General features: G+C 57.2%; 2 protein-coding genes, 1 long non-coding RNA gene and 1 pseudogene across 15 annotated transcripts; 2 read left to right on the top strand and 2 right to left on the bottom strand.

The window, feature by feature from the left end:
• LOC131814099 (large ribosomal subunit protein uL6-like) overlaps positions 1-1,987 on the top strand; it is a 4,527-nt pseudogene extending 2,540 nt beyond the window's left edge.
• A 41,701-nt stretch (positions 1,988-43,688) lies between these two features.
• Positions 43,689-109,390, bottom strand: TUBGCP3 (tubulin gamma complex component 3). Of its 2 annotated transcripts, none has more exons than XM_059143779.1 (22): positions 109,181-109,390; positions 98,953-99,060; positions 95,446-95,513; positions 90,946-91,023; positions 89,251-89,468; positions 87,037-87,209; positions 84,974-85,092; positions 84,230-84,355; positions 83,260-83,328; positions 82,586-82,718; positions 81,792-81,958; positions 68,139-68,249; positions 67,737-67,845; positions 64,634-64,823; positions 63,882-64,017; positions 63,104-63,172; positions 59,301-59,436; positions 54,105-54,193; positions 53,852-53,983; positions 50,340-50,480; positions 47,432-47,548; positions 43,689-44,777 (listed from the first exon to the last, which is right to left on the bottom strand). In XM_059143779.1, exons 1-22 carry the CDS (start codon positions 109,254-109,256, stop codon positions 44,619-44,621), a joined length of 2,724 nt encoding a protein of 907 aa, XP_058999762.1. In that variant the 5' UTR covers positions 109,257-109,390; the 3' UTR covers positions 43,689-44,618. The 2 variants fall into 2 exon arrangements, with proteins under 2 accessions (XP_058999762.1, XP_058999763.1); XM_059143780.1 differs by having other exon boundaries at positions 64,634-64,805.
• Positions 109,391-137,388: 27,998 nt separating this feature from the next.
• On the bottom strand, positions 137,389-149,599 carry LOC131813906 (uncharacterized). The gene is made up of 3 exons (XR_009347031.1): positions 149,411-149,599; positions 146,045-146,145; positions 137,389-137,907 (listed from the first exon to the last, which is right to left on the bottom strand). It is a non-coding gene; the product is annotated as an uncharacterized LOC131813906 (long non-coding RNA).
• Positions 149,600-173,105: 23,506 nt separating this feature from the next.
• Positions 173,106-278,107, top strand: ATP11A (ATPase phospholipid transporting 11A). Of its 12 annotated transcripts, none has more exons than XM_059144415.1 (31): positions 197,193-197,483; positions 219,147-219,269; positions 223,942-224,031; positions 224,817-224,897; positions 227,927-228,034; positions 229,783-229,911; positions 231,744-231,847; positions 232,298-232,348; positions 234,763-234,827; positions 235,401-235,482; positions 236,527-236,677; positions 237,004-237,201; positions 239,761-239,934; positions 240,969-241,132; positions 242,324-242,395; positions 243,498-243,571; positions 246,656-246,759; positions 254,225-254,406; positions 256,466-256,717; positions 257,714-257,888; positions 259,025-259,127; positions 259,313-259,458; positions 259,904-259,963; positions 260,683-260,810; positions 262,351-262,486; positions 262,901-262,924; positions 267,353-267,418; positions 268,057-268,160; positions 269,291-269,456; positions 271,072-271,158; positions 273,168-273,261. In XM_059144415.1, exons 1-30 carry the CDS (start codon positions 197,250-197,252, stop codon positions 271,147-271,149), a joined length of 3,624 nt encoding a protein of 1,207 aa, XP_059000398.1. In that variant the 5' UTR covers positions 197,193-197,249; the 3' UTR covers positions 271,150-271,158; positions 273,168-273,261. The 12 variants fall into 12 exon arrangements, with proteins under 12 accessions (XP_059000401.1, XP_059000393.1, XP_059000402.1 ...); XM_059144412.1 differs by lacking the exon at positions 271,072-271,158 and adding an exon at positions 274,182-274,321 and having other exon boundaries at positions 197,194-197,483; XM_059144414.1 differs by having other exon boundaries at positions 197,194-197,483; positions 273,165-273,261.
• Positions 278,108-281,339: the final 3,232 nt, after the last annotated feature.

The raw sequence follows: 281,339 nt of genomic DNA, 5'->3' as shown, positions 1-281,339 counted from the left end.
TGGTCCATCGGTTCTCTCTCTTCTGTTCCTGTGGTGAATTACATGTCTTGACTCTCGAGTGCTGAACTAGACCTGTATTTTCAAGATAAACCCATGAGACATTTTCCTTTTTATGTATTTTGGATGCAATTTGCAAAAATTTAATTAAGAATTTTGGAGTCTCTGTTCATGAGTGATGTTGGGGTGCGATTTTTTCTTCTCTAATGCTTTGGTTTCAAGAGTTTTGGTTTCAAGATAATAACGGCCTCACAGAAGGAGTTGGGAAGTGTTCCCTTTCCTTCAATTCTCTGGATATGTCTATATGAAATGGACATTACCTCTACATAAGATGTTGTTAGAATTTACCAATGAAGACATGAGGGCCTGTATTTTCTCTGTGGAAAGATTTTTTTAAGTACACATTTTATTTCTCCTACAGATAAAGGGCTGTTAGTGAGCTCTGGTAGTTGGCATCTTTAGAGGACTTTGCTCATTTCATCTGAATAACAGCACGACAGTCTCTTATTACCCTTTTTAATGTTTGCAGGAACTATAAGGATGTCAGTTCTCTTTCTTTATGTTAGTAATTTGTGCTCTTCTTTGTCCCTCGTAGTCTAATTAGTAGCTTATCAGTTTTATTGATCTGCTCAGAGAACCAGGCTTTTGGTTTCATTTTTCTGTATTGTTTTTCTATTTTATATGATTGTCATGTCCTCTCTTAAGTTTATTATTTTTCTCTCTATTCATTTTGAATTTTTTTCTCTCTTTTTTTAAATGACTGGTTAATGTAAATACTTAGGTCATAGATTTGAGGCTTTTCTTCGTTTTTTATTATGAACATTTGGTTTCTCTTAGCTCTACTTTAATCTCATCTTACAAATTTCAATATGCTATGCTTTTATTTTCAGTCCATTCAAAATGCTTTATAACTCTCTTTTGAAATTTGTTCTTTGACCCACAGACCATTGAGAAATGTGCTGTTTCATTTTCAAATATTTGGAGTCTTTTCCAATACCTCTCTATTATTGATTTATGATTCAATCCCATTTTGGTCAGAAAACACATGCCTTGGATATTTTTAATGCATTTTTTAAAACTTTCAGTATGGCCCAGAATATATTGTACTTTAGCAAGTACTCCCTGTGCACTTGAAAAGAATGTGTATACGTTGTTGACTTGTGGAGTGTTTTGTAAATGTCAATTAGATCAAGTTGGTGAACCACCATGTTCAAGCATTCTACATCTTTATTGAACTTCTGTCTCCTTGTTTACTCAACTATTAAGAAAGCAGAATTGAGCTCTCTTTGCCACATCTACTGTAAGGATAAAAACCATTCTCATCAATCAGACTGTCAACATTCCAGAAAATGTCGACATCACCCTGAAGGGACATACGTTATAGTGAAGGGCTGCAGAGGAACCCTGCGAAGGGACTTCAATCACATCAACTTAGAACTCAGTCTTCTTGGAAAAAAAGAAGAGGCTCCAAGTGGACAAATGGTGGGGAATAGAAAAGAACTGGCTACGGTTCGCACCATCTGTAGTCACGTACAAAACATGATCAAGGGCGTCACACTGGGCTTCCAACACAAGGTGAGGTCTGTGTATGCTCACTTCCCCATCAGCGTTGTTACTCAGGAGAATGGTTCTCTTGCTGAAATTCGAAATTTCTTGGGTGAAAAATACATCCGCAGGGTTCAGATGAGGCTAGGTGTTGCTTGTTCTGTATCTCAAGCCCAAAAAGATGAGTTAATTCTTGAAGGAAATGACATTGAACTTGTATAGAACTCAGCTGCTTTGATTCAGCAAGCCACAACTGTTAAAAACAAGGATATCAGAAAATTTTTGGAAGGTATCTATGTTTCTGAAAAAGGAACAGTTCAGCAGGCTGATGAATAAGATCTGAGTTGTCCATCTGCAGAAACAGTGAGAAGCCGGATGATTTTTGAGACTTATTTGTGATATTTTAAAGAGGCAGTAAAAGCTATACTGATAAAAGAAAGAAAGAAAGAAAGAAAGAAAGAAAGAAAGAAAGAAAGAAAGAAAGAAAGAAAGAAAGGAAAGAAAGAAGGAAGAAAGAAAAGAAAAGAAAAAGAAAAGGAAAAAAAGAAAGCAGAATTGAAAACTCAGAATTTAAATTGTAATTGTGGATTTGTTCACCCTATCTTTTGGTTTTACCAATGTTCATTTCATGTACTTTGAATCTCTTTCATTGCATTTCATCTGCGTGCATAAAAATATGGAATTGTTCTATCTTCTTGGTGAATTACTGCTTTAACGTTAAGAAATGATTTTTGTCTAAAATTTAAGTAGCCCCTCTTGCTTTCTTTTGATTAGTATTCACCTGGGTGATCTTTTCCATCATTTTATTTTTAACCTACTTGTGCTTTATATTTAAAGGGGAATTTTGTAGGCCATGTATAGTTAGCTGTTGCTTTTTTATGTAATCTGAAAATGTATGGTTCTTGACCATATGGGGTATGGTGTTAGGAGGAACTTTAATATCCTTGCCTTCTAAATCTACCTTGTATGTCATCTCTACGTCAGTTTTGATTGAGTGATTCTTCTCGTTATAGGCCATTTTCTTATAGACCACACTTTATTGCTTGTTTTCATGCCTGCTCGTTGTTGTTTGGATGCTATAAATTTCATATGCTATACTATAAATTTCATTTTGTTGAGTGTTGCATATTATATTTTTAAAATACTGGCAAGCTTTGCTCTTGAACCCAGTTAAATGACTTTGAAAGGGTTGATCCTTTTGAGGTTCGCATTTAAGCTTTGTTAGGTAAGACCAGGCAGCACTCACTCCCAGGCTAACATTCCCTGATACTGAAGCCATAAAACTCAAGAGTTCCCTCCCCTGTGCCTTGTGTATAACAAGGCTTTTTATGTGTTCCAGTAGGGAAGCCGTCTGCTTCTGGCCTGTGTGAGCTCTGGAAATTATTCTTTCGCCCTTTTGGGGGGTTCTTTTCTCATGCCCAGCCTCCCATCACTTCTCACTGACCCATACTCAGCTGGAGACTCAGGGCAACCTTCTGCAGTCTCCCAGTTCTCTGACCTCACTTGCTCTTTTGGCCTCTCCCAGTTTCATCTCCTGGCGAGGCAACAGGGCTCTGCCCATGTCCTCACTCATCATGCCAACAAAACTCTCCAGGCAGGAGCAGGAGCGATCGGGAGGAGCCCCGTGTCGATTTCCCTTCTCAGGGGTCACTGTCCCTTGCTGCCTGTTGTCTGATCTATGGGCAATCACTGTTTCATGTATTTTCTGGTTTTCAAATTAAACTGGGAGGATGAATCTGGTCCTTGCTACTCCGTCTTTTCCGGGCACGAAAGTTCAAGTAGTGGACTTTCACCCATGGCTTCCACGGGGAACGCTGTAGCTGTGAAAGCCCGGGATTTCAACTCTCTCAGAAGCTTCAGGACAGCCTGGAAGGATTCTTTCCCAGCAGGGCCTCACACCATCTCAGTGACCTTACACAAAGCTCCTATGCCTCACTGGGGTTTCAACTGCAACTGGGAAGTGAACATTTCCCACAAGCCTCAGCGGATGCATGGATGTTCAAACGGAATCACACCCCCATAGGGACGGTATAGATGTTACCATTGCATGTGAAATCCTAAAGGCTATAGATTATACTCCACAAATAAGCACAATTAAGATGCAAAATTTTTTTGTTTATTGATGAATTACATGTTTCCATAAGTCAGTCAGCCCAAATTGTATGCCAAATTTTCCTAAGCAATTTCCTCTAAAAAAAAAAGGTAAACGTGGCCTGAAACATTCAGGGAGAGTATGATGTTGGCAACAATCTTCGTGGTATGGATTTCCACTGGGATACACAGAAACAGGGCAACTGTGACCTCCAGGAGAAAGCTGGAAGTGCTGGGTCCACTGCTGGAAATGGCCTTCCTTTCTGCAGACGTGCTTCTTCACATTTTAAAATTCTACCATGAGCTTATAATACTTATTACAAATATGAATTTGTTGCCTTAAAATACTTGAGAGTGCTATCTTAAAAGCCTAAAGCAGCTTGAAGCCTCTGCAGAGTTTCCCTCTGTTGTTGCTGGAATAACCAACCACCTGTGTGATTTCCAGAGGGTCTGAAAAGACTTCATGACCCAAAGCACCACTCCTGACATCTAGAGCGTGCCTGAACTTTGGGTTACCAGCTAAGTGTCCCATGTCATTCGGTGCCGTAATCATTAATTTCCTATTGGCATTAGCCTTGACAAAAGACTCACTCACTCACTCGGTGAATGCCTTCTGAGCCCCTGCTGGGTGCTTCCCGGTAAGTGAGGGGTGGCTCTTCTCTGAACACCCGCAGAGCAATGGGAGATGCGGAACAGCCAGAAACAACTCAGGACTCACGTGTGGGACCAATATAAACATGCTAAAGTTAAGGTTTTTCTTAAGCATCCTGGCTGTGTTAAATGGAGTTTTGGGAGAAGTCCAGGGGGGCAGATCTCCTGATACACCTTGAAAGTAGGGAAGGTCGGGAAGGAGAAGGGTGAGAGCACCCTGCGGGCCACAGCTGTGGTTACATCCCAAGAAAAGGAACCTTACACTCTGGGTGCTGCTTTGCATGCGCCCTCTCCCACCCTGCTCCATGAGGCCAGCGTCCACCCCGGACCCGTCCCATGGACCTCAAATCTGCCCCTCTCCCCAGCACTGAGACCCCACACAATGTTGTGAGACCCCACACAATATTCATGGGTAAAAAGGCCTGGACAGGGCAAGGGTAGGGGTTCATCCTTTTGAGGAGTGAAAGGTCTTCGAAAATATGTACCCAGATGCAAGGACATCATCCAAGGGACCAGAGGGAACCATGCAAGCTCATCCTCAGTGGAGAGGAGGAAACAGAGAAAGTTGACAACACATGTCTCCACCAGTGCCCATGAGCCACACACACTAGCTTCTGGGCTCCCTGAAAACCTCTGAAGTTGAAAAGGAAAGTTTGGAATCATGCCTTCATGACTAACCAAATTTTGATCATTGTACTTCTTTTCTCCCCCAGGAAAGAAGAATTTACAAAACGAGCAATATAAAAAACTGTCAATTCTGGACAAAATCCTTCAAAACTTTGGGAAAACTTCAGGTAAACTGGAATAATAGATAAGTGGCTCCTTGCACTGGGACATCCCCTGCTGTGAAGAGAAGTAAACCGTCTGCTCCAGGGAACTCTCTGGAGGGGCAGGTGACTTGGTCCCTGGGCAGACCGGCAGGGAGCTCCCGATGGGTTTTCTGTGTTGTCACTGCAGGGCTCCTGGCCCCCCGAGTCCAAATCCGAGGAGTCAAGGGCCACATCCTGGGCGTGCGGGGCTGCCGACCTATTCCCCACGGCCAGGCCTGGGAAGGTCCTCAAATCTCACTGCAGGCGGCGTCCGTCTGGGTATCCCCGACCCCTTCCCTTTCAGACAACTTTCTAGCTGCTGGGGTTGGTCCACAAATTTCCCCTGGTGGCTTCTGCCCAGGCCCCATGCTTCTCCCTGGAACTTTCCAGAACACCTCTGCGCCTCTTCTCCAGGCCAGTCCCCTCCTCTCTTCCCAGCCTCTCGCAGGTAGACTCTGTAGTCACGCAGATGGTTCGAATCAACTCCTCCAGCCTTCTAACCACCGCACACCCATGATGTACCCCAAGACTGGCTGGTAGGGACGTACCACACCCTAATTTCGAGCTAGTGTGGTTCGTAAATGTGGCTGCTAAGCCACACGCATCGGCTCCTCGTAGATCCAAGCACAGGACCAAACGTTTAAGCCTGGCCAGCTTCGTGCACCTTCCCCTAGTGTTTGCTGAGCACCCGCCCCGGGCCGGGCACTGCTGGGGGGCTCCGGACTGCACAACGCAGACACGCGCAGCCCCGCCCTCGCGGAGCCCACATCAGGGACGGTTAGATGGCCTCTCCGCTCCAGCCCGGGACACTGCTGGGTCTCCCCCCTTCGTCGGCTCCTCCTCCAAGCCCTCGATCATGGTCGCTGTGGCCAGCCTGCCCTCTCGCCCTCCGTGTAGATGCCGGCCAGGACGGGGTCCCAGACGCATCCCTAGAGACCTCCTGGTTGTGTGAGTGGTCACTAAGCACCGCAGGAGCCACCCTGACGCTGCGGGGCCAGAGCCAGCCCTGGGGCCTCGAGACCCCAGGCCCCCAGTCTGCACCTCCCCGCAGCAGGCCCCCCAGTGCAATCAGAGGCAGAAAGGGAGGTTAGCGGTTGCTCCACTCACGGCAGAGTCACCCACTGGGCCTGACGCCCAGCCAGTTTCTGCCGCTGGGACAGATTTCGTGAGAGACTTTGCCGAACTCGCAGTTCCTGGGGACTGGAGAGTTCTGCCGCGAGAACACGAAGTCTCCGAGGCCTCAGATGGCTCAGGCAGGGCCCTTCCACATGACGAAGCCCCTGCAGGCCGAACCCCATGCCTGGACGTCCGGGGGATGGGCAGCGGACGCTCCTCGAGGGCCGGGGCTCCTCCTAGCAGTGCGTGGACAGGAGGGACCAAGGTCCTTGGCCTCTGGGACCTGATGTCACAGGCGTGGGTCCACAGCGGGCTGCCCCCGAGGGGAGGAGGGCCCGGCCCCGCCCTGCCCAGCAGCAGAGCTCAGAGGAGCCCCCGCTGGCTTTGGGGGCAGAAGGCAGTGGCAGTGAGGCATTAAAGGGGGCAGTCTGGCCCCCCACCTTGTCCTCTCTCTGCGCTGCTCCCCCGTCGGGGTCACGGCCTCATGCTCCCCAAGATCCTGCCGATTCTCTCCCCCACCTGGCTCACTGCCAGCCTCACCCGAACCCACACCTTCCTGCTCCCTCTGGCCGCATCAGCCCTGACCTCTCCAGCTCCGTCTTGTCCCCTACCATCTTCTGTGTGTCTGTAGGGTGCTGGCCGTCCCGCAAGCTCATCCTCCCCACCCGGAACCCCCTCTACTCGCGGCTCCATCCAGCCCCCACAGCACCTACGACTGCGGTCCACAGGCCAGGGGCGCTGGAGGCCAGCTTCATGCTTCTCCAGTCCCTGCAGAGGCGGGAATCCCCAGGAGGGTCCGAAAGGCAGGCCCGTGGGGATGAGCAGGGCTCCTAGAGTTTCAAAAGGAAACCTCTTCTCTCCGAACAGGGAACTCTCTGCAGTGAGCGGACGAGGAGGGCGAGGCTCTGAAGGGCTGCAGAGGGCGGTCAGCGCGGCCGTCTGCCCCGAGGGGCCCCTCCGCAGCGTATCCAGACTCCGTGAGACCCCACAGCCCCCAGGAATAAAGAGCATATATGTGCACATGTTGTTAACCACGTCGTGCATGGAACCGTGTTTTATTCACGCAACTCCAAGTAGGGCTCCGCTATTTGTTAAGTTAGAGGGGACGTGGGTTGTTTCTTTTCCTTCTTTTTTTTTTTAAGGAAACAAAAATTCTTGAGCCTGAGAAAGAAGAGCTTCTGGAGGTTCCTCTTTTTGAACAGGACTGGGTTTCAGGACACTTCTGAGAATTCTGTCCACCATGAGCCCGAGTCAGCCCCCACACCTCCCTCCCGTGGCAGCACCTTGCAGACCGCACACGCATGTGCACGAGAGACACACACAAGGCCCATGCGCCACAACGCATACCAGACACGGAAACACGGGCCGGGTCTCTGGGGTGTGGAAGGTGACCCACAGCAGTTCTGGGGGGACCAGAGCTGCTCTTGCAGCAAGCGCCCTTATGCAAGCCCCTCTGACTGCGGGCGGTTATACCTCTGCTGGACTCCTGAGGTGAGGCTGGGAAGAGCCATTCGGGGCAAATGTGGCCGTCTCCTTTCCCCAGAAAGGCAGGTCCGTGGAGGCCACCAGGCATGTCGAGATCAGGCCCGGGGGGAGCTGCTCTCCCGAACTACAGCTTTAGCGATGGGTTGGTATTTGCTCTAGAACACAGATGGAAAGTGACTTAAATGGAGCCGTCTCGTGTGGGACTGCTGCACGCGCTTCTCGAGAGAAACCAAAGTCCTCCCTCCTCTTTGATGTCCTCAAGTCAGCGGCAGCCTGGAGGCCCGGGAGAGGCTGGCCACAGGGTTGAGGCTTTCATAATCCTGGGATCCACTGAGGAAACGGAGGCAGAGAGCGGACACTCAGCTGCCTCGCAGCCCGGCCAGCGGCAGAGCAGGGCGGCAGAGCAGGGCACACGCACCCGGATTCTGGAGTGTCTCCCTCTGCACCAACCACTTTTCTGCCCCCAAAAGTAAACAGATATCTCAGTGGGGTTTTTTGGTTCGTTTTGTTCATATAGTTTTAATTTTTCTGTTTTGTGCTTGAATCTCATGAAATATTCTTAGATTTCTTTGTGATTTATACGCCATTTCCACGCTGAAATGCCAGCGCACAGCCTCAGCACAGTGCGTGGGAGGGAAGCATCCCCTCCACGTGTCTCCACTCAGGTGTTGGGGGCTTCCATCGCACATGGTCACATGGACCCTGGTGGAGCCTGTCCCCAGAGGGATCTCCCTGCCCGGTGTGCTGAAGGCATCCTTGGTCCCAAGCAGGACTTCACAGTGTTTGTCCCCAGGGGAGCTTTGACAAAACAAAACGTAAAAACATCATTGACCAGCCACACCCCCCACTCCTCTCCCTCATTCTCATGGGATCCCTGATTACAGTGATTTTCAAAAGCTGAAATTTTAGTGATTTAACAGTTAGAGCCCATCAGGACAGAACGTTTCCTCTCAATGACAGCATCAAAGCCCCCCCAAGTCAGACACTGGCTTCCAATGTCCCTGAGAGCCATATAGTGTCCAAGCCTTGTATCTGAATGCCACAGGGGAGGACAGTGAACTTTCAGGAGCTTAAAATACAGCTGAGAACTAAATATGTGAACAAAACATAAATACCAGTATTACCAGCAAAAATCAAACGAGGAGTTGGTGAAAGGAATGTCCCTGAGCTGGAGGCGAGCCTCCCTCAGAGTCCAGAGTCAAATCGGGCAAGTGCTTCACGGACAAGATGGCGCCTCTGGAGGTAAGAAGCCCGGGGGGGTGGGCACGGCCACTCTGGGCACGGTGACCCCCTGGTACATGTTATGGGTTGGAAAAGCTTTTAAAATACTGCTTTATCCTGTGCTTTCAATTTTGGAAACTTATTGAGGCGTGCTTTATGGCCAAGCATGGCCATTTTTGGTGACTCTTCCATTTCAGCCTTGGGAGAAGTGTGTGTCCTGCAGATGTCTGGTGCAGTTTCCTACGAAGTCATTGTATGGTTTGAATTTTCTCCTTACTGATTAATCTGCATTGATCGGGTCTGTCAGTGTCGGGGGGGGGGGGTGTGCATTGAAGTCCCCTACTCTGACTGTTAAGGACTTAGTCTTTTGTAGCTCTGTCAGTTTTGCTTTATAGATTTCAAAGACTAAATTACTATATCTTTCTGTTGAAATGAAGCCCCCATTGGGTGACATGTCTCTATCTGTGCATTTCTTCTTGCCTATAAATCTCCTCTGTTTGATATTAATGACATGACTACACTAACTTTCTTCTGGTTAATGCTTGCATGGCATGATGTCTTCCAACCTGTAACCTCCAAATTTTCTGTGCATTGTATTTCATGAATAGCACTTTAGGCACTATATAGAGGGTGCATTTTTTAAAATTCCATCTATCTTTTTGCTTTTTAGTTTTTTAATCCATGTACATTAAATGTGACTAATGATACAGCTGGGTTTATATCTACTACCTTCCTATTTGTGTTCTATTTGACTCACATGCGGGAATTTTCTTCATTACCTTATTTGAGTTAATGAAGTTTTCTTTCTCATTCTATTGTTTCCTTTATTGGATTGTTAACTATACTTTTTAAAATATTCCTTCAACAGCTTTGTTAGAAATTATAATATGCATCCTAGATGTACTATAATTGAAAATAAATTAGAACTTTTACAACTTCCTAGGAAACATGAGGACAGGAGAACTTTTAATCCCACTTACTAACCATCTTTTGTATTCGTTTCATTATGAGTCCGTTATGAATTTCATTATGAAATACCACAGACATTGTAGTTACAGTTTTATACAGATTTATACTTACCCTTCTTCATACTCTCTATTCTGTGGTGGATTTTTAATGCCTCCAACTAACAGGATATTCCTATGACAAGAGAATTCCTTTTAGAATTTTAGTGTGAGTCTTCTGGGTATATTACCAGGCCTTTATTTTTCTGAAAATAGCTTTATCTTCATTTTTGAGGAATATTTTTTACTGAATATAGAATTCTGGGTTCACAGCTATTGTCTTTCAGGGTTTCCATTATCTTGTGCCTTCCATAGTTTCTACTGAGAAGTCTGCTATCTCCATCCACATTCTTGATGCTCCTTTTCTCTTCTGGCATTTTCTTTTTTTTTTTTTTTTTTTTTTTTTTTTTTTTTTTTTTTTTTTTTAAAGATTTTATTTATTTATTTGACAGAGAGAAATCACAAGTAGATGGAGAGGCAGGCAGAGAGAGAGGAAGGGAAGCAGGCTCCCTGCTGAGCAGAGAGCCCGATGCGGGACTCGATCCCAGGACCCTGAGATCATGACCTGAGCCGAAGGCAGCGGCCTAACCCACTGAGCCACCCAGGCGCCCTCTTCTGGCATTTTCAATAATTTCTGTCTACTGATTTCAGATTTACAATGACTTTGTCAGGGTGAATTCCATTGCATTTGTTATGTCTGGGGTTTAGAGTGATATCTGAATCTATGGCTTGGTTTCTTTTGTAAGTTTTGCAAAATTCTAGTCTATTTTTTTTCCAATAATGATTCTAAGTGATTTCTTTCTCTTCCAATTCTACATGTTAAATCTTTTTACTGTGTTTCATATGTTTCCTATAATTCTTTTTATTTTCCATTCTTTGTTTTCTTTTATTCAGATATGTTCTACTGACCTACTTTCAGATAACTTACTCTCTTCAGCTGTGGCTAATCATCTACTTTTTACTAAATTTCAACCACTGTGTTTTTAATCCTAGAATTCCCATTTGATTCTGTTTTGTGGGTTCCACTTCTCTGTGAAGTTTGCCATCTTGTCTATTTTACTGAATTATATTAGTCATAGTTATTTTTTGTCTGTATTCAGTAACTCCAATATTGAAGTTGTTATCCAGAGTCTAATTCTGTTGCCTGGATTTTTGGTATGATTGGTGCTTTCTGACTGAAGGCTGGACATTGTGTTGTGAGATGCCACAAGGACTCAGGAGGGCCTTCAGATCTGGCATCTAGTTAGAATAAGACATGATCATCTTGAGTTGTTTTAACACTAGGTTTCAGTCTTCATAAGATATGGTCTAGTTCCAGTTTCTCTTATTTATTTCTACAAGGGTTCTGATTTAAATCAGAATTTGCAGGGCCTTGAATTTTATTTTTATTTTATTTTTATACTACAAAACTGCTTTTAAATACTCTCCTTAGCAACTTAACCTCTTGGCTACCACTCTCCACTCTCCTCATCTCTGCATGCGCAGCTGAGGACTTACAGAATGCTTTAGAGGGGCAAACAGATCAGATGTGTAGACTCACTACACTTCACATGCCTTCTCTCTGACCCACGTCCTGGATGCTTCAGAAGCCTTGAGCTCACATTTTGTATTCCTAGCCCTGGGGAATTTCCGAAAGCCATGTAGAGCCTGATTTCTGCTCTGCTTCTCAGCCTCTCTGTGACTGTGTAAGAATTAGCAAATGCCTCATGGGGAAGATGGGCTTATAACTTTTTTTAAAAAGATTTTATTTATTTATTATTTAAGAAAGAGAGAGTACAAATGGGGTGAGGGGGCAGAGGGAGAAGCAGGCTCTCCATTGAGCAGAAAGCCCGATGAGGGGCTCGATCCCAGGACCTTGAGATCATGACCTGAGCTGAAGGCAGAGGCTTAACTGACTGAGCCACTCAGGTGCCCTGGGGAAGATGGGTTTAGAATACAAAACTCACATCAGTAAATTGTTGTCCTCTCTGGAATCTTGACTCTTCAAGTTCTTAGTATGTTTCCAGTGTAAACACTTGTATTTTAAACAGGCTTTCCCATTGTTTTCGGTGGAATACCAGGTCCACCGTCAGCAGCTCACCTCCTCCAGAGGTGGACCTCTGAGAAACACTGACTGTCCTGGACAGTAAAGAGAGAAAATGAAAGAAAAGGTATTATAAGTAAAGATTTATAAGACTTATTTATTTTTATATTTAGAAAAACAGTACTCCCTCTTGTAACTTGTGGTCTTTCTGATGTGAAAATAGTGCTGCTGGCTATCATGAGGAAGCACTTTGCGTACCTTCCCAGAGGTGGGGGGTGGACATTCCCTTGAATCATTCACTGTCCCCCATTCATCACAGACCAGTCTACCCAGATTTGACATCATGCCTCCAGGGCCTTCAAGTTGTATAATTTTCAGACTCCCAGACAAATGTGTTTTAGTGCCTACTCAGTATGTGTCTCAAAGAAAGAAGGAAAGGCAGACTCCTGCTTTGCTACTATGTGCCAACCTAAAGATGTGGAGAAAAAGGAGAGGAACAAAAAAATGAAAAAGAGAGTAAAGAATCTATTTAATTTGCCATGCAGGAAATTTGTTGTTTACCAGTGACAGCCACTTAGAAGTGTGGAAAGAACCCTGAGGAGGCAGGTGAGGACTTTTATCTCCTCTGGTACAAATATAAGTGGTTCCCCAGGTACATCAGACCAAAATGCAATCTCAAGGAATTTTACCCTCATTTAGGTATCTATTTTGCATAGCATGGGAACGGATTCTAAATAAGGACGAAACAATTTGATTGAGAAACCCAAACTACAGAATGAACAATGTTAGTTTACCAATAGGTAACCCAACCTGTCAGCCTGGAAGAGAAATTCAAGATCATGGACAGGTGCGACTATCTGTGATTGTGGTGCTGAGTTGCAATCCCTCCTCCCTGGTTGAGCTCCCAGCCAGCAACCCTTCCAGGCACATGGTCAGGCTCCATGAGTTCACCAAGCAGCTTCCTTCTGCACAGAACCTTGCGTCTCACCCTGGTCCTGAGTCTGCTCCTTCGGTTCTTCCATCCCGTCTTGGGGTTCTGCTCCTGGAGCACGTGCCCTCACTATGGCCCATATTGGTGCAATGTCCAGAGAACCCTCAGTTTGTCTGTCAGCAGTGAATGAACACTTTAAACTACATAGAGTTTGGGGTACGGCTGATGGCCACTCTCGCTGTATTGGTTTGTGGTGGGTAGTGTCCAGATCCACGCAGTGCGGGGCTGTGGCCAGCCAGACACTGAGGTGTGACACCCTGCAGACGGACTGGAATGGCTGCAGAAGACTTGGAGCCCCTGTGCTCATCCTGATGCTCCTGGGACACTCTCTGCAAAGGTAGTTCCCTTTGGGGTTGCTCTGCTGTGCTCCTCTCCAGCCGCAAGTGCAGCAAAGCCCTACCCTCCCTGCAGGTGCCAGGAGGCAGCTGCTTAACTCTGTGTCTTGGACTGGTTCCTCCAACGAGGCTCCTGCATGAGCAGCACCCACTCTCCTGGGTTCCTGTCAGAAGCAGAAGCATGGGAGCTTCAGTCTGAATTATCCCGGTGATCCCGGCCGCTGCCTCGGGCACTTACACTTCCAACACATAAACCAAGACTAAATGCTGCATGTGGTCCGGGCACGAACTTGTGTCCGAGATCCCCACTCCTCTCTCTTATTCAGGGAGGGTGTCAGCTGCCCAGGTCAAGGCTGGGCTTCGATGGACACATTCCAAACCTGCATCTTCCGAGAACCACATATCAGAGGCCAGGAGTCCACGGTGTCCTCTGGGCCTGCAACGGCGTTGGTGAGAGACCTAAGACTTTGGATGAGCAGAGGGGACACTTAGGAAGGAAGTAGCTGTGGTGGTCACTGGTCACTTGCAGAGCCCAGACGCTGCCCAGGTGCGTGGTCTCCCAGCCTCTTGAGTCAACACCCCGGGGCACACCTCACTGGTTCACACAGCACCTGCTCGGCAGATGGACCCATTCTTCCGGAAGGTGCTGTTGCTGTGCCCAGGTGTCCCCTAGGGGCGCCACACCCTGGCTTTTGTACAGGAGAGTGATGGGGTGCAGGGTCCACCAGGTCTCCTCCGCCCGGCAGCTCTGTGACTGACCCCACAGACAGGGCCCCGCCCACAAGAGACCGAGCTAACGCTTCCCAGCCTGTGGTGACCATGAGCCCCGCAGATGTCGCTTGGGTCTGCGTCCCAGGACTTCACTGGCAGCACTGGCAGCAGCATTGCTTTGATCCCAAACAGGAGCCTCCCCGCCTCTGGAGCGTTTTCTAGAAGCAGCCCTGCAGGGACGGGTCTGCTCTCGGCGGCGAATAAAGCAAGGAGGCCAACCAGTCCCACTGTGTGGCCTCCGTGGGAAACAACCGAGGCCCTTCCCCAGGGAAAAGGCCGTTTCTGCCCCTGGTGGTCCTCGCTCTCAGTCCACTTTGGAGAAAGAAGCAGCCCTGGGCAGCCCCGCCGCTGCCCAGCCGCACAGGGAGCACACGCACACACAAGGGATGCCTGATGCACACGCGTGTGCATGTGGGAGGCGGCCTCTCCCCAGGGCCCATCCCGGTGCACTTTGGGACGTGAGCCTCAGTGACTCGCACGGAAATCCACTGGGTCCCCGCAATGGCCTGTCTCAGACCTGCCCGCTCAGTTGTCCCCCCCATGAGGCCAGCACTCGAGCACTGTGTGGCCGGCACGCAGTGCGACACTCACCGACATGCCCGGCTCACGCGGACACCGAGTGCTAGAGCGAGTTCAGCAACCACTTTCTGTAAAAGGCTTTGCAGTTTCCACGGCTTCTCCTGCAGTCAACGCCGCGGCCATCACGGCCAGAGACAGTTCACAAACGGGAGACCGTGTTCGGCAGCGCCGTCTTTCAGAATAAAGTCGGGCTCGGCCCCCAGGCGCAGCTGTCCGACAGAAGATCAGGACGAAGGATACCTCCTCTGTGGACATGCCCCGGGGCAGGGACCACCAGCCCGCCAGCCCGGCGCCCGTGAGTCACCTGCGTGACTGAACAATAATTTTACGTTTCACTTAAGTCACATTAGTTTAACAGTGAATGACCAACATGGCCGGCGGCTCCCAGACGGCGCAGCCACCCCAGGGAGACTCCTAGGACTCACTCACCGTGTCCCTGGGTGCCGGGGCCACTGTCCCCGCGCCCCTGTGTCCGTCATGTCTCCCTAAGGCCAGAGACGGTGCGCCACTCGAGACAGCCGCAGCAGCTGCACGGTTCATGGGAGGAGCCCAGAATGCCGCGTGGGTGTGCAAGAGGCTGGAGTGGGGTGCGGGGAACCCTCTTAACTCCCTGGGCCGCCCAGGTGCCCCGGAAACCCTGTCTAAAGACGTTACTTTCAAGTGGCCAAATAGAGTTGAAAACATTTGCCAGAAAATGTTCTCCAGTGAAGCAGGCGCGTGGTGTCTCCAGCTCAGAATGACGGCACGCGTGAGCCCCGCGTCTCACAGAGGCAGCTCCGAGCGCCCCGGGAGGCGGCCCCACAGGGACACGCACCCCCACGCGCACGACGGCGGAGGACAGGCCCCGGGTCCTTGGCCATGCTCCGTCGCGGTGTTTCCCACGCAGAATAGGAGACGAGGGCTCGCCACTCGCAGGTTCCGAGGACCAGCCGAGACCACAGTGAGAAACGGGAACACCCGGCTTGAGGGAACAGCCGTAACCAACTGAAACTGACGCCCCGTCCCACCGTCAAGGCCAACTACGTGCCCGACACTGCCCAGGGGTTTCCGTGTAGCTGAGCACAGCCCACAAAACAGACCTGTAGGGACATGCTACCCCTCCCACTGTCGTGCCCCACCCCACTGTCCCCCGACCTCACACACCCACAGTCACACACACACCCGCTGTCCCCCCACCCCGCACCCCGCCGTCACCATCGTCCTGCGAGGGACACGCACGACCGCACTTCGTTACCTGTAGGAGCCGGAGACCCCAGCAGAACAGAGCCCGCAGCGCGTGTGCCTTAGAGATGATTTCAGGAGACGGTCTCGCCCGCTCCAGTGGCCGGTGCCTCTGACATGTGCGGGGCGGCAGGCGGGAGGCCCGGAAGGGAACGGAGCATCCCATCCCGGAGGCCACCTGCTGGCAGGACCCCTCTTATTTAGGACCCTCGGTGTTCCTCTGAAGGGTTTGGTGGGACGGCGCAGCCCGCCCACACCATGCGGCCCCACCACCTACCCAGACCCTTCCGATTTACCTGTTCTTCTCCCGTAAGAAACTGTCTTCTCAGCCACCTTCCTACTGGTGTTGGGCCCAAAGTCTGCGTCCACGGCCCGGCCGTTGACCCATAGAATCAGCCAGCGCCTGCCCTACTGCGGTCACCCAGAGCAAGCGGGGCCTGGAGGCGTGGGGAGGCGCTGGGGGGCAGGCTGAGCCTGAGGGACCAGGGGCAGCCCCCGGAGCTCGGCTCCGTCCAGGACCTCACTCTCTGTCCTGCGCTGCCTCTCCGTGGTTCGTCTAAGAATGACAGCCGCCCTGCCCTTCCGCAGTTCAGGAGTCAGCCCAGCTGAGGACGGCCACATGACAGAACCTGGTGGCTGGCGACTCATCCTGGACAGGCATCCTCCACTGCAAGGGACACATGTCCTCACCCCACGCCGCCCACCTCCAGTGATGGGCTCAGACCACAGAGACATCTGCCCCGGGAGCGGGCCCGGAGGAGCCGGCTTATAGGTGGACACAGCCTGGACGGCACAGCCCCCGGTGCCAAGGCTCGCCCCAGAGGCTGAGCGGCAGGGACCCCGGGCAGAGCTAATGGGAGAGGGACCCTGCCTGCCCTCAGGGTCCTTGTGACTACACATAGGCCGGTTACCCTGTCTAGGCCTTGAGCTCGTCATCTGCAAACAGGGCCGACGGCCGTGAGCCTGTCACAGGAACACAGGGACAGCCCGAATCAGGACCATTCATGATTCTGGACCACACACAGTTGCGACGCACAGTGTCAAACCTCTGGTGACGTTCTGCACCCTCCTCCCTGTCTCCAAAAAGGCTGTCAGCTGGGCAGGGCCTCGGACAGTCCTGCGCACGGCCGGCCCACCCCTGGACGGCCCAGGGTGCAGTGTGGGGACGGCCACTCTGGCCAGCTGCACAGCATGCTCCCCGCCCGGGTCTCCCTGCACTGCGCCCCACAGGACAGCACAGAGCCGGACACTGACCACAAAACCCATGGGGGCCTGGGGGACAGACCTCTCCCGTGACCGCTACCTGCCCGTTTCCCTGTTTCCCTGGGAAGCTGCTTTCTCCGCATCCCGCCCCGACCCCAGCCCGACGGCTCCTCCCCCGAGCGGCTGCTCTGTCCCTGCTCACTCCCCTTCTCTCGGTCTCTCCACCGCACGTGGGGACAGGCGAGGGGAGGGCTGCGCACACCAGCCCCTGACAGACGAGCTGCTCTCTCTGGAATCGGGGACCCATCCTGGAGGCAGCTCACAGGTCATCTCGCCGAGCGGCCGGGTTGACTTGGGGGCTGACCCACGGTGTGGCCCTCTGTCGCTGGCAGCCAGCCACCCACCATCCTGTGGGACTTTCTGCTGGGACCAAACTGAACTGCCCTCCCATCCTCCCAGAGGTGTGGTACGCAAGGGGGCTGGCCGCTGGAGAGGTGATACGTCCCCTCAGGCTCTGCTGGTCGGCGCACCTGCACGAGGGGCGTGGCTCCGGGTCTCAGTTGGTCACACGTGGCGCCCCTGCTTGTCCGGATTCCAGCCGCCGCGCCAGCTCCAGCTGAAATACCCTCCAGAGCTCTACTTCCATACCTACCCACGCCGGCCAGGACTAGCGAAAAGCCAGGGGTTCATTAACTCAGGCTGACATGTTCTTAGTCCTGTGTTGACATCCAGGTGCTACAGAAACATCTGTAGGGGATGTTGGGGAAAGCAGGCGTCTCGTCAACACAGTAGCAACCCAGGGTGATGGCTGCGTTCTGCACGACATTCAGTAGAGATGCACGGGGTCCTGCAAGGGGGGCTGGGGGCCCGGGGCAGCTCACGGGGGGCTGGGAGCACGGGGTGTCCCACGGTGGGGGGTGCTACAGAGCACAGAGTATCCCACGGTGGGGGGTGCTGGAGAGCATGGGGGCTCCCACAGGGGGTTGGGAGCATCGGCCATCCCACCCCTGGGAAGTGTCCTCAGGACAAGGTTGCAGCCCTGAGCAGTCTGTCAGCAGGGGGCTCAGTGGTCAGCAGGGGTGGGCCGCCATCCACCTCATCCAGCCTCGGGTTCTGACCTGAAGATCAGAGTCCTGTCTGCACCCAGTGACCACCGCCTCCCGGTGCACCTGCCGGAGCACATCTGGTCCAGAGTGACTGCCCAGAGCTGAGAGGACCCGGGAACACTTTAGGATGTGTGGGAAAAAGAGGACACAAGGAATCAAGGTCATGGCCATGCAGAAGCAGGGGAAGGGCTCGTGCTGTTTGGTCTGGACTGAGACCACACGGGACACAGCGCTGGGTTCAAGTGTCTTCACAGCTGACAGTGGGGTCGAGCTTGACTCGCTGGCCCAAGGGGTCCCACAGACACGTGCACAGACACCCCAGGCTGCTGGAGACAAGGTCTTCCCTAGGACAGCCTCTGAGCCCCACTGGACTCGGGGGGAGGGGAGACCCGTGCGTCCTCTACTCCTTCTGGCTCCTCCCTGGGGCATATGGAAAGTGGAGTCACCCCTGCACCGCTCAGTCACCAGCGGAGGACTCTGGCCCCTGAGCCATGCCAGAGAGCTCGGGGTGGGCCCTTCCTGCAGGCAGGACGGCAGCCCCTCCTCCTGAGGGGGAAGGGTCCTGGGGACGGCTGGGCCAGGCTCCACCGCCACCCTCCCACCTCCTCCCCGCCCGTGGGGCCTGGCCCAGCCGTCCCCAGGACCCTCTTCCACTTGGTGTCACAGGCTGTGCCCACAGGCTCCTGGTTGCACCTGTTGGCCACACGCCGGCCTCGCCCGCCTGCAGAGGGACAGGGGTCCCTCCCGGGGCCTGGGTCTCAGCCATCCTTGCTCCCCCTCAAGCCCAGTCCAGGAGCTGGGATTTGCGTTTGGTATTTTTCTGACCTTTGGATCAGTTTTTCAGTGTCCGCAAACCTCTGTTTAACTTTTTTCGTCCGTAAACTAAGAATCCATTATGATCAGAACAGGCATTTGTTGCTTTGCTGCTTTCAGGTGCCCGGGGTGTGGATCTGCGCCAGTCACTGGGGACAGACACCCACTGAGCGCTCCTTCGGGCACACTCGGCGTCCCCCAGGCTCAGCAAAAGCGGATCACGGTGCCTGAGGCAGTGATGAGAGGTTTTCCACTGCTCCTTGGGCCTCCTGGACAGGGGCGTCACCCCAGATGCTCGGGCTCTGACGGGGGCCACGCCGCAGAGACCAGCACGTCCCCGTCCCTTGAGGGACAGAAGGACCGATAGCAGCAGAGCCCGGCCTCTGAACCAAGGGGCCTGTTTCCTGTCTTGTCTCCTTCCCGCGTTGGTGTCCCCAGACGCACGGGTGTCTTGCCCGGGGACCTGGGTGCGCTTCCATGAGCCCCGAGCTGTAAACACTGGGAAACGCTTTAAATGGACAAATTGAGTTTTACCAACAACATGTCTTTCTGGTCCCGTGACGGCTGACTAGTGCACTGACTAAGCTCCGCAATCCTTGGTCTATTTTTAGACTCTGATTGATGCCTTCCCGTTGGATCTGATTCAACCCAACATGTGCCGCCACGTGCAGCTGAGAGTAAACATTTGCCCGGGCCCAGCTCCGTGTCTGCAGGGGCCTGACTACAGGAGGAACAGGGCAGAGTCCACGGTCTTCACGGAGCCGGCGAGAGGACAACGGAAGCCTCTAAGGAAGGAGGCGCAGAAACCAGACCTGAAGACACCAGACACGATGGCTTGTTCACTGGCCAAATCGCATCTGCACCCCAGCTGTGGCGGGAACCTTGTGAACCAGGGTCGGAACTGGGTGGTAGAGACCAGAGCAGCCAGCAGACCACGCCACGTGACACCTGACCACGGCGGGACGTGGGCATTGGCTGCCCATGGCCCATGACAGGAAAGTCCAGAAGGTCTGGGCCGGGCTGACAGGGAGACCCCGTAATGCCCAATTATTCCAACGGAGCCCCTGGGCTCCCATGGCTTCCAGCTCCCAGAAAAGGTACAGACACCTTGGAGAGGAGGCGGGAGAAGCCTCAGCCGCAGGCTGGTCAGGACATGCCTCCCAAAGGGAGCATTTCACCAAGACCAGCCATGGGAAGACGCCACAGGCCCTGGCAGTGCAGCAGGCTGGTGGGCGTCCCGACGCGGGGACCAGGACGGAGAGGCACTACTCAGAGGGCACAGAGCAATGGCCCTGAGCCGCCCTCAAGCACCCACTGACCCCAAACTGCCCCACGAAGGCCAGAAACATCATCATTGAGACGTGAAGAATGAATTGTTTGGGGACACGTGGATCCTGGCACAAAAGGCCACCCACGGGGCACAAGACGTGACACAAGGGCCCGCGTGACAGCGCCCCGGCCCCAGGAGGCCGGCAGCGACATCCTCTCGGACACAAGGCGAGCTTTCTCTTCCCTCTTCAGAGGAAATTAATAAAAATAGTTGCAGATTACGAAAAAATATATATTCGCTCCTGGAGTGAGAACTTAAAATCAGTTATTTGTGGGATGACGCGGCACATGAAGAGGGAGTGGCCCCACGTTGATGGGCTGTAGGCGAGGACAGTGGGGCTGGGGGTCCCCCGGGGCCGTCAGCAGATGCCCCACGCAGGGAAGCCAAGCGGCCAGCTTCCGCCGCTTCACCCAGGCAGACTGCATCTGCGTGAGGCCGAGACCACACCTTTTAATTCCATAAAGACTAAAACACACAAACACTGCCCTCCGGGAGACAGAATGTCAGTCTACAGTCACCCACACGGTGGGGACCCACACTCTGTGAACGACAACCGGCAGGTCTGGGCTCCCCTCTGAGAACCCCCAAGAGCCAGCCAGTGCCACGCCGCTGTGCCCTCTGCTCATACCATGGACGCGAACACGGGCCACAGGCCACGGGCCACGGGCCGCAGACCACCCGGGCCTCGGGCCGCACCAGCCGACGGCCCTTCTTCCAGGTTGAGCCCCAGGAACGTACAAGATACACAAGTCGGTCCAGGCTCAGAGCAGAACCCGTACGCTGAGGGTAAGAAATGAAGACGGCTTCTCGCCCGGCCCCCCAGCCTGCAAGAGGTCTGCCGCCAGCAGCCCGGGAGCCCGCGGGAGCGCGAGGGGTGCGGCACATGCACGGAGGCACAGAGACCTCACTCGGACACCCTCCTCCTCCGGCGTGCTGCTCTGTCCGCAGCGCTCCTGGCTGCAAACTCGGGCCAGCAGGCCCAGCCACCAGATTCCACAGCCCTCCAGGGACGCGGGCGGGAGGTCTGAGCTCCGCAGCCCCGGGCGGTGGGATCTGTTTTCCCCGAAGCCGCGGGAGGAGGCCGCCCTCCCCGCCTTCCTCCCCGCGAGCAGCCCCCAGCGTACAAGCCGCCGCAGCGCCGCCACGGGGTAACTCCGCGTCTGTTCCGTTCACGTTCCAAAACGAGTCACGCGCTAGCTTAACAAATTATCTGCAACATCCCCCCGATCCGAACTCCCCTATTCTCCCAACAGTGCAATGAAGGGCTGACCTAAAATAGTGATCTCTGAACTTCTTACAATGACAGCTGGAATGTTCAAATTCAGGCATGAATCCCAACAAGCACGTGCATTTAGTTACAAAGTATAAGTAAGTGTTACAATATTATGCATGTTACAGAACAAAGAGGACATTCTAGAAGGACAGCTTAAGGATGAGGCAAATTATTTGAAAACAATTTTAAATGTATCAACTCTTGTTTGACTAAAATATGGTAAAGTCGGGTTTATGAGCGAGTGCCCTGCTTGCCGTTAGGTTTGAGCAAACACTGGGTTTGAGGCTTTTTGGCAGAAGCACTCTGATGTGTGTTGGTTTTTCTATCACGACCGAGAGAAGACTCCTCGCAGGACCCACAGGTCAAGCTCAGGGGCGCACCACAGTATTTCTAAACCGTATGCACATGATCACGCCACCGACCCGCGCGGCCAGTGAATTTCTACCCTCGGTCAGTCAGGCGCTGCGCCCAGGTCGTTAGAAGGTGCTGAACTTCAACGATTCTTATGAGTAAGCCCAATCAACAAACACCCTTTGTTTGAGATATTTTAAAACAAGTTTAAAAACTATATTTCCAAGTTTTTTTAAGTATTAAGTTAAACTTAAAAAAAAAAAAAAAAGTGACGGATGTTCTTCCCAGCAAACGCCCCCGACGACAACCTCACATCCTCTCCCGGCCCAGTGCGCTCGCCTCTCCTCTGAGAAGCAGCTGCTTCCAGAACGGGCCAAACATCCTTAGCGAGGTTCTGCCCTGCAGGGCCTGGGGTTTAAAACTGCAGAGAATGCGAGCTCCGGAGTGCAGGACCGCGGGCCTGTCCCCTCGGACACGACCCACCGCCAGCATCAACGACCCACTGCTTGCCCGAGACACCCGCCAGCTGCGGGCCACGAAACATTCAGGATCACTGGCCGCCTCCAGATGGGATACACCGAGGCTCCCAGACGGCCTCCACGCAGGACATGGGGCGCAGCAGGGGGCCGGCACACGCGACTGTCCCCCCAGCGATGGCAGCAGCCTCTGCAGAGATGGGGGAGCGGGGGCCAAGGCCGCCAGGCACACCCGGCAGGGACACACCCAGGTGGAATGGGCTCCGGGACCGCCCCCTCCCAGGGACCCTTGGTTGGGCGCGGTGGGAACAGGGGCATGGCACGGGCTGAGAGGCCCCCGCAGGCCCCGGGGAAGCACGGCCACCAAGACGGAGGGAGCAGAGGAGCCCACGGGACCAGCTCTGGGCGGCCGGCTGCAGTCAGGCAGAAGAGCAGAGAAAGGCCAAAGCCCTGTGTGAAGAGGAGATGCTCCCCTTGGGGCAGGGCCGGGGTCTCCCCAGGGGCAGGTGCGGCATGACCCCTGAGGACAAAGCAGTGGGACGGAGATGAACCTATGGCCACTTGATGAGAGAGAGAGAGAGAGTGTGAGCCCTGACTGCCCTGAGCTTCTGAAGTCCCTGGGGGCGAGTCGACCTCCAGTGACCATGAAGCCCCCAGCCCTGGCACCGCTACAGAGACTTGATGCCCTGCTCCCTGGACTCCAAAGACGCCTGCGTGCAGCGTGAGTCACTTGCTTCCATGTCTGCTGCGCTTTCCCAGCTTTCCAGCAGGGCGACTACAGCCGGAAGGTATGCGAGAGCCGGGGTGCTGGTCTGCTGCCTGTGGACATGGGGAGAAGACCCCCATCTAGCTCACGGGCACGCCCACAGCTCTGCACAGCCACCTGGCTTAGTCTCTGCTGTTCTCTTACACAAGTGGACTTCCGGTGTCGATTAAAAAATAATACAGGGGCAGGCGCCTGAGTGGCTCAGTGGGTTAAGCCGCTGCCTACGGCTCAGGTCATGATCTCAGGGTCCTGGGATCGAGCCCTGCATTGGGTTCTCTGCTCAGCGGGGAGCCTGCTTCCCCCTCTCTCTCTCTGCCTGCCTCTCTGCCTGCTTGTCACCTCTGTGTGTCAATAAATAAATAAAATCTTAAAAAAAAATACAAGGCACATCAAAGAAACACCCAGGAAATGTGCCCCAACAAGAAGTCGTCGGTAGGGGCCCCGCTGGCTCAGTCACTGGAGGCCTCTTGGTCACAGGGTCCTGAGTTCGAGCCCCACGTTAGGTGAGGAGATCATGTAAAAAAATAAATATTAAAAAGAAGTCATTGATAGAAGCAAACCTGGAAATGACTCAGACACTGGAGTTTCTAGAGAGAAACTACGACAAACGTGTTCGAGGACCTGGACCACAAGGAGGCCCACGTCCGCGAGGACAGCAGGTGGGACTCGAGGAACGTGACCCACGCCGTCAAGGAGGTCACATATGCCGCGCGTCGGCACAGCAAGCAGCCCCGGGACGGCCCAGATGGAAGCAGAGGAAGCTGGGGCAGGACCAGGGCGCGGGGCCCGCCCTCGCGGGCGACCGCAAGCCCAGGGAGTCTGAGACTCGACAACATCCAGGGAAGTCACAGACACGGAGGCTAAAGGGCACCAGAGAACCGGGAAGCCACGAAGGAGAAAGACAGAGGACACGGCCAGAGGCAGGGTGCGGAGTCCCCCACGCAGAGTCAGACCCGCAAACAGCCACAACAGAGAAGGGGACCCCGTGAGCGAGGGGACGGGGGTTCAGATCCCTCCCCGCCCCAGTGCCGGCCCACGTTCCCCAGGATCCTCCAGCGCCCCCGGGGGGACTGCACACGGCCGCCCAGGTCCTTCTGTGGCTGAAGTATTCACACTGTAAAGCGTTTGCATCTTGTCTTCTTCGTAGCATGCCCTCCCCGGATCATCTCCGGGACACCCCAGGCAGCCACATGGCTCTGGGGACCACCTGGCTGGGGGAGGTGGGGGCCCTCAGCTCTCTTCCCGGCCCCTTCCAGATGTGGCCTGTGGCAGCCTCGGTCACCAGGGTCCCTGTGGCTGGAGCACAGCACACGCCCCTTCTGGAACAACCCTGTCGTCTAGTGCGTAGCACATCTGGATTGGAGAGGCTGCGGCTCAGGGCTCCGGGGCCAGGGTTCTGATGCGTGTGGCTCCCCCACCAGCCTGCAGCCCTGGCCCCGGAGGCCGGGCGCCTTCTCCCAGCCGCACCCTTCCCAGCCTGTGCAACTGAGAAAAGGAACCAGACCCTCCGCAGCAAGGAGGGACAGGAAGCCAGCTTTCCAGCCAGCAGGACACCCGCAGTGGGAGTGGAGGCTGAAGCAAGCGACCCCTCCCTCCCCGTCCCCAGGGATGTCCCCGTGGGCAGGGAACCCAGACCCTGCCAGTGACACAGCTCCAGGCTTGGGACCAGGAGGACGAGCAGCAAGGGTGGCCCACACTCCCTGGGGTGGACGTGGGAGGGGGGGGCGCTGCCGTGTTCTCCGGTGGCCCTTGAGGGTGGTGGGTGAGCCCGCGAGAGACAAGACGGTTTGAGGCTCTTGTCAGCGTCATGAATCTCAGCTCTAGATAAGCTGCTATGCAGAATTCCCTCGCTGCATTTTTATTAAAACCTTAAACCCAGAATAAAGGCAGAGAAACACAAATTTATCTCTCTTCTTGAAGAGACACCTGGCAACACGTCCACAGAACAATACCCATAATCACTTCGCCGAATTTCCATACCATTTGACTCAATTTTCTGGAAAGCGGAGGATATTTTCGGAGCCCAGAGATCTGTGTGTCATCTTCCCCCCTCTGCCTCCCACCCGGAGCCCCGCGGAGCCCTGGCGGCCCCCTCCCGGCAGGCGGCCCCCTCCCGGCAGGCGGCCAGGGCGCGTCCAGAGCGGCAGGGGTTGGGGGGGCTGTGCTGGACGTGCTCCCCCCGACCCTGCGTCCCCGCCAGGCCCCGTGCGGCTCACAGCACCGCTGGACGGCCCCACATGCCGGAGGAAGGGCGTCGGCTCCAGCACCTGGCAGCCGGATTTTGAGGCAGGAAAAGCCCCTCAGGGCACCGCACAGGGCACGTCTGTGACTACACATGCAGGACACCTTCCTCCTGCCGGGAGGCCATGCAGCCAAATGAGCGCAGGGTGAGAAGCCCCGTGTGCACTGGGGCCGCGGGCGGGACATCTCGGGTGAGGCGGGACATCTCACTAGGTGCCCACGACACACAGTCATCCCGCCGCTGACCCAATGGGTTCTTCGACCCCCAGGCCGCGCGAGAGCCCCTGCTGCTCGGAGAGGGCGAGAAGGCTCAGGGAGGAGCCCCCAGCCTCACTCGCAACCGGCCGCGGACGGCTCCCAGACAGGCTCTCCGGCCGTCACCCCGGGCTTCCCAGGCACTGAGCCGGCCGCGGGCGCAGGACACAAGCTTGGACGAGCCTGAGGGGTCTGCAGAGTGGGCGGGACAACAGGCTGGAAACACGCCCAGGAAAACATCGTACTTGTGCCTCGGTGCAGCTTGCGAGGACTCACCTGAACCACAAGCACATGCCAGCACGTGGGCAGTCGAGGCCCCGCGAGTCAAAGCAGCCGCCAAGGGTCTTCTCCAGCCGTGCCCTTGGGAGGCAGTGACTCTGTCCTGCAAGGCTCGAGTTGCAGACACTCAGACCCCTCACCCGGAAGGAGCTTTGGGCCGTAGGGAAGACACCGACATCAGCAGGGTGACGCCTGGGCCTGCAAAATGGAAGGCCCGTCGTTGGCTGGCACACGGTGACAGGGTGAGCTCAGCCCATTCACCACCTCCCTTTGAGCCGCCCCCTGAGAGGTCTGAGCAGACGTATGTGTGGGCCGTGAGCATCTTAGATCTTCACATCTGGGAAGGCCATTGATCTGAAACCCCCAATGCCACACTCTGAAACCCATCACGGCCCTCACAGACCAGCAGGGTCACACGGCTCAGCCCCGGACACAGGAACCCTCCGGCCAGTAACCGTGGCTCAGGAACTCCCCAGTGCTTTGTCAAACTTCACCAGAACCGCGCCGCACTCTGGTGCTTCTGCCCGACCTTCCCTCCTCCCCTCAGGCCTCTTCCATGAGGATCTGACCTGAATCCTGCCCAGCTGGCCTGACCAGGCTCCAACACATCCCTGCCACCATGGTCACTTTCTGGCATTTCTCCTAATAAAGCTCTCACATGACTAGCCCTGCTGTCTACTTCTGGGGGAACCAGCACAGGTACAGAGAAAATCCAGTGAAGTGACAGATAAGCTATTACACTTAGTGGACAACTGCCACCGTGGCTTAGCAAGACCTCTGGATACAAAATCAAATGAAACTTAAATGCATTTCTGTGTGTCAGTAGCAGGTAAAAACCCTATCTTAAATTTTAAAAAAAGAAAAGAAAAAGAAAATACAATACTATTGCATTTTTACAATGAGGCCCCTAGGACTAAATCTAACAAAAGTTGAGGTAACACATCACAGAGAAGTTTATAGGATGTCGAAAAGCATTAAGAAAGACAAAAGTAAGCATGGAGAGCTATACAATGTTCATGGACTGAAATAATCAATATTATAACTATGTGAACCTTTCTCCAACTGATTTATAGACAGGACAAACCTAATTGAAAACTTATTCTTTTGGAGGGACTGGACCCTTAAATGTATATGAAAGGAAAAAGGTCAGAAAATGCGATTCTTAAAGAATAAAAGTTTGAAGCATTTTCCTCGAGATATCAAGGTCTATTACAAAACTATAGAAATTAAGACTGTCTTGTGTTGACTCAAGGAGGGACAATTGGACCAATGATTTTTGGCTTATGAAAGAATAACATTTTACACCACACTTCCCAACTGTTGGTGTCCTGAAACTGAATACATTTATGGAAAATAAATGAATTGGACTCCTACCATCTGTAAAAGCTCATTCTGGCTAAATTAAAAACAAAATGTGAAAGACACAACTATTACGTGTTTACCTTCCCCGATTCCAGGGTTAGGAAATGTTCTTAAACAAAATGCAGCATTTGCTAGTATAACATTTTTATAAAAGAAAGACTGATAAATGGGTCTACAGTGAAATTTAAAATAAGAAAAGACAACACTGAGAGAGCACACAAGAAGCTGAGAAAAGATTTGTACAGTATCTCGGACTGACAAAAGACTCGTTTTTAAAACATATGAGACCCCCATAAATCAGTAACAAAATGGTGAGAAACTCTCCGAAAATTACAAAAGACAGAAACAAGCAATTCACGCATGAGAAATCTCAGCAGCGAGTCTACACAGGAAAACACTCCCACCTCACCAACGGCAGAAACAAAGTGAAAGCAGGAGACGCCAGCACACAGAGGACAGATGGGCACTGAAGTCCTGCCATGTCTGTTAACAGCTAAACACTGCAGACAACCCACTGACAAGCAATAAACTGTGGTGTGTCCAAAAATCAGAATAATACAAAGCAATACGTGATCTTCAGTTACAACTGGAGGTGTCCATTGTCAGTATGAGACTTACATCTTGGGTATCGATACGACCTCACATACAAAATGCTGAATTACATGGGGCGCCTGGGGGGGGCTCAGTCAGTCAAACATCTGCCTTCGGCTCAGGTCATGGTCTCAGGGTCCTGGGATCGAGCCCCGCATCGGGCTCTCTGCTCAGCGGGGAGTCTGTTCACCCCCTGCCTGCCTCTGCCTACTCATGATCTCTGTCTGTCAAATGAAAGGATAAAATCTTAAAAAAAAAAAAAAAGTGTAAAATGCTGAATTACAGATTCCACTACCAATTCTTCACTGTTGGCAATGCAAACACAGGTGGCAAAATTAAAAATGAAAAGCAGCGCGTGACTGACCCGAGTCAGGATGATTTATCGACACAGAGAAAGCAGGAAACGGGAAGAGGCAAAGGAAGCTCCACAGTATTAGAAAAGCCCATATTTCAAAGTGGGAGGGAGGAACCTGGCTCCTGGATTCATAATTAATCTTTACACTTGATATGTACAGGGGTGCCTGCCTGGCTCAGTCGGTTGAATGTCTGCCTTGGCTCGGGTCATGGTCTCAGGGTCCTGGGATCGAGTCCCGCATCGGGCTCTCTGCTCAGCAGGGGGCTTGCTTCTCCTTCTCCCACTGCCCGCTGCTCCTCCTGCTTGTGCTCTTTCTCAAATAAACAAACAAAATATTTTGAGAAATAAAAAAATAAAAATAAACGATATGTAGAACCTAATTGTATAGGAAAAAACCTGTGTGACGAAAAGCTGCTTCTCTCAAAACAAAAACCAAAACCCAATAGGAGCACTCCAATGGAACAGCTCTCGTCAAAGCATTGCCAAATGCAATGATCAATCCTCCATCAGAATCAAGTCTGCCTCCCAGCAGCGTTCAAAAGAGCTGACTGCCAATTTCCCGCAACACCGCTCCCCTGGCCTCTGCTCCCACGCTCCTGCTCCGCAGCTAAGTGTTGGCGTACTTCAGGCTGAGTCGTGGATCTTCTCTGTACCTTCTTCCTGGTAACCTCCATAAATCCCATGCCCTCAAATGCCCCTTATATGTTGATGACCCCAAATGTTCACCATTACCTCAGGGTTAGCCCTGACCTCTCCTGATTCCCAGACTTGTTAAGTCCGGAGCTAACCTGACACCCTATCTTGAAAACGTTAGCTGCTCTGGCTTCCCAGGATGACTAACTGCATGCTAGTTAGAGAAACTTCCATGCTCTTCCCAGGTTCGCTCCCCTGCCCGGGAAACTGCAGACTTCCTGTAGGGCTCACCTCGGCTGTTTGCTGAATCTCCGAGACACCCCAGTTCTCCAGTGGAGCTATACATTGTCTCCTCCAGGACATGGTGTCTAGCTTCTTTGGTTGCGTTCAGTTTGGTTTGATTGCCATCAGGCAGAATACGTTTGGTCTCTATGATTCCATCTTGGCCAGAAATGGAAGCCCTCTCCAATAACGCGGAGAGTACAAATTAATAATGCTACATCATAAATGCTTAGTAATTATTTGGTGAACGAAGTCCCTAACTGTAAACTACCGAGTACAGGAGAGGAGAGGCAAGATGGCGGAGGAGTAGGAGACCAAGATGACATCAGCTCGCAGCCGATCAGCTGGACAGTTATCAGACCATTCTGAACACCGACACACTCAACAGGAGATTGAAGAGAAGAGCTGCGATTCTAGGAACAGAAAATCGACCACCTTCTGTAAGGTAGGATGTGCGGAGACGTGAATCCAACGTGATGGGAAGATAGACTGTGGGGGAGGGGCCAGCTCCCGGCAAGCGTCGGAGCAGCGGAGCACAAAATCTGAACTTCTAGAAGTCGGCTCCATGGAGGGACATCACTCCAGAGGCTAAGAGGGGGGTGGAGCCCTCACGGGGACAGCATGGTCTCAGGTCCCACAGGGTCACCAGAGGATCGGGGGTGCCTGAGTGAGGCAGAGCTCGCAGGTATCAGAGTAGGAAAGCCGGCTGCAGAGAGGGAGCCAAACAGTCGGTTCTCAGGTCAGGGTCACCTTAAACCGTGACCCGAGGCACAGTCGGGCCACTGCCCTTCGAGCAGGGACCCCACAGGTGGCAGATCTCCCAGGGGGAGTGGCTCAGGAGCCTGCGGCAGGAATGTGCTGGGTTTGGAGACTCCAAACGGGACTGCGCGCCAGAGACAGAGACGCTCGGTCACAAACCAGGGGAGTTCAGAGCGCCGCCAGAGACCAGGGAGACAGGAGGGACCGACGGCTTCTCTCGGCAGGGGCACAGAGGAGGGGGCCCCGGGCTCTCACCTCCTCCTGGCTGGAGATAGGGAGTCCACCATTTCCATTCCCGGAATGAAATTCTACGGAAATTGTTCAGGGAACAAAAGCTCCGAGAGCGAACCCGAGCAGATGGCTTAGCCCGACCCCTGGCAAGGGCGGTGCAATTCCGCCTCAGGCAAAGACACTTGAGAATCAGAGCAACGGCCCCTCCCCCAGATCAGCAAGAACATCCAGCCACGGCCAAGCTCACCGATCAAGGAGAACTGCAAACTCCAGAGCTGGGGAAAGCAATGCAGAGAATTCATGGCTTTTCCCATGATCCATTAGTATTGCACAGTTAATTTTTTTTTAATTTTATTGTTTTCCTTATTCTATTTTTTTTACTTTTCTCTTTCCTCTTTTAACATTTTTAACTAGTTTATCTTAACAATACCTTTCTTTAAAAAAATCTTTTTAAACCTTCATTGTTATAGTCGTATTTTATCCTTTCATTGTATTTAACCTTATTTTTTGAATACATACAGGTTTTTTCTTTTCTAAAAACTTTTGGGGGGCGCCTGGGTGGCTCAGTGGATTGAGCCGCTGCCTTCGGCTCAGGTCATGATCTCAGAGTCCTGGGATCGAGCCCCGCATCGGGCTCTCTGCTCAGCAGGGAGCCTGCTTCCCCCTCTGTCTCTGCCTGCCTCTCTGCCTGCTTGTGATCTCTCTCTGTCAAATAAAATAAATAAAATCTTTAAAAAAAAAAAAAAAAAAAAAAAAAAAAACTTTTGGAATACAATTTCTTCTAACACATCAAAATATACCCTAATCTTGCACAGGGCTTTGTTCTAGTCCCCAGCCTGAGCACATTCCTTTTTTTTTTTTTTTTTTTCTATTTCCAACCAAATTATCTTATCAATTACTTTTCTAGAATTTTTAAATTTTCATCTGTATAGTCATATTTCATAACTTAATCGTTTTTATCCTTATTTTTCTTTATATATATGTTTTAATTTATTTAAAACTCAGGAGGTAGTTTCTCCTAAGAGACCAAAATTCACCCAAAATCAAGTAGGTGGCTCTGTTCTATTCAACAGTCTAACATGTATATATATACATTTTTTTAAATTTCTTTTTTCCCCCTTTCTTCTCCCCCCAATTTGGGGTCTCTTCTGATTTGGTTAGTGTACATTTTTCTGGGGTCTTTGCTATGCTTTTAGTACTTTATTCTCTCATTCATATATTCTTATCTGGATAAAATGACAAGGCGGAAAAACTCACCACAAAAAAAATAAATAAAATAACAAGAGGCAGTACCGACAGCTAGGGACCTAATCAATATGGACATTAGTAAGATGTTAAACCTAGAGTTCAGAATGATGATTCTCAAGTGCTAGCTGGGCTTGAAAAAGTCATGGAAGATATTAGCCAAACCCTGTCTGGAGAAATAAAAGGACTAAAATCTAACCAAGCTGAATTCAAAAAAGCTATTAATGAGATGCAATAAAAAATGGAGGCTCTTACCACTAGGATAAATGAGGCAGAAGAGCGAATTAATGATATAGGAGACCAAATGACAGAGAATACAGAAGCTGAGCAAAAGAGAGACAAACTACTGGACCACGAGGGGAGAATTCGAGAGATAAGTGATACTGTAAGATGAAACAATATTAGAATAATTGGGATTCCAAGGAAGAAAGAGAGAGGGGAGCAGAAGGTATATTGGAGCAAACTATAGTAGAGAATTTCCCTAATATGGCAAAGGGAACAAGCATCAAAATCCATGAGACACAGAGAATTCCCCCTTAAAAATCAATAAAAATAGGTCCACACCCCATCATCTAATAGTAAAACTTACAAGTCCTAGTGACAAAGACAAAATCGTAAAAGTAGCTCAGTACAAGAAGTCTGTAATATACAATGGTAGAAAAATTAGATTGGCAGCAGACTTATCCACAGGGATCTAGCAGGCCAGAAAGAACTGGCATGGTATATTCAGAGCACTAAATGAGAAAAACTTGCAACCAAGAATACTATATCCAGCTAGGCTATCACTGAAAATAGAAGGAGAGATAAAAAGCTTCCAGGACAAAAAAAAAAAAAAAAAAAAAAACTAAAAGAATTTGTAAACACCAAACAAGTCCTACAGAAAATATTGAAAAGTATCCTCTAAGCAAAGAAAGAGCCTAGAAGTAATAGACTAGAAAGAAACAGAGACAATAAGCAGTAATAGTCACCTTACAAGCAATACAATGGCACTACATTCTCCGCAGGGGCACAGAGGAGGGGACCCTGAGCTCTCACCTCCTCCTGGCTGGAGATAGCGAGTCCACCATTTTCATTACCGGAATGAAATTCTACGGAAATTGTTCAGGGAACAAAAGTTCCAAGAGTGAACCCAAACTATATCTTCAAAAGCTACCCTGAATGTAAATGGGCTAATGCCCCAATCAAAAGACGAAGAGTATCAGAATGGATAAGAAAATAAATTCCATCAATATGCTGACTACAAGAAACTCATTTTAGACGCAAAGACACTTCCAGATTTAAAGTGAGGGGGTGGGGGCACCTGGGTGGTTCAGTGGGTTCAGCCTTTGCCTTCGGCTCAGGTCATGATCCCTGCATTGGGCTCTCTGCCCAATGGGGAGAGGAGCCTGCTTCCTCCTCTCTCTCTGCCTGCCTCTCTGCCATCTCTGTCAAATAAATAAATAAACTGAGGGGGTGGAAAACAATTTACCATGCTAATGGACATCAAAAGAAAGCTGGGGTGGCAATCCTTATATCAGATACATTAGAGTTTAAGCCAAAGACTATAACAAAAGGTGAGGAAGGACATTATATCATACTCAAAAGGTCTGTCTAACAAGAAGATCTAACAATTTTAAATATCTATGCCCCTAACATGGGAGCAGCCAACTATGTAAGTCAATTAATAACAAAATCAAAGAAACACATCAACAATAGTACAGTAACAGTAGGGGACATTTACACTCCCCCCATTGAATTGGACAGATCATCCAAGCAAAAGATCAATAAGGAATAAAGGCTTTAAATGACACACTGGACCAGATGGACATCACAGATATATTCAGAACATTCCCAAAAGAACATCCCAAAGCAAAAGAAAACACATTCTTCTCCAGTGCGCATGGAACATTCTCCAGAATAGATCACATCCTGGGTCACAAATCAGGTCTCAGCTGGTACCAAAAGATTGGGATCATTTCTTGCATATTTTCAGACCACAACACTCTGAGGCTAGAACTCAATTACAAGAGGAAAGTTGGAAAGAACCCAAATACATGGAAGCTAAAGAGCATCCTTCTAAAGAATGAATGGGTCAACCAGGAAATTAAAGAATTGAGGGGAGCCTGGGTGGCTCAGTGGGTTAAGCCTCTGCCTTCGGCTCAGGTTATGGTCTCAGGGTCCTGAGATCAAGCCCCATGTTGGGCTCTGTGCTCAGCAGGAAACTGCTTCCTCCTCCCTCTACCTGCCTCTCTGCCTACTTGTGATCTCTGTCAAATAAATAAAAATTGAAAAAATTTGAAAAAAATTTTGAAAAAATTCATGGAAACCAATGATAATGAAAACACAACTGTTCAAAATCTGTGGGACACAGCAAAGGCAGTCCTGAGAGAAAAGTATATAGTGATACAAGCCTTTCTCAAGAAACAAGAAAGGTCTCAAGTACAGAGCCTAACCCTACACCTAAAGGAGCTGGAGAAAGAACATCAAAGAAAGCCTAAACCCAGCAGGAGAAGAGAAATCATAAAGATCAGAGCAGAAATCAACAAAATCAAAAGCAAAAGAGCAGTAGAACAAATCAACAAAACTAGGAACTGGTTCTCTGAAAGAATTAATAAGATTGATAAACCCCTGGCCAGACTTACCAAAAAGAAAAAGAATGGACCCAAATAAATAAAATCATGAATGAAAGAGGAGAGATCACAACCAATACAGAAGAAATACAAACATTTATAAGAACGTGTTATGAGCAACTATACGCCAGCAAATTTGACAATCTGGAAGAAATGGATTCATTCCTAGAGACCTATAAACTACCACAACCGAACCAGGAAGAAATTAAAAATGTAAATAGACCCATAACCAGTAAGGAGATTGAAGCATCATCAAAAATCTCCCAACAAACAAGAGCCCAGGGTCAGATGGCTTCCCAGGGGAATTCTACCAAACATTTAAAGAAGAATTAACAACTATTCTCCCGAAACTGTTCCAAAAAATAGAAATGGAAGGAAAACTACCAAACTCATTTTATAAAGCCAGCATCACCTTGATCCCAAAACCAGACCAAGATCCCTTCAAAAAAGAGAATTACAGACCAATATCCATGAACACATTTGCAAAAATTCTCACCAAAATACTGGCCAATAGGATCCACGAGTACATTAAAGGGATTATTCACCACATCCAAGTGGGATTTATTTCTGGGTTGCAAGGTTGGTTCAACATCTGCAAATCAGTCAATGTGATACAACACATCAATAAAAGGAAGAACAAGAACCACATGACACTCTCGATAGATGCTGAAAAAGCATCTGACAAAGTACAGCATCCCTTCCTGATCAAAACTCTTCATAGTGTAGGCATAGAAGGTACATACCTCAGTATCATCAAAGCCATCTATGAAAAACCCACAGCGAATATCATTCTCAATGGAGAAAAACTGAGAGCTTTTCCGCTAAGGTCAGGAACACGGCAGGGATGTCCATTATCACCACTGCTGTTCAACATAGTACTAGAAGTCCTAGCCTCAGCAATCAGACAACAAAAAGAAATCAAAGGCATCCAAATCAGCAAAGAAGTCAAACTCTCACTCTTTGCAGATGATATGATACTTTATGTGGAAAACCCAAAACACCCCACTCCAAATCTGCTAGAACTTGTACAGGAATTCAGTCAAGTGTCAGGATAGAAAATCAAGGCACAGAAATCAGTTGCATTTCTTTACACTGACAACAAGACAGAAGAAAGAGAAACTATGGAGTCGATCCCACTTAAAATTGCACCCAAAACCATAAGATACCTAGGAATAAACCTAACCAAAGAGGCAAAGAATCTGTACTCGGAAAACTATAAAGTACCCCTGAAAGAAATTGAGGAAGACACAAAGAAATGCAAAAACGTTCCATGCTTATGGACTGGAAGAACAAACACTGTTAAAATGTCTACGCTATCTAAAGCAATCTACACATTTCATGCAATCCCTATCAATATACCATCAATTTTTTTCAACGAAATGGACCAAATAACCCTAAAATTTATATGGAACCAGAAAAGACCCCAAAGCCGGAGGAATGTTGAAAAAGCCAAAGTTGGTGGCATCACAATTCCGGACTTCAAGCTCTATTACAAAGCTGTCATCATCAAGACAGCATGGTACTGGCACAAAAGCAGACACGTAGATCAATGGAACAGAATAGAGAACCAGAAATGGACCCTCAACTCTAGAATCAACTAATCTTCGACAAAACAGTAAAGAATGTCCAATGGAAAAAAGACAGTCACTTCAACAAATGGTGTTGGGAAAATTGAACAGCCACATACAGAAGAATGAAACTGGACCATTTCCTTACACCACACATGAAAACAGACTCAAAATGGGTGAAGGACCTCAACGTGCGACAGGAATCCATCCAAATCCTTGAGAAAAACACAGGCAGCACAGCAACCTCTTCGGCCTCGGCCACAGCCACTTCTTCCTAGAAATATTGCCAAAGGCAAGGGAAGCAAGAGCAAAAATGAACTATTGGGACTTCATCAAGATCAAAAGCTTCTGCACAGCAAAGGAAACAGTCAACAAAACCAAGACAACCGACAGAATGGGAGAAGATATTCGCAAATAATACATCAGATAAAGGGCTAGTGTCCAAAATCTATAAAGAACTTATCAAACTCAACACCCAAAGAACAAATAATCCAATCAAGAAACAGGCAGAAGACATGAACAGACATTTCTGCAAAGAAGACATCCAGATGGCCAACAGACACATGAAAAAGTGCTCCACATCACTTGGCCATCAGGGAAATACAACTCCAAAGCACAGTGAGAACCTACCTCACACCAGTCAGAATGGCTAAAATTAACCAGTCAGGAAATGACAGATGCTGGCGAGGATGCGGGGTAAAGGGAACCCTCCTGCACTGTTGGTGGGAATGCAAGCTGGTGCAGCCACTCTGGAAAACAGCATGGAGGTTCCTCAAAAAGTGAAAAATAGAGCTACCCTATGACCCAGCAATCACACTACTGGGTATTTACCCTAAAGATACAAACGTAGTGATCCAAAGGGGCACGTGCACCCGAATGTTTATAGCAGCAATGTCCACAACAGCCAAACTATGGAAAGAGCCTAGATGTCCATCAACAGATGAATGGATAAAGAAGATGTGGTACACACACACACACACACACACAATGGAATACTATGCAGCCATTAAAAGAAACGAAATCTTGCCATCTGTGATGATGTGGATGGAACTAGAGGGTATTATGCTGAGCAAAATAAGTCCATCAGAGAAAGACAATTATCATATGATGCCTCTGATTAAGAGACAGAATGGGTGGCTGTGGGGGGTAGGGAAGCAAAAAATTAAACAAGATGGGATCAGGAGGGAGAAAAATCATAAAAGACTCTTCATCTCACAAAACAGACTGACTGTTGCCAGTGGGAGGGGGGTAGGGAGAGGGTGGCTGGGTGATAGACATTGGGGAGAGTATGTGCTATGGTGAGTTCTGTGAAATGTGTAAGCCTGACGATTCATAGACCGGTACCCCTTGGGCTAAAAATACATTATATGTTAATAAAAATAAGAAAAAAAACCCTACTTAGTACAAAGCAAGGTCTTGTCTCAGCAGTGAGGAAAAACAAAAAGCAAAATGGTAGACTTAAAGCCAACCACATAAGTAACCACATTAAAGGTAAATAGTCTAGAAATTCCTACTAAAAAACAGAGACTGTTCAAGTGTATTAAAAACAAAAAATACTGTTACCAACTGTGTGCTGTCCACAAGACGTCCACTTTAAATAGAGTCACAGGGGCACCTGGGTGGCTCGGTGGGTTAAGCCTCTGCCTTCAGCTCAGGTCATGATCTCAGGGTCCTGGGATCCTGGGATCCAGCCCCATCAGGCTCTCTGTTCAGTGAGGAGCCTACGTTCCCCTCCCCCTCTGCCTGCCTCTCTGCCTGCTTGTCATTTCTCTCTCTGTGTCAAATAAATAAATAAAATCTTTAAAAATAAATAAATAGGCACAAACATGTTACATATAAAAGAAAGAAAAGGTATACCATGTTAACACAAATGAAAGAAAGCTGAGGGCGTCTGGGTGGCTCAGTCAGTTAAGCACTTGCCTTCGGTTCAGGTCATGATCCTGGGACCCTGGCCAGCAAGGAGCCTGCTTCTCTCTCCTTCTGCTTCCCCCTCATCACCACACCCTGCTTGTGCTCAGTCATTTTCTCTCAAATAAATACAAGATAAAAGAAAGGAAAAGGAAAGGAATGAAAAGGAAAGAAAAGAAAAGAAGGCTAGAGGGACAGTAATATTGACAAAATAGATTTCGAGGCAATGAATATTACTAGAGATTGTGAGGGTCACTTTACAATTATAAAGGAGGTCCATTCATTTAGGAAATATAATAATCCTAAATACTTATGAGCCTAACAACAGAGCTTCGAAATATTTAAGGCAAAAATGGAGAGAAATTAAATAAAGAGAAAATTTCATAATTATACAAAAAGATTATAACCCTCTCTCAACAATCAATAGGAAAAGTAGAAAAAAATTAGTGAGACTGCAAAAGACTTAAATCTTATCTTAATGGACTCCACAGAACATCATGTAACAGTAGAATAAACACTTTTCTTTTTTTTTTAAGATTTTATTTATTTATTTGACACACAGAGAGAAAGATCACAAGTAGACAGACAGGCAGGCAGAGACAGATGGGGAAGCAGGGTCTCCACTGAGCAGAAAGCCTGACCCGGGGCTCCATCCCAGGATGCTGAGATCATGACCTGAACCGAAGGCAGAGGCTTAACCCACTGAGCCACCCAGGCACCCCCAGAATAAATACTCTTTTAATGTGTACCCAGAACATTTACCACCGTACACCCTACCTAGGGTCATAAAACAAATCTCAATAAATTTAAATATATTCACCTCATATGAAGTATGTTCTCTGACCACAGTGGGATTACAGTGTAAATCAGTAACAGAAAATTATCTGCAGAATCCATAATAATTTGGAAATCAGATGACAAGCTTCTAAACAACCCCTAGGTCAAAGTATTAACCAAAAAGAAAACTGGAAAGTATTCTGAAAAGAAAAAAATGAAAGAACATATTAAAATTGGTAAAATGTGGGGCGCCTGGGTGGCTCAGTAGGTTAAGCCTCTGCCTTCAGCTCAGGTCATGGTCTCAGGGTCCTGAGATCGAGTCCCGCATTGGGCTCTCTGCTCAGCGGGGAGCCTGCTTCCTCCTCTCTCTCTCCCTCTGCCTGCTTGTGATCTCTGTCGAATACATAAATTTAAATAAATAAATAAATAAATAAATACATAAAATTGGTAAAATGCAACAGAAAGATCTTTAATCAATCAACTTTGTCTCGAGAGAGAGAGAGAGAGAACTTCAGAGTGAGCAGAAAAAATGAAATAATAAAGATCAGAGTAAAAATCAATAAAAAATAAAGCAGAAAACAATAGAGAAAATCAATGTCAACAACAGCTTCTCGTTGGAGAAGGTAAGACTGACTAACGTCTGGCCAGAATTAGGAGACAAACCTCCCATGCAGAAGAATTTCCCATGACTGATGTAGCTACCCCCCCTCAAGGAGATGGGGGCGGCCCCTCTCCCCTAAATACGGGCTGCACAAGGGGGCCACTTCCTCCGAGCACAGGATGAGAACCCACCCCGCCAGGTGACCTGCGTCGGCGCCCACCGCGAGCGGCCGCGCCGGCAGTGCGCTCCCCGGGCTCCACGTGATGAGAAAGTCACTTTACGTCCGTGGTCTTCCTCCCCAAAGCTCCAAATCCCAATCTAATCACGAGAAAAACAGACAAAACCCAAATGAGGGGCATTCTATGGAACATCCGACTAGTACTCCTCCAAACTGTCCAGATCATAGAAAAAAGCCTGAGAAACTGTCACGGCCAGAAGGAGCCTGAGGAGACAGGAACAAGCAAATGCCCCGTGGTGTCCTGAGTGGAGTCCTGGAACGGAAACAGAAATACACAGGAGACATACAGGTAATCTGTAATTTTCCAGAAGAAATACTAAAAAGTCAAAACAACACTCGCAAAATTAAATTTTAATATATTTTATTTACGCAAACACACAAAGTATCACTTCAACATGTAACAGTATGAAAAAATATTTAGTTATTTTACGTTTCTTTTTTCGTCCTAAGAATCTGGAATTTGCGTTGTGTTGCCCTTTACAGCACATCTCAATTCAGCGGAGGCACAAGTGTCTCAAGTGTCCCAGCCACGTGTGACCCACAGGCAGCTCCAAACAAACAGCTGTGGCTCCCAGGCGACCAATGAAAACTACCACAATCGCGGCGACAATCGCAGCGAAGACGCTTGTTCACTGCAGGCGAGTCCGGAGACAACCGCTTCCTCGGACGCGTTTCAGTTTGTGGTGAAATGACAAGAAAGGAGCCGCAGCTTCGCTCTGACTCTCTGCGGGTACTCGTGTGCCTGGAGCCCTGTCCCCGCGAGCTGCACCTCCAGGACACTCTGTCCATGCCACGGCCTGAAATAAAATCCCCACACTCTCGAGCAGAGCCTGATGGAGGCTCGAGGTGTTTAAAAAGACTTAAACTGGGAGAAAACATTTGCAAATCACCTCTCTGATTAAAGACTTCTACCCGGATATATAAGGAATTCTCAAAACTGTAAGAAAACAACCCAAAAACCATAGGCAAATATTTTAACAGACACAGTGTCACAGCAGATAAGCCGAGGAAAACTTGCTCGATGTCAGAGATGACGCCACCGCGGCCCCGCCGGCTCCCCCTGCCCCAGGACGAGCTCCGGAGTGAGCGGGCCCTCGGGGACTCACGGGCAGGGGGACATGCGCTGAGCACCGCAGCCCGCTCCGGAGACGTCCGTCGTGAGCCTACCGTGGACGCTGCAGCTGTCTCCTCTCCTGGCCCCAGGGGACATGAAGGCATTTCCCGCCGACTCCCCGCACCCGCTCCCGCGCTCCTTCTGCACACACACTAGAGACGGCGCGCACGGCCGCCCACAAGGAAACGTGCTTCCTCGTGTGGTAGGAGCCAAAGCTCTCAACTTTCTTTCCGAACGGTTTGCCCAAAGCAGCCGCCGAGTCATCAGCTAACGTACCTCTGAGGACCCACAGCCGCGGCGCTGGGCACTTGGTTCTGAGGCTTCCTGCGCTCTCGTGTCCTGCTCTCCGCGTGTGCTGCTGCTCTGTTTTTCGATACCTGGTTTGACACATTTCTGTGTGTTTTCCTATTACTCCTCTTTTTCAGAAAAAAAAAAATTGAGAGTAAAAAGAAAGCCAACTTCCTAGACACTTTGCGCTGTGACCGCATCCAAAGTCAGGAGACCGTAAGAGCCACGGAGGACTAGGAATTACCGACGCAAGGACGCGGCCCGCCAACCTGCGGTGTAACCCCAGCTAAAGCAGAGAGTGGGTCCGTCCGAAACACAGCGAGAAAGAGAAGCTCCGTAAGCAAGCAGTTTGGGAGCAGTAAACCGAGGGAAGCGGAAGGCATTGAGCACAGAACAGGGGTTTGCGGAGGAAGAACGGCGACGGCGCACGGTGAAATGAGGCCGTGGACAGTGACGCCGGACAGGACGCCGGACAGGACGCCGGACAGTGACGCCGGACAGGACGCCGGACAGGGCCAGAACTCAGACACGCGCGTTTCAGTAACTGCAGGGCATCGGTATAAAAATGCCAACAAATTTAAAGCACTAAAAGAAAACACGATTTTCTAGAAACAAACTGAGCTCGGGACTCCGAAATCGGCGTCTCCCATCCGCAGCGCAGGGAAGGACAGTTTATGACCTGCCCGGCTGCCAGCGTCCGGAGAGCAGACGTGGTTGAAACGGAGCAGGGTCACGGAAGGACCATCGCTCCTTCCAGACGGTGTCACAGCCGCACAGACCCGAGGGACTCCGCCTGAGTCACCAACACAGAACTGAGCAGCTCTGCCTCTCCCGTGCGAGCTGCGCGCACCGGATCGTTCCACACACCTGCGAATCCGCGGATCCTGATGCCCAGGGCCGCCGTGCGAACACACACGAGCAGGGTGCGCGAGCTCTTGCCCCCGGAGGCCCCGCCGGCTACGCTGAGCTCTACTCAAGTCTCCGGGATGACGGCGGCAGGAGGCCTGTCCTCCCTGCAGGTGGCCACAGCATTCGCACCAGCGTTGCCAGCCACGAGCCACACTCGCCCTGGGCCACCAGCTCGCTCACCAGCTGTGGTCCAAACCTCCACTGCTAACACTCAACACTTCACACAGACTTTGTGCCTCGGACCCACCTTGAGCACAACCGTGGCGGTTTGATCAAAGTGCTTTCCTCCTGGGAAGTGGGAGGCTCGCACTGGCCGTACGTCCTGTCCTACCAAGCCAGGACACGTTCCCCATAGGGCTGGGAGGATCACGCCACCGCGAGTTCTGCTGGTGACACACACGTACGCAGGAGCGAGAGGCGCCCTCCCCTCCCCGCTTCAGTCCAGCCTGCCACCCCAGCAGGACGTGAGGGAGATCGGTCCTGACCGGGGGTGATCTGTGGCTGCAGCCACAGTCCCAGACCTTCCTGGGCAGCGAGAGGCGTCTTGATGGCAGGAACACGGAGCTGGACAGGCGGGCCGTGCCCCGTCCACCAGAAACTCAACAGCTCCGCTTAGAAAGAGCTGCTCAGGGGCGCCTGGGTGGCTCAGTGGGTTAAAGCCTCTGCCTTCGGCTCAGGTCATGATCCCAGGGTACTGGGATCGAGCCCCACATCGGGCTCTCCGCTCAGCGGGGAGCCTGCTTCCTCCTCTCTCTGCCTGCCTCTCTGCCTGCTTGTGATCTCTCTCTTTCTGTCAAATAAATAAATAAAATATTTAAAAAAAAAGAAAAAAAGAAAGAGCTGCTCAGAGCCGGACCCGGTGCGTACTGGTCTCTAACCTTCAGGACGACCGGAAAAGCTAGCACAACCCTTTCCCCAAAGCCACAACAGAGCGTTGCCTCCAGAGAGGACTCACCCCTGCAACAGGCTCTCCCACCTCAACCACCAAGTGGGGAGCCCCGACTCCTCACCGCAGAGACCCCGCTCCCGTGACAGCCCTGCCCGTTCACGGGGCATCTCCGGTGGGGTCTCAAACGAGCTCTGCCAAGGCCTCGTCCACAAACACACCACCCTCTGGTTGCCGGGGCCCTTCTGTGGCCCTGTCTCCGTCGGCCAGACCTGCAACTCTGTCCCGAGACCCGCCAGGGCTGTCCTGGCCCCACTGGGAGGCCCCTCAGAGAGCACCTCCAAAACCCACACAAATCATTCCCACTTATGTGACGGCTCCTCAGTTCAAATGGCGTTTTAGTCCCAAATTAGCATTTTCCAGAGTGGTTTCTACGGAGGACTAAAGGGGAAGTGCTTTAAAGAAAATAAAAACAGGCTCCGAGGTCAAAAACCCTTGGGCGCCTGGGTGGCTCAGTGGGTTAAGCCGCTGCCTTCGGCTCAGGTCATGATCTCGGGGTCCTGGGATCGAGTCCCGCATCGGGCTCTCTGCTCAGCAGGAGCCTGCTTCCTCCTCTCTCTCTGCCTGCCTCTCTGCCTACTTGTGATTTCTCTCTGTCAAATAAATAAATAAAATCTTTAAAAAAAAAAAAAAAAAAAAAAAACCCTTGGGAGACAGAAGCGACCCCTGCTCTTCCGAAGTCCATATCATGCCGCTGTGCCGTCACGGAAGAGCCCCTCAGCCCCTGCCCCGAGGGGGCCCGCGCTGCTGAAGACTCAGTGCTGGTTCTGTGCCCGGCCACCACGCCCGCCGGCCCCTGTCCTGTCTGGCAGATGTGCCCTAAGAAAAGCCCAAGACGGGTCACTTCGGGGTCGGGGAGTGTGCAAACCGCCCCCCACCCCTCAAAAGAAGTTAATGGTGGTCGCTGCTTTGCTCTCTTGGCTTTGGACTGGCTGGAGTCCACACAGGTGCACCGGCTTGGGGCAGGCAGGGGAAACCCGTGTGCAACACCCCGTCCCTTCTGGGAAACGGTCCCATAGAGATACACGCATCCAATTTCCAATCTTACAGATTTTTAAACTAAGACTAAGCTGGTGTCCCGCGAAGTTCTAGCCTTTACCACAGGTTCGTCTCTGCAGAGCCAGACTCCTAACCGCCCCTTCGGTCGGAAAGGGACCCGGGCGGGAATCGCCAACAGCTGATGGCAGGTGCCCCCCACCCTCTGCTCCGCCCCAAGGCTGCACGCGGGGCATTTCCCAGGTCTTATCCCCGGCACAGTTCACGCCTGGACGCGCCTCCCCACCCGCAAACCTGACAGGCGACCTCGGTGTCTGCAGAGCATTCATTCCAGGAAGAACGGATACGTCGGAAAGATAACTGCTTTTAATTCTTTAAGTTTCACTTATGCAACATCATAAAGGCAGATTTATGTGACTTGATATGACGTTTTTACAAAAAACAGTTTCCCCCACATCTGGTCAGTAGTATATAAATATTTACAATGAAAAAATAGGCAAGGAGAAAGGAAATCTTCATTATTCAAGTCCGTTTCTTCCCAATGCTTATCAGAATCTGAAAATAAAATAGTTGGTTAACTTTCTAGTCATCCGTATTCACATCCCACCTCGGCGACAGACGGGGAAATGGAGGCTCGCGGCGTCCGGTTCACGCCCCCCACTAAACCAGGTCTACACTAGTTTAGAAGTTATCTGAAGGAGTAAATTAAATATAAAAATGTAAACTTTGAAAGAAGATAGACTTGGAAAGAAGGATAAGCGTTCTTACAGAGGTTAATATTTTACACACTACAAACCAAAATAAAATGCTCTATATATTTTCTTAGTAGGGACATTCTGTTTCAATTTAATTAGATTATGTAACAAAAACTCCCTCTAAAGAGGAGGTTAAAAAAATAGCAATGACATCACCGTCTTAACTGATGAACATCCATTTGCTCTAATTTTCTCTAAAAGCAACTGTGAGTTTTTAGAAAGTGACAAATATAAATTATATCGCGAAGAGCTTCAGAAGCCTCAACCAAGTGCGGTGTCTCTCTACTATGACGACTTCAAAAAATAAACCTGAATAGTGCAAACCAGCATCGTAACTGGTGAGGTTACAAGTATATTCGCCTCGGCGAATTTGGATTTGACTCTACAGACGCCATCGAAAATACTGAAGGACACGTGGGCAGGAAAGGCGGACATGCCAGTGGCCTTGAGGATCTGAATGTGTCGGTCTCGGAATGCAGTGCCCAGCGCGTGCGGCTCCCTGTGAGGACAGGGAAGGGTTCACGTGTGGGAGCCGCGCCGCCCTCGGGAACCCAGAGACACCCGGAGTCTCGGCTCTCGGGCTTCATAGTGCTCGTTGAAGTCCAGCCTGAAGCTAAGAAACCGAAGGCTTTCATCGGAGCTGGTCGTCAGCAACACCAGAAACTGCTGCACAATGCCCTGAGGAGAAAGAGAAGAGCCGTTTCAGGAGGGCCTCCACAGCACATGCCGCCGCAGCCTCGTCTGGGCTGGTTTCTCCCTCCAGACCGACGGACTTGCATAAACACGCCCCGCGGCAGGTGTCCCAAAGGGAAGACGGCTGCCCCAGGAACCCAGGTTCATCCAGCCAACGGCAGCCGCGTCCACAGACGCGAATGCACAATCAGTACGTTTTACCTAAAAGAACGTCCTTTTTGCCCTAAGTTCTATAAAAACAAGCAAAACAGCAAAGCTGCTGATGTTAAAAAAAAAAAGAAAAAGAAAAAAAAAGGCCTGTTCTTTTTTTCAACATAAAACCAGGGCTACGCTTTTCATCCTTCCTTTGAGCTGAAGAGCACCGGGTCCCAGGGCCCTGCCGGAAGCAAAAGCGAGAACAAGAGAAGCGATACCCCTCTAACTCGTAACCACAGGGTCCCCGTTCCTTGCGGATGTGGGCTGAGTCACTGTCCTGAAGACCAGGCAGAGTGTGGCTAAGCCACCTCCTCCTCAGGGGGCTTGTAGAGACGCGGGGACATGACAGCAGTTCCCTCCAGCTCGCACACGACAAACACCGGCTGCTTCTCTGCAGGGCCGAGGCACTTCTGGGCACAAACCCCATCGCTGCCGGGCTCCTGAGTCACAGCCAGGGGGTGTGTGGCTGTCCAAAGTAGGGGGAAGCTTGTCTCCCTGCCTGCACATCTGGAAAAGGTCCCGTCTGCAGAGACGCTGCCACTGAAACACCACAACCCACGAGTCCTTCCAAACCCTAACGGCACCTCAGTCCCTCTCCAAGCTCCGGGGACACGGGTACGTGGCACTAGAGAACTCGCACCTGAGCGAGCACAGAGTGGGGTGCCATGGACACCCCCTTTGTCCTTCCGGGAAACTGACGGCTTCGGGACAGGCCCTAAGGAATGTGAGTGCTGAGCGTACAGGCAGTGGCTTCCTGTCAGGTGAAGATGCGTGATGCTCGCTACGAGAAACTGGGGGGGACGCGTCTGTGCTCAGGCCACGGCCTCTGCGTGGGACTGCCCGGGAGCCATGCATGGCGGCAGCTGCTGATCCCAGGCTGTTCCAGCCATGGAGAAGTCAGAGAACAGAGAAGGACTTCATTTCTATTAAGGAAAAGATAGCTCAATGGCCATGACTGAGAAAGATAAAGACCGTAATTTGAGTAAAACTGGGATTATACAGATTAAGATTACTTTTCAAAAATGTATTAAGTTGCAGGGTGCATGGGGGGCTCAGTCGTTAAGCCTCTGCCTTCGGCTCGGGTTCTGATCTCAGGGTCCTGGGATCGAGCCCCGCATCGGGCTCCCTGCTCAGCGGGGAGTCTGCTGCCCCGTCTCCCTCTGCCCCTCCCCAGCACTCGTGTGCTCTCTGTCTCTCTCTCTCAAATAAATAAATTGAATCTTTAAAACAAATGTGTTGGGGCGCCTCAGTGGCTGAGTGGGTTAAGCCTCTGCCTTCAGCTCGGGTCATGATCTCAGGGTCCTGGGATCGAGCCCTGCATCGGGCTCTCTGCTTGGGCTTTCGGCAGGGAGCTGCTTCCCCCTCTCTCTCTGCCTGCCTCTTCTGCCTACTTCTGATCTCTGTCTGTCAAATACATAAATAAAATCTTCTAAAAAAAAAAAAAAGCTTATAAAACAAAAGTGTCAAGTCTCACAGGAGAATGTGTAACCACCCCCACCTCTGTCCGAAGTGAGCACAGGGACACACATTCTGGGCTGCAGATCACCCCTGCGGACGCACTACCACCTTCGCCAAGAGCGTGGAACTCACCGTCGCGCTCCCGCTCTAAGAAACGGGGACTCAGGTGGTGTCTACGACACGGGGTCTGGCAGCTCTTCCGTTACTGAAACACCCGTCTGGTGCTTCTGCCCTGAACAAAATCCCGTCGTTGCCACCACTCAGGAAGCATTCTGACAAAGGTGCTGTGGTAGCTAACGCCAGAGGAAGGGCACCCGCGACAGGGAGCGCGCCCGCCCACGCGCCGTGACGCTGCAGACGGCCGCGGCAAGCGTGAGCACCCAGGAAGCAAACCGTATGCCGTGGAACAGGGACGCAGCTTCGTTCTAAATCACGACCCACGTGGAGACATCAGTGCCCAGAAACGTCATTTCTAAAGGTTTCAAAGTCGATGCTTGTCTAATTAGTTACCAACAACCGAACATAAAAATTCTTCGTAAGACCTTCTCACCTGTATGTCCATCACCAAATCACGCCGGAAACAGAATCAGACCAAACCCACAACACAGAAACCCACAGCAGCGTGCGCTCTACCTGCTGCTCCCCCAGCCTCCGGGGTCATGGGCCATGTTAAACCCCCGCCGCCTCGCACGCTTGGCGACCCCGCAGCCGCTCCCGCACACCTGCGCGCCCTCCGGCCTCACCCCGGGCTCCCACGGGGCCCTGCGGCCGCACGGCTCTGCCCGGCCCTGCAGGGCTGCCCCCCACCGCGGACACCACCAGACCCGGCCCGGGACAGCCCAGGATCCCTGGGAAGGTCACAGCCGAGCCCGAGCCCCGCTGTGGGTGGGGGCTGCGCGGACAGGACTCCTTTCTTCGTCCTGAGAGCGAGGCTGAGCGGGAGAAAAACGGCGTGAGGCGGGCTCCGTGCTGTCGCCGACACGCACCTGGTAGAAGTGGGTCAAAATCCGCAGCTGCGAGCACATCTTCGGGATCGATTCTCGGAATTCCTGAACCCTCTTGTTCTCCTCCTCCTCCTCCGCTGCGGTCACTCCCCACCGGCCCTGAAAGATCGGAAGGACCAGATGACATTACAATCTGGGCACAAGAAGCTGCCGGGGTAGGACTGGGCTGGAGGGAGGGAGCGCGCGGGGAGGCGGCCGCCGTCCACGCCCTCCGGGCCGCTCCGCCCTCTCCCGAGAGTCTGCCGGCACCGAACTGTGCTCTCGCGCACTCTTTCCGGTTAGTAAGACCCCAGAGATCCTCCGTATCGACACGCAGGAAGACAGAGAACCCCGGCCTGGAGTACCACACTGCACAACACGGAACACTTTCCATCCTTCGTCGCAAGCTAACCAGGCTTTCGTTAGTGAAAGCGACGCCTGTGTCTCCCCCTCATCGCCAACGGTTTCCAACACACCTGCCGCGTGAAAGCAGAACCAGACGGTTCCACGAACCGGAACCCCTTCACCCTTGACTTCGGTGGGAAAGCTCTTGCCACTTCTCCAGGCACGGCTGATCTTCCTGTACTGGAGAGACGTCTACTTTGATTTTTAGGATGGTTCTTAACGAATGCGGAGTCTAAATGCCTTCTCGGCCTATACAGGAATCAGCACGGGATTCTTGTCTTTTTATCAGCAGAGTTATCTCGTCGTTGACACAAGGATAAAACTTTTACTTCTTTTACAGCTATTCCTTCTGGCACCCTCTGGAAGCTGAAGCCTTTTATCCTTCATGTGCAGATTCACAGCCCACCTCACGGTGCTCGCGCGTGTGCAAGGCAGGGTCGAGATGGCCGCCTAACACCACTTGCCACTGCTCCATTCCCCGCTGTTCTCAGCCGAGAACGAATGATCCAGAATGTGTAGGGCTCTTTCTGGATGTTACTCTGCTCCGGACTGTCCTTGCTTGAGCTCACTGTTCTCACTGCTCTAATTTTGGAAATCTTGAGGGTGTATGTACACTCCACCACAAATGCATACCATCTCGTCTATGCTTGTCCAAAATCCGCCCCCTTCGAGCCGCGCCCTGGTATCTGCACATAGATTTCAGAATCACCATTTTCTACCCCTCCCCCCAAAACTTACACCCTCAAAAAAACCCGAAACTGTTGGGGATTAGAATTGGGACTGCACTGAATCTGAGTTCCTGTGAACACAGTCTACGCTTCTGCCTCCCGAGGGGCCCTCTGCCACCCCTGCGATGCGGCGTGAGGGGCCAGGGAGCACGCGTTTCGGGCTCCGTGTGCCACGTGATCTACGCCGCTACTCAGCGCTCCCTCACAGCACACGCGCCGCCACAGACCGCGTGGAAATCACGAGCACGGCTACTCCCGTCACACCCCACCTCCGGGGAGACACGGGAGGCCAGGCCCGGCCCGAGGACCGTCGGCCGCCAAGTCTGTTTCACAGTTTCCTTAACTGCGGCCTTACCCATACTTCGGTAGACGTTAATGCTCTTTTAAAGGCATATTTTAAAATTTTATTTTGTTTGTGGCTGATAAAAATAAAAGTGATTTCTGCATAATGACCTTCTTTTAAGCCACCTTGATAAAGTCACTTATTCTATTAATTCACCTAAAGATTATTTTAGATTTTCTATGTCCACAACCATGACTTTTGCCCCCACATCCCCAAAAAGAAAAAGAACGAAACTGCTCGCTCGTGTGTGTGCACCTGCATTTCCTTGTCTCAGCTGCTAGCACGGGCGGGCCTCCACGGCCACGGCCACGGCCACCGCTGTGCTGAACGGGGAGACACGGGCCTGGGTCTCGTCCCAGGACAGCACCATTAGCATGAGGTTTTGACTCGGGCCTTTTAAAGAAACCTTCCAGCAGACTCTCCTCAGTGTCCAACGAGCTCATCCATCGAGAGACTGCATGATTTTCTCCGGTGGTTTGTAAACGTGGAGACTTACAACATTTTCATCAGAACGATACCTGAACTCTGCAATTATGGAACGAGCCAAAGCGTATCTGTAATGTCCCATCCTTTGATACACCCCAACTCGGTGACATGGTCTTTGGGCTGCAAGACACAGACGGTGCAGAGCAGGAAGCAGCAAAGATCTGTGTCATAGATTTGACTGCAGAACCAGGTAAGTACTTCACAAGATTAAATTCAATTTTGTTTTATGAGTTAAAAGCAAAACTAAAACCATTTGCCTACTGAGCAGGGGCGTACCGTCCAGGGAGTCATAACCACGTCAAGTGCGCTAGACCCCGGATTCCGAGGTGCAAAACTGTGCGCCCCACTGCCAGCCTGCTGGGGTCTGCCCGTGGGGACAGCTGTGCGCACGTCCGTGTGCCCTGGGGGAGGGGTTGTCAGACAGCAAGTGGTCACCTGCTAACATTCAAAACCAGGATTTCCAGTGTAGAAGATAAGGAAAATGAAGTCCGTTTAAGCCTAAACTTGAATTGGAAACATCATTATGAACCTAAGAGGAAAGAGAAAAGGAAGCAGAGAACCATGAGGACACCTTCAACAGCCCAAGGTCTCGGATTCCACAAGGTCACTGACAGCAGCCACAATGCGAAGCTTTGGCTGCCATGTGTCCGTGTGTGTCCGCCGGCCAGGTGGTGCAGTGCCAGGGCTGGTCTGCAGAGCCACCAGCGCCCGTGGACGGCAGCAGCCACAGGCTTACTCACGGGATGCCGGGGCACGCTGCCGTCAGGTCACACAGGGTGACAGCGAGGGTGACCGCCACGCCTGAACAGTCACAGCCTCTCAGGACTCCAAACGCAGGCAGGCACACCATCTCCAGGACCATTTCAGCAGGGAAACTACCTGTGCTCGTGAGGACGCTGGCGACAAGCTTGTTATTGAAACGGAGAAGCCCCTGGTGGAAAAGCCGTACCTCGACCTCCCGCTGCTTCCTCTTCTCTTCGAACTGCAGTCGTCTCTGCAGCTCCCCCAGCGCTGCTCTGTATATGGTGTCCTGCGCGTTCTGAAGCTCGATGATCTGGTCAAACACAGCTCTGAGCTGGTTTAAAAGTGCCTGAGGACAGGAGACGGAGAGAGACTATAAACAAGCTGTCAGATCGCGTTCTCCCAGTGCTCTCTGCGGCCCAGTGCTGCGCACTGAACACCCTGCCAGCGGCCCCCCAAACCGCAGCGCGGCCCCAGACCGCGGAGCCGTCAGCGTCAGAAAGGACGTCCACTGGATTCACTGGCGCCACACACACCAAGACCAGCCACGGAGGATATGAAAAAGGGGATCCGTAATATGATAAAGGACACATTCAGCACCAAGTTTAAAATCCAGCGTCCAGCAGGTACGTGAGGACGGTGTGACACTGAAATGCATCACTGACACCGGCCACCCGCGCTGCGCAGCGCCCCTCCCGGGCAGCTACCGTATATCAGTCTTGCTTCCCCCGGTGCGGCACGGAAGAGGGCGAGAGAAAGGGCCCTGGAGCAGAGCTCACTGCGGTGAGTCAGCGCACATCCAGGCACAACACCAGACGCGCACCAGCTGGAATGGCAAACTCCAAGACAGTTGTGAGCCGGTGGGGCTGGGGTCCCACGATGCGCAGCAAACGCGCAGAGACGTCCGGGGACGGACGAGGGCGCCCCACAGCCAACTGCAGGCTCGGCTCCACCCTCTGCCGGCTGCGACTTAAAAACCCACTAACAATTTGAGGAGAAAAGATAATTTCGAAATCACAGGAGAAAAAGTCACGTGTTAAAGCGTAGCAGCCACTCACGACTGACACAAACATCCAGGCGCGCCCGGACGACAAGGCCCCTCCTTGATCTACGTCCTACGAGATCTCCCGGCAAACGCCAGAGCAAGCGGTAAAAGGGTGAACGTCCCTTTAATGTCGGGCATGAGCCAGGGGCCCTACCGTGCTGCCGGGGGACCCCCCTAGCACCCCGAGGCAAGGAAAGGCAGGAAACAGACCCCCTGGAAAGAAACAAAACAGGCTTTCCTTGTAAAAACAGGATCTAGAAACAGATCTAGAAACCCCTGGGATGAAAAATATTGGATAAAAAAAATCAAAGTCATGAAATGAGTAACATTCCCCCAAACCAGCCACATGCCACAACTACGGTGCTAAGAACCTAAAAAAGACCTGCAAGAGGTTATGGCAGAACGAGGACACGACCTTACCGAGGCGTAGAGCGCCGGGGAAACGGGAGGGCCCCGTGCTCACGGACGGGGGCAGCGCGGAAGCCGGGGCGGCGAGAACAGGCAGCACGGCTCGCAGCGGGGGGACGGCACTACGGCCAGTGAGGACACGTGCAACACCCCCCGCAGCCCCGTCCGGGGGACGCGCTCCACCGGGCCCAAACATGTCCCCTTGAAGGGTCGGCCACACACGGCCACAAACGTCAGTAACTTGCAGCCGCTGAGGCTGGGGTGGGGCGGCCCAGGACTCAGGAGAACACCGGGCTCGCCGCAAGGCTGCTGCTTCTTTTGAAGGGTCTGACCCGACGAGCAAAAGGCAAAACCAAAGACGGGGGTGCTCGAATATTTTGGTTTTTAATGAAGCCTTATTTCTTCCAATGTGCTTGTTTATCGTAATCCAGGAGGAACGAGCATTTCTGGAGGAGTCGGCTCATCCACAAGCTGACTGCCTGGGCTCTGTCCGCCGTGGCTCGGGCAGGAGGACTGGAACGCGCGTTCGGGGCAGGAGCGGCGGACGGCGGGACGCGGCCTCCATGGCAAGGCACAGGCGGGACTCCCACCCGTGCGCGCCGCACCTGCCCGCTGCGGCCGCCGCACGCCTGTCACGCAGTCTTGTGCTCCCAGGAAGGGAGACCCCAAACATACTTCGCTTCTGTCCAGAACAGCGGTCTGAGGGGCAGCTTCCGGAGTGATGATCCAGCCCTCAGTGCCGTGACACCCTCCGCGCTCACGGGGACTCGGGGCGCCCCAGGACGCCCCGCACGTAAGCATCCGCGACCACCAGAAAACAGTGCCACAGGTGAATATGCTTCTCCCTGGATTCTGTTCCCAGCACTGGAAATCTTCCAGAGGCAAGAGGTGCGGCTGTTCCGTCCAGAACGGTCACACGCGCACGTGGCGGAACGCCAGTGTGGCCAGCCGCTGACACCCCTCACGGCCCACACGCAGGCCCACGTCGGTGCGGCCATGATCCTCGCACATGGCCTGGTCCCCCGAAAAGCTTAGACTCTAACGACACTCATCTCTGTAAAACGCGACCCGTGGCTCCGAAGCTTCTAGGAACAGAGGTAGCGACTGCTTCCACATCCCTCACTACAATGACAGGCTTCTGTGAATCACAGCATTTACCTCTCACAGCTGTCACCCCTCTTCCCACGTGACAGCGCTGTGCCGTCCCTCTGTTCTCTGTGAGCGCCTCCAGCGCGGGCGCCACCCGCCGGACGGCTCACCGAGACTGCGGCTCAGCGGACACAGACGAGGCTCGCTCCCTGCGGCCAAGCTCAAAGGCCGTGGGGACGCATTTCTTGAATTATCAGTTACATCCAAAGTGTTTCAAATTACTTGTGTGCCACTGTTTCCATACATTTCTGAAAGCTTTCTACATTGAAGCACCTTTGAGCAACTGTTTTGCACAGATGAGCGACAGGTGTGGCAGTAAAATCGAGCAACGGAGACAGCGCTTCCCAGCCGCGGCTGCAGAGACAGCGTGTTTCCCTCGAGGAGGGCGCAGGGAGAAGCAGAGGCAGCCCTCCGCGAGCTGGAAATCTCTGTGAAGTCACACATTTCATCTCTAAAATGCACACAAAATTTTGGCTCTTACATCACAGTATCTTCGTTTCAACAGAAAACAATGTGCTCGCTGCTTTCCCAGACATGGGAATGAAGTCAGAACTCACGAGGCTCGGCCGCACGAAGCAGCAACATCCGGAACAGGGGTCTACGGGGTAGCGACGCTAGAGCCCAAGCTGGGACCGAGGACCCTACAGTTTTCTAGACAAACAGCCGATCCTGTGACCCGTGCAGCCAGACACACCCTTAACGGAGGCGAACACAGAGAAGACCCTGGTCCCTGGAGAAGACAGCAAAGGGACAGTCCGGAGCGCTCTGTGCGTGCTCACGCCGTCTGCCTCCTGAACTCACAGACGGGCGCTGTGTGCTGTGGCCTCGCACCGGCCGCCCAGCTCGCTCCATGCACGACACGACAGATAACACCACTGTCACACTGAGCGAACGGACAGATGCGGTTACCTGCTCCGCCCTCCTAGACCCACTTCAGAGCATGTTCTGGCTCTAATTCCGCTCGGAAACAGCCCACCCAGAATGTCAAGCGATTACTAAAACAGCGCTAGTTACTACTAACGTGGGCTTTGGGCGATTTCTAAGATGTCCCGGGGGACAGGAGCCCAAGAGGAGAAGACTCTCACTGCTCCCGCTTCCCAGCAGTCCCCAGGGCTTACTCTGGAGTCGGCGTCCAGCAGACAGCGGGAGATGATGGTGTCCAGGAAGCCCTCGTGCGCCGCAATGATGTGGTCCAAGTCTTGGGCCTGCTGCACTTTTTTCCAGAGCTCATCCCAGGAACATTCCAGCACCTAGGAGACACAACCGCGACACTCAGGGATAAGGTGTGTCTTCCCCGTCCTGCACCCCCGACAACGTACGCCACACAAAGACACGACGTGTTTCAACTGGCCGGAGGGGCGCGCCGGGTACCTCGAACGTGATGTAGTACTGCATCTGGTGGATGAAATGGACCATCTCGGACGCCAGAATGTGGCAGTGGTGCAGCACCCCGGAGAACTCTGCAAGCAGGCCGAAGAGCCGTGTCAGACGCCGCAGGCACACGTCAGCCGCCACAGGCTGCCCCCCAGCCCTGCACGGCTGTGCGCGCCCTCTCGAAACCACCGCCTCCAGCCTCCCCGGTCAGCGCCTCCGCACAGGGAGCGGTCCTTCCATGGCCGGTCTCGGGCCCTCTGAGCTACGCAAGGGCTTAGCTGTCTCGTCAGATGTGCTACTTCACATAACGGAAGGACCCGATAAGGGACGGCATAAAATACAGTAACTGCATCTGAAAATTAGGCCCATTTCACTGTGCAAGCCTATTTGCTCAGCTCTGCAGCTCTTCCACTACACGCCTGCCGCTGTGCAAGACCTCACGACTCCCAGCGATCTGGAGACAAAAGTGACCTTTCCTTGAGGGCCCGAAAGGGCCCTCGTCCCCTGAGAGAGACATGACCCAGGAGGGAGATGGGCCTGAGCCCTGACTCTGTTCCTATTCTTTGAAAGATTACAAAACCACTGAAAGGCTCAGAGGTCACCACAGATAGCCATTCTCTGTTCATACTTTTAATTTTTTGATCAAAGACTCTGCCAGAGTGCAAGGGGACGACACCATGCTGAGGAGGGCTCAGGCAGATGGGCCCACCAAAGGGATGGTCACAGGCACATTTCAGTGTGGGTCAGACTGGGCATATGTTTGTTTCCAGCCCAAATGCCTTTAACTAGCTCCGCGGGCAAATGACTGCCGCATGCATTTCTCCGAGAGCCGCCCTCGGCCCCCTAAGTGTGACGAGGAAGTGAAACAAGCACGGGACAGAGAGAGCTGTGGGACAGAGACTTGAAAAACGTCTGCAGTGCCCCGTGGGGCCCCTGCTGGCTGGGCCGGCGTCGGGCCGTCGCAGCTGCAGCAGGCTACCTCAGGGGACGAGCGTGCGCTCCAAACCCCCCGACGTCCCCACTGTCGGGAACCCCGGTGTCCCTGGGCGGTGTCAATACTCCCAGGAAGGACAGTCATCTGCGCGCCCAGAACGAAGGGTGCGTGTGCTCTTCCTGTGGGCACTGCCCGAGCGGCCGACGGGGCTCCCTGACACCCAAGCCCACTCACCCAAACTGTTTTCGGCATAAAAGAGCGTCACAAAATGCTATTTTACGTGGGAGTCGCCTGCGTCATGGCATCAGGAAGCTTCTAAAAGCAAACGAGTGCCACGTACAACACCACTTGGGGCTTCACCCCAGAGCCGGAGCGGCAGGGACAGCGCCACCTCTCCCCGGAAGGCCGGGCAATGGCACCTGGAGAGGCCGCGTGTACTTACCAGCACACGCAGTGGCCTGTACAAGCCACACCCATGAGGACCCCGGGTCCTACAGAAACCCAACGCCCCGCCGCTGGGCTGGCTTCAGGGCAGACTGCCGCACACAAACCAGAACAGTCAGGGCGGGCGTGAGGTCCATCTGCAACTCCGTGCTGCCCTCTACGGGCTGCTGGGAGAACATCGCGGCCGACGGAGACCCCGCAGGCTCCGGGGAGACCGGACGGCGCTGCACCTCACGGGGAGGCACCCGCGCGTCTGGAGATGCACCTTCAACAGCGCCGGCTTTGTTAAAAGTTGTAAAAAGCTTGCGTTTTTTTTGTTTTTTGTTTTTGTTTTAAGTACCCTAAAGCAGTTTCTTCACAATTCAAGCTGTATGTGTAACTGAGGCTACAATACTTAAAACAGACTCGACCGAGTCACCCATCTGATTTACTTCTCAAGGTGAAGGGCTGGAAGAAGTTGCCAAGAAGCAGGATTTCTCGGACCCCCGTATGCGGAACCGCTCATCACCACGAGGGCCCCACAAACGCCACCCGCTGTCCTCTGCACAACCAGGCAGCCAGCAGGGACGCCAGCGAGGCGCCTCCCACCCCTACCCCAGGCCACACTGGTCAGAGCCCTACACAGACCCAGGATCCAAGACCCCAGGAAGTGAGCGCTGCGGCCATGACCCTGCCCCCAGATGAGGGAACCGGGGCAGAAGACAAGGAAATGGGCTCCTGGCCACAGCATGGTGCTGGCGGACGGCGGGCCTGCCTAGGCAGTGCCACTCAGCGTCTGCGCTGACCACGAACCAGACGGTTCACAGTCCGGCACAGGGAACTCCTTATAAAGGTCTAATCACCGAGGAGCCTCCTCCATGTATGCAAACTTGATACACACAGGGAGATACTTTAAAGAGAAAAATGTCTACTCATTTTTTAAGTTATCATTTCTGCAATCCAGAACACTGTCCATCGTACGATGAACATTATTATTATACTAATCAAGAAAGAAAAACAGCTGCCAATTACACAGGCAGAACGCGGCAGCACCCCCGTGGCCGTGAGTCCCCTACAAGGGCCTGACCACCCCTCCCACCGCCACCATGCTCACTTTTATTCCGAATAGGACCGGAAAAGAGATCATTGTCATAGCACTTCTCTGGAGGGGCCTCCATTCACTCCCCTGCCCGCCGCCCCGCACACAGAGGAGGAGAAAGAACACAAGCTCAGTGAACCGTGTTTGTCTACTTCATTCTGTTAGCCGTCGGGTGAAATACAAATTTAGCTGCCACTAACTGCGATACTTTTCAGATTAACTGAATCCAACAACAAAAACAACAAAACTCCATACCACTGGAACCCAAATCTTTAAATGATTTTTCTAACAACCTTTTCTGTCTAGCTGAAAGACAGATGTACAGAAACGGGCATCAGCATCGCGGTAGACAGCGATCAGAAACTCCTGTACCAAACACATCATTTTCCAGTGAAACTACTTATTCCAAAAAAGTTATTTTGACAAACATTACTGCAATGATACCTGGGTACTAATGACACCGTGCGTGGGCACGCCAGCTATCCACCCCGTACAGGAGGGAAGAACTCTGGAAGTGGTTTCCAGAAGCACTTTATATGATCGCTCTGTGTTTTTGCTTCAGACTTACGCTTGGCAGATGTTTCTCAATTTTCTGTATTAACAAGACCTAACGAAGTAGCTGATTGATTTCAGCTCATTAAGTAGCCTGGACACTAACAACTTTGAAATACTCCTTATAAGTGGAAGAATGAACATCACACCCCAACAGAAACAGGAGCAAGAAACCAGTTTCCTGAAAAATAAGACACAAATGACAAAAGAAAGCATTTACACTCAACATTTAAAATGCATTAAAAACATTAAAACATAGGGACAATCTGCTTGAAGGCAGCACCCAGCTTTCAGCTTCCGCTGATCAATAGCAACACAGCCACCTGCCAGGCAGAGGGCTGGGCCCGGGGGCCGCGCCCTGAACCAGCACCTCGTCCCTGAAGTCATCTGTCCCCGAAGTCATCTGTCCCCGAAGTCATCTGACGACGCACACTCGGAGCTGAAATCCCAGCACCAGCTTCACAAACATAAAGTAAAATGAGAATCCCTACCCGCCGGCCCAGCTGTCCCATCCCTAACCATCTAAGGAACCATTCAGATGCAAACAGATGGATCCTTACAAAAAACGCTTATCCGGTTAGCTACATTCACGGGAAAAAAGAAAACCCACGCAACCGAAGAGACAGGACAGGACGGTACAAACACCCAGGCAGGAGCCAACACTCTGCTGCTGCAGATTCCAGGGGAGGTCTCAGCGACAAGAAAAGGGTCCGTGACAGAAGCTACCACAGAGCTCTCCCTGGTGGCACGACGTTCCACTGGCGTGATTAACGCCACGCGGGGCCAAGTCCACTTCTCCCACACGCAGAAAACCGATCAGACGTCTGTGACCCTCGCGTCGAAAGCAGAGCTTGCCGAGTCCTCAGTGCAAGAGTGAGGTCCCGCAGACCCGGGTGAGGGGACGGTGAGATCAGACGCGGGTCACTGCCAGCTAACAGCAGGACCTGCTACGGAGCCCGGGCTGCCCAGACGCCTCCTGCGAAGGCACAGCAGCACGGGGACAGAGTGGATGCACTGCTTGAGCCCGTCTGCATTTAGGCAGGAAGGGGACACGGGCACCACTCACGCCGCAGCACCGACGCCCTCCAGGGAGACTGCAAGGCCAGCCACAATGGCCACCCAGCAGACACAGCAAGTGACCCTGAGCATAACGTGGCAAAGGGGGACAGTCGCAGGGCCAGGAGACCGCAAGGCCCTCTGAGCGACAGATGCCCCTCCTAACCTTCCCACACAGAGCAGCCCCTCCGCCAGGAAGCCCACATGCACTAGAGACACTCGAAGGCAGTAGCTCCTCGCCACGAGCATTATGGTAGTTAAAAAAAACGTTCCCTCTCACTTTCTTTACAGCCGTGTCAGAGGGTCCTTATTACCAGTTTTCTAAGAAGTGAGTCCAGAGGAAGCCAGGCCGGGAGCATAAGGGCATCCTGATCCCCAGGAAAAGACCAGCTGTGAACACAGAAGGCGTGGGACGGCCAACACAAACTGCCGGTCGGGTCAACACACCGGCCCCCCTGGCTTCTGGGGTGTCATTATTCTGGAACTCTGGGAGCTGCTCAAGGATCAGCCTTGACCTAGTACACGTGGAGGGATCGCACCTGCCTGTCGTCCAACAATGGCTCCTTTCTCAGTAATCACTTTCCCCAAAGGATTAAGAATCTATCACTGCTGTTTCTCTTGAAAGACACACTGCTGAAACACCTTCTCAAAGGTTTTAGACAGATAATTGAACGTATTCAGTACTTACACCGTAAAATAAGCCTGGCTACCTGACATGAGAATGTTCCTAACAGCTTGTAATTATAAAACAGTATGACCAAATGCTTCCGTGTCCTGGTTTACGAACCAAAACAAACATTCAGGCAATTTCCAAACAGACTAATCAACACACTAAGTGAATTTTAAATGAACCATTCATTCATTAAACAGCTTTCTCTCCTTAAAAATCAATTAATAAATCCCTATGTGAACACTAGAGTGCAAACGCACAGAGCTCTTAGAGAGACCTCGTGGTCTGGAACAACCTAACGTGACGCAGTTTTCTTCCCGATCTGCACGGAAACCCAGGTCCGCAGTGTTACAGCCTTCCCACAGACAGCACGCCCGCAAGCACGCAGGCGCCACTTCTCAGCCAGGGGACGGCACTGGCTGTCCCTGCGGGTGCGGCGGCCGCCCGGGGCGGGCTTACCGGGCATGTTTCTCAGGAGCTTGGCGTTGCACATGTGGCCCTTCCGAATGTCGGTCAGGATGTACTCCATCCGCTTGGCCCTCCACAGGAAGTTAAACACCCGCAGGTAGTGGCTCATACACTCGCGCGTAAACACCTGGAAAGAAGAGCACGACACAGGCGGGTAGTCCTCTGCGATGGGAGAGCCTCCCAGGACAGCGCTCGAGCTTTCTTCATCTTTTTTTTAACGCAAAAAAAGCCAAGGAACACACAATCAAGTCTCACAAATGCTAAGTAGCACGTGAGCAACTAACACGTCCTAGGAAGTCCCGTGACACTGAACCGCAGCGATCGGGGACACGCTGAGCAGCGCGTCACTCTCACATCGATGCCACAAACTGAGCAACAGAGGCTTGGGCTTACGCGGCTGGTGACCGGTATGTTGAGACCTTTACACCCAGCCTAACCCTTAGTCGAACACGCAGACTCTTACTCCGGCTCCGGCTCTAGCTCCGCAGCAGCTTCCCGGGCCCAACCTCCCGAGGGAGATGTGAGGGGGATGAATCTGGGGGAGGCAGGGCCGGGAAGGACCCCCAGGCCGGGAAGGGGCTGCGGGTGGTCTTCCAGGAGGTCCAGCTTGCTCTTGAAGCCACTTCACCGCAACTGGCCCGCTGGGTCCCACCCTGGGAAGATGCGCCCTGGGGGCAGGGGTGGGGGGAGGCCTTCCTTCCACACTCACCTCCCCCCATGGGGGCCGGTTAAATACGCATGTCAGGTGACCCACAAAGAATCTTCTACAGTCGGTCTGTCCATGCAAACGCGTCTCCGACACTACTGTGTATGTGTGCACACAGATGGGGCGTGTGTTCACCCTTTCCTGGATGCCTCTTGTGTGTCCCCAGCGCTCCCCCCGGCAGCACAAACCGGAAACAGGCCATCTAAGCGGGACCTCTGCCACCAGCAGTGCTGGGTTGGGGGCGTTCCCCCACATCACCCTCTTGCAGCCCCTATGCCCCAGCAAACCCACACTCTCCTCCAGCCCAGACCCCGCCTGCCCCTCAAGGACGAAGGCCACACGCCCTTCCTGGCCCCTTCTCGAGACAGGACACTTCTCACTGACCCTTGCAATCGGAGCACTTCGCCCTACACTGCTGGACTGGCTTCCCACCGGGAGTGTTCTCGGCACTGCCCACATGTAGTCCTTATAAGGACTGCCTGCCTGTCTCCTGCAGCGCCTTGCATTCGGCAGGTGCGCGTCTAAAGGGGAGTGGTTAGGGACTGCTTTGCAGGACTCTGAAATCAGCTCTAAAGGGAGGGGCACCATCTATTCTGCGGTGCTGCCTGCACCACCGCTCACGCCATCACAGAGGTGACAGTGATGGCATCAAACAACTTTACTACTGCATTAAAGAAATGTGGGGGCGCCTGGGGGGCTCAGTGCATTAAAGCCTCTGCCTTCGGCTCAGGTCATGGTCTCCGGGTCCTGGGATCGAGCCCCGCATCGGGCTCTCTGCTCAGCAGGGAGCCTGTTTCCCTTCCTCTCTCTCTGCCTGCCTCTCTGCCTACTTGTGATCTTTCTCTGTGAAATAAATAAATAAAATCTTAAAAAAAAAAAAAAAAGATTTTAAAAAATAAAAACCGAAATGTGCCATAGGGACGCCATCTGGAGGCTCCTGTAAGCGCCGGCTCCAGAGCACACACCACGGGACCCGCTTCACAAACACCCAGTCTCATCACGATCCTTTAAACTCAGCAGCTGTTCCAGGGAGAACAGTCGGTCTCCACTGCATGGACACGGGGGAACACCCTTCACCTTTAGTTTGACTGCACACCTGGGCTTTCAGTTCACTGTCTGTGTAGAATAAAGTTCAGAAAAATATTAAATAAGCTTCTGACACCTTACCTCAATGCCCCGGAGATCCATGACCAACCCATGGATTTTATCCTACTCAGCACCCGAGCGAGATCAGAGATAACCCCTCCCCGTCCTTCTTCACAGAGTTAGCAAGAAGCTACAATCACACTGAGCTATAGCAGGTAAAATTAGGTGACTAATGTAGGAGACGTTCTCATCGTAATTAAATGCTCTACAAAAATGATAATCTCAGTTAATGAGAACATAAAAGGAATAGAGATAATACAATAAATTTAACATGGAAAAAGCAGACAATCCATTTTCTTCCAAAATTTGACTTTAAAAAGTGTACCTTTCAGTAAAATATTCCAAGTAGTGGAAAATATAATAAGCCAAGACACAGTTAACCCAGGACGGGAACAGCGAAGGCAGGAGGTGCAAGACGTCCCGCCCCGCAATGTCCCCGGCACACCCTGCTGATGCGTCCCAAGGCCCTGCTCCCCCTCTCCGAGGAGCCTCCCAGGCGTGCCCTCCCCACGCTGGCACTGGCATGGAAGTCAACACCTGTTAGCCACAGCTAGAGAGCCATTCCAAATGTGTTCTTTAAACAAATCTGAGATACAAACTTCTTGACTGTTTTGACTAGAGCTTTCAAAAATCTAGACTTTAAAAAACAGACCACATAAGCGAGTGTTCGCACAAGCTGTGCCGCACCTAACTATGCACCCTCAGTGAAGCCTGCGGTTACGCCCGGAACCCAGCAGCTGTGTCTGTGGGCCGCGCTCAATTCACCACGACTCGAGGCACTCGTCCTTCGAAATAAGATACGGTGTCTTTACTGCGGCGTCTTTCACACAAGAAACGGTACAGAAACGTACTCACAAACTAGGCAATATGAAAGTTTCTGACTTCAATGATAACGCACAGAACAGATTTTTTTAAGTAGGCCCCATGCCTAGCGGGGAGCCTAATGGAGAGCTGGGCCTCGGGACCCGAAGAGCACAACCCGAGTGGGACACTAACAGACTGAGCCAGCCAGGAGCCCTAGAACAGAGCATTTTAAGGAATAAGAATTTAAAACCATTTAGGATGGAAGTCAAAGGAATTTGACTAAGACAAAAAAATTAAACCTGACAGCAGTTACACGTTTACGATACAGAGGCTTCAACCTAGTAACGTTTCAACACCGGGGAGGCGCGTGAGCAACCGGTGCTCCTGGCCCGCGGCAGCCGCGCCAGCACCCCGCAGGGCGCACCTCGAGCGCCGGGACAGGACAGCCCTGGGGGAGCCCGGCGGGGCTGGCACTCACTCCTGGAGAAATTTTAAAGCCAAATTATACTACTTCTTAGTGGAGTATTTTCCCCGGTAAGTAAAAGAAACGCTGGTCCTCCTCCGACACTTCCGCTGTGGAAGGACTGGAGTGGGTGCAGAGAAGCGTCCCGGGGAAGGAGGCTTCGCTTGGGTCCGAATAGAAGCGCGAGCGCTGAGGGGCCCGGCTCGCCGCGGACACACGCTGACGGTCGGTCTCCCCACGCCCCGCGACGGCGCTTCTGTTAAGTGCGGCAAACGCACTCCATACAACGGTACCGCGATTTCCTGTTGGTTTAAGCGACGTTTTATCCCAGAGTACAACCGGGACTCCCCTGAAACACCTGCTGGCCTCTGAATGACTCGCTACCGTCCACGAGCAGCGGAGCATCACCGGCGATGCACTAAGTCCTCGCTAAAACCTAAGATGCTAAAAATGGTATTTTTAAGAATTCTTAAAATTACAGATCATTTCAGCGCTCACTAATGACCAGCTAAAAGACACACACGAGTCTCGCTTGTTTTCACTCAGTGAGTCTATCCCAGAGGTCAGTGCCGACTTCCTCTAGAAGCTCCCGGAGAGGACAGCTGGTCGCAAACAAGCGATGGCCAGCAGTGGGAGGGGCTGTGGCCGCTGTCCCGTCACTCAGCACGGTCTTACCGTTGCGATGGGCCCATCGACATGGTAGTCCAGGCTGAACACGTCCCATCCGGTGTCACCTGGCGAGACCTGAGGACAAACACAAACGTTGCAGGCTTTCCCGCCAGCACTCCACCTACTGCCAGGGGACAGGTCCGGGCATCAGAGAAACGACAGTAAAATCAAGCCCAATTTTTGCAAAAGGCCCCGCAGTCGAGTGTCAGCAACATGAGAACTGCACCCTTCTGTGCACTCCTGAGCCTTCAGTAGTGGAACCCCAGCCACCCAGGAGACACTCCGCAGACACCGCGCAACGAAGGGCGTGGTTCTGCAGAAGCACCATAAGATCCGTTTAGAATTACTCACCACACTCTGGTGACAGAATCTCACTGCCTTCTATGTCCCAAATCCTTTAAAAGTCCACATTTTAAAAACCCAGTAGTCCCTGCTAGTGGTCCTTCATCAGAGCCAACAGAGTATGATGCTTCTCAGACTCATTCCCTAAAGACAAGGCATCCTCGGGCAAACTGAAATTCAACACACCGAGGTCCGCTGTGTTACTACTTTGCTCCTAAGCGTCATCATCACGTCTCATTCCTGTGGCTCCTGCCACGTTACCAGAAACAGGAGTTACTCCACCACGAGGGGACAGGCGTCCTGGGAGCACTGCAGGCTCTGGGCCCGTCCCGCTCGCCCGTCTGAGCACAGGCCAAGCAGGCAGCACCCCCCGCCCACAGGCTAGACCACCAGCCCTAGAGCAGGGCACACTCCCTGCCACGCAGGCCTGAAGCCACGGTACCTCGAGCAGCCTCACGTCCAGCCTCTTGAGGATCTCGGGGCTGTCAAACTGGGCGTTGGTGGCTCTGACGGCTGTTTCAAGAATTCCAGTCAAGTTGTGTTGATACAAAGTTGTAGCTGGACGGACAAGTTCCGGTCTAACAGATTTTTTAAAAATAAAAGAAAATGTTACTTGAATCCTTAATGAGCTTCATAAAAACTCAAAATCAATAAAAGAGTTCAAAATTATAAAAACTAAAAAGACAAAAGAAACCACTACAACATGGGAACAAAAGTTTCACAGAATTAGGGACACCTGGAGTCAGTCGGCTAAGCTCCTGCCTTCAGCTCGGGTCATGATCTCAGGGTCCTGGGATCGAGTCCCGCATCGGGCTCTCTACTCAGCGGGAAGCCTGCTTCCCCCTCTCTCTCTGCTGCCTCTCTGCCTACTTGTGACCTCTGTCAAATAAAGAAACAAAATCTTTAAAAAAAAAAAAAAAGAAACAGTATGTTTTTTGGACTCATTTCAAACAAGAGCCAACTGTGACCCCGCTGCATGCCCTGTGGACACTGGACAGTTGGCGCCACAGCATGCCCCAGGCCCACGGGCTCCTCCGTGAACGAGGCACAGAATGAGCACAAAGAAAGGGACTTTAGCGTGACAGTCTCTTCGATGGCACCTCACCAGTACGCTCTACAAGAATTCAGCAAGTCTCCCTGTGACGCCCTCTGCTCTTCCCGACCGCGCCCCTGCTGGCGGGCCGAGACGCTTACTTGAGAAGGTCCATCAGGTGTCGTATGAAGTCGCCCTGTCCAAGCAGCAGGTACCGCCTCACGGCCTGCATGTGGTCCAGCAGGCTGTACCTCTTGTTCAGGACATCCAACAGGTACTTGCTGGTCTCAAAGTAGGCCGCGTCGATTTTCCCCCGAAACGCATTCTCCAAATCTGTGAACAAATCTGTAGCTATAAAGAACGAGAGGAGAAGTACACAGACGTACGTGATTTGTATTTCAATAAACATAAAACGAAAGGCCCCCACCTACAGAAGCCATTGCCAAAACCCCCAAATGGCCTTGAGGGCAGACCCGGCGGGATGCGTGCCCAGGAAGGCGAGCGAGCCCGCAGCCCCAGGCCGTGACCTGGGAAGGGGCCCTCATAGCAGGCTGGCGCGTGCGGACCTCCGGGGCAAGTCAGGGTAACAAACCCGAAACTGCCCCCACCTCAGCAGTGAGCCATGCGGTGCAGGGCAGGCACGACCCAAGGGTCCACACGCGCCCACGGGATGCCCTGGGAAGTGGTCACGGGACGGCCCGTGTGAGGACGGGCCATGCGAACGGCGAGCCTGGCTATCGGGTCAGGGTCGCCACGGCAGCCGCGTCGGCAGATTTCTGGGGGGACGCAGAGTAAGAGCAGACTGTCACCAGCAAGGAGACCTAACTCTCAGCAGTAGCATAACAAACAAACGTTTCCAGTTTTACTCTGAGCAGAAACGGCACAGGGAGAAGACACATGTGCGGAGCGGCTTGCTCGGGGTCAGACAAGACGAAAGGCCTCAGCAGCGCACGGTCTTCCGCTCGAGCCGCTCCCAAGCCTCAGGAGCCTTCGGGACTGTTTTCTGTTTGCTGCTCAGAGTAACAGTCCAGTAAGAAAGACCTGCTTTGATCACTGCTGTTCAGACCACACGTCACTGTGTGGTGGCGTCCAATGACACAGTAACGTGTAGACACGACTCGTGAGCGGAATCGCGGCCACGGTTTAAGGGGTGGTGGGGTGTGGGCTGTGTACTTCTGCTCGTCTGTATCGTTTAAAAATGTCAATGTTACCCCAGAAATGCTTTCAGGGTTAGGGTTAGGGCTGGAGGGGACAGCGGCACAGCAGCATCCCTGCGGCCCAGTGGCACCCAATCCCCTGCGGCCTCCGCACGTGAGCACAGCCCCACGCCCCGTGCCCGAGCCAGCCGTCTTCTCTAGGCACTAGAGCACTCGACACCTGTCCGTACCATTCTCCTGGCTCTTCCTCCCTGTTCTACCTCTCAAACACGGTATCTCCGGAATGTCTGTACTCGGACCACAGCTCTCTCTGTTCTAAGAACTAAACCAGGGTCCACGAGTCGCTAAACCGTGTGCTAAATGCACTGAGGGCGGGAGAAGACGCGTCTGACCCCAACAGCCGGAGTACCCGCGACACCACGGAGCCCTGTCCCAAGCAGCATGGTGACACGGGCACCTCCCAGAGCCCAGCAGCTGTGGCCTCCGTCTGGATTCCCGGCACAGCGCTTCCAGCACACTCCGGAGACCTCCTCCTGCGAGTCCTCTCAGACACGGAAACCAAACTGGGCCGAGAGGCACGTAAAGAGATGCTTGCCACCACTCACCCTCAGGGAAACACAAATCAGACCAGAGAGGCACCACCTCACCCCTGCCAGAATGGCCAGAAGCCGAAACACACCCATAGGCACTGGCGAGGCTGCGGACGAAGGGGAGCCCACGGGCACAGCTGGCAGAAGCGCAAGCCAGAGCAGCCGCTGTGGAAAGTGCACGGAGGGTCAAGACATGGCAAGGACAGCGGCCATAAGCTCCTGGACATCCGCAACCAGGCATCCACCCAAAAAGGTAGAAACGCTACTCTGCAAAGACACACACACCCCACTTCAGGGCAGCGTCCCCTCAACACGAGATCCGGAAGCAGCCCAAGTGTCCCTGACAGACGTGCGGTCACAGCAAACGCGGGGTCTGCACACAACGGAACGGGACGCAGCCTTACAAGGAGGCAATCCCGCTGTGGCCACACGGACGGACCCCGAGAACGCGGCGCCAAGAGAAGTGAGGCGGCTCAGAAACACTGTATGCAGCCTGCAGCCGTCCGACCCAGGAGCCGCGAGCCGAGTGGCGGCTGCAGGGCTGCGGGCAGGCGGGACGGTCACAGGGCACAGTCCTGGTGATGCCAGGCGAGAAAGGTCTGGGGTCTAGCCCACACCCAGGGCCTACAGCCAGCCCTGCAGGGTCGTACACTTGCAGCACTTCCCGCCTGTTACTGCTGGTGATCGTGATTTCCCCTGCACGTTTCTCTCACAGCCATCACCACGAACAAGAACTCGTACCGTCTTGCCTACACCTGCCACGCTGTCCCATGCACAGTCGGAGGGAGCCCGTGAGCAGGAAACGCAGCCTCGGCCAGAGAGCGGTACGCGCCCGCCACCGTGGACTCACAGGGCCGAGGGGCAGCGATGGGGAAAGCGGAGGACAGCTGCGAAGGGAGCCAGACGCCGCTCAGAGCAGGTGGCCATGCCACGCAGCACCCGCGGCACTCGGAACGCGAGACACGTGTAAGCCCTGCCGAGCCCTGACTAAGCCTCCAGGTCGGCTGCGGCCACCATCAGCAGCAGCTGCCCTTCCTCATCCCGGCAAAGCATTGCTACAGCAGCTAAAGAAAACGGGAATATAAATTACTACGGGGGGTTAGTTAAACACCCAGACCTCATCTAAAACTTATTGTTTAACCCCACATAAAAAAATGGAATTGAGGGGCACCTGGGGGGTTCAGTGGGTTAAGCCGCTGCCTTCGGCTCGGGTCATGACTCAGGGTCCTGGGATCGAGCCCCACATCAGGCTCCCTGCTCAGCGGGGAGCCTGCTTCCCCCGCACCCGTGCCTGCCTCTCTGCCTGCTTGAGATGTCTCTCTGTCAAATAAATAAATAGAATCTTTAAAAAGGGGGGGGGGGGGATTGGAAATTTGCATAGTGGTATTTCATACACATCACACTACGTACGAAGGTATTTTGGACAACAATTCAGAGCATCCGTCCGTCCCCCTGGAAGAAGGCGGCTCTGGGCAGTACATACACACACAGCCCCTCCACCGCCCACGCCCGCGTACCATCCTGGGGGGAGTCTGCAGACTTGGTCACTGCTATCATCTTGGCGGTGGGCGTCTGGTCATGACAGACCTGGTGCAGGAAATTTATTGACTTTCCTATCAAAAGGACCTAAAACGGAAAATAGCCTGGAGTTACCTTTACATACAAATGATTAATCGTGCAACTACTACAGAGATTTGTAAGAACAACCTACGAACTGGAAACTAAAGAACGAGACGCCAGGGGCAGCATCGAGTGAATTCCAGACACTGGAAAGATCTCACTCGCTGACACGCGTTAATAGATAACGGATTCAATTCCTACGCGCTTCTAACAGTAAAATGCAGTAAAACCGCGTTAAGAAGATTCCTCCTGTCACATGGTGGGCAGATACGAAGCCCGAGCGTGTCTCCCGGCCTTACCTTTCTGGACTGGTCCATCGTGATGAAGGAGGGAATCATGGATTTCCGCAAGGTGTACTTGTCCTGCCACAGGCGGTCTGTCTTCACCGCTGGGTCGGAGGCTACAAAAAACTGAGAGCAGAGACAGCCGCGTCAGACAGTGACCCTCACGGCGAACGACCCGCTAACAGCAACGCCAAAGGAGCCCTGAGAGCCCGGCCCTCTAGACACAGGAGACTCGCCCGTTACAAACAAATCTCGTCTTAGAAAGCACTTTGGACACCTCACTCTCTACGCGGAAATCGCGTTATGTCCCAGACTCCCTAAACGCAGTGTAACGGAGCAGGCTCTGTCCCAAAGGCGCCCAATGTCCGCGGCCAGCGTCGGCGGCGGACCCCCGCGGGCAAACTCGCGGTCTGGTGGGAGGACGGCGCTCTCCCTCCGTCCAAACGTGCGGCCCCTCCCGCCGTGCGCAGCCCCCGCAGGCTCTCCCTCGCAGAGCCCCCCGAGCCCGGAACGCAGGGGCTGAAGCAGACATGCTCCACGGGGACCGAGGGCTCTGGGCAGACCTGGACACGCGGGCGGGCGGCACCCCTCGGCCCAGCAGCGCTGTCAGACGCGACCTTCCGAGAACCAGCCTCGCTCAGAAGCTTCTTCCCGGTCCGCTGGGCTCTTCCCCTGGCGACCCCCGCGCAGTCTGCCGTCTGACCACACAAAGGGCAAGGGTGGTCGGAGCTAACTGGGTCCGACTCCCCCCTCGGCCACCGCCACAAGGCCGCTCTCGTCCCGGCGCTCGTCACGTTCCAAGGGAGCAGCGGAGCCGCGCCCAGCCTTACCTGCGGGGGACCAGCCGACTGCAGAGAGCCGCGCCCACGGCACTCCCAGGAGCAGGACGCCCACCTCCCCGCAGGTCTGGCCGGTCGGCGGGCGGAAGCCGGGCTGCCTGCACCGCTGCTGTCCTGACAACGGACCCTGGGCCCGCTCTCCTGTGCGAATGGCCATCTGCTCTTCTTCGCCCGTGACCTGTCTTTCCATCCCCTCAACCCACCTTCCTCTGGGACTCTGTTCTCTTCTCATCAACATACGAAACTGTTGTATTTGGGATAATGACCATTTGTGGGTCCGGACTGTAAATGTTCGCACGCGAATCCTTTACCACTATTTACAATACACTCCGGTTTTGCTTTGTTCCTGTTCCGTCGTGCAGGTAGATGACTTCCTAACAGCTTCTGCGTTTCCTGTCTTCCTAAGAGCTTCCCGTTCCCTGGTCACACAAGTATCCCGCCCGGTTTTCTCCCGGCAGTCCTGCCGTGCTGTTTCTAGGACTCCGGTCCTTCATCCCTCTGGAAAGTCTCCTGGATGGAATGCAGGGGTCTGGCTTTCCTTCCGCACAGCATCCGCCGCCTAGTGGCCGAGTCACCCAGCGCCTTCTCAATGTGCCATTTCTTCCTCTGGACTAGGACACCTCATCAGCAACCCTCGCTGTCCTTAACTGTATCAACAGGTCAGAACGGCGGAAAGTTGACGAGACCGAGAGAGGCTGAGGCGGCACCGGACAGCATCCTCCTCTCCCGGCCTCCAAGGGGGACCCGTGGGCTTCGGGTTTCATCCTCACGGACCGGACGTAAGCACACCTGGGTTCCAAGCCGTACACGGACTACCCTTCCCGGAACTCGGGGTTCCCATTCTGGGAGGACAGGAGCCTCTTCAAGCCAGCTGTGAAGTCCTTCAGACTTGAGCCGCACTGTCTCCCTTGCTTCTGGTCTGGAAGAAGCTCGAGGCTCATCTTCCTCTCTCCCCCAGACCTAGACTCAGCCCCGCCTCGGAGCCCTGGTTCCTCTCAAAGGACACTTGCGCCACAACGTCGGTACCTGGTAGTGTCTCCTGTTAGAAACGGGGCACTGGCCATGTCACGCGTGGCACCCTGGCTCCCTAGCAGGACTGTCAAATCCACTTAAGTCACAACATACCTGAAGGGCCTCTTCCCGTGATTCTGACACAAGTTCCAAATCAACCAGACACAGCCCTCCCCAAGGAAAGTCTATCCACAGAGACAAAATGTATTTAAAGAATTTTAAAAATATTTTTAGTCATCATACAGCAATACAAAAGTAATGGTTTCTTAGCAGAACATAAAGAACCCAAATTAACCCCAGTCGAGAGAAGCTGAACGGTCACTAAGGCACACAGTCCACTTAACTTAAAAAAAAGACATTTTTATGTTGAAGGATTCTAGATCACAGAAAAATATACAGAATGCTTCAGCTTATTTTATGGGTCCCGTATAACACTAGCAAAGCCTGATAAAAATAATACCTAAAATGGGTACCTGGGTGGCTCAGTCGATTAAGTGGCCGACTTGGTTTCAGCTCAGGTCATGACCTCGGGGTCCTGAGAGCGAGCCCCGCGTGGGGCTCCCTGCTCAGCACAGAGTCTGCTGAGGATTCTCTCCCTCTGCCTCTGCCTTTTCTCTCTCTCCCATAAATAAATCTGAAAAAATTATAATACCCCAAATGGAAGGACAGGTCAGTTTCACTGTGAATACATATGGAAAAATCAGGAATAAAGTAGTGCCCCTGCGTGACTAGAGTAGGACCGTTTCTCTCAGGGTACGTCACGCTTCCATACATTACAGGGTACGTTAAGTTACTGTCTAAAGACAAGGAAAGAGACAACGAATTATAAAACAGTATCATGTCGTCATTAAAACTACAGGTTTTTCTGAACTATCCTAAACCCTTCCAAGAACCGAGTGGAAAAACGCGCAGCTCTTCTTGCCGGGGAGAAAACAGCGCACATATCCACAAAACCACTTCCATGTGCCTCTCAGGACCTGCAGGGATCACGCTCTACCCAGCCTTGGTACAGGATAATAAAATTCAATGGCATGAAATTTTCATTATTTTTTAAAAAAAAAATGCTATTTGGTAAAGCAGGAATGCAAAATAGTAGGTTTCAGAAATATATTCAATGAAAGCTGAAAAGTTTTTTTCTTATTCACTTCAAATTAAAATGAAGTAAAAAGGGTTACAAAATACCATGCATGCGCCGTATCTGACACACAGAGAAATATACAATAAATATTAACAGGTTATCTGTTCAAGATGGATCACTAATAAACTTTCTCTGTTAATATGCTCAAAATTTTTAGTTAATAAACATTTTTAAATCAGAAAAAATAGTGTCCAAAAGAATGGAGTAAGTACTTCAAGCCAGTGAGTGAGCATAGGTGCCAGTAAACACTCAGTAACATCGCTTTTCCAAGGCACTCAAAGAAAAGGGTATTTTTTTTTCGGTTCAAGGAAATCTACTCCCAAGGATGAATATTTACGGAAACACAATTTTTAGGGGCATTAAGTCAGGCCTAGGTGGTATCCATTACACGCAGCCAATCTCCTTCGTAAGCAGGTATCTGAATAAATGCCAATATTTTTATGACCAAGACGATAAGATCACTATATTTATTTTCAACTCAAATTTCTTATCTTTAGGTACAAATTGAAATTACCAAGGTATTTATTGATCTTTACATTTTAGGTTTTTCTGATTTATATTCCTTTTCTAATCTTAAACACGCACTAGTGAAGGCTGGCGGCACAATCAGTACTGCGATGGCTAACCTACCGTCCCTTTAAGATACACGCCAACTACCCCTCACAGAAATATTTTTAAAATGTCATCAGCCCACCATGAGTAATCCAAAAGGTCACCGATCACCGCGCTCGCTGTGGCCCACCGCTCAGCAGACTAGACGGGCTGCGCGTAAACGGTCTTGATCAGTCACTCACTTAACAAAAAAAGCTCATTTCTCCAAACACCACACGAACTCGCCTGATAGCTGGAGTGTATCCGGGTTTTTATCAGTAAGAGCAATAAGACAATTTATTTTAGGAGATAAAAAACTCAGACAATTCAGTTATCTTTAGAAATGATGAAAGCATCACTACAGCTGGGGGCAGAGAGGCGTGCAGCCCGTCTGCCCGCAAACACGCAGAGGACTAGGTACATCCCCGCATTTAATTAATCCTCTGAAAAACACCCCGTTACAGAGGGAAAAAACCAAGGCCAGAACATAATTGCTTTTATTTCATTGATGCATTTTCCACTCAAGGTTCTTTAATTTTCACAGTGTCAAATGCAGAAAGAACTGAGAAAAAAATATGACATAATTGTACCATGATTTCTCATTAACTGTTGGACAGATGCCAAGGCCTCCCACACTAAAAACAGAAACGAAGAGGGTAATTTTCTTAGCAAGCAGCATAGCTTCTAAGAAACAGATCTGTTATTACACACAGACCCCCACCCTGACTGTCCACAGACAGGCAACTCCCACGAGCCCCACCCCGAGAGCCACCGGAGAGCAGTGACAGAAGCTCTGGGCCCAAGCGGTCCTGGCAGGACCTGGACCTGGGCACGGTAATGGGCGAGGTAAACGGGGCGTCCCAGCGGGCCGGCGGCGGGGCACAGCAGCGCCAGGACGGCAAGACCGCGTACGTGGTAGACGTCTACGTTCCGTCATCCCGAGCAAGAGTGTGAACGAAACGAGGGTGCTCGGTGCCTCCGCGGACACCCCGAAAGCAGCTGCCGCGCTCCCTCTGGCTCCGTCACTGACCTTCCGGCACAGGGTGTGGATCTGCAGCTTCACAGCGCGTAAGCAAACATCTGAAGCTCGTTTGAAAATGCTCGAATTCTGAAAGCCTTGGCCCTTCTTTTCTGGCTCCACGTTGAAGCCCTCACCCTTCGACAAGGGTTATCCAGAAGGCAAAAAATAAGAATAAATGAACATGGAACCATCTTGGGGCGCCTGGGTGGCTCAAGGGAAGCGTCGGCCTTCAGCTCCGGTCACGATCTCTGGGTCCTGGGATCGAGCCCGGTGTCCGGCTCCCTGCTTGGCGGGGTCTGCTTCTCCCTCTGCCCACCTGCCTCTCGTGCTCACTCTTCTGGCTCGCTCGCTCTAATAAATTCTTAAAAGAAAAGAAAAAACAAAAAAGGAAAGGAAAGGAAAGAAAAGAAAAAAAACTGGAACTATCTTGTTCTTGCCTTAAACAGGCGAAACTTGCTCACCGCACACGCCGGGAGAAGACCCGTGTGAGCTACAGGAGGCCCAACAGACCAGCTTCTCCAGGCAGCACCAGCAGCAAAGCGAAAACCAAATGCTTTCATTTGCACACCTCGTAACACCAAAAACAATCAGAAACTTCTTCCAAATGTTGAACGTACTTGCTAGTCGCTCACCGTACCCATCACCTCAGAGAGCTCTCCCTGGTCCGCCTCTGCACTTCCTGACAGAAGATGAACAAAACGAAAGCTGGATAGCGGTTCCTGCTGGCTGGGCTACAGGCGCCTATTTTTCGGTAACAACTCACAGTAAAGCCCCAACTGGCGGAGCCAGAGGCAGTCTGACAATTCCCTATCAGAAACAGCAAAGCTCGGAGGCCACCTGGAATTTCGGGGAAAAGGAAAAGAAACTCACTTCCAGGTTGCAAAATAGCCAGCGCCAGAGCCGCGAAGGCAGGACGCCGAGCCCTGAGCGGCAGGAGAGAAACCTTTCCAGGGAGCGCGGTTCAGTCCCGGCAGGTGACGGAGCCCCCGCAAGGACAGAACTAGACAGGACACAACGCGAGCACTCTAGAGCCGGACAGATGTCCTGCTCCAGCAGGAGCCTCGGGCGATGAAGTGCCCGAGCAGTGGACGGCCGGGTCAGAGACGGAAGGTCCAAAAGCTCCATAGGGACAGGCAAGGGCAGAGAAGGTTCTGGGTCCCCCACGTGACCTGCACCACAGCCCACCCCCGCCCCAAGGCAGGAGAACGGCGCGAGCCGTACGAGCTCCGGCCGGGGCTAACCTGCAGGAAGCCAGCTCCCACCCGCGACTTTTCTTGAGCCGAGGTCCGTGGGCACCGGCTGCAGAAAGGCGTGGGCACATGTGCGAGGGCCGGGGACGGCACTTGGGCACGAACTTCTGAAATTCGGCTCTCCCTTCCACCGTAAATGTGAAGGACGAATCCGGCCCCCGTGCCTCTGTTCCGGAAATCAGACGTGCTCACATCACCTGTGAAAAGCTCGGGCACAGATGTCCAAGTCACTAGTCGCTTCTCACTGAACATGTGGATAAAAACAGACGCTCCGGGACGCCTGGGTGGCTCAGTGGGTTGGACGACTGCCTTCAGCTCAGGTCATGATCCCGGAGTCCCGGGATCGAGTCCCGCATCGGGCTCCCAGCTGCATGGGGAGTCTGCTTCTCCCTCTGACCTTCTCCTCGCTCATGCTCTGTTTCTCTCTCTCAAATAAATAAATAAATTCTTTAAAAAAAAAAAAAAAAAAAAAAGCAGATGCTCCTGTATAGCCCATTTAGTATTAAATCTGGAAACACACGTAGGTTAAACAGAGCCCGTACCTCGTAATCTCACTCGTATGCAGTGGTTCCCATTCTTCCTGCACGGTTACGCTCCCCCCAGTGCCCCAGGACAAACTCCCAGACACTGTCCTCCAAGCGGGAGTGGGCGTGTGCTGCGGAGGCCCTCGGGACTCGCCCCTCCTCACCCCACCCTTGACCGCACGCTCGGCACACGTCCCGCTCGAGTCCGGCCAGGGCTGCACAGGCTCGGGCTCCATCGTGCTCCAAAACCTTCCCGTGCCCACGTCACCGTCCACGTCAAACCTCCCTACGAGGTGCCCAAGGCCCGCCAAAGGGACCCGAGACACAACGGCCGGGCTCTCCCCCGATACGGAGGACACCCCCAAACCAGCAGAGGCAGGAGAGTTAAATCTTAGGAGCCGGCCTCACGTAATACAGTCAGCACTTTAAAGTGGGATTCAGTGATTTTCTAGTATTTTCCATAACAAGGTGTGGAACCAGCACCGCTACTGAATTCTAGAACATCTTTTCCACCTGCAGACAGACTGTATACCCGTCAGGCAATGACCTCCCCGGCCCCTCTCTCCCCTGCCCAACAACACGAATCTTCTAAGAACTCGCCTATCCTGCATGTTCCAGGTAAGCGAAAGCATCCAATGTGTGTGTGACCTTCTGTGTCTGGCTTGTTTCACTCAGCCTCATGTTTTCAAGGTTCGCCCATGTCACGGCATCATCCCAGTCTCACTCCTTCTACGGCTGACAACCCGTTCCAGGACACGGACAGACGGCGTTCCGCCGGCCCACGCATGAGCTCCCGGACGCTGGCCCTACTTCCGCTCTGGACTCCACGGTAACGAGTAGCACTTCTGTGATATCCCCGTACGGGTTTTCATTGACTGTGTGTGCCGGCTTCTCTTGAGCACTGGGGACAGCCGGGTCCGCGTGGGACCTCCGCGGCACCGGGAGCTCCGTGCCCAGCGGCCGCAGCACTCCGTTCCCACCAGCACTGCGTTAGGCTCCAACTTCTCCGAGTCCTCACCGACACTTGTCACACTCTGGCTTTTCTTTCTTCTAACACCATCCCAGTGAGCGCGCGCGCCGGTACCCAACCGTGGGTCCCCGTTCACACTCCGTGACGAGCACGCTTCCGTCTTCTCCTGTGCTTCCTTAAGGCCGCCTGCAGATCTTCGGGAAGATCTCCGGCCTTGGCCCATTTCTCTACTGGGCTGTTCATCTTTGTGCTCGAGTCGGGACAGTTCTTTACACACGGGTGCTAGACCTTTACCACGCAGATGACCTGGAACATCTTCTCCCAGTCTGTGGGTTATTTTTTCACTTTCTCAATGTCTTTTGAAGTATGTAAGTTTTTAATTCTGAGGAAATCAATTTATCTCTTTTCTTTTGTTGCTTAAGCTTTTGGTGACGCATCTAAGACACCATTGCCTAATCCAGAGTCACGATTTATACCTGTGTTAACCTCTAAGAGCTCACAGCTGTCCGTGGGAGATGGACTTTGAGTTACTTCTTATGTATGGTACACATCTGAGGTCCAACTCGCTCTCTCGCGTGTGGATGTCTGGCCATCTCTGCACCACTGCCAAAAAGACTCGTCTTTCTTCATGAGTGGTCTTGGGGCTCTTGTTAAAAACCAACTGAACAAAAATAAATGTGTTCATTTCTGGAATCTCAATCCTACCCTCTCCACCTACCCGTCTATGCTCAGGCCAGGACCACAACTCTGCCTGCCGTGCCTTGTCTTATGTTATGCAATCAGGACGTGTGAATCTCCCAACTTTGGTGGTGGTGTTTTCCAGAGTGTGTGGCTCTCCAGGTGCCACGGACTTCGTTCCACAGGAAGGACCAGCCTTCCTATTTCTGCAAAAAGGCCACTGAAACTCTGATAGAAATGACGCTCGATCTGCAATCATTAGGGGAAGCACTGCCGGCTTCACCGTAAGCCCGCTCCCGACCCGGGAACACGCGCTGCCCGCGCTCACGGTCTGCGTTCACGTCTCCCCGCAGCTCTGCGGCTTCCGGTGTGCCCTGCTTCCAGCTCCTCGCTCGAGTTTCTCCCCACGCGCTGCTCAGTCCAGACACGATCACACAGGGATTACTTTCTTCATTTTATTTTCGGTGTTTATTTCAAACATATAACAAAGTGACCGATTTTCGTGTGGATACTGCACCCCGCTCACACGGAAAACGTGTTTATCAGATACATGTCATGAACACTTCAGTTTTCTACACATAAAATTTTGTCATCTACGACAGATATTATTTTATTTCATTTCCAATCTGAGAGTCTTTGTTTTTTAACGGTTATTCCCCTAACTGCCCTGCCTAGAGCCTCCGGTGCAATGTTAAGTAGAAGTGGGGAAACTGGAGCCCCTGTCCTGATCTTGGGGCTGGAGTGCACACCCTTTCACCGCTATGGTTACCGTCAGTGTTTTACAGATGCCCTTGATGAGGTGAGAAGCTCCTTTCTATTCCTACTCTGTGATGAACTTCATCAAATGCATCTTCTGCATCGACTGGGCTGTGTGTTTTTCCTTCACTTTTATCAGGATGACGTGTCAGATTACGTTGATTTTAATTATGCTGAACTACCCCTGCATTTCTGGGAGAAGTCTCACGTGCGTAGGGTGAACCATCCCCCGCTCCAGCCCATTTTAGTGCTCTGTGAGGACTCCTGCAACTATACCCACGAAGGACACTGGTCTGCAGTCTTCCTGGGTTGTATTTCTCGGGCGTTGGGCTCACACTAATAGTAGCTTCACAAAATGAGTTAAGAAGTGTTCTTTCCTCGATTTTCTGGAAGACTTCGAGAAAAATTAATGCTAACTTTTTACTTATCTGGTAGAATTCGCCAGTGAAGTCATCCAGCCCTGGCTTTCCTTTACTGGAAAGTGCCCGAGACTTTGCACTCAATCTCCTTACTTGTCGTAAATCTGTTCAGATTCTGTTTCTGCAGGACTTGGTGCCGATGGTTTGTGTTTCTAGGAACTCTCAGGTTTTATTAACTGCAAATGACTCCGTTTCTCCACTTTTGGAGGTGGCATTTACAGGATACAGAATTCCTGAATGGCAGTTTTTCCTTTCGGCGTTTTGAACGTGTCCCCTCCCACCCGCTGGCTCGCATGCTTTCCGGGGAGAGATCAGCTACTGACCTACTCAAGGACCTTCTCCGTGAGGACACGTGTGACGCTTCTAAGGTTCTCTGTCTTTCCACGGCTTGATTACAGAGTGGACTCTTGTGGGCCCTGGTGAGTCTTCCTACTTCAAGTTCCTCAGACCAGATTACCCGTTAGCCTACCAGCAGGCACCTTTCTTCTTCTTCTTACTCAAATCTGTTGTTGAGCCACTAGCGATGTTTTTTTCATTTCAGTTACTGTACTTTTCAACACCAGAATTTCTTCTCTGGGTCCTTTTTACAATTTCTGTTTACCTACATTTTGTGCTTTCTTTGATTACAGAACGGAGCATTTCCATATACAGGTACTTAATACACTACTTCCGGAAGAGCGGTCGTAAGACTCCCTTAGAGCTACTTACATTAACCGTACACTTGAAGAAATCGGATTATAAAATTAAGTTGTAACTCCTTACACAGATGAGGGAAAATGAAACGACCCAGGAACTGAAGAGACAAAAATACTCAAATTTTAATCATCTAAGGATCAAACACACAACGCAACTGTCTAAATAACCAAATTCTGATGGTAAACATATTATTTTAAGCAGAGAAAACCTTCCCAAAATTAATCGAAGACTTGAACGAACATTTACAAACGTGTGGTTCGACAGGAAGCAGAGAAGCCAGAGATGACCACGAGCCACAGAAAGGCCACAGACATCCGAGGGCCAGCGGGTCCTGACTCGACCTGGTGCCCTCGCTCTGTTAATTACAAGCGAACGACGTAAGGACGCGTATGATGCGCCTAACTCGCCCTCCCACATCGGCACAACCCACGGGCCGGCACCACCACCGCATGCGCACGGGAAGGCTCGGAAGCGCAGGCCGAGCCGCCTGCCGGGACAGAGCGCCTTGAGAGGCTGATGCGGAGCCACAGAACTCCAGGACCGATCCCTCAGGCTCTGCCCAACAGTGGTGAAGCAGCTGAGTTGCAACAAGACCCACTGCTAGGCGGTGGGAGCCCACTGGCGTCAGAGTACCAACCACGGCAGGCCCAGAGCCGGGAACGTCACACACTTTACGTCCAGAAGGATTCATTTTAGCTCTGTCAGTCACGATGCACTTTGAGAAATCCCAGCGGCACACCCGTGAAGCAAACAAGCTCCTCTGGGGCGTGACGGACAGGCTGGGCAAAGTCACCAGCGAACGAAACCCTTGCCGATCCTCAAGAGCCCAAGCCCTTCCTTCTCTCAACTCAGACCCCAAATGAGAATACCAGGAAATACAAAACCTTTAAAAAAAAAAAAAAAAAAAAAAAAAGGTAAATCTACTTAGTACAAGGTCAGTACTCAGTCTAAGGAGCATTTTGTACAGTCCTTCCGACGTTTCTAGAAGTGTGAAATTATACAAACGGAAAAGGATGTAAGAAACATTTTACCAATGAGGCCAGAACTGAGCAGTTGAAGTGATCGTTTTGCTAATCCTAATACCGAATTCGACAGGGATGCTTACTCTTTAAATAAATAAAACCCACCGTTTACCTTCTATATATTCTGTGCAACAAGAGTTCTCCAAAATGAGTGACCCCACGTAAGCTACCCCAGTCTTAAAGCATTTGCTTCTGTCTCACCCCAGTGAGTCCTTGTTCAAAGACAGCAGAGAAAACGTCGAGAGGAAAATACGAAGTCTGCCTGACTCCATCTCATTTGCCGTCAGTCCTCCAGTGCCACAATGAGTACCAACAAAATAAACAAGTAAACAAGCCCAAATCACACCAAAGGCAGACAATTGATAAGGAACCGGTGGTACTTCAGAGCCTATTTTAAAAACACAGATGTATACGATGAATCAGTGGTATAATTAAGGACACCTTGAAAACCTCACTGCTACAAAACGCAAACTAAATTATTCTCAAGAAAGACAAAAGTATTACAAATTAGAAATGAGGTACTAAATTTAAAGAAGATAATTAGCCAGTCTGTGGCTCTGACTTTAATGGGTGGCAATACGTATGTGCCAGTAGGATCCAGACGATACCCACCCCAACCTCCGAGAAAATCAAGTTCATTAAGTCATCTGGCAGCTACTAAGAAAATGAGAATCACCCAAATTCATATGGTTTATGTATTAATTACTAAGTGGAGAAGATGTGGAATATAAATTCTTTATTAATAAAAAGGGACAATTTTTCATCTTTTTATAATCTTAATTTTTCTCCCTATATAAATTTATTTCTGTATGTCATTACAAGAAAATCTTGACTCTGTTTTATCAGAGAGTGAGATTAAGTCCAATTTCAGTAAGAATTTGGGAACACCTCTCTTTTCCTGTTAGGTGCTGTGCGCTGGAATGTGCTATATACGGTAGATGTGGCAAAAGGAACATTGGGGGAGGGTCAGCAGTTGAATCTGTGACTCTCACAACTTTTAAGTCTGAATAACAGTCTTAACAAAACCGTTTAAAAAAATAATTTTAAAAATGTAATCACATGGGGTGCCTGGGTGGCTCAGTGGGTTAAAGCCATTGCCTTCGGCTCAGGTCATGATCCCAGGGTCCTGGGACTGAGTCCTGCATCGGGCTCTCTGCTCAGCGGGGAGCCTGCTTCCTCCTCTCTCTCTGCTGCCTCTCTGCCTAGTTGTGATCTCTGTCAAATAAATAAATGAAATCTTAAAAAAACAAAATGCAATCACAGACCTAAGATATCCAAATACATAAAACCATCCTAAGATTCAAGTCTAGAAAAACAGACAAATCTGCTAGGAAAATGGGAAACAGTAAGACACTAGAATAAGAACAACTCATGACCACGAACACTGGCCCATCTCACTAGGAACCAGTAAAACGCATCATAGGAGAGGCCGCGCATCACGCCCTGGAGCAAAAGCCGTTCCAAGACGCGAGTGGGAGAGCTGAGCCGGGCGGTGGGGAGCAGCAGGAACCACAGAGGGCCGGGGCGGGGGGACGGGCAGCACCACCCCAGCTGGAAAGATGAGAACCAAGACTGAAAGGATGTCCTCCCCAACAGTGGGCAACGCCCCCTCCCAGGGCCGACCATAGAGAACCGGCCAACACCCCTCCCAGGGCCGACCGTAGAGAACCGGCCAACACAGAGAGAGGCACAGGAAAGGATGTTCTTTCCAAGGCTGTTTAAAAGGTTGGCAACGGCGAACACCAGCAGCCGCACAGAGGAGCCACTACACACAAGCGGGAAGTCCACGTTCAGTGTGCGCAGCAGTACGGCACGCCGGCAGCGCCGCCATGGAAGGGGCCGCGGGACACGATGAGCCGCCCACGCCGGCACCTGCGGACGCCACCCTTCGTGGGCTCCGCAGCCAGGCCTGTCTGCAAAGGCCCGTCTCCAGCACGACTATCAGGAAACAAGGCGCATGATGAGACGCTCATGACCGCTCCCACCAAGTTCATCCACAAGACGCTAGGTGAGCCCACGAACCCAGGACCAGGGGGCACAAATCGCAGGCACCCCCACACTCCCCAGCATTCCCTCCACCCCACGCACCCGCTGCCAGGACCCCTTCTGCCCGTGATCCTCCCCCACCGCGGTCATGAGCCCCAGCGGCGTGTCTGCAGGGAAACCGCCCGATTCTCTCCGGAACCCAAGGAGGGCTGAACCGCTTCACGCATGTCAACGGTGCCACGATCCTTGCGAGGCTGCTGGCCCGTCGGAAGGGAGCGGCACTGACGAGGGCTGGGAGTGGGCCGTGCCCCTCCTCCTCCAGGTCAGAGGAGGATCTTACCACGCGGTCCCGCGGGGCGCACGGTCCTTGGGACGTGCAGCCTCCCCGCAGAATGGACCGGGCCTACACCACGCAGCAGGAACGCAGATTCTGTCACCAGCACTGCGGGCACCACGGGGCCCCAGAACCCATGATGCTGCCTGCGAGGACAAGGGAAGGGCATGGGAGACCCGGTCCCAGTCCCGTGCAGGGGACGGACCTCCCGAGCTTCCCACCGTTAAAAACCGGGCGCTAGTTCTCCGCAGAGCTCCTGCAGCGCTGCATGGAGGGAACCGGGGTTCCAAGCTCCGTGGACACGATGCGCGGCGCTCAAAGAAGCAGCCTGGCCTCCTGGGGAGGGGAAGGCCACAGCCACAGGGAGCAGCCCAGGAGGGCGCGGGCACCACTGCCTCTGGGAGCCGCCCCGAGGCCAGAAGGGGTTCCTTACTTCGTGGTACGTGTCCTCGAGCTCCCCGTCGTAGATCCAGCGGTACAGGAAACTCAGCACGGGGTGGGACACCAGGCTGAGGATGTGCTGCACCAGCGACCTCACGTACGGGTCTCCTGTCTTCGTGTACGCGTGCACAGCGGAGGCCAGCTCACCCCCTTTCCTTCCTGCGGAACACATGGAGGACACCCAAGTTGCGCTCCCTGCACACCCCACGAGCGCACCCTTGCCGGCACACGCTTCCTCACGTGCCTCACTCAGCCCTCCCGACCCTGGAGACGGGGACTCTCCGTGCCCGCGCATGACAGCCTGAGAGAAAAGACAGAGAGTTCTTGGCCAAGGTAGCACAGTGAGGAAACGTGTTGAGAAGACAAGCAGAGATGCAGACCAAGAGCCCAGGAGAGGCCTCGGCCAGACGTGCACGCTTGAGAGTATGGGACACACAGTGGGAGAGCCCAGACGTGAGCCAGAACCTCAGGGGGAAGAGACCCCGGGAAAGGCTGCCAGGTCGGAGGCAAGCAAGAGAGGCACAAACATGTATAGTTACAGCCCGAGGACCACGAAAGCCTGAAAGACTAGGCCCTCCTCCTTCCTTCACGTCGATGAAATACTAAGCTTCCACAAATGCAAAGACAGGGCCGTGTTCGCAGCTGGTTATCCCCCTGCAAGTTATCTACGAGCCTGGACGTGACCGGCGTACGGAAGGACACACACGAGCAGGCACTAAACAAACGTAGATGACATTCCCCAAAACCCTCTTTGACGTAACAGAGGTCCGGGAGACGCAGAACAACCTTGGCAATGGTCCACCAGGGCCGCCAGAGTCTTCAGTCTTATCTTGGGGTCGTACGTCCACACCAGCAGGCGCCGGAGGGTCAGGCTACTCTCAAGGCCCAAATTCACACCCTGGTCGTCCTCCAACTGCAGCTGAGAAACCGCAAAGACGAAACGTGTAAGTACGAGCCGCCAAATGCGTCCATCGGTTCTCAATCCACGTACAGGGAGCGCGAAGCCAACGTTCCTCTGCGAGAAGACCAGCCCCTTCAGGCTCCTAGAGATGCGTTTACGCGGGAGCCAGAACCCTGACAGCGAGAGCATTGGCCTCCAGAAGACACTGGAACTTCATGGACAGCCACCCCTTACGAATATCAGTTTTATCTTTTAAAAGTAATTATGAAAGGGCGCCTGGGTGGCTCAGCGGGTTAAGCCTCTGCCTTCGGCTCAGGTCATGATCCCAGGGTCCTGGGATCGAGGCCTGCATTGGGCTCTCTGCTCAGCGGGGAGCCAGCTTCCCTCTCTCTCTCTGCCCGCCTCTCTGCGTACTTGGGATCTGTCTGTCAAATAAATAAATAAAATCTTTTTATAAATAAATAAATAATAAAAATAATTATGAAGAAACTTAAAAATTCTATGGAGTTGCAAGTGTGTAACACTGCAAATCACAAAGACATGAAAAAGCACAGCTTACCTGGGAATGGAGAACAGAGAGCAGCCGGTAGTACTCCTTCAGCTCCTGATGCAAGGCAGCACAGAAACTCTGCGGGAAAAAGCAGGTACCATGAAGCACGACCCCGTCCTCACGTGCCACACAGCCTCCCACGCCAGCAGGCGCGGAGTGTGCAGCCGCCGGGGCTTCCACCGTTCAGGTGCGCTGCAGGGTGAAAATGTTGTCGATGGGCCTCCGCAGCTAATGTCAGGGACGTGTCCCGCCTCAGCACAAACTTTGCAGAATAGAGATGTAAAACACAGATGACAGCTAAAAGTATATTCACTTTAGACAATAATCCCTCAGGATTATATTCCTGCCAAATCTTCAGTTAAAATCTGTTTCTCCAATGTTTTTAATTAGCAATATTGGAAAACTGGCAACTCCACGTTCCTCCCAATTTTTCACTGTTGCTGTTTTGACACTCATCTTCCACACCTGCATTATTAAAATCTTCGTTGTACATCTGCTATCTCAAACACTGCAAAGGTGACAAGTCAGAAGCTGTAAGAAAGACCTTCCCTTAGTCCTGAGACAAGAACTTTCTGGAACGAACTCTAGGATATAAACCGAGGCATACTCAGTGGAACGAACCTGCAAAGGGTAAAACCTGTTTCTTTAAACATCAGCCTCCACACCTGTGTGCATTTTTGAAAGTGGCCCGCAAGCCGTCACGTGGGGTTTACTTTAACGCGTTCACGCACTCTCCTGCGTTCACACTCCACCAACAGCGACCGCGAACGACACGCAGCGCTTGCTGATCTCTGTCCACACACACTGTGGTCTCCGTTGTCCAGAGTGGACCGTGACAGCTACAATGCTCTACTATCAAAACTTCTCTATTTGAAAAGAAACGTCTTTCTAAGAATTACTTTCACAACAAGATTTTAAGTACACTAAGTACTCCCCAAAACGAACGGTGTCCTAAATGTTCTGGCAACGATGAACATACCTGACCCACAAGTCCGAATGAGCGGTCCAGACTCCTCTGGTCGGTGTATTTTCTGATTTTATTGTGTAACCATCCCAACTCCGCAAGTCTCACTGCCGTATCCCTCAAAGATCTACTCAGGTTTGCCTAAAAGGTAAATATATCAAGAGTTGAAAGTTAACACTAGAATTTCAATTATTATTGTTCTCAATCATTTGTACTTTCAGTTAATTCTTAGGTTCCAACACACGGAACTTAAAAGTGACTAATACACCATCAATAAAGACAAAAAGAAATTGTGGGACACAAAGGCACCAGGTGCCGGCAGGGAGATAAAACCTCTCTGTGGAAGTGTGAGGCTCGAGGGGCACCTCCCTGAGGGGTGACTGGAGCCCCCAGAGCGGCCTGTGCCCTCAGCCACCTCTTCCAACAGCCGGAAGCTGTAGAAGGCTGTGGGACAGCAGGTTCTGGAAGGTGAATGCAGGTCAGAAGAGGCACCTTATCGGGAACCGTCTGTCTACAGCTGAGATGCCAAGCCGTACCAGCCCTTGGGGGCCTCTCGGACACCAGCACACAGGACGCAGGGGGCAGATGAGGAAGAAGGTCCCAAACACGAGCCCACGAGCCCACGAGCACACAGGGAACCGGACACTGGGCCCTGACCACGCAGCCGACCGGCAAACCGAGCTCCGGCCCAGTCACCCTACCCCACCCCGTCACAGCCTCCACTGCTCGCGCGGGGCTGGCGGGGGCCGCTTCCTGCACCTTGGCCTCCACCGTGTAGCGGTTCTCCGCGCTGCTCATCTTGATGTTCTTGCCGTCTATGCCCTGGAAGACGTACAGGATGTCTCTCACGAGCGCTGCCTCGGTCACTTCCGCAGCACCTGAAAGACGGTTTTCGTAAGAAAGTAATTAGCAAACAACACATTTTAAGTTGGAATAAATTTTAGGACGCGATTAGTTTTACATTATGCATGTGCAACCACACCAAAATTTTAAAACCAAAAAAAAAAAAAAAAAAAAAAATGAGCCTACGATGGAAAAAGTATGAAGTTCTAAGAAACAAGAATTCTCTAAAAAGGATATGGAGAGAAAGTCTTAAAAAAAAAAAAAAAAACACAAAGGCAGTGGGGCACACGGCTGGCTCGGTCGGTGGAGCATCCTCTCTTGATCTCGGGGGCGTGTGTTTGAGCCCCACACTGTATACAGAGATGACGTAAAAATACAGTCTTCAATAAAGAAAGAAATGAACACACAGCAGCATGTGGGGACCTAATACACAATCCAGGAGCGACACGCACAAGAAGGAGCAGCGCAAGTCCATCAGGGAGACGGGTGACGCTTTCCTAAGACGGGCGTGCAGAGCTGGGGGCTACCCAGCGCGCAGACAGACACAGGTCCGTCCTCAACCACATGAAGAGGAGTGGAGAGAGCAGCGAAGTTAGGATTTCCATGAACCCTGAACAAAACTAAGTCAGAGTTCAGATGTCACCCAATGGCAAGGAGGCAATGCCCAGAAATTCAAGTCATCAGTGGGAGGAAAAATGCAGCATGTATACAGTCCAGGTCAGCCCTCCCAGAACCAGGGCAGAGAATCCCAAGGTGAGGACAGGTCCGTATCTCAGTCGTGGAGAAAATACTCCGTGAGCATCGGCGACCTCAAACTGCTGGTAGTACTGTACAAGTGTCACCCACCTGTCATTACGGACCACTCTGTCTACTTCTTTCCATCGATTACCATGAGAGAAGTAGACACACCCAGCTGTAACCGCGGGTGTCTGCGCCCTCTAGGGCGCCTAGTTTTCCTTGGTGTATCAGACCAGGCGCACACACACTCAGCAGCATTATTTCTTCCTGAAGAACGGGCCTTTCGTTGTTACGAACGTCCCTCTGGCCCTGGCGACACTCCTGCCACGGCCTCCTGCCACGTGATGTGCCGACGAGGCCACCCGTCTTCCTGCGGTCAGCGTCTACGAGATGCATTTCTTCCAACGACCTGCGTCCTTACATTTAGAACACATCTCTTCTGAGAGTACGTAACTGTCTCCACAGAGTTTCACGTCCTTTAAAGGAAGCGTCTAGTCCGTCCACACTGCGTGAGGCCCCGGACGCGTCCGGCTGCACCTGCCGCCGCAGCTGCCTGCCCCTCGCACGTCCCTCCTGCTCCTCCGGACTGACCGGCAACACCGTGACACCTTGTCATGTCAGCTTTCACATTACACAGGCCTGAAGAGATCGGAAGCCACGGCCAGTGAGCATCGGAGAAGAGCACTCTTCCCGTCTGGGCGCCAGCCACCCAGCCAAAGCCTCCCAAGCCGTCCCGTGTTACAGGACGGACAGAGGCGGGAAGTGCGGCTGCACAGGCCGGGCTTCACGCTCTGGGCCGTGTTCCCAGGTGCACACAAGACACCCCTGGCCCTCGCCTTCTCCGTAAGCAAAGACAGCAGCCAGAGGGACTTCCGAAGCTGCCGGGGACAAGCGGACAACGCAGCCCGTCCTCTGTTCCCAGACACTCATGTTCTGAACGCTGCTACTCACACGGCTCTCTGGAGAGAAACTCATTTCTTTCGGGATCTAGTGGTGTTTTAAGACCCTCCATATAGCCACTTAACCATCAAATAAATCTTCAAGAGGTTTCTCCAATGTCCCAGGCACTGCCAAACCTCCCAAGGCACGTGAGACGATACTTTGACTCCGAACCTCTCATCATGAGAACCCCCACCACTCGACAATTGTAAGCAAGGACTCCTCATCAGTAGTTTAAGATGAGGGAAGCATAAATTCTAAATATGCAAAGAAAATCTACATTAAAGTCTATCCTTACTCACCACCTGCGTCCCCTTCCCTCCTCGGTCTTGTCATGTTGCGAGAAACCGCGTTCGGGAGACCTTTTGAGGTAGTGGTTTGTGAAGAAGGCTGGTTTGCAGTCAGAGTCCATGCGAGACGTGACCCCAACTGCTGCCGCAGACCGTCCCCTACTCCGGGCGCATGATGAGGCTGTCTGAAAGAAGAAAGAGCATTTCCTATCTCCAAACACCGGGGCTGCTCACTCGAGAGACAAACCACTCCTAGAAATTCTGCTTGTATTACTATATCGGATTCTGTAATGTTAGAAATCTGGGCTGGGCGAGTGATGTCGCCCTACCCAAGTCCATCAGCTGATCAGTCCGGGGGCTCTTTGGGGCCTTTAGGCTGGCATTCAGGCTCTTACTGGCACCTCCCACATACTTCTTAGCGTAAAAATCAAAATCTATTTGGCTTTTCTTTACAAACAGGTAACATACATTACTGAAACCACTTTGAAATTCGCACCTAATTTTGACTTCAAACTTAACCAGCACTGGGCAGACCCCAGGAGTTAAGCGTCGGGAGCGCTGCCCTCTCTCTGCATGAGCACTCATCTCCCAGCATTTGCAGTGTTCAACACAAAACAAAATATCACAATTTGCAATTAATTCCAAAAATGTACAAATGTAAAGTCAAAGACAAAAGCAAAAAGGTCAGGACAGCTTTTGATGATTTGGAGAACAAAGCTGTTCTGTGAGGGGGCGCCTGGGGGGCTCAGCCGATGAAGCATCTGCTCCAGCTCAGGTCATGATCCCGGGGGCCTGGGATCGAGCCCCGCATCGGGTTCCCTACTCAGTGGAGAGTCTGCTTCTCCCTCTGACTCTGCTGCTTCCCCTGATTGTGCTCGCTCCCTCTCATTCTCTCAAGTAAGTAAAATCTAAAAAAAATAAAATAAAAGCTGCACTTTGAAATTCTAAAAACCCAACAGCTGATTTCTGAGGACGTATGTTTTGACACTTGCAACGAAAATACCACTTCTCAGGACTGCAGCACACAAACGAGCCTCCACAAGGCAGACTGATTCACTCGGTGCCACGCGGACAGCCCCATCTGTCCCCACTGACGCTGCAAGCAGTGAACAGCCCTGTCTCTCTTCTAGCTTCAGTGGGAGAAGTCCTCCATAGTACTTGTCCAACTACGACCTTTAATGCAGTTCCAGATTTAAGAAAAAAATTCTGAAGGACCATTTCAGTTCACAGTTCTCTACACAGTTTTTTTAGTATCAGGACAATTATTTCAAATTCTAAAGCAAAAGTGACAAAGTCTGTTGACTCTTTTAGCCAGAATACACGTCAGAGAGTACATCTCCAGAACCTCTTCTGCTATCTTTCTGGAAACCAGACGGCATGTGTAATCCACGTGTGGTGCGCACGTTCGAGGTTCTAGGGCCGTGAACCTAACCATATTTCCATCACACATGAACTTCCCAGAAGGCCACGGTCATGCAGAACACACGCAACCCCGACTCTCTAGACACTGGTCTGGAAAAATACCCACTTTATGACAGTCAGCTTTAATGTGGTTGCCAGGAAGGAACCATGCACAGAAACACGTAAAAAGACAAGAAGAGCAAAGTTTTGAGTTTACTACTCTATGAGCAGCGGTTCCACTCCCAAGCACAAACTGTGTCCCCAGAAAACATGGTGAGATGTGACAGCACGCCGGCCGCGTGCTCCTGGAGCTCCCCCTCAGCCCCGTACAGCACCGGGCGCCGTGACACCCGGTCCGCAGGAGAGCCCAGCACTTGAGGACAAGACAGCTTTATTTTAGCATAACTTGTCTCTTCAGTAATTCAGCAAAGAGAACAGCACGCCTCAGTGAAGGGGCCGATACCCACGGAGAGGTAAGTGCGGGAACACAGCAAGGAAATGTCTGCGAGTCACTGCACAACGACAGGCCCGTCCTGTCACTCTTCTGCCCGGCCTCTGCTAACACGTACTTGCGTTAACAGGGTGAGAGCAGACCAGACATCGTCACGGTCAACCACAACTAGAAGTGCAAAGAATTCCCACTGAAAACAGTTTTTGGAAAGAATAAAATCCTAGGAGGAAGCACATCAGATACAGTGCCTAGAACATTCACGGCACACACGAGGCTCTACAGAGTTTCAGTGAACACACAAAACGCCTGATCAAAGTCTGAGGATTCTTCCGTCTCTACTGGTTAAGCGATGTGCGTGTGCAAGCTGGATTTACCCTGGAAGGAGACACTGTGGCGTTGGGGTCGGGCCATTTAAGGCGTACACACTTATGCTGCTGACGCCACTGCTTCCCAGGCTGCCGGCGCTCTGGGCCGACTGGGTGCTGCGGTCCTGGTAGTTCAGCGGCAGAGTCTGAGGCCTGGCGTAGTAGTAGGGAGTCGAGTGAGCATCTCTTGGTAACGCTTGTGCAAATAACGCGGCATAGGCGGAAACCTGGAAAGGAAAGAAAGACACAGGGGGGCACCTGGGTGGCTCAGTGGGTTAAGCCGCTGCCTTCGGCTCAGGTCATGATCCCAGGGTCCTGGGATCAAGTCCCGCATCGGGCTCTTTGCTCAGCGGGAGCTCTGTGCTTCCTCCTCTCTCTCTGCCTGCCTCTCTGCCTACTTGTGATCTCTGTCTGTCAAATAAATAAATAAAATCTTAAAAAAAAAAAAGAATAGAGACACAGGGCCGCCTGGGTGGATCAGTTAGTTCAGCATCCGACTCTTGGTTTCAGTTCTGGTCGTGACCTCAGGGCTGTGGGATCAAGCCCTACATTGGGCTCCACGCTCGGTGTGAAGTCTGTCTGTCTCTCTCTCCCTCCCCTCGCTTCTGTGCTCTCTCTCTACCCCTAAAATAATTAAATAAAATCTTAAAAAAATACAAAAATTACAGAACACTTCCCAAATCCATAAAGATAACATATATTCAGATGTTGGTTCTGTAATCAAGTTGGTACTCAGTAGCAATAATTTGTTATACTCTGAAACATGGCAGAACCGACTCACCGCAGAATGTTTTCTAAACTCCAAAACTGCCACATGGTCTGACAACTGAACACATTCTACAGAATCCAAGCACACTAAAACCCAAATGATTACTCAAATGTGTCTGCAGGGGTGGCACTACTCTAAAATCAAAACGCGCTCGTTACTCACACGGAGGCTTTTGACACAGAGAGCCCCCCTGGGAGGCACGCGGGTCCTGCAGTAGAGCAGCCCTCGCAGCGGACACCGTGGGCAGCCCGACAGCTCTTCTGGACACCGCACAGGCCACAGACTGAGTCCGCGTGACAACACAGTTCACACGGGCAGGACAGTTATCAATGCTCGTGATGATATGTGAAGACCCAAGAAAACCTGAAAGGCCTCTAACCCACACAAAACTGCGGCATGCTCCTGTCGGTAACCTGTGAAATCCGTTTTCCCGCTCTCGTCCACAGACACGGTCACATCTGAGGAAACGACCCAAGTGCGGAAAAGTGAGTACCCGCTCTAAAGAAAGAGGGGCACCTGGGGACTCAGGGGGTGAAGCCTCTGCTTCAGCTCAGGTCATGATCCCAGGGTCCTGGGATCGAGCCCCACATCGGGCTCCTCTTCGCCCAGTGAGGAGCCTGGCTGTCCCTCTGCCTACCACTCCCTCGGCTTGTCCTCACTGGCTCTCTGACAAATAAATAAAATCTTTTAGGAAAAAAAAGAGAAGAAAATCTCTTGGCCTGCCATGAATGCCAAGAAAACTGGACAAGTTGTTTATTCTCTTATCATTTCCTTAAGCACAGAAGCCAATTCCTGTCAAAACTTGGTATCGCTGTCCCACAAGACCCTGGGATCTCGGCCTGCCTCGGCCCCTCCCACCCCCGCGCAGGCTCCGCTCCGACACTGAGCGGGTCCGAGGAAGACAAGGCACAAGCTGCGGAAACAGAGCCTCTCACCTTGTTCGGCTGCTTGCGCGGATCTTCACTAAGGCTTAGCAAGAGGTAGAGAATTGACCATTTATTTTTCAAAACTCCCTGTTTAAAAAGAAAACATTACAAGAACAAGTTAGCACTACTTTCCAGTTTTACCTACCGCTCTCCTAAATTACATTTCCGAACTAGAAACGCGTTCTTTTAATTCGCATGATCCCGAGTCTAAGGGCGCTCATTTTTCAGGGATCGCCGACAGCACTGCCCACTAAGTAGGGCTGGAAATAGCGCTCTCGAGGGGTCCTCCCCCGCTGAAAACGATTCCGTAGTCCCTAATGAGAACGTTTGTGAACCACCCTATTCCGGATTCCAGATTAACTGCAGTTCCCCCTTAGAATAATTTTTAGAATAACCAACTTCCTAAACATAGCAAGTATTAAAAAAATGCCATCAAAGAACAGGTGACTGCTTCCCACCCCACCCCCACGAAGTGCCACTGGCCATAAAAGAGCATTGCAGGAAGAAAGAAAAAGCACCTGTAACGCACACGCTGTAAGCCTCAGCATCACGCACACCTACACCCAAGGTCCTGAAGGAGGAGCTGCCAGGACAAGCTCAACGCCAGGTTTCTGTGGGAGGCCGCCTTCGGGAGCTCATTCGCTCCCAACAGTCTCTGGCCGCACCCGGACACCCCCGTCAGCAGCAGCCCACCCTCCATGTGTTTCTTCCTGGATTTACAGAGTGTTTCTCCTCTATTCATACGGCCTTCCCTTTGGATGCACAAGCTGGAATACGTAAACACCTTTTCTTTACAGAACTGCAATGGCTATGTTCACTTTACACAAGTTCTTCATTATAGAAAATACGCCTTGGAAGTTTCGTAAAAGAAAAGGCTCATCTCAGGTATTTAACTTATTTTTTTTTTTTTTAAAGATTTTATTTATTTATTTGACAGAGAGAAATCACAAGTAGGCAGAGAGGCAGACAGAGAGAGAGAGAGGAGGAAGCAGGCTCCCTGCTGAGCAGAGAGCCCGATGCGGGACTCGATCCCAGGACCCTGAGATCATGACCTGAGCCGAAGGCAGCGGCTTAACCACTGAGCCACCCAGGCGCCCTCAGGTATTTAACTTATGATCTAACTTAAAAAACTGATTTACTGGGCTGCCTGGGTGGCTCAGTGGGTTAAGTCTCTGCCTTCGGCTCAGGTCGTGATCTCAGGGTCCTGGGATCGAGCCCTGCATCAGGCTCTCTGCTCAGCGGGAAGCCTGCTTCTCCCCACCTCTCTTACTGCCTGCCTCTCTGCCTCCTTGTCATCCGTCTGTCAAATAAATAAAACTCTTTAAAAAAAAAAAACTGATTTACACGTAATTTTCCAGAAATAATAAGCTCACCAGCCCCAACAGTCCTCACTCTGGTGGCAAAGAGACAAACCAGCAGAGGCCCCCTGGCGGGACACAGAACATCTCGGACCTGGGGTGGGGGTCACAAGTGGCCCAACGCTTACAAAAGGACCCCAGAGAGGACAGGGTCTCCTACAGAAACGGGCGACGCATGCAGAGGAGGGAGCAGGACGGCCTTTTCAGGGAAGCGGATACAGATGAACCCGGCTAACGCCAGGCAAGAGCATGGACACTGGGAATGGAATGAAGCCTCAGACAAAGGGGTCTCCTGTGTGGGACCAAAACGTGGGACAGCAGGAAGCCCGCAACGGCCTGACTGCACCTGCCGACAGTCCCTGGAGGCTGGACTGCGGAGACAAGACGAGATGCACAGGAAACTGCAGTCATTCGGGAGGACTATGACAAGGACAAGTCATTCGGCCAAGGGCAAGGCAGGCACACGGTGACCTAGCATCTACCCAGACAACCTTCACAGCCCCGTGCGCAGGCCCCGGGCTCGCGGACCCCACGGACACAGGAACAAGGCCTGAAGCCCGTCTGCCCACGTCCGAGGGGCCGCTCCTCACCGGATCCCATCTCCTTCAAGGGGGCGGGCAGTCAGCTAAGGGCGCTGCCGCTGCAGGAAGCCCACGGGGGACGTCCTCCACTCACGGCCTCCTGCCGTCGGCGCACCCACGTGGGGACACGGGCTTCACTCTTCGCCCCACAAACCACAGAGCCAGAGGTGAAAAGCTAAGCGACCTCCATCCCCGAAAGCTGGGCTGCAAACCGAGGCCTGCCTGACTCCCGGGGGACCGCGGAGAGGCCCGCCTGCGCGGAAGCACAAACGAGCCCTGGGAGGCCGCGGAAGGGGAGAGAAGCGGCGTCAACGTGACACTCAGCTTCTGGCTGCGCCTTAACAAACCAGGTCAAACAAAGGTCCAGAAAAGGAAAATGCAGAGGAAAGAGCAGGGTGAGCCTGGACAGCAGCGAACGGCCCCGGGGCTGTGAAACAAGAAATACAGAAGGGCCCTTCGGTGCGGGGGAGAGGCCCCCCCAGTGGCGGGGGCTTTGGGAAGGCAGCACAGGCTGTCCTGGTGCAGCACGTGTCCCAGGGTGGACCCACCGCCCTGGCCTGGAGAAACCCAGACGACACACAGGGCACAGCAGAGGAAGCTGTAGAAGCGTATGGAGCTGGGCACCAACACCCCAGCAAGTGGCGCCTGTGCAGGAGGCGCCCCTGTCAGCAGAACAGCCTGAGGGGCGAGCGAGGCAGGGCCCTGCAGAGGGGCGCGCACCGCAGGGAACGCGGGACCCCCACCCGCAGGCAGGCCCGAGGGGCTGGAGGACGCCGCTCCCCAGAGCCAGGGAGCAGGGCATGGCGGTGCCGGGGCTGTTGAGCCAGCGCCAAGCTGCCGCCTGGCAGGAGTGGAGAGCAGCGGGGCTCACCGCCCGGAGCCCCATCAGCCCCAGGGGGCCCCACGCAGAGGCCCTCAGGCCCCCAGAGCCCAAAGCAGCGCACAGAAGGGGGGGCGATCAGCGGGCACAGCCTCAGACGTCTTAGATGCTTCTGACCCGCTTCAGGCCCTGCTACCTAGCATCTGACATCGCAGGACCCCGACTCCGGCGTGAACCTCAGATGCACAGCCTGAGCCCAACGGCAAGAGGATGCACGAGGCCCGGGAGACCCGGAGGGACTTCAGAACCAGTGGCTGTGTGAAGCGGCTACTACCCGACGTGCAGCGTCAGGCGGCACTCATCCCTCCCGACCAACGTCACCCCTGCACAGCTGGCCACCGGCCAGCCCTGACCCTCCACCTGCCCTGTGCCACCCCTACCCCGTGCCCCTTTCTCCCGGCAGGGACCACGGCACACTCGCTGCGCCTCTAGCCAGCTCGGCGACATCGAGACTGCCACCGGGGAATTCCGGGTCCCCGTCCCCAACCTCACTCCTGCCACGCCCCGAGTCCTGCCCGCGCCTCACAGGACGCACAGCCGAGAAGGGCCCTCAGTGGGACGACGGAGGAAATATCGACGGCAGACGGGACGGCTGCTTCTCTGCGGTGTCCTCCTGACCAGCCTGGTTACGAGCGGTCCTGCCGCATCCCGGCACCGCCCGTCTCCTTTCAGCCGCGCAATGAGCCCCGCTGCCTGGCTGTCAGCCCCAGGGAGCCGGCTGTCTCAACACTGTCTAAGAATGAGCAGTCAGCGTTCCAAACACAATTTTGGAAAACCACCATTTTAAATTAGAAATAAAGAGAGGGGCGCCTGGGGGGCTCAGTGGGTTAAAGCCTCTGCCTTCGGCTCAGGTCATGATCGCAGGGTCCTGGGATCGAGCCCCCATCGGGCTCTCTGCTCAGCGGGGAGCCTGCTTCCTCCTCTCTCTCTCTGCTGCCTCTCTGCCTACTTGAGAGCTCTGTCAAATTTTTTTTTTTTAAATCTTTAAAAAAAAAATAAAAGAAAACAAATAGAGAAACTTGAAAGACGAGTTCAATCTCTAAGAGGCTTAGGCACAACTCAGTAAAAATCACTGTACTCAAAGAGCCAAGCAGGAAGCTTCTGTGGCCTCTCTTCTCCGTGACGGGGGAGGGGAGAGCTACATGAGCTACACTTCCGTCCCGGCAGAACACAGGACTCTCACCCCCGGTTAATCTCTGCGTGTACAGGAGAGCAGAGGCTTCTGTTTAGGGGAAGAAAAGGTTTAAAAAAAAAACACAAATCACTTGTGGGCAAGTTATCAACATCCAATCACAAAATGTTCAAAATCAAAATTTTTTTCAGTTATTCACTCGAACGGCCCCGATCAGGGCCTGATCCCAGAACAGGAGCACGGATCTAGAGGACCGGCACTCGGTGTGATGTGTGGTGAAGACTCGCACCAGTGTGCTCCCTCCCCACGAGGGAACGGAGCCCTCTGCCCCGGGAGCTCAGCCGTCCCTAATGCCCATGACTCTCCCCACACGGCTTCCATCGACTTCATTAGCAATGTACCATTAAATCCATCTAAACCTTACTTTTAATGTTGGAAAGCTCTTAAGAAGCAAACGCAATCTACTGTTAGAAGCCACCACTCAACGCAGACAAGTGGAACGCGGCGCCCAGCCCCCAGAGCGGCCCGCCGGCCGCGGCCCCGCAGGACATGCTGTACCTGTGAGTGTAACTTCCTGTGCAGCTCCGAGAACAAGGCAGCGTCCGCCTCCCGTCTTTGCCGGATAACTGGAAAGTGAGCACAGAAAAGGAGAAGGTTAACCGCGTACACCGGAATCCGTCTACGGTCGTTTCGCCCACGGAAACAGGTAACTGACGTCTGCAAAGAATCCCGAGCTTAAGAGTCGAAATAACTCGCCAACAGGTAACGTTCCAGCTCTGCAGACTCAGTCCGTGCCTTTAATCTCTCTGACATTTGTAAATCTGGACAACACGAGGCTGCAATCAGAGTTTACGAGAAAGTTGGCCGAAGTAACAGAATGATGGGACCTTTGGGTTCTATCTGCAAACATCAACAAGCGGTCCGGTGAGGCCGAGGACAACCAGTTTGACTCCTCAGCGACTCCCTGGAGCGAGACGTAGGTGAGAACGCCGTGGCAGTGCTGAATCCAGACGGCAATGAGTGAAGCCTTCACAATGGCCTGACTCAGGACCGCACGCTGCCACTGTTTCTGCGGACACGGAGCAGACACCAGTAAATGTCTTCAGACGCCTGCGCTACACTCACTGGCTTCCTGGAAGCCAAAAACAAGCCAGGTGCCCGTGCTCTGATCCGTTCCACAAAGGATGAGGCCACAGGCTGGGCCCGGGCCCCGAGGGAGGAGACCCCACGCACCCACACCTGCCACACCGCACACAGCAGCTGTGCGCGCGCCCGCCCCGGAAGAAGAGGTGCCACCTTCACCACCAAGCGAACAGCAGCAGGACTGCTGTCTGGAGATCTCATCAGCCAAGGTCACGGAGCTCTAAACGCTCCAACCGGTTTGCAGAAAGACAGTAACTGGCTTGCCGGCCGATCCTTTCTCATGCACACCAGCTGGGAATGGTTCTTGGTATCACGTTCCGACCTCACGAACCACAGACCAGAGGTTTTGTCACCCCTGTCCCATCTGCTCTACCAAGTTGTCCTAAGAGCAAAACTGCCTTTAAAGGGTATTGCTACAAAATGCTTTCAACTAAGATAATGCAATTAAAATTCAACTAATTTCCTTTTCAAATATACAAAAATACTCCAAATAAATACAGTCATTAAGTTAAGCAAGAGATGTTCTTTCTATAGAATGAGACCGACACTAATTCACACATGCAAACAATCACAGAACAACAAAACTGTACATAACACAAATAAAAATAAACAGAACATTCACCAGAAAATGTTTTATCTGTCAGACTGCAAAATGAATCTTTACTTACAATGTACCCCACTCACTAATGTGAGAAATTCAGAAATCATTAGGTGTTAAATTTTGTCACACATGATCAGTTTTGCAACAGTATAAAATGTGCTACTGTTTTGTATTTTAAGTCCACCATATAAAATGGAAAATGACTTTTGTATTATTCCAAAGGACAGAACTACCTTAATTCAATCTACTGAAGACTGTACTCAAGTATCAAAAAGCTTCTATGTAAGATTTAATGAAACCGGGAAGTCCGTGGTGACCATGACACGAGAGAAACATAAGTAATACTGCACTGCCGGCAGCTGGGCCGCCTCAGACCCCGAGCGGGTGCTGACAGCGTGGGGTGCCCAACAGAGCAGCGGCCACCTGGTGGGAAGAGGCAGAAAAGGCGTGCTGCGTCGACACACCGGTCTGCGAAACCGCAGAAGGTACACACACCCCAACTATGCAGGACCACAGCTTTCTTCTTAAAGGAGATCCCAAGACTTCTTTGCAACATCCACTCCAGCAATGTCACTGCCTGTCCTGTGACTCTGAGTTCAAACTTTTTCTACTCAATGAGCCAGCAAGTAGGACACTAGTTTCAGACGTAGCACTCAACAACTCGTGGGCTGCGTACCACGCCCAGTGTTCATCACACCATGGGCCCTCCTCACTGCCCGTGATAAACTGGATTATGTGTTCGCACACATGCGCCCCAGGAGGCCTTGAGATGCGAATCTGCAAAGGGAACGGTCTGTTAACACAGTTCCTGGTGGCCAGAGATGTCACTAATCATCCAAAATGGAAAATAATCTAAAGTCCGAAATACTAAAATCATCCGAGATGTGATAGTGTTACAGCTCCAGGAGAGCGGGGCTCTTATGTTCAGCTTTACAGACAAGAAATGTAAATAAAAATAAGATTTTAGGGGCGCCTGGGTGGCTCAGCTGGTTGGGCGCCTGCCTTTGGCTCGGGTCATGATCCCAGAGTCCGGGGCTCAAGTCCCGAATCGGGCTCCCTGCTCAGCACGGACTCTGCTTCTTGCTCTGACCTTCCCCCTCTCATTCCCTCTCTCTCAAATAAAATTTTTTTTAAAAAATAAGATTTTAGAGGTTAACAGCAGGATCAATCCTCCATTTGTGTCCCTCCCCTAAATAATACATTTCGCTCAGTAACACCAACGGAAGGGTCACTTCAGGGCTGTGCCGAGGAGAGGACGGCCAAGCCAAGGTACCCGAGTGGCACCACCTCGCCAGCAGGGCCGCCCCCCCGAGCTGGGCTCCACAGCAGGGCGTGCAGACCACGGGTCAAACGCAGTAAAGGACGCACCAGCTCGGGTGACTAATCGACAAAGAAGGGAAATCCTAGAAGGCATCATTACGGGTTTGCCAACGCTGAAGTCAGTCCGAAGCCCATTTCGTCCAGGCAGTTCAGAGCCAGGCCAGGCCTCAGCAGGGAGAACGCGGTGACCTTCATGGCAAGGCCTGCTTTCTGGCAGCCGAAGCTGGGCTCGGACAGCCCGGAGAACCGCGAGGAGCCGGCCTCCAGAGAAAAGCCACCCTCCAACGGGCACAAGAGAAATCTGCCTATGTGGACCGCTCTGTGCAAAGCGCCGTCCCTCACACAGTGCCGGGGCCCCACCTCGCACAGAGAACAAACACGTCAGCAACCCAGAGCTAATAAAGGAAGAGCTTTCTTCTCGAAGGTAATGATGTCTACGAGAGCCTTCAGTACAGCTCAGAATGAAGATGCTCACAACTTCTACAGTACCAGAAGTCTGGATGCGGACAGCAGCAGAGGCTACTGTGCCGCTCCATGGCCCCTGGTCAGAGGGGGCGGAGGGGGCGCGTAAGCCCCACAAGCAGCAGGATGGTCCGGAGCTCGCAGCCAGCTTCATCGCCCGCACCCGCACTATGTTCTAATAAAAGACACAATTAAGTTGTCCATATTTTTCTTTAAAGATTTTATTTATTTATTGGACACACCGAGATCACAAGCAGGCAGAGAGAGAGGAGGAAGCAGGCTCCCGGTTGAGCAGAGAGCCCGATGCGGGACTCTATCCCAGGACCCTGAGATCATGACCTGAGCCGAAGGCAGAGGCTTAACCCATCGCGCCACCCAGGCACCCCTTGTCGATGTTTTTAATACATGTTTTATATACACACTAACAGCACCTGTAATTACACCATGCCTGGAACCACACGTCTGCACACGTGTGTATGTATACGCACGCACACAAGTTCAAAAATCCTACACACTGTGACACCGAAAAAAATACGTACGTTCTTTCTTGATTTTTTCCGCTACAAGAAATTCGTCTCTCTCGACCGTCGGGGCGAAGTTGCTGCCGATGACGCGCACGGCGTACTGGAACTGCTGGGCCACGTCAGCTGCAAGGGAACAGGAGATCGCAGGTCACTGGCGCTCAGGGAATGCGCTCGCCGCCTGGCGTCAGGTGCGGATCGCGGACCTCCATGGAGCTCCCACCTCGCTCAGGTCTTCCCTGAGCAGACAGAGGAGCTCGTAAGAGACCAAGGCACATGAATGAATAAAATACGGTCCCCGAAACCACGGAAAGGAGACGGCAGCAGGGCCACAGTGTGAAGAATCCTAGGAGACAGACGGTGACCAGCGCCGGTCACCACAAAAAAGGAGCAGGTAGAGTTGCAGACCGAGCGCGGCCCTTGAGAGGCAGGCGTGTCCCGGAGAACCCCAAGACATTCCAAGATTGACTGGATCCACAGACGTGGAGCACCGAAGGGGATCTTGAGAATCAAAGCACACTGGCACCCCGGATCGGGACGGCGGCTTAACCACAGACGTCTGCCTCCACTCCCGCCGAAAACCCCACTGAGCATCAAGAATTCTGTTTGTTTGTACAAAAGCAGAAACCCACGGGGCAAAGGAAACAAGGCGGAAACCACAGCGAAGAGAAGTCAACCAGTGTGAGGAGCGGGAGGCTCCAGGTCCAGTGTCCGCTGGAGGGGGGAAGGGCACACGACACGAGTGCCAACAGGAAACCAGGGAGGCTCCAGAGAGGGGGACCTGCAGCCTCCCCCGCGCGGAAGGTGTGAGTGACCTGGGGCAGACGAGGTCGGGCGGGAAGTCCGGCTGGAGAACAGAGTCCCGGGGCCTCTGCCGCTTCCCGCTCACCCAGACGAGCAGGGAGGACCTCGCCCAGACAAACCACAGAGGATCTGGCTGGACACGAGGACAGCAAAGGACATGAAGTAGAAGCAGCAGACTGAACAACAGACCCCAGCCTCATTCCCAGGCCCCGGAGTCAACATCCTTACAGGGTAACAGCAGCAACAGCCCTACCTTTCCCTGAAGCACAACCACCCCGCAGGGCGCATCCCAACCTACATCCCCCAAACCACGAACACAACGAAACCCCAGACAGTCCAACAGGCACCATGGGCAAAAATGCCTTTCCTCCATCATCAGAAAAATCAGAGGACGAGCAAGGATGCACACCTGAGCAGCCCAGAACCAGGCAGGCCTTGCCAAGCCCAGGTGGCACTTACGGAAGTTTCAAACACACGGGGAACACTCACCAGGACAGACTAAGCTGGGGGTCACAGAACAAACCTTATTAAATACAAAATAACCAAAATTACTCGTAGTGTGTTCTCCACGAGGAACAGAATTAAGAATTACACTTGAGATCAGTAACAGAAAAATCCTCCCCCGTCTGCAAGACAATCAACATGGCCCTACATAGCACGACAGCCAGAGAAAGTCTCAAAGAAAATCAGAAAACATCTTGAACTGAATGAAAATGGAAACACAACACATTAAAATATGTGGGGTTCAGCTGAAACAGTGTTTGGGGGAAAAATGTAGAGTATAAAATGCTTTGATTAAAAAGGAAGATGGGTCTCTTGGGGCGCCTGGGGGCTCCGTGGGGTGGGCCGCTGCCTTCGGCTCAGGTCATGATCTCGGGGTCCTGGGATCGAGCCCCGCATCAGGCTCTCTGCTCAGCGGGGAGCCTGCTTCCTCCTCTCTCTGCCTGCCTCTCTGCCGACTTGCGCAGTCTGTCATATAAATACATAAAATCTTAAAAAAAAAAAAAAAAAGGAAGACAGGTTTCAAGTCAATAATCTCGGCTTACAGAATAAAATCTAGAAAAAGAAAAGCAAACTAAACTCAGACCATTAAGAAATAATAAAGATAAAAGCAAAAATCAATGAAATTTACAGAAAAAATAAGAAAAACAAAATCAGTGAAACCAAAAGCTGGTTCTTAAAAACTGGAATTGAGAAACAAATTTGTGATCAAGAAAAGACAAACATAAATTCAGGGATCAAAGTGGCAATACTGTCGCTGATCCCACAGAAACTTCTGAAAACGAAGGTCAGGTCCCTTCTGCAGCCGCCGGCCTCAAGGGGCAGGTGCACCATGACGCCCAGCAGGTAAGCATGGGCCGCGTGGCGTCTGCCCAGCCAAGAGGGGAGCCTGGGAGTGGGGAAGAGCTCCGGGCAGAGGAGACAACTGACAGACATACCTCAGCCAGGCAATCCAGGTCAAGACCGCAGTGACCACGTGACAGGCGCCCTGACACCATACACCCCAGATATAAGGCGATGAGAAGGGCACTCTGGACTCTGGGGCCTTCTGCCCAACAGACAGAATCACAGTCTAGTTTCGAGCGAAAAAAACACCAGCTAAATTCCAACTGAGATGTTCTGTAAAGTAACTTTCAATCCTCAAAACTGTCAAGGTCATCAAAAAAATAGTGATTTTTAAAGTCTGAGAAACTATCAGAGCCAACAGGAGCCCAAGGAGACAGGACAGCTCAAGGTCACACGGTGCCTTGCAGGAACCCTATAGGAGCAAAGCGACATCAGGCAGTAGTGAGGAAATCTATGGGAAGCATGCAGTGACTGCGTTGAGAGAGTCCCTCACTGCACGACCTACCATCCTAATGTAAGCCGCCAGTAACGGGGGAGGTCGCAGCACAAGGGGACGCTCTATGGCAGTCCCCATGTCTCTGTAAATTGAAACTCATTCTAAAATTGAAGTTTACTCTTAAAAACATACTGATTCTAAAGATTTTTTTTTAAAGATTTTATTTATTTATTTGACAGACACAGATCACAAGTAGGCAGAGAGGGAGGCAGAGAGAGAGGAGGAAGCACGTTCCCTGCTGAGCAGGGAACCCAATGGCTCGATCCTGGGACCCTGAGATCATGACCTGAGCCGAAGGCAGCGGCTTAACCCACTGAGCCAGCCAGGCGCCCTAAAAACATACTGATTCTAAACCCCATCTTTCACCAATCAGGATGTATCGATCTGGAATGGGGCCATGGTATCACCATGTTTTCAGGGGCGCCTGGGTGACTCGACTCTTGACTTCAGCTCAGTCATGAACTCGGGGTCCTGCGACCAAGCCCCGAGCTGGGCTCACGTTCGGCTTCAGATTCTGCCCTCCTCCTCGGTCCCACCACCTCCCCTCGCCCTGCTCACCCTTAACAAGTAAAATCTTTTCTTAAAAAACAGGTTTTTAAAGCTGTTTTAAAAACCTTAAAGAATAAAGCAAATTAAATGAGGGGGTGATGGGTTTCTTTTCCAAACTCAGAAAAGAATGTCGGCACACAGCATACAACATATACAAGAATCAATGCAAGCTGTGTCATAGGAAGCATAAAACATGAGCCCACAACACTCTGAGAGGGAAAAAATCCAACAGAAGACATCTTTGTGACTTAGAGTTAGACAAAGATTCTACATAAAATACCAAAATCCTAAACCATAACAAGATGTGATCACTGGAGTCCATCCACGATTAAACTCTTGCTGTGCAAAGGACAATGTTAAGAGAATGAAAATACTCAGAAAACATTTGCAAAACACAGAAAAGGACTTGAATCCAGATGCACAGAGAGAGAGAACTCTCAAAATGCAGGAAAGGGGGGGGAAGAAAACAGTAAAAAAAAAAGCAAAAGTTCCCAACGGACAATTCACCAAGAAGATGAACAGCAAGGACACACAAGACAAGAGGGTCGAAGACATTGACCGTCAGGTGTCCGAGGCAGGCCCCTGGCCAGGGCGGCCTCCGCCATTAAAAGATGGCGCCTGGCTAGTTGCCAGGTGAGGATGGCCGCGTGAGACTCAGCGGAACGCCCAAAGAGGACGGAAACAGCATTGGTTGCCAGCGAAGTTGTTCGTTTAGGTGCACAGCCTGATTCGCTCGCTCCTGTACCCTGCTCGCTGATTGGTCATGTAAGCGAATATAAGTGTGTCGACTTGCGGAAATAGAGAGAGAAGATGCATCCGAACCAGGGTTCTCGTCGACCTTGCGGGCCGAGGGCGATAGTCAGGGAAACACAATTTATTTTTTTTGTAAAGATTTTATTTATTTATTTATTTATTTGTCAGAGAGAGAGAGAGAGAGAGAGCGCGCACGAGCGGGAGAACACAAGCAGGCAGAGAAGCAGGCTCCCTGCTGAGCAAGGAGCCTGATGCGGGACTCGATCCCAGGACCCTGGGATCATGACCTGAGCTGAAGGCAGAGCCTTAACAAACTGAGCCACCCAGGCGTCCCAGGGAAACACAATTTAAAGCCACAAAGAGCCACCATTATTCGTCTGTTAGAACCGCAGCAATAAAAACCACCCGGCAGGGAGCCCTCCCGGGACTCGGTGAGCACGGAGCTGGCACCGATGCTGATGCTGATGTTGATGCTCCGCAAAACATCCCGGCAGGGTCTCTAAAAGCTACGCATGCGTTCTCCGTGAGCCAAGCAGCCCCACGCGGGGGATTTACTCCACAGCCGCCGTTCACCTGAAGGGGTCCCCTCGGTAGCTCGGTCACCACATCCCACTCTTGCGCCCTGAAATTACCCAATTCAGAGTGATCTTTTTAAAACGTAAGTAGTACCATCGCTCTGCCTGAACCCTCCCAACACACCCAGAACAAAACCCAAACTCACCAGGACGGCCCGTCCAACCCGGCTCTTGCCCCTTCACCGAGGCCCTCCCACCCCCTCCGGCCCGCAGCTCTGCCCGTGCCCGGCCACACTTCCCCACCTTGCCCACGCTGGGGCACAGGACGCCTGCGTCCCACGCAGACCTGGGCCGTCTTCCCCCACACCTTCCTGGGGCTCCTTCCGCACGTCACTTGGTTCTCTACTAAATGCCACCTGACCCTCCCGGGCCTTCCCGTCCCAAGCACACCCCGAACACGCACGCACGCGGGGCAAGCACAGAGCACACACTGTGTTCGGGACTCGGGGAGTACGGGGAGAGGAGGCAAAGGAAACAGACTGTTTCGGCGGAAACCTAACATGAGCAAGTGGTTTTGATTTTCTCCCTCCTACTTTCCCACACTTTTAAAGTTTTCTAAGTAGTAAATGTTAATTTTATATCTATTAAAAGTGGCACTGGGGTGCTTCGGTGGCTCAGCTGGTTATGTGTCCAACTCTTGATCTCAGCTCAGGTCTTGATCTCGGGGTTGAGTTCGAGCCCCCCAGCACTGCTCAGAGAGAAACAAAATGTGGCACTGGAAACTACGTGCTTACAAAGGGGTGCCTGTGCGGCTATTCTACTCAAAGACTACTTCAGATTCCCATGATCCTGAGTTCCACAAAAACACAGTTTACTAACAACCTATTCAAGTACATCAGACTAACATCGCTACTCCAAAAGTCTCATTAAGTTTTGCTTTTTCTAACAAACGCTCAAACCTCCTCCACACCAGAGGCGCGCCCCTGCCAGCGCCCCCCCCCCCCCCCGCCGCCCGTGTCTCTGCACAAGGCACTGGTCCCCTGCAGCATCTCACCCTGCCTCCTTGCCGACCAAGTTTGTTGTCTATCTTTCTTGCTGACATCAAACATTTGCAAACCCATCTTACTGTTTTTGAGTAAAACCTACCTGGCTTCCCAGGGCAGCTGCACGGAACACGGACTATTGGCAATTAGCTGTTTAGCCAGCCTAACCATCGAAGATGAAATTGCGAAGTAGCAGACAACGTTCACCACAGATCTCTAGGCTAACACTCCCCAAATCCTACCACACCAGCAGCGGAACAGAGCAGCGGCTAACGAGGCCGTCTCGGCGAGAATCCGAGAAACGAGGCACGGACCTACACAGCGGATCAGCCTGTGGTCAGGGCTGCTCAGAAAACGGGCAGGATCCCACAACGACAAATGAAAGGGGGACCCCATAAAGTGGGCCACTTGGAGAAGGCCTCTCTGAGGAAGCAGCCCTCTGCCAGGAGGAGCCACTCGGCACTACCGTGAGCCACGGTGCGCGACCATGCACCTGATTTCCCAGAGGATGCTGGCGCCGGTGGGTTCGAAAATCCCAATCAGACAAGCTGAAGTCAGTCCGTCGAGACCCAGGTCAGGAGGCCCGGCTGTAGCTCTCTGATGACTGGCTCTGTCCAAGATTAAAAGAGTATTTAACTTTTTTTATTTTTTTAAGCCACAACACACCTCAGGAATGTCTTCTGTTCCCACCTCCGAACCGCTCTGGGCGCCGGCAGCCTGGAAGGGAGGCCAGGGCTACTCCACCCCGCCTCCGAGAAGAGCTGTTTAAGAAGACCCGGTACCAGTGAACTCCGGGACACGGCGTCCGACAAGTCCCAGAGAGCGGACACTGCGCTGACCCCACACGCCCCCCCTAGAACTAGCAGGTGAGGCCAGAGGCAAGAGGCCGTGCCACAGGCAGGGCCAGCACTATCCTGCCTCCACTCAGCTCACAGACAGGGAAGCTGTCAAGTGCGACACCGAAGAACAGGAGGGAAGGACTTCAAGACATCAGGTGCTGGAACCAGAGACGTGGGTCTCCCCAGCTCCCAGAGGAGGGTACTAAGTACCCCAACCCCAGCGCCACTGGGAGCTGAACACACGAGCTCACGGTGCACACGCTCTTCAGCGCAGACTAAGTACTTGAGAAGCATTAGCTATTTTTATGGCTGTTATTAATCTGAAAATGTCATTTCAAGGTATGTCATGTCTACTACCACCATCATAACCACAACTCAACAAAGCACCCAGATCTAACCTCTCAGCAAGGTAATCTGCTCTTCATCCTGTAGATTACACAGAGGAAACAAATTCTCCTCCCCCATGTGATGAGGCTTCTTCTCCAGAAAGAACCCAGAAGGACTCCACGCACACTCAGATCAAAGAAAACTGCACGCAGAGATGCAGGGAGAGGCGCGCGCCGCTCAGGCAAGCGCCAACACCGCCGTTGGGTGCCCTCGAGGGCTTCCCAAGGTGACCAGGGCAGACTGAGCTGACCGGTAAGGCTGGACTCTGTGCCTCAGTGCTCCTCCTGCCTGCAGACGACGCTGCTGTCCTACAGGACTGGCGGACAAGGCACCAGCTGAACCACAGCTGCTTCAGGGCTCGGGAGTCAGCCGCGCCGCGTCCCTCCAGCTCATGCGCTCCCACAGAATCAGCACCCGGAGCCAGGGCCCAAGATTAATTCCGGATAAGCATCCCATGTGGACAATTCAAAGGGACAAGGCACGAAGACTCAGATGCAGTAAGACACTGTTGACACAAACAACAAACAACACAACAAACAACAAACGCACCGCCGGGCAGCGGGGGCCCGTGACCCAGCGGTCCGGCTGACACAGATCACAGGTGATCCCATGCACAGTTCGCACCGAATGAAGCGCGGTGCTCCCACACGAGAACTAAAACACGAACACATTGTTCTGGATCTTTGGTTCTCAGACTGTTCGGTCTCAGGCCCCCTTTCCACTCCGAGGATTAAGGATCCCCAAAAGGGTCTGGTTATTTAGACAGGTTAAACCGAACAGCACTTTCTGTATTAGAAATCTAAATCAGGATTTCTGCATATTAACTCGTTTTAAAATGGTAAGACTACTAAGCACGACTTTAAAATGAAGCCTAAAACTCTGGAATTTCAGTATGTTAATGGACATTGGTGCACATTTCAACATACATTTATTGTAAGTGTCATTATTTTTATAATTTTTATTTATTTAAGAGACAGTGAGCTGGCCCATGAGTGGGGCAGAGAGAGAAGGAGCAGCAGACTCCCTGCAGAGCAAGAAGCCTCACCACGCGGGACCTGACCCGAGCCGCAGGCAGACACTGCACTGAGAGCCGACCAGGTACTCCTGATGTAGGCTGTAATGTCTAGTTAACAGACACCAATTTCCCCAAGTATATGTAATCAGGGAAGACCATAACTTACCGGGAACTCCATCAAGAGCTGCACACCGTTTCTGGAAAATCATGACACCAACAACAATACCACCTGAGGCACAAGACCCAGGAAGACAAGACTCCTTCCTCGGCCTGCCCCGTGGCTCAGGACGCACGCCCAGTGCCGCTATGCAGCAGGGGGTCCCCTTAAGGCACAGGGTACGGTCATCACACCTGAGCATCTGGGTGGAAATACTCACCAAACAGAAACTCCTGTATTTGTGATCTCTTGTGAAACAGTGAATCACAAAGTATGAAAAGGAAAGTTGTCCCCGACAGAGGTGCGACACCGTAACATCAAGAACACTGTTTCCACAGACAGAACGGACTCTCCAAAGACATAATACGGGAAACGTGCTCTGGGAGAGGACCAGGAATGCAGGGGGAACTTTCCCGTCACTGCTGGCAGTACGCACTTCTAGCAGATTCTCAGGCTGGGAAAGGTGAGAAATAATGGTCATACTAAATTTATAAAAATGTCAAATACTATCACACTTTGGTGCTTTGTTTCTGAGGGTCCCTTGAAGCCCACTAGAAAAAAATTTTTAGTACTCTATGAAAACCTGATTCATATGAAACTCATATTAAAAGTGACGGGGGGGGGGGGTGCGCCTGGGTGGCTCAGTGGGTTAAGCCGCTGCCTTCAGCTCAGGTCATGATCCCAGAGTCCTGGGATAGAGTCCCGCATCGGGCTCTCTGCTCAGCAGGGAGCCTGCTTCTTCCTCTCTCTCTGCCTGCCTCTCTGCCCACTTGTGATCTCTCTTTGTCAAATAAATAAATAAAAAAAAAAAGTGACGGTGGGGTGGGGCACCTCAGTGGCTCAGTGGGTTGAAGCCTCTGCCTTCGGCTCAGGTCATGATCCCAGGGTCCTCGGATCGAGTCCTGCATCGGGCTCTCTGCTCAGCGGGGAGCCTGCTTCCCCCTCCTGCGCCAACTCTCTCTCTGCCTACTTGTCATCTAGGTCTGTCAAATAAATAAATAGATAAAAGTGACAAGGAGCACCTGGAAGCTCAGTTAACTACGCCTCCAACTCTTGATTTCAGCTCAGGGCTCGGGTCATGACCGCAGGCCCCTGGGATGGAGCCCCGCATCGGGCTCCCGGCTGGGCTTGGAGTGGCTCAAGACTGTCGCATCCTCCGTCTGTCTCTCTCGCCCCCTCCCCAGCTCCCCCTAGCTCGGTGGGTCGTGGAGTCCGCAAGCTCATGAGCTCAAGCCCCACATCGGCGTAGGGCTTACTTTAGGGGAAAATCAGTAAGTAAACCCAGCGTCAGTTACCGGTCAGCACGGCCGCCCTGGAAAAGCAGCCGTGCCCAGTGTGTGCGACGGGACAGCAGGACAGCAGGAACCCGAAGCCTCTGCGTGTCGGGGAACCAGCACGAGTGAGAACGTGCTCTCAGGGCACCGGCGGCAACTGCTGAGGCTCAGGCCCTGGGCCGAGCCCCGGGGCTGCCCGCGCTCCCGCGCGCGCCCCGTCTCGGTTGGTGCGCTCCCGCCGCCCGCCGTCGAGGGATCACTGAGTAAATAAGCTCTTCCGAAGCAGAGAAAGACGCCGGCGCCGTCCGCACTGCCAAGTCCGCGGTCCGCACGGCGCCGGCGCTCACGGAGGCAGGCGGGTCAGCCGGAGGCGCCTCGGTGCGCCGCGTCCCGCGCTCGGAGCGGCCACGGGGAGGCCTGCGGGTCCCGGAGACGCCGCGGCCTCGCAGTTCCGACCCGGCTCCGCGCAGAGGGCGGGCGGGCGTCCGCGCCGGGGCTGTCCGACCTCTGCGAGCCTCCACCGGCCGCGGCCCGCAGCCCCCAGTCCTAGAGACGCCGGTGTCTCGCCGACCCGCGGCGACGAGCGGGCAGCGGCCTTCGGCGTCCAGCCGCGAGGCGCAGGCGGGAGCGCGGCCCGGCCCCGAGGAAACCGCGGACCCGCGAGGCACCGAGGCGCGCCGCACCCACCCCGGCCTCCCCGCGGCTCGCTCCGGCCCCGCCACCGCCGCCGCGGACTTCCCGCGCCCCCGCGCTTTCCGCGGTCGCGCCCCCGCCCAGCACGCAGCGGCCCCCCCGGACCCGCGGCCCGCCCGGCGGCGTCGAGCCCACGACCCGCGGCCCAGTCCGTCCCCGCGGCGGGGCCAGCGCGTCCGTCCCCGCCCGCAGCGACTTCGCGGACCGACGCGGCCGGCGTCCGCGACCCCCCAGGACGCCCCCGGTGCCCCCGCGCGTCCCGCAGGACAGGCCGAGCGGCGCCGTGTCCCGAGGCCCCGCGCCCCCCGCGCCCCCGCCCCGCCCCGGCCTCCCGGACGCGCCCCGGCCGCGAGCCGCCCGCCCGGCCGCGCTACCTTCGCTCCTGCCCAGGATCCGGCAGCACAGGCTCTGCAGCAGCACGTTCGGGGACTTCTGGTCCGGGGCCGCCATGCTCGCCCTGCGGAGCCCCCGCCCGCGCCCGCCGCCGCACGCCTCGCGGGCTCCCGACGCGCCCGACCGGCTACGGCCCCGCGGGCAGCGCCGCCGACGAGGCCGCCATCGCAGCGGAAGCCGCCGCCGCCGCGCGCCCTTCCCACAAGGCTCCGCTTCTTCCGGCGCCCCGGACGCGGGTGCGCCGGCCTCAGCGTCCCCCGGTCCGCCCGCGCGCGGTCCCCCGACCACAGCCGCCGGGCCTGGAGGGTTCCGGCCCCGGCCGCCCCGGCCCCCGCGGCCGTCGGAGCGCGGAGCCGCCGCACACGTCGGCGCCAGAGGGTCAGCACCGCCCGCCCCGCCCACGTCCACCCGGGGGGTCCCCACGGCCCCGCCCACGTCCGCCCGGGGGGTCCCCACGGCCCCGCCCACGTCCGCCCGGGGGGTCCCCACGGCCCCGCCCACGTCCGCCCGGGGGGTCCCCACGGCCCCGCCCACGTCCGCCCGGGGGGTCCCCACGGCCCCGCCCACGTCCGCCCGGGGGGGTCCCCACGGCCCCGCCCACGTCCGCCCGGACGGTCCCCACGGCCCCGCCCACGTCCGCCCGGACGGTCCCCACGGCCTCGCCCACGTCCGCCCGGACGGTCCCCACGGCCCCGCCCACGTCCGCCCGGGGGGTCCCCACGGCCCCGCCCACGTCCGCCCGGGGGGTCCCCACGGCCCCGCCCCTGCACACACGACGGCCCCACCCGGCGGTCGGTGGCCCGGGTCTCCGGGAGGGGTCAGGGGGCGGCGCCCGCCGTGATCCGGGCCGCAGGGCCCCGACGGCCGGGCTCGGACGGAAGGACGCGAGAGCTGCTGGCCCCGCAGAGCAGACGCGGGGGCGTCGGACACGGAGCCCCGCGGAGGACGAGGCCGCCGCCGAGCCGACCCTGCCCACCCCAGCGCCGTCGGCCGGTCCCGAAGCCCATTCCCGGCCGCGCAGGGGACCGCGGAGAAGGACGGGGTCCCGGACGCCCTGAGACGATTGCGGGGCATCGGGACCTGCCCTGCCGGCGACTGCGGGAGCTCAGCACCGTCGCGGGTGTCCCCGGAGGACTGGGTCGGACGCCCCCGCGGAGAGGGCGCAGGTGGCCGTCGGCGGCCCGCGGGGAGGCCCTGACAGAGGCGCGGCCGCGTGCGGAGGCGGCCCGAGGACGTCTGACCTCTGTCCTGACCCCGTCCGGACTCCCCGTCACGGAGGCACGGGAAGAGAGAGGACAGACGTCACCGTGTCGCGTCGTCGGGCGCTTAGGGGCTGGGGGGGTCCGGCTGCACAGGGTGGGGAACAGCCAGGAGCTGGAGGACAGAAAGACCCTGGGTGCCTCCAGTGTCAGTAAGGACAGGACCGGGCGGCCTGGAGGGCTGGAGGGTGGCTGTGCACAGGTCGGCCGGCTGCCCGGAGCGCTCTCAGGGCCGCCCACTGCCCTTCCCTGATCTGCCCCACATTCCCGAGAGCGCTGCCACGCAAGCTCCGGGCACTGCTGGCCTCCTGGCAGGCTCAGCCAGACCAGTCCCTGCCGGGGAAGTGGAGGGCAGAGGGAGACCACTGAGGCTCTCAGCCTAGAGCCTCTGCCCTCGCCGGTCCAGGCCAGCAGCCAGAGGTCCTCTGTGGCAGCGCCTGCGACCAGCCCGCCCCTCCCGTCCCGTTCCAGCCCCTCACAGATCTCACTCCCACAGGATGATTCCAGATGCGGGACACAGGGACATCAGCTCTTCTGACGGTCTCTTCAGCCCTAGGCGAAGTAGCCGCTTCCTGCCCCGCTCCTCCGAGTGCCTCCCCGCCTCCTTCGACCCCCGTAACCAAGTCCTGTGCCGGTCCCTGCGCTGAAATTGCCGGAGTGGTTTCCGTTTTGCAGACTGACCCCACTGTATAGTTGATGCTCATGGGAATGGTCCCAGGGAAGAGATCCTCCGTGGGGATCCCAGGAGTAGGTAGCTCCCACGCCTGAGCTCAGACATGTTGGGATTTCTTTTTTTAAGATTTCATTTGTTTGAGAGAAAGACGGTATGCGGGGGACGTGCAGACGGAGAGAGAGACTCTCAAGCACACGCTAGCCTTGAGCACAGACGCGGGGCTCGATCTCACAACCCCAAGATCATGACCTGAGTCGAAATCTGGAGTCAGACGCCCAACTGACGGAGCTCCCCAGGCCCCCCGGTTGGGGATCTTTCTGCATGTGAAATCTGTTCATGTCGAGGCACCAAAGCTGGCTGAGAGCAGGACCTGGGGAGGGGGAGCAGCTGCTGTCGGCCACTGTCTTGGTAGCAGGGGTGACACCAAGACGGCAGAGCGGCGGCCCGGACTGGGGTGCGTCAGAAGCCTGGGTATAGTTTAAGGCGCAGCCATAGGGCCACGGAGCTCCAACAGCGGCCCTAAGAAGCAGCTCTTGGTTTTTTTTATTTATTTAAGATTTCATTTATAGAGAGGGAGAGTGCATGAGTGGGAAGAGGGCTAGAGGGAGACGGAGACGGTCTCAAGAAAACCGCTCTGAGCAGGGAGCCCGAGCAGGGCTCAAGCTCCCAACCCTGAGATCATGACCCAAGCTGAAACCAATAGTTGGATGCCTAATCAACTGAGTCACCCAGGAGCCCTTTTTTTTTTTAAGATTTTTTACTTATTTTTAAGTCATTTCCACACCCGACATAGAACTGAGGACCAGATTCTAGACTCAACTGTTTAGGTTGTAATTATGACGCAAGTTGGACACGCTGTCTTGCCAAGAGTCTTCTATTAAGGGCAGGACATTAATGGAGAAGAAGAGGGACCCTGAGATGTGGGGCAGAGACATTAGAGTCACTGTGAAACCGCTAGTCAGCGGGACCTGCAAAATCCAGTGTGTAAACCTCCCCCGCCTGCCGAGAAAGGCCTTGAAACCCTTGATTGCCTGAAACAATTAGAACAGATTTTTCTCGTTAGCAAGTAATTAAGCTGGAATTCCACAGGATGCGAGTAATCCAGAGGAAGGAAAGCAAGCCTGTGACAGAGACACAAAAATGAAAAGTGACCTTCCAAATAAACCAGGCGGTCCATGTAACTAAATCCTTGTCCTCATGGGGCGCCTGGGGGGCTCAGGGGGTTAAAGCCTCTGCCGTCAGCTCAGGTCATGGTCTCAGGGTCCTGGGATCGAGCCCCGCATCGGGCTCTCTGCTCAGCAGGGAGTCTGCTTCCTCCTCTCTCTCTCTCTGCCTGCCTCTCTGCCTACTTGTGATCTCTCTCTGTCAAATAAATAAAATCTTTAAAAAAAAAAAAAAAAAAAAAAGCCTTCTCCTGGGGCTCCTGGGGGCTCGGTTACAAGTCCGCCTCTGGCTCAGTTTGCGGTCCTGGGTCCTGGGGTCGGGTCCCAAATCCGACTCCCTGCTCCGGCGGGAAGCCTGCTGCTTCTCCCTCTCCCCCTGCCTCCCCTCCACGTGCTCTCCCCACCCCCACCAAATAAACCAATCAATAAATCTTAAATAAGTGTTCTCCTATCTTCAGAATGCCCTGCAGAGGCAAGAGTACTAACTGATACCAGACTTTGATCAATCAGACTTAATAAAATCCCAGTAACCACTGCACAATGTATTGATGATTACTAAACGGCAAAAGAAAGAATATAGAATGAAAAATTTTCCTCCACAAAAAGAGGTGAAAAGGAACACAGAGCAAGAGGAACAAGAGAAAACGTATTACAACGGTATACTGAAGCCAGAACATCTCCCGGATTACGCTGAATGGAAGGGCCCTGTCCGCCGATTCAGGCCCAAGCCTAGGTACAGCCGCGTGGGCGCGTTCCGTGCACCTGACTCCACACCGTTGGTATTGACCTTGATCATGAGCCTGAGGTCATGCTGGTCCAGCTTCTCCCGGGCAAAGTCAGTCTTCTCTTCCTGTCCACATGTGCTGCCCACGCTTTCGGCGTGGGGAGCTAGGCTCTGCGTCCCTAAGTAGGAGGTGTCTGCGGGGACCAAACGAAACTGGTGTCCTCCGGAGATCTGTGTGTTCTCCCCGTTCCCTGCGGTCTGCTTCAGTCCGTCCGTGCCCCTGCGTGGGACTTCACGCTCTGGGCTACATCCCCACCACCCTACCCGCCGCATCGCTCCGGCCTCGGCCCCTCACACCTCTTTCCCTTCGACACCCGCTCATCATCGTGAGTTGTTAGAAATTAAAGGGTTCGCTTCATGTTTTGTACTACCGTTTCAGATTTGTAAAAGTATTGAGTCGAGGGCACAGGGAGTCCCACGTGGGCACCCGTCCCTGGCACGCCGTGTCTCCTGCTAGTAATATCTTGCCTCAGTGTGTGTATTTGTTACAGCTCGTGAGCAGCACGGACACACCGTTGTTAACCGAGGTCCACAGCTTACACGGGTCCAGGGCCCCGGGGGACGGCATACGGGGAGGAGGCTGGACGTTCCATGGTCACGTACCGGGCTCTCGTCTGAGGCAGGGCTGTGCGGGAGGCCGTGGCCCACAACTTCTGCCTGTCACCCTTCGGTCCCGCTGCCCCCTGTGCGCAGGCTGCTCCGCACGAGAGCGCAGGTCTGTCTCCCTTCGCGCCGACAGAGGCCAGCTATGAAGCGCTCCTGTACCTTGCACGTCCCACGCGACACTGCGGGAAAACTGCATTCGGGCTGTCTCCATGGGAAGCCTCGTGGCAGTGGTCACGGGACGCTCCTCTGCCGCTCAGATCTTCTCACGCCTGACTGAGACTCATGAAAGAGCTTTCAAGTTACAATTAATTTATAAATTGATATGCACATTTCATCTTTGAGATCATAATGATTTATTGTTCTGACATCAGATCAACAGAAAGAAACTCCAATTAGGCTTTGAAAACTCATATATTTCAGGAAAATGTCGTTTAACCATCGTCTGTGGATGGATGAATTACTCAGGAGTCAAGTCTTTGAGACGCTGTCCCTTGGTCACCTTGTCTCGTGTGCACATGGTGCTTCTTCTTAACACTTTTTAAAAATTGGAATTGATTTTCAAAGCTTGACATTTGACAGGCTTTGCTATAAGTATCACTGGGTGGAAGACTACGTCTGCTGCTCTCCGCACCCGCCGGAGCCCTCACCCCTCCCTCCGAGAACCGTTCTGGCCTGACGTCTTTTATGCTGCTGCTGGGGTCTCTCCGTGCAGTTTGCGAAGCCCATTACATTTCTCGGGATGGTGTTCAACTGGAATGTTCATCCTTTAATTCTAAAGGTATCCTGAATTAATTTTAAAACACTGTAAGGAAGGGACTATAAATGGTTTTTCATGATGAGGATGAAACATCTGAGCACAGAATTCTCTTCTGCACCTCACAGCTCCCCCGAACGGTGCTCCTTCCACGGACTTTTTTCCTCCCAAACTGGCTGAACGATGCCTTCTCTCAGCTGGGGGTGGGGACTGGAGAAGACTGAGCTGCGTGGGGCATGATAATGGGAAAGGGATGGGGAGAAGCCTGCGTCTCCCAGCTGATGAGGGACCTCTGGGATGTTGGGGTCCCCGGTCAGCACGGATCTGGCTGATCTATTTGGAAAATGAAACCTACCTCGGAGATTAAGGACAGGACAGCACCTTTCAGGCTAGGGTGACAGTGGGTCTGGCCCCTCTCGCTGGCCCCGGGGCGATCAAGGAGGGTGTGTCTTCTCCTTTCCCGGCTTCCAGCCTTTGCTAAAGCTCTTGTAGGGCCAGGCTCGCCCCCAAACCCAGTTTGATCTCCCAGGTGGGGTCCCGGATGCTGAGCTTCGAGGACCCAGACCTGCTCTGTCCAAATCCGTGACCCACCCCACCCACCAGGCTCCACGGGGAATGCAGCGTCCTTGAGTTGTGGGGTCACGGGCTTCCGTTGGGCTGCTCCAGTCACCTCGGGCGGGCGTCCTGGCTCCGTGGCGGGAGCAGTGGCGGTCGGGGGACAGCTCTGTGAGCCCAGGGCTGCAGGGGGCACTCGCCTCCACAACTCGCACGCCCGTCTGGGGCTCAGCTTCCCGGAGGCGGAAGGGAAGCTAAGACTGGAGGTTACAGGTAACTTGCCCAAGTCCACAGCCATGGGGGGACCCGGGGTTCAAGTCCACAGCGAAGCCCCCCGGGACCGGTGCTTTTCAGCGCTCCAAAGGCGCCCCCGCATCAAAGACATTTTTGACGGCTTCATGGACTTTGATAACCACTCGTCTGCGCTTGGGTCCCCAGGAGCTCGGGGAAAGCTGCGCAGGAGAGATCTGATAAGGCATTTGAAGAAAGAAGTTAATTAGTTTTCCGGATGATTAGAGGGCTTATTCCCCTTTTGCTGGAACAAATGCTTCACCGAGTTAATAATGCAGACATGAAGAGCCTCTCTCGGCCACAAAACCCTCAGCTGCGAGCTCCTGAAGGGGCAGCGCGGCTGCCCGAGGCCTCGCAGACACCGGGAATCAGGGAGCTTTGTGCTCCGTGATTGACTGAAGCACGTGAGTCGCTGGCCGGCGCGTTTATTTCTATAAATACCCATTATAAACTCCCCGCAGCAGCGGAACGCGGCTCCTCTCTGCAGAGTGAAGAAAAGCATTTGTTCTCCTATTCGCTGGGCCTCGCAAGACAGCTCAAGCGACCACGGAGCCCCGTGCCCAGCTGCACTGCTCTGTCCCTGGAGCGGAACGTCGCCTGGACGCGTTGGGGAAGGGACCGCTGTGGCTGGCAGAGGGCACAGAAACCACATCGAGGGAACTTCACCTTGTGCCTTACACCAACACTTCGATCGCACCAACCGTCCCACGACGCAACCAGTGTGTGAGGTCACTGTGAGATACGGGAGGCGGCCGGAAGCCCCCCCCAGCCCCCCGCGAGGTCTCAGGGAGCACAGGCTGCCGCCCGCTGCTTCAAAGCCCCGTCATTGTCAGGGGTGTGGCAGGGCAGCGAGGACAGGACGGCGCTCTGGTCTCTGCCCCGGGCAAGGGCAAGGGCGAGTCAGTTCACTTCCCAAACTCCTTCTAACTCAAAAACTCCAACTGCACTTATGGGACTGATTTCTGACCCTTCATGTCCCATGAAACCTGACCTCGCCGTCGTCCTGCAGCATCGCGGACCTGGGACCCCCGAGTACTGGGCGCCGAGCACCCAGCCGCGAGCTCCGGGCACAGCCCCGTTCGCTTCTGTGTCAGCAGTGGGCGGTTTCTCTGTTGCCCCATCTAAAACCGGGTCCTTGTCTTCTCCCTACGACTTCATTTAGTAACAGATTCTCTACATTTGGTGGGTTTGTTTTGCTCCGTTTTTAAATTCAGAAGCTGTTGAGAATTCAACATAACAATCCTAAATGCTAAGAAAACCCACCAACTGATCACAGTTAACTTTATCTTTGGTTGACAGGATGGGGTCAAAGGTCGGGGATTTTCTCTGTCTTGCTGGCTCCGGGATGACATCCGGCGGGGCCGCCGTCCGCCTTCCCTGTCCTGTAGCGGACTGTCCTGCAGAGGGAAAAGCCGGCTGCTTAAGCTCTGGCTCCGGATTCCCGAAAGCATTTCAGTGATGAACAAATAGGAGTCCCCGCCCTCCTGCGTGAAGAAAAGCGGGTCCGAGTCCAGTGCCCTGATGCCGGAGGTTTCCTTAGCCCCCCCAGCCCCCAACACCCAGCTCCCCCTAATCCCTCCCCATACCTCCGCTACCTTCCCAACGTCCCCCATGACCCCACCTCCCCCATCTCTGCCACCTCCCCCACCGCCCACAGCGCCAGGGCTCTGAGGCCTTCGGTTCTCAGCTCACTTTCCAGGGCTTTCCTCCATATATTTACCTACAAATGTTAGGTCCGTTATTAAAAGAAACGAGACTGAGACGGTGAAAGTTATTTAAAGCTTTATTTTATGATGAATATTAGAAGTCAGACTGACCGGCCAGGGCTGCTCCGAGGAGAGCGACCACCCCAGCTTACAGGCTCAAGAATTGACTGACTGACCCATCAGGGCCGCCTCCGAAGAGGGCGACCCCTCCCCATCTTACAGACTACCTGTTATAGAGCAACAGTCTGGCCACACATAGGTGGCCAATGAGATTGTAGTCATGTTAGGTCACACTAGGTGGCCAATTGAATTACAGTTTACCTTATAGTAGCTGTTTGAGCCAACCTATTGCTCTGGTCAGAATTGGTGCTCAAGGTTGGCGCCCAAACAGCGGGGTTTACGTTCTTTGGTGGTTAGGGAAACAGTATGTGTGTTTCTTACTGACTGGATGTCTCCACCTGGCCCGACTTGTCCTTGTATTCTGGGCTCTGTTATCAAGAACTGGCAGACCTGGCCTTGTATTCTGGGCTGTTATTAGGAACTGGATGACCATATTTTACTGGTTTCCCAAACTTGCTTCTAAGTAAGTTTCTCGGGGGGGGGGGGTCAGTTTAAGTTTTACTGCACGAACAGCAAAATGGCTTTTAACCAAGATGGAGTCGCTCTGGCTAAGTAAGTCCTTACACAAAATTACTTTGATTTTATTGGCAATGTTATATATACACAATTCTCTAAAAACTCATTTTAAACCATATTAGTTAATTAGCTAATTAATTAAATTAAAGGCAAAAATAAACTATAGGGACTACACCAAAATACGAAAGTCTTGCACACTGAAGGAAACCATCAATGAAATGAGAAGACCACCTGCCGAATGGGCGAAGATATTTGCGAATGACTTATCCAGTAAAGAGTATCCAAAATGTATAACAAACTGATACAACTCAATACCAAAAAACCCAACAAACCCTAAATAATCTGATGGGAAAATGGGTTAAAGACCTAAACAGGCATTTCTCCAAAGAAAACATCCGGGTGGTCACAGACGTATGAAAAGATGCTCAACATCACCAATTATCAGGGAAATGCAAATTAAAACCCCAGTGAGGGGCGCCTGGGTGGCTCGGTTGGTTGGGCGTCTGCCCTCAGCTCGGGTGGCCATGTCGGGGTCCCGGGATGGAGCCCCGAGCCGGACGCCCTGCTGCGCCGGGAGCCTGCTTCTCCCTCTGCCCCTCCCCCTGCTCGCGTTCCCTCTCTCGCTGTCTCTCCGTTAAGTAAATAAAATCTTAAAAAACAAGCCACAGCGAGATACCACCTCACAACTGTCAGAGCGGCTAGAACGGCTGGAATCAAGAAAAGAAGCAACAGGTGTCGGTGAGGAGGAAAGGAAGGTTCGGCGCCGTGGGGGGGTGGGGGGGCGCGAGCCGGGCGGCCGCTGTGGGAAGCGGTGCGGGGGGGCCTCCAAAAATTAAAAATAAAAGTATCCTGTGACCCAGTAATTCCTCTACTCGCGTGTGTGCACACGTGAGGGATACAGACCGTGTGTGCGTGTGCATAGATCGGTGTGACGGAAGATCGCTCAGCCATAAAAAAAGATGAGATCTTGCATCTGTGACAACATGGCTGGACCCAGAGGGTGTTATACTAAGTGAAATAAGCCAGAGAAAGTAAAATATCATGATTTCACTTATATATGGACTCTAAAAAGAAAACAAATGAACCCACGAAAACCAGAAACAGACTCAGAAGGACAGAGAACAAAGTGGCCATTGCAAGGGGGAGGGGGATGGGCACGCAGGTGAGGGACTCGCGGGTACAAAACAAGAGAGTGGGGGGATGAAAAGCACAGCGTCGGGACTTCGGCAGTCCCGTGTGCTGACATCGGACGGTAACAGACGGTGACTACGCCTGCAGTATAATATGACGGTATAATGGGCAGGATCATCGAGCCCCTGAAACCAGTATTACATTGTATAGCAACTATAGTTAAATAATAAAAAATAATTAATTGTTTTCTGTTTCCAAGATGAGAATGTACACTGAAAAATTGAGAAACCGGGGCGCCTGGGTGGCTCAGTGGGTTAAGCCTCTGCCTTTGGCTCAGGTCATGATCTCAGGGTCCTGGGATCGAGCAGGAAGCCTGCTTCCTCCTCTCTCTCTGCCTGACTCTCTGCCTACTTGTGATCTCTGTCTGTCAAATAAATAAATAAAATCTTTAAAAAAAAAAAAAAAAAGAAAGAAAGAAAGAAAAATTGAGAAACCAGGAGACAGTACGTAGCCCACAATGATGGACACAATTGCTGCCGCAGGTGTCGTCACCACAAATGGTTCAGCATCTACACACCCGGGCTTCTCGCCCTGTGCATGTGTGAACCCACACCTGGACTTGTACCTCACGCACTGTCTGCGGCCTCCCGTCGCACCCAGGGATCTACTTCATGTCTCTGTCGTCACACGGGACTCAGCCCCCTTAACGGCCGCATCGCGTTCTAGGCTGGTGGACACTGGTCATCTGTGCTATCCATTTCCGTCTCGTGGTCTTGGATATCCAGTTCGTTTTCAGATTTTTCTTTATTACGTGTAAGAAACATTAAAGCCATTTAAAAGTAGCTTTGGACCCAAACCATTGGGAAAGCCTATTTGTAAAGCCCCGAATTTGGGTTGAACAATTGCCCCAAGTCTTTACTGAAAGCGTTGACTTGAAGCTGCGTTTCTCACTTAGCCAACCTGTTGGAAAGTTCGTGACGTTTGGGGATGGCCGTGGTCTTTATGCCTCCACAGGCCCCTCTGCAAACGTAACGGGGTAGTACCAGGAGGTGGAAAGGGAACAGGTTTGGGGCTGGAAGAAGAGGCTGTAGGCTCTGCCGTGGGCCATCTGGGCGACTGTGGCAAAGGCACGAAATCGTGGCTTCCTGGTCTGCAGCGTGGGCGGCCACGATAAATACCGGGAAGGGGCTACGTGAGCCAAAGTCTTACAAACCCCGTATGTCTGCCTGGGGCCGCGGTTGTACTCATCACAGACAGTTCTAAGTGAGACCGTTTTCCTCAGCAAACCTCCCTGATGCGGGAACTGGGGTCCCTGTTCTAGAAAGGGGACCAAGGATCGGAGAAGTTGTGCTTTGCCCGAGCTCACGGGGTAGGAAATGGCCAGACAGAGGCTGAAATTCATGTGTCTTCCTGCTACAGCTCACGAGCTCACTGCCTGAGTACAGATTTGTAATACAAGTTCAAGGTACCACTTGGAATTTAAATTTAAGATCCTTATTTGAAAATAAAATAAAATAATAAAATCCTTATTTGAGCAGTAATGGTGTGTAAGACGCATTCGTACATTAACGCCGTCGAAAAATTAAGAGTAAGAACTCAGTATAAAATTGTATATTGAAAGTCTCAATGTAAAATTGTAACATGCAATTGTATAAAATTGTATATATTTTAAAAAGTTACTAACTGACTTTTACGCTGTCACAAAGCTGCTCTTTCCGTCCGTTGTCTGCGGCTCCCGGACAGGGTCTGGGACCCCCGGGGCAGGGCGCGGTCAGGGAGGTTTTCCACGCAGGAGCTCACACTCAGTCACGGGCACGATCGCCGACGGAAAGGTAGAAAACGGGTATTCGGTTCGGATTTTTCCCTCCATCCTGTAAACACGCGGAGGACGGGGCGGCCTCCTGCTGCTGACCCTGCACCACTTTCTGGCGCCCGGACACCGGTGCCCTTCAGGGCCCAGGATGGGCTTCGGGGCCCCGGGAGCAAGGCCGGTGCTGCCCCTCAGGGCCCAGCGCCCTCCTGAGCCGGCCTCGTGCTGCCCTCTGCCGGCCGGATGGCTGAATTGCTACCCAAGTCGGGAACTGCATTTGAGTGGAATCCTCGAGTTGCACAGAATAAATCTAGTAAGCGTTGTATCCTTAACAGAGTTCCCATAGTCCCACAGATAAGTCTCTTCCATACTGGCCACAGGCATCACCTTGGCCATGGCGAAGAGAAAGCAGGAGGTGGCCAAGTGTCCTGCAAAACTCCTCAGAAAGCCTGGCGGCACACCCTTCGCGGGCCATGTGGCTCCCGGAACACTAGCGCTGCCGCCGTCAGCTTTCTAGTCCCTAACGTAGAACGAGCATCTTTCCCTTGTATCATTTGGAAAAGTTTCAGCCAAGTTGATGGTTCAAAATACTGGGTGAACGTTAGAAACTCACGGCCACGAACGAGGCTACGGAAAGTCCATTGGTGGATTCCGGGGTCGGCGTTGTTTCAGGATTCCGCTGGAAGACCAGCAGAGACACTCATTCCATTACACCGAATCTATCTTAAAATGAAGCCTAATTCAACATTACAGGTGTGGGGGAAGCTGTATTATTTCACGTATTAAAATTTAATCAAGGATAAATTGATAAGTAGCAAAGGGTCGAAATCTATAAAATGATTTACGCAGTCATCCCCCCTGAGCAAAGGTGTGGTCTGCGGAGATTCCTGACTTGGCGGCAGATCGAGGTTCGTCTACGAACGCACCTGTCAGCCCCTGGAGCATCACCGTCCACCTGAAATGACCCACTGAGTTTGCACACCTAACCCTTCCATAGCCGTGTGTCGTGTGGAACAGTCCCTAATTCACCAGGATTGTGTTGCCGTGTGTATTCTTTCCTGAGTGGGAATATTCCAGCTTCGTAGGGTGAAGCCCTAACTTCGCATCCAACTCTGACTGCTGAGCACAGAACACTTGGATGCTGGAGAGCACGTCTGAGAGGGGCACATCCTAATCCTGTGGGCACAGACGCCGTGCACAGGAAACTGGTGCTGCCTGGTGTTGGGGCAGACCGACCCGCTCCCCCGGCCCTGCCCGTCCTGGCCAGAGGAAAGACCACTGACTGCTGCGGGGGTCATTACCTTGACTCTGGAGTTCACACGCATCCAGGAGCCCTCCATCCTCACACATGGGATGTGAAATACACATCCTTACTCAGTTTTCTTTTTTCTTTCTTTTTTATTTTAAAGATTTTTATTTATTTATTTGACAGAGAGAGATCACAAACAGGCAGAGAGAGAGAGAGAGAGAGAGGAGGAAGCAGGCTCCCCGCTGAGCAGAGAGCCCGATGCGGGGCTCGATCCCAGGACCCTGGGATCATGACCTGAGCCGAAGGCAGAGGCTTTAACCCGCCGAGCCACCCAGGCACCCTGGGTTTTCTTTTTTCTAATTAAAAAGTAAATTCATGCTTATTAAAATTTTGAACCTTGCTGAAATGTGAAGCAGAGTTTAACTGCACTGAGAGAGGCCCCCCAAAACTAAACTATGTTGAAAGGAATCAAGAATCTTCTAACAAAATATCCAAAGTATACAAGTACAAATCACTTGTCTAACAGGAAGCAGGAAAAGCACATGATTTTAAGAAAGAGAAAGAGGATGAACTTGGAATTGAACTCTCGGAGCGCATCACATTGAGTCCGACCCAAGGACGCGTGGAGAGCAAAGAGCGTTTCATCCCTTGTTACAAGGAAGGAGGCAGGGAGGTCGCTCTCGAAGCCCCGTCTCCCTGGGCTAGTTCAGGAGGCTTTTATCTGGTGTTTTAGGGCACTGGAGCCGGGAGCTTGTCTGCAGGCTGGTGCATACACTGTGCTCAAAAAACGGTGGAAAAGCCCACCCGCAGGAGGAGATCTTGGTATCATAGTGAGCTAAAGGCAGCTTGCAGATGTCTTGGGGGACTCTGTGCAGGTCCTCAGTTCCTGTCCGGCTCAGACTGGCCCGCGGAGGGGGCTATCAGGTAAGACAGCGAGCCGGGCGATTCCTTCGCTGGAGCCGTCTGTTCTACAGAACAAACCACCTTCCTTCCTGCTTCTGTCCCTCCCTCCTTCCTCTGCTGGAGCTTTCGGCCTCTGATTTCAGGAGCTTCCCTGTGTCCCAGCTACTAAACCCACATAAATGCCAAAATAAATCGGTAGTAAAATTGTCTGGCAAGGTTTTTAAAGCAACCACAACAAAAAGCTCTAAGAAACAATTATGAACTGTTTCAACAAAGGAGGAAAATAGAAAATCTCAACAAAGAAATAGAAGTTTATTTTTTTAAAGACCAAGTAGAAATTACAGGATTGAAAAGCACAATCACAGACATGAACACACGCTGAATGAGCTCGAAAGTGGAACAGGTGCCAGTGAACCCCGGGCCGGGCCGACGACATTGACCCCATCTGAGCAGCAGGGGAGACAGACGGAAGGAAATGGACAGAGCTTCAGGGTCTGTGGGACAGTAATGAAGACCTTACATGTCTGTTATCAGAGTCCCTTAAGGGAGGAATAAAGACTGGGGGCTGAAAAAAGCACGAATAGCCCAAAACTACCCAAATTTGACCGAAGACATCAACCTACAGATTCAAGAAGCTGAGTGAACACCAGTCAGGATAAACTTAAAAAAGAAAGAATCCACAGCAAGCCACATAAAAATAAAACCTCTTAAAGACAAAGGAGAAATGACGTACAGCCTATTAAAAAGAACCAGCGTGAGTGACAACCGATGTCTTATCTGAAACCGCGGAGGCCCAGAGAAAGAAAGAGCTGAGTGAGAGCAAACCGTCAACCACAACGTTTGTTAAAGAGAAAACCACAAGCTGAACCTGGCGCCACACAGGCCAAGTCCCCAAACCAGGGCTTGATGCCTCCCGTGACTGCAGCTCCACCCCCTCGCCCCAGAATTTGCTGACGAACCTGCCACCTGGCCTCCCCAACCCCCTCCAAGGAAGATGAGGTGATTTGCACAATGGGGCCCCTTGCCTGTCCCCCTAGGAAAAGACCTTGCCTGGAATAATCCTGTTCCTTTGCTTCTAACCTCCTGGCCCTCCCCGCCGTCTATCGAAACCTTCCATCGGTACAAACCCCCAGAGTCCCCTCTGCTTGCCGGGGCGGGGGTGGCCCTATTCGTGAAACATTTAATAAAGCCAATTAGATCTCCCCGTTTACTGAGTCAAATATTTGTTATTTACCACCTTACCCCTGGCAAAACTATCCTTTAAGAATGAAGGGGCATGGGCGCCTGGGTGGCTCCATGGGTTGAGCCGCTGCCTTCGGCTCAGGTCATGATCTCAGGGTCCTGGGATCGAGCCCCGCATCGGGCTCTCTGCTCAGCAGGGAGCCTGCTTCCTCCTCTCTCTCTGCCTGCCTCTCTGCCTACTTGTGATCTGTCTGTCAAATAAATAAAATAAAATCTTTAAAAAAAAAAAAAAGAATGAAGGAGAAATGAAAACATTCTCAGACAAAGAAATACTAACAGAATTTGTCGGCAGCAGACCCAGCTTAAGGAATGGCTGAAGGAAACTCTGCAAATGCAAAGAAAATGACCAAAGAAGACTGGGAATTTCAGTATGAAAAGCTGGATAGGAATAGTAATGATAAGGGTGACTATAATACTATCCTTCAGTTCATGAATGTCTGAAGTCATATTCGATGGCCAAAACAAAAATCATAACATCATCTGATGTGCTATTCAACACATGTAAAGGAAAGACTTAAAAGAATCACATCTTCTAATGCAGACAAGGAAAGAATCCAAATGGAAGCCGGGTCAGCCCTTGACTTGAACTGGTACAACCAGTGACAGTAGTCTGAAGCGACCTCCACGCCTGTCCACATTCGCACGCACCCTAACCACGTGTGCACGCACCGTATCCACGTGTGCACGCACCGTATCCACGGACGGACACACTGTAACTGCTAGACCAAGCACTAAGAAAACCGTACAAAATGGCACACTAAAAAATGTTGGAAACAAAATCAATGTCCAAAAAATATTCAAGGGACTCAACCTAAGAAAAGAGAAACAAAGGAACAAGGAGCCGAAAGAGCAGACACGAATAATGAAATGGCAGAGCAAAGCCCTAAAAACCAATGATGACCTTAAATGTCAGTGACCTACACACCGAGTATTAAAATTAAATTAAATACAGAGATTATCAGAGTAAATAAAAACACAGTTCGATCACACACTGTCTCTAAGAAGCCCAAAGTCAAATGTCATTACAGAGGTGACGGAAAGAATAGAATGGAAAATGATCTTCAAAGCCCACATTAATTTTAAAAAAGCAGGAGAGGCTCTATTAATATGAGACAAAGTGGACTGCAGGACGAAGAAATCACCAAGGCCAGGAAGGGACTTTACAGAATGATGGAAGGATTCATCCACCAAGAATATATACATATAATCCGAAACAGGCAGATGCCAGACAATAGGGTTTCAAGACAAATGAAGCAAAATCTGACAGAGCTAAAAATAGGTATAGGTAGCCACATCCAAAACTGATGTGGGGACCCCAACGCCCTCCTCAGCGAAGGGACAGAACCTGCCGAGGGAAGCTGAGGAAGGATGTGCAGAGCCGACGAGCCCTGCCCGCCGGCAGCACCGAGCTAATGTTCTTAGACCCCCGCGCTCGGCGGTGGCGGAATATACCCTCCTTCTGGTCACCGCGATGCGCAAACCGCGGTCCAGGTCCCATGCTCGGTGGGTTGAAATCGCAGAGCGCGCCGTCCGAGCACAGTGGGATCAGAGCAGACGTCAGTCACAGAAAGCCAGAGGAAAAATCTCTGACCCGTGAGAGCCAGACAACACCCTTGCAGACGAGCCATGAGCCGAAGAGGCAGGTGCAAGAGAAGTATCGAAACTTCAGAAAGCTGGATGAAAACCCGCAGGCCGCGGCCAGAGGAGGGCCGCCAGGAGTGCGCCAGGGCCCGCCTCAGAACAGAAGCAAAGTTCCAAACCAACCACGCGAACGCCAATCCAAAACCTAGACAAAAGGGGCCAAAACGAATGCAGAGCAAGAAAAATGTGCAAAATAATCATGATAAAGGCAGAAATCAATACAACTGAAAGCAGAAGGAACAGGGAAAATCAATGAAATGCAAAGCCGGTTAACTCTTCAAAAAAATCACCAAAATTGATAAACCTCTGGAAAGACTGAGAAGCATAAAGAGACTACAGAAATCTCCAATATTAGGTATGAAACCAGTGAGAGCTGCAGTTACAGACTCCGCAGTCATCAGGAGTGACCCCGGGACGCTGGAACAACTGACGTTCTTACGTGTGAAAACTGGGAAGATCGCGCCATTCTCTGGAACCCACAAACTACCAAGATTCAGCCAAAATGAAAAAATAGATAACTTGAATAGGCACATAACCTTTAAAAAAAAAAAAAAGATTGCCATTAAAGTTTTCAAAAAAGAAATATCCAGACCCAGATGGTATCACTGAAAAATTTGGCCAACTTTTCAGGATGACAGAATTATGTCTAGAAACGGGAGAGAAGGGAAGGTTTTGTGAGCCCTGTATGACCCATTAATATTCAACATGTACCAAGAATTCGTGCAATTTGAGAGCAAGGAGTCATCATCATCGTGTGATTGAAAAATAGGCAAAGGCCTCAGACATTTTCCTGCAGGAGACACAGGCCGACAGGTGCATGAGAAGGTGCTCAGCCTCCCTCAGCATCAGGGGAATGCGACTCAAAAGCCACGAGGAGATGTCCCTTCGCACCTGGCGAATGACTGTTACAGAAGAGACAAGAGGTGGCAAGTGTGGGCGAGGGCGCCGAGACGGGGAGCCTCGTGCACGGCGAGGGGGACGCCAGCTGGTGCAGCCGCTGCGGAAAACGGTCTGGAGCTTCCTCCAAAAATTAAAAGAAAAACCTACGATGTGATGCAGCAATCCCGGTTCGGGTGTATGTCCCAGGGAAACGAGATCACTCTCGCAAGGGCCTATCTGCTCCCCGTGGTCGTGGCATCATTTCACCGCGGCCAAGACACGGGAACAGCCGACGTCCGCATCAGGGGATGAACGCAGAAAGAGGATGCCACACACACACGGGCACACTCACACTCACACACACACGCACACCCACGAATATTACTCAGCCACGGGAAACAAGGAGATCCTGCCGCTTGCAACAGTGGGAATGAACCTGGAGGTCATCGGGGGTGCGCGTGTCAGGGGACGGGGAGGCGGTCATAGGATACAGACCCTCAGTTTCTCCACGAGCGGGTTCTGGAGCTCCGACGCCGACGCGCTGATCCCAGCTAACAGCACTGGGTCGGGTACTCGGACCTTGCTGAGACGAGGGATCTGACGTCTGTCGGCCGTGCGGCCACAGAAGGCCGTGACGAGGCGAGGGGGCGAGCGTGGGCCCACCGAGGTGGGCACTCCGCAGTGGGCGCCGGGTCAGCACGCGGTGCTCCGGGAACCTACACGGGGTTGCCCCTCCGTTAGCAAACTGCAGAACGTGGAGGGTACGTACAGAAGAACCAGGCAGAATGTGTCCTTCAGATTTATTCTTCTCTCTTGGAACCCTCCCATCCCAGCACAGTGACACGTTCTTTTCTATATATAAAAAGTGCAACGAAGATCTTTCAAGCAAAAGGAAAACGTTGTCCTTCGGGTTAGAGGAGAAACACGTGGTCAGGAAATGCGCATCCTCCGCTCCGCACGGTGCCTGCGGCTGGCGACGACAGGAGATGCTCTCCTGATAGTAAATCAATATCAAAGCGGGGTAGAGAGAGGCTTGGAGATCGGGTTTCCGTAATGCCGGCGTCCACAACGCGCTAATGCTCAGAAACGACGCCGCACTCTCTGCCAACAAGAGGCTCAAAAGTGCAATTTTGGCAAAATAAAGAAAATGATGGTTTAAAAATGCTTTTCTCCTGCAGTGATCTCAGAGGTCGCCACACTGGAATCAAGGACATGTTCCTCGCAGACGGGGTGGGACACGGTGGGAGACGGTGCAGAAGAGAAGCCATCGGCCCAAGTTACACGCTGTCCAAGGGGGCGGGGGCGCCCGGAGGGCTCCGTCGCTGAGCGGCTGCTTCGGCTCAGGTCATGACCCCAGGGTCCGGGGATGGAGCCCCGAGGTGGCTCCTTGCTCAGCGGGGAGCCTGCTTCTCCCTCTGCCTCTGCCTCCACGTCTGCCCCTCCCCCAGTCTGCCCCTCCCCCACGTCTGCCCCTCCCCCAGTCTGCCCCTCCCCCACTCTCTTTCTCTCTCCAATAAGTAAATAAATAAAATCTTCAAAAACATGCAGCAGAGGGAGGTGGAAGCGACGGGCAGGGAGCACAGTTTGTCCTGCGCCTACACCTGTGCGTGACCCTCACCGGGGCCCGAGAACCGCCAGCCTCACCGTAACCCCCGCTCCCCAGCCCTGGCCGGACGAGTTCTCCCAAACACCATCTAGATCTTGAGGTTCGCCCTGGCTGGGTGACTTTACAATCTCCCCAGGTGGCCTTACTCTGCACTCCAGCCTCAGCCCTGGGGAGGCACGAAGGTGCACCCCGCCCCCCCCAACCATCCCAGCCTCGGGCTGGGGTCCAGCTGCGTCCCTCCTTCCCGGGGCTCTGCACTCCCCCGACTGCTGGCAACCGTTCTACTCTCCGACCTCTGACCTCTGACTCAGGTCACTAACGACGCCTCTTGTCTCCATGTACCTGGGGGCCCTCGATGTCACCTCCGGAATCCTGGAGCCTCTCACTCCCGCCAGGGCCCTGGCCCAGGGTGTGCCCCTCAGGGCCCTCGGAGACCCACTCCTCTCCCGCCGATGGCCATGGTGCGAGTCTCAAACACCCTCCCATCGCATCTTTCCACGTTTGGGTAGATCATGGAGATTTAATGGGGCAAATAAATACAAAACGCGACTGAAACGACAGCCGGCAAGCTTCTTGTTTTTCATTTGGTGCTCTTTGTTTATGGTGGACCACCCACACAGAAACTGGGGGTGGAAACAGCTGCCTGGCCACTTCGTCAGGTCGTGGTGCACACGTGGCAGGGCACGTGCAGGATGTCGTGGGCAGGAGGGTGCTTGGTCCTGGAGCTGTAGCACTTACTCTAGGGCACAAGTCACGATGGGCTTCGTAACGGAGGCGTGGGTGTGCGCAAGCCTCCCCAGCTCTCCTCCTGCTCCCAGCCTTCCAGACAGCAGCATGGCGTTGTCCAGGTGAGCTCCGAGCTGTCCCTCTGGAAGCCCGCACTCCCTCCCCGGCCTGCCCGAGCTCTCCCCGCACGGAGCCACAGCCGCCTGGGAAACGCCCTCTGCTTGGCGTCGGGGGCCACAATTCCTGTTCCTGTGAAACGGGCTGATTGCTGTTTTTGTCCCCTTCAGCCTCTCCTTCCTCTGTCAGCCTGTGGACGGGGTCTCCAGGGCGCAGGGCCGGCCAGAGCTGACGCGGGCAGACGCCCAGAGCACCCTCCTCACCGCCCATCCCCCGCTCACGTGATTTATCCTCTGACTGAAAGTCCTGGGGGGCAGAGGCCACGGTTTATTAATACTTACAACCCAATATCGATATATTGCCTTTCAATAAGGGTTCGCTATGAATAAGTAAATGCGTTCTGATTAAATATGATCCAAAAGGCACTTAGGGGAGAGGCCGGTCGCAATTCATAAATATTCAGAGGGAGGTCCAAGGAGGAAGCATACTGGGGCCCTTCACGGGGCTAAGAAAAGGTACTTTGACCCCTAACTCGGGCCTGGGAGACCACCTCAGTGACGCCTGCCCGTCGTTTCTTTGGCGGAACACCCACAACTGGGAAACCGTTCCGGAGCCCAGGGGCCCTGAGCGCACACAGCGGCCTCGCTGGCCGAGGCCGGCTCCGCGGCGGCTCCCAGGTCACGGACACCTGACGGACGGTCACCTGACGGAACCCCCCCTCCCGTCCCAGGGTCCCCTTCCCACAGTGAGGGTTTGAGGGCACCTTTGGGCGGCGGGCTGGGCCTCACTGCTGACATCAGAGGGTTAAACCCCCCTTTCTTCACTGCATTTTGGGTCTTAACCCCCAGTTCTGTGATTCAAGCCTTGTCACCCCCCCCTTGCTGATTGGAGGATAAGGAGTTTCATGAGTTTACTGACTGGACACCCGTGTCTGCTCTGAAAGTAGCAGACGTGCCTCTTCCCAATGAAAAGAAGCCTCCCTCCCTTCAGACCCTGGGTCATCCGTCTGCTCACCCTGTTCCGATCTCCGTGGTTTTACAGAACTCCGTCTTGCCCTCCAAGGTAAGAGCGTGTAGCCTGAGGACGCTGTCTTCCTGGAGGACTTTGTTCGAGCAGCGACAGCCGTGACAATTCCGTCCGCGCGAGCCCTGCCCCTTCATGCCCGGAGCTGGGCTCCGAGCTCGGCGGGGACCTCACCGGACTTGTCGGGAGCGCTAGCTCACCGCGCGTGTCTTCAGTCCCTTCTTGGACGTGGTGAAGCGCTCTGCGGAGCTCAGTGCGCCCCCGAGCCGGGGTTGCGAAGACACCAAACGCCGGCCGTCTTCTGGCACCGGAGTAACCTGCAGCCACGTGTGCAAAAAGGTCGCACCCGAGACCTGGCAGAGCCGCCTGGACTTTTCAGTTTTCCAAAATGCACTCTGAGTCGGCCCTTCCTGAGTGCCCGTGGCGAGAAACCACAGCGTCACGGGCCCGGGAGGGTCATGACAATCACGCTGACCCCGTTTCTTCCCTCGGAAGGACTATGGTCCCGACCCAGACAGGGCGAAGTAAGCCTACCTGCAAGTCCTTTGGAGAAGGTGACCGGGTGTCTTTCTCCGGCCTCCGGTTCTTCCTGGAATCGCTCCTTCACGACTCCTGCTTCTGGCAAGCCTGTCTCAGAGGAAACGTCACCTGATTCCGTGTTTATCCCCTTTATGCTGCGATAAGTCGAGGTGCCATGCCCGAGACCAGCCACACGCCCAGTCCCAGCCCGTCGGCTGCCTCTGTGGGCAGGTGCGCAGAGCTGAGTGCTCTGACCCTTCCTGAGCCGGAGACGCCACACCTGCCCGAGGAGGCTGTGGCCCCCAGACGTCCCTCAGGACCCGCTGCTGCCTTCTCTACACACAGTCATCCCAGAGTCTCACCATCCCACACCGGCTCCAGGAAAGGCCCTCTCTCGGCACAAGTGCAAAAGGACCCACTCAGGGCATGACAATGCTGGATATCGGGGAGTCCCCTAGTAACGTGACTCAGCTAGTTCGTCCCCAACACAAGGCTTGACACACTGTTCCTGCTGCAAACTCTCAGCCCGTTGTGTCCCTGCAAAGACGTGAACCAGGAACTGAGGAGGGGCCCGGGAACCCCTGAGTGGCGCCGGCGGGGAGCACACAGGAGGGCTCCCTCAGAGCTGCGAGCTTTTCCTGGTGCCCCTCCTGGGAGATGCGCCCGGAGCTGCCCCCAAGGCTAGGACTGGCCCCTGCAGCAGGAGACCAGATGGCATGTCCCTGGACAAACCCACGCCCGGTCCCTCTCGGTCTGGGGTCTCCCGAGCTGCATAATAACGAGTGGACAGGGGGCTTGGACCAGGCCTGGGGTCCTTTGAAGTCTGCGCAACTTATCTCTCTGGCATGAGTGTCCTCAGCTCTTGAGGTTGTGACAAATGACAATGGTTTCCTCTGCAGTCCCTTCCAGAGACGCCGCTGGCTGCCGCTTAGCACCCCCCGGATGTGGTTGCTTTAGGCTGGGGATTGTCTTCTGGGCGCGTCTGCATGTCAGCCTCCAATTTTCCCAACCCTTCAGAATTCTTGGCTGTCGGGCCGGTCGTTCCCTAACGCAGGTGAGAGTCACGGAATTCTACAATAACGCTAGCATGCGGACGGTTCTCTGTCGTGGCCGTGTTTTTATGGGGGTCACTTTAAGGAGTACTTTTGCATCCAGGATTCGGTATTCTTTACGGCAATAAAGACAAGAATAAAGACCCTCATTTAGGGAACCCTTGGGCAGTCGTAGCCCCCAGGCATGTCCTATGTGCCAAGCACAGCTACAGGTGCTTTACAGACACTAACTTCCTGAGTTCCCATAAGGATCCTGTAAGGTCAGGATGATTAGTGTCCTCACCTTAAAGATGGGGAAGCAGAGAGCTGAGTGCCAGACAGACAGATGTTCCAACCTGGGGAGGACGGGCTCGGCGTCCGTGGCGGCCATCAGTGCCTTCCTACTCACCAAGTATTGATCTTTCTTGAACTATGGTGCATTCCTAATAAAATCCTCTAAACTTTTATTTTTTTTTTCATATTTTATTTATATATTTGACAGAGAGAAATCACAAGCAGGCAGAGAGGCAGGCAGAGAGAGAGGAAGGGAAGCAGGCTCCCCGCTGAGCAGAGAGCCCAATGCGGGGCTTGATCCCAGGACCCTGAGATCATGACCTGAACCGAAGGCAGCGGCTCAACCCACTGAGCCACCCAGGTGCCCCGAAAAATCCTCTAAACTTTTAGATTTTTTTTTAGATTTTATTTTTAAGTCATCTCTGCACCCCGTGTGGGGCTCAAACCCACAACCCTGAGACCAAGAGTCGCAGGCTCCCTTGGCTGAGTCCGAGTGCTGACTGAGTATAGTACGGTACGGACGTCACACACGTCACAGAAGATACAAAACGAGCGCAGACCATTCCAGGCTACTGTTTCTCAAGCCTGCGAGTGCGCGGAGCTCACCGGAAAGAAGCATCTGTGGCTCTGTAGTTTCCGCAAAGCCCTTGTAAAATACCCTATGACTTGCGTGTGCCCGAGTCTGGAAGGACGCGTGAGCTTCTGCACGTACAGCACATTAAATAGAACGAAGCGTTGAACCAGAAAAACCTGAATTCACAACATTTGTTCACAACAGGGGCGATTTCGGTTTATCTAAAACACTGATAACTTCGCATGTTGTGTGCTCTGCGGGCGCAGCTCAGTCTCCCGACTGAGCGCAAGACACCACCGTGCGACCGTCGTGATGACGGCTCTCTTTTCCCCGACAAGCCCACTGAGCCACTGACACGGTGTTCAGATGAGCTAAACATTTCATAACGTACCATCAAAGCTCAATGCTGAAAAATGACAGTAACTGCTTTTGGGGCGCCCGAGGGGCTCAGTCGCTGAAGTGTCTGCCTTCAGCTCAGGTCATGATCTCGGGGTCCTGGGATCGAGTCCCGCATCGGGCTCTCTGCTTGGCGGGGGGCCTGCTTCCCTCTCCTCCCCCTGTTTGTGCTCTCTCTCTCAAATAAATAAATAAAATATTTTAAAAAATAAAATAAAATAGCTGATTTTATGAATGTCAGTAAAGAAAAAAGAAATCCACACAAGATCTCTACTTGCAAAAGTCGATGTCATAAACCCTACGATGCAGTGTTCTAAACTCTGGCTGTTCTGCCCGTTCGTGACATAACCTGAGCCAATTCTCCATCAGGTTCCTGTGACATGGCGGCTCCCACAGCGCACCCCGGTCTTCGGGCCTGTTGGAGGATGACGTGTTGGTTGTATGTCCGTCCGCTTGCGAGCCCTGGACATTCAGGGAGGTGCTCGTCCTCCGCCAGTGTCTTCGTCATGTCTGATCCAGGTCGGCAGTCGTTACCCTGACATGAGAGGGTCTCATTCTAGGAAAGGGTCTTTTAATCATAAAAACAACTTCCGATTTTCTTTTCTTTTCTTTTTTTTTTTTAAAGAGTTTATTTATTTATTTGACAGAGAGCACAGGTAGGCAGAGAGGCAGGCAGAGAGAGGGGAAGCAGGCTCCCCGCGGAGCAGAAAGCCTGATGTGGGGCTCGATCCCAGGACCCTGAGATCATGACCCGAGCCGAAAGCAGAGGCTTCACCCACTTAGCGACCCAGGCGCCCCGACTTCTGATTTTCTAACTTGATAAAGGTTTCTATGTGAACACGAGGCAAACAGGTCTTCTTGGCTCTGAGTGTAGGATGAGTGGAGTGGGGGTGAGAAGCCACGTTCGGTGGGCGAGCAGGTGCCGCTGCCTCCGCGACGCGCCCTGACCCCCACTGCTGGAGGCACGGTCACGAGGCGGGAGGCAGCGCCGGGGCGGAAGTACTCCCGCCGCTCGGACGGTCCTCAGCGCGCTGAGTGTTTCCAGATTCGCAGGAAGAAGATCACAGCATCACTCAGCAGAACTGGGCCACGGACCGTGGAACGCACTCTCTCCCCGATCTGAGCGGTCTGCCTGTCGACCGTCTGTCTAGAACGTTCATGTTCTACTCTACCTTTGGGGGTTAACAAACCTGCACATTTTTTATTGCTGAATGTATTAAATGACACCTACTTTGCTCGAAGGTTGTGGCGGCCACTAGTTGGGGGACAAGCTCGACAACTTGCTGAGATGCAGGCCGCACGCGGCGGACGCGGGGGCGGTGGTGCCGCTGCCGCAGGGGGCAGGGGAGCACGTCCTCTTGTGACAGGTGTGGGAGGACTCCAGGGCCGTGGTGCCCCTGGGCTCCCGTGTGTGCGAGGATGCGGGTGTTAGGGAATCGCGCTACGGAGTGTAGCCGCCCGCCGCAGCCTCCAGGCGTGCCTGCGCTCTTCCTCTCTGGAATCAGGTAAACAAGAATCTGCTTCCTCTACGAATCCCATTACATCTCCTGAGATCTCTTTTCTTTCATTTTCAAACCGACAACTGACAGTCTTCCTCCGTCACGCTTTTTGTGAAAATCTCTCTGTATTCTTGACAACAGGAGTTGCCTCCTGGGCTCTTCCTAGCCTGATCACTTGTTTCTCAGGTTTGGCAACCACGGGGGTGTATAGATGTCCAGGTACGGACACTGGCAGGAAGACAGCTTCTGTTCCGTCCCAACACCGTCGGTGGCAGGGCACAGCAATATTTTGTTGACATTTTTGTTGACCACAGCAGGGCACTGGGTTTCGATTTCATCCGCCTGGGCCAGAACACTTCGCTGACGCTCTGCTTAACCTCCGCGTCCCCCGGCTGCAAACAAGCCTCATCATCTCGCACCTGCCTTCCTGCCTTTACCTTCGTCCTCGCACTGCTCGGCGAGGACGTCCTGGCCCCGCTGTGACTCCTCCTTGCTCACTTCTTGTCCCCGGGTTTGTCCCTTTCTCCTCCAGAGCCCACCTCCCCCGCCACGTCCACTGCTTTCCTCCGGGTCACCCGTCCGTCCCTCCGAGGTGCGTTTGCACCGGTGCCGTGCCGGTGCCACGAACCCAGACAGAAGCGAACCAGCGTCTGCCCCCAGGGAAGCAGGATGACGTCCAGCCGTGGAGCAGCAGGATAACTGGTCTGCCACGTGTGCAGGGGGGGGGGGGTCCCGAGCCGGGCTGGGAAGGGTCACCAGCTTGGCTTCCCCGAAGATGGCTGCCTCACGGAGGGCTGCGTGCTGAGGGAGCAGGTGGGAGGTGCAGAGCGCGCAGGCACCGGGACTCAGCCCCACTCACCTTGCCCTCCGCCCCGGCACTAACGCTCCGGGCCGACCAGGCTGGCGCGGGACGGGGCGGAGCCAGCCCTCGGGGTTCGGTGTCACTGTCCGTTAGCGGCTCTTATCATCCAGAGCGCACAGTCTTCATAGGAAAAGGAGCTCTAAAACCATGAAACTGTTTCATGGAGATAAAAACAGGGAGGGGGCGCCCAGGGGTCTCTGGCGGTGAGGCATCTCCCTGGATCTCGGCGCAGGTCGTGGCCGCAGGCTCGTGAGTTCAAGCCCCGCGTGGGGTCTGAGGAGCACACCGCCCATGGTCCCTCCTCTTGTTCCCCACCCCCCCCCCCCGTATGCAACGAGAAGCAACACGACACACGTGTCATTTCTCGCAGGCCTGCTGTGTTCCGCCGACTCTGCCGGACGCTTCCCGGTTGTCCCAATGTCCACATCCACGGCTCGGGGGCCCCCCTTGCTGCGGAGGAGTTAGCCATCAGGACGACAGGGGCCCGTGGAGGTTTGACCCCCGGCCTGTCTGCCTCTAGAGCACAGCTCACTCCACCTGCGGGGCAGAACACAGGTCGGCAGGTCATAGCTGCCCCTCCTGCCTCCTCCTGGAAGTGCTCAGGTAGGGGGTACCACGGGCTCCGTCATCCGGACGATTTATGAAACTATGAAATGCAAGTTGGTACGAACAGGTTCTGGCAGTGACCTTTGGGAAGGACAGAACACGGCTCGGTCAGAAATGGGTCAGGCGCCTCGGAGGACTCCAGCAGGGCAGGGCAAGTCTGACCGCCGGGCAGACAGGCGGGTGTGAGGAGGGTGTCTCGGGCAAGAGGGGCCGCGAGGCAGCCGAGCGCTGAGCGCGGGGATGGGCCGCTGCCCTCGGGGCGGAGCTGGGGTCGTGAGCAGCTTTGCAGGAAAATCCGGGTCACAGGCGAGGAAGACTCACGGACGGGCCCGCCATCGCCCACATCCTGCGCCTGGACGCCCCCTCTCCCGCCAGGACCCTCTCTTCCTCCTGCATCCGTGTCCAGGCCTGGGCAGCTCGCGGGCCAACCCGAGTCTCAGGACACCCTGCGGGACTTTCAGGAAAGCGTTTGCTGAGGAATCGGTGCCACCACAGCAGTAGAGCAGGGAGGCGTCGTGACGGTGCACTCACAGACAGAGGTCAATGCCACTGTCGTCTGTGGCAGCAAGAGCACACTCACCCTTCTGTCCCCCCTCCCCCAGCATCGGTGGGACGATGGCAGCACAAGTGGCCGTCCAGTAGGGCTGGCGGGGGGGGGGGGGCTCCCGTGTCTGCAGGCCTGAGACAGGGAGCGGGGGGGGGGGGGGGGGGGGGAGGGGTAGGGAGGGGTGAGGAGGGGTGGGGAGAGCCTGCCTGCATCCTGGCCATTCTGGGCCCCGGGAGGCAGGCAGGCCCCTCCCTGAGCCTGCTCCTGCAGTCAGCGACATGCTGAGGATAGGCAGGGACCCAAGACAGTGGCCTTCCTGGACACGAGGGCGGGGACCCTGGCTGCAGAGGGAGGTATGAGGCCAGAGCAGGTGGCCGCTCACGGAGTGCCCAGCCATGGACGAACCGAGGAAGGACGGGATCCCCGCCAGGGACACGCTGCTGGGGAGGGACGGGGAGCGGGAGCAGGAGTAGGTCACACTCGCGGGAAGTCAGGCCTCCGTCTCCCCTCAAGGAAGCCGTCTTCCCAGGAAGGCTCCTGCCTCCGAAGGGGCACCTCTGTCCGGGAAAGTCAGCGGGGAGCCGTGGCAGCCTGCGCGGACTTGTCTGACTCAGCAGGACAAGGACAGGAGACGACTCAGGCAGGAAGACGCTTCCGGGCTCAGGACTGGCCCCGGAGGCCGGGTGAGCTCCGAGGTCAGGCTGAGGTGGTGCAGATTGGGCTGGTTTCAGGAGTGCCTAGACCTGGCGCACAGCTTTTGAGCGGACTATCCTGCCCGGTATTGCTACTTCAGTAGCCTGCGGGAGGGGAGGGGCACCCTTCGGGCCTATCTGCAAAACAAAAGGCTAAAGAATTAGCCGTGTTTGGTTAGGACTGTGACTAAGGGACTCCCTTCTTCTCCAGGGCAATCCTGGCCTTGACCTACGTCGATTAAGGACAAGTGCACAGGCCCATCCTGGAAGCAGCCAGGGACCATCCAGCCCCGCCCGCACCCAGACAGGGCTCTGGGTACAGCCGCTGCCGCGTCCCAGACACGGCTTCCCCGGAAAGGCGCGTGTGGGTTCTGTGTCACGACTCTGTCCTCGTTCAGCGTTGGGGGAGAGCGTATCCATCGGCATAAACCCCGCGGTGTTTTATTTCTTGAATATTCAAAGTTGAGGGCATTCTACTGAGCCTTAATGACTCACCACGCACCAACAGCTGGGGAGGCCCGTGGCGGGGCGACAGGGTCCTACATCTGACTACAGACCCTCCACCCCGTAGGGACCCCCAAAGGATGGCCCACTCTACCACCCACACAAGGCTTTCCACGAACTCCCGCAAAGCAGCAGCTAGAAGGAGAGTGCAGGACGGGGAGCGGAAAGAACCCGTCCGGCTTCGGCTGAGACGCCTCCGGAGAGCAGCTTTGGGAAAACCGCATTTACAGCTGTTTCCCGCCACCCCCGAAGGACCGATGGCGTTCGCTTCACGGTGGCCTTGCTCGGAACCCGGCTCCTGGCCTGGGAGACGGATGGTTCACCCCATCTCGGTCCTCCTTCGGGAAGGGCAGGTCTGTGCTTCCAAGGGGGTCTGGGCGGGTCCACACCTGACCAGTCCTTTCGCTCCGGAGTCTAAGCGCCATGAGGTCTGTGAAGGATGAATATCTCTGGTTACTACAGGTCAGGGTGGGGGAGCTCGTTCCCAAAAGAAGTTGTGCAGGTGACATATATTCAGAATCCTTAATGCAATGAGAATAGAAGCTTCTTTCTTGATCTTAGTGTGTCACCTTCTATGAGGTCAAAGGAACTTTTCCAACAAATAACGAGAAAAGATCAAAGACAGTAAAAAGAGGCCCGGCATTCGGTCTGCTCTTTGCCGGTGTGTATTCATACACCCGTGCTTTCAGAGGACCCAGCGGAGGCTGGCCCCCTCCTTCCCGCAGCGTCCTGTTCTCCCGCCCCGCGGGCTCCCGTCCCTCCCCGGGCCCCTCCCAGCCGTCCAGCAGCCCTGCACGGGGCCGGCCACCCCCGCCTGGGGTCTCTTCTGGAGGAGCAGTGTTCCGCGGCCAGGCTCGCGTTTGCTTGCGTGAGGCACACGATCTCGCGGAAAGGGGTGTTACAGGGAAACGTCACCATGGCTCCCACTGCGATAAAAGTTGACGGTAAATTTCCCCTTGAGCTAGTTTTTCGTAACCAACATACTCACAAAAAACCGTTTTCATATTATGGATTTCTGGACATAACTAAAAATCCTACCTTGAAGGATTTTTACCGTCAACCTGCCTTTGAAGAAATATTTCCTAGTATCTCACGGAACATTTATCGTGAAGAACGCAGACCGGGTCATCGTCCCCCTCGCCCAGAGCTGTAAAGACACGAGGGGTGCCCTGCCTGGAGACGAGGCTGTCCTTGAGGTGGGCAGGGACGCTGGACGGAAAATGAGGAAGTGATGACTTAACCCCCAGTACCACCTCCTTGTGTGTGTGTTGGGGGGGAGGTAATTGGATAACACTGGAGGGCCGCCTGGGGGGGCTCAGTGGGTTAAGCCTCTGCCTTAGGCTCAGGTCATGGTCTCAGGGTCCTGGGATCGAGCCCTGCAGGCTCTGCTCAGCGGGGAGCTTCTTCCCCTCCTCTCTCTGCTGCCTCTCTGCCTGCTTGTGATCTCTTTCTCTCTCTGTCAAATAAATACAATCTAAAAAAAGACCAAAACAAAAACACGGGAGGCTAAAGGGGAGGAAGCACTGTTTTTAAAAAAAAAAAAAAAAAAGATTTTATTTATTTATTTGACAGAGAGATCACAAGCAGGCAGAGAGAGAGGAGGAAGCAGGCTCCCCGCTGAGCAGAGAGCCCGATGTGGGACTCGATCCCAGCACCCTGAGATCATGACCTGAGCTGAAGGCAGAGGCTTAACACTCTGAGCCACCCAGGCGCCCCAAGGAAGCACTTTTTTGGTTCACAAAGTACTGGGTTTGGCAGGGATGCGGATGTGAAGGGCCAGGCAGAGTAACAGGCCGGAAGCAAGCAGACAGGCCTCGAGGCCGTCCATCCGCCTGGAACCAGGTGCTGGCTGCACTGAGGCCCACCAAGCGACGTCTGTGTGTGACACAGGGATCCACGCTGTCTCCGTTCGGGCTGAGCACTGCTCACAGACGGTGTGGACGGTTCCAGAATACCTCCGGGCTCCGCGGCTAAGGCAGAGATTCCTGCCGGAGCCTGGTCACGGTGGTCGCGGGCCGCCACTGGCGAGAGGGAGCTGGTGGCCCAGCCCGCTGTTCCCGGAGCTGCTGGGCGTCTGGGGTCTGGGGTGGGGAGCACGCTGGGCTCAAGGGTCACCGTGGGGCTGGGCATCCAGCTCCTCCTCCCGCGGATCCTACAGGCAGGGAAGTTCGGCCTCGGGACGCCAGCAGGTGGGCGCCATTCTGGGAACCCAGCCGCTCAGCCCGGCCGGCTCCTGTCCAAGCTCCCAGATCGGCGGAACTCGGCCTCGGGGCACAAACGATCCGCCGGCCGAGCCCGCCTCGGGGTTTGTGTGGCTGAGAGCCGAGAAACGGGGCGATGCACCCCCAGCCCAGGGTGGGAAGGAAGAGAGCCTGCGAGCGCAGGAAACAGCAGTGTCGGGGACACAGGCCGGGGTCAGGCGTCCGCTGCGCCCTGAGACGCCAGCACGCCCAGCCGCGGTGGCGTCCGACCGTTGTCCTTGTACCCGAGAACCTGCCCGCCGACTGCGTCGAATGCGGCATCTGTTCTGACAGACGGGCTTACCTGACTCCTCTGCCGAGTCCCCGTGAGTTATGAAAGACCCCCTCCAAAATGTCGGCGGTCGTGTAAGTCTCTGAGGAATTTTGGAAGCAAAGTTTCCAGGCTTGCTGTTGTTGAGAAAGGTCATTTACGATCGCTTAGTAAACCCTCAGTCAGGAGGCGGCTCCGACGTCTATCAGTGGGCCGTAGGGTTGAAGGCCGATTGCCAACCCATATCTTTGGGGATTTAGATAAGGGACATTCCCAAAGGGATTTTTATGTGTTAAAGTAAACTTGCAGGGTCCAGGGGGATGGGCTGACACTTGTCTTTGGCCCTTGGCAAAGTGTAAACATCGAGGTATTTGGGTCCCCAGGGTAAGGTCACTCTCCCTGTGTCAAGGACTCGCCAGTAAGCTTCTGCCTTTGTTTCTCACATCAAAGACCACCAGAACCTAATCCCCAGGGGCAGAGGAAGCACACAACGTTGGGCCTCAAGCTTGCGTGCTTGCGTGCCCCGTGTCCTGTGTCCGCTGACAAGGGCACACGGACCCAGACCCTTGATCCCGGCCTCCTCTGCACCTGCCCAACCAGACCGCAAGGGATGTGCTTCCAAAACCAGCTTTTAGGTGATATTTCAATAATTCCAAGCTATCTGCACTCTGGGCCAACTCCAGTTATTTCAGAATCTAGAAACTTCAAAGGAAAGATTGAAAATTTGGAAGCATTACAGAGTACAATAATAGAACATGAGTGACTGAAATGTTTAAGACATGCCACGTTTAACCTGAGGACTGACTGAGCCCGTCCTGAGCGCCCATGCACGGCGGGCTCCAGAGGGTCCTCAGCGCTCAGCTTTCTGATGGGAAGTCGTCGTCTCTCAAAACTGGCCCTTGTGCTTTCCCAAATCTAGCATTTACTTTTTATCCGCTCACCAGCGGCTGCACCTCTGCTCCCGGGGCCGTCACTCTGCAGGCCTCTGGCCCAGCCCAGGCTGTTGGTCATTCATTAGGCAGGTCAGCTAATTTGCCAACCCAGAATGAGAAGAGCTGCATTTCTGTTTTGTTGTAAGACTGTGACAGAGCACAAAGAGGCTGCCGCTGCACCGGCCAGAAGCCTTGCCACCTCGCTGAAGTTCAGGCTCAGGTAATATCCCAGGGCAGAGGTCAGCGGCCGGTGCGGGCTGGAGTGGTGCACTTGGGCCCTCCCGTCCCTGCTTCGGGCTCGCAATGGGTGGACAGCGGCCTGCCGGACTGTGCGCTGAGCAAGGGCTTTCCCACTGGAGAATGGGGCTGCGAACAGTGAGCGCTTATGGGCCACTCCCCGTGTCCTAGCGTGTGGGTGCTTGTGAAGACCCTGCGAGGCGCAAACTCTTGCTAACGATTCCAGATGAGGAGACGGGCCGTGCAGCGGGGGCGTGAGTCTCACAGCCCTGAAACCCAGGCTTGCCCCTGTCTGTCCCTCGGGAGGCGGTGGTCAGGCCCCACGGAGTCCTCCGGGCACCGCACTCGGAACCGCGTGAGCTCACGGGGACGGCTAACAAGTGACATCACCTCTGTCAGGCTCTGCTCACCGTCCCCAGCACACTCCCCGGGGGCACCGGTTGGCGGAAGGCTGGTGGTTCAGAGCTGTGGGCGGCAGGGGCCCCAGTGGGACCTCCATCCCCGGGGGCCTCGTCCTCCCTGGGACCCGGAGCTGGCCCTGGTGTCCACAGTGAGGCTGTGCTCGGAGCAGGTTTGCAGCCACGGAGCTGGACCGGGCTCTTTCTCAGACCTCGGCCTGGGGGCACCGCTCTCAAGCCACGCTGTTTCCTCCTGCGGGAGCTTCAGATTTTCGCAGAAGAAGCCTGAAGTGTGGGAAAGAGGCAGGAAGGAGAGCGGCCAAACCGTCTACGCTTGCCTGTCTGCGCGTGCCGCCGCGGGGCCTTGTCACCTGGCAACGGGGCTTGCAGGGAGGCCCGGGGAGACCCAGCCTCACCACCTCGACCTCGGCTCAGAGGGTCCCCAGAGGAGGAGCCTCGGGCCCCAAGCAGGGGTGTCTGGACATAATCGCAGCTTCCTCGGGGCGTGCATGCGACCAGCTCAGGCCCCTGGGCTGCCAGCGCTCCACCGCCACGGGAGCATCGCCCGGGGAACCGCAGGGCCCTGCAGGGCTCGGGTAGGGCAGGGAGAGGCCACGCCTCACGCTCAGGCTATCTCGGGAGACGCGGGAGAGCCGGTAGGGCAGCGGATCCGCTCGGCCGCCCCTGCCCTTGGCTGTGCTCCCGGGATGACCCAGAGGCCCAGGCCCAGAGCTGGCGCAAAGAGGAGTCTGAGTCTCCGTTTCTTCTCCCTGGGGCTCCGGCTCTCACCCCGGGATCTTCCCAAACCAAGCTGGCAGGACTGGCCGCAGGGTCTCGGGGTCGCCCTCCCTCGGCCGCGGGGTCAGTGTGGTGGGCCGGGCTGAAGAGCAGCCCCGTCCGGGAGCATCTGTGCGATTCAAGCAGCCCTGGGGTCAGGGACCCCGACTCCGGGGAGCCCTCGGGCAGTGGTCTTCCACGTTGACAGCTTATCCTCAGTCAGCCCCGGAGACCGGCCGGCCCCGCTGCCACCCTCACCGGATTCCCCCCACGAGGCCAGAGGAGACCCAGGGGGCTCAGACCTTCATGGGAGCGCTGCTGGGGTGTCCAGCCCTTTAGCCGCTCAGCACATCGAGGGCCCTGTTCAGGGGAGGGAGATTTGGGGGGAGGGGCCCTGAAAGAGCAGAGGGTCCGAGCAGCGGCAAACCCCGCCCCCACCCCTGCCCCCCAGGACCTCGCTTGCCTGTTCTGCCTTTCCTGTTGCTGAGTCAGCGCAAAGCCTGAAAACGCCGTCAGATCAATTCACGATACTTGATGCCCGGCCCTGCGGGCAAGCGGTGCCCGTCCCACCTGGGGCAGGGCCGGGGTCGCCTCAGGACAAGACGGCCCCACGGGCAGGAACCGCGCAGCACAGCCCACCTGCCCAGCGGCCTCCACGCCCTCCCCCCGGGGCTCAGACCCGAGGCCTCCGTTCTGCCCCTTGAGTTTAGCTCCTTCACCTCTCAAGGTGGTAAAACCCAGATAAATTAATTTTCTTTAAGAATAAACGAGTTGGCGAGGCCTGCTGTTTGCTTTCCCAGGGAGGTTCGGACCCAGCAGTGAGCAGCTGGTCCAGCCCACACTGTGGGTCCCGAGACCTGCACGTCAAGCCCTTTGTCCCAACTGTCTTCCCCGGAACGCCGGTGTCCCTAACAGCTGTGGACACAGAGATGGGGCCTCCTCCGGAGTCGGGGGAGGCAAGCCCGCTGCCCCGCTCTAGAGTCCCGTTCCCTGAGCTCGGGGATCCGCCGAACGGCAGGTTCAGGGTGGCGGGGCCTGGGACAGGGAGGCACAGGCTGAGGAGGGATCCTCCGATCGGAGCCCCAGCTTCTGTTTGGGCGGGTGGGTTACAGACGCTTCTCACATCATCAAAAGTAGTAACTAGGAAGTCACTCCCGTCCACTGGGTGACCCGGTCCATACATCTGAGTGTGGTTACAGAAATAGTTTGGGAACGGATTAACTAAATTAATGAAGTGGTAGAGGGATGAATTGATGATGAGGGGCTCCGCGTTGACAGAACAAGCGTCTTCCTCGCTGCAGTGACATCTGGAAGACGGAGCGAGGACCTCTCACGGGGGCACGGGTTTACAGGCATCGGGAGCCAAAGCCATGCGGCAGGTCTCCTCCCAGAGTGATGCCTGTGGGAGCGACGAGTCACGCCGCAGAAGTCAGAGACGCCCCAGTCCCTGGAGCGTGCTGTCTGTCCCCACACACTCTTTGCTGTCCCCGGGCACCCTTTGTCTGTCCCCGCGTACCCGGGAAGGGGACGCACAGGTCTCCAGGTGCAGGTAAGCCCCTCGAGCTGACTTCCTGGAGGGGCAGGACAGCTCTGGGCTGAGAAAGGCTTGTGTGATCCCAGAGCAAGGACTCAGGGGTGTCTTAATGTTCCTTATAAAGAAACACAATGTTAACCTTGAAAAGTGTAATTCCAAGACCTCTGCTGCCCAGAAACTTGCTGGGGGACGTGGCAGTAATGAGCTCAGCGACCTGGGGCAAGCCGCTTGTCTCTCCCAGCCCTCCCCAGCAATGCGCGGGGATGCCAGCGGACCCTCCCACGGCCCTTCTGGCTGGGACCGCTGCAGCTCTGGCCCTCACGGCTGGTGGCATGCAGGGCTCATTCCCTCGTGCGAATGCAGGGCTCGTTCCCCGGGCCCTGGAAGAGGCTCAGACGCTGCAGCCCCATCTCCGGTGAGACGACCCCCTCTCTCTCTCCTCTGCATCCACCCAGCCATCACGGACAGGTCTCCAGTGTTCTTCGAGGGGGTGGCCTCTGGTTAACAATACTGTCACCCACCGGTCTAGGAAGATTCATTAGGTAACGTCTGCAAAGGGCCTGAGCTCATCGAAGGAAATGGCTCTATGAATCCAAGGTATTAAAAATAGAAGTGAAACCAGAGGAGGTTTGAACTCAAGGATAAAAATGTCCTGTGCGCTCAATAAGCCGTGCCTCCGGGCAGGGCCGACGCAGTCCGCCGGGCAAGGACAGTGTTCTGAGAAGGGAGGCTGCACGGGGCATTAGAGGCTAGCGGCAGCACGGTGGGTGGAAGCCCACTGTCGGTAAGAGCCAACGCAGGCTGCCGAGGACAGGGTCCCACACCAGGCTGCCCGGCCGCTCGGACAGGCAGGCATGGCAATGTGCCGGGGGGGAGTGCAGCAGACGCCCACGCCGAACCGGGAACGAACGGGTCCTAACCCTTCCCAGATCTCAAGCAAGTCACCCTCTCCCTGAGGCTCGCCTTACCAAGGCCAGGTGGACCAGATGACTCCTCGGTCCCCCCGAGTCCTACGGCCTGTCTGCAGGAACGACCTGCTCAAATCCTTTAAGCGCCTGGGGTCCGACTCCCGCTGCTTAGGAGGTGGGAGCCCGCAATGGCCGGGCGCCTGGGCTCTGGAGCAAGGCTGCCTGCTCGCATGTCCGTTCTGCTCTTTCAAAATATTTCCCTCAACATCTGATTAGGAATTTTACACTGGGAGAATCTGAATGAGTTGATCGGTGAACACCCACCACCTGGAGTCCATGCGACCCACACTCTGGACTCTCTGTCCATCTGTCCAACTGTCCACTTGCCAATCCGTCGCAGTATTTACACTTTTCAGAATAAAGCGCAGACATCACCGGGCTTCTGCTTCTGCTTCTGCTTCTGCTTCTGCTCAGTGCCGCGGCTTTTAGCGGTGAGGTCTTGGCCCAGTGGATCCGTCCTCGCCCGTCCTCCACCTGTCAGACGGGCTGTGCGTGGACCAAGCATGTTAACCTTGTGGGGAAGTTACCGGACGCAAAGCACCAAGGGCCGTGGCGTGTGGAAGCGCCGGCAGGTCAAGACGCTGTGGGACTCACACCCTTGCTCCGAAGCAACGGTCTCTATGCCGGCGCTTTCCCAGGAGGACCAGAGTCCCACAAATGGGACGCACAATTACGGAGACACTCACAAAACGGACCCTCCCAACGTGCCCAAGTACCTCGCGGGTAGGTGCTGGGTTTGCCGCCGCTCTGGCTGCCCCGGGGTCACCCTCGGCCCAGACGGCCCCACGAGGACTGCTCTGGGCCTGCAGGGGAGACATGGACCTTCACCTCCTGCTCAAGTCGTCTGCTGAGACCTTGCTCCCTGTTTTTCCCATCGTGAATAGTCTCAAACATAGAGGGAATTGGAAAAAAAAAAAAAAAAAACGACCGCATCGCTAAACTTAACTATTTGCATAATCTTTTCCCCTGATCTGCTCTTACAGGCCTGGCAGGCCCCGGCCCGGACGACCTCGGCGTGTGTCTGAAGACGGAGGCTGTTTCCCCGCACAGAGCACGGGTCCCCACGCAGAGTTCCTTAGTACAGCGTGATCTGCGTCCCGGCGGCCTGCGGTTCTAGGGGCCTCAAGACCTATGCACTGTCTTTTGTTCTTCTGTCTCTCCTGCCTCTTCCAGTCCAGAACGACCCCAGCCTTCCCACTCCTTCACTTACACAGCTCGGGCTTTTTGGAGACACGGCCCGTCTTCCCGGAAACGCCCCGGTTCTGCGTTTGTCAGACGGTCCCGCAGCGTCGTCTCCGCCTCCTGCATCTCCTGCGAACGGAGAAGAATCTTTGTTTTAATCCCAAGGGATATAACAGTGTGTTTTTATTTTTATTTTCTAATATTTGAAGATGTTTCTCCTTCCTTTTCATGGGGAAGGTCAGGGAAGAGCCGACCATGGCCAGCGGCAGGGGGATGGAGGCCTGGTCTGCGTGGGAACCCGCCTGCTCCAGCCGCTGGCGACCAGGTCACCCCTGCAGTTCTCTCTAGGGCATAATTTCCTCTGGCGGTAGCAAGTGTGGGCTCAGGGATCCTGCTAAAAGTTGGTTTCGCTGCAGCTCTGAAGCCTCTGTGACAACATGGTGTGTGCAGTCCAGGAGCCGGCCCCGGCGGAGAAGCAACCAGAACCTCAGTAAATCCGATGCCCCGTTCCTTCCTTCCTTCTTTTTTTTAAGAAGATTTTCTATCTTTATGTGAGAGAGAGCAGGAACAGGGAGGAGGGGCAGAGAGCAGAGAGCCCGGCCTGGGGCTTGATCCCAGCACCGGGGACCATGACCTGAGCCGCAGACTGACCAGCTGACCCCCAACCCCGCGCCCGGCCCATTTTATCTTCAAGTAGAAAGGAACATCCCTGTAAGCTCGCTCTTCTGTAAACGGTGTGTTTCCCTTTGTTTGTAGCTTGTTTTGTAACGGCAGCTCCGCGTTCTCATCCTCCCCTGCCCAGTGACCCTCAAAACAACCAGAAAAGGAACAATGTGTGGGAACTGAAATGACGAGGCTCTGCCGGGTCGACCTTCTCAGCACGGGCTCCATCACTCCTGCAAGTCACTTCTTCACCTTGACATGTGCTGGGATTTGGTCAGAAGCAGCGACGCCGCCTCGGCGCGTCCGTCTCAGAACACAGACCCTCTTGCATTCGCGAGCGAGACAGCACAGGGTTTGAACGCTGCTTTATCGAAACTTAGAATTGACTTTTCACTAACCCAGTCTTGAACAAAGCTCGAATACAAGCGTGTCCTTTGTTTAGAAACAAGTAAGTGACCCCATTTGGATTAGTCAAGGGTACGGCTCCGCAGGGCTGCCGTCTGCAAGGTGCGGCCGCACGGGGAGACTCTCGGAGCGCCCGTGTGGGCTTGAACCCGCAGCCCGGTGGCGTCCTCGGCTCTGCAGGAGGGCCGCTGCGAGAGGGAGACGGCGGGCTCCGTGACCCGGCCCCGGACAGGGTCGTGCCCCCAGTGCCCTCTGGTTCAGTCTGTGGTGTGGGCAGTGTTCAGAGACGGGGAGTTATAGGACAGCGGCGCAGCCCAAGGCGGAAGTAAATCAAATAATGTTTGTTTGGGGGGTTTCTGCTGCCCTGTCACTGTGCCCCAACCCCCTGAGAACAGGGTGCTCTTCCTCCCTCAGCTGTGTCCGCAGCCCTGACCAGGCCTCCTGCCTCGGGCATCTGCTCTGTGATCTCTGACGTCGGACTGGAAGGACTCTCTGACCGCACGGGCTTGGGCAGTGTCCCCCAAAAGTCGTGTGTGACAGAAGCTGTGAATGGGACTTTATTTGGAAACTTTATTGGGTCTTTGCAGACACAATCAAGTTAAGAGGAGGCCATACCAGGCTGGGTCCTGGCCCGGTGTGACCAGCGTCCTTCGAGGACGAGGGAGATTTGGGCACAGACAGGCCGGGGGTGAAGCCGGGTGAGGACAGAGGCAGAGATGGCAGGGACCCCTTCTGACCTCCTGCCTGAGGGAGCGCGCCCTTCTGTGCTCCGCGGTCTGCAGCCACGGGAACCGTCTCCGGCCTCCTGCAGACCCCGCCCGCCTGGGAGGCAGTGGCCGGGACCCCAAGAGGCTGGTCCTGAAGCCCAACCAGAGCAACCATGGTGCCCTCCTGAGCGACCGGGGCAAAGCGGGAAACTGTGAGTTGGTTTTTCCTGGTCCCGTACCCACCCACAAGCCTCCCGGGCTCCCAGCGGGCGGGGGCTTGGCCGGGGGAGGAGGCAGGTGCAGTCAGTAACTCCGAGAAATAGTTCAACAGCTTCTCAAAGGACGGAAAGCTAAACGTGTGGGACCGGTGTTTTGTTTCTTCGGCCAAGCAGAAAGCGCGCTCCTGAAGCGGCCGAGAAAGCCCCACGCGCTGCAGCTCCTGCTCCCGCGGACCCCGTGCGCGCCCACTCCAGGAGGCTCACGGCCCGGCCCTTCGTTCAGAATTCCTCTTCAACAAAGGCCTGGTCGAACCTTCCTCCTTGGAAAGGTGCTCATTTAAGAAGAATTTGCAAATGAAGTAACCCCACGTCCTCTTTAAATACACAGGCAGAAAAGAAAAGAGTGTGTGGGGGACACTTGGGGGCTCAGTGGGTTAAGCCTTTGCCTTTGGCTCAAGTCATGATCCCAGGATCCAGCTGGGAGCCTGCTACCCACCCCACCCCCCCGCCTGCCTCTCTACCAACCTGTGATCTCTGTCAAATAAATAAACAAAATCTTTTAAAAACAATAAAAAAACAAAAAGAGAGCGTGTGGAAAGTGTCTCAACCTTTCTCTGAAGGAGAGACGTTTACACAGTCAGCTCCCAGACCCGCAGCGCCCGGCCTTCCGCGGTGGGACGCGAGCGGATTCTTGTGGTGACCCGGAATATACTTTTGCTAATGACCTACAGGTTTGGGTTGAATTAAATATTGAAGCGCGCTCCAGAAATATCTACGAGGAAACACACAGCAATATTGTATTGATTGTGGGAGGCTGTTGAATAATTCACCGGCTCCCCTCGGGCTCGAATGTCGTTCGGTCTGTCCCCCAGCGGCACCGGCGCTCGAGAAAGGGCTCAGCGCCCGCGTCTCCGACTAGTGGGACCTGCCGCGTCCCTGCCACCCCGCACCCCCCGGTGAGAGCCCTTCCTGCACGCGCCTTCGTGGGACGGACAGGGCCCGGGGCGTCTATCCCCTCCGCAGGACGACCGTCCCTGGACTGTTCTGGAGCCCGTGGAGCAGCCGCCTCCGGCCTCACCGCACAGCACACGAGCTCGAGGACACGAGAGAGCCCGGGCCCATCTCTGCGGACTTCACGTCCACGGCTCGGGGCTCCGAACGTCCTCGGAGGTGTGAGCTCGGCTCCGAGGCGGTGGGACGGGAGAGAGCGGCCCCCGTGTGCCCACAGGGGCTAAAACCGGAAGCACCGGCCTCATTGCTGCATCTCCACGTCCTCGCCAAGGTCCAGCCAGAGCCTCACGCGCGTCTGAATCCAGACCCGCAGGAGAGCCGCGACCCCGCCCTCGTCAGCCCCGAGCTCCCCACGGGCCGGGGTGGGGGTGTCTCTTGGGGTCTTCTTACCCGATTCCCACGGGTCTGGTCAGATGACCAGTTTCCTGTTCAGTGGTTCAAGCGATCTCATGTAAAGCATTTGCCAACAGGAAGAGCTCCAGCTGCGCCCCGGGTGTTTTGTGTTTGGCCTCGTCTCCATTACCTTGGCCAGGAGACAGGGGACTTCCTCATTCCGCCCCCGGGCGGAGAGGGACCCGTCCCTCCCTGCTTCCTTTGTGGGCCTCTCGGCAAACACAGCAGGCTAGGGCCGGGACCCGCCTTGCGAGGGACAGGGCGGGCACCGGTGGCCGCTCTCACGGGGATTCGCACGCTGGACAAAGGCGTGGGCCTGGGGGCTGAGGGCACCTCCCTCCTGCCTTATTGCGGGAGCTTAGACTAATCCCGCGCTGGGAACCGGAGCGGGCGGCAGGGACCCGCACTCACACCGTGGGGGCGGGGAGGGCGCGCCGGCTCAGTGCGTCCGTCTGTGCTCCTTGCACACACCGTGGCCTCCTCCTGTCTTCGTGGCGGCGGCCCCTACGCTTGCACCTGAGGGATAACGGAAGGACGCGCGGGACACCGTCAGAGGTTCGCCCGGCTAAAAGCAGCGCCGGTTTTGTGTGGCCGCAGAACCTCTGAACTCCTGCGGCGAGGCAGGGAGGGCTCTCGGAGCACCCAGCCTCGGCTTCTGGAAGGTTCTGGGATGCACACTTCCCTCTGGGGGGTCGTCTGCACCACCGTGGCCCCTACCAGCTGCTGTGGGAAAGCCTGGCGGCCGTTACCCCCACCTCACGGGCCTCGGGGGGGAATGAGACGCGTGGGCGGGCTGGAGCCCGCGTCAGGGTGACCTGGGGGTCGTCCGCACCCGGCGTCGAGTCGCACCGGCCCTTCGAACCCTCCCCTCCCCACCAACAGACCAGCCCCCAGGCTCGTCCGCGAGAAGCCCCAGCACAGGCGCGGTGGGATTCACAGTTCTCAGCACGGAACGGGACCGTGTCACAGTTTCCCGTGGGCGTCCGTCCCCTCCCAAGTTCAGCTCTGGGTCTGCTCACCCCTGACAAAGTCCCCCTGGGGGCCTCGCGCCCCCTCCTCGGTGCTGATATTGACTCTGTGCTCGTCTCCGTCTGGTTCAGCCCACGAGGTCCCACGGACTCCTTGTGGCCGTCCACCGTGCTTCGCAGCCCCTCGGTGACCTCAGCCTCCGGCCCCAGCCCATCATGAGATCGCGGGACTATTTCAAGGAGCAAAGAACGAACCAGTGAACGAAACGCCAAGGTAGAACGTGATCGCTCAGAAAAGGTTCCTCCAAACACGGCCAGGTCAAACCTTCTGCACTGCCGAGGCTCCGCGTCCCCATTAGAAGCAGAAGCATGGGACCGATAAGCCCCACTTCTACTCGATCTGGAGCAGCCAGAGTCCAACGCAGGAGAGACAGCACCTCCGAGCTGAGACACGCAAAGGCCACGTGTCCCCAAAACACCATGGGGCCCCTGAGGACTCACATCTGCTGAACAACTCATGCCGTGCGTCCCCCAACTGAAGCCGTCCGGCAGGAGCCCAACCCCTGGGACACGGCAGGTGCCCAGCTGAGCAGGCAGCAGGACACCACCCCAGCCAGGGGATGGCAGAGCCTTGAGTTCAAACTCAGGATCTAACTCTTGGCTTGCTGGAGGGGATCCTCCAGAAGTTCGTGGCCCGCTGTCTGGTCTCTGCTCGGGGAGAATGCTTTTCCCTCTTCCTACCCCAGTCGTGGGCTGGACAGTGGAACTCCTGCCTTTTGTGGTTGTTTTCTTGTTGTTTGGGGTGATGTTTGCAAGGACTGGCTGGTTGAGGGCTTGGCAGAGGGGAAGGCAGGCGGGTGGTGTGGACGGAGCGTCTCCCGGCAACACTGGAGCCTGGCAGGTAAGTCAGAAGACGTTTCTCAAGGAGCCTTGAAATTCCAGGGAGAACCCAAAGGCAAAACTATAGGTCCCGGAGTTGCCTCTGGTCAGCGCGTAAAGCACTTTAGAGTGACCGCTCGGGTCTTACGAGGAAGGAATGAGCCGCCCACGAAGGGGGCGTGGAGTGTTTGCTTTCCCATTTCATGCGGGAGAAGGAGAAACCCAGCGCGATGGGGCTCCGTGCACAAGAGGACCCTGGGACTCTGGGCTCTGGGGTTGGGCTCTGGGGTCAGGATGGATCACGGGGACCCTGTGCTCCCTCCGCCAAGGCCCCGCAGCGTCCGCGGCATGAAACACTCGGGACCCCCAGGGCTCGAAGTAACTGCTACGCACACTTTTGCCAATCCTCACGGCAACACCTGTCAAGCAGCCTGGAGAGCGTTTAGAACGACGATCGGCATCTTGCCGTCGCAACCTCACACAACCTCCGAGGCTGTGACATCGCCTGTGACTCCGTCAGCAGCCCTTCCATGGGGCAGAACGGTCTCGTGCTGAGACCTCAGACCACGTCAGGCGCACGAGGGCCACGGCTGTCACCAGAGGAGAGTCAGGGGGCGGACACGGACACGAAAACCGTGGTCTTTCTCTTGAACATACTTCCTTAGCACTTAGACTGCGAATTCTGTACTATAAGTGGAATTTCTTTTTCTTTTTTTAAATACATTATTTATTTATCTGACAGAGATCACAAGTAGGCAGAGAGGCAGGCAGAGAGAGAGAGAGGAGGAAGCAGGCTCCCTGCTGAGCAGAGAGCCCGATGCGGGGCTCGATCCCAGGACCCTGAGACCATGACCTGAGCCGAAGGCAGCGGCTTAATCCACTGAGCCACCCAGATGCCCCTGTAAGTGGAATTTCTAAAGAAAGTGTCCAACTTAAAATTTCTTACTTCAACCAGCTCTGCATGGATAATGCATCACGTACCGTCCGTGCTGTGTGTCACGTCTGACTTAGAAGAGGAGAGAGAGAATTTAGTCCGATGAAAGGAAAGGGAAGCCTCCGGTAGTGTACAGTGTACATACTATATACACTATATAGATCTCAGTCCAGTACTAGAGATCTCCAGTAACAGCAAAATATTACAAGCACTTAGAAAAAAAAAAAAAAAAAGGTCCAGGAGAAATTCCTCTTCCCAGTCGATCAGTGCGTGTGTGAAAAACACGGGACGTTGGTGTCGCGTTTCCCTCGGGGACGCGGGTTTGCCGTGTACGACCTGTCCTCCATCCCCGCCCCATGCCAGGCGCTCGGGGCCCCTACTCTCTCCAGCCGTCCAGCAGAATTCTCCTGTAAGAAATATCAGGGAACTTTTAAGAATCTGGCAGAGCTGCTTTAGACATTAAAGATCCGGTATTGTCTTAGACTACAAGGGAATTCCGAGCCCGTAAGCAAGACCGTCTCCAGCTGCGAAGAACCAGGCCTTCGGTGGGAAGCTCATCCGCCGCGGGACGGCCCGGGGCCGCTGCACCACTCCTGGCAGGCCACGGGCAGGTCTGGCCACTGTCATGAGACCCTCCGCCCTGGTCATGGGGACGGAGGGGATGAGGGCTAGAACCGAAGGTGGAGGCCCAGGGCAGCGCCAGCCCAGCGTGTCCGCAGGTGGTGCCCTGCTCCCCCCGCAGAGGAAAGCGGAGCCGACCCAGCGCCTTTCCCGGGTGGGTGCAGGGAGCTAGGGCCCAGGATGCGCCCCCTTGGCTGGAGGAAAGCAAGAACAAGAGAAAATCATAAGGAACGACAGAGGAGGAAGAGAGGGGGAGTTTCAAACAAAATATTTAATCATTCGTTTTCATTCTCTTACGTTGAACCTAATTCCAATTGTTTATGTTGAACCATAGTTAATTGCCATTTTTATAGCTACAATGGGTCAGATAAAGGCAATCCCACACCATTCACGGTAACCGATTGTTGGTGCGGTCAGCGCAGGCTCGGGCTCCCGTGCGCCACAGACGCTGGGCCACGGCTCCCCAGATCGGACAGTGAGTACCTCACAGCCGGGGACCGAGGTTCCATGCAGCTGTCCGGAAACCCATGTGTCCACAGAACGCCGTGTGATGCTTTATTAAGTGAGAAAGTAGGTTCCAGCACAGCGTGGAGACAGAGGGAACCACACAGACATGTGCACACTCACACGCGCGCACACGCCTCGGGGAGCGGGGTTGGGGTTGGTGGAGGCAGACGACGCAGGGAGGAGCTGTTGATACTCACTGGATACCCTCCTGCATCACTTTCCTTTGGGGCTGGTACCTGAAGCCTGGGCGCAGGACAGGGCTTGCAGCTTCCTTCACGCGTGGGAGGACTCTGAGTCTGTTCAAGTCCTCCAAAGCGAAGGGCATCAGCACTCATGTCTCCAAGGGTCTCCCGTTCCGGAGAAAGGAGCCCCCACCCTCTGTAGCCTCTAAGGTCCCCACTCTTCGTCCCGTCATTCAGTTCCGAAACCGCCGTCTCGGGCTCCCCCAGATGCACAAGGCACGACCCCCTTCTCCCGGCTCCCTCATGGACGCAGAACTCAGCCACCCAGGAAGGACCGTGGGATTCAGAACAGGAGGGGCCGCGTGCCCTCCCCTCCCCGCCAGGACGCCGGGCGCCCCAGTGGGAGGACAGAAGGGGCCAGCCCTCTCTTGACGACCCTCCTGGCCAGAGCATGCTACAGCCGGCGCGAGGGAAAGCCGAGGGCCACCGGGATCCGGACTCACTACAGCACGCCCCACGTGGACTTTCTGAAGAAGCTCTCACGAGTTTCATTTATTTCCAAGGTTCTCTGCTCGGCCCAAGTCCAGTCCAAGAGACACTTTGAGCCCCGCGAGGGCAGAGTCTGTTTTGTCCTCGGGAGCCACTGACCCCCCCCACCTGCAGATGGCAGACCCTCGGGAGACGTGCGTGGAGGGAGCGCCCTGTCCTGGGGCGGCTGGCGAGGCTGGCGTGGCCACGGGACACCCCTTGCTGGGGCTCCTGGAGTGGGTCTGAAGATGACGCTGCAGCAGAGCCCCTTGGGACCCCGCGCCTGTGTCCCCAAGTCTGCCAGGTCCTCCCACATCTAACGCTGCCCTCAGGGAACAGACTGAGAGACGGGGGTAGGGGGCACACTTGGAGGCTGCCAGAGCTACGGCCAGGCCCGAAGCACCTGGAACACTCCGCCTGGCGAGCTCCGTCTGCCCTAGGCTCTCCGGCTGGGCCCCGAGGAGGGGAGGCTCTGCTCTGCCTCTGCGTGTCCTTTGTTGGGGCGTTTTTCCTTTTCCCCAACAGGACGGGTTGCTCTTGTCGCCTCCTGCCTTCTTCCTCTTGGATGACTTCCGCAGTCCCAGGGAGGAGCCTGTTGTTGTCCGAAGAGGAAGGAAGCAAAGAACCTGAAAAGGCCTCGAGATAAGCTGCACCGCTGAGGCCGAAGGATGGACCTCCAAGGGCTTGTCCGCTTGTCCGCCATGGGACGTGTCTGGGGTTGTGCACCCAACAAGCCGGCTGAGAATGCACACTATAGAAGACTGTTACTTCCAAGTTTTCCGGGTTTAAAAAGGATCTTTTCATTAATATAAAGAAGACTACAGCCAGATGGAACCAGGCCTTTTGTGAATAATGACCAAATGCAACGGAATCATTTTGCATTTTGTGTTTCTGGGAGAAAAACAGAAAGCTCGGATGTTGGTTTGTTCAAATAAGAGGCCCTGGGTAGCGGAGTGGGGATGTCCGAGTCCGTGCTTGCCTCCTTACCTTTTCCGAGCGACATTATTCGTGATCAGTGCAGCTCAGACTTGCCACGAGCTCAGTGTGTTACGGACTAGAATTGTCACAGGGATTTCTTACCTTCCCTGTGCAGGGAGCAGTCCTCTGCTCTCAGACGCCCTTGTGACGCCCTTCATACCTGCCAGATAAATAGTTTCTAATGCACCTCCTCCGACCATCTTCCCAAGAACCCTACGGAAGATACCGATATTCCCCTGTCGATTGAAAAACTCAAGAGAGCAGGCGATTTGACCAAAGTCAAGGTGGCAATCGGAAGAGAACAGGAAACCCTCGGACTCCCTCGGACAGCCACCCTCGAGCCGGCCTGTCCGTGGCCGCGAGCAGGCAGGTTCCCGCAGGCTCTGCCCCAGGGCGGAGGCCAGACTCTGCCAGGCCCTGCCCCCAGCCCTGCGCTCCCAGCCACCCGAGCCTCACTTCTCCCCCGGGGGCCGTGGAGACACGTCCCCAGCCCAGGCTCGCGGGGGCTGTGAGGTCACTCATGGGGGAGCCCGAGGACGCGTAATGCTCTCGAGGTCTCATTTCCACCCCCGGAGGACAGCTGACGGGTTTGTTTCAAACATTTTCCTGAAATCACGCGTGCATTCTACACCAGTTCTACGAAATTGTTCTCCGAAGGTGCAGGAATCCGTGCGTAGGGAACCGTCTCCTTGTTCTGTCCCCGGTGCCCCGCGTGCGCGGCCCTGGGTCTGTGCATCGGCGCCCACACTGACGTGCCCGAGCACAGCAGCTTTCCTTGCTGGGGCTGACATCATGCAGATGCCATTTCCTGCTTCTGTCCGCAGGGCTCTGGGTCCGCTCTCGAGGAAAGACGGTCGCAGGAAGGGTGTGCTGTGACCCCGGGGCCCACACCCACGCAGGGTGGGAGGAAGGTCTCTCCAGGCTCCGTGACGGACTGTGCTCCGGCTCTGCGACCTCTCGCCTCCCGACCTCACTGTTCTGTCCCCTAACACCCCCACAGTTCTCACATCACACTCCAGAATCCTGTCCTGGCGCCAAGACCCCAGGCCCTCACTAGCGCCAAAGACATGACATTGAGCCGCGACACAGCCGGCAGAGGGGAAGCGCAGGGGGACAGGCCTTAGGTTTCGAGGGGACTCAGCTTGCTAGGAACTCAGCAGCACAGGTCAACTGATGTCCCCACTGAGTCTCACACTGAGGGGTCTCCCAGGGGATGGACTTCATGCAAAACCAGTAAAGGCCCAGGGTTCCAAGCCCCGTGATCCCAGGGACCCCAGGTGGCTTGACTCAGCGTCGCCCACCACAGCCCCCTTCCCTGCACCTCCAAGGCGGGGTTGCCGGAACCTTCCAGTCCCTACCTGCCCACAGAGAAGCCTCCCGCTAGCCTGGAGGGGCCAGGGCCGAGCCCCGCTGTACTCGGGTACTAACGGCGGCGAGTGCTTCTCGGAAGGCGCCGGAGCGAGGCTCACACCCCGCCTGGGCTTCGCAGCGGACGTGGCGGGAGTGCCCAGGCCCCTGCGTGAAGGTCCAGCCCCGCTGTCCTTCAGGGCACCGGCAAGGGGCTTCCCAAGCTACATCTGCAAACACCAGTGTGCTTCGTGTTTTAGGTTTTTTTCTCTTAAAGTTTGATTTGAAAGAATAAGGTTAAAAGGGATAAACGTTCATTCGTTTTCTCTCCTGGATTAACGGTTTTCCTTCAGAGCTTGACGGGAATTACTCGGAGGGCGGACACGAAGTGGAGCTTTGATAACTCGCTGCCGTGTGGGAAAGAAAGAAGAGGGGAGGTGTGCGGAGCTTCTGCTGCTTCTGGTGCGCTCTCGGGTCGGACCCCACCTGGGACCCCACGCACCAGCTCGAGACCACGTAATTCCCACGCGGAAGCAAGAGGGGGCTCAGTCGCTTGAGCTCTGGTCCCGCGCCCGCTCAGGTCAGGATCTCAGGACTGTGAGATGGACCCTGCCCTGGACTCCGCGCCCAGCACAGAAGCCGCCCCAGCCTCCCATCCTCTGTCCCACCCCCGACTCTCTCTGTAGTAAGTAAAGAAAACCTTTAAAAAAACGGAATAAAAGTCGGCTCCGAAGGGAACCTGTCCAATAAGTCAAGGGGACAGACAGCAGTGGTTGTCGTCACCAGTGCCCCTGAGTCTTGGTGACGTTACACCCGCCCCTGTGACCGTAATTTGGCTGGAGGTGACTGCCGGGCCTCTAAGGTGGGCATCCAACCCGAGAGGAAGGCATCCCACACGTCACTCAGGTTCCCGAGGCCACTCATACCGGTGAGGTCACCGCGAGCCCGGGCGTCTCATCCTCAGCCCGAGGGACCTTCTGCACGAGATGATGTCTTCTTGCGGGGGCAGCCGTGTGTCGGGGGCGTTCCGGGGTCCCCCACTGCATGTCAGTAGCACCCCTCCCCAGTCACGGGAGCAGAAACGTCTCCAGGTGTGGCCAAATGTCACCTGAGGGGACACTCGGCCCTGTTGGGAACCACTTACTTACGTTGTCTGAGACCCTCTTTTGGATTCTGTTTAACGCGCCCCGTGAATGTTTTTAGAGAGACTGCTGCGCAGGAGCTTGACTTCCTCGGAGCACAGGCCCGGATACTGCGGCGTCGAGAACACAAGCCTTTTCTCATTGTTTGAGGAAATCTGACCTGGGAAAATGCTTCCTTCTCTTCCTTTATTCCATTAGGGTCGGCCTCCATTTGGTGCATGAGCTCAGCCGACGTGAGTTCGGCTCTTTTTTATGCCCCCCCCGGGGGGGAGCCCTTGGGCACCGTCATGAGACCCCACACGTGCCTTTTTGAAGCGTCGGGTTATAGGACACTCAAAATCAGGGTCGATCGATCCATCATAATGAAGACTAAAATGTGATTTTTGGTTCCTTCAGAAACTAGAACGTCTCTCAGCTGGTCAGGTAGTCCCTGCGAACAAATGGGCTGGAGAAAACCGTCGCTTGCTCGTTCAAGACTAATTTAGTTGCCTTACTTCTATTATTGAAACCCTGATGGATAATTTGTCGGAGTTAAATATTTATACCAGCAGTGCAAAATTCGATCTCTGCTTTGTGTGCCCAGTGGAGGAGCGCAGTGCGGTCTTGTTTCGTACCAGAAACCGCACGCCAGCCAGCGGCCGCGGACATGTACCGGGAGGGTCTGGTCTTTTTCTGATTTTATTACTGCTTTAAAATGTTAAACCAACTTGTACCAAACGTCTTTACTCAAAAGCACTTTAGCACAAAACTTAACTTGTGCATTAAGGAGAGAATGTGATGCTGTAATGTTGACGCCGTAGCGTCTCCACGTTAAAGGGGAAGCTCGGGGGAAACGTCACCCCCAGATGCAGACACTTCCACGGCCTTATCATGGGGCCCCGTTCCCCCATCTGACTAGAAGGAAGCTGCGGCTCAGAGAAGTTAAGCAACTTGCCACCCACTGCCGTGCCCCGAACGCACGGACGTCGACCACAAAACCAGGGCATGAGGTCCCTCCCCACCCCAGAGATGTGAGCAGGAGAGGCACCGCAGCAAGCAGAAAACCCACCTGGCATCATTGTGTGACAGCAACAGAGGGGAGCACGCGGGCCCCTGATGGCCTTGAAAACAGGCCTAAAGCAGCCGCGGTCCGAATGGAAGGGCCACGAGTCAGACGGCAGAAGCCCAAAGCGGGACGGGGTCTGCGTGCTGCGTTCTCCAAATCCGGAGGCCAGGCCTGAGCCCCCGAGCCCAGAGCACCCCCCATCCCCGGCAAAGCTCTGTGCGGAGACAGCAGGGACCTGAACGGGACAGAGACGGAGGCAGGAGAAGGGAGAGAAGCCACGATGCCCCGTCAGGAGACACGGAGCCTGCGCCTCTCTCGCGTTGCGACACCCGCAGAATCGGTCAAAGACGGGCCTTCCTGCCAGCAGACCGGATCACTTAGACGAACGGATTCCTAGAAAAGCAGAAAGTATCAAAAATGAAGGAATAGAAACTCTGCATAGACTCGTAATCGTTAGAGATTTAATTAGTCATTCAGACCTTTTCTGCAAAGAAAGACCAGGCTCACGTGGCTGCACCATGAGTTCAACCAAACATGTAAAGAAGAATCAACACTTGACCTTCATAGATGCTTTCTGCGAGAGCGAGCGTGCGAGAGCCACTTCCCGACTCCTTCCCGGAAGCCGCTATTACTCTGGGACCGGCCAGCTGAGACCGTGACCCCAGGAGAACCGCAAAGCAGAAGCACATAGATCCTCCACGAACGTAAATGCCAGAATCATCAAGAAAACACTCGCAAACCCCGTCCAGCAGCATGGAGTGGGGGTCGAGGCCACGGGCAAGCGGGTGCGCCCCAGGGATGCGGGGCTGGCTCAGCGCGCAAATCACTCACTCCTCGCTTGAATAGGGTAACACGCAAATCCACGGGGTCATCTCAATCGACACGAACAGGCATTTGACAAAATCCAACACCTTTTCATGATTAAAAAAAAAGAGAGAGAGAGAAAGGGGCCCTGAGGGGCTCGGGTGGTTCAGCATCCAACTCCTGATTGCGGCTCGGGTCTCCGACTCAGAGCCCGTGTTGGGCTCCACACCGGCCTACAAAAAACGGGAAGAGAGGGAAGGAAGAAAAGAAAAAACAAACAAACACTTAAGCCAGGAGTAGTAGGAACTGCCTCAGCTTAAGGAGGGCATCTCTGAAGAGCGGCATCTCGCATCATTTCTGCTGGGGAAAGTCTGACCCTGTTGGAGACCAGAACCAGACAGAGACGCCCACTCTCGCCGCTTCTAGTCAACATCGCGGCACATGCTCTGGCTATGGCCACTGGCTCACAAAAGAGAAAAAAAAAAAAGAAAGAAAGACAGAAGGAAAAGGTATCCATACTAGAAAGGAAGAAGCAAAATGATCTCTCTTTGGCGTGTCTGAGGAATGTCTGATTCGATGATGGGGTCGACGCCGGCAGGAACGCAGGACTGACATGTTGATAATTACTGAAGGTGGCGAGTGGGTATGTTTTTTCCCCTAATTCTATGTATGCTTAAAAATTTATATAATAAAGATTTTAAAAAATCTTAACTGTCACTAACACTGGGAGATATTTTAAAGCAATGAAATATTCCTAGAAATTTCAGAGGGTAAAGGACACCTTTCCCATTCTTCTTGGGGTAGCCCAGTGAGGGTCTCGTCACGAGCGACTCAGGCTACTACTGGGTAACTTGGCACAAGTCGAAATCCACTACTTCGCGCGCACTCCAAGTCCGTCGCCAGGAACCTCGTGGATACACGTACTGGCTCTGATTTGTTGAGAGAAAGCTCAGTGGCTCTGACGACAGACGACTTTGCAAAGATCTGTGTTACCTCCACGGTGCCCCAAGTCACTCTCTCTTAGGAGCGACTCACAGATCTTTCCCTCGCCTTCTTGTCAAACCGACCTGTAACATGACAGAGGTGACGCACCAGGACGCGGCTCACACGTCACTGATCGCATGGACGACTTCCTGGGTCCTTCCAGGCCCGGGGGACACACGGGACACGGCCCGTTGCCCTGAAGACTTTAACATAGAATTTCACCGAGTGTTTGCCTCTAGGGTTAGGGCAAGTTGTGTCCCACAGGACCACACGTTTGAGGAGCTCCAGGCCTGCCTCTGTCTTTCCCTGGTGCCAGCGCTCGGGCGTGAGACCCTGCACACACGTCGTCGAACGAGTAAGTGTGCGAGTAGGTGAGTGGATCGCTGAGCTCGTCGGGGCGGCCGGCTACCGGCGCCGGCCAATAGGCACTTCGTATAATAACTGCATACATAAATAGATAATAAATACATAGTTTATAGAATAACTAGAAAATATATACTAATGCTATAATCTATAAACTTGGAATCTTACATTTTTGCAATAGCATCTCAGGATTTTTATGAAGTTCATCAAATCCAGACATTTAAACTGTTTCTTCCCATTGTGATTCACCGGCTTCTGATCTTCATTTGGATTACTCCGTAGGCGTGATCTTTCTGACCTTTTCATGTCTTTATCAAAGCAGAATTCCATGCAGCTGCAACTATTATTAGCTCCTCTTCTGTATCATTGTATAATTTTTGTATTTATTTATTTGTTGAATTGGTCCCTTATAAAAAAGCAGCTTAGTGGGGCATTTAACGGAGTCTTAAAACAAAAACAGCCTCATTTGTTGTATCTGGTTCATTAAATTGATTTGAATTTAAAAGTTCTGTCTCAGAAATCTTCACTCATTTAGGATAGATCAGTAAATTTACCAGAAAAATAAAAAACCGGTCCTGTCATTATGTGAGTACCAAGAGATTAAAGATACCTCATGATTAATGCATGCGGCTCTTAACATTCTAGCCGTCTGTGCTTTATGTGGTCTGCCGGCTCGTTAATAATGCATTACTGTTTGTTTCCCAAGTAAGTTGTATGACAGCGAAAGACACCAACATTTCAACCCCCTTCTGCCGTCCGCATTTCACGTCAAGTGTGGACAGCCTCCGCTTCTCCTCCTCGCCCCAAACCCCACTCCACCCACCCCGTCCCATCTGGACCCTGTCCCCACACCATTTTGGGAGACACCAGTCAATCTTGTTTTCCAGTGCATTTATTTCACCATTTTATTCACGTGTTACCTTACAGACCTTGAGTTTCCTTGTTCTGCTCTGGCCACGCGTCCTGCACTCAGAGCAGTGCTGGGAGCGGCTGCGGCCCCCTGACGCCACCGTGCCGGCTGCTGTCCAGGGTGATACCTTCGGGCTGTTGAGTATTTTGAGATTCTGTCCAGCTATATCAGTGGGTAAATGTTGCCCCTAAATGTATTCTTAATAGATTAGCATTCCTACTTGTTAATAAGATTGAAAAGGAGAGCTGTAAGCCCGAGTCCAGGAAGGAAGAGCAGAAACTATTTCCCAGAGGCTGGAGAGGCAGGCGGAAGGTGGGGGGTATCCGGCTTCCGTCACTCCCTCTGGAACGCGGCAACGCGAGGGTTGGATCCTCGGAATCCGGAGCCTGTCTCTGAGATGAAGCATGGCACGCAGAGCACCTACCACGTTGGCAGCACGGTCTGGGGACACGCCTGCCCCGCGGGACCTTGCAGTCCAGGGACAGCAGCAGCTGTGGTCATGGGGCCCCTGACGCCGGGCTGTACCGTGAGCTCCTTCCACACTTGGTGCTTTGGGGGGATGGGAGTCGGAAGAGCTTCTTACCTGAGGGAGCCTACAGTCCAGTTTGGGAAATACATCGAGTAATACTGTCCCCAGAATAGCAGGAAATCAGGGCAAACATGTGGCGGCATTGCTTCAAGAGCCCCACAGGTGTGACCATGAAGTAAGGACTGTCATCAGTCTCCGTTTTGCAGACAAGGCCCAGGGAGCTTCGGCAACCGTCCTTGGCCTCGGAGTTGGCACACAGCCGGGCAGGATTTGAGCTGAGCACACTGGAACGCCATCGCCATGTCACAGAAAGGCACTCTGTGCCGGCCGGCAGGACTGGGGAGGGCACGGCCCGGCGCTCTTGGTAGGAATCCTTCCCTCTCGCGGGGTAAAGGGCTCACAGACCGGGGGTGGGGGGCTGCGAGGCCAGGCACAGACAAGGAGCTCAGGAAAAGGGCCGCAGATGCCAGAAGTGGGGGCACAAGCAGGCCCCGGAGAAGGGCAAGGCCATCTGCAGACACTCCCTTTGCCTTCGGGCTGCTGTTCAAAGAGAAGAGTCACAAAGATGCCCAGCCCCCCACGGGCTGCCCTGGGGAGCGAGACAGGAAAGGCTGTCACCTGATCTCCAGTGGCCAGAGATCGCATTGTGCTCAGGGCATGCAATTTGTTCCCCCAAACCAGACACGGCGGGGTATGAGGTAGGAGCAACCTTGTGCCGGACGGGTGCAGGGGACTGTCCTCGGTCCAAGGTCACACACGATGGGATGCCCCAAGCAGAGACAGGGCTGGGAGGAAGCCGGTGGCCACGTGCCCTACAGCGGGCTCTGTGTGGAGGCCTCTGGGCTGCGTCTCAGCAGGCGGGGGGAACGCATGGGACGGGGGCAGGGGACCTGGAAGATGCCAGAAGACCAGTCTGTTCTCACAGCCCGGTCTCTGGCCCACGCGCGCAGCTAACTACTGTCCGGGGGCTGTCCACCGTGATACGGCCCACGGAAGCGACTCACAAAGGAGAGAGGGCTCACGCCCGCGTCACCATGATGCCGCAGCCAGGAAGCTGTCGGGGACATGCACCTGCGTCAGGCCCGTCCCGGGCAGCGAGACACATTGCCTTGAACTCAGACGCCAGAACCGCAAGCACCCCACACTGTCTGTGGTCAGGGGTCCGAGTCCAGCTAGACAGTCCTCCGCTCGGGTCTCAGGAGCTGGCAGTCAAGGCGCCGCTGGGGCCCGGCTCTCCGCTGAGGCTCAGGGCTGCCGTCCATGCTGGCGGGGTGCTGCTGCCCTCCATTCCTTGTGGCTGAAGGGCTGAGCTCCCTGTTTGGTGCGCCTGCCCTCTGGGGACTGCTGTCAGGTGTGGGGGCCACCTGCTGTCCCCTCCATGTGGCCTCCGCACAGCATGGCCGTCTGCCCCTTCAAGCCATCCCGGGGCTTCAGATCTGTTCAGTCCCACCCACGAAAGTCTCCCTTTAATTAACGTCAACTCAACGGCTCAGGGACCCTTATTACGGCTGCAAACTTCCCGGCCCACGGCCACACGACAGACTCAGGGAGAGATGCCACATGCCTGCGCACACGGGGTGGGAGTCTGGGAGGCGTCCTGGGACGCTGGCACAGGCCGTCCCAGAGAAAGGAGCAGGTGCCTAAGGACGGCCCGTTTCTGCCCCGCCTGCAGGGGAGGGGCCTGCACGCCCCCAGGAGGACCGGGAGGGCCCCAGGCGGCGAACGGAGGTCCGCAACGGCGGCTCTGTGGCTCTGTCCGGGCGCCAGCCACGTCCTGAGAGCCGGGGCGCGTCAGGGCCAGAAGTGAGCTTCAGTCGCTCGGAAGCCATGAGACCGAATGACTGCTTCATTGTTAGTAGAGCGACCGCAGCTGGGTGATCAGATCAAACTTTTTATAGAAAAATTCACAAAAGTAAAATGACTCCATGATTATACTATAACAGATAATGAGGTTTAAAAATAGACCTGAGGCAGCCACTTAAGACTCAGTTGGACCAGAAGCCGCCGCGCTATTAGCATTCTCTTTCTCTGCCATTAGGAAGCCTTGGGGGTATCGATCCTTCTGAAGCAGACGGCAGAGGGACAGAGGGAGTGAACTCCCCTCTCGGCCCAGACACTGTCCTCCCCAGCTGACTGGGGCGCTGGGCGGGGGCCCTGCAGCGGTGAGGAGGGCTGGAAAGAGAGGGGGGGCGAGGGTGGGGGGAAAGAGGCCGGGGGAGGCAGGGCAGGGGGAGAAACCCCCCGGGAATGCAGCCCGTCTGCTTCTGAGCCGTCTTCGTCCGCACCAGCGGTCCCACGGCCGCACCCGGCTCCCGTCTGTCCTCACAGTTTCCAGATCCTCAAGATGGAAGCAGTAAAAAGTCACATTTCTTTTCTTTTCCACCTTACTTCGCACGGAATTCTGAACAATGGAGAATCAGAGCCCAAGCCGGGGGACGGCAGCGTGCTCCGCGTCCCCGCACACCCAGAGCAGGTCCCAGGTCTGAGAGAATGAGAGACGGTGTGGGTGACGCGCCCGCGGACACGCACCGGGGTGCCAGGTGAAGTCTGGTTTCCACCACAGCCATGGACGACACTTCCCACGGTGTGACCTCCCGCACCTAGCGAGCGTCCCCTCCAGCAGCTGGAAAGTCGTTTTACAAACCTTCGAAGGTGGAGGTTAGTGCCGGTGAGAGGTGACCACTGACCAGATTTCGAACGGCTTGTGGAGTTGGTGACTGCACTCGACGACATCTTAATTAAGTTTCCAGTCTTACCAGTCAGGGGCTGGAGCACGGCCCCGCTGTGTCACGCACCGTGTTGCGACGACGCCTCTTCTCTTACACAACTCATCCCCCTCCAGGGCGGCCACGGATCCCCGTCCTGCATCATCTTGGTCTTCTACAGACTCACCGCGCATCACAGCCCGCTCCGACAAAGGGTAGAACTCTCCGTGTGAGAGAACGTGTCGGCCCTCGGCTAGGCCGCCCTCCTGCCACCGCGGTGTCCGGTGCCGGCCGGGCCGGGCTGGTGGCCACGGGCCCGCTGCGAGCGCGTCCTCAGCCCCTCAGCCCCCCGGGGCATGCCGGCCACCACACTCGGGATCCCTTTTTGTCTGGATGCGCTACCTCCTTCCTTGGTGTGTTTCTCTATTTTGCTGGATGATCTTCTCCAGTAAGTTCCAGGGAACGGTGCGTGGAGAGTGGATATTGATAACCATTTTCTTCTCTGCCATGATAGCTGCTGGATGATTTGGCCGAGTGTTTCGTCACAGGCAGGAGCGGCCGAGGACCCCTCCCCTGGCTCCGGTGCAGGTCGTGATCTCATGGGTGTTGAGAAGGAGCCCCATGTCCGGCTGGGCCGGGGGGGCAGGCACGATGCTCCTCACGCAGAGGAAGGTGATGGCGTCGACACAGAGAGTATGGGTCCCACGGGGACGTCATCACACTGGGGTTGCCCCTGGGGAGGGGATGCCCGTGGCAGTAGAAAAGAGGTAAATACTTGGCCTTCCCTGGGGAGAGGTCCGTGGACGCTGCCCAGAGTTAGAAATGATACATCATAAGCACATTATTTAGAAGTATGGACGCAACGAAGAGGAAAAAGCCAAGGGTTGTGGGTGATTCCCTCTGCGGGACAGGAAAGCTGAGGCGGCCGGCTTCGCCGTGGGGCCGGGGGCACTACCTGACTTTGAAGCCACACAAATGCACGTCGTCAATTAAAATTAAGATGTGTTGTCTCACATAAGTGGAGTTCTGCTGTAACACAGGAAACAAACTCTTGGCGCGCTCGGTCAGGTCACACGGAAGAAAACCCACCACTCTGCCTTCCTCGTCTCCTCATGAGTGTTGTCCGCGACCCGCCGCAGTGCCTCCCCCACAGGGGACTGCGCTCTCGGGCAGAGTCTGTGACAGCTGCTGGGGGGGTGAGGGCTCTGCCCCGAGAGCCCCGGACACCGGAGCGTCCTTGGACCGGGTCAGGGTCAGGGTTGGCTCCAGCGGTGGCTCTTCCTGGGGCATCAGCCCCTCCGGGAGGCACGTGCCTGGGCTTCTCCCACACAGGGACATAGCAAGGACCTCCAGGGTGGATGCCGAGGAGGCCCCACCAGGTCAGGGGACAGTGGAGAGGTCACAGATGGGGTGGCCTGGGGCGCTTGTGGTGGGGAAGGGACAGGCCACGGGACTGGGAGGCAGGCGGGGCACCCAGTCGGGCGGCTGCAGGGAAGCTCATGGCCCCCTGAGGGAACAGCATGTGCGCCCTCCAGCCTCCCCCACAGGGTGGGCTACGCTTCCCCGGACGGGACTGAGCGAGGAGGAAGGAAGGTGAACACTTGCCGGGAGACCCTCGTGCTGGGCCAACTACACAAATTATGACCTTCAGCAACGTCCGCTCTGCTCCTTGATGCCGATCTGAGCCCTTGACAGAGCCCCGAGGCCGGAGAACCCCCCTGGGTCACACGCGCTCATCTTTTACTTTCCAAAGCGCCAGCCCCGTCCTGTTGCCACCGTTGGGTGCGTGAGGAACCGGAGGTGGGGGGAGTCTCCTCTTTCTGCCTCTCCCAGCAGGACCCCCAGGCCCCTCGGGTCCCTGGAATCAGACCCCACGTGTCCTTCCGCGGCCGGCGTGTTCCACTGAGCGTCCTGTCGTCAATAGTCGTCAAGACTATTAACCTTTATATGAACATTCTGATTAAAATGAGATCGTCCGCAGTTAAAACTGATAAAGTATTCTTGCAGACTGTGATAGGTCTTTGATACTTCAATGTTCCCGTTTACACAACGGGGGAGAGAAAGCACTTTCCTCGCTGTCTAAAACGAGCCCACGGACAGAACACGGAGGCAAGCGGCGTCGCGCGACGCCAGCGGGCTTTGCTGGAGGAAGGTGCAGCTTCGAGCGACGCTCCGTCCTCATTAACGTCCAACTTCTGTTTCCAACACGCTCGTTTTATGGAGGCTGTTGGAAAGGAGTATTTTAAAGCTTCTGTTCAAGTAACTGAGAACAACGCATTGCTTTCATGACTTTATCGGTAATTTTAAGCATCACAGAACTCAGGTTTTATTTTGTTTTGTTTTGTTTTGTTTTGTTTTTTCTGAAATCAAACTGGATTTAAAATAATTGATCTCTTTACGAAAAAAAAAAACAGGGGAGGGAATGTAGAAAATAAACCAGGAAGAGAAAATGATCCACAGCGTATCTTCTTTTTACATATTTTCTCACTGAAAAATAACTAGGAGAAAACGGAGATCTGAGAAGCAAACGCGTGGTGAGCAGGTGCACGGCGGGCCCAGCAAGGCCCTCGTGCGGCACCTCACGGCACTGGTGGAGGGGTCTCCGTGCCTTTGCCCTGAGCAGTGCCTCGCTGGGGAGGGAAGGACCTGGACACACAGGCCAGAGCACTCCGGGACTTCCTCCTGACCTGCGTCTGAACACCTGAAGGAAGAAACTCTAGGAGGAGAGGGGCTCAGAGTGACAGAGGGGACGGCATCTCAAGGACCAGGACTCGGGAACCGTGGTCTGTCAGGACAGGCACACGTGGGACCCCCGCCAGCCACACCTGCCCAGGAAGGAGTCCCAGGGCTTGGCAGCGGTTTTCATGGCAGAGCTCCCGCCAGCACTGTCCGGAAGCTTAAATCCTGATGATTCTTGGCGATCGCGGCCCTCACACCACTCACACGGCGTGGCTCAAGGAAGATCCTGAGCTGTAACTGATGCCTTTCTTGGATGCCTGCGCACCGACCTGGAGAGACAACTCTCGACTCTCGGAAGTCAGGCGGTGGCCCTGCCCCAGCCGCTCCTCCCAGGCGTGGGCGGCAACGTGTCAGGACCACATTCCAGGGGGGTGGACGGGCCGAGCTGACCTCAGTCACATTCGAACCCAGGACCTTGCTCCCCACAGCGTCCCGTCGGGCACGGACGGTTCTGCCTGTGCGGGTTTCCTTCCCTCCGGGCCCTCCCTTCCCCTGCCACAAAGCGGGGCAGCTACGCTTCGTTCCCGCACCGCTCATCGAGCACCTGCTGTGAACGAGGGCCCGTACTGTGCCCGGGGAGCACAAAGGCCTCGGTGGTAGAAGTCATTCTCCGAAGTTCCAAGGAAGCAGGCAGACAGACACTTTTTATTTTTTACTTTAAAAAGATTTGTTTCTTTTAGAGAGAGAGAGTGTGTGTGTGCAAGCAGGGCAGGGGCAGCGCACTCCCCACAGAGCCCCAGTGTGGGGCTCGATCTCACGACCCCGAGATGGTGCCCTGAGCCGGAATCAAGAGTCGAGTGCTTGACCGACGGAGCGTCCCAGGCAGACGGGCATTTGGACTAGCGGGCCTCACCTGGGCCGTGTCTCAGAGCTTTTAAGAGATGCTGATGCTGAGACCCCACTCGCAGCATCTGGCCCGGGGGCGGTGGGGGGAGGTTCTAGGGAATCTCTGTAGATCTCCCCGCGTGATTTTAATCAGCAACCAGTGCTTTTGGAGAAACAACTAAGTTATGCTGAGTTGGTGCCCGTGAGAGCACTGAGGGGGGTGGTAACGGGGGTCCGGGAGGCAGGGAGAGGGGGGAGGAATGGAACGGCCGAGCCGCGCCGGTGTGTGGGACTAACGCAGGCGCCGCAGCAGATTCCAGACCAGAGGGATGACGGAGGCCAGCAGGAGACTGTGGCTGTCTGCCGCGAGGATTCCAGAACCAGTCCCCGGGTGGACAGCAGGCACACGACCCCAGACCGCGGGGAGCGTGGCCTGAGAGAGGGCTCGGAACGTTCCAGCAGCTCATGGAGGGGCCCAGCCCCCCAGGACCAGGTGCCTGCCCTTCCTCCCACACAGAAACACGACGCGCATCGCCTCCTTCCCTGTTCTGTGTTTTCAGTAGACAGTTTTGGCTTCAGGTCCGTCATCTGAGTTCTCAGGAACAAGAATTTCTTTGAACCATCTTACAGGAAGGTACTTTTTGTCCCCCGCAATTCTCAAAGGTCTTTTTTCTTTTCTTTTATTTAAATTCAGTTTAACATACGGTGTATTACCAATTTCAGAGGTCGAGGTCGGGGATTCATTCGTCTTAAATTACACCCAGTGCTCGGTGCATCCGGTGCCCTCCTCACTGCCCATCCCCCGGTAGCCCTCCCCACCCCTCCCCTGCAGCGGCCCTCAGTGTGTTTCCTATGATATTCTCTTATGGTTTGTCTGCCTCTCGGATTTCATCTTGTTTTATTTTTTCCTTTCTTCCCCGTGATCTTGTTTTATTTCTTAAATTCCGCATGAGTGATACTATATAGTCATAGGATCATTGTCTTTCTCTGATTCACTTACTCCGCTCAGCACAATACCCTCCAGTTCCATCCACGTCACTGCACACGGCAAGATTCCGTTTCCTCTGACGGCTGCGTAGTATTCCCTTGTGTGTATGGATCACATATTCTTTATCCAGTCATCCTTTGATGGACATCTAGGCTCTTTCCATAGTTTGGCTATTTTAAATTTTCTTTAAAAAAAATTTTTTTTTTTTAAAGTAGGCTTCATGCCAGGACGCCTGGGTGGCTCAGTGGGTTAATGTGCCTTCGGCTTGGGTCATGATCCCAGCGTCCTGGGATCAAGTTCCACACCGGGCTCCTTGCTCAGCGGGAAGCCTGCTTCTCCTTCTCTCTCTGCCTGCCGCTCCCCTACTTGTGAGCTCTCTATCTCTCTCTGACAAATAAATTAAAAAAAAAAAAAAAAAAAACTTTAGAAAAAAAAAAGTAGGCTTCATGCCTAGCACAGAGTCCAATGTGGGACTTGACTCACGACCCTGAAATCAGGACCCGAGCTGAGTTCAATAGTTGGACAGTCAACCAACCAGCAGAGCCACCCAGGCACCCCTCCAGAAGCCTTTTTACTTAGAAGTCAGTGAGTCCAAGATGTGTGGCCGCCACCCGCGTCCCTCCCAGGTGGGGCGGAGGAAGAGAGAGCAGGTGTTTATGGGTCTGGGCACAGGTGTGGGTGTGCATGTAGCCCAGGCATCCGGAGGCAAACCCATACGTGGATTTCGGTTCTCAGTTCCGGATCCTACCTGCTGCGCTGCCCCCCACCGTGCTGGAGCAGCCAGACCGCTGGAGGTGGCGGAGCGTGAGGAAGGGGTTCCTGAAGACCTGAAGCTGGTGAAGATCATCCCATTCCCACTGGACACTTACCAGTCAGGGATGTGCTCTGAAGCCAGGCCTCTGCCGATCATCGAATGGCACTCTGTGGTCCCGACGACTGCTTGGCCAGGACCATGCATGGGACTGAGCTGACCCTGTGAGACGGAAAGATTCTCGGCCCCTGGTGTGAATGAAGAAACAGGCCCAGGCAGGCCCTGGAGCTTCCCGCAGCCATCTCCTTGGACTTGGCGTGACGCCGGCACAACTTCCTCTTACTGCTGATGTCTGTCTGTGCAGACGATTTCCAGGATGACGGCTCACAAGGTCTCCCCTCTCTTGGTGCCAGGCCCTCCTCCCACCAAGACGTTAAATCTCTTTTCCTCTCCTTGCATCTGGCTTGGCTTTGGAACCTACTTTTCCCGAGAGAATGGGGCAGCAGGAGTGTCCCGTTTCAGCGCCATACGGTGCCCACTTTGACCCTCTTGGAATCCAGCGGCCATGTAAGAAGCCGAGGCTAGACTCCTCTGTGATGAGAAGCCGAGTGGAGAGAGAGAGGCCAGTCTGCTCCCACTTCCTATCCCCCAAGCTGAGACACCGGACATGTGGCCAAAGTCTTGGAACCTTTTAGGTCCTGCGGAGTCCCCCACGAACAACCCCAGTCAACACCAGAAGGAGCAGAGGAGCCATTCCGCCAAACCACAGAGTCCTGAGGAAGAAGCACGTGCTGTTGAAGCTTTCGAGTTAGCAGCGGCTCCACGGAAATAAGTCACGGAGTCCCAGGGTGAGCTGGGTTTTAGTTAAGTCCTAACTGATTTGGTTCCACAGGTTTTAAGTTATGGCGCTCACAGCGGTGGCGGGATCAGTGCGTGGCCAACGGTGTGAGCAAGGCTCCAGGCTTCCTCTCATCTTCCTGAGCTGCCGTCCCCACTGGGAGGGTGGTCCTCGCGCTGCCTCCGGGCGCGGACTCGAGAAGGCGGCCGATATACAGCCGGCAGGAAGCGGGTAGTACTTCCCTTCATGTGCCTTTTTAAGAGTGAGGCAACGTTTTTCCCCACAGCGGGACTCATTGGCTTAGACTTGTTTTAAACAAGTCGTGGGAAAAGACGGCTTACAGGAGCGCGGGTTTGGCGGGTTCCTGGACCATGACGGGTTTCCGTCAAGGACAGAGGGAGCACCTACAACAACATGGAATTAACATTTGCCCTTGACTGAAGTAGCTCCTGGGAGACTGAAGCTCCTGGGGGACAGCCAGCCTTCGCCCAGCCAGCCTGCCCTCTGCGCCTGCACGCACACCCTTGCAACGGAGCAGTTGGTAAGGTAGAAGCCTAGTCCAAATCTTGCCCTAGCCATGAGGGGCCTGGCGGGAAGCAGGGGTCTTCTTGAGAGATTTGGGAGACAGTGTGACAGAGGGACCCATCCACGGGTGCTGCTGCCCAGGGACGGCAGGAGCAGGAAGCCATGGAGGCTGGAGGAGAAGACTATAGTTCTTGGAACCTGACTCAAGTTGACACAGTGGAAAAGGGAGGTCTCCAGGCGCTGTCCTCACTGCGGACCCCAAGGGAGGCCAGGCCGGAGGGGAAGGATGTGCCCAGACCCTCCAGGTCTTCAGCTTGCTGCAGGTGGCCTGGTCGGCGAGGGGCCAGTGAGGATGACCATTAGCCTCCTGGGCTCAGAGCAGGACAGAGAAGGGCAGAGTGACTAGGATGAATGTGTGAGCAGACCCCAAACGAGTGTTTTACGGAAGGAAGGTGATGCAGACCCCAGGTCGTTGGTGGTCACTCTTCCTTCTAAGCGGACTCCTTTCTAGGCCAGAAAGCAGGTAACAGGGCTTCTCTTCCACCGCACCCCTCCCATGGCCGGGGCACTGTCCCTCTGGCCTCTGCCACTCAGATATCAAAGGCGACATGGAGGCAGCAGGCGGAGAAGCTGCAGCAAAGCGCCTCACTTAGCACAGGCTGACTGCGAGCGAGGAGTCAGTTCTCCGCTGGGAAACCAGAAACAGCCCGGGGCGGGAGTGAAATCGTGGGGTCCCGGCTCTCAGGACCAGCTCTGCCGGGTTCAGGGCCCGCAGCACGGAGCGCGGTGCCCCAGGGACCTGGAGCCCGGGGCCGGGCTTGGCCTCCCAGACTGGGCCTCGGGGTGGCCGCTCTGGACGGGGCAGCAAGGCACGGGACCGGCGGGACTGGGGGAGTGCGGCCCAGCCCGGCTGCCCGCTGGTGCAACAGGTTCGAGCGCGGCTCCGCACCTCGCCGCGGCCAGAGCACGACTCTGGACAGCAAAGGCCAGGAGGCCGGGGCGCGGGAGGGCGCGGGTTTCGGAGAGGAAGGGTCGCAGGCGGCGGAGCCGGGGCTCGCCTGCACCCCCGCGCGGGAAAGCGGAGCGCACCGGGCATTGCCCGAGGCACGACCCCGCCCCCACCTGCGAGGCAGGAGCCGCCGCGCCAGGTCCCGGCTGGGCCCCGGCGCGCCGCCCAGACCCGGGCAGCGGGTCTCCCGCCCGATCCCACGGCGCCCTCCGCGCCTCCGCGACCCGGCGCCCGCCCCCCGGCCTTCCGGAGCGAGACCGAAGTTTCGGGCGGGCGTCAGGCCGGGGCGGACCAGGCCGAGGCTCCTTCCCGCGGGGCGCACCGGGCCGCGGGCCAGGCCCCGGGAGGCGGAAGCAACAGGGAGTCGTCCCCGCCCCCACGCCCAGCGCCCTCGGGCCGTCCGCGCGCCGGGGCCGGCCGGGCTCAGGGACGCGGAGGGCGGGCCCCGCGCGCGCGCGGTGAGCGAGGGCGGGCGTGGCGGGCAGGGGCGGGGGCGGCGGGCGCGGGGCGCATGCTCACTGGCGCCCGTGACGTGCGCGCGGGGCCCGGGCGGCCCGAGGCAGGGCCGAGGGGGGCGGCGGGCGGAGGGCAGGGGCGGGAGGGGCGGAGCCGGGGAGCGGAGCCGGGGAGAGGAGGAGCCGCGCGCAGAGGCGAGCAGAGGAGCGGCGAGCGGAGCAGCCGAGCGGACCGCCCGCGCCTCCGCGCTCCCCGCCCGCAGCCCCCGCCGGCAGTCCGGGCCCCGAGCAGCCACCGCGGCCGAGCGGCCACCCCCGCGGCCACCCCCGCAGGCCGGGCCGGGCATGAGCGCGGAAGGGCCGCGGCCGCCCCCCGCAGCGCCCGGCGCGCCCAGGCCGTGACCGGGTCGGGGGCGCGCGGCCGCACTGGGGCCCGGGCCCATGGGCGCGCCGAGCCGGGCGCTGGGGCGCTGAGCGCGGGCGGGCGCGGCCGGAGGAGCCATGGACTGCGGCCGGGTGCGGACGCTCGTGCACCGATACGTGAGTCCGGCCCGCGGCTGGGGGGGTGGGGGGGCGGGGATGGGCCCCGGGGTCGGACTCGCCGCGCGCGCCCCCCCTGTGCGGCCGGGGTCCGGGGTCCCGGGGGCTCGCGCAGCTCGGGGCGCGGGCGGGGCGCCGGGGAGGCTCGCGGAGGGCGCACCTCGGGCGTGCGGCGGAGGGGCCCGGGCGCCCGTCCACCTGCTCCGGCCCGCGCGCCCCCCGCGAGCCGTGGGGCGGGGGCTGCCCGGCGCGGGCTGCGGAGGGCCGGGCGGGCGGGACGGCAGAGCGCGCCCGCGCCGAGAAGCTCCCCTTCGCCGGTCCGTGTGACAGCGCCGGGGACCCGCCAGTGAAGTTTGGCACCGCTTCCCGAGAAGTGACCAATCGGAGCGGAGGCCGGGCTGTGCGCGCCGTCTGGAGTCCGCGCTCGCGGGCCGCGGGGCGGGGCTCAGTTCGCGCTCGGAGGGCAAAGCGGGTGTTCCCGACCCCGGAGCGAGGGGACTGCGCGCGGCCGTGGCCCTGGCAGCGGTGCCGGAGGGCGTGTGCGCCCGGGAGAAGGCGCTGTCCGGAGGGTGGTGTTTCCTGCCACCGGCTCCACAAAGGCGCCTTGTTCGCGGCCGGCGTCGGTCCGCGGTCGCGCACGGCTTGTTGGAGCCGCGGGCCGGCGCGTGCGGGCGTCCCTGTGGAACCGGGGGCTGTTTCCGCGTAGGGTTGTGCCGGACACACGTTCCTGTTTGTGAGCTCGCGGAGGAGCCGGGACCTTCGTGGGGTCTTCGTGGATGGCACTGCCACGTCCTGTCCCCCGCGCTGACCCCCTCAGCAGAAGACGCGGCTCAGGGTGACTGTGCTCACCTTCCCCAGGTCCCGGCGCCCTGGGGCAGGGCAGGCGCCTGACCTTGCAGCGGAGAGAAGGGGTGGGGCGGGGTGGGGCGGGCCGGCCCGTGAAAGCTCCGTGATTGCCCGGAGCCCACCCTGTGGAGTGAACGGCAGTGTCCGAGGACACGTTCTTTCTGCAGGGTGGGAAGTTCTAGAAAGCCCCGTCCCAGTGGCCGTGGGTAGGAGAAACGCTTTGTCGGGTGGGCGGGGACGCTGTCTTCCCAGCTGCGGTTGGGCGGGTTGTGCCCCTGCCTCTGTTCCCCAAAGGGAAACTGGAGAAACGGTGCAGCTAGTGTCATTTAACCTGTGCCCAGGGTGAATTTCCGTTCCCTTCCAAGTCTTGATAAAAGGGAGGGTTGCATGGCCAGGGGGACGTGCAGTCTGCCTCCAGGAGAGATGGAGAGCGGGTGGACGGTCCCCTCTGACCCACCGTGTCCTCCGACCGGGCGGCCGCTCACTGCCCAGTGGGTCTGACCGCCCCCCCAGTTCTGGACCCTGCGTCCCGGGAGTGGGGCAGACACATGCCCTTCCTGCAGGCCCTCAGCTGCTCCGTGTCGTTTTGGTTTATGTGAGTGTCTCGCGGTTGGGACGCTAAAGTTCCCTTCGCTGTATCATGAGGCTTACGAGGTGACGTCTTCTGTCAGACCGAAGTGGCAGCTGTTGCTTAAGGAACTTTCCAGGCGCGGATGCTGTCTGCTGCCATTCCTGCAGCGCGGGCGGTAGGTCACTCACTAGCCTTCTTCTTCTCCATTCCACGTCTTTGTTTTTTCAGTCCGGGCACTCGGCGGTGTCAGCGCAGTCGCATACAGACCGTCCATTTCCCTGATACTAAGCTGTTTGTGCTGTTGAGCTCGTCTGAGTTTTTCCAGGAAGCGTCAGGTTCTGTCGGGGCTCGTTATCGTGTAGGACCAAATTATATTACGTTTTTCTCGAAGGAGAGGCAGAGCCTGTAGCTGAGTACGTCCGTCGGTCGTTGTGGTTTCCCTCTGACTTTACGAGAACAAACAAGAGCTTGCTCCCGTTCTCTGCCCGAGCTCCCCGGTTGCCGGGGCAGAGAAAACGTCTCCGCTCCTCCTGAGGTGTGAGCGTTGCCAGAAGGCAAAGGAGTCCTTGAGAGCATGGCCGCAGATGTTCCAGTCTGGCAAACTCCAGAGAGAGAGAGCGCGAGCTCAGGTGCACGGATGGGAGGAGTCTGTCGTGGTCCTGCTGTCTGGGCCGCAGAGCACATATTCCTGGTGCTGTGGACGGACGGAGGCCGTGCAGGGGTGAGCTGTGCACACACACGGCCGGTGCTTGTGTACCGTCAGGTGATTTATGGATCACAAGGTAGTTGGGCCTGTTTACAGATGCTTCTGACTTAACGAAGCGGATGGAGAGGTAGTTCTCTTTCCTCCTTATAGACGGGAGGGGGGACGCCTGGGTTCCGGGGGGTTCCGTTCTGGGAGAAGCCTGTGCAGCCTCGCGGGTCCCTGCGAGCTCTGTGGGCGCCTGGCCAGCCCGCGGGGGAAGCCGTGGGACCGTGGGCAGGCCTGCCTCCGTGGTCCCATCCGAGACCGGCTGTGGAGAGGTTCCCTGAGGGGTGCGGTGACCTCGGAGCGCGGCCCAGCTCTCGGGAGCTGCTCTGGTCACCGCGAGCCGTTAGCACAAGTCAGTCCCTGGCGGGGTGGCCCGGGCGCCCCACTCCTGAGCGCAGGCCAGGCCACAGGCAGCGTCTGTCCATGTATGTGCTCACGCATGCACATCCCCGGCCAGGATAACCACGCCGGCAGGACACTGGCCTCCTCCTTCTCTTCCGGGCGGCCTGGTCGGGAGACCCACCCGCAGGTCTGTGGGTTTGAGCTCCGTCTTGTTCCGTGTCTGCGGTTTGCGTCCGGTCGCTCAGCCCAGGCGTCCGTCGCTCACGCTGCCGTGCTGCCCCTACGTCTCCACTTGTCTCTCACACCTTTTGCTTTCTAGGATTCTTATATTTGACACAGTAAACTTCTGGAAAACGTGTAGGCGTTCCTTGCTAGGTGGGTTCTGTTTCTGGAACAAGCTGTGACATTAGGGCTTTCTCTGTTGGGTAAAGTAAATATTTGGGGTCCCTGGAGAGCTTTAAGCACGACTGTCTTTGAGTGCTGTAACCCTTCTAGAAAGCACAGCTGTCTCTGTGTCTGGGCCAGTCTGCGCTCCCGGGGAGGCGGCCTGTCCACGGGGCAGACGTTCCTTCCCCTCAGTCCTTCCAGTCCCTGTAGGAGAACTTCCAATGCGGCGGGACTAGGAGCCCCTGCCTAACCCCGCAGGGGAGGCATCTCTCTCTGGGCTTGCAGGAGCAGGAGCAGGAGGCCGCGTGCCTCGCCTCGTGTGAGGCCTGGCCTGGCCGCGTGTGGGCGGGAGCCAGTGCTCCCCGCGCAGGTCCTTGGCCCCCGGGGCTCGCCGCACACTTGCAGGCAACCTGCCTGGTCTCTGTCTCCCTCTGCGCTCCGGCCTGCAGCGAACTCCCTGCTCTGCTCCCACACGCCCTGGAGCAGCTCCGTGTGCCGGCAGCAAGCTCCCGTGGGATGCTGTTCTCCGAGCCGCAGGGCCGGCTTAACCACCGTGCGGACAGGCGGTTTCTGTGCCGGGTTTTGCTACAGCCAGTTGGGTGTCAGGGGGTGAGCGCGCCGTCTCCTTTGTGGTGGTGAGAACCGCGCTGGCTCCGGCCACAAATGCCGCAGGAGGCCCCGGCTATCCCCTCAACGCAGATGGTCCAGCGCTCTGCCGCGTGCTCCAGCGGGAACAGGCTTGATAAAGGACGGCTGGGGCCCTATGTCCCAGCCTCTGACCAGGTCAAGTGTGGGCAGAAATGCTCTTGTCTGCGGGAGACTCAGGGAGGCCGGTTCTGGCAGCGTTAGAGGTCCGGCCGCATGAGCGAGGGTTGCTGCTGCTTTTGCTCGCCTGCCGGCACCGCAGGGACACACCACAGTGGCTGGTGGAGGTCAGAAGTCCCAGCTGCCTCCGCCTCTGTGAACCCCCGGCGCGTGGGCTGACACCCCCGGCTTCTCATGGGGACCGGGGCCACGAGGGCTCCTCCCTGTGCAGGCTCGCATGTCCCACTGGGAATGCCCCGGCCCCCACTGTGCGCAGCCCTGCGCCGCTCAGGGCTTCAGACCCCCGTGGGCTGTCGAGACCTCGCCCTGGGCTTCCTGGAGGGAACGTAGTCACCAGACAGGATGCCTCCTCCTCCAGGCAGCCCACCGGCCCTGCCTGATCTGCCCTCATCCTCCTGTGGTTTGGGACCCCGCGTCTCCTCCTTCCTCCTGGATCATCTGTGTCCGAACTGAGACCCCGTGCCGGTGGCCGGGCCTGCACATAGCCTGTTCTCAAGCTGCACGCTCTTCCCAACCCCGTTTCTCCGCCTCCTTCGCAGCTGAACTTGGCCCTGCTGCCAACGTGTCCCTTCTCACACTTGCTGGGGCGGTGGGGTGTGGGGGCTCATCACCATCTCCATCACCCTGGGGCGGTGGGGTGTGGGGGCTCATCACCATCTCCATCTGGAGGCCCTTGGAGCCCTTCTGATTCTCCCGGCACACACCAGCCAGTGCCTTGTGCGCACACCAGTTCCTCTCCACGCCCGGCACAGCCAGGCCTGGTCCCGGGGCGTTCCTTTAGGTGGTGGCGGGGGCGGCAGCAGGCAGGAAGCCAAACACAGGAATCCACGTGGGGCCGGGGCTGGGGGACCCGGCCGTGTCCAGGCAGAGAGGCCGCACGGCAGCCCCCTGGCCTTCCCGCCTGCCGCTGGCCCTTCTTGGTCCCCGTGGGGCTCCGCGCTGGCGCCCTCTCTCCTCCAGGCACAGCCCTTGCCCGGAGGAGCCCCAGGCACCCCGTCCACGTCCACGCAGCCCCTCAGCTGCCCGCCATGCGCCTGGACCAGTTCCTGGCACAGGGTGGTCCCTCTGGAAGCATCTGCCTGGGGGATTCCTCCTTGTGTGGGGACTGCGGAGAAGGAGAAGGGCGTGGCAGAGGTCGCCCGGGATGCTTCAAAGGGAGCTTCCGGGGATCACAAGTGATTGATGACAGTCTCTTAAGGCTCACGTGACTACAGACTTCTGGATTCTCCTTCCTTGGTACATTAACCAGCATCGTTGCCGTGTGGGAGCGGCAGGCATCCGGCCCAACCCCTTGCACAGTCAGCACCACAGTGGGGAATGTTGGGTCCTCAGGGCTGTGGCCCCTGGTGGGTCCGTGGGACGGGCTTGGTGGCTTCTGTGTGAAGGTTTCTCTACGTCCCGGAACAGCGCTCCCCTGTGGGTCGCAGCAGGTCCTGGGGTGCGTGGGTCCCTGGCTTGGGATCCCCTTGCCTGTGGGCCGCGGGGCCCTGGGAGGAGGTACCCGCCACGGGGCCGCTGCCGGAGCTGGATGGGGACCGCACTTCCCTGCTCACTGGTGGGACCCAGCTGCCTTCAAACAGCATACATGGTTTTTTTTTCTGGGCAAAATAATTGGGTTTCCCAATTTTGGTTAGGTTTTTGAAGGAGTGCCGGCCTTAGTTAAGATTCAGACCCCTTGTCCAAGGACACAGGCAGGCACTCGGTGGCTTCAGAAGTGTGTGTGAACGCGCACGACGTCCACACCTCCCCTCTTCTTCAGCGCGATCTGGCCCGCCCTCCAGGGTTGCGACCCCACCCTCCCACCACAGCTGCCCACTGAGTGACCCCTGGCCGGGGGCTGCACACTGTCCCGCGGCCCTCTGTCCCCCGCCAGGAGCGTGCCGGCTCTCCCGCGGCCCCTCTGTTTCTCGGGTTCCCTGACGCCCCTCACTGTCCCCCGGCTGTGCCTGCCTTGCTCACAGCCCCCCACCTGGTCCCCGGGAGCGCAGCACACCCTGGTTTACTCCCTGGAGGGAGGCCTTGGCCCCCGCCTGAGGGCAACGGGCACCCCCCTGCTGGAGTGCGGGGCCGGGAGGGGGCCCAGCACGGAGGCCAAGGGTCAGCTGGGACTTTTGGTTTCCTCCCACGGCTCCTCCCGTTGTCACCTGTGTTGAGCCTCTGGCCTTTGTGTCTTCAACGCTCGATCTCACAGTCAACACCCAGGTTCACCGACGCGGTCAGCGCCTTAGAGCCAACAACGCGGGAACCTTCCTGAGAACGATTCCTCCTGGACCGCACTCCCAGCGTGCGGCCCTGGGGCAGCCCCGTGCTCACACCCTCTCCCAGAGCTCCGTCCAGGCCGCGGGAAGCAGCTCATTTCCCGCCAGTAACAGCTCCACGCTTCTGGGGGCGCGGGGCTCGGAACGTTTTCCCGGCTCAGAAAGGTAATGAAAAGGATCTTTTCCCCTGGTTTGGAAGATGAGACAGGACCTCCCAGAGAAGGTTTGTTCCTTGTGAAAAAGACTCTTTAGCCAAAGACCAGTAACGTATGTGTCCCAGGGATGGGCAGCAGGCGTAGCCTGACGGACCGGGCATCTGGGCCCCTGGTCTGCTTGTCTCTACCCTCCGTCCCTGTCCCCGGCTGGGAGGAGCCAGCACAGCTGCCAAGAGAGACGGAGGGAGACAGAGACAGAGGCAGGGAGAGACGGAGGGAGACAGAGACACTGAGGCACAGATGGAAGGAGGGACGGACGGATGGACGGACGGAGAGCGGAAGGTAGAGAGAGGGAAGGAGAGGGACAGACGGGGACAGAGACGGACAGACAGAGGGGAGAGACGCGGAGAGGGAGAGAGACGGACAGAGAGACCGAGAGAGACAGACACAGAGACGGGCCGGTGGGCCAGCTCCTCCCAGACGCCGGTGGGACGTCGGCTGCCCTCGCCAGGAGGGAACAGTCCCCACCACTCGGAGAAGGGGCGCTCCGTCCACTGCACAAGAAGTGACCCCGTCCACCGTGTCTGCGTCTGGTGAGCCGTTGGCCCGGTTCCCAGAACAGCAGCGAGGACCGGCCCTCTCTGCTCACTTCACCAGGGGGATCGCTTCGCGGAAATACCTTGACCTTTTATTTTGTTGGTAAATTTACCTGCGTGGACCTGCTTTTTCCTGCCCAAGATGGCGATTTGCGAAGACTGTGGGGCGAGCTGTGCCCTTTGCGAGAGGTCAGGGGGACACAAGTCTATGAACTTGTGAGCTCGAGGCTAGGAGTGTTCTAGGTGCCCTGACCTGCAGTCCAGTGAAGCTGGTTTGTGGCCATGACCTGCTTCGACTCCTCCCTGGTCCCCTTCTTACCGTTACCCTTGGCCCTGTGCTTTGCTGTTCAGGACATGCACAGACTCTACATTTCGTGGGCGACGTGTGTGAACGGAGCTGTGTAGGAAAGCCCTGCTTGCTTGATCTAGGGATGGGTTGTTCTGGAACGCGGGCGGGCGTACCCACTGTGCCTGGCGCTGGGGGCAGCGAGAATTAGGGAGGCGGGGAAGGAAGGGCCGGATAGCATCTGGTGTAAAGCCAGGTGGTCCGTGGTTTCTGTGGATCCCGGAGCTGCATTTTGCATGCTTTCCCACCCCTGGGAGACGGAGCAGAGCTGGAAGGTCTCATTCCCAACGTGCCCTGTGCAGCCCCTGCGTCTTGCTCCGGTTGAAGGCGCCTTTTCCTTCCAGCAGCACCTGCTTTTGGAATCTGTCATGTTTCAGGACCCCTCCTGAGCTGTCCCTGGAGGATGGGGGTCGGTGGGCGGCTCTTGACGTGGCTCATGGTTATCAAGCCGGTCCCAGGAGCACCGTGTGCCCGGGAAGGTGCAGGGACACACCTGCCTCCCTTTGCCCTGAATGCTCCCAATTCTTCACGGAAGCCTGCTGCGGCCGAGGGCCATGCGGGAGCCGGTGCCCGTCCAGGCTGTTGCTCGATGGCACGGTCACCGGGGGCCCGTCACGCTTCCCCGCCAGCACGTGTGTGCAGGGAGCGAGCGCAGGGCTGTAGGAGCCGGCGGCACAGCTTCCACGAGACCCCGCGCTCTCTGTTGGGTTCGTCTTTGCGCTGGTCTCTCAGTGGGCTTCCTCCTCTCTTGGCGCCTTTCTTCCTGTATCTCATTAGCTGAGGGCAGCGGCCAGCGGGTTTCTGGAACGGTGATCCTAACATACGGGCTTGAGAATCAAGGAAATCGATGCTGAGAGTGTGGTCTGGGAGGAATGGTTTCCCAGAAGGGTTCACACGTTGTTTAAGGTGCTGGTCACAGAGTCCGTGAACGTGGGTGTTGATTTTAAATGCTAGCGTTTAAGACACAAAGGGAGACATGTGCGGCCTGAGTGCATCTCCGTCAGCTCAGGCCACAGTAACAAACAGGCCAGGCCGGCGACGTAGCAGACAGTCCAAGGTCAAGGAGCCGGCACATCCAGCTTCCGGTGAGACCATCTTCCTGGCCTGCGGACGGCCGCCGTCCTGCCATGGCCTCACAGGGCCTTTGTTCATGTACTGGAGGTTCCAGCGGGGAGAGTGCAGATGGCCCCCGTCTGCAGGTACCATCCTGCTGGTGGTTAGGGCTTGCGTGTACGAGTTTGGGAGAGGCACCGTGCAGTCCGGGGCCATGCGCTGGGAGCTGACCCCGTTCAGGTCGTAAACTCCCAACCAGATGGGAGCACCGAGAGGAAAGGCACATGAAGTCTGCTTACGGTTCTGTCGAAAACACAGGAGTGAATGTTCACGAAACCTGGAGAGGCGAAACTAGATGTTTAGTGGGAATGGGTTACTTCTCTAAGATTGTGGCACCTGGGCCCTTGGTGGCTATAATAGAGCCCGGCTCCCGTCGCCAACCGGCCCGAGGCCGCAGCATGTCTGTGTGTCTCTGGGCCGCTGCTGCAGGAGGCCGGCAGGAGCGCGGGGCCGATGCTGAGACAGGCTACAAGCACTGTCCTGGGTTTGTACTATAATCCTGTGCGCAGCGTCTGGCCTGGGAACGGGACAGATGTCTCTGTGTTCGGCACGTAACTGGATTGGACGTGTCTGCCCCGGTTGGAGCGCCGTGACCGGGTGCCTCCGGTCGGTGGAGTGGCACTGGCAGACTTCTGACCTCCGGACAGCGTGGCACCGTGCCTTTGGCGGGTCTGGAAAGTGACTGTTGGACACGGAGCCTGACTTCCTAGCTCGCAGAGTAGGACCCGTGCTCCCGCCTGTGGCCGGCTGTGCACACATGACCCCGACGCGCTCGGGGGCGCACACGCTGGTGGCCCAGCTCCCGACCCTGCTGCTGTCTCTCTCCGCGGTGGGCGCTTCTCCAGCCCTGCCCTGTCTTCCTTCATTCGGGATTTGCGCACGGAGCGGACGTGCCCCGAAGCACAGTTGTCCTCGGGTCAGGAGTGAGGCCGGCCTCTGACGACCGTCAGGAGAGCTCGTGTCACTGGCTTCGCGGACAGTGCAGGCCACGTGGTCCCGTTGGTAAGAGGAGTCCCAGGTCTGTGACAGTGTTTGAATCCAGCCCAGAGTTCTCCTCCAGCCTCTCTGGGCCCGGACAATCTGGAGGCTCCTGTCCCTCCCGCATGCCGGAGTGGCCTGGACGGGCAGGCTGAGGAGGGGGTGGCCACCCGACACGGCAGTATGTAATCTCCCTCCTCCTGAGGAAAGAGGATTTCCTCCAGCCTGTTTTCAGCCGAGGATTAGGGACACAGGTTCTGCCATTAGGGTATCATCTAGATTCCTGTGTGAGTTTTCAAGATCTCAGAAATTCGCCACTAAAACCCAAGTTTTAAAATCATGGAATTAATTTAAAATTGTTACATGGAATAAAGTTACAGATGCTCACTGGTCCAGAGGACGTGTGATGTGAGGCTGAGTCTGAGCTCGACAGAGACGGACAGACGGACAGATAACCGCAGGCAGTGCCTGTTTCTCTGTAAAAACGTGTGGGCGTCACGTGGAGTCTGACGAGCATAGACGAGCCCTGAGGAGCTGGGAGAGCCGTGTGGCACCCACGCCTTGTCTCCCAGTAACGCCAGCGTCGGGGCGCCCGAGAGCGGCGAGCAGGTGGGGAAGGCCGCAGGGGGTCTGGGGCCGCGGCTCTCGCCCCCACTCCTGCTGTCCTGCATTTTGTCTGACGTCGACAGAGTCAACTAGGCGAGCTCGCGGCCCTGGAGGAGTCGTGGGGGGCGGCCCAGGACGGTTCTCGTAAAGAAAGGTCTAGGGTAAGCGGAGCGCATACTGGGCGCCTGCTGTATGCACTGAGGCTTCAGCAGGGAGCCGGCCCGGAGGCTGCGTGTGCGCGGCGGGTGATGGGCACGGGGCGAGCGCGAGGCCAGGAGTGGCCGCCGAGGACCGTGAACTGCACGCAGGAGGGTCGGGGCCGGGCGCTGCTGGAGGAGGTCGGGGCGGCCTCCACGTGCGGTGAGGCCGAGGCCGGGCCGCGGGGGTGGACGGAGGCTGCCTGCGCACCTGCCGCTGCTGATGTCATAGCCTGAAACGTGGACGACGTGACGTGTGCTGCTTCTGATGAAGTGCTCAGTTTTCCACAGATTACGTGGCGAAACGAGGAACGTGTTACATAATTGGTTAAGTTAGGGTGATTTTTTTTTTTAATATTTTATTTATTTATTTGACAGTGAGAGATCACAAGTAGGCAGAGAGGCAGAGAGAGAGAGGAGGAAGCAGGCTTCCTGCTGAGCAGAGAGCCTGACACCGGGCTGGATCCCAGGACCCTGGGATCATGACCTGAACCGAAGGCAGCGGCTTAACTCACTGAGCCACCCAGGCGCCCCAAGTTAGGGTGATTTTAACATTACAACAGACTCGGTTTATTGGACAAACGGGCAATAGGTTTATAGGCAGTTTTTTCATCGTGGTAAGACATACGGAACGTGAAATTCAGCACCTTCTGCCCTTTCCGGTGCATGATCGCTGGCCACGTCCGAGCCCTTTTGTCGGAAACGGAGCCTGAGTCACACGCAGCTGGAAGCTTTGTCGTCCCTGCGGTGATGTCTGGGTGCTTGGGGACATTGTCCGTTAGCGGGATAGACCGCCGCGGGGTCAGCAGAGCCTCCCTGAAACTCAGGCTCGAGTTAAATCTTAGCGGGACCGACCCACGGAGCAGGTGGTGTTCTGTACTTACGTAGCGCGTGATGGGAGCCTCTCCTCGTCGGCTCTCAGACCAGCGCCATGTGACGGCTGTGCTGCTCCCACTGCTTGCCTGAGCATGTCGCCGGCACGGGGTCAGGAAGGGACCCTTCGGGGGGACGGGCTGTCCTGAAAGTCGGCGTCCACGGCGCTGCCCTTGCTGCACACCGCTCCTCTGCACGGGCACGCTGAGCCGCGTGGAGTCACGTGCCATTTCCTGCGTTTGGGACAAGCAGGGGTTAAAGGGCTGGATGGAGGTTTTCTTCCAGAAGCTCCGTTCTGCTGACCGGCCGGGTGGAGCACGTCGTCCGTCGGCGGCTCGTCTGTACCATCGCGTCTCCCACCGTCCACAGACCGACGTGTTAACGTAAAGTGCGTCACGAGCAGCTCTCCGATGCTCGCTCTGGGAGAACCGTGTCCTGTTCCTTCGGCCACACCTGCTAGATTTTTCTTCCGTTCTTAAATCGGGGTTATTTTTTGATTTCATGAATTTGTTCTGTTTCTTTTTAGAGAACAGCTGCAGGTCCCTCTTCTTAGTACCCAGTTTATTAACAAGAGACTTAGCCATAAAACTGAGTAATTACACCGTGGCGCGTCTCATTAAAAAAACCACACCGCGTGCTGCGCTGGCCGGAGCCCCATTCGGCAGGTGAAGAAGTGAACGTCAAGAGAGAATCGATTCCTTTTCCTTTGCACCCTCGTGCTGCATTAAAAAAAACAATGGGTTGACGGGTTTTTTTCAGTTTCTTGCCCTCCTGTCCCTAGTCTGACAGAGGGCGTCTTGTGCTCCTCCCCACGGCGTGGCCTTTGCCCCGAGTGCTGCGGGCAGCGCTGAGCTGTCCTGTCCCCACCTGCCACGGCCAGTCCCTGCGGCTCAGGGGACACCTCCTCTCTGGCCCGGATGGTGAATATCCAGTTCTGCTTTGCTTCACTCTTCCGGTGGGCCTGGCCGAGGGCCGGGCTCCGGAACCCATCCTAAGAGGGTGTCCAGGGTGCTCACCGTCAGTCAGGGTTCGGATACGTGATGGGGTGGGGGAGGGTCCTGGGCCACCCCCAGGAGGGCTCTGCGCAGGTGCACCTGTCACCGAGGCTCCCGGACCGCTCCCTGGCTCCCTGCCCTCCCGGCCCCGGGAATGTGCGCTGAAGTGAGGCTGCGATGTGCTCGGGCCCGCCCGTGTCTTCCTGCCGCACACTGCGTGTCGGCCGAGTGGCAGGCCTGGGGTGAAATCTGCCGTCCGTGATCCTTTGATCAGGCTTTTGGGGCCGTTTCTCTGTTGTGATGCAGGATATGACATGGAAGTCGGGTCTCTGGTCTCCGGACTCTTCTGGAAAGGTGGCTTCTCAGATAGATTTTGATCCGCATCCTAGAGGCCGGAGGTGGCCTCTGACCTTGTAAACTCTAGAGGTCAGGGAGCTCAAGCAGGTGCGTCGGCGGCAACAGTCTCCCTATGTCGCCTGTATGGCTCCGACCTGTTTCCGGATTTGGGCCATCCTGCAGTTCGGGGCCCCTGCCAGCCCCTGGCAGTCCTCCTGGGCTCGCTGATGATGGAAGCGAGTGACCACCGCCGTGCTGTGGCCCCAACAGTGACAACGGGGGCAGGCCCCCCGCTGTGGCAGCAAGGCCCCGCATCCGGGGGGGGATGTGTGACCTCCCTGGGCCTGTGGCTCCGACCCCTCGCTTTGCATGGGGTGTTGGTCCTCCGTGGTGGGAGCCCCACATGGTAGACGTTCGGCAGCAGGACAGTGAGGCTGGGCTGCTCACAGGCGACTTGACAGTGGGGAGCAAGGCCGGTTCCATCGTCCGGCACATACTGACGCAGCTGCGGCGGGACGAGTCACGCTGCTGCTGCTCCGCTCTGCCCCGAGGCTCCGTGGAGGGGACCAGAGTCCCTCCTGCCGCTCGGCTCCCGTCTCTCTGTGAACCTGGTCGCGATTCCGCATAGTGGTTGGATGCAGGGGCTGTGGCCAGACCGGGGGCAGCCGGGAGGCCATGCTGGGGCCTGAAGACAGAGGCACTGGGGTCAGATGTCGCTTGTGTAGTGACATTGGACAGGGCTTGGCATGTTTTGTATCTGAGGGAAGGAGACGTGACGTGACGGGTGACCCGTCCCTGCCAGTCGCTGCGACCTGCGAGCACGGTGGCATGACGGTGCTTCCCGCTGGGTGCGCCTTTCCCTCCCAGTGCCTGAGCCCTGCTCCTGCCTCTGGCCGCAACAGTTGGCCGCCCCAGCCCTCGAGCCTGCTGCAGGTGCGGCTTGCCCCGGGCTCCCTGTGGCCTCGCCCCGCCTTCTCCGCGGTCTTCCTAAAGCAGAGAGGCTCCCGTTCTCTGTGACTTAGTATTTGCCGTCAAGCTGTGTGACCCGAAGTAGGGAGAGGGTCCCGAGTTACGAGTTCAGAGCGAAAGTGCAGAGGGCAGGACTGTGGTTTGGGCCGAATTCCAGCCCTGCCATGAGACAGAAGCAAAGACAGATCCCCCCGAACTCGCGGGACACTGCAGCCTAGCCCCACAGTCACGGGTTTTCCCTTGCGCTGGACGTCCAGCTTTCCTGAGTTCCGGCTTGTGTCTCCAGGAAGTGGGCAGGCACCCAAGGTGTGAAGTGGAATTTAACTTCTGGGGGGACGGGAGCAGACAGGCAGGCGCCTGCGTCCGTCCTTCCGACTGGCCCACCCCCAGAAGCAGCCGTCACGAAGGTGGAGGGGGCGCCGCCCAGCCCAGGACGGCCCGGTGAGTGGGCAGCGCATACCAGAGTCCGGAGAGCTGGCGTCCCATGTGTCCCACGAGACCTCTTTCTGGGAGTCAAGAGCCCAGGTGAGAGCAGTCAGGCACCTCTTGAGCTCACTTGCAAGTGCTCTCTCTGTTTCCTTCCCACACTTAGAGCTAGGCTCTCCCCGACATCCTGCACCGGGTTCTGCTTCCCAGAAAACCTGGCCAGTCGCTCCCCAGGAGTACACAGTGTCCCCACAGGTCAAGGGCAGCCTCATTGAGTCTCCCGCCGCTCGCTGCAGAGACGGATGAGCTCCTCTGCTCAGGGTTGGGCTTACCTGGGGATGGCGTGAGGGCTGGCTCCCTGCAGCCCTCCTGGGTCTAGGTGGTGTCCTTTCAACCCCCCATGGCGGGGGGAGGCAGGATGTGCAGCCTCCAGTCCCAGATGGGTCAGAGAGGCTGGCCTGTCTCCAGGGCAGGGTCTTTCCCCTCTTGCATCACCACCGAGGAAACCTTAGGAGGCTCAGGGAGGCCCCCCCAGTTGGGCTAATCTCAAGTGCGGAGGGGAGTGAGCAGTACGCAGGGCCAGGCCCAGAGCCGCGGCCCTTTCCTTGCCAGGCGACAGGCTCTGCCATTAGCTGCCGGTCACACACCTCACCTTCTCCCCAGAGCCTCTTCTCCCTGGAGCCCCTCATCACGGCCCCGCCTGGGGTCCGGCTGGGGCCAGGACCCGTTTCTGATGTGCGGCCTCTGGCTGGAGAGAAATCAGCCGGCATTCCGCCCTCCCTCTGTCGGCAGCAGGTGGTTCCCGAGGCCGGTGTGGGGGCTCAGCGTCACGTGCACACCCCCCGGCGGCGTCTTCGCTGCCTCAGCAGTGGGTCTTCTTCCTGCAGGTGCCCCTGAACTCTGCGCGGGAGCCGACCTCAGACCGGGCTTGTTCGGGCGCGTGGTTGGCGCGCAGAGGGGTGAGGGCCGAGAGCGGTGTCCCCTGACTTTCAGGGGACGTGCCAGTGGTTCGAGGCCTGGCCACATCGGCGCTGTGCTTAAAGCCAGTTTTTGTGAAATGGGGTCTTTTAAAAACGTCGCGGTTCTTGTGGGGGCAAGATCCGTGTTATTGAACGTATTTAAATAAAAGGAAACCGTTGGGCCCACGCGGGACGATCCGCGGGATTCCTGAGGTGCCGTCATGTCTGTCGTCTGCAGACGGAGCTCGGTTTACTGCTCCTTTGGCTTCTCAGGTTCCAGCCGTCTCGGGCAGGACGGAAAGTTCCTTCCCGGCTTACCGTGTGGGACGATCACTTTCTGGCCATTTGATCTTCCCCCGACAGCTCACTGTTGATAAGGATGAAATGAAGCCAGACACCAGTCTGGGAGTCCCTCCATCTGGGGGAGCCAGGAATGCAGGCACAACCGTCTCTGCCCGGGCGGGCGCAGACGGAGGGAGGCGGCCTTGTGGGGTCGCCCCTCCCTGCACCCGTCCTCCGGGCTCCCTTCTTCCCCTTCCCCCGAGGCCTGCCGTGGCCCACAGGAGCCCTGACCCCCGACGGAGACCGTTCTCATCTCAACCAGAGAACTAACATCAGTGGACGTGGTGGAGGCAGCCCTGCGGGGACCCCCAGCCCCCGCCCCCCAACGCCCCAGCTGTAAGCTGCCGCGGGGCATGGGACACAGAGTCAGAGGAGCAGAGGTGGGGGCCCGGCCTGGCCACTCTGGGAGCGTGTCGTGTGCTGCTCCCGTGGGCCTCTGTGTGATGCCGCGTGTCCGTGGAAGGCCACTTGGCAGAGATGCACAACAGGCTCTCGTGGTGGCAGGACGGTGGCTGACAGCACCCTTTGTCCCAGACTTCCCGAGGGATCGGTGAGACGCGCAGCAGTCCTTTTATTCTGGTAAAACATACCTGATGTAAACAGCGCCGTGACCATTTCGTGGATACAGATCCACGGCCCTGAGCACATTCATGTCCCCGTGCGGCCGTCCCCCGTCTGTCTCGGGGACTGTCCATCTTGCAGAGCCCTCTCCTTCCAGACGACGCCCCCGGCCCAGCTGACCTCCGTCCTGTTCTGTGTCTCCGTGATTTTGGTGAGTCTGAGCGGGGCAGACGGCGTTGATCCCTTTGTGGCCGGCTTTACGGGGGCACGCTGTCCTCGAGGTGTTCGCGTGCTGTGGCACTCTCAGGCTTTCCCTCCCTCGTGAAGCTGGGGAGTCATAGGTCACACGTCTCGGCCTGGGCTGCTCCCTGGGCCCTGCTTCAAGCACCACACACTGTTGGGGCCTCAGGTCCGTTGGGCCCAGACATTCCCAAATCCCAAACCTTAGGTCATGTTTCAACCCAGCCCCTCTTGGTGGATTCTGTCCCTCTGGAGCCCCGAGAGTTACCTTGTCTCCGCTGGGCCACAGCTCAGTGAGACTCGGGCCTCTCTGCTGCTGCTGACCCTGGGTCCCGGCACCTCCTCCAGGCCCCTTCCTCCTGGAGCCCTGTAGGCACCGGCTTTGCGTCAGGCGACTTCCCTGGATGAGGGTGTGCGGCTGGGGCCTCTGAGGGGTCGGCAGGGCCTGGGAAGCCGGCGCTGGGTCCGCGCGCAGAGAACAGGCTGCTTCTCACCCAGAGGCAAGTGGGGATGTCCGTGGAACTGAGCGATGGGCTATCCAGGGTGTCAGGCGGCCCGTTTGCTGGTGTTGGTGGGCCTGTCATGGATGGTTGACGCCCTAGACCCTCTGTCTCTCTGTTCCCGGAGAATCTGCGTGAGGAAGGAAGCTTGTGGAGCAGCAGCAGGTCAGAGGGTGGTGGGGCGGGTCAGCTGGGCCCCGTGCGTCCTGGGCTCACGGCGGGGACACGCCGACCTTCGTAGGGGCTCGAGGGCCTGGAGGGCCGAGGCAGGGCGCGGGCATGTTCCGAGAGAGAGGAAATGAGGTCTTTCTGCCGGGAATTCTGTGATCGGGGTGAGAACCATAAGCAGAGCTGATTCTGCCTGGAGAATGGTTTTTTAAGCCTAAGAATAGAATGATCAGGACAAAAAATGCAAAATGAGGTCCCGTTTATCTGTAACAAAAGGCTGGTTAAGGTGCGGGAGCGGTTGGATGCTGACGGCACTTACCTCCTGAATCACGTGCAGCCTGTCCGGGCGCTTTGACCCTAGCGTGTGCGGCTGCAGCCCCCGGAGGCACGGCCCGCCCCACCGCACCTTCTGTAAGTGGGCCCGCGGGAGGCTCTGGAAAACACGGCTGTAGAAGGAAACATTTTAGCGACCAAACATACTTGAGTTGAGAATAAATATCCAGGACATCAGGTGGTAAATGTTTCCGATTTTGGTGCTTCTGGGCACCAAGGGTAGGACCTTGATGTTGCGGTTTTGCAAACGCTACTGTTAAGTTTGTAGGTTTTAGGTTTGTGTGTTAATTCCCTCTCCGCTTCTCTCGCTGCTTGTAACGGCAAACACTACACGTTGATGATGCCGAATTCGGTGAATAGCGGTGGGAGAGGACCAGGCGGTTCTCGCGTGATGGCATTCTTGGAGACTTAGAAAGTGGTACGAACGGGTCTGCGGGGCTGCCGGGGCGCCCCAAGAGAGGTGGACGCGGTTCTTCCTGCCTGATGCGCGGCAGGCGGGTCTCCGCTGGCCTTTTTTTCCTTTTTAAAGATTGATTTATTTGGGAGAGGGGGTGTGGGGCGGGGATAGCGGGGGAGGGAGACCCCGGCACGAAGCCCCCAGGCTCGATCTCAGGAGCCGAGATCGTGACCTGAGCGGACATCCCGAGTGGCTCTGCGGCCGAGCCAGCCAGCGCCCTCTCTAGCATTTGTCCGGAGGAAGCGCTCGCTGCTTTTGCTCCTGGGAAAGCCGTAAAAGCGCTGTGAGAGTTAAAGTCATCCGGCTTTTTTTTTTTTTTTTGAAGCCGTAACAATTCCAGATTCATCTTTGCTAATGACGTTCATTTTGCTTTGTTTGTGCTCATAACATTGGGTTTGTTAGCTGGCCCCAGACCAGCACTAAAATTAGCAGCCTTTGGACGTCAGGCGTGTTCTGCGCACAGCGTACCCAAGGGGACGTCTCCAGGGGCCATTCGGAGCCTCTGTGTGACCGGAGGGGTCCTGCCTCCCCCTTACGTGTGGCGTGTTGGGGAGGGGCAGACGGAGAGCCGTGGGGACCCGACTGCCCTCTTGTTTAGGTGCCTGTAGCCGTCCTCGGAGGGGCCTGTCGGGGGGCCCTGTTCTCTGGGCTTTGAGTTAGGACTTCAGCAGTCAAGAGCACGGAGCCTTAAAGTCTGCTCTTTTGGGATGAAATATTAAGGGACCGGAAGGCTTTACACCCTGGCAAGAGTTTTAACAGAAAACAGACAGTGTGTGGACAGCCTAATAAGCCTGTCCGAGAGTGTGTACGCTGTCCTTGAACCTCACCGACGGCCAAAGAGTCGGGTTGTTTTATGATCGCTGGCCTTAGGATGTAAACAGTTTCAGAGGCAATAAAAAAGCAAATAAATGCAAAAAGATCACCTTTTATTGCTTTATGTTCTTTTCCTGTTTATTCCTTTGTTTTGAAGCACCGGTAAAATGGAAGGTCGGTTAGCCAGGGGCAGTAGTCCCCTTCAGTTCAGACACTGTATGGTGAGGCGTTCGTCTGCATTAAGGAACCTGGAAAGCGCCAGTCCAGGAGCGCACCGGCGGTCGCACTGTCCGTAGGCTCGTGTGCCATCTCCCAGAGGGACTGCAGGTCTCCGTGCCCAGAACAGCCTTGCCAGGGGACCCTGAGGTCCTTGCAGGCCGTGGTGTTGGTGGAGGTTTACTGATGTGAAGTCTGTGCTCTGTCGGGTGAAAAAATTTTCTTTTGTCATAAGACCATTGAAAAATTACCATTGTTGCATGGAAAATATTTTAATACCAATAGCATACAAAGAATATGATCTTGGGATAAAGGCCAATAATTTGAATTGAATAAATTTACCTTAATGAGAAATGAAAAAACAGACCGCCATGGATCGTGTGTGACTCGTTGGGCCTCCGTTTGGGTGCTTGTGCATAGATGTACAGAAAAAAACCTGGAAAAAATGCACAAAAGTGTTCGCCAGTGATTATCTCCAAAAGTCACAATGATGGGTTGTTGGTACTTTCGTCTTTGTGTTTCTGTCTTGTGCTAAAAGTTTTATGCAGGTTGTGTTTTGCCTTTGTAATCAGAAAAGAGAATAAAGCTTTTCCCATTAACATGACTTGCCCAGCTCAGAGCGCTAGAGCCATGGGGACCAGGAACCCACTCTTCGCGGACCCAAGGGGCTGTCCTGTGTCTGGTGGAGTTGAGCGCGGTGCGTCAGACGCCGCTCCCGGGTCCCTCCCCCCCCCCCCCCCGCTAGTGTGGGAGGCCCCCCTACCAGCCATGGTCGGTCACTCGTACGGTCCATCGGGTCCGATGAGGACCCCACCCCCAACACCCCTTTACGAGCAGCACCGGGAGGGGAAACGGTAAGAAGGGAGGCTGTGGGCTGAGGACGGCAGCTGGGTCGTCACCTGGGACCTGGACAGCCTGGGGGGACCTCGCAGGTGACCAGGACTGGGGACAGTACTCACGCTTGTGCTCGGCGCAGACCTGCCCCACGGGGTAGCCCACAGGACCACCCCCCATAGATGCCAGCTCTGAATTTGGGGTTCCTTCATGTCCCAGGACGACCCGCAGAACTCCCTGCAAGCACAGCCCTTACAGTTCTCGCTTGGCTGTGAGGGACACAGCTCAGGGCTGCCGGCGGCTCGTTCGCTAAGCATCTGCCCTCTGCTCAGGTCATGATCCCGGGGTCCTGGGATGGAGCCCCGCATTGCGCTCCCTGCTTCTCCCTGCCCTCCCACCAGCTCTTGTGTGCTCTCTCTTAAATAAATAAAATATCTTTCAAAAAAACAAAACAAACAAAAGCAGAAACAGCACAACTCAGTCCTTGCCCAAAGGAAGCAACCCCAGGGCGGGCGGGGGAGGGCTGGGGGGGCGCCAACTTCCCACCTGCCTCTGCCGGTCAGGCTGCTGCCCTCGAAGCACTCCGTCCACCGGAAACCCAGAACCGCCCCTGGCTTACCACCCCCCTTGCCCCGGAGGCTGGGGTGGGTTTCCAGCCTGTAATCGTGCGTGGTCAGCCCCTCCCTAGAAACTATGCCAAGGCGCCTGAGTCACCAGGGGACTGTGGTCCACGGGGCTCGTTAGGAATAACAAGAGACGCCCGCCTGGAAGGAAGTTCCTAGGGCTTTCTGTAAGCCTGCGCCGGCCGACAAAACACAGATTCTACCAGAGCCGGAATCTGAGTTCGTCTCCGCTTCCAACGGGGTTTGCCTTCCTCTGTTCCTCGCCACCTTCTGCGGCCATCTGTGCCCTGGGCGACTTCCGCCGCCCTGCTCCAGGTCAGCCCCCGAGTCCTGGGGGGATGGGCAGTGCCCCTTCCTACCTGACCGTGGCCGGGCGGGTCCTGCAGGACAGCAAGAACTCCTCCCCTGCTTCAGCCGGGGCCGGGGCCGGCTGCGGAAGACGGGGCGCCTCGCCCCCCAGCAGGCCCAGGTAGTGGGCGGGGCTGGCAGCCGGCTGGTGTGGGGAGTCCCATCGTCCCCATATGTGTGGCCCTTCTGTGGCCGGGGGGGCCCGGAATGAGCGGGGTGGGCGAGTGGAGGCTTCTGGGGAGGAGCACGTCCGTGTGGAAGGTGCTCCTTGCTCCGTCCTTTCCAGCCTCCCGAGCCGCATTCGGCCCCCGGCCCCGCGGCCGCCGACCTCGGTACTTCTCTCTCACCCAGGCCCTTGCAAACCCCTCGTGACCAGCGCCAGGTAGCCAGCCCTGTCTACGAGAGCCTCTGTTGCCCCGGGGGCTTCTGGGGTCATCTGCACACAGGGCACGCTCAGTAGGTGTTTGCTGGCCCTCAGGACAGTGCAGGTGGTTTTCCCCGTGCCCGCAGCCGGGGTAAGGTAGATTAGATGCAAGGGGACTAGATTCTGGACTCCGTTCACTTGGGGAGGGGGTGGGGGGTCATCCACACACCCAAGCCACTCCGCGGACCAGCAGGTGCCTGAGACCTCAGCCCAGCCCCGACCCTGTGCTGGAGGCAGCATTGGGTCACCCGGCTGCGCCTCAGCCCCCCAAGGCCCTCCCCACCTCACTTGTCCCCCATGACTTTGGGTTCCCTTCGTGTGCTACAGTGGCTGACAGAGCTTGGGAAAACAGCTTAGGAACTGGATCACTGGCCTGTTACACGGGCCCACAAGTCAGGCCCGGCTGGATGGAAGGTGTGTGGGAACGGGGAAGGGGCATGGAGCTTTCACGGAAGCTACTGAGCTCGTGTCCGTCCCCAGATGTCCGCTGCTTCGCCAGCCTGGAAGTTCCCCAAACCAGCCCTTCGGGTTTTAGGGAGGCTTTCTTGGGGAGGCATGACTGATGAAGTCACTGGCCTGAGGCGATCGACTCTGCCTGCACCCCCTCCCCTCCGGTCCCCGGAGGCCAGGGATAGGTTGACAGCTCCAGCCCCAGCCCCAGGCCTTTCCAAAATACCCTAAGTCGCATGATTCGAGACACCTTGAGGCTGTGCCAGGAGTAGGTGGACACCCCATATACCGACGGTCGTTTCTCAGTCTAAGTCCGAGCACCCACGAGGCACCCGGCCAGGTACGGTGTGTGGTCACAGCACAGGCTTGTGGGTCCCGCATCCCCCCACGGCCTCCCAGGACTGGGGGCCTCCGTGGTGGAGGCCTGAGGACGGCCTGTGGGTGACGACATCTGCCAGGCTTGGGTGGGGCTGATCTGCCCGGGCTCGTGGGGACAGGTTGGGGGCTCCCCTGCGCAGAGCGATGGAAGGTTCGGACAACGCAGGTTTTCACACCGGCCGCGTTTTGGGTGGATGTGACGGACGGACTTCCTTCCCTCACACGGTTCGTCTGAAGAACATGGGGACTGCCTTGGGAATTGGGAAATCACTTCATCAGGGGTTGCCGGGACGCGGACACCTGTCCCGTCTGACCAGCACGGCCTTCTGGGCCCGCTGCTCCGTCACCGACCCCGTGTCCTGCTTCCCAGCTCCGTGATCGGAGCCCACGCTTTTGGCCGGCTCCCTGGGCTTGCTGGGTGGGCTCGGTCCGCTCACATGGCACAGCTCGAGTCCACAGGCCTCTGAGCTCCAGCGTGGGAAGCCCTGCGCACTTGTGAGTGCGTGCGTCAGGTCACAGAGGGCGGCCCACAGTGGGGGCATGGAGGGGACCTCTGGGGGGGGGTCCACAGAGGACATCACGGGGGGTGTCACGGAGGGAGCTTACAGCCGGTGTGCTTTTATTCAGGGTTGGGCAATTTAAAACGTTTTTAAAAATAAATTCCACTTTCCTGTAGAATAATATGAAAGCTTTGCATAAAAATGTGAGAATAAACACAGGTTAGAGAAACGGGTGTGGCTGTGGGGGAGCCTGAGGCCTCCCTGTGGGCTCCTCTCTCCTCCGGAGAAGTCACCAGCGCCCCAGCGGGCATAGCTGTCCCGCGGGCATAGCCACCTTCAGTTTAGATCCCGATACGGGGCCGGTGCTGATGCCATCGACCTCGTGTGCACCAGTCATTGCTGTGAGGATCTTGGTGCCCGTTTTCTTCCAAACCTACATTTCGTCGTTTTAAACGAGTGTCTGAGCACAGCAGTACGTTCCCGAAAGCGTTGGTTGTGCAGGAGAACACTGTTTCCGAGCGCCGCGTGTCCGTGCGTGTGTCTGCTGGCCACACACCCCGCACGGAAGGGGAGAGTCCTGGGGGCAGGCAGCTGCAGGGCTGGCTAAGGGCTGGAACCTTCTGCCCCGGTTCTCACCGAGACCCAGGCCCAGGCCCCACCGGGGAGCCTTGCACAGAATGCTTTCCTTTTCTTCATCAGTCGGTGCAGACAGACCCGGCGTGTGTGTGCCTGTTTCTAGAGGAATTGTCCGCGCACGCACCACATTCCTCAAGGAATTTGTAATAACCAGAACTTTAGGATGAAAGTAGAACTCTTTTTCTTTAAAAAAAAAAAAATGTTTATTTTGGAGAGTGTGCGTGCACGGGAGAGAGAGGGAGAGGGGAGGCACACAGTGAGAGCCTCGGGCAGCTTTCCCGGGGCAGGGCTCGATCTCACAACGCTGAGGTCATGACCTGAGCTGAAATCAGGAGTCAGACGCCCAACCGACTGTGCCACCCGGGCGCCCCGTCTGCATCTCTGATCTGCAAACTGGAAGAGGGAATCTGAGCCGAGTAGGTTTCAGCTGCCCGTCAGTCGCCTCGTGGTCACCATGGGTCCTGCCTCACGCTGTTGGAATGTCCAAACCCAGACTTACTGGGTGAAAAGTAAACGTCCTAACATAGTAAACATTAGTAAGGAATGTGACCAAATACTTCAGTACCTTTCCTCTGTGTGGCTTCCTGTTGTGACTTCAACATGTGTCGTCTTCAACGGGGCCACACTTGGCTGACGGCCAGCCTCCCCTGGGCCCCGCGCCGTGGCCCGCTGTCCCCGCGGCAGCATCTTAGAGCGTCCCTGCGATAGAACGGGCTCCCCCCAAGCTGCCGGTGGAGCCCGTTTTCGGCGCACCTCGGTTCCGAGTCGGCGGTGGCAGTGGTGGGGGTGCTGCCTGCTTCTGAGCGAGGAGGGCCACGCGCCGTCCGAGGCAACAGCTCTTCACCCGCTCTGTCCCCATCGTCCTTTAAAGGATCTGAAGGAGCTTCCTGGAACCAGAAAGAAGAAATCCGTGCGGAGCTGCGGACAGGAAACATTCTGTCGGAGGCGCACAAAATGCATTCATGAGGCAGCGCGAACTAAATGAAGATTCGGGGAGAGTCTGGCCCGTTACGGCAACGTCCATGATCCGCTGGAGCACACGGGGCTCCGGCAGCATAGTCTGACGAGCGTCTGAAAACACGTGTGGAAGGTCCGTACCCTCGTGGTGCGCGTAGCGGAGGGAGGCCTGCCGGTGAACACACCAGTGACGGATCCAGCTCGGCGGCGATGCCGCGTGTGGGCAAGGCTGTGTGGCCGCGCGAGCCCCTGTGGGACATGCCCGCCACACCCTCAGCCGGAGCCCTGCCAGGCACACTCGGCACAGCCGGTGGAGCCACGTGTGAGTGCCCGGGAATAGCCGGTCTGCACTGGAAAAATACCAAATCGTACTGTGGGATGTTTGTGCACGTGACGTGAAGAATGAGTGACCAGCGTGACTCAGACACGGTATGAAGGCCACGAAGCCAGACAGAAGCTGCACAGGACGCGAAGTTCAGGCCGGGCCTGGAGGCGGCGATGCTGATCCCGGGATGGGCGTTGCGGGACGGCCGGCTCCGGGCGGGAGGGAGGTCCTGCTTCTCGAGCCCGGGCTGGGCGCCCGCGGCCAGGCTGAGTGGCACGCCCGGGACAGTCACTTCTCGTGTGCATGTTACTTCCCGATGAGATGCTCCTGGAGATACAGAGTAAGTCATGGAGGTGTCCGTGTCGCAGAGAAACCCCCAGTGGGTCGGGAATGAGGGGATGATGGGCTTTGGGGTGGGGGGCATTTTCAACAGAGGGGTGAGGCCGGACCTCACCTGGCTGGCGGCACGCAAGGCCTGAGGAGGGGAGGGAAGGTGATCCGGGTGAGGGAAAGTGCGGGCAAAGACCCTAAGGTCGGGGCAGTGGGGAGGGCAGAGGGCTGGAGCTGTGAGTGACCAGCGGCCGTGGGCAGGAGGTCAGCGGGGCCTCGTGCACCTGTTACTCGTGCTCTGAGTGGAAGGGAAACCTGGGACTTGGGGAGAGCGTGGAATGGGGGCCCCATAGGGTCACCCGGCTGGTGTCACAGATAGCGGCAGGGGTCGGGTCGAAGTGCCGAGTGAATCAGCAGGTGTGCGTGAGGCGTCTGCCCTGACCAGAGTGCGTTCTCCACGCTGGGCTCGTGGTGCTGCCGGGAATGCTGCTCCCGGGTCCCCGGCCGAGCCCGGCTGCCTGCAGCCGTTGCATGAGCCCCGGAGGCACTCGTGGTCGTCCGTTTCCACGGCTCCTGGAACCAGGCCGCTGGCGCCACTTTCTGCAGCCCCGTGCGTGGGGTTTGTGACAGAAGCTGTGGGCAGCCTGGAAGGGCGAGTCCTCTGTCCACTGAAGCTTGAACACCCGCCTGTGGCTCTCCGTCTCGTGGACAGGAGGAGAACACAGCAGGGGCACAGAAAGGCGGCCGTGGCCCACGTCCTTCAGAGCTTGGTTAGGAAGTTTCCTGGACAAGGGAGAAGGCCGGCCCCCAGGGAGACCAGGCCGCATCCCAGGGGAGGTTGCAGTGCAGGAGAGGGGACATGACGGGGACTTGGAGCCCTGCCTTGGGGGGAAGACAGGAGAGGCTTTGGCGTCCGTGGCAGGTGCATGGAGCCGGCTTTGCCCTGGGTCAGACCGTGTGCTCCCCCCAGACGCCAACTCTCTCCGCGATCACCTTGGGAAGGAGGCCCACGGGCTTCTCCGCCTGCCACGGGCACTGCTTGCCGGCGTCCACGCTGAGAAGGTGCCCTGGAGGTTGGCTGAGCTGGAGGGAGGCTCTGACACCCGCCCACTGTGGGTGAGCCGGCTTCCCGGGGCTGGTCTCCCCGGACATGTGTCGGGGAAACAGGTGCACAGCTTAAGCGGATACAAGTGCCCCCAGAAGTTCCCTGTGGGGCACATGGCTTATGCTCAACTTTACACTAACTTCGCGTAACTTTAGACCTTTTTGCTAAATACCACTTGACCGTGTGGGAGAATCCAGGGAGGGCTTCTCGGAGCGGGACAGATGTCACCTCTGCTGTGGGCAGCGTGGTGGTCCCGTCTACACACTCAGGTCTACGGTGCAGGACCCAACGGTTGGGGTTGGTGGGTGGACCCGCGCTGGCTCGAGTCCGCAGCCGTGGGGCTGGCATGAACCCGGGGACGGACCCTAGAGCCGCCCGCCTGCCGCGAGGACTGCAGATTTCCACCGGCGTCCAGCGGCTGCGGTGTTTTCGACCCCGTCCCGCCGGTGCTCTTCCGTTTCTCCTGGAGCAGAAGCATTGAGATGCCGCGACGCGGAATTGCCTTTACGCCACGTGATGCGGTCAGCGCCGCGGTTCCCCGTGGGCGTGAAGACACTGTCAGGGGCGTGGCGGCTGGTCGGCCTCCCGACCCAGGCCTGCTGTGCATTCCTTGTCTAACTCCGAGCAGCCTGAAACCACGGAGGGGGCCGTCCTTGTGTCTCTGGCCACGTGGCTGGCAGTCGAGGCTGGGGGCCAGATTTTTGCTCAAATACACTTAAAAATTGTCACAGGCCTCAGTTTACCAGTCAAGAAAAGCGTCATAGTAATACTAAGAGCCCACAAAGTTGTGGTGAGACTCAGTGCCTCCCGAAGGTCGCCAGCCGCGCCAGGGATGCTGCTCTGGTGGCCGTCGCCACGAAGGTGACACTGGGGATTTTACGAGCACTTTCTCTTTCGTATCACGGGAAAGCGGGAGTGTGGTCACACCACATAGGTTTTGAGCTTGAACAAGGTCAGATAAAAGTACCTCCGCTCCCTGGGCCTCGGCGGAAACGTCTGAGGTTGAGATGAAAACGTGTCACGCGTCGTGCGGCCGTGGCTTTCCGTGACCTTTCTGCAGGGTCTCTGAAGATGAACCCTCGCCACGCCTCCCAGGAGACTCGCCCATGGTGACTGCGTGTCGCGTCAGACAGGCACACCTCCCCAGGGCTCGTCCCTCCGCCGGCAGGTCACGGCGTCCACACTGTCTCCCGGTCCCCATGGGTCATGCGGTGTGGCTGCCAGTCACCACCACTCCGGGGCCTGGTGCACGGCTGCTGAGATAGAGCGGCGTTCTCGGGCACTCACCCTGAAGCTCGGGACTCCCCCGTGTCCTGTCGCGGCCCCGTCCAGCGCAGCGCACAGAGCACGACCAAGGGTGAAATCTCATTTGTCAGAGGTGGACGTTGATGCATTTGGAAGTTTGTGTTTCCTGAAGTTTGGGGTGTTGGAGAGCCGAGTGAGGAGGGGAGGACCCGGAGTCGAATGGGGTTTTGTCTCTGGTCAGTGCGTTTCCACAGCTCTCAGAGTTGGGGGCTGGGGGTGGGCGTGGGCGTGGGGGTGGGGGTGGGGGTGGGGGCGGAGAGGGACAGGGAGCCTCGTGCCGGTGCTGCTGCAGGTGTGGCTCTGGGGGCCCAGCCCTGTCGTCCGTCTGCCTGCCTGGCCGGGGGAGGGCAGGAGGCCAGCCCCTCCCCCGATGGAAGCAGGTGGGTGTCCACGTGCCTTCTCGGTGGGTACCGGCGGCTCACAACGGTGCAGCGGTCAGGACCTGAGCGCATTTTAGGCCGGTTCTCTCCAACCAACTGCTGTGCCTTCCGCGCTCAGCCGTAGCAAGTCAGGTGACTGTCACACCCTCGCCCACCAGCTCCCACACGGTGGGTACCCCAGGAGCATCCCACTGGGCGGGAGACCCCCAACCCCCAACCGCAGGGTCCCCGTGTCCTCGGGTGCGCCCCGTTCTTCCTGGCGGCTTCCAGCAGAGGCCGTGGCGTCCCTGCGCTCTGTTGGGGCGTTTTCCCTGTCCGCCCCCGGCGTGCTCAGGGTCCTGCAGATGTGAGGCTGCCGGAGGCCGACTTGCCTTCAACACGTCACCAGGGACCTGTGCCTCTTGTCCCAGCGACTGTTCTGGGTCCCGAGTGGGGGAAAGGCTGCAGAGGACTGTTTCCCTGAAGGGTCACTCCCTGCTGTCCCGGGAGGAGGGGCGGCAGGTGTGTTCCCCGTGCGCAGCCCCACCCCGCCAGCCGCCAGGGTGCTCTTTCCCGATGGGGACGGTGTCGCGGTCGAAGAGCTGGTTCTGCCATGACACAGCCCCTGTGGAGTTTGCCGTCAGCTGCCGACACGTGGGCTTGACCTTGGATCCCCCACGATGGGCACAGCCACCGGGGACCCGACCCCCCAGCTGGGTGTGTGAGCCCAACGCCAGCTGTGGGCAGGGCGGAGTCGGGCTTCTAGCTGGTGCGTTCGGGGGACGACTTCACTAATGCCAGACGCCAGACAAACAAAGCTGAGAACAGGAAAAACTAAGAATGTGCTCGAACGTGTCACCACAATGCTGGTCACGATAATTTACCTGAAGCCGATCGTCCGGGCCCGTCCTGACAGCATCACGACAGCCCCCTCTTACGTGCCAGCAGACTCGCTCTGGTCATTCCAGCAGCTTAGTCCACGTGTGGCCACGGCCATCCTGACTGTGGCCGTGTGGCTGCGTGTCCGGAAGGAAGGAAGCTGCAAAGAACTTTCTGGATTTTGACCCTTGCGGATGTTGTGGCCTCGGGGCTCCAGGACTGTGTTTTTCAGACTCTGCGTGGCGCATCCGGGGTCGGGCCGGAGAGGGGCCTCCTCGAGAGCCCACCGGAAGTTCAGGAAAGGCTGCTTGTCGGGTGAGACCGATTGCGAGCGGCAGCGCCGGGCATCCGAGAAGCGGGCCTCGCGGGGGATTCGGGGAGCAGGACCGCGCGGGGACCTCCGCCTCCTGCCGCTTGCTCATGGGGCAAGGCGCACGCGTGCTGTGGGGCGTCTGCCTCCGGGGAGTGATGGCAGGTTTTCTCCGCGGGGCGGGAGGTCGTGCGGTGCCCTGCTTCGTAGCTCGCGGCGCCCACGGGCCCAGGAAAGCCTGCTTGCGGCGGCCTCCTTCGGCCGAGGACTCTGGGAAGACAAGCTTGGCCTGACTCGTTTGGTGTATGGGGAAAATAAGTGGTGCTTTGTCCACTGTGGTCCCAGCGTCTGTCCCCCGGTACAGCTTCAGGGCCCGGAGGGTTTGGTACCATGTGGGGTTTGCCGAGGACTGCGGCCAGGGCCCCGCGGGAGCTGGGGGGCGCCTGCGCGGCGTCTGTTGGCCGTGGTCCCACGGGGCAGTGATGGGCGGAGCCTGTGTTCCACGTTCAGGATCACCCTGGGCAGCCGTGCACCGCGGTCGTCTGCGTCACCGTCTGCTATGAACCCCACGTCCGCAGGGGTGAAGCGTGTCTGTGGCGTCGTTTGTAGCTGACCAGGAGGTCGGTGGAGGAGCAGGACGCCACCCTGCCCCTCACCGGGTTTGGGGTGACCGGGAAGGTGCCATTGGAGGACTGTCGTCTCCGGGCTGACTCTGCGCTTTCCTCCCAGTGCTGGTGCCGGGGGATTTTCGCTCAGTCTGTCCCCGACATACAGGACATCTCTGCCCCCGTTTGGGAGCCCCACTCGCATGTTCTCCCACATAGAGGTGATGACCGGTTTGCAGACCGACCGCCCGCACCCTGGGAAGGTCACGCACTCCCCTCTGAACGCGGTGTGTTTATCCACACGCTTTCCCAGCGACGTCGCTCCTTCATCCTGCTGGGCAAGGCGCCGTGTGCCATCGGGAGGCGTGCGACCGGTCCGGGACGGAAAGCGTCGGGAACCACCTTAAGCTCAAACCTCACACACTGCGACCGCAGGAACCACAAAGGCTTCGTGTTTCCCACATGAGTGTATACAGCTCCATGTTCCTGCTGCGGACACGTCCGTTCTGGTAAATCCCCTTAAGTGAACTTCACTGCATGGAATCAGGTTTGGCCCGATCTACAGTCTCGATGAAAACTCCTTAAAACGAGCAAAATCGTGTCTGAAAAAGTCACCCTAATTTGCAGTATTTCATACTGAGCGCAGGGAACGTGACTTGAAACCATCACTGTGCTCGTTTGCCGGGTGGCGACGTGCCAGGCTCAGTGGCGACGGTGAGGCCTGCGGTCACGGGCACCATACTGCTTCCTCCCTGCCGCCGGCTGCCCCTCACATGGTGGGTCACTGTGTACGCGGGCTGTGCCGATGATGTGCTTGGCTGGGGAGGCAGTGCTGGGGTCGATGAGGCTGACCGCCAGGCTCGGCAGAGGCCAGACGTCTGTGTCTTGGAGCCACAGGCCGGCTGTCGACCGGCAGGCTGGTGCATGACCTTTGGGCCCGGGATGAGGTCCTGGGACATGGCCGCAGCCAACGGGTGGCATCACTGTCTTTCCTCTGGAACCACACACTCCGTGGCTGCAGCCATGTCTGCCGGTCCCTTGGGACCGTGGACGCCCCGGTGATTGCGGAGCCGCTGCCTTGTGCCCGTAGGTTCACTGCTCTCTCCTCAGCCAAGACGGCGAGCTTCTCCGTGCCACAGGCTGGGGCGAGCTGCGGCCACACACGGTTCTTGAGATGGCCCCAGGCCCCGGGTGAAGGGGGGGGCCCTGGCCCTGCAGAAGAGCTCCCCTCTGCTCGGCCCCGTTTTCCTTGTCCAGGCACCCGCCGACGTACGCTTGGGCTTCCAGGTCTTCTCTTGCTTAGAATGCTGCTAAGCACAGGGCACAGCTCCTTCCTTGAGATCCTGCTTTCGGTCTGTCCGGTGAGTGCCTGGAGTGGGCCTGCCGCGTCGGATGGCAAGTCCGTCCCGTTTCCATGGCGGCCCCATCGGCTGCCTGCTGCACGCGGCTTCTGCGCGTCCTCACTGGCACTGGCTAGTTTTTGGTTTCCGCTCCTGCCGTCCTCCTGGGCGCGAGGCGCTGTGTCGCTATGGTCTTGTCTCGCGTTTCCCGAGGGGTCAGTGACGTTGGGCATCTCTTCGTGGGCATGTCTGTCATGTGTGCGTCGTCTTTGTGGAAATGTCTTCTCAAGCCTTTTGCCTGAGTTTCTGCTGGGTTCGTTATGCTCTGTGGCTGCATCTGTGTCCTGAGTGGGACTGCGGGCTGCGGGGTTAGGTCATGGTGACTTGGCGTGGGTCACTGGGTGCCCAGAACGGTGGGGAGGGGGTGGGAGACAGTGGGGAGCAGGGTCACCGCCGTGCAGCGACTGTGAGATGTTTCAGAAGATGCTCAGCGCGGAGTCGGGGGTCCCGTGTGTACTTGAGGATAACTGGGTCTGTGAGGGAGCAAGGGTGACTTTGCAGCCTGGGTCCCCGGTGAGGGCCGGGCAGGACAGCGGGCACGGAGGGTGATGGTGACGGAGATGCTATCATGCGGGCCGCCCGTAGATCACAGACACCAGGAGACGCCGGGGCCGCCCCCCGGGGCTCCGCACCCCGACTGGCAAGGACTCGCCCCCGTCGGCATGTGGGCTGTTCGTGCCAAGGCTGCAAAGCAAAAGAGTGTTTCTGGCGGGGTTTCAGGGAAACGATTTTCTCCGAGAGTGCATTAGAGAACGTCTTACGGCAACTTCGGAAGCTTTTAAAAAGGACGTAGGATCGTCTGCAGCAAGGAAGGGGAAGCGCATGGCAGGGGTGGGGTGAATTTAACGTGTGTCACGAACCCCAAACGCAGGTGGGTCTCTGTCCCCTTCTCATCTGAGGGTTACGTAGCAGACGTGCTGGTTCGGAGAAGTTCTCGGCCGCGGGTGTGAAGAGTGTCCAAAGGCGAACCAGGCGAAGACGGCGTCCGGCGTCGTGGTGTTCACATCACATCACATCACATCACGCGTGCCCGAGAGCTCGCGGCCACATGGGTGCGCTTGTAACACACGTGCTCGGTACTCACAGCGTCACTGCCCCCCACGGGGCCCCGTCCTGGCTGCATCAGGACCGCGAGTCCCTGGGAAGAAGCTGCTGCCCGGGTCCCCGGCCCCTGGAAGGCTCCGTGGCTCCCCCAGCTCCCGCCTGCGTCCCGGGCCCAGTCGGTGAAGAGACCCGCTGTTTCCTAGCCCAAACCCTAACCCTAACCCCGCCATGGCACTGAGGTGTCGGACGCCACTGGGCACCTGCCACGGGCTGCCGGCGTGCCGGCGTCCTGCCGAAGCCTGGTGCCCGTGCTGCCGGCGTGCCGGCGTCCTGCCGAAGCCTGGTGCCCGTGCTGCGTGGCTTTTTATTTTACCTGCAAGGGGTTAAGGGAGTCCGGGCCGCACCTCTTGCCTGTGTGTGGTCCCAGAGGCTCCCCGAGGTCTGTCACCATGTCCCGAAACGACCGCCGGTTGCGCAGCCCTGTCGGAGCAGTGCGGACGCTCTGCGGACCCTGTAGTCAGAACAGCACTGAGGTCCTGACGATGCTCCATCTCGCTCGTTACAGAAGTCCACAACCGAAACACAAGCTGAGGACAGCTTCTTGTATAAAACATCAAATTGTAGGCAGGGCCCAAGACTTTGGCTTTCTGAACCAACGGGCGTCTGACTGAAGCACGACGGAGCTAGACAAGTGGGTCCTTTGGTGGTGGACGTGGCCCCACATGGGCCCCAGGGCAGTGCTCCGGCCCCAGCTCTGCTGAGGACACCGCAGACGGGGCTCGCGGCAGGTCCCATGCTGTGGCCTGTGTTCCGTCATGACCATGCGCACATGGGGGCTTTGGTGGCCAGTGGAGGATGTGGCCGTCACACTCCCATTGGGAGGGTCGGGAAATTGGCCTCCCCGCGTGGCTGGGCGGCTCTGACCTGTCTTTCCCTGGAGTTGCTAGTGCTGCACACGGTGTTTTGGGGCCACTGTGTCAGGATCCTGCTGAATCTGGGGGTCCTTAGCACATGGCCCTGACCCACGGGCACGGCCTGGTGTGCAGGGCAGCTCATAGGGCACGCTCCACCCAGTGGTGCCGACAGCCCGCTCTGTTCCTCTGAGGATCATGACGCAGCTGATGCCCTCACCTGCGTGCCCGCCGGTGACCTTCCTCGGTGACCCGTCACCCACTGTTACCTTGGCTGAGTCACAAGGAACCCCAGCCTGAAAGCTCCGGTGATTCAGCATTGGGTCTGCAGCCCAAGGGCAGGTGGTCCCCCGGGCCCTGCCGGCACTGCCCCTCGCGGCTCCCTGTCACAGCCATGGCAGCCTGGGGTCCTTGTGGCTCCGGCCACACGGGCCTCCTCCCCCAGCAGCAGCTTCCGCGGAGCAAGGAGGTGCGCAGGGGAGACTGGGCCCCCCTTCCCTGGCCGACCGCTGTTGCCGTCATGGTCCTCCGGCTGTGGGACTGCTGGCTCACGGGGTCACTTTGAGGGTTATGTTTTGTGTTTCACGGTTTACACAGCGACCCAACTGTCCTCTGAAGCGGCTATACCCTTTCACTCTCCCCGAGTACAGTGACACTGGCTCTCTGGCGTCCACTCTGGGGACAGCCGTCCTGCCGGGCGGGTGCCCCACCGTGGGGCGGCCGTTTCTGATGACTGAGCAACGACCTGCAGGGAACTGACAACAGAAAGGTCCTAAAACGGCGAACGTTAGGATTTAATGTATGTGAGTCACACCCGCTCTGAGACCGGTCATCGCTGACCGGCGGAATCACCTGGAAAGTACGGAGTTCTCTACAGCAAGAGGGGTTGCAGCGTGGTCTCTGGGACGCAGCCCCAGGACCCAAGGTGGGCAGGTTTCTCCAGAAGGACCCGTCCTGGTGGGAGTGGGTGCACCCACGTCTCGTCCCAGTGGACAGCATCCGGGGCAGCCGCCCTGCCCTCCCCTGGGAACCCGACCCTGCTGTGTCCTCTCCGCGGTGGTGCTGGGGTTAACGTCGGGTCCGGCTCCGTGTGGCGGTTTCTCAGCTGGAGTGATTCTGTTGTGACCTCCCCCAGGAGCTTGGACCATCTGGAGGCCTTTCTGGCCGTCTCCCCTGGGGGGCTGTTGTTGGCACCGTGGGGGCAGAGGGTGGGGGGCACAGGGCCAGCAGCCCCCATACCACAGAGTCCAGGCCGGCAGACTCGCTCTGCAGGTGTCCCCTGCCCCGGGTGCCCCCCTCCCGTGGGTGTGTGGACACGGCCTGACTCGAAACGCCCAGGCTCAGTGTAAACGCCAGTAACATGTCCCATCTGCGCGGTCAGCTCAGCCAACAGGCCTCCACGGGGCCCCGAGTCAGAGTCCGGACTCTTTCTCCCTTGGTCACTGTGTTACGGAGGCTCTGGGAGCATCTGGAAGGGCTTTGTGTCCTGTCTGGGAAGCTTTTATCTTATTTTGTTTTATTTCTTCTTCTTACGAAGCAGGTTCCTTTAGCTGCTACTTTGCCAGAGCAGCATCACATCTGAAAGGGCATCGTCTCCCTCAAGTCGCGCGTGTTGGTCAGAACAGACCGTGTGTGTTTGCTCTCCGGGCGCGTGGCTGCCCTGGGAGTCGCAGGCCCGGTGTCCCCGTGGGAAGCCCAGTCCGCTGAGGACAGCGTGCTGCCCAGGCTGGGGTCGCGGGCTCATCGCCTGCCTGGCCCTCCCCACATCTGAGTTTCCGACCCGGAGAGAAGACAGAAGCAATGTTGAATGTGACCCCTGGGCCTCTAGAGTGGGATCTTATCAAGACCTTGAAAACCAGCTTCTCCAAGGGCTTCGTTCTGCCCTGTGTATTGTCGCGTCCGTGGCCATCATCTCTGGACTTTGACCTCTGCTCCTGGTCCCTGCTGGCAGAGCCCTGCTGGCTCACCAGGCCCTTCGCTTTGTTCAGCGGGACTGGGGTCCGCGTGGGTACCAGACCCCCCGGGTTTTACCCTGGACCTGCCCCATCTGGTAAAGTCGCTTTGTCTTGCTGGTGTTTCTCTTCCTTCATCTGGCAGATTGGGGTATGGGGCCGCCAGCCCCTGGGAACCATGGGTCGCTCAATACGATGGCTGCACCTGGTGCCGAGTGTTTCCTTTAAAAAGGTCGAGGTATAAGGAGTGTTTTCAAACGGACTGGTAACTTGCTCCCTGTTTGCTGTTAAACTGCTACCCTGGAGCGCCTGGGGGGCTCTGTTGGGGAGGTGACGGCCTTCAGCTCAGGTTATGATCTCGGGGTCCTGGGAGCGAGTCCCCCATCAGGCTCCCTGCTCGGCGGGGGGTCTGCTTCCCCTCTGCCTCCTGCGCGCGCTCTCTCTCTCTGATACATAAATAAATTCTTAAAAAAGTTAAAAAAGGAAGCACAGACATGACATGTGTGGCAGATGCCTTGCTTTTCCTGTGGCTGCTTCTGGCTTTGCAAATCCTGGCTGAAGCAGTGGGGCTTTGCTTGTGCTGCTGTCAAGCTGGAGGCCGGGCTCCAAGGTCAGGGGCAGTGACCTGAAGGCCGTCAGGGACTGGCATGGTGTTCGGGGAGTGACCCACTCTGACTGTCCCAGAGTGCTGTGCCCTGGACTCGGCGGCACTGCCCGAGGGGCCGGGCCTTGGCGGTGGTTTGGAGCAGGTGTGATTAAAAACTCCCTGTTGTTATAAAGCCTGGAGATGGGGTGTCAAGGGGTGTGAAGGCCGCAGACCGTCCCAGACGGTCCCTGAGTGGCTGGTTTCACTCTCTCCTCCCCCCCGCCCCCAGCTGTTGTCCCTGTGACCTTCATACCCGCTTCTGCTCAGAGAGCAGAGTCTGTGGCATGATTTGACTTAGGATCATAAAATTCAAAACATCAGAAACAAAAAGGGTTTACAAATGCTCCCGGTGTCCCAAGATTTGCGTGCTAGGAGGAAGCTGGGGTGTGCGTTCACCCAGGACGGAACGTGACTTCTCACCCAGAGCTGTGTCCCGGAGGCTGAGCTGGCGGGATGCCATGTGTACGTCCATGTGAGGGTTCCCGCTGCACCTGACCAGAGTGGAGGGCGTGGTCGTCACGGGAGAGTGACCGGGGCACGGGGCCCTCGTCCCCGGCAGGAGCCATGTGCAAGTGCAGATGGAGAAATCCCGCCAAGAAAATCGTTGCAGACCTGGGAGCCACGTCTGCAGACCTGGGCGCGAGCCTGGCTTCCCAGCTCACAGCCCGCTTCTGGGCCGCGCAGGGTGTTGGCGCAGACCACTCCCGTCGGCTCCTGTTTCTGCAGAACTGGAGTATAAAACCCTGTCCTTTGTGACGGTCATTTCTGATTCTTCGTGAGGTGCTGTGCCTGTTAACACAAATCTGGGAATATTTGAGAACAGCAGCCGTTACCTGAGCCGTAGGGAGATTTTACTTTACCTTCTTGGGTGCTTCACCAGGACCGGTTACTGTCTTGGCCCATTACCATGACGGTGATGCTGCGCGGGTGTCAGACCCCAGGGAGAGCCTGTCCGAGGGCGGCTGTGCTGGAGCCCGGGGTCGCCATGCGTTGCTGGGTTCCCCCGCCGGGAGGGCAGAAGGGAGCCGGGGCCTGACTCTCCCGCCCCCTGCAGACCCCAGACGGGTCACCTGGAGCAGCCGTCGGCTTGGCCGTTGGCTGATCACGCGCTGCAGGGACGGGCACCGAACGCGTCCCCTGAAGACGGCCCTGGAAGCCTCAGTTCCTGGCCGGTGATTGCGGTCTCTGTGATCGGGGTCCGCCCGTGCTCCCCCCGATGCCTGAGTCCGCCTGGTGGCTGGGCTGGGAAGGGTGCGCGGGCTTGTCGGCAAGGCTGGCGGGTGTGGCTGATGCCTTTTCCCAGGAACATTGCCCTTAGGGCGTCTTCAGCCCCTTCTGCCCCTGGAAGCGCAGCCCGTGTCGCAGCTTCCTGCTTCCTCAGGGCCTTAGACACCGTTCGGGGGGTCGACCATCCCCGCGGCGCCATAGGGCCTCGGGGCTCTACACGGTTCCGTGTTGGACTCCGAAGCGGCCGCCGTGTGGGAGCACAGGGGTCCCTGCCGGGGTCCGCGGGACCTGGCCTCGTGCAGCCGGGGCTGTGACCGGAGACGGACGGGCGGTATGGGCCGCTGCCCGTTGGCTCTGTGCTGTGGTCTGGCCACAGTGATGGTGTCGCAGAGACCAGAGGAGGCACAGCGGCCTGAGCATGCACCCCTGCTTGGTGCGGGGACCAATCACCCCCTTCCCTCCGCACCCCAGCCTTCGACAGCCAGCTCCGCCCTGTCCCTCCGCGGCCCTCTCCCCTGCGGCGTGCAGCACCTTGTCCCCCCTCGGCCGAGAGTCTTACTGTGATGGTGCATGGAGCCCTCACGTCTGTCCTGCCGCTGGGGCCCTGGGGCGGGCTGGACGGCTGTGCTCCTGGGTCATCAGACAGTCAGGCTGCCGCAGCCTGAACCCGGGGAGGAGCGGCTCCTGACCCCGCGGTCACCTGGTGCCCGGGGCCGGCCGGCGATAGTGCTTGCCTCACACAGGGGCCCGGACACGACTCACTGTCCCTCCTTCCCGCCTGTGGCTCCGCTTCTGGAAGCTTCTCTCACAGACCCCCTGCTGCAGGCTGGCTCGGCCTGACGGGGATAGAGCCCTGGGGGCTGCTCTCTGGCCCCTCCTGTTGGCCTGGATCACCCAGCTTGGCCCGGCTCACCCAGCTTGGCCCGTGGCTGGCCTCTAGCCACTGCCCACTGGCATGTGTGACACGTGGATGAGGAGACAGCCCGCAGCAGGAAGGAGGAAGTGCCGCCGTTGCCTGGGGGCAGTTGTGTTGCCCTGCAGAGGACAAGGCTGGTCGCGATGAGTCACCAGCTCCTACTGCGCGGGGAAGGGCCATTGCTGCTGGGCCGCGGGTGGTCAGCCACCAGGGCCCTGAGCCGTGGTCCAGCCGGGCCTGACCTCGAGCCCCTCCGTGGGCTTGTGGAGGACCGCGTGTGGCGGGTGAGCTGCCCCCTTCCGGCGGGGGCCTTGTGGGCGCCCCCAGCAGCCTCCGCCCCGGGGGACGGGGCAGCGGCACAGGTGTCCACTGCGGGGAGGGGTGCTGAGCAGCCCACAGATGTGCCGCATGTGGCACTTGGAAACCGTAGACACGCGCGAAGTGAATTTCAGAAAACGTTCGTTTCACCCAGTTCTGTCGACGGTGACACGATGTCAGGCAAGGGTCGTCGCGGGCCTTGTGGGCTCTTGGGCTCATGCTGAGGTTTCAGACCCGCGCCTGCCTCGGATTCGGGGCCTCTCTCAGGGAGTGGCCGCGTCTTGGGGTCAGGAGCCTCGTGCTGTGAGAGGAAACCGGTGCCGGCCACCGCTGCGTACACCACGGACTGAGCAGGTTTCTTGACCTTCCCGATCTCTGGGCTTGGGTTGCTCCGCTACAGTTTTCTCCCCAAAACGAAATCTCTACTTTGGGTTCCCGAGACTCCCGCAGATCCCGGCGGCCCGTGCACAGACCGTGGATGCTGGCCAGGCCCGGACTCCCGCACCCAGTGCTGCACGTGCCTCGGCAAGGAAACGCGTCCGCCCCGCGGGAGGCGAGTGACTTAGGGTTAAGAGCGTCCGTGGATGCCGGCGTGTTCTCGTTTGTGAATCCGGTAGGCTTGCTGCGTTCTCTGGTAATCCAGCTCTGCAAGGAGAGAGCCCACAGTGGCCTAAGTCCAGAAATCACGTAGTTCCCACGCTGGCCTCCTGGGTGGCGGTTCTTCCCGCGCTCTGAGGAGAACCGGGGGTTTGACACTTACACAGCCCCCGTGGGCTCTTGCCCTCGCCCTGCCCATGTCCTCACCACCGCAAGCCATCGGAGGCCAGCGAGGCGGGGCAGGCCAAACGCCATCTGTGCTTAGAGGTTTTATCTGGATTCTGGACCCAGTACATTTCGGCTTAGGTTGGCTGCCGCTTGCCAGTGTCCAGGCGGCCGTGTTTTCAGACTATGTGGAGCTCCTGGAGCTCTTGGGATCCAGATGATTCACGTTTAGAGACGTGTTCCTAGCAGGGAGGTGCCCCACATTCACCGGGGACGGCAAACCGGGTGTTCCGATGGATTCTGGCTGAGGTGCCGGGCTCGGGTCTGCCGGGAACAGAGGGAGCCACGGGCTGGGGGCTGGAGGGCCGGCGCCAGCCATAAACCGTCTCCGTGGGGGCACCCAGGCGCTCCCTGAGAATGAGCCAGAACAGAGCCTATTTCTAGAAACACCTAAGCTCCGTGTTAGCGTCTTACCCATCAGACGGAACGGAGCCTGTGAAAGCTTTGCTCGGACGTGGGAACCGGGACCTGCCGCGCCCCTGGCCCCCAGTAACGTGAGCAGTGCTTGTCGGCAGGTCCCAAAGGGACCACACTCAGGCTGCAGGCTTCTGTTCTGGCCCCGCTGTGTGTTCTGCTAACCGGTTTGGCTTGTTTTACTGGAAATTTGAAACGCCCATTAGATGATCAACAGGCTACAGTCGATCTGATCTTCTGCATGTTCCCGATGGTCCCCATGTCCCGTGGGCCCTCTGACCGTGGCACTAGGCTGCCTGATGGAGAGCCAGCCATGCTGGGGAGGGTCTGAGCGCCGCCTCGGGTCCAGCTGGTCACATGCTGATGAATTCTGAACTCACAGGCCTCCTGCCATCCCCAGGTGGCTAGGGGGTCTGCACAGATGCACGGGGAGCTCCTCTCCCTTCTGGGCAGGGCAGCCCCCATGGTCAGTGACCCCGTGTGTCCTGGGCTGGGGCGTGGCCTGCGTCCGCGTGTGAGCAGACGGTGCCCGTCTCACGCAGATGCCCTGTGCTGTGGAGTCTCGGCGGTCAGGTGTGCTCCTTTGGAAGCACCTTGGGCTCAGGTTTGTCCTTTAGGAAATGCATCTTGTTGAAAATGTTGGGTATTATAGAGGGCACGGATTGCATGGAGCTCTGGGTGTGGTGAAAAAACAATGATACTGTTATGTCGAAAATAAATTTAAAAAAAAAAATGGAACCTTGAGCACATTATGCAGTTTCCCCAGACCAGAGTGAATCTGGTAGAATCCACGTCTGTGCCGGGAGAGGGAGGCGGCGGCTCCGGCAGGTGTGGGGACGTGGATCCCGCGTAGGGGTGAGCACGCCCGTGACCCTGCAGATTTGGGGGCAGAACTAACTAGCAGCGTTAGTGGGAAATATTTCACGTGGCCTAAAACCTGCTTGTGCCCGCAGCCCTCAAAAGCCACGTTAACGGTGCCTGCGGGAGTCTGGGGAGACAGTGATGCGCTTCCCAGGAGCAGACGGACGGCCCTGCCCTCCCTGTCCCGTGCAAAGAAAGGGGAGCAGCACGCTGGCCCTGGGGGGCTGGTCACGGCGCGGCCTCCGACGCCGGCGGGGTGACGCCAGGCCTTCCCTGCAGTCGCCCCCCCCCGCCCTGTGGTCCGGGGCGGTGGTGGTCTGGGGCAGCGGTGAGGGGGCCACCAGCAGCGTCAGGAAGGTGACGGCGTGCGTCCTTGCTTCTTTCCCCGCGTCTTTGGCACGGCAGCGGGATACGGCCGCTGTCGTAACGCTTCTGTTTTCTTCCTTTCTGGAACATTCTGGTCCTGCTTGTGTCGGCCGCATGGCGAGTGTGAGCCGGGCAGAGCCTGAATGTGCGGGTTGGAACCCCGGGACCCTGCGTGAACCCCACTGTGGAGTACCCGGCCCCCCACAACGCAGGGATAATTTTCAGAACTTTGTAAAACCGTGATTCCCGCCCAGATATACACAAGAGGCTGCACCTTGCTTGTTGCGAGGGAACCAGATCTTATAACCGGCTCAAAGGCGAAGTTAGGAGGGCGCCTGTCTCCAAGGAGGAGAGGCAGCTGGAGGGCAGCACCGCGGCCTCGGAGCGGGTGTTCGCCTGGGAGACACGTCGGGAGCACGGGTGGGGGACGTCCCTGTGCAGAGCAGTTGGGCGTCCGGAGACGCTGCGGGAGCGGCACGGCCTCGGCGCTCCCCACGCCCACAGGGGTGCTGGGTTCCCCGCTTCCACTGCCGGACACAGACCTTCCCCGGGGGGACACCGTGGGAGGAGCCCCAGCCCTGAACCCGCCTGGTCGGCAGAGCCTGGCGGCCTCTGTGTCCCCGGGGTCCTGCCCCTGCAGCCAGGTCCCTACACGAGACTTCTCTGCCTCCCTCGCTGTCCAAAATCTGGAGGAGGAGGAGAAAGTGAGCACTTTCAGATGCTTATTAAAATCTGTATTGGTCATTAATTTCTGGAAAAAATTCACTTGGTGCAAATATGGCAAAAACATTAACCCTTCTCAAATCTGGTGGTTTCTTTCTCTGTTCTGTAGTTCTCTCGGTGTCAGTTCCTCGTGTGGGGGCGCCCCCCACCCCCAAGAGGGACAGCAGAGCAGTGAGGGCACAGGGTCCGCCCTGCCTGGACCCTGTGGCTGGGCTCCACGCCGACAAGGACCAGCCTCAGCCTTGGCCACCGATGCTGGGGCCCCACTTCCAACATAGGCCGTCCCGAGAGCCAGGCGGGCCCCGGAACCCCAGGGGGCCCTGGTCAGCTTCGGGCTAAGGTCCTGCGCTCCCGCCACCGCCACCGTGGGCCCCGCCCGCTCCCGGCCAACGCCCTCCCATTGTCCCACAGGTTCATCCCGAGGCTGTGCGTCTGCGTAAAGGAGGGCTCCCTGGTGCCTCGTCCGTCCGCTCGTCCGTCCCCTCGTCCGTCCATCCGTCCCCTCGTCATCCGCTCATCCGTCCCTCGTCCGTCCGCTCGTCCGTCCCCTCGTCCGTCCCCTTGTCGTCGCTCGTCCGTCCGCTCGTCCGTCCTCATCCGTCCCCTCGTCCGTCCATCCGTCCCCTCGTCATCCGCTCATCCGTCCCTCGTCCGTCCGCTCGTCCGTCCCCTCGTCCGTCCCCTTGTCGTCGCTCGTCCGTCCGCTCGTCCGTCCTCATCCGTCCGCTCGTCCTTCCCACGGCGCAGCCCCTGGAAGGCGGGGACGGAGGCAGGATCGTGCACGGAGCTGCGGGAGAATCCTGGGTGCCCCCGGCTCCGCCTGACTCCGAGCCACAGCTCCGTTCCTGGTCCGCGACTCTTCGTGGTGGGTGAGGCCGCACCGTCGAGGTCTTGTCCCTCATTTCCAAGAAGCCGGTGAACTCTGAACCCTGTTTGCTGCCCGGGTTGGCGTCTTCCTGTTGGGGTCCAGGCCCCCAGTGGCGGAGGCTTTGGTGTGGGGTCGCTCCCCGACGAGTGGCAGGTCCTCCTGGCGTCCGTGAAGAACAGCCCAGACGTCCAGGAGAGCAGGGGCAGCATCTAAGGGACTTGAGCCTGTGCCCCGGATCTCGCGGAACCGCAAGGGACGCTGGCGGCCACAGAGAAGAACGTGGCCCATGGTCAGCCCGTCCCCAAGGCCGTCGGCCGCCAAGCACCAGCGCCATACTCCAGAGGGATGGGCCGCCAAGCCCACGGACACAGGATGATTGGGCTTCTCGGGCAGTGACGAGTGGATCCTTGTCGAAACTACTGTAGCAGAGAAGAACCAAGGCAGAGAGCCCCGCAGGGTGTTCCGAGGGCCGCGTCTGTGTGTCACGCGGCTCCTGGCAGTGACCCTTTCTCAGAGTGGCTGCCGTCTCAGGCTGGGGGTGGCTGCCGCGGCGTCCCTGGGCTGGCGGAGGCTGGGGTTGCCCACACTCTTCTCCTCTTCCCGGCCCTCAGCACTCCCTCTGCGCCTGCCCGTGTCCTCTGGCCTCGTGCGGACCCTTCCAGGAGGCTCGGTCCTGCTTCCGCACAGACCCCCGGGGCCGCTGCCTACACGGCTCTTGGCGGGCCCGCTCCTGCCCTGGCCCTTGGCGCCCTTCCTGGTTGCTCCCCTGCGGTCGTGTGAGAGTCACCGAAGGGAGTCTGATGGGCACGCCTGGCACTGCCTCCCCACCCCCAGAGCTTCTGCCAACGGGTCACCTTGCGGCGGGCCAGTGAGCAGGTGTTGGTGCGGGTCGGGGGCTCACCCGCCGCCGTGACTCACCACCTCACCCTGACCGAGCCTCGTGAGCTCTGGCTGCAGCGACGTCCTGAGGTGAGGTGGTCCAGCGTAGCGTCTGAAGCCTTTGCCCCGGGAGCCGCGGCCGAGGTCCCCCGGCCGAGCCGTTGCCTGGTCCCTGCCTGAGCCTGCTGTTGGCAGAGGTGCGCCGAGGACTCGCGGAGCCCGGCGGCTGCACCTCCTCCTGTCACCGGGACGGCCAGTCGTCTGCCCGCAGACAGTGCGGAGCGACTGTGCACGTCAGCACGGGGTTCTGCCCGGTCATGGCCCCTGCTGGATCCTTCACTTCCCGAAGGGTTACACGAGAACTTTCCATCTCAGTTCCCAGAGTCCCTGCGGAGACTGGGCAGGGACGTGGTTCAGACCCAGGAATGGCCTCTCCCTCCGAGAAAACGAAGAAGGGCGAGCCGGAGCCCAGGACGGATGGCGGGCGTGCTCGGGAGCTGGGTGACCGCCACGCGTCGCTGCAGTGAGAAGAGATGTGGCGCGCGAACTACACAGCGACTCACGGAGCGGGAGTAGCTGTCGCATCGCTGGTGAGGTGGGACTCGCCTACCACAGGGTGTTCGCATGTGTGCGACGCATCCACGCCGGTGGAACAGGTTCGCGGCGCTGTGCGCCCACCGCACCCCCAGTCAGAGCATCTGCCTCCCCCACTCGGATTCGCAAGTCGGTTCGTCGGGTCAGGAGACCGGAGCCCTCAGTGCCCATGGCGTCTGCTCGGTGCTGATCTCGCTCGCCGCCCGGACCGTCTCCTTATTTATGTGTGGTTCCTCCGGACAATGGTGCCGGCCGGCCCGCCGAGCGCTCTGCCCGGCCTCCCCGTCAGCCGCCGTCTTGGTGAAGTGTCTCCTCGTTTCTGCATGTGACAGTTTCGCTCTCGCGATGGTAAGGACTCCTTCCTCCTCTGTGTGAGTCCGCCGGGTTGGGAACGCGCCCGCCATGGTGCCTCCCCTCGTGAGCTGCAGGAGGGCGTGTGGAGCGGCGCCGGCGTGGCCCTGGGTTTGCGGCTTGGAGGCCAGAGGATGCTTGGGCGCGTCCCCGTGGGACAGGTGTCCACTTTGGTCTGGACGTGGTGCCAGCCGTGGGGGTGTGCGGGAGCCGTCCTCCGGGGCCGCTGGGAGCTGGGGAGGAGCCGTCGGGGGCGGCTTCAGCCCTGCGTGGGGATGCACACCCCCGGCCGTCCCCGGCGCTCCAAGGTATGCATCGTGGAGGCCGTGTTGGGTGTCATCGCTGGTCCAGTCCGAGATGAATCCCTAAAGACAGAGGCTGGTGTCGCTGTTTTCCCGGCCTCGGGGGTTTCGTGACGACCCATGTGGTCACGCTCCAGCTCAGAGCAGCGTAATGCTGTTCCGTGGGCGCCACTGCTGGACGCAGACCGTGGGGCTGGTGTTTGGCTCAGGACTGACGAGGTCGTGAAGTCATATATCGGGACTAGTAAGTGTGTTTTCGCTGCTTCTTGGACAGAGAAGCAGAATCCCGCTGACAGGGGGATGCAGGAGTGCTGAGCGACAGGTCCACAGCCACAGAGTCAGTCCGCTGCAGGATGCACGCGTGATGGGCGCTTAGGGGAGCCTTGTGGGTCGGGTCTCCCCACGTCTTGCACATTTGGTTTTAGTCTCCTCTCAGAGCTGGACGTGGATGCAGAGACCACCACGTAAACCGTGGTCTTGATCTGAACCCGGATCTCTGCCGGCTCGTCAGGGGCACACGTGGGATGCCCCGTAAGGTCCTGACCTCGGGACGTGTCCTTCCCTGGGCCCCGTGACGCTGACTGTGTGGTGAGCAGCGTCCGCTGGAGGCCTTCACCGAAGGCCTTCGAGTCCACCGAGTGGTCACTGGTCCCAGGAGCCAGGGGCCTTCTGGAAGCTGGTGGCTTCTTTCTGTCCCTCAGGGAACGGCAGGAAGGCAGCATCCTGAGGTGGGGCTGAGCGCTCACCCGGGACGTCTGGGTCCCTCCCCACTGGGTCTGTCGTTGCAATGACGTAGGGAGGCCGACTGCTGGTTGGTGACTCTGGTCTCGTCCTGCAGGCGGTAGACGGTCACTATTCGCGTGGTCATATTTGAGGTGTCCTGTGCTTCAACAGCGCGCGTCCACGAGACGGTGTGCAGGGTGTGGGCTGGCCTTGATAACGTTCATTCCGACTCTGCCCCCCTAGAGAGGGGGACCCGTCCGGACACAGCGGGCGCCTTGGCTGCCCCGTGGGAGGGCTGATGTGTCCACAGTCAGTGCTGGGGCCGAAGCCAGTGGCTGGAGAAAGGTCTTCAGGATTTTCATTTTTGTAGTAAAAGCTGTTTTTATGTTCTTTTCCTGGTTCCTTTTCTGTGTATTCTCTTCCAGCGTAAGTTCGCAAGCAGCAGGGATAGAAGCCTTTTGACCCAGAGTAAGACACGTGATGCTCTTACGGGGCGTTTCGTGAGCACCCCCAAAATGGGAAGGCAGCAGGAAGGGGCAGGGGGCGGTGGCGGGGGCACGTGCTGGCTCGGGTGCGGCCTGGCCCTCAGGGCCCTGGGTTCCTATTGGGCTGCGGGCTCCTGGCAGGGCCACGTCCCCAGACCCTGCCGGTGACGGGCCAGCGTGTTCTCTGCCGGGGGATCCTGCGTTTCTCGCGTCCCCGCCGGGCGTGTGCAGACATACCGCTGGAGTTACGGAGACCGGCTTGGTCTCTGCCCTTCGTCTGCACCGGCGTCTCGCAAAGCCCGGCCCTGTCGGGAGGCCTAGAGGCGGCATTGGCTAAGGGAATGTGCACGCATGTGCTGGGGGCACGCCCAGAGGCTCCCAACCCTGGGGACGGGCAAACCGATGGCACGTGAGCAGAAACACCAACCCAAGGCGAGGCCAGGCTGTCCTGAGTTCCCATCAGCGGTGAGGGCTCCCTGACCCACAGGGGTGGGCACAGCAAGCCGCGGAGGCGGGAGACCCTAGGCTCCAACATTTCATGTTCGTTGTCGGCAGCTGGGGTGCGGCGCTGCCTTCGGCCTGCGGAGCTGCCTGAGGCCGTGATCAAGGACACTTGGGCCCGAGCTTTGATCTGATCCGCCTTCTCCTGTCCTGTTGACACTGACCGGCTCTCCTCTCCCACGTCCCGGAGCCCAGGGGCCGCCCGGACAGAGGCCAGGACCCTGAGCTGGGCCGCCGGCTGGGGGAGAGGGCCTGGGGACCCTGAGCTGGGCCTGTTCGAGGCTTCATTTTAGCTTTCATCTGTCACTGTGATGTCCTGGCTCTTCTGTGTTGACAGCATAGGGTTGGATGACTGTAAAGATTCTTGGGGTCAGAAGCTCATGGGCCCCACGGGCACGACCCTTGAATAATACGAATCCGGGCCAGACGGCAGCCGCCTCTCTCACTGGGAGAAGCCTCGAGTGGGGAGCGGGAGCGCCCACGGTGCCGTCCTGCGCGACGGTCTTCCCCTGCTCCCGGGGGTCTGACAGCTGCCCTCCTGTGTTGGGAGCCTGGGATCGTGCCGCGCCGTCTCCTTGGAGCCCCGCCGTGTCCTTTCCCCTGACAACCAGCTTGAAGGGGCTTCCCGCCGGCTTTTCTGGGGGAGCAGACCGCCCATTCAGCCCAGTCCTTGGGGAACGTACTCCATGGGGGTTGAGTGGGATCGGGGCGGCCGTGGCCTGGGCAGCCTGTGCGGGTGAGGCGTGCGTCCCAGACGGCACTCCGGGAGGAGCGGTCTCCCTGCTAATGCCACTCTGTCCCCAACAGTGTGCTGGAGAAGAGAACTGGGTGGACAGCCGGACCATCTACGTGGGGCACAGGGAGCCCCCCCCAGGTGCTGAGGCCTACATCCCGCAGAGACACCCCGACAACAGAATCGTCTCCTCCAAGGTGAGCTTCTGTCTGGGACCTTGTCTCCCTGAGCCCTCTGGGGTTGCTGGTTACCCGCTCTGCCAAAAGCAGTGACTCCCGACTCTGTGCCCTGGTTGCAGTGGGACAGCTGCTTCGTGTTCGTGTGTTCCTTTCAAAGACTCCCGCAGGGACTCTGACGTGCCGGGTCATTGTCCCACCTTTTCTGTCCCTGGGGTGGCCCCCACCGCCCCCAGCTGCCCTACCGGCCCTGGGCCCACAGCACTGCCTGAGTTTCTGACGGGTGGGGGAAGGAGCGTTCGAGACAGACGTGCTGCTTCCCGGGGCTTTCACGGCGGGTCCTTCCCACGAAGGCTCCTTCTGAGCGGGAGGAACTGAGTCAACCTCCTCGCAAGGGGCAGGTCGGGCTGAGGCCACACAGACGGTCCGGGCCTGAGTCTCCACTCCTGAACGGGAGGGGCCCTGCGTCCTCTGCTCTGAGATGACCCCAGGGACAGGGTAGTGGCGCAGCGAGCTGTCCGTGGGAGACGATGGTGCGTCGTTTAAGGAGAAATCACGTACAGACAGCACAGCGTCAGCGGCTGATCGGAGCCTGCACGGAAGAGGCTCTCGGAAGGCTGCAGGCTGCGCGCCGAGCTGTCGGGGTGGACGGCAGCCGTGGCGTGTGTCGGCATCTAGAGCGTGGGATTGCTTTCGTCTCGACGGCTCCGAGAGCGCGGAGAGAACGGCCTGACGGGTGCACCCCAGGTCCGCAGCGGGTGCGGAGGACGCGTGCTGTGATGCATCCACCTTTTCCTGGGAAGAGCGAGAGCGAGGACCGCCAGCTGCGACCTGGTGTGCCCGCAGGCTCGAGGGAGCTGCCATGGGGGTAAGAAGCCCACCTGTCCTGGCTCGGCTTCTGACTGTCCCACGGAAAGGCCGACCAGGCGACCGTGACGCAGAGTTCAGTTGGCGTTCTGGTGGAGACGCCCTGGGCAGGATGTCTGGGCTGGAGAAAAGAACCCACACCGCAGGGCGTCCTGTTGCTTGTGCCTGTGACGCCGCATGGACCCCCACGCCCTGCGCCTGCTGGAGCTTGTGAGCGAGCAGACCCCAGATCCAGGGGAAGGACCGGATGCCGCCTGCTCGGTCTGCGAACTGCTTCTCTGGGCGCCGGATCCATGTGGATCCCAGCTCCGGCCTCAGGACTGTTGCCGTCAGGCTCCGGCTGTCCGGTCAGTCCATGCCTCCCAGTATCCCTCACTGCTGGCCACTGGCAGCGCGACCACTATTCCCAGGCAGATGTGGACGGACCGCGTTCGCCAGGACATCTGAGTGTCTCCTGAGCCCAGAACCACCGTGTGAGGCCGCTGCTCCTTACGAAGCCTGTCCTGCTGCCGAAGGAACAGCCTCAGAGTGAAGCCCGTGGGCTGACTTCTAGCTGTGCATCTGCCACTGAGCCCACACTTCCGGGTGGCCCCCGTGGCCCCAGCACTGCCTCTCACTGGCCCGCCATGACGCTCACTCATTTTTCTAACATCAGGGATCTGCGATGGGGTGTAATTTTCTATTTTCTGCTCCCAGTCTCCCAGTCGTGAACGAGGCAGCTCAGCAACGTGTCTGTGACAACCTTGCAGGGCAGGGCAGGGCTGCGGCGCTGGGCCCGGGTTTGGGTCCAGAGGAGCCGAGGCCGCTTCGCGTATGTTGTCAGACCTTCCAGTGGTCAGCGAGAGCGGTGCCCAGCGCTCACCTCGGTCTCCTTCCCCCGCGGTGCTGGGGCTGACCAGGTGGGCCGCGTTCTGCTTTGTGCTGACCCACACTCCGGGCGACTCAGAGCCACGGGGACCGCCACAGAGCTGATCCCGGTGCCCACAGAGGCTCCCGCGTGAGATATTCGCAGGGGAGAGCAGCAAGGAGTAGTGACCATCTCGTGCCGCTCGCGTCGGGGTGAAGGGAGGCGCTCCGGCTGAGCCCGGGACTGCTGGGACAATGTGCTGCCTGCTGCCCGGACAGCCTGGGAGCTGGGCCCGATACAGGGTCTGCGGAGCATGGGACATCGTGGCCCCCGGTCTGCACAGACACTCAGCGCCCTGGACGTCGGGAGGACGACGCGTGTGCGGCCCCTGCATCAGCCACCGGCTCTTGTGTGTCGCCCGGTGACCCGCCCGTGTGGGGCCAAAGTGTCGCCTGGTGACCCACCTGCGTGGGGCCGAGGTGCCACGCTCGTTCCTGTTATGTTGCTGGGTTTCCGCCTTCTTGTCACGCGCCATCCGGAGTTAGCAAGCCTTTCTGACCACGTCAGCCGTCAGCAGGAGCGACTTGCGGCGGGTTATCCTGGGCAATGAGGGGACCACGAGGGGTGGCGGCTGCACCTCAGTAGCGGGAAGCGGTCCCTGAAGTGGCCTCAGTCCCGATCCAAGCTGGCTCCGGGCGCACGAGATCGGGAGGCGGACGGGTCCGGACACGGCGCCTTCACGCAGACGAGCCCCACGCTCCCGTGGCGTCCGAGCCTGGTTCCTCGTTCAGAAGCAGACGATGCTGTCTCCGATTTCATGACCCGTGGGAGACAAGCGCTTTCTAACGTGGGACGTAAGGGTCAGAGAGCAGCGATGGGCCTCTCAAGCCCTTGCCAGCAGCGCCCGCCGCGCCCCCGGGCGCCTCACGGTCTCCCGCCAGGCCTGGGTTTTCATCTGTGCTCGCTTCGGGAGAAAGAAGGCGGGGATTTGAGTACGAGCTCTTCCGTTAACGTGACTTTGGTACCAAGTAACGTGTCCCAGGTACTTGGGGACATTTCTGACTCGCGGGTCATGAGTAGCGTGCGTGGGTGCTGAGCAGTAAAGGTCGGTTTTACGGGGCAAGGCCTTAAAGACGGCCCTGTCTTGGGGTCGGTCCAGGCCGGTCACAGAAACCCAGAAACTAGCGATAAATGCTGTGGCTGCCTCAAACTCACGTTTCTTTTCATATCGCCTTTTAAAAGTTGGTGGAAAGTCGCTTTTTCATTATGGCCTATTTAAGAGAAAAAATATTTATTTTTCTTAAAAATCTAGAAAGATGACTGTGTTTGTGCTGTCCACGGAGCTGGGGGATTTTACGGTCCCCGTGATGTCTAGTACCAGGTTGAGCCAGAGCTGAGGTCACAGCTGCATTCCCGCAGGGCACGCGCCCGTGTACCGACTCAACACGTGAGAAACTACCACCCGTCCCTGAATAATTCACTGAAGTTCACTTGGTTTTGAAGCATTAGGACCGTGTCGCATATGGGGTCTGACTCTAGAACGGCCGCGGGTTTCGCAGCAGAACGAGGAGTAAATGTTTTCTGAGTCCGTCGAGCGGCCGGTTGTCCTGAGGTAGGGGAGCGACGGAAGAATCCAAAGCTTGGCCTTTTTATTTTGGTTTTTGGGGGAGTTTGTGGGGGGAGGGAAAGACATTGCCTGTGTTTTGAGAAAATTGGCAGTTAGGATTGGGTGGGGAAACTGAGGCAAAGGTCTAGGCACGTACTCGGCACCTGCTCCCGGCGTCGGGGCTGCATCTCTGCCTAGGAGACCTGCTATTTGGTTCTCAGTCTGCTCGTGCTCCAGGGAAGAAAGCCTCGTTGCGCACGGCGAAGTCCAGCGCCGTTCCTGGTGAAGAGCTTCGGCTAACTAGGGAAGCAGGAGCGTTTCAGCGTGGTGGAGAGTGTCTGCAACACCACAGCTCGTACCGCCCCGGATGGCGGCAGCGGAGTCGGCGCTTTCACCCAAGGACCGAGAGCGACACGGGCTCCCCTCTGCGCTGTTCGGCCGCCTTCCTGGGCGTTGTGGCTAATACGGCGAGGACAGGAAGGGATGCGGGACAGGCGGACCGGGCAGGAAGAAACAAGGCAGGAGGAGTGAAGGTCGGTGGGAAAATCCCAAAGAAAACTCTCGGCAGAACCTGGTGGTCTAGTGAGTGATCAGAGCCAGGCCGGCAGCAAACAGTCGAATTCGCAACTAAAATTTCCGGCTCTTCAAAAGATGCTGTTAAGAATTAGAGAAGCCATTGACTGAGGAAATCTTGGCCAGACACATGGCCTATGTCTGGCGGGATGCAGAGGGGAAGGGTGCCGGGGGGTAGGACGCCGGGGGTCGGACGCCGGGGGGTCGGGCAAGACGCCAACACAGTGTTGACTGGGAGGTACTGTCCTCAGTGCAGCAGGTAAGGAAACTCTCCTCCGGAGGCCAAGATGAGAAGTCTGGAGAGTAGGTGTCGCCAGACTCCCCTCCCTGTCCGCCCTCCGCTCCCTGCCCGTGCAGGAGGGGTGCGTGGCCATCTCCGTGCTGGGGCATGACCACCTTGTGCTGACTTGGGCTGTCACTTTCTGGGGCCGGCCTGACGCTGTCACAGGACAGAGGGGAAGGAGGCGGGCAGGGAGGAACGCCGGGCACGTGTGTGTTAACAGCCGGAGGTTTACGTTTTGTGAAAGGATCTGGAGGTGGACCGTTGTCGGCCGCTTGGCAGGACGTGGAATTCGCTGGGGTTCGGTGCCTCGTGCTCCCCTGCGCGCGGTCCTGCGTCAGCAGCTCGTTCTCTGGCCGGCAGACGGAGGACATGCCGAGGGCTGACTTGAGAGTTCCGTAGGGAAAGCAAACGCGCAGCGGCGCCGGCACCGTGACCCCGCCGCCGTGACCCCGCCGCGAGCGCTGTGAAGAAGGAAAATGTCATCACAGTGACGAGTCTCTGTTTTCCTCTGACACAGTACACGTTCTGGAACTTCATACCCAAGAACTTGTTTGAACAGTTCAGAAGAATAGCCAACTTTTACTTTCTCATCATATTTCTGGTACAGGTAAGGCCGGCTGTCTTTTTTATCACTCACTCAAGGGTCAGAGCTCAGCTGAGAGCAGGTTAAGTGGGGTTTGCTGTCGAGTGACAGCAGGCCCTGGAGCCCCCCGTCTGTATCCACCGTGGACAGCTGTGTGGGCTCAGAGGGGCGTCGAAGCTGAGACAGACACGCGCCCAGTCTGCCCTGGGGTTGGTTTCGGCTGCCGCCCAGTCCTCGGGGGAAAATCGGGGCCCCCTCCTCTTTAGGGGAAACTCGGCAGCCCGGCTCAGCGTTGTTGGGCGACCCTCCCCCACGTGTGCGTGGGACGAGCCGGAAGAGCCACAGTGAGGTCTGAGCGAGGGAGCGGGGTTCTGACGTGATCTGGGACTGGCCGCCTCACCGTCCTCAGTCATGCCGAACAGAGCAGGAGGACTTTTACCAAGTCCCCACATTAACTTATTCAAGTATTTGAGGTTTGGGCCAAAAGCAGTGAATGAAACTACAACGCACGGCGCGGTCAGGCTTGCATCTTTGCCTCCGATCGCCTGGGTCCGTAAGCAGGTCCCCGTCTGCAGCGGCCACCCTCCGTTCCGTGGGGGTCGGTGCCTTAGGACTAGTGGGAGTTTATAGCAGCAGGTTTACAGTAAGCCAACGCGGGTGTTGTAGTTGGCGTCTCCGGCCCGTCCCCAGTCCCCGGGACGCACTGGGAGCGGGCCCACGGGTCCATCCTGGTCCCTGGTGGCGCTGGGGGTCGGCCGGCCGGTCCGTCCCCGTCCCCGCTGGCGTCTGTAACTCTGCTCTCCTTGCAGCTGATCATCGACACGCCCACGAGCCCCGTGACCAGCGGGCTCCCCCTCTTCTTTGTCATCACGGTCACGGCCATCAAGCAGGTAAGACGTCTGCAGGGGAAAGCGGGACGGCACCTGCCTGTGACGGCTCTGCGTGCAGAGCCGGGCATCTGTGTCGTGTCAGCGAGTCACGGGAGACTTAGCTCCGGACATGGATGTGGATAACGGTCCCGGACCGACGGCTGAGCTGAAATGAGGCCGTTCGGTGACGTAGCAGCTGGGGCAGTGTCCTGGGAGTCTGGGGAGGAAACCAAAGCTTTCAGTTCAGAACCGATCAGAGATGGAATCTGTTTTTAGGAGAGTTTCTTAGCCTGTCCTCACTCTGGGCTGCCTGAACCAGTAGGACCCGCTGTTTGCGGCGTCCGGGCTGCAGCCCCCCAGCGAGCCTGTGGACTGCTGACCTGCCGCACGCCTCGGGCTCGTCTGCCCGGACGGTGAGGAGAACGCACCTCCGCCCTCCCTGCCGGCCCTCTGGCTGTCAGTGCTGTACCTGTCCCCCGTTTCTGGTTCCACCAAACTCCCCTTCCCTCGGAAGGAGGCCCCACACCCACGAGCAGCCCCTGCCGGCCCGCCCGAGCCCCCAGCAGGCACCGGGCCGCGTCCGTCAGGACGGCGTCTCCTGCCGTGGTGCTTGGGGTTCGCATTTCCTGGGGACGGACAATGCTGGCATCTTTCCCGGGCTTACTGGCCGTTGCGTGTTTCTTCAGAGAAGTGTCACCAGATACTCCGTTCATCTTAAAACTGGGTTCTTTGTCTTTTTATTGATGAGTTACAAGAACTCGTCACATGTTCCGGAAACCGGTGCCTTATGTGCAACCGACTTGAGCATCACGATGTTTGTGTTTCCGGGTTGATAAGTCGACCTTTGATTGGGGACCTTGGATCATTCGTAGAACAACAGCTTCTACTGACTTTGTTGATGGTCCGGTTCTTGTTGACAGAGCGCTGCTTTTCCAGTGTTAGTCTTTGAGGAAGAATAAAGGGAACGAAACACATTTTGCGCGACAATGGCCGCTGGATGCTGCCGGTCCGTCGAAGCACAGAGCGATTTTCTCTAGATCGAGGAAGAACGGAGAGCGGCCCCGGCCGCTGTGGTGTGTGTGCAGGGAGCCCCTCCGGCTGCCCCTGCGCCGCGCCCAGCGTCGGCCCCACGGGTGTGTGCGCGCTGCCCTACGGAGCGTTAGGGATGTCTTTGTCCCAGTTTGGGCTTTCTGTCTCCCTCCCCATGGATCTGGAAAGACTGGTTTGGACAAAATGACTTGACTTCCTACCCATTAGCTTGGCTTTTAAATGTAAAAGCCCAAAGGGCAGCCAGGGAGGACCCTGTGGTCGGCCGCTGCACTGCTGCGCACGGGAGCGCAGGGCTCTCGTCTTGGGAAACCGTCTGCGGTGACCATCGGAGTAGAGGCCACGAATGCGGTTGGTGCGTGTTGTGCACATCCCAGAACAGGCCAGTGGCCCGGCGAGGTGTCCTGGGACTCTGCGCAGGCCTCTCTGGGGCAGGTCGTGCTGCAGTGTAGCCACGGGCGGCACGTTTATTGTGGGGGGCGCAGGGGGCGGTGCAGTGACTCGAGGGCGAGCCCCGCTGCGTGGACACGGCACGCCGAGTGACGGCAGATACCCGCTGTGTCGTCCTCACGCGTTTGTAGACCCTTAGAGCAACGCTGTGGTCGCCTGTGACACGCACGTGTCGTAAACGTGTGAAACCGTGAACAGGAAGGAGCCTTTTCAGGGGGACGAGTGAGAAGGGACGGGGAGTGGCGTGGAGGGTCAGGGTGGGTCATCCGTAAAGGTCCCCGAGAGGCAGGCACAGTGGAGTCGTGTTTCCCTTGGTTGTCCGTGTGTTTCGGAAGAACGACCCCCCTCCTCCCCGAGAGGCTGGCGGACAGTGCCACGGGCGGGCCTCAGCGGGAGCGAGTGACAGACGCGGGGGGAGGTGCCCCGAGGGCCTGTGGGGTCTCTGCCCACCCCACTCCTGGGGGTACCTGGCTTCCAGCCCTCCCCTGCTCCGTGCATCTCTCCTCCTCACCCGCCCCGACCTCAGGACAGCTCCGGCCCCTCCGTCCTCTCCGCCTCAGCCCTGGTCCCCTGGTGGCTGCGGCCCACACATCCAGGGCTCCGATGCCCTTCTTTGCGGCTCCGGAAGCCCCCGCGGGGGAGCCTGGCACCTGCTAGTCCCACCTGCATGCTGAACAGCCTCTGACCAGCATCTGACCCTCTCGGTCCACATCTCCTGACTTCAGTGAGGCAGGCAGTGGCCCCGAGCCCTCCCAGGCTGCCCACCTGCCTTTCTTGCCCTGCTTTTTGCAGGCCCTGCACCGTCTTTAACCCTCCAGGCCGGCCTGGCCCCTGGGTCCCCCGTGTCTGACCCTGCCGCCCCCTCATGCTGCTTACCCTGGTATCACCCCCTCCCTTCCACGCAAGCACCGAGCGTCCGTTGGGGGCCAGCTCAGACCCTCCTCTCTGAGCCCCCGCACACCATTGGCCCACGTGCACAGGGGGGCCTGCGACACACCCACTGGGTTAGGGAACAGGTGCGACGCAGGCCTGGGCCTGCAGGAGGGGGAACGGGAGACCCCCACCCCGGTCCTCCTGCCTGAGTGAGCTCCGGCCAGGCCGCTGACGGGGAGCGACTAGAGGCGGTCACATGCCGCGGACTCGGGCTCAGACTGTAGACCTGTGTCCTGTAGGTGAACGTTCAGAAGTCCCACAGCAAATGGGGAAAGGGGGCCTCCCAGGGGCCTCGGGCCTCATGTGTCCCCATTACTGCCGGCCCGAGACACGGTGGCCAACCGTCTAGAGGCTAGAAGGGCGGCATGGTGGCTGGGGCCCTGCAGAAGTGGGGACATTGGGGTCTGTTTAAGGAGGACACGTAGGACTCGTGGGTTGCTGGGTGTTGGGTGTGGGAAAGGCACCTTCTGGCTTTTCTGCAGCTTTGTGCATCCCCTGGCCAAGGCCGGAGGTGTGGCACCATGGTCACGGCCCACCCGGCACGTCCAGGGCGGTGGGCTCAGGGCCAGGGACCCCCATGGCCTTCAGCTCCCCCCAGTGGGCGTCTCCTCTCCCCCCAGGGCTATGAGGACTGGCTTCGCCATAAGGCAGACAACGCCATGAACCAGTGCCCCGTGCATTTCATCCAGCATGGCAAGCTGGTGCGGAAACAGAGCCGGAAGCTGAGGGTAAGCCGTGGGCACGTCCTTGACCCGGCCCGGGAACAGCGGGCACCCAGAGGGCTTTGCTGACACCAGACCTGTGCGGGGAATTGCTTCTCTCCGGCACAGGCCGCCCACGCCCCACACCCTCCTCCGCAAGCCCCGCACCTGCCTGTTTGCGGAACTTCCGTTTTTACTCGGAGCCGCACCCAGCGCTCTTGGAGCAGTCGGTGTCGCAGACCCACAGGGTGCGAACGGCTCCCACCTCCCAACAGAGGAGGCTCCAGGACGCTGTTAGAAACCTTGGTCTAGGGCACGGCGAGTTCCGCGAGCCGGGAACTGAGATGGGGTACCGAAACCCCCTGAAGACTGTGTGTTCCCGGTTTGGGGGAGCCGTGCCGGACGGACGGGCAGAGTCTGCGAGGGCGTTGTCCACGTCACTCACGGGGATGGTTTTCACACCTGCACAAGTGGGCGGGGCACTCCGTGGCACGGGACAGCGTGGGGTCCCTAAGGCTTGTCCCTGAGGAGTTAGTGTGAGCCCCAACGGAGCCGGCTGGGCCCTCCCGCCGCTTCCGTGCGCCCCGCTGCGTCTCATCTCCGAAGCCCCCATCCCCCATCCCATGCCTTCCCTCCCCCTCCCCTCCCCCAGTCCTCCTGCTCCTCCCATCCCCCATCCCATGCCCATCCCCCTTCCTAGCCCATCCCCCTCCCCATGCTCATCCCCCCTCCCCCCACCCTGTGTGCCTCCTCTCCCCACCCCTCCCCCCTTCCACCCAACCCAAGACCCCCCGAAGGCCTGCTCGGGCGTCGCCAGCAGACGGGCCGTCTCAGCGAACCGAGTCTGACATGTGTCATACACGCCACCGTGTACATTTTTTAAGATTTTAAGCAACATTTTTTAAAGTTTTTTCTTTTGTTAAAGTCCTCTCTGCGTCCTGCCTGGGGCGTGAGCTCGGCCCAAGATCAAGGGTCTCGTGCTCCACCCACTGCACCCCTGCATCTTCTTCGTTCTGTAAACATCCATGTTGGGTGTTGGGGCTTCTGCTGAGCCCCCCTCCTCTGCCTGACGGGTGGTGACTTCCCAGTGGAGCCGGGGCCCGGGGCCGGTGCACCAGCACACACGCTCACGGGCCCGTCATGCCCTTCCCCTCAGTGACCGCGTGTCCTTTGCGGAGCCTCCATGCTTCTGATGAGCTGACCCGGAGAGCCTCCACCAGCAGAAAACTGTACTTTTAATGCTCTGCCGTGGGACACGTCTGCTCCGTGGCCAGCTGGTGTGAGACAGGGCCAGGCCCGCGGAGCTGCCCAAGGTCCCTCGAGGAGAGAGTGCCCAGCGGTCCGCCTTGGGTTCTGTTACCTCCAGGCCATCGTGGCTTGGACGGAACCATGTGGGCCACATCTGGGGTTGGGTCCTCATTCAGCCGACTTCTCTGCGTCCCGCCCCTGGTCCGCACACCTGCGCACACCCGCCAGTCGAAGGAAGTCTCGAGACCGACACCTTCCTGCAGGAGTCGTTCCCAGACTCGTGAACACACACCCGAGTGCGTCCGGCTCGGGCGTGAGGGCTAATCGGGCTACGGGACTTTGTGGTTTGATACAAGTGAGGCGTCGTGGACCTAGAGTTGGTCTGTGGACACCCACGCCTGGTCTTCCCGGGTTTGGGCAGGAGCCCCGGCGAACATACATCCCCTTCACACCCACTCATCTCCCTGCAGGTAGAGAGGCCCCTGCCCCCCGGGGCCGCCACCCAAGGCCATCTGTCTGTCCCGCAGGTTGGGGACATCGTCATGGTGAAGGAGGACGAGACCTTCCCCTGTGACTTGATCTTCCTGTCCAGCAGCCGAGGCGACGGGACCTGCCACGTGACCACCGCCAGCTTGGACGGAGAGTCTAGCCACAAGGTAGTTGCCTTTCCCGGGGCCCCGCGGGGCGTCGTGTCAGCTGCGCTGTGTGGCCGGCCCCGTGTCCCCGTGGTGGCCAGCCCAGTGTTCCCAGAGGTCACGGAGAAACCCGGACAGCTGGGCTGGCCGCACAACTCCTCACTCTGCTTCTCCCCATATTCCGCTGTTCCCTGTTCCCCGTCAGCATCCACGACCGTCAGCCACTCGAGTTAACTGAGGGGACTTTATGCTCTTAGCTGTGTCACTGAGCGGAGGCCCAGGATACAAGGAGTAGGTGGTGGGAATTTGGAAAACTTCATTTTAATGCTCAAGATAAGTGTCTTCGCTAGACTGGAGTTAAGTGAAAAGGCGCACAAGAGTGGAGATTTTGAGGACTGTCACTCCAACGTGTCCTTTTGTTCAAGTATCTTAAGGGGTTGGTTGGGGTTGGTTTCTTAGACTCGGGATAGAAGTCTGTACTGCCAGGTGGTAACTACGAAACTGTAATTAACAATCCAAAGAAGAGAACAATCACGATTTTAAGGATTTCGTTATTTTTAGAAAAATGGGAGCTTCCAAGGAGTTTAGGAACATGAGCGCGGCTCTAATGGACCCACCGCGTCTGAGGCATTGGTGGTTCATGGTGGGATTTCTGTGGTGGGAAAGAGACACTTTATGAATACTTCAGGGCATCGTATCAGCCATGTGGGGCTTCGGGAAAACTTTCCCGTGTGTGATCCCGAGAGGGCGACCGTTCAGGCACGACTGATTGTAAACCACGCAGACCTGGGGGGCAGAAGCGCCTGGGAGAGTCGGGTGACTGTGGGGTCACGTGTCTGAGCGTGGCGGTCACGTTCCTGTGTCCCTGACACCCAGCGAGCCACATGGCCCCTGGCTGTGGGCACCCAGCGGCTGCTCACGCCCGTCCTGCGGGAGGGACGTCCCAGCGTGGCTCGTGGGCAGCCGTGGCAGGTCTGGTGAACCACGGCTCTCTGGATGTGGTGGCCGTTGCCTCATCCAGAGCTGGTGGGCGCCTGCTGCCCCTGCTACACGACTGGGCTCAGCGTCCTACTTGTGGCTGATGTCCCGTCTGCTCATCTGACTTGACCCGGGCGCTGGGGTTACTGACCCCTTTCCTTCACAGATCCTGGGGCTCCTGCTCCGGTCACGGTCGTGGCCCGTGTGACCTTGGGCAGGCATTTTTAACCTTCGCAGTTTTCATGTCCTGAGCTGGGACAGACCCTTCTTCCAGGGGCTCTTGGGAGGACATGCCTAGAAGGTCCCCCGACGTCCCCGGGGTGCAGGGGGCCCCCGGATGTTCAAGGTGTCACAGCCGCTGTGATTTACCTCCCGTGTCCATGCACGGTGCCCTTGCCCGCCCAGCACATGATTGCCAGGAGGACGAGAGCACGTTCAGAGCCAGGCTGTGCCCATGCGCCCTCGTGCCCAGGCTCCGAGCCCACCTGCTTGTGTTAGTGGTCCCGTCTGGGCCAGTGTATTCACTGCCCGGGTCACATTAGAACTGCCGTCCTTGGGCCCCCAGACCCACCGCCTCGGACACAGGGAACCAGGCCTTCCGGGCCTTGGGTAAGCGCAGAAGTATTTTCTCCCGGACGATTGCCGGTGGCGCTTTGAGCTTTGTTCAGTTGCTGACACGTGCAGACTCTGGTGTGCACACAGCACACGACTTACCTGTTCATGGCTGTGTTCTCCCTGACATGGCACCGTGACTTCGTTCTCGGGCTTAGTGCCGGGCCCAGCAGGGGACACACGGCATAGCCTGCGTTGGAGATCGGGCGGCCAGGTGCGCGTCCCTCGCTTTGTTGTGAAGGAGATCTGTTGTCGCTCTGCAGACTCACTACGCCGTGCAGGACACAAAGGGCTTTCATACTGAGGAAGACATCGACGGCTTGCACGCCACGATCGAGTGTGAGCAGCCCCAGCCCGACCTGTACAAGTAAGTCCGGTCCGCCCTCCCTGTGGTTACGCTCCCTGCCCCCCGGGCTGGCCCTGCTGTCCACCGCGTCCAGCCCTGCTGTCCGGCGCCGCGCTTGTCGGGAAAGAGCGTGCATGTCGCTGCTGAAAGGTTAAGACCAAGCCAGGAATAGATGGTTTACTGTTTCATAGTCCAGCAGCATTAAAACCTGTAGCTACTTTTGCGAACATTTGGACCGGCCTAATAGAAGCAAGTTGATTGAAGAGTGACTTTCTGTAACCCGAGGAACTAACTTCAGGGAAAATCGCTGGAGCCAGGGTTGAATAGGACGGGAGGAAACCAGCGAGTTTTCGGCCAAGCACGCGGCCCTCAGTGGAGCTTCTGTCTCGGTAGCAGCAGACAGGGGTGGACAGCAGGCGCCCGGCCCCTCCCCCCAGCTCCGCGGCCCTGACCTGACTTCTCTGTCATCAGGTTCGTTGGCCGCATCAACGTCTACAGCGACCGGAGCGACCCCGTGGTGAGGTGAGGGGCTGCGCCGTCAGGTTACTGAGAACTCTGCTCTTCGCCGTCCGACGCTTCACTCTCGACGCTCTGTTGCGTTAGGAAGCAGAATTCTGCCTTTCCAAAGACCCGGGTCCCGCGGTCTTCTCCGTTCTGGTGGGAGTGTCGCTCTCCGTGCCAGCGGCGGACGGCACTCTCGGGGACGTGGTCTCACGGTGTTCGGAGCTCGTCCGACGCGAGACGCTACGCGAGAGGGGCCGTTGCATCTCCACAGACCAGTGTGTCTTCAACCATAAAGCCGGGCCGTTGCTGCCCTGAGGCCACATCTCCTTGAGATCCTTGAGGGACACTGTTTTGGCCCCAGATTCTGTCTGGACTTAAGGGGGCAGGTCTCCTCTGTGGACCGTGTAGGTGGGAGGTGTGTGTGGTCACCTGCTTCATCGGAGCGGTCGGGGATCGGTCATGCCCACAGGTTGTAGACGAGGACCCGCACCCACCAGGTACGCAGCACCCGGGACCTGCCGGCGGCCGGACACGTGTGGCCCACTCTCATCGGCGCTGGCCGTCCTGTGGGGTGTCATCTGTGCATCGTGTCCGGGTCTAGTGGGTCCTGGCTGTCAAGGTAACGGAGGTGGACGGTGTAGGAAGTTGGTTTGGAGTAGGATCTGGAGCCGACCTTTTCTGTAACCCCTGTCTCTCCTGTGTCGGAGAGACATTTTTCTGTCCACTTACACGGCCTCCAGATGGTCGGCATCCTGGTGTGACCTTGTGTGTCGAGAACAGTTGCCCAGAAGCAGAAATCATCACAGCAGGAAATCGACAGTGATCAGTGTGAGATCCTGGGGGACCTCGTGAAACTGTCACAGAAATTGTTTGTGCGCATCCTGAGTCACAGCCATTGTCCATGCGCAGGTTTGCGGTGCCTCCGAGGGGCTGTGATTGTCCCAAGACAGACATTAGTCTATAAGACACGCCTAGTGTCTGTGCAGAAACAACCCGCATTTCTGTGTCCTGTGAGAAGCCCTGTTGGAAGGATCGGGATTTACTGGGATTAGAAAGGATTAGAAAGCTTGGGGTTTATTCACCTTGTCGCCAGGGTGGATCAGGCGTAAACTCCTGGCTCCCGCTGCCTCACGTTCGGACGATGTTTCATGCTGAGCATGGGAAGCCCGTGGCTAACGCAGGTCACGGGCTGGAGCTAATTCTTGTTTTGCTCTTTAAGGACGTACACAGTTCGGCCGACTTTTACCTTTTGAGTGTTATAGGTGCTTGTAAACTCGTGGTGTGAACGGGGGTGACTTGTGTCTCCCAGTTCCTCATGCCCTCGCAGTCCTGTCCAAACTAGAAGCAGGGTACTTCTTAAAGTAAATTGTGTTTCACTTCCCAGACATGCTTTATAAAAAGGCCATTTGTTTCCACAAATGGTCCACAGGCATCGTGAGCATACCGCTCGCAGAGGCTGACGGTCCTCAAGGGGGACCCGGCAGGGCGTGTGCGGCCCCGGGAGCGTCTGTGGCGGCCAGGTCTAGCACGAGGGCCGGGACCGTGGAGCCGCCCTGGGCTGATGCGTCTGGTCACGTGTCCCCCAGGAAACAGTCTCTTGCCCTCGTCCTCAGGGGGAGGTGGCCCCAAGCCGCGTCGCCTAACTTGCCGGCGCACCTGCGTCTGTGGCGTTCATAGGCCCCACGCACTGTGGCACAGGAGAATCGAGAGCACACGTCCCTGCACACTGCAGATGCGGTCCGTGCAATGCTGACGGCACCAGCATCCGCAGAGCTGTTTTTGGCTTCCCACTCTTTTCTGCTCTTAGGAAATGAGCAGCGAGGAAACCGGTGGGAGCCCAGGGAACACAAACCCCCGGAGGCAGAGACGTGGTCTGTTGCTCACGGCCGAGTCCCGTGCGCTTGGGGCCGGCGTGTTCTTCGTGACTGATCTTAACTTCCTTGGTGGTTTCCTGCTGAGGTAGCAGGGGCAGGGGAGCGTCCAGATTTCGGGGCCACTGCACGCAGAGGGTCCTCGTGGTTGGACAGCCATGGGGGGAGCGCACACAGTGCTCCCGAGTTTGAAAGTGAGACCGGATCCCGCCGACTTGTGGAGTCTCCCCTAAGGATGTGGTAGAAACAGTGGAAGCCTCTCGAGTCTTCTTGGAGACGGGGCCGTCTGTCAGCCTATGTGGGCTGACGTGGCCCCTCCAGGGAGCGGGCCCCGCAAAGGGCCGCCCGCCAGGTCCTTCCGCAGAGTGGGTCTTCATTCCCAGGGCGAAGGCCACGCTCTCCCACGGAGTCGGGCCAGCTTCCGTGATCGAGTGTAAGCTACTCCACGCTTACACGATTTCCTCTTGAAACCAAGTCTGTCAGGCCCAGGCCTCGATTCCCACCTGGACCACCTTCTTCTGTCCGACCCCCGGCCCCACTCTGGTCCTCCTGTCTTTGCAGGCCCCTGGGGTCGGAGAACCTGCTTCTCAGAGGAGCCACGCTGAAGAACACCGAGAAGGTCTTCGGTGAGTGTCTCAGTGAGTCGTCACCAGCAGCTTCTAAAGCTCAGGGCAGTTAACCTCGAGCAGGCGCAGCCCGTCTACTGCCATGGCGCGTCCGTCTGCACTGTGCGGCGGGCTCTGTGGCAGTGGACAGCAGCCTGAGGACCCCTGTCCCGGCGCGTCGCCCCCGCCCGCGAAGCCGTGGTGTCTGACTGTCGCTTGTGTGTTGAGCATCTGTGGTTTCTGGGTCGGAAGCATAAGTTCCTGTCGGAAGGAGAACGCACACGCCGCCATTCTGTGGGTTTCTGCGAACAGCTGCGCTTCTCTGGCGGCATCTCCCCGCCCCGAGCGGTGCTCTTGTTTTTTAAGGGAGGCGACTTGAAAATGTGCTCGTGTGCCCAGTTTCAGAAAACCCAACATGGTATCGTCTGACCTCCAGGAGAAAGCAGAGATCGATCTCTGCAGGAACAGAAAGTGCTTCTTTAGTCGGAGGATCCCCGGCGGCTTGTCTGCCTGAGAAGCGCGTGGGGTGGCGTGCGCGGTCAGTTCTGCTGCTGCTGTCACGACTGCTCTGACACGGACTCTCCTGCCTTACAGGTGTTGCCATTTACACGGGCATGGAAACCAAGATGGCCCTGAACTACCAGTCAAAATCCCAGAAACGATCCGCTGTAGAGAAGTGAGTCTCGGGGCGCAGGGCCCCACAGCCCGAAACCATCATGCGCCCCCGAGACACGACAGCTTTTCCCTCTGACCTCATTAGGAATTCCGTCCTGGTCTCTAGGGCGCTGGTGGCGCTAGGTAGACAGTCTTGATCTGCGGGGGCACAAGTGACCCCACACCTTCAGTCCACATCTGCAGGCCCCCCGTGTGGACGCTGAAGTCCTGGCCACTCCTCTCGCCAGTGCACGAAAATGTCAGAATTGGGTCACTTTCAGCTTTTCCCTAGGAAGGTGTGAGCAGAGCAAACAGTCCCTTTTCCTTTAATGGTGAAATCCTGACAATAAGTCAGGTATAAAGTTACAGTCGTGAGACAACACGGCCCAGAATTTTGTCTTCTTTGCCTTTTGTTCACATGAGTCCCTGCCTCGAAGTGGTTATGACTATTTAATACGGAGCTGTGTGGGGCCTGGATCTCTGCGAGACTGTGAGGGGGTCTCTGCCTGCCCCCGGCAAGGTGGTCTCAACGGGACCCTGGGTCTCTCTGTCCATGGGCGGCTGTCCCGATGTGAAAACGGAGATTTGGCTCTCAGTAAGCAAGAACGCTTTGTTTCCGGCGTCTGCCCCGATGAGCAGCTTCCAGGAACGGACGCCGGGAGACGAGCCTTCTTCACTAAGACACTGGGCAGGGCTTCAGGGCATCTCCCTGCCCCCTTCCCCGGTGGTGATCTCTCAGTGTGTCACTCCCTGGTCGACACTTTGTGGCAGAGGACTTGACATCCCGATGTCCTGATCTTAGACCCCCAGACCACGCAGTCCACCGCATGGCCGCGAGCACCGCTCTCCTGTTTTCACAACTTTCCTGTGGCCCCTGGAGTCACACGCCTGTGGCCACAGGAGGGGCTCCGACGACGGGGGCTTCTGTTCTCATGCTGACCGTGCTGGCGGGTGGGGGCTCCTCTCCCTCACGGTGCTCCACGTCTTCGTGGCCCCACCATCCTGACACGTGAGAAAGGCTCCTCAGCCCGCGGTCACCGGGTGTCATGGCTGTCTTGTGTTTCAGATCCATGAACGTGTTCCTCATCGTCTACCTCTGCATTCTGATCAGCAAAGCGCTGATCAACACCGTCCTCAAGTACGTGTGGCAGAGCGAGCCGTTCCGAGACGAGCCGTGGTATAACCAGAAAACCGAGTCGGAAAGACAGAGGAACCTGGTACGGAGCGCGCCCCCTTGGCCGTGATCAGACGCCCCGTGGGCTGCTGTGGCGAGAACGCGGCAGGCGAGCGCCTGGTCTTGACGGACGTCTCCGTCATGGAGACCTAGAAGGCGTACCCGTCGCCTCCCTGCCGCTGGCACAGGGCCCCCGTCTCACTTGGGTGTTTGAGGGTAGGGTCCGGACGGGGTCGGCTGCCACGGCATGAGCCCCCAGCGCAGGATCCCGTCCTCAGAGCGTGGCTGCGTTCATGAACGGCCGGTGCAGCCCAGGCGGGACTCGGGGCCGCCGGCCAGATGGGCGCGGGGCTCACGCGGTGCTCTCAGCTCCTCAGGGCGCTCACCGACTTCCTGGCCTTCATGGTCCTCTTCAACTACATCATCCCCGTGTCCATGTATGTCACGGTGGAGATGCAGAAGTTCCTGGGCTCCTACTTCATCACCTGGGACAAGGAGATGTTTGACGAGGACACGGGGGAAGGGCCTCTGGTCAACACGTCGGATTTAAATGAAGAATTAGGACAGGTCAGTACCCGCGGCACTCCCCCATGCCCCGATTGGTGGGCGATCACGTCCCTCTACGTTCCATTCCCAAGCACCCGGACCCTGTGTGATCTCGGCACAGTCTCAGGTGGTGCTGCGGAAAGGCTTCCCCTGTAAGCCATTCCCAGAGACGCATCCCACGACTCCCAGACCACGGCGTGACGTTGGCCTTTCACACTTTATGTGACAGTTGACGGGGTTTGCTGTGTATGATTTATGCACAGCTAGCTGCGTTCGCCGGTTGCTGGAAGCTCCCCCGTGGCCGGGGTGAGCGGTGCTTCTTCTGGGCGCTAATGCTGGAAGTTTGGGGAGTCCCAACCTGCCGGCGCTGCACTCCGCTCTTACACCTGCTTTCCTTCCCTGAGCTCAGAGTGAGCCATTTTCCTCGATTTTAAGATGAGTCCAGGGAGACCTCATGGCTTGGTGTGTTGCAGGCTTCAGACTCCAACCCACAGCCCTGCTGTTTGCTAATGGTGGTGGCCGAGCTCTTGTCACTGGAATGTCTTGATCTGGGCGGGGGCCGCGGCTCCGTACACCCGTCCTGCCAGAGCACCGTGCAGAATTTGGCATCGGGGCCACGGTGTCTGCCGCGGTATGTGCCGCAGCCACCACGGGGGTGGGAGGGCCGTCCAGGGCTGCCTGGGTGAGGGGCAGAGCCGTGCACGCCTGTCCATGAGACCCGGACCACAGCTCCTTCATCCTCGGGACACAGCTCTGGAAAGGCCCATCCCCTGACTTGACCTTTCTTTCCCTTTATGTTGCAGGAAAAATCATTTGGTAAACGTTAGTTCACTCATTTTTAAAAATGAAAAAACAAAGTAAGAAATTTGGGGGAGTAGTTTTGTAAACAGGCCGTTTTAAAGATTTTATCTGAGAGAATGCGCGCACGGCGCGTAGAGGGACAGGGAGAGAATCTCCCGCAGACGCCTTGCTGAGCACAGAGCCCGACATGGGGCCCGACCTCGACCTTGAGGTCACGATCTGAGGTGATACCGAGAATCAGATGCTTAACCGACGGCACCACCCAGGCACCCTCCAACAGGACGGGGTCAGGCTGTGGCCTCCAAGCTCTGCCCCCACGAGGCCCCTGAGGCCTTCTAGGAATGGACGCAGAGTCTCAGCTGGGGACCCACTGCCTTCACCCACTGCGTCCTGGGTACTTGTTCCCGAGAGGTGACGTCCTTACGGATGAGCCCGGGTTTCCAGGTGACTGTTCTGCCGCGGTCATGGGTGGGTCTGGTCCCAGACAGGTGCTCGGAAGCCCCGACTCGGCCACCTGGCAGCAGAACAGCTTTAGGTCTGCACGTGTCACGTCGTGTCTGTGCACGGTCCCTGCCGTGTGTTCCACGGCGTTCCCGGAGGAAAGCCCCTTCTGTAAGGAGAAGCGTGGGGCGGTGCTCGGCACAGGAATCTATCCGACAGTTACCGTGGGAGAGTTGTGGACAGGGTTTCAGAGGACGGGGCCTCCAGGGGTGCCCGGGGGATTCAGTCGGTGAAGCCTCTGCCTTCGGCTCAGGTCAGGATCTCAGGATCCCGGGATCGCGCCCCACGTCGGGCTCCCTGCTCAGCGGGGAGCCTGCTTCTGGATCTGCTCCTTGCTCGCTCTCCCTCAAAGAAAGAAATAAAATTTTTTTTTTTAAAGTAGAAGACGGCCTCCGAGACACCCATTGTCGTCGCCGCTCTGGGGAAGGGGCCGGTGACGTAGGCCGCACCGCCACCCCACTGGGGCCTGTCACACGCGGGCCGTCTTCCTGCTTCTCGCTGTCCGGAGCACAGGGAGGGCCGGCGGCGTCCGGGCAGCAGGTGTCGGCCGTGCCCTCACAGCTGGCTTGCGGAACCGGCACAAAGGAGGGGGGAGGGGCAAGACGGAAGAGAACGGTTTGCAGAGGCCACGTGAGGAAGCAGACGTGAAGCGCTTGGCCCCGTGTTACTGTGTCTTCTGCATGCTGCCTCCCGCGCGTTCGGGGCAGCAGGCAGGTCTCAGCCGGCGGGGACATCCGTGCCGTCACCCGGAATTCTGTTGTTCCTGATGAGCGCGTCATCGGGATGGGTCTGAGTGGAGGGTCAACGCCGGGTACGGTTTTCCGTCGGAAATCTGTTCTGCCCTTTTGCTGGGGTTCTGGCTTCTGTGTTCTCAGTGGTACGTGGGCTGTGACCTCCCAGACCTTGCCGAGTAAGTGTGCGTCCGTCTTCCCTGCATCCTTGATTTTTTCGCTGGAGAAGCTTTAAGACCCCGTCCCAAGTCTGTCTCTCCAAGGGGGAGCAGGGAGACCCCGTCTTCTGGGGAACGGGAAGGCCTCGCGTGCCCGTCCTGCGCAGCTGGGTCGGGGCTGCTGCGCCCGGTAGAGGCTGGAGGAGGCTGGCGAGCTGGCCACGCACGGTCCCCCTGGCGGTGTGGGCGGCCGTCGGAGAGGCCCCTTCCTGCAAGGAACGTGACGTCAGGAAGCAAGGCCCTGCCGGGGCCCGAGTCTGCGGTGGCCCCTTCTTCCCCGAGAAGGTCGCAGCCCCACCAGCTCACGCAGCGGCGCCTTGTGTCCGCAGGTCGAGTACATCTTCACAGACAAAACCGGCACGCTCACGGAGAACAACATGGAGTTCAAGGAGTGCTGCATCGAGGGCCACGTGTACGTGCCACACGCCGTCTGCAATGGGCAGGTGCTCCCCGGGGCTGCCGGCATCGACATGATCGACTCCTCGCCGGGCCCCGGCGCCAGGGTAGGTGGCCACGCCCCCTGCACCTGTGTTCCTGGGCGTTCCCTGCTGCACCGCCCCGGTTCCCGAGCACAAGGCCGACCGGCGCCGCCCCATGTCCCTGGGTCCCTCGTGGCTTCCATTGGGAGTGTGGGACGTCACCCTGTCCTGCCACGAGTCCACAGTCACAGTCCTGCCACAATCACGGCTGTGCGAGAAGCCACTGTGACAGGGAAGGCAGGGCACGTGGTGGGCCGAGAGCCAAGTGTGCACACCACATGTCTATGCTCACGTGTGTTCACAGAGGCTCGAGCACGTGTACAGGTGGAGGCACACGCGTGCTCACATGTGTGCACACAGACGTGCCCCACTCATAGATTTCATAGTGATGCGTGCACTCTTCCTGCCCATGGGTACACATGCTGCACGCGTGCACACGCACACACGCACACATGCAGGGACACATGCCCGTGCATGGCACACAGCCAAGTGCTGTGGTTCCAGACGTCTGTGTCTCGGGGAGGTTCTGTGACCCCTCCCCATGTCCACGTGGTCAGTGAGGAGACCATCCTGGAATCTTTGTGGCCGCAGAGCCCTGTCAGGGTCCCCTGGAAACAGGACAGCTTGCCTTAGCGGGCGGTGCAGTGGCAGCCCTGGTGACCGAGGGCACCGTACCCCCGGCCTGCCTCAGTTTCCACATGGAAACCGCTCTCCACGGCAGAGTGTCTCAGAGGGAGCCCCATGGTCTGTGGCCCACCTGGGTCTCGGCCACACCGCAGGGCCCCTGGGAAGGCGGTCAAGGGTCCCCAGGGCATCCTGGCTCCCGGATGCTGAGTTCACCTCCCCTGACCTTGACCCGGTGCCCTCACCTCCCTTACTCAGAAGTGCTGGGGGACGGCGAGAAGCCACACTTTCCCTCCTCCCGGAGGCCCCAGAGGTGAGACTCGCTCCTGGCTCCTGACCCCAGCAGTGGCATGTGTCGCCCCGTCTTCGGCGCAGGGTCTGTGCGCGCGAAGCCGACGGGGCGTAGATCTGTGGGTCGTGCTGTGCTTTCACAGGAGCGAGAGGAGCTGTTCTTCCGGGCGCTGTGCCTGTGCCACACCATCCAGGTGAAGGATGACGATGATGTGGACGGACCTCGGAAGTCGCCGGACGGAGGGAAGTCCTGTGTGTACATCTCGTCTTCTCCCGACGAGGTGGCCCTCGTGGAGGGCGTCCAGAGGTACGTCTCTGGGCAGGTCTGGCAGGTGGGGGCTCGTCCCAGAGTGTCTGGAGGCTGCAGTGCCGGGAGGCTTGCTGCAGGGTGGGTGGGCCGGCGGAGCTCCCGTGCCGGTGGACAGCGTCCCTCTGCACGCAGCCCACTGCCCACGTGACCAGCCGCCGTTTCCGCTGCCAGACTCTGTCACTGCTGAGCTACTTCCCCTAATTCCGTCTGGGTGTGCCCTGTTCGATGCTCTGCTGTCCTCCCCGCGGTGACGTCTGGCTGGCTGCGTTTCCGTGACGGCGGTCGGTATTCTGGCCTGACCGGTGTTTCGCAGCCTTGTCGCGGCCCCAGCGTGTCTCTGGTGTCCGCGGAGCTTGTTTCGGGGCCGGCTCGCGTTCCCAGGACGGCCGCTCCGGGTTCTCGTTGGGACGCGTGGCTCACGTGTGTTCGCAATAAACCCCTGGCCGTGGGTTCTCTTCCTCACATCCCAAACGATGGCTCCCCCGACTCCTGACGAAGGTGCGAGCAGCATTCCCCGCGCTCTGCGGCAGGCCTTCCCGGTCCGTCCCAACGAGCGCGCCGAACACTCCCGTGTCAGAAGTCAGACGGACCGTTCTGCCAGCCACGGCGCGCTCCCCCCGGGCGCTGCCGGCTCGTGCCGGGCCGAGCGACGCACTTCCCCGCGGCGGCCCCTGCTGTGTCTGCACCGCGGCGCCTGGCGTGCGGGCGGCACTCGGGTGTGCTGGTGGAGCACGGGCTGTCACGTGGTCCCCGCTCCACGCACGCCTGCTGGCTGACTGCGGGCTCTGGATCGCGGTCCCTCTTTGGGAAAACGAGAGGTCGTCCCGCAGGCCGACAGTCTCTCAGGATCCTTGTAAGTGTGACACAGCCGCGGGGCTGAACAGCCCCACTGCTCAGGCAGCCGGATGCGGCCCCTGTGGACGGGCCAGTCCCCACACCCGCCCGTGTCCTGGAGCACGCGCTGGTGCTTACCAGTCCGAGGGCAGAGTGCGTCGCAGTTGTGGTGGCTCTCGGAGCGCGTCTCGAGCAGTAAATAGATGACTCGTTGCCTCTGTCTGCAGCCCAGTCACGGCCTCTGTCTTACCAGAAGAGCTTCTTTCTGTCGCGGAAGCTTTCCCCGACTTGAATAACGTGTGGGGGAGAAGCGTCCGAGCTGGGAATTAAGCTCTGACCGCCTCCTGCTTGCAGGCTGGGCTTCACGTACCTGCGGCTGAAGGACGGCTACATGGAGATCTTGAACAGGGAGAACGGCGTGGAGAGGTGAGCCCGGCCTGCGGTCTTGGCGGGGCCCACGTTCCCGGTCCTGCCCCACGCTGGCCTCCCCTTCCTCTCACGGCAGCCCTGGACCGTCGCCCACCGGCCGGTCGGTCAGAGTGTGTGCCGGGAGCCGTCCCAGATGAGGCTTCCCGGGAGTCCCCGTGGCACATGGGGTCTGACCCGAGGGGCTGCACGACGCCGGGTTCCCCTGTCGCGGGTCACCCCACACAGGGTCCGAGCCAGGGCGCGTGGGATGCTTGTGGTTCCCGTTCTGTCTCCACTCACCACACGCGTTCAGTGTTCGTGACCGGGTCCGTCGGGGCTGGTCCCACACACGGAGGGCGTATCACGAGCTCAACGCGGAGCTCCGCCTCCTCAACAAATAAACCTGCAATAACGGGTCCAGCAGAAACGGGGCAGAGGACGTAAGGCTTGGCGGTTCTGGCCTCAGAGACCCTTGGATTTTAACGTTTCCTTAAGAAGCATGAACTCCTGCACTGGCAGGAGTGGTGAGCCCCTGACCAGACCAGCTGCCGGTCCTTGGTGGGCACAGTGAGCGGCCGTGGGAGCCGCGCAACCGTCCGCGGAGGGCAGAGGCCCGCCCACCGTGGGGCTCCTGGATCCCGGCTGGGGTCTGTGGGCTGCGGGGAGTTTCTGGCAGCGTCTGTCCAGGGGGGCTGAACTGCTTTCAGTGTTTCAGATGTCAGCAGGAATCACGGTCTGCTGATAATGACTGCACAAGCCGACCGCGCATTGGTTTTGTTTTTTTTAAATGGTTTTTACAAACTCCAAGGACCCCGGTGTAGCTCAGATACGGCCTGTGTGTTTAGAATTCAGGGGCGTGAGCGTGTACTTTGTGTGCTGGACAGACATCCAGGGCACCTTGGGCTGGGGGTGAGCCCGCAGGAGCCTGGCCTCAGCCTCTCCTCCATGCAGCCGCCAGGAGCCCAGCGTCTGCCCCGTGGATCCCGAGGGTGCGGGCGAGCGGGCGGACAGGCCAGAGGACGCCCCAGGTGCTATGCCGCGGGAAGTGCCGAGCTAACCCAGATTCTGGTGCTGCGAGAGCCGGAGAAGGAGTAAAAGCGATTTCTGATCTCTTCTTCAGGTTTGAACTGCTGGAAATTTTGAGTTTTGACTCAGTAAGAAGGAGAATGAGCGTGATTGTGAAATCCATCACAGGTAGGAATGTGTTTTTCCTTCGAGTTTTCGAATTACACGCTGTGGCGGTTTTATTCTCGTGCTTACCTGTGTAGGAGCTCGAGGACCCAACCGTTTGTTCTCTCTCAAAACACCGAGGTGAGCAGGGCACGGGGCCCCTCGGCTTCGCAGGCACAGGTGCGGTCCTGGGGCTCCTGGGCTTTGTACCTGGCACGGGTGCAGCCCCCATGGGCCCCGCGTGGCTGGCAGGACATGCAGGGGCTCCTGTCCCTCCCTGCGGCCGCCACACACAGCAGCCTGACACCGCCCCCCACAGCCTTCCGGGCTCCCGCCACCGCGTCCGTCCTGAAGACCCTGCCAGGCCCTGAGGCACCTGCTGTGCCCGACAGACGCTTCTCCAGAGCTGAGCACCGACCCCCTGAGCTGCCTTCCCTGATCCCTACTCGGGCCAACCCCAGTTGCCTGTTTCCACACGGAGGTCCTCTTGGGACGTTTCCAGGGAGGGGCAGCGCACCAGGCACTTTGTGGGACGCCTTCTTGCTGCCGTGGTCAGGTGAGCTGTCCTGGCCGGGGCCGGGAGCACCCGAGGACAGAAGCCAGCCGTGTCTCGCGGGCTCCCCGCCGCGTGGCTCTGCTCAGTTGAAGGCACCCGCAGTTGCAGAACGGCCTCTTAGCCGACACTGCGGGATCTCGGTCCTTCTTACGTCTTAAAGCCGGGCGCCACCAGGCTGTCCGTGTCTTTGGAAAGTCGCCTGGTAAGCGGCAGACGCAGCCCACTGCCCTGAGTGCGCATGGACTCTGAGCTGGCCGATGGAGCGGGAGGCACGTTGGGGAATTCTGGGTCAGCCGGTGTCGCTCCTTGTGCACAGGAGGCACGGGCAGCTGATACCCTCCAGCAGGGCCCTGGTGACGCGGTCCTGGGGGCATGCGCCATGGCTTGCCTTACTCCTCAGGCTGCAGAGGACGGTGTGAGGTGGCCGGGGTGTGTCGTTGGGCAGAACCCTGTGATCACTTCCTGGGGCGCTGGGCGAGCCTGGGCAAGGCACGTGGCAGCTCTGGGCACGGTCCCTGCGTGGTCCCCATACCCCTGAGCCTGGCGGCGGCGTGGTATCCTGGCGCAGCCCAGCCAGGGAGACTTGTGCCAAGCACCTGAGGATGTAACATGGTGTCCGAGCTGCCTAGAATGCCAGGAGACAGTCCTCCGCTCGGGCCATCCAGTCGTGGGACAGTCCCGTAACGCTGAAGGACACGGTCTGGTGTGCAGGCGCGGTCGAAGCCGTGCGGTGGCCTGGGAGGAGGGAGTTGGGTGGGAACCGGATGTCACTGGTCCTTTGCCCTGTGGGTTCCCTGTGAAGACGGATGCGGATGTGCCGTCTGGCCGCTGAGTCACGTCTGGGAGACGGTTCCCAGTCGCAGGCCCGACTGCGCCGCAGGGAGTGAGGCAGCGTTACTCAGCAAGCCCTGCCCCCTCCGTGGGGGGCTGGGGGCCCTCAGAGTGGGACCCTCAGAGACCCCTGCCACCTTCCTGCAGGAGGGCGCCGCAGAGCTCCAGGAGGAGTCATGTCACGGCAGTGAGGCCGGGCCCGGGCCCCCCTTCCACGGGGAGACGTCCGCCCGTTCCTGGGGGTCCCCGCAGATCCGCAGGCTTCCCAGGACAGACCATGTGGCAACTGAACCAGCCACGGCACCAGTTATTTTCAGGAGCAGTTTGAATAATGGGTTAAGCAAGTTCTTCTTTGCGTAGTAACGGATCCCTGGGGGTGAGGCTCATGGCTCTGGTTTTCCAGCCTGATGGATATGAGAGACCACGAGCCCCTGTGGCCAGTGAGAGCGTGGCTGCCCGAGGGCTGTGAGCGGCCTTAGCCATGGCTTGCTGCACGGCAGGGACACCCGTGTGGGCACGCCTCTGCGTGGTAGCTCCGTGCTGGCTTCCAGAACTCTGGTTCTTTGCAGAATAAAGTGGTTTTCACTCCGGACGTTTTTACATCAGAGGCTGTTGTAACCGAGTCCCGGGGCCAGACGTGCCCCAGCTGGACCACGTGTGCCAGGGAGTGATAGGTTGACACAGTGACCTGAGCCATTACCATAAATCCTCACAGTTGTTTATGAATATAGCATCGGAGAGCGCATGGTGATGCCTGGACTCGCCCTTCTGGCTGGAAACCGTGTCTGAGGAAGTTAGGTCTGGTGTCCGGAACGGGTCCTGCCCAGGCTGGTCGTCGGCCCAGAATCTGGCCACAAGCCCGCACGATTGGCGGGCGTGTCCTGGGGGTGGGGCTGTGCCCCGCGGGACCCCGTCCCGATCTGTGTGCTGGTGGCCCGGACGTCGTGACGCTGTCCTTTCCGGCCGTGGGTTGACCTCAGCCGTGGTCTAGTCTCAGGACATCTGTGGGCATCCCTTTGCTGTCTGGGGCATTTCGCTCTGGGCTCCACGAGCACGTCCCTGCTGGGGTCAGCGGGGCCCCAGGTACCATGGCCACATTCAGGCGCCCTTGTCCAGGTCCCGTGCTCTCCAGGAGCCACGTGCAAACGCGGCTGGCCAGTGGAGGGCCACGTGGACGCTCGTGGCTGGCAGAGAAGGCGCCCCGCCTGCAGGCTTGTCGACCAGAGCCAGCCTCGTCCGTCTTGTTCTCTCCTCTTGGTCTCGCCGGCTTCCCCTGCTGACCTGGACGAGAACATTGGCTTATCTCACAGGGCAGCGTGGGTCTGCGGTGCAGGCTGGTGTGAAGCCGTGGGGACGTCTCCTGGGCTGTGGGGGACGCCTCACAGCACGCGTTCGTGGGTCTTGCTGGGGTGAAGGATGACGAGCCCTCGGTGGCAGTGTCTCGTGGGGCCCCGTCCCATGACCTTGCCCGGGGGCCAGAGGGCAGTGGGGCCCGTTTTCCTCCTGGTCTTCCTGCTGGTCCTCAACGGCCCACGCGATCTGGGGCTGTGGGAAAAACGACTTCACTTTCTCCCGACTGCACGCGGTAACGGGTCTCAGGAACGCCTCTGATGCTCTCAACGCGGACGTTCCTGTTTCTGCTGCTTCGTCAAAGCGTAACGTGCAGAATGATCTAGTTCTCCCTACGTGTAACTCAACGTCTTGTTTCCTTCCTTTCTCAGGAGAAATCTATCTCTTCTGCAAGGGAGCTGATTCGTCCATATTTCCCCGGGTGATAGAAGGCAAAGTCGACCAGATCCGGGCCAGAGTGGAGCGCAACGCGGTGGTGAGATGGGGCTGGGGGCGGCCCACGTGCCTCACGCCGGGAGGGCGGCTGGCAGCAGTGTCCTGCTCTGTCCGCTGAGGGACGTGCTCTGAGGGCCGCCTGTGCCGTACGCGGAGTGGAGCCCACGGGAAGCCCTGGGGTTGGGGGCACTGGCGGGGCGTGTGTGTTAAGCGCGTCCGCGGCCCTTGTGTCAGGTCCTGTGGGGTCTCTGGTGAAGCGCTCCGTCATCGTGAAGCCACGTCCTGGCGTCTCCCCTGCATGGCTCCCGCATGTCTCTGCCCCAGGCAGCCCCATGGGGTTGGCCCACTTGCCCGAGCTCTGACCCCACCGGCAGGTGCGCTGTCAGTGCCTCTGGCCCTGGCCACCCACCCCCCACCAGACCCTATGCCACAGACCGTGGCGGCCCTGCACAGCCTCGTCCCCATGCTGCAAACCACAGAATTTCACGTGCCCATCGTTACAAATCCAGCAGGGTCTGGTCAAGGTATTCAGCTGTGCTCTCGCCGACGGGGCGGACCCGAGTAAGCTCGTGCTCACGGAAGTGTAGGAGAAGCGCCCCCAGACTCAGCTCCGGGAGGCTGGAGTGCCACGGCCCTAGGGCAGCCGCTGTGCGCTCGTTCCTGGCGGTGTGGCCCGCGTGGCGGGTTTGCCAGCAGCTCTGGCTGCGGTCCCCATGCCCCTGACCCCTCCTTGCCCGGGGAGGCTCTGCGCTGAGGCCCTGAGCCCACAGGGACGGGAAGGAGATGCTGCTTGGAGGTGACTGAGCTCTGGCGTGGGGGGTCACAGTCAGTCAGCCTGCTGCCCAGAGGCCAGGGTCCCGTTTGCGCAACAGGACGGAGGGCTTCTGCGAAGCGCCTGGACACACATGTTCACCGCCGTCTCGGGGCCCTGAGTGTCAATACCCGCTTGCCTGGTCGTCCCCAAGGGGGCAGCCCATCTACGAGTCAGTCCAGCACCAGATCTACAACGACGACACGCGGTTGGATGCCGGCCGAGCAGGTCACCACACCTGCCAGGCCTGGGCCCATCTACCCTCCGCGTGGACGCTCGCCACACCCAGTCGCTGCCCGGACCCCAGGACCTCAGCCCAGGACGCTGAGAGGTTGCTCCCGCCGCTCTGGGGTCTCTGTCCACGCCCTTCTCCAGGGGACCGGGGCATCCACACCAGCCTCAGAGATGGCGTTTCCTCACCGCACACAGGCGGCCGGCGGTGTGGTTTCTCCGTCCGCGAGGCCCTTATCCCGTAACCAGCTTTAAACTCTCCCATGCAGGCTCCTTCGTGGCCTCCTTCGGAGAGCTCCGGGGACGGATGGCGTTCTGCGGCGGAGCGAGGGCGCCTGTGCCTGGGCGCATCGGGGCACGTGGGCTCCCCCGGTCTCCCCTCCGGCTCCAGTGCACTCACCACCATCCGTGGCTGCTCGGCGGCCCCTGCTGGGACCCCTCTTGCCCCCCGGGGCGTGTGTGGCGGGCAGCCGTGCAGAAACAGCCGTGTGTGTGCTGGGATGGAGTCACGTCTCATTTCCCTTGAGGCGCCTGCTGTCTTCGTTCTCTGTGTCGCTTTGGCGGCCGCTTTCGGGGTCACACCTGCTCAGGTTGCTCAGGCCTCTTGGGTCTGGGGGTCTGTGGTTTTTTTAATCAAGCTGGGGAGTTTTCAGCCGGTGTGTCTTACGACATACCCACCTTATGACGTCCCCACCGTCCCCACCTTTCCCAGAACCGCAGTGCCCTGTGGGTGGTGTACGTGGTCCTTGCGGGCCCCTGGGTCTTTTCTTGGAAAATGTCCTCGGTTTTGTTTTGGGTACTTTCTGTCACCCTGTCTTCATGCCTGTCCTCTAGCGAGCTGTGTCTCTTCGGCCCCAGGCTGTGGCCGGGTCCGTCTCATCTCAGACGCTCTTTCTCTCACTGCACGGCTGGATTTAAGTTTGGGACCCGTGAAGCACGTGGCGGCCGTTGGACGGTGTCTCCGCCAGCTCTGCCCTCGGTGCTGGGTCTGCGTCCGCCTCAGCTGGGGTCGTGTCCTCGCCGTGGGTGAACTCTCTGCCCCCTTGCATCCTGCTGGCCTTTGCCGGACTGGCCCGAGGATGCCCGCCTGTGGGCTGCCCCGGGTTCGTGTCAGCCACGGCTCGGTTCCCGGCACAGTTCTGTTCAGACAGCGGCTCTCTGACCTGTGGCGTGGGTCCAGGCATCGCTGGGGTGGACCGAGTTCCTCCCTGTCCAGAGACAAAGCCCCTGGGGACTGTGGGGTCTCCCACCTGGCTCCTGGGACGGCACCGTCCCGCTCCTTCCTGGTGGTTTGTCCCCGGCCTGGGGAGCCCCTCACGTGCCCAGTGGTCCTCTGCAGACGCTCACGGAGGCTGCCGCAGTCCCCTTGCTGGCCCTGCCCCCGGCCCCCCGGCCCTCCCCCCCCCGGCCTGTGTGCCGCCTGCGGGCGCCCGGCATTCAGGACAGCGATGGAGATGTGACGGCACAGAGCGGCCAGGCACAGAGCGGCCAGCGGTGGCTTCTCGCAGGCTGGGCCGCGTCCCTGGTGAGGACCCGCCCCCCCCCCTCGTTGGGAGACGTTCGGGCGGTTCCCGGCGTGAAGCCACTGGAAAGAAACCCGCCTGTAACCCGTCTGGGTCGTGCATACATAAATTCTCGTGTCTCCGGGGTGCGCGGCCTGGAGCGTGGTGTCAGCATCTAGTGTTTTAAGAAACTCCCACCTGTTTTCTGGCGTCCGCCCCGTCGGGCACCGCGTCTCCGGTCTGCAGCCGGCGCCGCACACGCAGGTGACCGCCGCACCCACCCAGGCCGCAGCTCCGCGAGCTCGCGTGCCCTCCTCGTCCACGGCAAAACGTCCTGCTGTGTCTGCTTTCTTCTCTCAGGATGGTCCGGCACGATGTTTTTGTGTTGTTTGGGTAGGATTTTAAGGGTTCTTTAAAAGTCGAAGACGTTAACTCCTCCGCGTGTTTCTTCCTCGTCAGCGGCCGCTTCCTCTCTGCGGGGCCTTTTGCCGAGCCTCTGGCTGTAGGTTTCTGACTCGGGGACGTGCATCTGGTGTGTCCCGCCTGAGCTGTGGTCACCGCTAGGTGCCGAGTGCATCTCCTGTTTTCTTCCGCGAGGTTCGCGTTGGTGTGGTTTACGTTTCAGTCTGTGACCCATTTCTCGTCGTGCTCAGTATGTGGAACTAGACTCGGCCGGGCAGCTGCGCTCAGCACGGATTCACCCGTGTCGATGGCAGTGTCACCCCCAACGGAAACCGAGCCCACGGAACAAGGTCTCCCCTCGCACGCCACCAGCCCTGCTGACCTCTGCCCTGCCCTCCGTCCCCGTGCACTTAGCTCTGCTGGGTCTTCCGTGCACGTGGGCTCGTCCAGTGTCTGTGCCCTCGAGGCTGCCTTCCCTCGCTCAGCGTCGCCTTCTCCAGGCCCCTCCAGGCATTGCTGTCCCGAGCCTCGTGCCTTTTATGGTGGAAAACACTCTGCCCCGTGGGTCCACTAGACGGGCCACAGTTTGTCCATCCGTGTGTTGACGCGCGTCCGGCGGCTGGAGAGGTGGTTGTGGGGACGCTGGTCCCGGGGTCTGTTTGGGGCCCGGCCTGCGGGACTCCATTCACGTGCTCAGGGATGGAATTGCTGGGTCACGTGGGGACTCCCGTGAGTTCAAGTCTTGACGAACCGCCAGACTGCTTCCCACAGATGCTGCGCTGTCACCCGTCCCCGCCAGATGCACACGAGGGCTTCAGGTTCTCTGCATCCTCGTGGACACGTGCCAGTGTCTGCTTTTGTTACAGTTCTGTGCTGGGTACACAGTGGTGTCTCACTGTGGTGCTGATGGCATTTCTGTCACAGCCACGGGACCAAGCGTGCATTCTCGTGCTGCTGACCATTGGGAGGGCCTCGCACAAGGGCCCCTTCAGACCCTTGGCCCGTTTTTAAACTGGGATGTTTATTGTTATTGTTGTTGGCTGGTCGGTGTTCTTTATATATTCCGGATCCTAACGCCTTGTGGGACGTGTATGTGATTTGTGACTGTTTTGTTCTTTTGGCTGCGTTCTCACTCTCTTGATAGTGTCCTTCGATGCAGACACTTGTAGGGTTTAGCCCAGTCCAGTGTATCTCCCGTGCTCTGCTGCCTGCGCGTTTACTGTCACATTTACAAAACTGTTGCCAAACGCGAGGTCCTGAAGATGTTCCCATGCTTTTCTTCACGTGGACACCTGTGACCCATTCCGAGTTAGCTTTGTAAGTGCGTGAGGAGGGTCCGGCCTCACTCTCCCGCAGGTGGCCACGTCTCTTCCCAGCTCTGTTGTGGGACAGATGCGTGCCCTGTCTGTTGGTCCTGGCGCCCATGTCAGGAACCCCCGGCCGTGCACGGGAGGCTCAGTTCTGCCCCATCGTTCTCCGGCATGTCGCCAGCGGCACAGTTCTGACGGCTGTCCCTTTTCAGGAAGTTCGGCGATCCGGAAGTGTGCGGCCTTCAACTTTGTTGTTCTTTTATTATGAAACTGTAGGCTGATCTCAGAACTTTGAGACGCCACAATATGTTAGGATATGTGTAGCCCTCAGGCTGTTGCTGGGGGGTCACTGTGACCCTATGGAGGGCTTCGGGTGTTGTGCTTGGGATGAGAATCTCCAGTCCATGCACTTCGGGAACCTTCCCCTTCCCTCAGTCTCCTGAATTTCTCCTGGCAACACATTGTAGTTTCCAGCCAGATTGGTGTGAGATACTTTTTCTGCATCAACTGAGGTGATTGCAGGGGCGCTGGCTTCCTTCTGCTCCCATCACGTGGCTCATGGACCCACGCCCTTGCTGAGTCAGTCAGCCTCGCCTGCCTGGGAGAAACCCATTGGTCATGGCGCATAACCCTTCACGTACGCTCTTGGGTTCCGTTTGCTGGTACTTGGCTGAGGACTTTTCCATCTGTATTTGGAAGACGTTGTTGAACTTTCTCCTGTTGTAGTGTGTCTTTCTGGCTTTGTTTGTATGCCAGCAAGTACTATACACAGTGTGCGGGGTCTGGCTAGTACTTCGCAGAAGGAGTCAGGAAAGGTTTCTGCTCCCCAGCTCCACGAGCGGAAATCCCATGTCTACCTCTAGAAACAAACTTTTTTTATTTCGGAAAGCTCTGCTTACCATTCACACCAACGCTTTGAAGAACTTCAAGGACACCAGGAGGGACCAGGCCACACTATAACTGGGTCCTTTGGCCGCATTTGGAGACCCGAGGACTCGTGAGAAATGGGAAGGATTTTCTGGCACTTACAGGAAATTTGGACGGCTCGTACAGGAGGACTCGGGCTGTTCCCCCGAGACCCGTGGAGTCAGGGCTGGAACAACGGGGGTGACAGAAGGGAAGTCGTGCTTAGAGCGTCTGTCAGACCCTTGTGATGGTTTGCTTCGTCCTGATGGGAAGGAGACTTTTGCTGACGGGATCAAAGTGCTCCGTGGTTTTTTTTTTTTTTTTTTTTTTAAGATTTTGTTTATTTATTTGACAGAAATCACAAGTAGATGGAGAGGCAGGCGAAGAGAGAGAGAGGGAAGCAGGCTCCCTGCTGAGCAGAGAGCCCAATGCGGGACTCGATCCCAGGACCCTGAGACCATGACCTGAGCCGAAGGCAGCGGCTTAACCCACTGAGCCACCCAGGCACCCCAAAGTGCTCCGTGGTTTTAATTTGAATCTCCCTGATGGCTTTTGATGATGAATATTTTTTCATGTGTCTGATAGCCATTTGTATGTCTTGATTGGAGAAGTGTCTGTCCATATCTTCTGCCCATTTTTTGATATGATTGTCTGTTTTGTGTGTGTTGAGTTTGAGGAGCTCATTATAGATCCTGGATATAACCTTTTGTCTGTACTGTCATTTGCAAATATCTTCTCCCATTCCGTGGGTTGCCTCTTTGTTTCCTTGACTGTTTCCTTTGCTGTGCAGAAGCTTTTCATCTTGATGAAGTCCCAAAAGTTCATCTTCGCTTTTGTTTCCTTTGCCTTTGGAGACATATCTAGAAAGAAGTTGCTGTGGCTGATATCGAAGAGATTACTGCCCATGTTCTCCTCTAGGATTCTGATGGATTCCTGTCTCACGTTGAGGACTTTTATCCATTTTGAGTTTATCTTTGTGTACGATGTAAGAGATTGGTCGAGTTTCATTCTTCTACTTATATCTGTCCAGTTTTCCCAGCACCATTTATTGAAGAGATTGTCTTTTTCCCACTGTATATTTTTTCCTGTTTTGTCGAAGATTATTTGACCATGGAGTTGAGGGTCCATATCTGGGCTCTCTACTCTGTTCCACTGGTCTATGTTCTGTTTTTATGCCAGTACCATGCTGACTTGGTGATCACAGCTTTGTAGTAAAGCTTGAAATCAGGTAACGTGATGCCCCCAGTTTTATTTTTGTTTTTCAATACCCCAAAGATACAGAAGGGCCATATGTACCCCAATATTTATAGCAGCAATGGCCATGGTCGCCAAACTGTGGAAAGAACCAAGATGCCCTTCAACGGACGAATGGATAAGGAAGCTGTGGTCCATATACACTATGGAGTATGATGCCTCCATCAGAAGAGATGAATACCCAACTTTTGTAGCAACATGGACGGGACTGGAAGAGATTATGCTGAGTGAAATCAGTCAAGCAGAGAGAGTCAATTATCATATGGTCTCACTTATTTGTGGAGCATAACGAATAGCATGGAGGACATGGGGAGATGGAGAGAAGGGGGTTGGGGTAAATTGGAAGGGGAGGTGAACCATGAGAGACTATGGACTCTGAAAAACAATCTGAGGTGTTTGAAGGGGCGGGGGGTGGAAGGTTGGAGTACCAGGTGGTGGGTATTAGAGAGGGAGCACTGGGTGTGGTGCAAAAACAATGAATACTGTTACGCTGAAAAGAAATTAAAAAAAATAAAAACGCTCTGTGTGTGGCCCTTGGGCCCCAAACGTGTCTCGTGGGCTGGTGGCCCGCGCAGCCACTGGAGTTCTGGTCATAGTAAATCACTGTTCTCGGATTCTTACTTCTCTGCCTTGTGGACCCGGTAGGCTGGACACGTGACCGAGCAGTGTCCCTTCAGTGGTTGCTAAGGGAGAGCCCACTGGATCAGAGACTCCCGCGTAAAGAACGTTGCTTTAGAAATATCCCTTAATGTTGACAATAAGATCTAGAATTACTACTCTAAAAGAAAGAGCTTCATGTTTCATCGGTAAGAATAAGAGAACCAAATGTTGTTTTCCTGGCCCTGACTCGTGTCAGTCTCGTGCTTACCCGTGTGAAATTCTGTCATCTGTGAGGTTGTCGGTCTTTAATGTGGGTGTAAATAACTCAGTTATTTCAGATACAGTGACCACCACCTTTGAGGGCTCGCTGGCTCACAGTTCTGTAGTGAGCCCTTCTGATTAGAGAGGATATTGGGGAAGCCCTGGAGAGGCAACATTCCGGCAGAGGGACACTTGACTTCACGGTGAGCACTGTGCTGTTTCCTGCAGGAGGGACTTCGGACCTTGTGTGTGGCCTACAAAAGGCTCGCTCCGGAAGACTACGAGGGCATTTGCACCCTGTTGCAGGCCGCCAAGGTGGCTCTCCAGGACCGGGAGAAGAAATTAGCAGAGGCCTATGAGCAAATAGAGAAGGACCTCATCCTGCTCGGGGCCACGGCTGTGGAGGACAGGTGAAGTACACGCCACGCCCTGTCCTCAGACAAGCGGTGGCCCTCGGAGGCCGCGGGGCCTGTGGGGTGCCCAGGGGATGGGCCCCTCCTGTCCTCGTAGGGACGTGCTTCTGCAGCAGGACAACAGGGGCCTCGGGGGGCGTCACCAGGAGGTCATGTCTGGACGGTGTCTTACCTTCCGTGAGTGAGGCCCTGACAGTCGCGCTCTGCTGGAGGGACCGGAGTGGTTGGCACATTCATACTGTGCCACCAGTCGTCTGGAGAGACGGGCATCTTGAAATCATTCTGCAGAGTTCCGTCAGCGGTTCTGTCCCTGAGCTCTCCCCCTGCCTTTCCAGGTTCAAGCGTGACATTTTAGATGTGAGCGTCCTCGGTGTATCTGTCATCTCATTGAAGGAATGTAAAACTGTGAATTAGAATATTGCAAAAACCACCACTAATAACCAAGATGTGTCCCTTCAGGCAAGGGCCTTCCCACGCTCCGAAGATGGGGCTGGACGTGAGTCTGGGGCTCATGCACGGAGACGCGGGCGTGTCCCCGTGTGACATGAGAGCGTGCACAGAAATGAAAAGAAAAAAATGCCCCAGTTTAACGGAATGAAGTGGAAACTTGAGGCTGTTAACTGCAAGTTTATTTCCTGTGAAGGTTCAAAGTCTTTAAGGTGTAAATGGGCCTGACATTTCAGTCCCCCCTAGAAGCCTAGTTTTCCGGTGTCTTTAACGAGCACCCCACGGCCTCCCAGTCTCCAGTGGGGGCCACTTGACTTCAACTTGACGGCTTAAGTCCCTCCTGTCGCTCAGCTGGATGGGGTCCAGGCACTGACCCAGGAAGGACATGTGGCTTGTGCCTGGGACAGGTTTTAGAATGTGACAGCACCGGGGGCCTGCTGTGCTGGGGGAGAGGGGCGTGCATGGGGTGCGTTTGCCTGGGGGACACTGGGACCGTCCTCGAGGGACGTGCCGGGAGCGGAGAGTCTGGATGGGCGAGTCACGCCTGCACACCCTCAGGAGGGTTGAGGGAGACGATCTACTCCGTGGGGAGTTGGGACCTCGAAAACAGAGTAGGTTCCCAGGGGCAGGTGAGGGCCAGTGGCCTTGAGGTGATGACATTCAGTTGCAAATCCTTTCCCTAAAACTGACAAACACCTCTGCAGACGGATGCTTCTGGTCCCCAGTGTCCATTTTCCAAAGAAACTGATGAAAGTATGAGATGTTCCCGTGCCTCCGGAATGCAGAGGTCCAGTGAGCTCCAGGCTTTAGGGAGTCTCGTCGGGTCAGCACAGTGGGGTCCGAACCCACTGGTGCTGGGCAGGGACAGGTGCATCACTTCACATGCCTGTCAAAAGCGCAGAAGCTAAAAGCTGGAAAGAACGACAGGTCCCAAATGAGGCAGACGCCCACGCACAGCATGACAGCCTGACCAGTGTGTGAGCCGCTCACCCTCGCATGAGTCGCTCCGTGAGCCCAGAGTTTTCCAGCCCAGCACAGGGTTGCTGATGGGGGCCCACCCGTGGAGGTGGAGGGGGTGCATTGTGGGCAGGGCTTCCCACGGCCTCTGACACGTGGCCAGCGTGTGGTGCGCAGGAGCCCGTCGTGGAACCTGCCGGCTGTCTCGGTGTTTTACCGTATTTGGGGGCCCCTGCTAAGAGGCGGAGTTACACCAGCTCAGGCCAAAGGGAAGAGGCAGCGAGTACTCTGACTACCTCTTCTCCCGGCCCCGTCTTCCCCGGTGATGCCGGTGACGGTCCTTGTCATCGTTGCCCAAAATCCTCCGCGACTGGGGAAGCCCCGTGGACGGGGAGCCGCGTGCTCACCGAGCGTTGGTTGTGTGAGAGGGACGTGTCACTTCTCAGTGTCGCACACCTGCCTCTGCTTGGAACTAGGAGGCGCTTTCCCGTAGAGTTGACACGTGAGCGTGCAGGTAGCTCTGGGGGTCCCGCAGTCACATCGTGAGCTGACGGCATGATACTTTCTAGCTTGTGGGGACGGAGCTAGTGGCCTAGGTTCCCGGAGTCGGAGGGGCCCGCTCAGGCCGTGGTCTCGCTCCTGCTTCGCTCAGGCTCCAGGAGAAGGCTGCTGACACCATCGAAGCCTTGCAGAAAGCTGGGATCAAAGTGTGGGTCCTCACCGGGGACAAGATGGAGACGGCGGCCGCCACCTGCTACGCCTGCAGGCTGTTCCGGAGGGGCACGCAGCTGCTGGAGCTCACCACCAAGCGGCTGGAGGAGCAGAGCCTACACGACGTGCTGTTCGAGCTGAGCAAGACCGTGCTGCGCCACAGCGGGAGCCTCACCAGGGACAACTTCTCGGGGTAGGCGGGGCCCGTGCCCGCTGCAGGGGGTGCAGCTGTGGGGGTCTGTCCCCGGGGGTCGTCCTGGCGAGCAGTGGGACGTGGCCAGGGCTAGTCTTCGTGACCACTGTGAGGTGTTTTTGCAGAAGAGTTACGTGTGTGTGTCTGTAAGCGTGTCTGTGAGTGTCTGAGTGTGTGTGTATGTGCATCTGAGAGTGTGTGTGTCTGTGTGCGTGTGTCTGAGTGTTTCTTTGAGTGTGCACTTGTGTGTCTGAGTGTGTTCACTTTTAAATGCCACACAAGGACGCACACTTGACTGACTTAGGAAGTACTGGGAGGGGGTCGTTCCCATCCGCTTTGAGGCCGGGGCTGTATCGTGGATTCCGCGGGGCAGCTGTCGGGCAGAGAGAGCTGTTTTAATGCAAGACCGAGCAGGACGTGCTCTGGAGTTGTTTCTTCCAACAACGGTCCGCGGTTCACGCACATTTGATCAGCGCGGCCCTTGCTGCTCCCAGGTCTGAGACTAAGAATTCTGGGAACGTGTTAGATTTGCAGGACATGGTGACGGGACAGCAGCCCTGTCATCGAACGCGAGGGTTAAGTTATTCGTCCCTTCTCCTGACCTGCAGGGCTGTTCTGGGGGTCGGGGATGTGCCCGTAGCTTTGAAACGCAGCAGAGAGACATGCGCACTCCAGGCCGGACGCCCGGGGAGGCCGGCGGGGAGGGCGCGGTGAGGCTGCGGGAGGAGAGCCTGAGCTCCGCCGGCCTGGGACGCGCGCTCTGGGCCGACGGCGTGGACGTCGCGGAAGGTGCGCGCGGAACTGCAGCCAGAGCTCGGAGTCTGCCCTGTGCCAGCAGCAGGAGTGTTTCATTTCGGCTATGCTGGACCGCGGGGCCCGGGGTGCTCTAGAGGCTGTGCCGGTAGAACAGTCTGCGGTCGTCGGTTGATGACGGGACAGGCCTCCGAGGCGTGCCCTCGGCTCCCGAGTGACGTGTCTCTTTGTGTGCCCGAACAGGCTCTCGGCCGACCTGCAGGACTTCGGGCTGATCATCGACGGAGCCGCGCTGTCCCTGGTCATGAAGCCCCGCGAGGACGGCAGTGGCGGCAACTACCGGGAGCTCTTCCTGGAGATCTGCCGCAACTGCAGCGCCGTGCTGTGCTGCCGGATGGCGCCCCTGCAGAAGGCCCAGGTCGGCCCCGGAGCCCCCAGCCCCTCGCGGTTGGGATAAGCCCGGCGAGGCACCACCCTCTTTAACTAGAGGCACAAAGGGCAGAAATGTCCAGCCTGGGTCGTCCTCTGCTGTCGGGCGGAGTCGGGTGGGAAGCCGCCCGCTGGAGGCCGGGGAGGTGGAGCCCGGGGACCCTGGCCCCGCACGGCCTCTCGTACAGGGTAGCCCCGTTTCTGAGGCTCCGTGGGAGCGATGGGGTGCAGGTGCGCTCCGACACGCCCGCCGCCAGCACAGCGACAGGTGTGGCACGAACCACTGCGGAGCGGTGCCTGGGGGAGCGCTGTCCCTTAGCGCGCGGGAGCGCAGAGACGCGGAGGGGGTAGCTTCCTCCCAGGGAGTTTGGAAGCTGGCATCCGCCTACGGCCTCCAGACTCCGAGCCCCAGAGCGTGGCTGCGGTGCCGCCCTGCCCCCCGCCCCGCCCCCCGCCCCGTCTCCTCCGTGGGCTCCCTGGAAGCCTGTGTCATCCTGTCCAGAGGGGCAAGCCTAGGATGCTGTGCTGGATTTTCATGTGTTACGTAGTCATTTTTTGAGTTTCTGACGTTCGGAAGTGTTTGCACACGTTCGTGTTTCTGACTCTGCTCCTGCTGAGCTGCGGCCCTTAGATGCATAGAGGGAGAGAAAGCTTGCAGAGAAATGGACCACCCGCTTGAAATTACTCCCTGTGTCCCATTTCCAGATCGGATTTGCACTCGTGACAACTCTGAGCGTTAAAATAACACGAGAAGCAGCTTATTTGGAAAGAGATGCCCATAGCAGATGGCCTGCAGGGCCGTGTCTCCTGGCTGAGCATGCTGTCCACGTGTCCTCGGGGCATGCGTGGACCCCGTCTGCTGAGTCTGCCTCAGCAGCAAGGGACAGCCGTCGCCCAGCAGCCCACCGCGCGCGAGCCACCTTCTCTGCCCGCATGTCGGCAGCGCGGCCGGGCCTGCACACAGACGGCAGGTTCGCGCCGAGCCTGCACACAGACGGCAGGTTCACGCCGAGCCACTCCCTGTCCTGACCTCCTCGGCCGACTTGACGTCTGTGTTCCGCCTAGGTAGCGATCTGGGCCAACAGGAAACAGAAGACATAAATTCTCCGTTTGCTTATTTTCCAGATTGTTAAATTAATCAAACTCTCCAAAGAGCACCCCATTACTTTAGCCATCGGCGACGGCGCCAATGACGTCAGCATGATCCTGGAGGCGCACGTGGGCATCGGTGAGCGGCCCGCGTCTGGGAGCCCGCGGCCAGGGAGGGGAGACCGGCAGCGGGATGAGGCGGGACGAGGGGCGTGGGGTGCGACCGGCCCAGGCGTTCCCCTCGCCTCACCCATGTTTGCTGGTGCCCGTCTCGCCGCCTGCCGCTGCCCCTCGTGCGGTGCTGAGCCCGGACCCCTCCCGCAGGTGTCATCGGGAAGGAGGGTCGCCAGGCCGCCCGGAACAGCGACTACGCGGTCCCGAAATTCAAGCACCTAAAGAAGATGCTGCTGGTTCACGGGCATTTCTACTACATCAGGATATCCGAGCTCGTGCAGTACTTCTTCTACAAGGTGGGGCGTCCGTGCCGCGGCCGCCTGGCACACTGGTGCCACGGGGACGGCTCAGGAAGGGACGGGCCAGCAGGGAGGGGGTGTCGCGTTGCCCTGAGAGGGGGTGACGCACCTCTGCGCACACAGCTTCGGTGCGGAACTGGCAGGAACCTGGCAGTTGGGTGGTTGAGGGAGGCTCTGCCGTGTGTCCCGGCGAGGAGTCCTTGTCCTGGTCCGTCACGCGGACTCTTTCCTGGCTGCGCTCAGGCCTGCCGCGTCCCAGAACGCTGTCCCCTCATGGAGCTGCTGCGGCTCATGCCGTCAAGATGAGAGCAGGCTTCATGCCCTCCTGGGAGCACAGGAGCTGCGGGGTCACTTGCTGCAGACGCCGCGTGTCTCAGGCGTGGCGCGGGGGGCGTGGTCCCCGGCGTGTGTCGGACTAACCCGCGTGTGGCTTCCCTTCCAGAACGTCTGCTTCATCTTCCCTCAGTTTTTGTACCAGTTCTTCTGCGGGTTCTCACAGCAGGTGAGCCCGGCTCTCGGGTCAGATGCTCCCCTGGGCCTTTTTGCCCGGGCCTTGTGGGTGGCGAAGGGGGGAGCGGGCTGCAGGGGTGAGTCGGCCATACGGGGGAGCGGGCTGCAGGGGCAGTCGATCAGGGGTGTCGCGGTCTCCACCTCGCACCCCCGTGCAGCCGTCTGCCAGCAGGGTCCGGAGCAGACGCGGAGGCGCAGCGGCTGCCGTGGGCTTGTCCGCGTGGCCACAGCGAGGTGGCCCGCTCACCCATCCCCAGGGCTGCGGTGGTTCCGCCCTGAAGGAGGGATCGATGGCATCTGAGTCCCCGTCCCGCATGCCTGCACGCTCAGGGGTGCCGAGCTGCCTGGGAGTGCGGTGGCCCCTTCCCGTCACATCCCTGCTTCTGCCCAAGGGGCCGGGGCCAGGGAGTACTGAAGCCGGACGGTCACGCTGGCGGACTTCTCAGCCACTGTTCGTGCTGCCGGCCTGCAGCGGCCGAGTGGGGCGGGTCCCGGGGGCGCCCGTGTCGGCCATGGCTGTACCCACCAGTGGGCAGGGGGACGTACTGGAAGACGCCCCTGTGTCCGTAGCTGCAGGAGGGACGCTGTGCGGGTCGGGGTGCTGGGTCCCGGTCTTTGCGAATCGGAGGAGACGTGTACGTTTCACCGTAGCGTGAGAGCGTGTGGTGACCCGCGGAGCGCGGTTCTCAGGCCGATGCTGTTCTCCCGCAGACTTTGTACGACACCGCCTACCTGACCCTGTACAACATCAGCTTTACGTCCCTCCCGATTCTCCTGTACAGCCTGATGGAGCAGCACGTCAGCATCGACACGCTCCGCAGAGAGCCCTCCCTCTACAGGTACTGGCCGCGCCGGGCAGGCCTCAGGGCTCGCTAGCGCTCCTGGTGCCCCCCGGCCCTGCACGCCGGTCCTGCCAGACCAGAGCCCTCCGTGGCCGTTGGGCTCCCAGCCACCAGAGAGGGTTTTGGGGGAAGCAGCCTACCTCAGACTAGGGAGAGGATTTGTGCTGCCTTTGAAATGTGCCTGTTAAGCCAGAGGGTCTTTTCAGCAGTTCCAGAAAGACCCAGGATCCGTGTTTCTGCCCCCTGGTGACCCCAGTGGATTTGGAGCCTAAATGATCCTTTAAAAACCGAGTACGCTCCATTTGGTGAGATAAAAGGGAAAGTTGAGAGACCTGATCTCAGAGTGCCGTCCTTGGCTAAGAAGTATCTTTGATAATCAGGAAGAGGTGTTCTGCCATTTCGGAATTTCCTCCAAGCTGGCTGGCAGATTCAGGCTGTTACTGGTTTTGTGGCTTCTTAAATTTAACTTCTCACATCAGAACGGTTTGAAGGCCACGCAGGTTCTTTGAGTCTTTCTCCAGCATCCCTGGGTGCCCTGGTTTACTGGTTTCCGTCTCTGTGCACATGCATGCGCACGCACACACGGTGGGTCCCAGGTCTGCACAGCGCAGAGCACCTGCCAGCCCCACGGCCCCCATCGGGGTGTCCTCCGTGACACGGGACCTGGAAGCCCCCGAGCCCCAGTGACGCCCACAGGCGACGAGCCGGCAGGTGTGGAGCTCACTGTGTCCGTTCAGTGGGGGGGTAGGCGTGCGAGGAGGCGGTAGGTGCTGGGCTAGGCCCACCTCCAGAGGGACCCGTGCAGCAGCCTCCCGTGCACTCACGGGTGGAGGAGTTGTGCCGGGAGATGTGCCATGAGCCTACGGCCCGCAGCCCGTATCTCGCGGGAGCGCGTGTGGACCTTGCGTCCTGGGTCCGCGCAAGAGCAGAGGTTGAGTCTGTCATGTGAGCGTCCATCTGGAGGGAAAGAAGTGAGTGCCATTTGCATTTGATCCTACGGGGACGTCGTCCTGGGTGGGGGGTCCCGTGCCACCACTGGGCATGGTCTCTGACGGCTGGGCTCTGACTCTGCTACTGGTGCGGGAGTCTGGTGCTCCAGCTGTCCCCGGGACTCTGTGGAGCCGGGCAAGGTGCTGGGGAAGGACAGGGCGTTCAGCAGGCGGCCAGGGGCAGGCAGAAGGTGACATGGGGACACATTTGGGGGTGTGAGGAGGAACCCAGCGGGATCCGCCCGGAAGGCTCTGTGGGGTCAGAGCACATGCCCAGCCCCAGTGCAGCTGTGGAGGGGTCCGGCAGGGACGGGCTAGGCCAGCCGGGCAGGGTGACCTGCGGTGGACAGACCACCCACCCTGTGGACCGGGCCTGTTTCTCTACGACCCACTTTCGTGGTGTGGCCGCGCCAGCGGGCTCTGCGGCTGGGGGACAGCGCCGTGACTGAGGGGGCCTTCCCGGCCCGATGGCCTTACAGAGTGTGGAGCAGCCGACCAGGCGAGAGTCTGCTGTCGCTGACCCGCAGTCTCCCTGTCCCCTCGCACAGAGATATCGCCAAGAACGCCCTCCTCCGCTGGCGCGTGTTCATCTACTGGACGCTCCTGGGCGTGTTTGACGCTCTGGTGTTCTTCTTCGGTGCTTACTTCATGTTTGAGAACACAACAGTGACCAGCAACGGACAGGTCAGTGTGGAACCGCGCCACGCGGGCCGGGCCGTGGGGGGGTCCCGTACGGGCGCGGGCCGGGATGGTCTGAGGGGCCTGGTGTGGGGCCTCCGTCCAGCAAAGTGCCTCGAGGCCACAGCGCCTCTGCACCTGCTGGACGTGCCCCCGGGAGCCCCAGGCCCGTGGCTCTCTGCCACCACGGTTCTGTTGTTCCGTTCCGTGGCTCAGGTGTGGCTCATTTCCTGCGGGAATTAATTCGTATTTAACATGTAGCTTTTGTTCACACGCATTAAGTACCTGCCGCTCGCGGTGAGTAGGTCTAGAGTCTGCTGGTGGGCAGGCGACTGCCTGCTTGTTCGCGTAACCTCGGGGGATGTTTTATTCCTATCTCGCTTTTGTCTTTTTGCCACGGGCGTCCCTCCCCACTCTCAGATAGTGACCACCAACACACACATGGTAAGAAAACTGTGAGTTTGTCCTCTGTGTTTTGGAGTGCCTTAAAAATAAAATATTTCTCGAAATATTTTCACCTGTGCCCTCTTCTGTGTGCTCTGTCGGTAGAAGCCTGCTAGTGGCCGCCGGCTCCCACGCGGGGCCGGTGCTACCTTAGACGGGTGTGTCTGCATTCGGTTGTTTGTCGTGCTGTTTCTGGAGTTCTGTGTGGGGCCCGCCCGCCAGGCAGTGGTGGTCTATGACGCATCCGTCTGAGCTTCCGTTCGTGGCGGCAGCAGGCTCGGGAGGCTTGATGGGGACACCACGCTGAGCGCAGCCGACCCAGGCCTCCGGCACTCTCCGGGGGATGCGCAGGTGTGCTCCAGGGCTGTCCCCTCTGGAGCGCTGCCCAGGTTTGGCGGCTGCAGGACGTGAGTCCCTCCCCGCCAGGCGACCCGCTGTTCCTGGCACGTGGTGACCTGTTCTTTCCCTGCATTACGAACGGGCTGTTCTCCTTTGTTGCCGTGGAAGTCAGCGTTCGCTAAACTGGTGTCGGAAATGCTTTAAAGACCTCATTTCACTTCTCTAAAGCCTGGCGTTCCTGGGAATGTCCTCTGTCTACATTTGCTTGGACAGTTTCCAGGGCAGCCAGCCCCAAACTGTCCTCCTGCAGGGTCTCCGCATGCCTTCCTGCGGCCAGGCCCTGAGGGGGGCTGTTGTCTGTGTCTGAGAAAGCACGAGGACTCCAGGTCCCCGGAGCCGGGACGTCAGGACTGAGGTGGCCTGTTAGCTCTGCGAGAGACCTCCTGGCGCGGTGTGGCTTGCCCGTCGCTTGCAGCTGGAGTTCGGGTGACGTGACCATGCGCGGGTCGCGGTTCCGTGCGGCGCCGGTGCTGTTACTCTCCGTGCTGCTCCTTCATTGCCCCAGACTCCATAGTTTCTGGTGAGACGCCCGGTCCTGCCCGGTTTCAGCAGCGGATGGACGCGTGCAAAGACATGTGTGGCCCGTGTACCCTGGACGTGGCTGTGCCGGCTGGCGTGTGTGGCACATGGTCTCTGGTGAGGCCCAGGCAGTGCCTCCTCCTTGTGCTCCAGGCCCTGGAGCCGTGATGTGCCCCCAGCCAGACCTCGTCCACGGCACCGGAGAGCAGCCCCGAAGCTGCCCCGTGCTGGCTGTCGGCTCCCGGGCCTCAGCCCTGCTCGCCTGCCTGTCCGGACGTGACCCACGTCTTGTCGTGTGAGAAGCTGCTCGGAAGCCTGGTGATGTCAGGAACCAGGCCCGGGGTGGTCGGTGCCAAGCAGGGGCGCTGAGCTGGGGTTTTGTCCACGGCCTCTGAGAGGCGAAGTCTCCTGCAGGCCTGTGGTGCTCCATAAGGAGGGGAGCTGCAGGGCCGGGCTTGTCAGAACGAGATGGATGGCAGCCACGGCGCCCGGGTCCCAAGTGAGGCTCATTTCCCTCCCGTATCCCTGGGAGGGCAGGAGCCGCACAAGGCTGGGTTGCTCAAGACCACTGTGTGCAAAGCAGGGCTAAATGTCCGGTGTTGGAGCCCTAGCCACCCCTCGCCCCGGGGCCTCCGTGTCTCCAGATGGAGCCTTTCTTGTTTGCTTCGTCGGTAAGATGGTTCGATCGCCCACAAGACTAAGACGGCGTTGTAGTGTCATCCTGCAGTGATTCGGACAAACCCCCAAACCCAGGTGCTTCGAGGGCCAGTCTCCGGAGACCCACGATGCCCTTGGGGTCCCAGGGGTGGGCAGCAGGAGTTGGCGGAATGTACTGTCCCTCCTGCCCCGGGCACCCACCCTTCCCGCTCGGGGGCAGCTTGTGGTGGTGCGGTCCGGAAGTCCTCCCGCTGATGTTCAGTAGGGGAGGACCCTTTCCTGGAGAGCTGCCTCGTTCTGTAGGAACGTGCATAGGTCACCTGTGGTGTGGGGGACAGTCACGGTCATTTCCTGAAAAGAAATTAACTTAAGGAGCATTTTCTGCATAGACGCCAGGAGCCAAAGCTGTTCCTCCCTCCGACGCACACCCAAGCTTGCAGAGGCAGGAAGGGACGTGCTCGTGTTGGGCGCTGGGGCTCCGCTGCCATCGTGGTAACAGAGGCCAGACAACATCGAGGACAAACGGCGGGTTCTTAGGGCCGTGATTCGAGAAAACGCTGGTGCTGGCTGTGGAGTATTCTTGCATCGGGAAATGAGGCTGGTCTGGATTTGAGGGATTTTAGGAGCAGAATGCTTTCCTGCAAGATGCTCCCGTGAGGGCAGGGGAGCCAGAGGGCGAGCGAGGTAGAGCTGGAGGCTCACAGGCTCTGCAGACGTGCATGAGGCTAGGTGTCCCTGGTGGTCTGTGCCGAGGGGGTGCTCTGTTAGATCGGGGACCGGCGGTCAGGGACCGATGCCATTCCGAAAACAAACCCTCTGGGCACACTTTAATCTCCCCTCACCCAAAACCCATAAAAATAGTGACAAACAACTTCAATGACAAAAGCCTGAGGGCTCCCCCACCACGAATGAGGACTTCGGTGGGTGTTCCCAGAGCTGTCCCCTGACCACTGTCCCAGGGAGTTGGAAACCACCGGCTGAGGGCACAGGTGACGGCAGAGCAGATGCGTCCTCGCTGCTGGAGCTTGAAACCGAAACTCACATTTCTGGAGCAGACACGGCCGTGTGTTGTCACCGCGCCTGTAGAAATGACAGCTGAGACCCGTGCGTTCCTGAGTGAGACACTGGCAGCCCTGCTTGGTCACCCCGGGTCTGCGCCCTTTCCACTCTGCAACCCGGCCGGTTCGTGATGCTGTTGGCAAGACGCTGCCCGTCCACCGCGTGCACGCTCCTGCACCCTGCTGTTACCTGACCCTTCCAAAACCCTGCCGGGTGCCCTGCCAAGCGGGGGTGGTGACCACGGCCGCCACGGTGTCGGGAAGCGGAGGGGCCAGCCTTCCTCAGGTCCCGCTGACGGCCCCACAGATTCAGGGCCGCGCCAGCCTGGCTGTAGGCTCACCCTGTCCTTCGTCTGCGAGCGTCGGCCGCCAGGGAAGACCAGATGGCGGCACGGTTTCCGACACCCTGCTGGCCGGGCATCTCCGTGGGCTGCGGCCACACTGCTCCCGGGTTCGGACTCTGAAGTTTGTCCTGCCCCCAAAGTAAAACACTGATGAGATCGCACTTTCTGGTCAGAATTTCTTGGCTGGGCACGGTGGCCTCTGGGGCTGGGGAGTTCAGGTCTCTGGGGCCGCCCTGTGCAGGCAGCAGACCCCTCCCTAGCGTGGCAGCCAGAACCGTCCTGGGCCTTGGCAGGGGTCCCCTGGAGGCAGAGTCACTCCACGTGTGTGTCTGAGCGAGGGAAGCCCCCTTCCGATCCCCCCCTTCGGACAGGGATGAGGCCCAGTTGCTGGTGAGGGCTGTGGGGCCCTCTGTCCTCACACAAGTTCTAGAATCCTGCTTGCCTCCATGTCCACCTGCGTCTGCTCTGTGGAAAACGAGCTCACAGGAAGCCATTTGCGCTCCAGCCGCTTCGCGCTTAGTGGAGTAGAGCCGTTTGCTTTTGAAAAGTACGAGGACCACTTTCTGAGAGGCACGGTTCACAGGAACCAGAAGGGGGTCGGTGCTTAGGGGATTCTGGAGAAATCTCCAGGAGAATAAAATCCCCAGCAGACTGATTTCCTGAGAGAAAGTCGGTATTTTGTTTTCTGTGTCTGTGTCTGTAGTTGAGAAATGTCTTGTTTTCGTGATTCGATCCTGTGTTTCCACCTCGTGCGGCTTCGCGGCACCGTGCGGGGCGGGGGGGGGGGGGCTGCCTTCCTTGGGGCTGTGGCGCGTCTGTGGGTCTGGCCGTCGCACTGGCTGCCGGGGCCTCTGTGCAGCTGTCTTGTCCGCCTCCAGTCCCCTTGCCCTGGGCACATCCAGGGGAGAGCCCTCTTCGGGGTCCCTGCCTGGGACACAGTCGTCCCCTCTAGCTGCTCGCAAGCAACGTGCTGCTGCCGGTGGCTTCCTTCCAGAGAGGGCAGGGGTCTGAGCTGAGCTCGGAGGAGGCAGCCAGTGCTCCCGAGTCTGTTCTCGGCGGGAGGGAGGCGCGGGAGCTGCGTCGTGTCTCCTCCCCATGACACACGACGTGGAAGAGATCGGCCGGCACCGTGCTCACTGGCGTTCTGGCTCCCGGGGATGTTCTCCTGTCCACCTGCCACGTTAGGACTGGTGTTTGGGGAGGATCAAGGGGGCCAACATCGAGGGGTCGGTGCAGGAGCCGCTCTGAACCCATCCCTGGACCGCTGGCCTGTCCCCCGAGGGTAGTGCAGGGTCCCCGGGGGTCTGGGGTGCCCCGGGTGTCGATAGCCGGCTACTCCCTGTCCCTGTGTCTTCGGGGCCTGGAGCACTGGCCCACCAGAGCAGTGAGCTGCATTCTCTAACATTTTCGAGTGTGGAGAGTGCTGACTCTGTGGACGGTTCCCCCCACAGATCTTTGGAAACTGGACCTTTGGGACGCTGGTGTTCACCGTGATGGTCTTTACAGTCACACTAAAGGTGAGTGCTTGCGGCTCCCTTCCTGATACAGCAGCCCCGTTCCTTGTAACTGTGCCTGGGCTGGAGCGCCCTGTGTTCTGGGCCACCCTCTGGGGTCATGTTCAGTCATTTGTGAAGTCAAGGGGAGGCGCAGCACGCCAGGTCCCGGGCGACCCAGTAAGTGAACTTAGATAAAGGAGGGAGTGAGTCAGATTAGAATTCCTTCAAATGACAAGCAGCCTCATCCCAATACAGTCAAAATCTACCGTAAAATAAACGTGTTATGGGAAACTCAGCTCTGTTGAGAGGCAAGCCCAGTGCTGGGTCCAGGGCCATGCAGACGGTCGCCCCCACTTCTCCGCAGCGGGAACGCAGCGGGCAGGGCAGCCGGCTGGTCCGGGACGCGCTCCCCAGGAACACCAAGGATGGGGCAGCCGGTCCGATCTGGGATGGGCTCCCCAGGATGCCGGGGCACCGCCTTCTCTTTCTCCTCTGGGGGCCTTCAATTCTGTGCCTCCTCAGCAGGTTTACGCCGGCGCTCTGGCTGCTGTGGGTCGGGGTGGTGCGTGTTCCTCGTTCTCTCCCAGCGGCGGGTCTGTGCGGCCACGGCTCCTTCCGGCCCTCCAGGGCCTGCCTCACGGCTGGTGTGTGTCTTTCAGCTGGCGCTGGACACGCACTACTGGACTTGGATCAACCACTTCGTCATCTGGGGGTCCCTGCTCTTCTACGTCGTCTTCTCCCTGCTCTGGGGAGGGATCATCTGGTACGTGGGGGAGCCACGCCACGTGGCCCGGGATCAGCTGAGCTGGGGTGGCCGCGGGGGCCCTGCTCCAGATTGCAGGTCAGACGAGGCCCCTCAAGGGAAGTCATTTACACCGCGGCCCGGGCGGGAGGTTCATCGTGGCTGCCAGGTGGAACACGGGACAGTGAAACCGTGGTGCTCGTTCCGTGGCCTCGGACGAGGGCGAGAAGCAGCTGCCTGTGGCGCCTGCTGTGGGGATTTCCCATCGCGCCTTGGCTCCTGCAGGTCCTTCTGCCTGGGCCGTCCTTTCGCACTAGCCTGCCCCGTGAGCTCTTATGTGTCCTTCAGAACCCCGTGCTCATCGCCCTCTGTGTGCTGCCTGCGAGCCCCCACCCAGGCAGGGCGGCGGCCCCGCCTCCTCACCGGGTCGCCTCAGCCTCTGTCCCTGCTGGTCAGGGTACCCGTGCCTCTGCCAGAGACGGGGCGCTTCCTGAGCACGGCTGGGATGGGGGTGCCCGGTGCAGTGGCCTGGGCGTGCCTTGCCCTAGGCGGGCTGGCCGGTGCAGGGTCCGGTCCCTCGCAGGAGAGGGGCCCCCCTCCTGCCCCCCAGCATCGCTGACCCCTAGTGGCCAGAGCCGAGCGCTGCAGGTTCGTTGGGACCCGCAGGTGCGGAGCTCCTGGCCTCCAGCCCACCTGCCCCAGCTCCTGGCCACGATGTCCACGTTTGTCCCAGACGCCCGCCTGCCCGCTGCCGGCCTGGGGCGTAGACACGGCGGAACTAGCCAGGTTCCCCGTTGGCCGTGGAGCCCTGTGGGGCCCGGTGGAGCTTTCTCCAATCGCAGATGTGCCCGAAGGGGCCACGCGAGCTGTTCTCACAGAGGGCGAGCCCGGGGCAGCTGGCGAGCGCCGCGGGCGGGAACCCTGCGTGTGTCCGGTGCGGTCGCCAGCCCCGGGGACGGCCTTGTCTTTGGGAGGACTTCGTGGAAGCCCTTCCTCCCGCCCGGCCGGACAGGGCCGTCCTGCGGCCGTTGCCCGCGAGCGAGGTGCCCACCCCGGAGAGGGTCAGGACCGGACGCGAAGGCCCGCGCCTCCCTCCGGGCAGGGAGAGCGGAGCCCCGGGTAACGTCCAGCCGGCCCGTCTGTCTCTCCAGGCCCTTCCTCAGTTATCAGAGGATGTACTATGTGTTCATCCAGATGTTGTCCAGCGGCCCCGCCTGGCTGGTCATCATCCTGCTCGTCACCGTCAGCCTGCTCCCCGACGTCCTCAAGAAGGTGCTGTGCCGGCAGCTGTGGCCCAGCGCCACCGAGAGAATCCAGGTGCGGGCGGGGCGGGGCTGCGGGCTGCGGGCGGGGCTGCGGGCTGCGGGGCGGGGCTGAGGGCGGGGCCGTGGACGGTGGGGCGGGGCTGAAGGCCGGGGCCATGGGTGTTGGGGCGGGGCTGTGGGCGGCGGGGCGGGGCTGAAGGCGGGGCCGTGGGTGTTGGGGCGGGGCTGAAGGCGGGGCCGGGGGCAGTGGGGCGGGGCTGCGGGGTGGGAGGCAGGGTGGGGCTGTGGGCGGGGCTGCGGGGTGGAGGGGGCTCCCAGCCAGAGCGGGAGCTTGAGGGAACGCAGGAGAGGCTCGTGCTGGGACACGTGGTCAGTCCAGGCCGTCCTGTTGAGGGTGAGAAGGTGGAGGCAGGGAGGTGCCGGGTGACCAGCGATACGACCCCAGAAGCTGGTGCGCGGGAGTAAGGAGAGAGCAGGAGAGGACCGAGCCGCTGCAGAAGGAGAGTCCTTTGTGCAAATCTAAGGAAGCTTGTAGGTTGAATCCTTGCTTTGGAGGTAAAAGTGCATTAGCTTTAGGGGCAGTGAACGTGCCCAGATGTTAGCGTGTGTGTTGGGAAGTTGTGGGGTGCACTGGGGTCGTTGGTTTCCTCCATCCCAAACTGAGGCCCCCAGCCTGGACTCCGCGTTCAGGAGAGAAATGACAGGTGCAGCCCACCTAGCTTAAGGACCGCGGCAGCTGCCACTCAGAGTTCTCAGGGAGGGCACGTCCCCCATCCCCTCACCCCTGCTATCTCATGGAGACACCCCACCCAATCCTCTGATCCCTGCAATGTCGGGGAGCGCGCCTCTCCCATCTCCTCACTGCTACCGTCTCAGGGAGGACACTCCGCTCCCCTCTGAGGTCTCAGGGAGGGCACGTCCCCCATCAGCCTCACCCTTGTGTCCTGCCCGTGGAGGTGCAGAGCCTCTGTAAGGAGAAGAGAGGGTCCTGTCAGGTGTGCAGGTGGCAGAGCAGGGCTCTCCCTGCAGAACACAGGTGGACGTGCAGGTGGGAGTGCTCTCCGTGCCCTTGAGGACGTGAGGCAAGGCCTTCCGGGCAGCTCCCGTGGCCCGGGGCTCCCCCTCCCGTGCTGCTGGCCGGCCTCAGGAGGGAAACGGCCAGGTTGCTGCTGGGTTTGCAGGGAGCGAGGTCCGGGCACTGCTGTGCCCACCTCCACCCATCCCAGTGGCTGAATGGGATCCGGGGGGCGGGGAGCTTCCCCAGAAGTCTGTGCGGACGAGCGTCCTGGGCATGATGCCCCTGGTCCCTGGTTCCCCGTGGTTCCCTCCTCGGTGTCTGTAGTCGGCACCGACGGCGTGTGAGTGTGCGGGAACGCTTTCGCTCTGAGCTCTTGAACAAGCCAACGTGAGAGGAGGTGTCGGGGCAGGAGGAGAAAGACAGCAGGGACAAGAGGCCTGCGTGGCCCCGGGAGGGCAGCGTCCAGGGAGGCCCCAGTTTGCTGAGCGCGATGGTGGGGATGCATGAGGGGGTTCCTGTCCTGCTCAACTGCCTTAACCTGTTTCTCTTTTCCCTTCCTCCTTCCCTTTGTCTCCGACCTCTTTGCCTAAATAACCACTCCCACCTGTCTCGCGATGTGCGTGGCCCCGCGACCCCTCTGGGACTGCAGACTAAGAGCCAGTGCCTTTCTGTCGAGCAGTCCACCATCTTTATGCTCTCTCAGACCTCCAGCAGTCTGAGTTTCTAACGGAACAAGGTGATGCTTTTCTGTCATTTGGCATGGTGGGGTTGCGGTCACAGGAAGCGGAGGGCTGAGTCCCCGCTGAGCTGCCCGGCTCCCAGCCCGGGCTCCTGTGGGCTCAGGGAGAGCGCACGTCTGCAGCTTCTGGGATGACGCATATCTGAGATACGAGAAGTACACGTGGCCCGTGCTTCTCTCTGGGTCCGTGGGAGGTCCCGGGTCCCAGCTGCCAGGGCGCAGGGCTGCCCTGCATCGCACTGGCTGGTGGGCACCCGTGGCCCCAGCACACGGCGGCGTGGGTGAGGCAGCTCCAGCCCATGTGGGCAGAGTCCACGCAGCACTGCCCCCTCTCCGCAGCCAATGATGGAAGGCGGTGAGACCTCCTCACTCACGCAGCTGTGCAGACCCATTGCACAGACAGGGAAACTGAGGCCCCCACGACAGAGTGTTGCACAGGCCCCACAAGACACTGCAGGAAAGACGGCTCATGCTGAGCTCACGGTGGACAAAGCCAGGAGAGATGTGTTTGGATCAAGTGTTTACAGATTCCCTTTTCACTTTTTAAAAAATCAGATGGTTTTTACAGAAAGCCTCTGCGCTGCTGTAAGTGGCCGTGCTGACTTATCTCTTGGCAGCACAGAGCCACGTGCGGGGCCGGTGCCTGGGGCCACAAGCTGCTCGTGAAGAGCCACGATCTCAGGGACAGCTGTCCAGGGGGCCGCTGTCCGTGTGTCAGCTGTGAGCATCTGAGCGACACACTTACCGAGGCCTCAGCATCAGGGATGGGAAGCTGTTTCCCAGCAACGCTGGGTTCATAGGAAAATACCTGAAGAGGCTTTGTTTCCTTTTAATGACGGCTCATCCTCTAAGTGTCATCGAGACACTGTTTTTTAACTAAGAAGATGGTGCGTTTTGAACTCCTGATAATTATCAGCAGTCAAATGCTCCTACTCTGGTACCGTCAGGATCTGCTAGAGTAAATGACATTGTTTCACTCACTGGGTACAATTGAAAACATTCAGGGTGAAATTCTTATTAGGGGACGTATATGAAATTCTTATTATAGGGACGTATAAGTCACACGATGTGCTTAAGAAATTCATTAAATCTGGCCAACTTTGGGCTAAAAATATCTGCATTCATTGCTGAGGTTTGCTAAAACTTGCTCTTAGAAGCCCACCTCTGGCTGCTCGGGGACGGCGGGTGCTGGGCGCCCTGCAGGGTCCACGGCCCCCGAGGCAGCCCGTAGGCGTGCCCACACCTGCACCTCCTCAGAGCCCCCGGCACGCACACAGGTGTGCGTGTGTTTCTGGGAACCCCCCGCAGCCGGCAAAACTTTGGAGGAACAGACCCCAGACCAGTCCCCGCGTCAGACGGACACTTGTTTCCTTGCTCCTGCTCTGTCACAAGGAAACGTCTCGGACAGTAGGTCTCACGTGTGCACGTGTGACCCATGTGTACGTATGCGTCACATGTCTCGATGCGGTACCGGGTACAGTTCCGTGCCCGCAAGGAACGCAGCCCTCCCCGTCCGCCCGTCCTTCTCGCCGGCAGACTCTGCATCTCACACCTCGCGCTCCTTTCCCTCTTGAAACTCCCTCCCTGCTGCTTCCCAAGGCCCCGACAGGGAGAACGCCGGCTTTGGGCTGTGGCCCTGGGACCCCTGGGCCCTGCAGGAGTCTAGCCTCGGGGTCGGGGCCAAGGACAGGGACAGAGCGACGGCAGGTGCAGTCCCTCCCGTTCCGGGCGAGCACTGGGGAAGCCGCGGGTCGGCGGGTCCCTGGCCTGTGCTCCTCTCTGTGCCTTGGACCGTTCCGTGGTCACTGCTGGGCGAAGGCTGTTAGGAAGACCAGCCCCTTCCCGGCGGCGCCCTCCCGCCGCCCCCCACTCACGGCGTCTGCCACGGCAGACCACGGGCCCTTCGCCCGTCCACCGCCCGGACCGGCACAGGGTCCCGCGTTGGCCGCGCAGCGGGGTGGCGGCCCGGACGGCGCCTCTCAGTGTTTCTCCTCGCCTTGCAGCAGAGCACGAACCTCAGAGCGTCGGTCGCTGCGGGCACGGAACGGCCGCTTCTGAAGGACCTGCTGCCGCGGCCGAGGCGCCGGTAGCCGAGGATAGGTAACCGCGCCCGCCGCGCCTGGCGGGCTGCCCGGTGTGCCGTGACCCCGCACTGCTCGTGTTCCTCCAGGGTTTTGTTGAGCTGTGCTAGTTCTGATAACAGATTCATGGGGGAAAAAAAAGTTTTTACGCACACGTGTGTCTGTCCCGGGTAAGTGACCTACCTGAGCCTGTCTGGCGGCAGATGGCCGTGCGCACACACACGTGCGTGCCGGTGTCCTCCCACATGCGCTCGCGGGGTCCTCTCCCGCGCTGGGCTCAGGGCTTAGTTTCCAGAACGAAGCTCGCCCCTCGGCCTTGGCTGTGGAAGGAGCTTCCCCGCGGAAGGTCTGTCGGGAAAGCCCGTGTTTTGACAAACGGCGAAGGTGGCCCGGTTGGCGGGAGCGTTGGCCGAGGCAGACGTGCGGCGCAGGTGTGTGGTCGGCAGCGGCACACGGAGCCCTGTCTGCCCCGGGACGGGACGGTAACGCCGCCACACCCTCGACGCGGGTGTCTCCGCTGGGACAGGCAGGCCGCCTTCTCGGCCCAGGGACGCGCGTCCCTTTAAGACCCATTTCTGCCGACGGCTTCCCCCAGTGCCCGCTGCCCGGTGAATTTAATGAGGCTGCGGCCTGCTCGGCAGCAACAGCCTGACAACCCGGCAGACGGAGTGTCCGTGTGCAAGGAGGTGACGGAGACCCAGCCCCACCCCGGGCCCCTGGCGGACACTTCACACGGGGACGTACTCTGTCTGGAGCCGGCAGGGGAGCCGTTGGTGGCCAGAGCGCAGTCACCACGCTGGCTCTGTGTCCTCGGCCATGTGGGACACACATGCCCGCCCCGTGTCTGGACGGGAGGCCCCGTGGGCAGCGTCTGCACAGGCTGGGCGGGGTTCTCGTCGAGGGTCCGGGACTGACCCCGTGCTTTCCGTTCTCCGACAGAGCACACGCGTGCGCGGCCAGGACCGCCTCCCCGAGCTCACCCTCCTGGCCTCCCCGCAGAGCCCCAGCCCCTGGGCCGTGTGGCTGGGCCCACACACAGAACGGGGGACACCGACGTGGCCTCCTCTCGCCGGTCTCCTGCATCGCCACCGCCCTCCCGGTCCCGCTCCCCATGGGTGGACCGCTGATGGACAGGCCTCGGGTCCGAGGCTCTGAGAGCTGCACGTCTGTGCTTCCCCCTGCCCTCGAAGGAGGGATGAGAACAACCGGACTGGGCTGGGGTGCGCGGCTGGCCAGCGTCACCTCCTGGGGGCTGGTGGCCCCTGCAGCTTCCCTCGGGCATCTGGTCGGGTTGTGAAGGACAGCGCGCATGGCCCCCTGCAGCCCGGCCAGGGCCTCCAGTCGCACAGGCTGTCAGAGGAGGACCCCGGTGGAGGTGGGCCGTGGGCGGAGTGGGGGCGGCCACACCGACCGGCCTGAGCGCAGGGGCCTCGTCCTCACCACGGGACGGGCTGGCCATGCCCCCGTGCATCCTTGTCCAGAGCCCTCCAGTCCTCGTGCTTCTGGAACTGGCCAAACCAGACTGTGGGGTCACTTTGCTCCCACGGCCTGTCGGAGTCCTAGACCATGTCCTGCTTCTGTCCAAACCTGCCTCCTGGCGAAGCTGCTTTTCAGGGTCGTTTCCGACACGGAGTTTGTTCCTCCGAGGGAGCCTAGTGTCCCCTGTGTGACTCTGTTTCCCTCCCGGCTGTCCCTGCGCGAGAAGCACCGTGTGAGAAGAACAGATGACACGGTTCTCTCAAGCCCCCAGTGCCGGGACGGGACAGTTGTGCCCACAGCCCCTTAGGGCCTCCGGGCGTGCTTGTGTCCAGACGGCTCTCTTACCGCTTCCAGGGCACGCTGGTGGGGGCCTGGGGCAGAGCCCTTTGGTGTCTTCATTGAGAGGAGGCCTCCAGGGGCCCCGTCCGTCTTCCGAAGTCTGTTTCAGGCCCATGCGGGTCTGATGGTGAGGCGGCCTCCGAGTCCTGAAGAGCGGGACTGCCGCCCCGGACCACCGCCCACGGCCGCGACTGGGCCCCAGGCCCCTGTGTGTTGTGTTGGATCCGCCGCGTTGCTGTCTGCCGGCTGGCGCGTCTCCGGGTGGGCGGGCCTGGAGGAGGCCGCTGCGTGGACCGCCTTCATCCCTTCTCCGTACCGCCGTTTGTTTCTAGAAATAACCTCCTCGACGTAGCCTTAATGGTCCGCAAAGAAGACATTTCAGTCTGAGATTCAGAGTGTGGATGTGGGAACAGGCATTCTGGAGAAGAGCTTTGCCCAGAGATCAGCAGGCCCCTACCTGCTGCCGGGAGCCAGGCTGTGGCCCCGGGGACGCTGGCGAGTGGACACGGGCCAGCTGCATGCCAGGCACTGTGGGAAGTCGCGGTGTCACTGCTTGATTGTACGACGTCTCGTCTATAAAATACTCGTTGGGATGGGGGCGAGCGGACTGCGTGCACGGAGCAGTTGGGGTAAGTTCAGGGGAAGTAGAAACAGCAAACCAAAGACCAGGAGAATGGACGGGGAGTGCGCCAAGGTGTCCGTCCCGCCGTCCGCCGCCCTCCGTCCCGCGCGCCGCCGCCCGTGTGTCGGGGCGTCCTGGCCGGCGTCCGCGCCAGACCCTGCGAACAACGGTGTGTGCGTTTTTACAGCTGTTTTTAAGAACCCAATGTGGGTATCAATGTCATACCTGTGGGGGACAGATTCTCTGTATGTTTAGTTAACAAATTCTTTGTAATGTATTTTTTTAGAAATCTTAAAATTGCCTTTGCACAGGACTATTTTCATAGCTGTTTCTATCTCTTTATTCATTTCTTTGTTAACATGCCACATCTAATTTTTAAAGTATGTTTTTAAAGCTTCTAATTTTTAAGTTGATGAACTTTTGGCCACTTTGCATTTAAATTCTGGCGGGAGTTTGGGGTGTGTCCGTGTCCACAGGGTGCGAAGTTGCTGTGTCCCCGGCGGCAGTGACGGGCCGAGGCCCATCTAGAGCACAGTACTTTGCTTCTCGATTCTTCACCGTTGATTGTGATTTTCATCTGCTTTTTGTTTTGTGTTTGGTTTGCATCCTTCGGCCTTAAAATAGAAGCTTCTCGAGGGATGGTTTGGTGTTCTCTTTCCACGCGTACCGAGATGGTCACCATTTGCCTCTGATAGCACATGTCTCGTTGGGAAAGTCACTAACCCCTTACGTGCGCCGAATGTCTCCTCTGAGATTGTTGGGGAAGTCCTCCACGCCTGTCCCGCGCGGTGAACACGGGACCGGAGGGAGGGTGGCCAGTCCCCGGGGCAAGTGTGCGCGTGGGACCCCGTACGACCTCTTGCCTACACTAGTTCCTGTTCACTTGCCTTAAACTGACCTGAAAGCAAGTCCTGTCAGCGTCAAGCACTCCTCTTCGTCCCAAAGACCTCGTTCAGGACGGCACTTGTGGACAGGTCACCACCGTGAGCTCTCACGCCGGCCCCAACATCTGGTTCCGAAAGCCGCACACCACGCCCCTCAGAGCGGGTCACACTAATGCACAGGTGGTCCCGACCACGTCCCCGTCTCCTGCCTTCAGCTCCGTGCCCACTTGGGGCCACACGGTACGCACACATACATGCTCCCTGGGCCCTGGCCCTCCTGCCCGCTTCCTGAGGGGACCCTGCCGGGAGCTCCGGGAACACAGGGCTCCCTGGACTTCGAGCCTCGCAGCCTGGCAGGGCGCAGAGACAGGATGGACACGCTGTTGGGCCCCCTCCCCGGGTCGGCCCCCTGGCTGATCCACCCCACGTGGCTCTACCCTTGGCACAGGCAGCAGAGGGCAGTGTCTGGACCCCTCAAGCCTCTAAGAGCCCCGGCCGGTCCTCTGCCACGGGCGGCCAGTGGAAAAGGCATCCTCTTGGCTACTCGGTGCGGAGCCAGCCCGACCGCTCCTGTGTGTTGGACTCCGGGCGTGAGCGGAGGCTAGACCAGGCCCTGCGGTGCCGCGTGCCCAGCTTCTGCGGTGACGGGCTGCAGAACTGTCGCTTGGCCTGGTGAGATTTTGCAGCTTTAAGTACAAAAATGTCTCCTCCGAGCTGTTCTGGCCGGTCTCCAGTCGTGGCACATCAGCCAGATGCGCAGCGCGGCCTGGAGGGGGCTTTCTGGCCCTTTCCGCTAAAACCACTGAGTTTGCTGTGTCGCACTGACTGGAGTGACCCGGCGCGGCCCTCCTTTTTTTCGGAAGTTGCACCGCTTATTAACAGCCCGCATCACGTCTCCACGTCTCCGTTTCTTTTGGACGCTTCCCAGTTAGAAACAGGAAAAATGTCAGCTGGCAAATGCGTTTTTTTAAGTTGGGGGGAGCTGAATGGGAAAGAGAATCATTCTGAATATCGCCCATAAACAAAGCTTTAATGAAGGTGTGTCAGAAGTATTATCAAAGTGTGATTCTACTTTTGCAGAAAAAAATCTAAAGATAAGTTTATATAGCTTTATTTTTTACCTTATCAAAATATACAGAATTTTAATATGCATATATTATTGTCTCTGACTTAAAGCTATGATGTGTGTCTGCATTGCCATTTAAAATGCCCATTCATCCTGTAACAGAAGAGAATCTTCCAAGCGTATTTAACACGAGTGGTATCCATAGTTGTCATCGTCATAAATACTGGGATTTATTTTTAAATTATTGAATATAGTAGGTAGTCATGTTTAATTGATAATGATTCATTAACCTGCTTTGAAAAATTAAATTGTGATTAAACCAAATCTTACACTTGGGCAAAGTTCATTTTTTATGCTACTGATTTTAACTTTTATTTCTGTAGATAAAGTGTGACTTAATTATATTGCATTTTTCTGCAGACTATTTAAGCAGGAGACTTGAATCTGCTTGCAATAAAGAAGAAAAAAAACTCTGGCTTGGTTTCTTTATGAGTTTAAAATATCAGTTGACCTTAAATCTCATAGAGGTGCCTGGATGGCTCGGTCGTTAAGCGTCTGCCTTCGGCTCCGGTCATGGTCCCGGGATTGAGCCCCCGCATCGGGCTCCCTGCTCAGCGGGGAGTCTGCTTCCCCCTCTCACTCTCCCCCTGCTTGTGCGCTGTCTTGCTGTCAAATAAATAAATAAATAAAATCTTAAAAAAAAAAAAAAACCTCTGGGGACAGAAGCTGCAGGGGTGAAACCTCTCAGCCTGAGAGTTTGAGCTGAAGGTGGACAGGTGTCCCCCCTGGACACCCGGGCAGCGCCCGCACTCACCAAGGCCACGACACTGTCCCTGGGGCCACCCGCTGCTCCTCTGATTCCTCGGCCTCAGGCGCTGTCCTACCCAGAGACCCGTCGTCTGCTCCGAGACACTCCAGGGAAGCCTGGGACCAGCTCGCAGGCCGCGCGCACTCCCTGGGGGCTCAAGCCGCAGCGTGACGCCCTGTCCCTGGGTCTGGATCCGGGTGGGGGTCCCAAGGTCGTGAGGGGGTCTGCTCCAGGCTCAGTCCTGCTGCTGGCGGTGTTGGGGGTAGACCACGGCAGCCCCCGATGCAGACACATCCCCGTGAGTCGCGCCTCGTCACAGGGCGTCTGCCCGTGAGCATGTCTGTGTCCAGATGTCCCTCGTGAGGACTGGTGGCCCGTCCTGGTCTGACCTTTGTCGCCTCTGTAAGAACCTGTCTCCAGAGAAGGCCACACTCCAAGGTCCTGGGAGTTAGGGTCTTACCAGATCTTGAGGGGACACAATCACCCCGTAAGGCCCTGCTCAGGGGGCCCTCCGGGAGATCGTCAGCCCGCGGGGCTGGGCGAGCGCAGAGGCTGCGTGTGCTGGGCGCGCGTGCAGAGGTGAGGCGCTGAGGGCCGCAGATGCTGAGAGGTAGCAGCCCCGTGGGGAAGACACAGCCCAGGTCAAGCCGGACCCCAGCCGGCGCCCCAGCTGACGCGGGCCGGTGCGAGGAAGGACGAGCGCTGTGCACGGGGATCTTGGGGGCTGTGCTTCCCCTCCTGGAAGGTCGCAGAGCCGGCCCCGGGGGGAGCCACCCCGGGAGTATTGGCGTCGGTGTCCCCCAGCGGCCTTGCCTCACAAAACCCTCGAGGCTGTCGGCTGGGGTCAGTTCCTCAGCTTCCCCTTAAAAGCCCTCAGGACAGGTTTCCGTTTGTCGCCGCTGTCCCTGGTTCTCTCTGCTCCCCCAGACTGGGCTCTTGTCTCCCACTCCCCTGGGAAGGCCCAGGACACCCCTGCACCCAGGCCCCGGGGTTGGGCAGTGAAGGGGGGAGGGGAGCTCCCCTGCCGTGTCTGTGTTCACAGCGGCAGGGCCCCCGGGGCCTGCGTGGGGCCTGGGACAGCACCAGGCCAGGGACGATGGCCCACGCATCCCCATACCTGCGAGGCTTCCGGCCCCACCGCCTGGCTGAGCGAGATCCCTGGCTACGGGGTGGCTGCTGGGGCTGGGGGCGGGCGGCCCAGCCCCGGCCATGTGCTTCAGGAAGCGGACACGCGAGAAGTGCCCCGTCGTGGGTGGAGCCGACCGTCAGGGAAGGGCGTCCGCGAGGGCAGCTTAGTTGAGGAGGAGCGAGGGAGGGAGGGTCATCCGCTGCTACAAGCGTCTAGGCAAGCCCATGGCCTCCTTGGGGGCCGGAAGAGAGACCGGGAACCCCTTCTCCCCCGAGAGAGCTTCTCTGAAACCCCGGGCAGCCCCCGAAGGACGGCCAGCAGCCCCCGACGTGCCGCAGGCACGTCCCCGCTCGTCCCTCCCCGACCCTGGACCCCGCATGGTGAGAGCAGAGACGCGCTGAGGGGACCTCGTTTTTCTGAGGGACGAGGAGTGCCCCGCGCTGCTTCTCCTTGGCCCCCCGCGGGGAGCAGACGTGTTCACCCTCTGAGCTGTTACTGCTTTTTCTTCATAGAGACTTTCGGGGGGCACCTGGGTGGCTCCGTCCGTGAAGCGTCTGCCTTGGGCTCGGGTCACGATCCAGGGGCCTGGTCCCGCAGGGCTCGGGGCTCAGCCTCCGCCCCTCCCCCTACTCATGCGACACGCTCTCTCACGTGCTCTCTCAGATAAATAAAATATTTTTTTAAAAATAGAGAAATTTGGGACGCCTGGGTGGCTCAGTGGGTTAAGCCGCTGCCTTCGGCTCAGGTCATGATCCCAGCGTCCTGGGATCGAGTCCCACATCGGGCTCCTTGCTCCGCGGGGAGCCTGCTTCTCCCTCTGACTCTGCCTGCCTCTCTGTCTGCCTGTGCTCGCTCTCGCTCGCTCTCTCTCTGACAAATAAATAAAATCTTTAAAAAAAAAAATTTTTTTTTGGGAAAACAATCTTTTACTGAACATTTTCTGAACGGTACAGAGATCTTGGGGCTTTGTCATCTGCATTTTCACTGTGCGTTGGGACCAGGCACCGAAACCACTTTCACGTTCTGGGATGGCTGGTTTGCTGGTCGCCCGGGGCTGCCGGTCTGAGCCCACCCTGACGGGGGTCACGGAGATGATGATGCAGGGTCTCACCCCGGTAGCACAGCCCGCAGGCGGCCGGGAGCCGGGCCGGGAGCCGGGCACGCCGGTGAGACCACAGCAAGGCTCTGTGGTCACCTGCCCTACTGGCCACTGCCCCTTCTGAGCCAGTCCTGGGGGGTGGGGGAGCCCGGCGTGGTCAGAGGGCCACAGGGCTGAGGCCCAGCTCCCTGCTGGCTGGCTTTGAGCAGGTCCCTTGAGGCAGGCAGGACCCGTGTCTCGGGGTCAGCGGGGAACTACAGTCTGGCAGCGGACAGCCTTGGGGCAGAACTCCGTGTCCAGCCCGTGTCCCCTCCGGGTGCCGGATCTGCGCAGGGTCGGCTCTACCCCGGGCGGCGGGCCGGGAACCCAGGCCCTCGGCATGAGCCCTGGCCACCAGATGCACAGGGAGGAGGGGGAGGCTGGGCTGTCTCCTCCCCTCTCCCCCTCCCTCCCTCTGCCTCCTGGTCCCGCCCCTGCCCCGACCTTTCCCCCTTTCTCCCTCCCCCTCCTCCCCCTCTGCCCTCCACCACTGTCCCCGCCCCTGCCTTTCCCCGCCTCTCTGGGCACCCTCCTCCCCGCACCCCTCCCCTCCTCCGTCCCTCCCCTGCGGCCCTGAGCAGCGTCAGAAGAGGCACCTGTGCCGGAGGACGAGGGGGGACTGTCCAGGCGGG

The sequence above is a fragment of the Mustela lutreola genome, chromosome 13 (assembly GCF_030435805.1).
Source record: "Mustela lutreola isolate mMusLut2 chromosome 13, mMusLut2.pri, whole genome shotgun sequence".
NCBI lineage: Eukaryota > Metazoa > Chordata > Mammalia > Carnivora > Mustelidae > Mustela > Mustela lutreola.
This window is presented reverse-complemented; position numbering and strand designations above follow the sequence as displayed.

Excerpts from the sequence above, each read along its gene's own strand:
- TUBGCP3 (XM_059143779.1), bottom strand. The coding sequence starts at position 109,256 with ATGGCGGCCCCGGACCAGAAGTCCCCGAACGTGCTGCTGCAGAGCCTG. Across the intron at positions 84,356-84,973 it reads GCTACACGGTGGAGGCCAAG|GCAAACCTGAGTAGATCTTT; the intron begins GTGCAGGAAGCG and ends TTTACCTTTTAG. Across the intron at positions 59,437-63,103 it reads TCGATGGGCCCATCGCAACG|GTGTTTACGCGCGAGTGTAT; the intron begins GTAAGACCGTGC and ends TCTTCTTTCCAG.
- ATP11A (XM_059144408.1), top strand. The coding sequence starts at position 197,250 with ATGAAGGCCACGAAGCCAGACAGAAGCTGCACAGGACGCGAAGTTCAG. Across the intron at positions 228,035-229,782 it reads AACAGAGCCGGAAGCTGAGG|GTTGGGGACATCGTCATGGT; the intron begins GTAAGCCGTGGG and ends TCTGTCCCGCAG. Across the intron at positions 246,760-254,224 it reads GAGTGGAGCGCAACGCGGTG|GAGGGACTTCGGACCTTGTG; the intron begins GTGAGATGGGGC and ends TGTTTCCTGCAG.